Raw genomic sequence first — 242,345 nt, 5'->3', positions numbered from 1 at the left:
GGGGAATAAGACTGAGCTGAGAATCAAGATTCCTGTTTCTACTCTTTTTTGTGACTGGTGGTGTTTGGTTCTGTGGTTTCTTGCAGTTGGAGACAGTATTGTACAGTGGAAAGAAAGTGGCTTTAGAATTAGACAGATTGTGATCCCAGTCCTAGCTCAGCCCGTTAGGCCTTGGGAAAGTTATCCAATCCATCTGGTCCTCAGTGTCTTCATCTGTAAGCGAAAAAAAGGAAATGATAATTGCTCTCATAGGATTGCTGTAAAGATTAAATGAGACAACATATATAAAGTTCTTAAGCACATTCCTGGGACATACTAAGTGCTCAATAATCTAACTTAATTCTTTTTCTTTCCTTCCCCAGCCTCCACTTTACCTTTATAACTCCATACATTTTTAGGGGGTCACAGAACTATTTCACTATGGGGAGTGCAGGATGTTGATGAGCAAAAGACCTCTTGAAGCACCCACCTTACAACATACACTTCTTGCTGCTGTGGGAATAACTCCCCTGTTTGGCAGGAAAGTTTCCTCTGTGTTCTTAGCTCCTTTTTCATGCAGTACGTGCTTGTATAGCAGGGCTTCGATGTTCTAGAAAGGGAAAGCCTCTCAGAAAAAACAGGGATTACATTTCCCTGTACATACGCGCGAATTTGAAATTAAGAGGAAAAGGCTTTGCCAAGTCTGTGTCCTGCTTGGTCCCTTGTTCTGAACCTGAAAGTTCTTGGCAGCTCTCACGGCACGCACCTCCCTTAATCTGTCCCTGGACGGGACGTCCGTTGGAAACTTACAGTTTATTTTCCTAATGCTTCATCTTTGTGCACTTCCCTGATGGTGTCAATTAGTAAAAAAGTGTAAAGCCTATATTTCCAATGGTCCCACTCCATGGCGAACACAGGCCGGCAATAACTTTCTCTGATGCTGTGAACACTTTAACACTTTGTTTCAAAACAGTTTGAGAAAACCCTATTTATAACAAACTCTGTGTATACTTTTAGTGTCCCAGAAAAACTTGGGTAAAAGTCACCAAAGTGGACTGAGGAGGATGGGGGTGGGGGCCCTGCCATGCTTTCTGAATATTTCTTTCCTATTTGGGGACTTTGGTGGGGGAAGAATTACTCCATGTGGAGTGAAAACTAGGGTTTACGAAGGTTTTTGCACTAGGAATTGCTACGACAAAATTTAGACTCCAGAAAAAATCTTCTACGCACTTCAGTTGAAAATAAAATACGAATGGAGTGAGCTGACATCCTCTTTCACTTACTATGTAAATGCCAGCACTGTCAGTGCGTGATTTACTTAGGCCTGTCTTATTTTGTTTCTGTCATAGAATGTTTCTCTTTAGATTCCTTGAGTTAGATGCTGCACGTCAGGAAAATAAATTTATAGAGTATGAGCATGAGAGATCCGCCTTGATGCTTTTCTTTCTTACAGCAGTGCATATGTGTATATGTGTGCATTTTCCAAAGGACATGACCCTGATGCTTGGGATTATTTTCTTTATATTTTGAGGGAAGATGAGAGTTGTTAGGGGAAGTGGGGGTAGCAAAATCTGAACAAAGTTGGCATTCCTGCTTCGAGGGGGCACATTGTCCCCATCCCTTCCCTGAAATGGTCTTTCCCCATGGTGCATTTTCCCAATGGGCAGTGGGTTTTGTTTTGTCTGCAATACCAAATGTGATGCCCCATGTTCTTCTCTTAAGGGAGAAATTTAGAGAGAACAATGATGACAATACCCTTAAGAGCGTATAAGGTTAGGGTCCTAAGGAATCGGCAGCATTAGGAGCCTGCAAAGAAAACAGGAACACAGGCTGGGATGAGCAGCCTCATCCTGAACTGTCTGCAGCCTCCCTTTATCAAAGCACTGCCCTTGCCCTTGCTATTTTGCCTCTTGGTTAGTTTGTGGGGTCCCTGCACACACTGGTCTCCAGAGACAGAGGCAAGCTTATATTTATATGATGAGTCTTATCTTCTTTCTTGCAAGCTCTGTTCCCAGAACAGATTGGCCTCGTTCAGGTTCTTGCATTCATGAGCACCAAAGTAATCTGTATTTTCACTCGGAGGTCTCAGGGAAGCCCGCAGCCAGGCAGGTCATCCTAGTTGTTCCGGATCAGTCTTTTCTGAGGAAGCGGTGCTCAACGTCGGGGGCCAACAAGCTGGCGGTGTGCTATTGTCCCAGTGTTCCTCACTTCACGTAGAAGAGCAAATAGTCCTTCCTCCATTACTATTTCAAAGGGGGTGGGGGGGGGGGGGGATGTGGGGTGGAGGAAGGAGTAGGTCATGAATATTTAATTGGGGAAAAGTAGGAGCACATTATTTGGATAGACTACTTAATAGCATTGCTAGCCCCTCCTCAGATGGCGGTAGATGCCGCATCACCAGCTAGCACCAGACGTTTGCTCGCTTTCATCTTTAATCATCTCTTCTCGGTTTCCTTTGAGTGGGGATATGCGAAGGATCCTGTCTCTCCATCAAACCGCATCTCTAATTTAAACAGCTGTTAATAAGGGTTAAATCTGCAGGCTGAGCTGGCCCTTCACTTGTTACTTGCAAAGGGGGAAAAATCAATGGAGCAGGAAGCCAGAGGGGCGTCCATTTTGAAAAGCCGTAATGAATTACGTTTCCTTAGTAAAGCTGGCAACCTCCAGTTCTGCTCCCACAGCCTCCCTTTCACATATCCAAGCCCTCTGCGACACATCAAATTTAATGAGACTGCACAGATCTCAAATAAGGAAGGGGAGCGCTGCCGCTGGGGCACTTTATTAAAGAGGATCAGAGAAAACTCGCTGGCTTTTAAAAGGAGCCCTTAAAGGCAAAGGATCTTTTTGGGCGGGTGGAAGGAGATTCCTGATTTCAATGTTTCACGTCTCCTCTGGAGCACTTCAACATCCTAATGCAGTATGAGCTTTGGGGTGTCAGCATTAGCAAGCAGGTCCTAAACCTTAGGACCATTGAAGACCAAGAGGATTGTGGTAGGTGATTAGGAACGTTTTATTTAAGCGACCCCCGCCCCCGGCTATTAGAAGCAAATGGAGAGAGAAGCTCTGTAACTCTCTTCCATGTGATGAATCATTGTCATAACCGTATTTTCTAAATCAATAATTAAATCACTTATTTGGCCAATAGAACTGCACTTATGCAGACAACGGACAAGGAATTTTGAAATCTAGAAAATCCTGTATATGTGTCAGCTATAGATTTAAGGTTTAAGAGCATTATCTGGGCATCAGGAGATTGGTGCTAATTTACAAAGCTTCTGTAATAAAATGCTGTAACTCGGATCTTCACTTTACTCGTTTATAAAATGAGAGGGTGAGGATAATCTTTAATTCTCCATTTAGACTTAGAGCTCTGAGTCAGTCTTGGAAAACAGAAGAGATGATGGTGCTAAACCAGGAAAACTTGCGTGAGCTAGACAGAGCTCTAGAGAAAAGCTACACATCTCCTTGGTGAGTCCTTACTAAATTCTCCCAGAAAAACTATTCTGGCATGCAGAGCTCCAGCTATTGCGTTCCAGAACCTCTTTTTCTTCTTCTAATCTCTATTGACAAGAAGATTTTTCTTATGTCCTGTGTGAGAAAAATAATAATAAAATGATAGCTGACATTTAGGACACTGTTATCACGTGCCACACATTAGGCTGAGTGGTTTCTGAGCATTATATTGAAAGGCGTGGTAGATAAGAACCCAGACTGGAGCCAGCCTTCCTGGGTTCAAAACATCACTTTGCCACTTCCTAGCTATGTGACTTTGAGCAAGTTACTTAATTAACAATGCCTGGCATGTAGTAGGTGCTATAGAAGTGCTAATGTGATCTCATTTAAACCTCAAATTAGTCCGGTGAGGTACGTATGATTATCTTCATTTTACAGACAGGAAACCCATTTTACAGACAACAACTTACCTGAGATCACCTAGTTGGTGAGAGGCAGAGCTGGGAATCAAAACCAGGCTTATCTGCTTTGAAAGCCTGAGCTCCCAACCAGTGTTCTCATGCTCCAGTTTGCTCTTTGAAAGTCTTCTTTGTGCTTTAGTGGAAGTGAGATCAGCCAGCATTGTTGGAGTAGGGACCTTTATTCTCCCCTCCACTTCTCTATCTCAGAGCTCTTGGGTTTTTCTTTGCTCAGCCTTCCCAGCCTTTCATTTGATCCAAGTTTTGGTAGGCTTGCACCATAATTCCTGTTTCAATTTCTTTCCTTATTTGTATGGATTTCTCTTCAAGGTCGTTGAATCTTTTCCTTGAAATTCCATTTTGAGACCTGCTTATGATGTCCCCCTCTGTGCCCTTGATTGGGTGAGGAGGGAGGCAGGCCAACAATAGTGATGGAGGGCAGGCTCAACACTCTTAACGGGGATTGAAAAGGAACCAATCCGTCAGGTAGGTCTGGATCACTTTGCATCCCAAATATCAGCTTTCTGGAGCACAGAAAGAAGAAATAGCAGTTGAAAGAAAGGATGACAAAGAGATTCCATGTGAAAATGAGAAAAAGTCCTGGAGTATGGGTAGGTGAGGTCAGAGAATGAGGCGTTGTAACACTGTGACCTTAGTAGGAGAATACACTAGAGGAGAGCAGTGAAATTAGAGTCTTATCTCTTTGAGGGCAGTATTTTGTTTATTTTCTTCCCTGTTGGAAATTAATATAAGTTGTTCAAATTGAGAGTCCTGAAGTTGTCCCAGGGTGATGAAATCAGCTTCTTGGTCCATCTACCTGTCTGGCTTCATACTTTAGCTCATGGTCTGATTTCATCTCTAGGTAGACAGAGGAGAGACACCTTATGCATATAGTTTGCAATTTATTTTTTTATAGTGGTGTGTTCTTTGTGTCCTATATCTTCCTGTGGTGGTGCATCCTGTTTCTCTGCTCATGCCGCCATCTTAGTCTTAAACTTCCTGTGTGTTAGAATCACCTTTTCTCCTCTTTCCTCTGTGTCTCATGGCTCTTGCTCCAGTAAAAGGCACTGTCTGTATTGACTGCTTAGAAGAGTCTTTATTAGAGTAGCTGAGTATTCACAGAGAGGACTTTCCTCTTTCTTCTGCCATTTCTAATTCTCAGCATCCAACCCTGGCAGTCAGTAGACTCTGACAATAGATGGAACCAGAATTATTTAGCTTATGATGAGCAATCTCTTCATGTAGGGTTAAGACCAAATTAATTAGCCCTGTGGATTGCAGCGAGTGCCTTCACCTGCTCTAGAGAACTAAGTGTGGGGCTTCTTTTGAGCCTGAGCTGGAAATGGAGCCAATGCGGAAGTCTGAGACATAACTCAGGAATACACCAACAACTGCCAGTAAATTGGTACAACATAGGGACCATAACAGCAAGATCTCTACTCAATTCTGAAGCACTGAATATTGACTTAACTCTGCGTTGTCCTTGGTCATATTGCTCTGACCAATGAAGTAGGGGATGGAAAGGGAGAGAAACTTCAAGGATACAGATAGACTTAATGCCGGTGAAAACTGCATTTCTAGGCATAAGAAGCTATCTAACATCCAATCAGTGTGCTGGGCCCTGGAACAAAGTGAATACCCAGGGTTTGCTTGACTTGATAGCTCCTGCAGATATACCACACCCATCCTCTTTCTCAAATAGAGTAAAGAGGTTCATAATTTGACCCATGAGAAGCACGACATTTTTAGCTGACAGAGGATGGTGGATGTCTGTAGTTATACTTCCATAGCTGTGGGTCCATAGTCCCCAGTTGTGGCACTGAGATCTGAAGTGAGACACTGCAAAGATCTCTGTTAGCTTCTTGCAGAAAAACTACTACTCTACTCTAGTCTGGGAGTGGTTTACAGGGCTCTAAAGACAATAGATTTGGACGGAATCATGATACAACTTGCCTTGCTTGCCTCTTGGTCTTTGGTTTAAATTTTTCTGGTTGGGAAGTGGATATTCACTGGTATTAATCCGTATCCACTGTGTGCAGAGCTGATGATATTTGCCATGTCACGGACAGAAGGGTAAGGAAGAGAATGTTCTGCTTCTCATCAGGTACTTGAAGACACAGGTGAATAACCATAGACATCAGGCAAATGACATAACCTAGCTGGGCCTCAGTTTCCACATCTGTAAAATTAATTAGTATAGTACCCATTTGGATTCATTGGATTCATTTTATTGGATTATTTGGAAGATTAAGATATTGTGTATAAATCCCTTAGCACGTAGCATATATGGAAAGAAAGTGCTCAGTAGGCACAATAATAATCACTCTTGATAGTATGCATAAAGAATGGAGTGTAGCAAGCTACTTGCAGACAAACTCCATGAAAGAGCTTCTTGCTGAAGAAACAGAGATCCAGAAAGATCATCTTGAGGTTTAAGAGTAAACTCCGGCTTTATAACGACAAAAACAAAAACAAACAAAAAACTCCCCCAAACTGTCGGATCAATTCTGTGATTTCACAACTGGTTAATTTTGTGAAAAATACTTACATGTGTAAAATCGCACGTGCTGGTTCACTTACAATAATTGATCCCCCATGGTGCATGTGCGTGTATTTACTGCTGCTCTGTTCTTCACTAAGATTGTGAACTTTGGCAAGTCTACTGGGCTTTCTAGGGGGAAGAAATCTGGGATGGTTAAAAAGTGGAGGCAAAGGTATGAAAAGCATCTAAACTTTAAAAAATTAGCACCAGTCCTAGTTGGCAGTAAACTAAGGGACTTGGCCATGGTAGATGCTGGCCAGAAGAAGGTCTCCAGAAGAGCATTTATAAGGGCGCAAGGGGACAACTCAACAATAAGCCCATTTTGCTGCTCAAGGGCAACACTTGAAGACTATTTTCGGTGCCAAAGCCTGGGACAAGCCTGGGTACAAGGATTGAATTGTAACTTTCTAAAGCTACTTCAACAAATATAGTGAAAAGGAATTGGGGAGCTGTGGGGAAAGAGAATTCTGTTCTCTGGTCAGAATGGCTAAGCCATCACCCGACATCCCACAACCCCACGTTGAAAACACTCCTGTGATGCCTTGTCCCTGGGCAGAGTTTCCAAGGGCTCCTCCATTGCTTTCCCTCCTCCTTCCTGAAAAAATGAAGTAAAGAAAGAAAGCAAAAATGATGGGAGAGTGGGAAGGAAGAAGGAAGGAAGGAAGGAAGGAAGAAAGTCTCCCCAGAAATTAAGGCATTGAGTACTTATGAAGCTTAAGTCAGAAAAGGGCAAGTTGAGGGTTAAAAATCTAAAAAAAGAGAATGCAAAACATCAGGACTCAACAGTGCCAAGAGGTTAGGTCTATTGAAAAGCCAAGGACATTTGGCTGAGTGTGGTAAGGGAAGCGGTATTAAATTCAGGCATTTCAACCCTGCAACTTTGGGCAAACTTCAAAATGAACAGGTTAAAACTCTAGCTGTGGTGCAGAGCGGTGTTGTATGTCCGACAATCCCCAGGGTCTGCCCTGCCTCCCCCTCCCTTAAGTCCCCCGTGACTCCCCCTCCCCATGAGGGCAATGAAGGAATGTAGGTGGAATCCGCCCAGGCTGGGGCTCTACCAGGGGTAACAGAATTCACAGCCCTAGCGGCCAGCTCTGAGTGACTCAGAAAGACAAAGGATTTGCAAGGCGGGGGGGAAAATATTAACCACCTTGTTACTGGGTTCTGTACCTGACTCCCAAACTTCAAAATGTTTTACTGTTTTCCCTTAGGTTTTCAACTTCTTTCTTACATTATCCATTTCCTTCTTTTAATTGACCGTGCTCTCTGTTTCTCTGCTCGGTGAGGAAGACAGGTGGGGGCGGGAGGGGGTGTGAGAGAAGAGGGGATCAAGGAAGCCGGAAGGAACAACTCACCAACCCGACCTTCTTCAGCTGCATGAAAATAATTCCAGATTTGAAAAGGGCTTTGGTAAGATTTATTGTTGGGGGTCCTGTGATTTTGCCAAACAAGATCTTTTGTCTCTCTCTTCCCCGGTGCCTGGGTCTCTCAGTCCCTCTGAGCCCTGCTACTTTTGAAGAGTTAAATCTGAGGGAAAACACAGTTTGGAAGAAGGTGTTTCACAAAGGGACAGAGAACAGGCTGCCTGATATTTATGTAATCTGGCAAAAGGGAGGCTGTGTCAGGAGACAGAAGCCAGTGCTCAGGAAATAAAGAAAGGAAAAGAGGAGAGTAAGAAAGAGGCAGGAAGGAAGGGAAAGAAGGAATGGAAGGAGGGAGGAAGGAAGAAAGGAAGCGACAGAGAGAAAGAAAGAGCAAATGAGCCACAGCTTGAGGTCCCAGGAGGATAAGTAAGTGGGGAGAAGAAGTAGAAAGAACTAATATAAATGCATATTTCAAGAATTTTCACCACTGTCTATTAGAATTATGGAGCTCTGAACAAACAGCCTAGCATAGACATAAACTTAACCTTGAAAAAGAGGAAGATGGAAGTCTATAGCATTTAAAACATTTTAAACAACAACAACAACAAACCCCCCTTGTTTGTGTAGTGAGATTCCCCTGGGCATGTGAGTTTCCTGCTCAAAGCACAAGAAGTCAATAGTTGAAATGTATGTCAATAAGAACAGACAAAAGCAACAGCTTCTGATTTAAATGAAAATAGAATACAAAATGAAAATAGAATACAGCGTGAGCTATTGTTTGTGCCATGACTTACTTCTAATTGGGTTATTATCTTGAACCAAACCCACTGTACCTCATAAAAGCTTGAAACTCAACTCCTAGGCTGTTTTCATGAGGGAAAGTCCTTTAAACCCTTTTTTTTCCTATATGGTCTTGAACTTCAAGTTTAGGATATATGATTGATCTTAGGAAAATACTCTGAGGCGTGCTTTATGTATACACACATATAACTTCACATGCCTCAGGTGGTTGACTCCACAAATTCAGGCACCCACATATGTGTGTACCACGCAAGCACAAATGAGCACATGTGATGAAATGTCTACGGCACCCCAGGGAAAATGCTTTTACAGCATCTCCAAGTGTTCTGCATTTTAGCATGAATAAAAAGTAGGAGAGACAAAGAAATGAAGGAAAAATCTGCCACTCACTGAGTGAGCACCTACTCCAGGTGATGCATTGGGTCAAGCACCCCCTTCTATTTAACACTGTAGTTCATTTACATTGATGGCTGCTTTTAGAATCGTATTTTAACACATTGTACATCCGAAAAGATCTCTTCTGGTAAACTGTCTTAGAGAAAGTCCATTTCTATTTGAAAAGCCAGCTGCAAGGAGCTGGAAGGCACACAGCTGCAGACAGCTGGAGGGCTGGTACTGTAACTGGATCCTTGGAGAAGTGAACTCTGGCTCGCAGGCCCTGAGGCCGCATGTGGGAAGGGTTGTCAGTGTGGAGGAGTTGCATCTACATTTGCTTGTCGTGGAGTCCACTGCCTTTCTCATTTATCTGATGGAATCGAAGGGATCAACAGGATTTACAGAACCAAATTACCTGAGAACCAGAGCACGCTTCCCTGAGCCCTCATTCCACCTTTTTAACCATTCCCATGTAAAGAATTGTGACTTTATCCTCCTAAGACCACCTCACCCCTTGACTTGCGAATCGCCTCTCAAGACAGAGAAGATACCTTTTGTGGGCTCCAGCAGAAATGGGGCAAAACCCGTGAAGCCAAAGAAAGTTCTGAAAGAATGTTTGTCGGGGGGGTAAAGAAGGGACTCTCCCTATTGCCAGTGAAATATTTGCCCCAGGAATGAGAAGGGAATCTATACTTGTTTCTCTTCATTCAGTGTTTCTAGAGAAAAAGAGTGGCTTGAGCTCGGGAAACATTGCCCAGTGATTTGACCTCGTGGGAATTCCCTCATCATAAATACAGAAAATAACATAGCTAGAGAAAGCTAATAAGCCTTCCTAGCAGGAATCATCCCTAGGCTTTGCTTTTGGACTTTGTCATTGAGACTTATCATTGGGTAATAGAAAATGCTTCGGAATACATGTTCTGAGCAAGAGGAATAAAAATGAATGGGTCAAAAAATGACCAAAGGAGGAGCTCCTCATTTGACTGTGTGGCCTGGCCTATGCGTTGAGTCTGTAGGCCCACCCTTGCCACATAAGAAGTATCCAGAAACAACAAAGTTCCTGCCACTCTCATCGTTCAAAGCCAGCAGCGCTGGAGGAACGACATCAAATGTCAGCTACAGGGAGAGAATTTCAGGCTACAGACAGAAAGTATGTTTAGGGCTTAGGGGCCAAGGAGATCAGCAATAGGTCAGGAAGTACACTGTGAGGTGGGTCAAAAGCAAAAAGATTCAGGACATAAAAATTAAGAGCCTGACAAGAGGGAGGGAGAGTCTGTCTGTACTTATGAGGTATTGGCTGTAAGGAAAGGTGCTGGGTCCAACCCGATTTTTGTCTTTCACACCAAGAGAAATGATCTACTGCCTGGAAAGCAGGGAATACTAATGTGTTATATTTGCTTTGTAGTTTACAGAACCTCGTTGCAGAAATCATTTCAGGTGTGCCTTCAACAACCCAACGAACCCAGCAGAACAGGTAGTATTGTTCCCATTTAATTGATTTTAAAACTCAGACTGAGAGAGATGAAGAGATTTGCCCACAGTTACTAATGGCAGATACAGACCTAGAACTCAGGGCTGGTGATGCCCAGTTCAATGCTCTATCTACTGTATCATATGACTCAATAACATTGTTTAGAAAGAATTGAAACACAAAATAAGGAAGGACTGGATAAGGGCAGCCTCTGGAACTTTAGTACCTGGAATTGGTAAACTTTTCCAGCAGTGCCACCATTGACTGAAATAGCTCTATCTGTTTTCTGCCTCTTGGTGCTTTCTTCCAACTGCAACATCACCAGAAATAATTTATTTGGTCTGATCTGGTCCTGCCACCATCCTTGAGCTCAGAAGGTGTCCCGTGATTGGCAGCTGTATATGGAAACAGAGAAGGGTGTTTCTTCAAAGGAGGAGTCCTGGACCTGCCTTGCCTCTCTCTGAGGGTTAGTGGAAGGTGCCTATGAGACCACATATGCAAAAATTCTTTTTAAAATGTCGAGCACTGTGCGTATTCATTCATTTGTTTAATGGAAAAAATATTTTAAGTGCCTACGTTGTGCATGTTAGGTGCTGGAAATACAAAGGTGAACAAAATATGCCCAAGTAGAGAAATGAAAAAAAAAATGTGGTGAAACCATGCAATGTATTGCCTGCTTATTTTGCCCCATACAATACATGAAGCCCTGGACATAGGCTTTCTTCCTATTCACCACACACAAGGAGGTAGTTATTATTTTCTCAACTTACAGATGAGGCATGAGGTTAAGCAACCTGTCCAAGTAACGAGAAACCTGGATTTGAAGGCTGGGGTCTTGTCTCCGGGGCTAGTACTCTTGCCTCCTGAGATGAGCTATGAGAGAATCAGAGACACAAGCTATGACAAAAGGGTAATGGTCTGGGCTTCGTAGAGAAGGACATATTTGAAGGTTGATGAGGGAGTTACCAGGAGGTAAAGTGTTGGTGTGGGGTCCACCCCAGGCTGAGGGAAGAGCACGTAAAGTGGCATGAAGTAATTGTGGGTGTGGGGACCAAGGAGAAACAGCAGGCACCAAGGAGAGGCTTCCTCTGCCTCTTCATTTCCTTGGTTCATTTCTTCTGGTTTAATATCAGTGCATAAAAAACTTCTGCTTCGAATTTCAGTGTTTGTCTTTCCATTGAGGAATAATTCCATTCAATGGAAAACCATTCTGGGTGGTAAGGAGGGTCACTATTTATTTATTTAAGATGTGGGCAAAACCCTAATCAAAACTTCTACCATCATCTAAGCAGGCGTTTCCTCCAATGCACTTTGTGAAAACTTTTGCCTAAGGCTTTCAGATTTAGTTTGCTAGTTAAAATAATACAATTTGGCAATTGCTGGGGCTTTCTGTGCGTCTGTTGTGTGTTTAAGTGGAACTTCATGGAAGATTTGGAAACTCAGGTCACAAAGGCAGCTTGAGAGCTGCCTGCCCTTAGAAGTGCATGATAGGATTCCATCACTCTGTGTTACCATCGTCAACATAGGGTTACCATTGTTATCATCACTGCAGTCATCATTTCAGCCATGGGTTCTGTAGACTTAAGTTGTCACTATGAAACTATAGGTTATTCTCTCTGGGGAGAAACTGTTTGGAATGTGTATTGATATGGTGAAACAGAAATAGGTAGGTATGTATTCAGGATGCATAAAAGAATCCAAGAAACTCAAATCAAGTTAGAAGGTTGAATGTTAATTTGCGAGAGGCGTTAGATAGGGCTGTGGAAGGTGGTGCTGGATGGGGAAGCAAACTAGCATATTTGCATAATTTCTATCCTCACTTGAACTCCCACTGTTAATTTTGAAACTTATCTTTTAACTATTTAACATTCTAAATCTATCATCTTTAGAAGAAATAATATACCCAAAGTGCTTTGTGCCTTGTAAAGTCCTAGTGAATGGTTAGTGGTTCCCATTTTTGTTTCAGGAGATAAGACTCATGCTTGTTCTTTGCAGGCTCCAGAAACCAAGCCTCAGAAGTTCAGTGGTTTGGACAGAATCACTGGAGAAATTAACAGAAAATGATGGAACTAAAATTCAGGTCTTATGACTTTCCTTTCAGTGACTTTTACAAAAGATCTTGTGACCTGTCTGTATCTTGCTTTCACTTAATGGGAAACCCTCTTTGCAGATTACTGTAGTATTTCAGGTAAAAATATGATTGGTGCAGAACTTAGTCATAAGATCAGAATCTCTCCCTCTGGAGACCTATAAGGAAAGCTATCTTTTGGGTTTGACTTAAAAGAAGGCCTCCCTATCCTGAATCAGGAGCATGTCTAAAATGTTTTTGATCATGACCTACTATCCTGAGATCCTGTGGAATAGGGTTTCTTATCTTCACAATGTAAAGAAAACGAAGGAGAGCGTAGCATTCAGCCATTATTATTATCTCTATTTACTCAGGCAAAGCATTGACCTTCGGCTGTTCCCCATTTCTTTCTATTGCTTCCACCAGTTGCATATTCTTAATGTTGTTGCATAAATGAGGCTAATTAGGAACATAAGTCTCAGACTGCAGAAAATCACTTAGCTGCTCTCCATGAACACTGAGTTTGAAGGTAATAGAATTAAAATGCACAGTAGTATCACAGTATCAGTTTCTCCCTCTCATTCTCTGTCTCTCTCCTTACTTCCCTTCCGCAATGATTCTTTTCACTCAGTATTCCTAACTAGCATCTTGCCTGTTGGATTTTCATCTCAACTCCTTCTTCTTTCATAGTCTTTTCCTATGCTTTATAGATAACGTGAAGCAGATATCTTCTAAAAGTTCCTTCTGCTTTGTGTAGTAAATTATTTCCAGAGGCAAACTCTTCTCTTTTGTTTTGCAGAACCTTTTTGGTTTTTTTTTTTTTTCCTCAGGACTCGTGTTGATCCATCCATCCATTCATCTTGAATAAGTTTATCAAGAGAGATTTATTCAGACCAAGTGTTAGCCTGTTAGCCACACATGGGAAACATGCTTCACACTTTGCATCCACTTCCCTCGCTGTCCAAGCTAGGATAGGGAGCTCTGTTCCATTTTCAGCAGAATGCACATACTAAGCTCTCCAAAAATGCAACATTTGTGGGCATGTACTATTGATGTCATCCTTTTCTCAAGGTATATCCAGCTGAGAGAGATTTTAAACAAAGTTAGGCCCTGTCTCTCTCTCTAGGAGATTGATGTGCTGGGAAAATCATGAATCAATTTGAAATAGTGTATAAGAAGCAATTAGACAGCAAAACAGAGAGACACAGGCCTAAGAAGCTATGCACATTTATGGAAGGTTTGCTTGATTAAAGATAGCTCACTATAGAATTAAACAGGGTTTGAAAGATGGTAATATTTGGATAATTAAAGAGGAGGATGAAGGACAGTAATATGGAGAATTTACTATTTTCTAGGCTGTATTCTAAAAGCTATATATATAAGATACATATATATACTTAATCTGTATAAAAACCTATGATGTAGGGGCCGGCCCCGTGGCCGAGTGGTTAAGTTCGCGCACTCCACTGCAGCGGTCCAGGGTTTCGCCAGTTCGGATCCTGGGCGCAGACATGGCACTGCTCGTCAGGCCACATTGCGGCAGCGTCCCACATGCCACAGCTGGAAGGACCTGCAACTAAGATATACAACTGTGTACAGGGAGGGGGTGGGGTTGGGGAGATAAAGCAGAAAAAAAAAAAAAGGATTGGCAACAGTTGTTAACTCAGGTGCCAATCTTTAAAAAAAAAAAAACCTATGATGTAGTACTGCTAGTATATTCACTTTGTGGGTGAGTATATTGAAGAACAAAGAGGTTATGTAACACAGCTAGGAACTGGCAGAGTTAGAATTTGAACCTAGACAGACTAGCTATAGGGCATATGCTCTTCACCATTGTGCAATAGGACTCCTACACATAGACAAGATGGGTGGAGCAGGCAAGGCTAGATGGGAGAGGCCTTGGAAAGAAAGAGTCAGTCATGGCCGAGTGAAGGATGGGATGTTAGAGTCTTCATTTCACTAAATAAATGAATCATTTCAAAGATTAAATAAAATCTCTCTGTCATTTACCTGTTTTTTTAAAGGAATATCTGGTGATCTTCACAAGTTCAGCCCCAGGGAGCCACAACAATGAGTTAACTTTTTCCCTTGGTCTGAGTTTTATTTTTTCCCTGGTAAAAATAATATTTAATACAGAGCTCAGACCATATGATTTATCGCCTGTTTGAAAATCCTTTTCATCACTGTATATTTTACCAGTAAATATTTAATCCTTGGCACCAAATGCCACCCTGTTTATTAACTTTAGAGTTCATATTTTATGGTAAACCAAATTCTGAAATATCCTATGAAGAGAAGAATATTTCATCTACATAGTTCACTGAGAAATTATGCCAAAAGCAACCCCAAGTAATACCACTTGATCACCCCTTTAATTATTGGAAAGCTTGATCACTATAAAAACAAACTTTCCTTAACAATAATATCTATATTATATTACACTTGTTGTGGAATCCCAAGTTTTCATCTCCAACAATTGTCTTGTACCCCAAAGCATGACAAGAATGATGGCCTTACTGGAGGCTTCACGCCTTTGCATGGGTGGCCCCATCTGCCTGACAATTCTGTTTTTCTGTCTTTGAGGCTTTGGTTTCAAAAACTTAAAACCACCAGATTCAGAAAAGATAAATCTTTCTCAGTTTGCTTCAGAAAATCTAAACTCAATAAAATCCACGTCGGTGGCTTCTGGAGAGAATTACTCATCTGTCTCTCAAGAACAGGGCTTTTGGGCTCTCACTATTTCCCTCCTGGACTCCTAGAGTTGTGCTTGACAGCATCACCGTAAAGCATCTCTCTGAGTTTCCTCTCCTCTTTGCCCCTGCAATATCCTGTATTTTAAAAAACACCCTATACCTTCCTATATTTTGCTTATACGATTCCCTTTGGAGAAACTGCCTTTCCTTCCCACTTTCCCCCTAGTTATTGAAATCATAAATGACCATTATTTTACTCAAAGTTTAATGTAGAGAGCTCACTCATCTTTCATAAAACCGTCCTTGAATTAAAAGATTAAATACATAATTCCTTATACATATCTTAATTCTTAATATATTATCACCTTTTTTGCCATTTCAATTCTTCCCACTTCTTTGTATTTACTAGAAACTTTAAATTGTCTCAGTTTTTGAAATGGGGAAGATTTCTAGGAAATTGGAGAAAGGTCAAAGTTTTAAAGATACCTTAATCCTACTAAAATTAAAACGAAGTAAAAAGAATGAGAAATAACTATAAATATAAGCATTCATGGTTTGGCTTGAGTGTAATTTGTTACATTTAGTAAACATTTGAAAAAAAGAATTTGCCAAAAGTGGTATATGTGTATGCCTCATAATGCATGTGGTAGCATATTATAAAGTATAAAGAATTTTATAAATGATCATTATTAATATTATTGTGTAGAGTAAGAGCTCTTTTAACATACCTCTACTTAATTGACTTATTGAGTTAAGAAATGCTCTTCATTCCCTCTGTGAGACATTCTGACTGATTCTCATAGCACAGTGAGTACTTGTAACTAGTAGGCTACTTTCTAGTAAGCCCATGCAATTCTACTCATAAAAAAAATTCTGGTCCCTAAAAGTCAGTTGAGTTTATTCCCAAACCTGTTTATTTTAGTTGTACTTGGAATTATAATTACAAAATTTAATTTGATATTATATAAATCAGTGGTCTATGAATAGGAAAAAGTGTTGTTTATTTGAAAACAAGGTTGAAATCTTTTCTAAAGACTCAATAAAGATGGATTATTTTAAGAGATTGCCATTGATTAAATATGAATGAGACAACAATTTTGACACAGAAATCTAAAAATCTAGAATTCTGCACTTAGCTTTCTTTACAAACAACTTAAGTTCTGGCTTTACTGTAAAGAAATAAAAACTTGAGATTATGGATGATGCTTTAAAATATATTGTTCTTCTCCAAAAACAGCAAAATGCACATTCTTCTCAAGTTTACATGAAACACATACCAAGATAGACCACATCCTGAGCCATAAAACACACCTTAACAAATTTAAAAGAAAAGAAATCATACAATGTCTGCTTTCAGACCACAATGGAGTTAAACTAGAAATCAATACCAGAAAGATAACTGGAAAATTCCAAAATACATGGAGATTAAACAGCACACTTCTAAATAGCATGTGGTTTAAAGAAGAAATCTCAAGAGAAATTAAAAAATATTTTGAACTAAATAAAATTGAAAACACTACTTATCAAATTTGCTTTGATAAGGATGCAGTGAAAGTAGAGCTTAGCAGGAAATTTATAGGATTGAATGCATATAGTAGAAAAAATCTAAAATCAATAATCTACATTTCTACCTTAAAACTAGAAAAAGAAGAGCAAATTAAATCCAAGTAAGCAAAAGAGAGAGAGGAATACTAACAATTAAAGTAGAAATCAATGAAATTGAAATTGGAAGTCAGTAGATAAAATCAGCAAAACCAAAAGCTGGTTTGAAAAGATCAATAAAATCAATAAGCCTCTAGCCAAGCTAACTAAGAAAAAGGAGAGAGGACACATATTACTAATAGCAGAAGTGAAAGAGGGACATCACTACAGATCCTGTGGGCATTAAAAGGATAATTAAGGAATACTGTGAAAAACTATGCCCATGAATTTGATTACCTACATGAAATGGACGAATTTCTTAAAAGACACAATTTGCCAAAACTCATACAAGAAGAAACAGACAATCTGAATAGGTTTTATCTATTAAAGAAATTGAATCATAACTAATAACCTTCCATAACAGAAAGTACCAGGCTCATATGGGTTCATTGGTGAATTCTACCAAACATTTAGGAAAGAAATTATACCAATTCTCCATGATCTCTTTCAGAGGATAAAGCAAAGGGACTACTTCCTAACTTACTCTATGAGGCCAGCATTACCCTAATAACAAAACCAAAGACATCACAAGAAAAGAAAACTACAGACCAGTATCTCTCGTGAACTTAGATGCAAAAATTCTTGACAAAATATTAGCAAGTCAAATCCAACAATGTATAAAAAGAATTATATACATGACCAAGTAGGATTTATCTGAGGTATGCAAGGCTGGTCCAACATTTTAAATAAATGAATGTAATCAATCACATTAATAAAGTAAAAAAGAAAAACCACGGGCTGGCCCCGTGGCCGAGCGGTTAAGTTCGCGCGCTCCGCTGCAGGTGGCCCAGTGTTTCGTTGGTTCAAATCCTGGGCGCGGACATGGCACTGCTCATCAGACCACGCTGAGGCAGCGTCCCACATGCCACAACTAGAAGAACCCACAATGAAGAATATACAGCTGTGTACCGGGGGGCTTTGGGGAGAAAAAGGAAATAATAAAATCTTTAAAAAAAAAAAAAAAGAAAAACCACATGATAATATCAATAGATACAGAAAAAGCATTTTTGACAGTATCCAACATTCATTCATGTTAAAAACTCTCAGTAAACTAGGAATAGAGAGAAACTTCCTCAAGTTGATAAACAAAATCTACAAAAACCTACAGCTAACATCACACTAAACAGTGAGAGAGACTTGAAGCTTTCCCACTAAGCTTATGTACAAGGCAAGGATGTCCACTCTCACCACTCTTTTTTGTCATCATCATGGAAGTTCTAGCCAATGCAATAAGACAAGAAAGGAAATGAAAGGTATGCAGATTGAGAAGGAAGAAATAAAACTGTCTTTATTTGCAGATGACATGATTGTCTATGTAAAAAAACTGAAAGAATTCACAAAAAAACTCCTGAAACTAATAAGCAGTTATAGCAAGGTTGCAGGATATGAGGTTAACATACAAAAATCAATCACTTTTCTATATACCATCAATAAACAAATGGAATTTGAAATTAAAAAACATAATAGCATTAATATTAGCACCCCTCCCTAAATGTAGCACTTAGATATAAATCTAATAAAATATGTCCAAAATCTGCACAAGTAAAACTACAAAATTCTGATGAATAAAATCAGAGAAAAACTAAATAAAAGGAGAGATATTTCATGTTTATGGATAGGAAGACTCAATATTGTCAAGATGTCAGTTCTTCGCAACTTGATCTATAGATTCAGTGCAATCTCAATCAAAATCCCAGCAAGTTATTTTTGGATAGCACAAAATATTTTGTGTATTCTGATGTTTATATAGAGATGCAAAAGACCCAGAATATCAAACACAATATTGAAGAAGAACAAAGTTGAAGGACTGACACTACCTGACTTCAAGACATACTATAAACATACAGTAATCAAGACATACTATACACCTGCAGTAATCAAGACGGTGTGGTATTGAGGAAAAATAGATAAATAGATCAATGGAACAGAATATAGAGTCCAGAAATAGACCAACATAAATATAGTCAACTGAACTTTGACAAAAAAGCAAATGTAATACAATGGAGCAAAGATAGTCTTTTCAACAATTGAGGCTGGAACAACTGGACATCCACATGGGAAAAACAAATCTAGACACAGACCTTACACCCTTTGCAAAAGTTAACTCAAAATGAATCACAAACCTAAATGTAAAATATATAAAACTCTCTCTATAATATATATAAAACTATATTTTATATATATATATATATAAACTACAGAACTCTTAGAAGATAACATAGGTGAAAACCTAAATAACTTTGGGTGTGGCAATGACTTTTTACATACAACATCAAAGGCACAATCCATGAAAGAAATAATTGATAAGCTGGACTTCATTAAAATTGAAAACTTCTGCTCTGTGAAGGACAGTGTTAAGAGAATGAAAAGACAAGCCACAAACTGGGAGAAAAGTTTTTCAAAAGACATATCTGATATAAGACTTATCCAAAATACACAAAACTCAACATTGCAAAAACATAGCCTGTTTAAAAAATGAGCCAAAGACTTTAATAGACACCAAAGAAGACAAATAGCAAATAACCACATGAAAAGATGCTCCATATCATATGTCATCAGAGAAATTCAGATTAAAACAACAATGAGATACCATTACACACCTATTAGAATGACCAATATCCAGAGCACTGACAACGTCAAATGCTAGAGATGATGTAGAGCACTGGGAACTCTCATTGCTGGTGAGAATACAAAATGCTACAACAGTTTCTCACAATACTAAACATATTCTTAGCATATGATCTAGCAATTGCACTCCTTGGTATTTACAAAAAGGAGTTGAAAATTTATGTCTACGCAAAAATGTGCATATGGATGTTTATAGCAGCTTTATTTGTAATTGCCAGATCTTAGAAGTAACTAAGATATTCTTCAGTAGGTGAATGGATAAATAAACTGTGTTTCCTGCTGAAAATGGAATATTATTCAACACTAAAAAGAAATAAGCGATTAAGCCATGAATAGACATAAAGGAACAATTTCTAGTGAAAAGTAAGAAGCAAGCGATTGAATAATGCACTTTTTAAAATTAACACTTTATTTTTTACAGCAGTTTAAGGTTCACAGCAAAATTAGGGGAAGGTACAGAGATTTCTCATATATACCCTGCCCGACACATGCATAGTGTTTTATTTATGCAATAAAAACCAAGCAGAACTCATAAGCAGATCAGCAGAGTCATACTCAAAGAAAAAGTCGTGGCCCTATATTATAAGATTGGTAAATAAGTTTACATTTCTATTTGCTTTCAGTTAAAATTAATATTTATGGTACATTTTTATAAGTCCCCATCTATAAATCCTCAATTTGAATGACTTTTCTCATTAACTATGAAACTGAGGGTTTCTACAGGAACATGTTTCTGATTAGCTATCAATGTTGGACAGAGCTTGGTCTGAATGAGGCTAACCCTGTCTGATGCCGTCCGGCCAATGACTTCTTAGATACAGGAATATCTGGGCACTGGAGGGAACATCAAATAGTAACTTAAGATCTGAGAACAAAAGCAACAAGAAGGCTGCCTCTCTGGTGAATGAGCCCTCTTTAAGTTCTGGCATGGTATGACTCCTCAGACCTGGTCTAGATCAAAACTAATGGGAGCTTTGGCAGCCTGGAGTGGCACTGTAGCCTGCAAGCCCAGATGTCAAGCCAAATCAGGTGAAATGTTGACCTAGGATGATTGATGGTTCTGGAACCAGAGGGAAAATATGAATCATAGTTGAAGAGAGAATCAAAAGGTCATATCCAAGGAAATTGTGCCAAATGTTGGGTCTAAGGGCTAAATGATTTTGTAAATAGAAAGATGAGTCAAAGGCACAAAACTCTCATGATTGGAAGCAGGATGAAAAGTTTTATATGAGATTAGTCAGAGCTAAGGCTGTGATCAATGAAGGAGTTTGAGAGACCTGCTTTTTCACCCTGGTCAATTTTGATTTAAGAACAAAGTAGATGGAGAGAGACTAAGGAAGGTTAAAATTTATAATCTTTAAGGGCTACATTTATGTATATAATACAATAATTAATATAGGTAACCAATTTATTGATGAACTGCATTTTGTTGGAGAAGCAAATTTGAAAGGGCTTAATTTTTCTATAACTGTTCTCTGTGTCACGTTGAATTAACTTTTCATCCGGATAATGGCCCACTTCGTGATATCTTGGTCTGGTTCTACTGCTTTTGCTTATTTAAATATTTGGTATCTGTTTCTGAGATCCAGTACTTCATCTCAAAACTTCCATATTGCGTAATATTCAAAGCAGTCTTTTCCTCTCCACACAGTGCTGGGACTTTACTGTCTTAGAGTGAGGGTAAAGGTTGTATGGCGTGGCTGTCAGGTAACTTTACCCTTTCTCTCTCCCTGGCAGTCCTTTCTCAGGTGTTGGAACAAGAAAAAGAGAAAAAGAAGACAACTTTCCTTTATGACTGGGTAATGTTGCTGTCTTGCCCTTAGAGAGTCATGACGGCTGTTCTAGTCCATTGTCCATGAACTCTAAGTACATGGATGGTTGCTCTCACATGGCTTGCTGATGAGGAGCTCCCTCCAGGGCAGCTTTCCTAGTCATTGGTGATGTCGTGTAAGATTTGGCCTCATCTTCCTGCTTCCTCCCAGGAGGTAGTATTATGCTTCACTTCTCTGATGTGCCATTCTCAACTTGCTGTGTCAGTTGTAAAGATTATAGCTCTTAATCCTTCAATTTCCTCTGGCCTATACTTAGAGTGTGGGCAGTAAGGAATTATTTTCTGAAGCCCTCCAAAACTGGGAACAAAGGATGGCAATCCTGTCCTTACTCATCACTGGTAGTCTCCTGCTATGCCAGCTCTCCCCAGTTCTTGTTTCTACTGCATCCAGTAGCCCAATGGATGTCTTCTGGTAAAGTAGATGTCCAGCCATGGAATGGAATAGAGGTCTCCCCATCTTGCTGACACCCTCAAACTTCACAAAATGATTCTCTCTTGGGTATAAGGAAATAAATTTCTCTAAGATAAGGCAGGGACAAGCTCCTCTCTTCACAAGCCCTGCAATGGTCCCAAACAACTTCTTTCACCAAGTTCTCTTCTTATACTGACAGGGCTTAACAGGGGTGCTGGTTTGTGGTGGGCTGGTCCTCTGAATTGAGACATTTCAGTAAGCCTTATGGTGGTAGATTACTTGCCTCTCCCTGATAATTCTCTGAAATTAGAAATGGGATGTTTGAGGGTCTTTTCTTTGCTTTTTTTGGCCTTAGCTTCGAATCTTAACTAATAAGAAAACTTCAACTTGATTTTCTCTGACATATGCTTTGGTAGCAGTGATTTTAAATTAGTTTTTTCTTTTTCATCCATTACCGTTGGTGAGATGTAGATCACTTTCTCATGCCAGATAATTTCTTGGTTGCAGATAATCCAGATTTTCCTGGCCCAGACAGACCTTTAATGAATTCCACTAACCCTAGATGAGAAGAGGCAAGTACAAATTGCTCAACATAGACCAATTCATTGTACATTTTTTTGAACTCAATTTATTATATTTTTATTGCTTTTCTGCTATATACAAGTGCAGCAGGATGACAAACAAAGAGTCATGATCCAGGCTTCAAGGTATTCTGGGCAGGTAGAAATAATTTTTTATAAATATATAATGTATTGTTTTCGGAAGTCATTGGATAGGCAGTCAGAAGACTTCATCTTTTATTGAGCCTTGCCACAAATGTTGAGACTATATGACTTCTAGCAAGTTACATCAGCTTTCTTTGCCTCAGCTTCCTTATTTATATTACTAGGGTATTGGGCAAGTTGATCTCTAAGGCTGAGTTCTGATATTCCTTAATCATATGAATCATAGAGATCTGTTTCTCTGCTCATGTCCTCTTGCATTGAGTACTCTCTTTATTTCCTTTCTGCTTTAAATTTTTTTACCCTTGTCTTGAAAGATACATAATTCAAAAAAGATTAAGAATCCCTGCAGTATACATTCTCCTTGAGCATGAAAAGAAGAGATATCCTGGAGATGTATGGGAGTGTGTTGATCTAGAGATAATCGAGGAGAAGTGAAACCTTGCTAGGCATCTCCTTTTAGTTAGACCTTTGATTGCTTTCACAGTATTTTTCAATTTTCAGCATAGAATAAACACATATTTTTAGAAACTCTTATATCCAAGTATTATATGGTGTTTGTTTTTTAGTGCTTTTATAAACAGTATTTTGAAAATATTTGATTTCCAATTTTCCATTACTAGTGTGTAGAAATAAATTGATTTTTGTATATTGGTCTGCACACTTGCTAAACACACATATTAATTCTAGTAGGGTTTTTGTTATCATCTGTGAATAGAGGCAGTTTTATTTATTCTTTCAAATATATGTGTTTTACTTATTTTTCTAGCCTTGTTGCAATGGCTAGGACCTTCAGTATGACGTTGAATAGGAGTTGTGAAAGAAGACAACTTTGCCTTCTTCCCAAACTGAGGAAGAAAGCATTCAGTCTCTCACCTTTAAGGATGATGTTGATTGCAGGTTTTCATGGTAAATGCCCTTTTCCAGGCTAAGGAAGTTTTCTTTAATTTTTAGTTTGTTGAGAATTTTTATCATGAAAGAATGTTGCATTTCTTTTCTTTTCTTTCTTTTGGTGAGGAAGATTGACCCTGAGCTAACATCTGTTGCCAATTCTCCTCTTATTGTTTGAGGAATATTGTCACTGAGGTAACATCTGTGCCAATCTTCCTCTATTTTATGTGGGATGCCACCACAGCATGGTTTGATGGGTGGTGTTAGGTCCACACCCAGGATCTGAACCTGCAAACTTTGTGTCACTGAAGCCACTATGCCACCAGACTGGCCCCCAATCTTATGCTATTTTATATGTGGGATGCCACCACAGCATGGCTTGATGAGCGGTGTGTAGGTCTGTGCCTGGGATCCAAACCCATGAACCCTAGGCTGCCAAAGTGGAGCACGTGAACTTAACTCTGGTGCCACTGGGCTGACCCTGAATGTTGTATTTCTTTAAATGCCTTTTCTACATATATTGAGATGATCATATTTTTTCCTTTAATCTGTTGATATAGTGAATTACACTGATTTACATTTGAATATTGAGCCAGCCTTGAATTTCTAAGATAAATCTCTCTTACTCATGATGTATTATCCTTTTTTATATACTGCTGTATTTAATTTCCTAACATTCTGTTAAGGATTTTTGCAACTTGTTCCTGAGATCAATTATACTACAATTGCTTTTCTTGTATTGTCTTTGTTTCATTTTGGTATAAGGGTAGTGCTGGCCTCAGGCAATGAATTGGAGAGTTTTTCCATTGCTTTTAGTTTTTGGAAGAACTTATATAGATTTATATTATTTCTTCCTTTAATCTACTAAATTTTATATGTAGACAATAATACCACTTATGAATGTTGAAAATATATACCTCATTTCTTTTTCTTGCTTTATTGCATTGGTTCTATATTCCAGAAATTTATTAAATACTAGTGCACTTTTTTATCCTTTTAATGAGAGTGCCTCTAATATTTCACCATTAAGTATGGTGAAATATGATCGTGATATAATGTTACTTATTGTGTTAAAGAATTATCAAATCTCACTTTGCAAAGGTTTGTTTTTATCATGAATGAATTTAGAATTTTTTTCAAATTACTTTCCAGCATTTATTTTTAATAGCTTTATTGAGATATAATTCACATGTCATATTATTTACCTCTTTAAAGTGTACAATTCAATGGTTATTATACTTACAGAGTCAGGCAACTGTCATCACAATCTAATTTTCAACTTTTCATCTCCCCAAAAAGAAAAACCATCTCCATCAGATGACCAATCCCCATTTCTACCTCCTACTATGCCCTGGCAGCTGCTAATCTACTTTCTGTCTCTATAGACTTGCATTTTTTGTGAATTTCATATAAATGGAATCATATAATATATAGTCTTTTGTGTCTGGCTTTTTTCACTTAGCATAACATTTTCAAGGTTTATCCATGTTGCAGCGTGTATCCATAATTTATTTCCTTTTATTCTCAAATAATGTTTCATTGTGTGGGTATGCTACATTGTATCTATTCATTTATTAGTTGATGGACATTTGGGTTGTTTCCACATTTTGGTTATGCTGCTACGACATTCAGGTACAAGTCATTATGTGGACATATGTTTTTATTTTTCTTGGGTGTTTACCAAGGAGTGGAATTGCTGGGTCATGTGGTAACTCTATGTTTAATATTTTGATGGATTATGAGACTAAAGGATCTTTTTCATTTCAAATTCTGACCAGCAATGGATGAGGATTCCAATTTTATCCACATCTTTATTTGTCCTTTTGATTATAGCCATCCTCATGAATATCTGGTTGTATGGTTTTAATTTGAATTTGCCTAATGATAAATAATGTTGAGCATCTTTTTAGGTTCTTCTTGGTCATTTGTATGTCTTCTTTGGAGAAATGTCTATTCAGATCCTTTGCCCATTTTTAATTGGATTATTTATCTTTTATTAATGAGTTGTAAGGATCCCTAATATATTCTAGATATGAGTCCCCTATCAGATATAAGAGTTGCAAATATTTTCTCTGGTTTTGTGGGTTGTCTTTTCACTTTCTTGATGGTATCATTGCAGCACAAAAGTTTTAAAGTTTTGATAAAGTCAATTTATCAATTTCTTTTGTTGTTTGTGCTTCTGGTGTTGCATCTGAAAATCATTGCCTAATCCAAGGTCATGAAGATTTACTCATCTCTTTTTTTCCAAGACTTTCATAGTTTCAGTTTCTTTCTTTTCTTTGCTTGCTGCAATTTCTTTGTTCTTTCTATAAGTATAAGTGATGTACAATATTATATTAATTTCAGGTGTGTAAGATAGTGACTCAATATTTTTGTGCACTAGGTATCACCATAGTAACACAAGTTACCATCTGTCACATACAAAGTTATTGCAATATCATTGACTGTGTTCCCTATGCTGTACATTACATCCCCATGACATTTATATTATAACTGGAAATTTGTACTTCTTAATCCCTTTCACCTATTTCACCAGTGCCCCCGTCCTCCTCCCCACTGGCAACCACCAATTTTTTCTCTGTATTTAGGAGTCTGTTTCTGTTTTGTTTTGTTGCTTGCTTGTTTTGTTTTTTAGATTCCAAATATAAGTGAAATCATATGGTATTTTCTGACGTCTTTTATTAAGCATAATATCCTCTTGATCCATCCATGCTGTCACAAATGGCAAGATATCATTTTTTTTAAAGATTTTATTTTTTTCCTTTTTCTCCCCAAAGCCCCCCAGCACATAGTTGTGTAGTCTTCATTGTGGGTCCTTCTAGTTGTGGCACGTGGGACGCTGCCTCAGCGTGGTTTGATGAGCAGTGCCATGTCCGCGCCCAGGATTCGAGCCAATGAAACACTGGGCCGCCTGCAGCGGAGCGCACGAACTTAACCACTCGGCCACGGGGCCAGCCCCGGCAAGATATCATTTTTTTATGCCTGAGTAATATATTCCATTCTCTCTCTCTCTCTCTATATATATATATGTATGTATACCAGATCTTTTTATTCATTCATCTATTGATAGATACTTAGGTTGCTTCCATATCATGGCTATTATAAATAATACTGCAATGAACATATGAGTGCATATACGTTTTGAATTAGAGTTTTTGTTTTCTTTGGATAAATACCCAGCAGTGGAATTGCTGGATTGTATGGTAGTTCTATTTTTAATTTTTTGAGGAACCTTCCTACTGTTTTCCATAACATCAGCACCAATTTACGTTCTCTGCCCACTGCTGCAGCCCCAGTCAGCTGGGCTGGGGGGAGAGACCTGCCTACCACAGTGCCACAGCTGACACCCTGCCACAGCAGGTATGCACACACAGCTCACACAGGGGATGCCCCTTGAGTACCTGGCTCTGGGAACAAGTGGGGATTTTGCTTCTGGGCCCCATAGGACATCTCCTACACAAGACCACGCCTTCAAGATTGGGAGAGGTAGCCAATTTGCCCAATACATAGAAACAAACACAGAGAATCAGGCAAAATGAGGAGACAAAAATATATTCCAAACAAAAGAATAAGACAAAACCCCAGAAAAAGACCTTAGTGAAATAGAGATAAGTAATCTACCTGATAAAGCGTTCTAAGTAATGGTCATAAAGATGGTCACTGAACTCAGGAGAAGAATGGATGAACACAGTGAGAACTTCAACAAACAGATAGAAAATATAAGAAAGTACCAATCAGAGCTGAGGAATATAATAACTAAAATGAAAAATACACTAGAAGAATCAATAACAGAACAGATAATACAGAAGAATAGATCAGTGTTCTGGAAGACAGAGTAGTGGAAATCACCCAATCAGAACAGCAAAAGACAAAAAGTTTTAAAAAATGAGAATAATTTAAGGAACCTCTGGGACAATATCAAGTGTACTAACATTCACATTATAGGGGTTATAGAAGGAGAAGAGAGAAAGAAAGCAGCAGAAAACTTATTTTAAGAAATAATGGGGGCCAGCCCAGTGGCACAGTGGTTAAGTTCACATGTTCCACTTCAGTGGCCTGGGGTTTGCCGGTTCGGATCCCAGGTGCGGACCTATGCACTGCTTGTTAAGCCATGCTGTGGCAGGTGTCCCACAGATAAAGTTGAGGAAGATCAGCATGGATGATAGCTCAGGGCCAGTCTTCCTCAGCAAAAAGAGGAGGATTGGCAGCAGATATTAGCTCAGGGCGAATCTTCCTCAAAAAATAAAGTAAAATAAAATAAAATAAAAAAGAAATAATGGCTGAAAACTTCCCCAATCTGAGGAAGGAAACAGACATCCAGGTCCAGGAAGCATGGAAGCTACCAAACAAGATGAACCCAAAGACAGCCACACCAAGACACACTATAATTTAAATGTCAAAAGTTAAAGATAAAGAGAGAATCTCAAAAGCAGCAAGAAGAAAACAACTAGTTAGATACAAGGAAACCCCATAAGGGTATCAGTTGATTTTTCAGCAGAAACTTTGCAGGCCAGAAGGCATGTAGGCATGATATTGTCAAAGTGCTGAGAGGAAAAAACTTACAACCAAGAAATCTTTACCTAGCAAGGTTATAGTTTCAGTTCTTACATTCATGTTTATGGTCCATTTTGACTTAATTTTCTATGTGGTATAAGGAAGGGGTCTAACTTCACTCTTTGCACGTAGATATTAATTTTTTCCAGCACCATTTGTCGAAAAGACTATTGTGTCCCCATTTAAATGTCTTGGCATCCTTGTCTAAAATCAATTGATCATACTGTAAGGGTTTATTTCTGGCCTCTTAATTCTATTCCATTGATCTATATCTCTATCCTTATGCTAGTACCATACTGTCTTGATGATTGTGGCTTTAGAGTAAGCTTTGAAACTGAGAAGTATAAGTCCTTTAACTTTGTTTCTCTTTTTTAAGATTGTTTTGTTTCTTCTGGGCCTTCAAAAATTATTGATGTAATGAATTATACAATGAAATATGGCAATCAATCCTCATTATTAAAACCATAAAGGAAAAAATTAGTCAAAAATATTTGACTACAAATTTCTGTATGTGATAAATTATTTTAAATCAATCTAAAAGGCAAACAAAGTATAAAAGTATTTTCGAATTATGTGAAGCCCAATGAGTCAATATGCTTAATTTATAAAATATTATAATAAGCTAATAGGAACATGATAAACATTCAAATTTAGAAATAGCATAGGACATGAACAGATACTTTATGAGAGATATTCCAAAGGCTAATAAACTTGGACAAAAAGTTCAAGTTCATAATAATGAAAGAAATTAATATTAAAACAACAAAATACCCATTTTTTGCCTTTCTAATAAGCGAGTGCATATATTTTTTCAGTGATAATAATCAATGTTGGTAAGGATTGTTTAGAAAGGAACTCAGGTCTTATTGCTAGCGAATGAAAATTGGGAGCCACCTCACACTGCAGGGTGATCAAGTAATCTCATTTCAAGGTGTTTGTATTGAAAAAATTATCAGAGATTTTCATAGAGATTTATGTACAAACACAGCACAGTATTAGTTATTACATAAAAAGATGGGAAATTGAAAAATATAATGGTTGACTAAAGGTGAATAATCAAATAACTGTGCTTTGGCCATATAATGAAATACCTTGGAGATATTAAAAATAAAAAATTTGTAGCAAATTTACAAGATAAAATGCTCCTGATTTTATATATAATCCTGATATAACATATAATTATATTATATTTTATATATAATCCTGATTTTATATATAATCAGGAACATTTTGTTTCACCTGCAGTGTTTGGTGGTACAGAACTACAAATGCTTTCATGTTCCTCCACTTATTACCTCAACCATAGTTTATAGTTTCTCTTATCTGAAGAAAGTCTTCATAATCTAGGACTATAAGTCAGCTAAAGCCATGCAAAAAATCAAATTCAATTGGCTGTATTTTTAAAACATCCTTAAGAGTTGTATGGTCCAAGTAACACTGAGTAAAGCAAAATCCCATCAAACTCAAAAGTCTTTGTTTCTAGGTTATGCAGACCAACTCTCTCAAGAAAACTTCTTAAAATATCAAGGATCCAACAAGAGAAGTGGAAGAGAAAACAGAAATCTTGAAAGGGAAGTTGAACATGAAAGTTTCTTTTGCCCCAAGGGTATCCTTGCACATTTAAATTGTTTTGATTGAGGTGTTGGGTACAGAAATAAAACCCAGGGCCCAAGCAAAGTGAAGAGTCTAATAGGATAGTATAAGGTTGCCCTGGACTGGTGGTGCACCTGGGCATCTGACTGAAGAAAGTGCAAGTATTTTATGGAGAAGGCCTGGGATCATTCTTACAATATTTTTTTTCAAGTACAAAGACTGTCACTGCCAAAGATAACCAAGCCCACAAGAAAACAAACTGAATAAGAACCATCAGAAAGAAAACAAAGCAAATAGAAACATTCATGTAAAGACTCAGAGGTTGAAATATCAGATGCAACCTATAAAAGCATCATGTTTAACACATGTAACGAAATAAAATACAAGTTTAGAAGTGGCTTCAAGCAATAAGATACTATAAAAAATGATATCACAAACTCGATGAAAATCCAAATAGAAAACTCCTAGAAATAAAGATACCACAACTGAAATGAAAATCTCAGTGGTGAGCAGCAGATTAGCTACAATCGAAGAATTAATAATTAGTAAACTGAAGATGGACTAGAAGAAACTATAAAGTATTCAATACTGGGCAAGAAAAAGATGGAAAACACAGAAGAAAAAGTAGAAAACACAGAGGGCAGAGTAAAAAGGACTAAGAACTTTAATGTGTATCCAAATGAGGGAAGAGAAAAAGTGTGACAGAGGCAATATTTGAAGACACAATTGCTGAGAATTTTTCAGAACATCTGAAATACACCAAGTTGCAGTTTTAAAAGATCCAATGAATCCCGATAGGATAAACAAAAAGATGCCTACACCTTCACCCGCCATAGTAAAACTGCGGTACACCGGAAACACAGAGAAAAATCTTAAAAGCAGTCAGAGAGAAAAGATATATTATCTTTAAGGGAATGAGTTAGTCTGAAGTTGACTTCTCATTAGCAAAAATGGCAGCCAAAAGGCAGTGGAATGCTATTCTCCATTTAATGTATTAACTGCCAACTGAGAATTTCAAACTCAGGAAAAGTATTCTTCAAGATGAAAGTCAATAAAGATATTTTCAAATAAACAAAATCTGAGTTTGCTGCCCACACATCTTCTCCACAGGAAATTCTAAAATGTGTTCTTCATGTATAAAAGAAATTGATTTTATGTAGAAGCACTAAGATGCAAGAAAGAAGAGTAAAGAAAATAGTAAATATGTAGTAAATGTAAAGTAAATTTGTTTTTGTAAAACAATAATAATATTGACTTGTGGTGATTTAAAGAATCATTAATTAAATTTATTTATTAAATTTATTAAATAAAGTTAATTAAAGAATTAAACCTGACAACATTAACATATATATTGGAGGGTAAGAAAAAGTTAAGATGTCCACAGATCTTTCTATTGCTGAGGAAGAGGATAAAAGTATTTATTAGCTTCAGATTTTAAGTATGCATACTCTAATTACTAGGTTAACCACTAAAAGAAACCTAGTATGTAATTTCCAAACATAGGAAAGAAATGGAATGATAAAATATAATCTGCTAAAAGAATATAAGATAGGAGAGAGAAAGCAAGAGAGAAAGAGAAATAAGAACAAGCGATACAAAATAAGCAAAAGTAAGATTTTACGTTTAAACTCAAATATATCAGTAATTATGTTAAGTCAAAATGGATTAAGTTTTCCAAATTAAAACTAAATTGAGGGGCCGGCTCTGTGGCCGAGTGGTTAAGTTCGCAGTCTCCGCTGCGGCGGCCCAGGGTTCGGATCCTGGGCGCGGACATGGCACGGCTCTTCAGCCCACGTTGAGGTGGCGTCCCACATCCCACAACTAGAAGGACCTGCAACTAAGATATACAACTGTGTACAGGGGGGTTTGGGGAGATAAAGCAGAAAAAAAAGAAAAGATTGGCAACAGTTGTTAGCCCAGGTGCCAATCTTTAAAAAAAAAAAAAAAACTAAATTGAATATGTACTGTCTACAAGAAACACAACTGAAATGAAAGATGTGAAATGGTTAAATTAAAAGCTTGGAAAAAGATATACCATGTAAATCAGGTCAATGCAAATCAAAAGTAGAAATGTATAGCTTTGTTAATATCAATAAAATACTCTCTAAGTTAGCAGGTGATACTAGAGATAAAGAGCATTCCTTTGAAATTATTAAAGCTTAAATTCACCATGAAGCTATAATAATTTTAAATTTACATGTTTCTAATAACATAGTCTTAAAATATATGAAGTAAAAAATGGACAGAACTACTAGGAGAAATCAATAAATCTACAATTAAAGAGAAAGATTTTAACCCTTGGCTCTTAGTCATCAAATAAATTGAAAATTTGTTTACTTATCTGAGGATCCCATCAAGCACAAAGTTCCTCAGAGTCAGATGGAGAATGTATGTCCATAAGTTGAAAGCAAGAAAAATAAAATTCTAATCAAATGTTTAGTCAGGAATGAAGTTGACAGAGTCTACATTTCTGAGAGAAGTCAGAGAAGCAAAGACTCTTAATAATACAAGAAGAGGGATTGAGTGTTATGGTTGGGGTGGGTGAGAAGAATTGTTCTCGGTAGACTTCCAGGGCTCCAGGCTTTGTACCTGGCCAGAACCTCTGGTTATAAGTAACTTCAGTTAACTAGGGTGGTAAGTGTCTAGCTTCATGAGCAAGCAATGCCAAATAAGCGTCTTTCTTTTTTTTTTCAGGATTGGCACCTGGGCTAACAACTGTTGCCAATCTTTTTTTTTTTTTTTCTGCTTATTTACCACCCCCCGCACCCCCAAGGTACATAGTTGTATATCTTAGTTGCAGGTCCTTCTAGTTGTGGGATGTGGGACGCCGCCTCAACGTGGCCTGACGAGCGGTGCCATGTCCGCGCCCAGGATCCGAACCCTGGGCCGCCACAGTGGATGGAGTGCGTGAACTTAACCACTCGGCCACAGAGCTGGCCCCTAAGTGTCTTTCTTGAGTGATGGTTCATCTTTTAATCCTAAGAAAATGTTAAATTAAGTATAGAAATATTTAAGAGACTAAAAACCATAATTTTGGTTATTTTTCTATAATAAGGAATTTGCATATATAATATATTGCATATACTTTGTGTTTCATATAATTTATCTCTTATATTAATAGCCTTATAACTTCAATCTAAACAACATAATCGAGTAATTAGTTTAGACCAGGGGTTTAAATTAAAATGTTATGTAAAGTATGGCTCCGTATAAGAGGATTTTAGGGTCACCATATTTTTAAACAATAAGAATTACTTAAAATATATAAGACTTATTAAGTACCCATAAAGGTTCTGTTTATAATACAGCTGAATATTAAAAAGAAATTAGAATCTACAAGTTTTGTTTAACATATTTAAGGTGTCTAATAAACTGCATTCATAAATGGGACCAAATGTTATTTACAGATCCTGAGAAGTTACTGTTAAAACTTATCAGACATATAAACGACTAATAAGATTTGTGATTTAAACTTAATGAAGTGTTTGAATTTATAATTTTAGTTAATCAAATATCATTCAAATTTTTTAAACCAACAATAATTTTTTCTCTGTGCAAAAATCTCTCTCAAGACCATTAAAAAACTTCATATGAAGATTTTCAAACTTCTCTTTTTTGCCTCTTAACAATATCTTGGACAGATACTGTTTCTATTCACTTTCAATTATTAGTTAATACAGTTCTGTCCATTGAATTTAATTTGTTTTAAAATTTCAATTTCATTTCCAATTAATGCTCATCTTCAACCCTCCCTGCCCCAGCAGCAGCACGGCTTTAGCCCCAGGGACTGTTCATTCCTTCTTCCTCCCTCAACGATGTTGGAGCTTCCTCTAATGCCTTGGTGGGGGAAGTAGGTCTCTTATCCCAAAGGAAAGGGAGAAAAAAAGCCACATACTCCCCCTGAGGCCCATGAACCACTTTCTAAATCAATTCTTTGAATCCTAACCCAAGTCTTTCTTCCTCTTAGTAAGCTGCTTATACACCCACCAGTCTATACACCATGTTGTTTTTTGTGTGTGTGTGCACATGAGATGATGGGGGCAGAGAATCATGAGGAAGTGCCTGACCCCGAATAATTTCAGCTTTCTTTAGAACATGGGTTACTTGATGCCTCTTTGTTCTTAGCATGAGTTTCTGGCTGCCAATTATAGGGAAATAGGAAGAAAACAGAATTTTAGCAATTGTTTATTATCTCTGAAGGATAGGATCATTGATGCTTTTTACCTTTATTTTCAGAAATTTAAAATAATAGGCATTCAAACTAGATATAGAGCTTGGGCTCTTTTTGTAACAGTCATAGAAATTGTATGCATGGTAAAGTATGAAAACATTTTACCTCAAAGAGGAAGATAACATTTTGTGTACTTTGAGGTTGGGAGATGTCTTGTCTTTAGGGTCTTCTGAAGAAATTCTTGGGCACTGGGTCTTCTCAGTCAGTATCCAAACATCCCCAAGTGTCTGGAGTAGCCTTTCACAGACCTGAGGTGATTATCTTGAGAAGGAGACTGTGAGGGGAAAGTTCTAATGGGACTCAAGGAAGCAAAGTAATGATTTCCTGACTGAGGGCTAGAAGATATGAAAGGAAGGGTGAAGTGTCCTTAAAAAGAGCAGCAAAGCCAGCTTCTCTTCATTAGGGCAAAGGGTGTGGAGGAATCAACTGCATGGGCTGGCAGGACTAGGAATATGAAAGCAGGAGAGGGTGGGATGAGGACATTTAGAACACCTAATATTTCCCTACAAGTTACTCATCTCCTGTGGATGGATTCCATGACGTGAAGGTTACTTCCTGTCTTGTTTTTCAAGTGCCTTGTGATCCACACTGAGGAGTGCTGGAGGAAAGACACAGCAGACTGAGTGATGTAAGAGGGCTAAAAGAGGATGACATGTCAGCAACACAAACATTAGTTTCTGCATTTGACTGGCTCTGAGTGTGAAAATGTCAAGATTGAGTTCTGCCCTGAGATGCTGAGGAGGTGTGATGTTAATACTGATGACACAAATGGAGTCAGCAAGAAGCTTTGGCAGCAGGCTCTCCAACAGCTCCAGCCTTCTTCTGTGGGCCTATGATGGCTTGAGTAGCTGTTATAGAGATTTCTGAACAAAGCTTCACCCCTAATCTTGTGGTTTCCAGTTGCAGATCCAACTGTTCAAGGAGCTGGTGTGAGCTGATTCCTGAAGTTAGAATTTGTCCAGCTCTTTGGGGGAGCGTTGGGTTGTGGTGAGGAAAGCATTCAACTCTAAATTGGAATTGTCTGATTACTTTCACCGTCTCCTTCAGCACACTGTGAACTCCTTGAGGCAAGAATAACATTCACTATCTTTGTATCACCTGGCCCAAAGCAAGTGATCAATAACAGCTTAAAAAAATGAGTAAATTCTTCTTAGACTGGCAATACTGGTTTTCAAATTTATTATGTAGTATCTGTGGCATCTCTATTTTCCTTTTCTTCTTTGAGCACCTCTTGGGGAAGTCATTTGGTACTATCAAAATTTGGGGAAAAGAAAGTCATTTATTTTGGCCTTTTATATAATCACTTACCAGAGTCAAAAAATTGCCTTGTATTAAGAGTTTTAGTCTTCTTTGTATCGACAATATAAGGGGTGGGTCTGTTCATCAGCTTTAACTTAACCACAAGGCCAGGCCGTCCAACTTGTCAATGTTAATGTGTATTCAAAAGTCAGCTTCAGAGAATTTTCCATGGGGGAATTTGAAAGCTGTGACTTTTATCAGCCAAGAAACTATCCAGTGTTATTAGAGAGAATGAAAATAATGCCACTGTGCTGATGTCACTTTGTACACCCTTGCTGCATTTCTGGGGGTTGGAAGTTATAACACTTTCTGAAGGACAGAAAAAAAAAAAAGAATATTTTTCTGAGAAGGGAGCATCAATAATTGCTGATTAGGAGAACCCACTCCATCCTCCCTCTTCCTATGACTAACTTTGCAAATGAGTTTATTTGCTCCTTAATAATCTCAAATGATCTAGTCATCATTCATATTATGATCCTGTGGTTTCTCAGGAACACCAAGGCCTTGCAGTCTTAGGTGGGTTAGTCAGCAGTTTAGTAATGTCTTTGGTCTCACAGTGAGTCCTTGGCCTTGACAATGCTGATGCATTTTATTACGGAATTTGCTCCTTTAATGATATCTGGTTACACAGTGAGACTGGGTAGAGATAATGAAGATCTAGGAGAAGAGATGTTGAGAGTCCAAGCAGTGGATGAAATCCCGGAAGCAAAGATGTCAAGGAGAAAGTAATCTTCAGGTCTTGGAGATTTAAATGAGATAATGCTCTGTTATAATGGTCCTTCTGGGTCAAAACCAAAGAGTTGTCCTCTAGACATTTTATGATGGTCAGGAAAATGCATGCTTTTAATCCATGAGACCAACTCTTAGCCTGACAAAATTTGTGGGGATGAAATGGATTTTGGAGGCAAAACACTCTAACTATATTTTAAAGCAGAGGACACACAGGGGCAGAGAAATGACTTGTCCACTACTTAGTCCTCAAGTTATGATCAGAATCTAGTTTTCCAGTCCATTACCTCGTTTGTAGTACTTACTGATTTTCCACCTTACAAAGACAGTTCATAACACTGCATCGATTAAAATTTAAAAAAAAAAAAAGCAATGTGGCATTTATTCTCTTAAAAGCCTGGAGAGGGAGGTGTGATAGGCAGGTAGGCAGGTAGTGGAGTGGTTAAACCTGCGTTTGACAGCCTGGTGTTATGCCACTTCCTAGCTATATAACCTCAGATAAATTTTAAAATCTCTTTAAGCCTAAGTTTTGTTTACTGTGAAATAAGGATAAAGAGTGTACCCATCTCAGGGTTATGAGATTTAAGTGAGACAATGCTTGCACAATGCCGAGTGCAGAGTCATTATTTTGTATGCATGGACAAGATGATGACTTAGAATGTCTTGATTTATGTGTTTGCTGACCCGTATGCAGGGAGCACTCTTTATCAGTCTCCACTGTCACGCCTACAATGGCTCCACACTTGGGTCAGTACTTGGTGGGTGTCCTCTCTTAACAAATTAATGATGACTGGATAACCAGTAGGAAAGGTGAGTGGTGATTTCAGATATTTAATTATGAAATGATAAACACTTGGAACTTTGGAATTGGAGTTGTTCTGAGGGGTTACGTAGCTCAATGCTCTACGAGATGGAAACATCTCCTGCATAATCCTCTAGGGTTAAAAACAAGCAAACAAATGAGCAAAAATAACCCATCTGGATGTCTTAATCCTCTTCCTTAATTCACTCTGACCTTGTTTATGTCACAGCTGGCATTTCCTGAGCACCTACTGTATCACAGGCACTGCACTGTATGCTCCATGTGTGTGTTCTCAGTTAACACTCATAATAATCTTATAAAGTTCTGCTATTTTCACCCCATTTTTAAAGATGTGTAGACTGAGAGTCAGAAAAGCTAAGCAATTTGCCTTTTGGACATACAAGAGTACTATGATTTGAAGTCTGTTTGACTTCAAATTCTAAGCTCTGAACCACTTCCCACACAAAGAATAGAGCTGGAATCCTCCCTTCCGGATCATGAATACGTTCATTTTCCTCAGCACGCTTGTTTCTGATAAATCAGAAGGATGAGATTGCACTAGGGAGACTCTAAGGAGATTTCTCACGTAATGCCTTAAATACAACACTTCTTTTTACCTGTGAGCAGATAGCCATAACTTTGGCTCATAGTTTATCCTAACTCTGCATATCATAACCAAAAACATAACTTTGCTTTTTTACTATAGATTTACATTCTTCCTACTTTTCTTCCTTGACTCTAAGGACGACGCTGCCAAGGTGTTTCGGCAGAAACTCAAAGGAAAAATAATCTTGTCAATTATTTTGATTTTTCTAATTCTTCAAATGTTTGACCTCCTGTAGCCCAAACATCTAGATAATTTACTAAAGCTGCGTCTATACACGTGGTAATCTAACTTTCTGAGCCACTCTAGCCAAACTGGTCAGCCCTGGCTCCACAATGTCTACAATTTTTTGACCTTCACCAATTCTACCACTGTGTGGTTGAAGCAACAGGGCCCATCTGCCTGATGTAGTCTATTTCACCTTCTGAAGAAACCTCTTTTTCTCTCCTTTGGGTGATGCTCTGTTGCTATTCCTATGGGCACAATCTGAATTTTAATACTTCCACTCAGGAGTTTGGGTGAGGCGACCATGGTGAGCAGTCCTTCTGGTCCCCTGGTTCTGCTGACTCCAACCCTTGGAATGCTGCTTCCTCCCCATGGTGTATTCAGACATTCTATCTCCTAAACTCTGGCCTGAGATTTAAAACCTTTCCTTCACATTCCACTTCAGCCCCATTTTTTTCATGCTATGAAAATTGTTTCATTCCTTTCTACACAGCACTCTTTGCTGCCTCGCCTTCATCTGCCACAGAAACATGTCAAGATAAATCTTAACACAATCTCTTCTCTTTTCTTTGTGACTTTCTATCCTTGACATTAGGGTGAAGATGTTTTTCTTTTAAAACAACTGGCAATTCTCTGCCCTTTTGTTCTGTTTGGATCTGAGCACCCTGTCATTTCTCTGCGGTCCCCAGTTTTATTTTTGCTCTGGCATCACTGGAAATGATGGCGTCTCACTTAGTGATGTTTGCTATGAAGATCTCATGAGCCACTTTATCCTTCTCCCAGCCAACTGCGGAAGAAACTCAAATTCCTCTGACATTGCTGCATCTGGGCGGATCCTTGCAGCGGTTGAGGTAACTGACTAGATTTCAGCAATGTTTCTCTTCATGCCTTTACCAACAAAGCTTTTCCTCCATTTTACTTCTCCTGGATAGGGGGTCTCCTGGCTCTTTGCACCCAGTTTAACTTCCCTCAGTAACTGTTCATTTGCTCCTGAGTACTTACAGCCAGCTCAGCCTTTCCTAAATAGCCCTTTTGGGTCCAGCATCCTGGGCTCATCAGTGCCCCTTGGCCTGGCTGTTCTTCCTTCCCGTGAGTTCATAGCATGGAGCCATGGTGCAGTAGAAAGAGCATTAGCTTGGTCAGAAAGAGGAGACACTTGATGCTGTGCTGTAACTGTGTGACATCGGGCAAGTTATAGCACTTCCTTCTAAACACATGGACTGGATCAGATTATCTTTAAGGGGCCCTCCCTGCTTGGGAGACATGTTGTGAAATGCTAGGATCTTTTGAAAGCCCTGGAACGTACTGCTCAGTGGAAAGTTGGGTGAATCATTTGTAGTAGTCCATGAGAATAATTACAATCACCTTGATGTCTGACCAAGTAGACTAATAATTTTCTACAACACTCTTGTTAACACCACCTTAAGATACACTGAGTCATTTAACCAGTTTTGTTTATTACCATCTCCAACCATTTCTTATTGTTTGGTCCATCCCTGACTAACGAAAAAGAGCTTCTTTTAAAAAGTCATTCATTCATTCACTCAGCCCCTTATTTGTTCACCAAAAGACCGTACTAGATACGTATTCTATATCCTCAAAGAATTTATACTCAGGCTAACTTAATTTTATTGGTGAAAGTCTATTTAGAAACAGGGTAAAAAATAACAATCCTTGTGTTATTTTAGAAAGCAGAAATTTAAAAAAAAAAAACCTCAGAGAAGATTCATTTGATTTGGAGTGATTCCCTCAGGCAGGCTCTAGGTTCCTGTGTAATTGATGTGACTCAATTCATTGGGATCAATATTAGGGGTTTACTTTGAAACATTGGCTCCACTAGAGTCCCAATTAATACAACTTGAGAATGTTACTTTTTGTTATTTATATGATGAGGAATTGGTCCAATAGGTCTGTAATTTTGACACTAAGCAGTATAAGATATTTACCTTTCAGGTAGACTTTTCTTAGATGTCTTCATAAGTAGAAAGGGGAATTGAGTAGAAAATTATGTGAAAATGTGCATTGATGGTAAAGCATCATTATCATCATCATCTAAGGTGCTGAGGTTTGGTAGTGGGGGAATAAAGCTGTCAAATTTGCCTGCAGAGTGCTAGATAATCAGTTACTCAGTTGCTGGGACAGAAGTCTGACCCATGCATGCATCACCTGATTTAAAAGATATACTTCCCTCCTTGGATAAGGGAGAGCTACGTAGGGTGGTGACTTATATGGTATTGTAGAATTTGAGAGCCAGAAGTGATTTCCACAGGCCAGCAGCACATTTTTGGAGGATATAACTTTGATTTTGAAGAAAATGATCCAAACAAGAGGTAGAAATGAAATAAGATAATCTGAAAGATTAAAACTAAGTATTAGGTGAAAATACTCCTTGCCTAAGTAGAAAGTAAGAAAATAACCATAAAATAATTATATTATTATTATTAACTGCAAAAATAAAGCAAAATTAAGCCCCTACATGGCTCTCTTTTAGCTCCCTTCAACCCCCTTCCCCCTTACCCTATGCTTACTCGCCTCACTCTCAGGCTAAGATTTCTCCACTCCAGCCAGGCACACCCACAGCTAATTTTGCTGACTCCTGCTTCTGAGCTTGCATCCCCACCTTTTCTCAACAGCTGGAATGTTCTCCCTGTTTCTAGTTGTCTCCACACCTCACTCTTTCCTATAAAAAAACTATGCAGGATACCCCTTCAAACTATTGCTTTATTTGAATTTTTAACTATCTTTCACAGGTATTTGTCTCATCTTGCCCACTAAACTTTTAAGTTCTTGCAGAGACAGAATCATCCCCCCCCCTTATCTTTCTTTACCACATTTAGTCCTGCCTGTCTTGTCTTTTGAGCAGTTATTGGGCGATACTTGTCACAGAGTAATCGACTTCTGAATAGAGCAGTTAAGTTTCAGCAAGATACAATCCCAGGCTATACAATGTCTTACAAAGCTTGCCTGTAGAAAGGAAAAGACATTTTGAGATGACATTTGACTCCCCCATATACTACAAATACAAAGGACTCTAAATGTTGACCAAGTTTTAGGTTACTTACAGACAAGCTTTCCACTTCAGTGATTTCAGAAACCGGGTGGATTGTTCTTTGTCTCATAAAGAATTCATTTTTAAGATGCTGATGGCCTCAGCTCTGGCTGGTGGCCAGCTTCAGGAAGTGTGGTTCACAAGCCATCAAGGACTGTGCATACTCCACATTCCTTGGGTAATGCAATTCTGGACCCAAATCGATTCCAGAAGTCTGATCTTCCAAGAGGGGCCAATGCTCTGAGCTCGTTGAACAGTCCCCTCCAGCCCCTGCGCCTGCCCACCACCCCAATCAACCTGGAAGGGTTAACAGCCAATCAAGGAGCTAAGCGAGCAGTTTGGTGAGACCAAAGTTGCAGGGATCTGAACAAGTTGATGAGCTTGGCAGCTTGTGTTTGAAGAATTTGTTTCATGTTTTGGATAAAGTCTGGGAATTTATCCTTCAAAATTCCTTAGATTTAGTAACATGTCAATGCACTGTATTAATGCAAGGAGTTTTCTTTTTCTTTTCTTTTCTTTCTTTCTTTTTTTTTTTTTTAAGGTTAAAAGCCGCCTTCCTTTTTAAGTATGAGTAATCCATCCAAATCCTGCCTAAGGGAACAAAAGGGGTGCTGGTAATTTTCCCTTTCACAAAATGCAGAGACTTCCTCTCTGTCCTCTCCAAGTACTATTCTATGAACTGAAGGGAAATTACACTCCTCACCATTGAAAAAGAGATTATGCAAAACCAGAAGGTAAAGCCAATCACCATAATACAAATACAAATACCAGCTTAATTCCTCGCAGTGGAAAGCCCTGTGCCTTTTCTTTCCAGATGTGAGTGTATATCCACATCTACCTTTTTTTTTAAAAAAAAAAATTCTATTATCTGGTGTTTTTAAGACCTCAAGCAGAATAGAATCCACAGTAGGAACATCATGAACTCCAGCTCATGCTCCAGAACTTACTAAACTTTCCTCTTTCCCTTAAATTTGGAGCATCTCTATTAAATCACCTCGCTGGGGGCACCAAAACCCAAGAAATTTTTGGTAGAAATTAACCAAATAGAAAAGGATGAGAGGCAGAGGCTGAGAAGAACACCCCAAACAGAAGAAATAGTTAGATAGCATTGAGTTTGGGAAATTATAAGCAGCTCACCGTGATTGGATATCTCACATATTACCACTCACAAAATGCTTTCTATGTGCCAAGCACTCAGCAAAGTGTGTTGTGTACATTATCTCTTTTTACCTTATAGACTCTGTGAAGAAAGTTTATCTCTAGTTTATAAATATGGACGCTGAAATCGAGAGTGGTTAAATCATTTGCTCAAGGCCAGACCTTTAGTAAGGAACAGGTATGGTATTCAAATCCAGGTATCTGCTTTCAACACTACTGAGGGTAAGAAAACTGTAGGATAGTGGATTCTACCTGTGGAGTTCTGTAGGAGTCAGATGCCAGACAAAAGAATGTGGAGTTTATCCTGTAGGCAATATGTGATGAGAAGAGAGTAAAGGTCTTTGGGAGGAGGGTATGATTAGATTAGTGTTTTAGAAAGATTACCTTTTTGGCCATGAGGAGGATAAACGAGAAAGGAGTGATTCCATATTTTTATTTAGTACTCATCATCCTACTTTATATTAAAGTAAATGATTTTTGCACTTACTTTTCTGGTGGATAGGGGCTATGTTTAATTCTTTCTCTCTCATAGCGTATGCTAGTGAGTTAACTCATAAATTAATAATGCAGTTTTAACTTATAAGGTTTCTATGTATGACAAGGAGACCAAATAGCCACTTACCTGATTCCATTTGCTGACCCCTAAAAAATGTCATCAATATAAATGAAAAGTGGGCACAAACTTTGGGCAGAAGTCTTATAAAGTATGAAAATACAGTTAATATTAAGAGAAAGATTGCTAACGTGAAAAAAGCCCTAGCTTTTAGGAGACTTTGATTTGAATCCCAGCTCTGTCGCTTGTTACATGTGCTTAAGCAAATCTCTTCACCTTTTGAGCGAGAATTCTCTCATATCTATAATGAGAGTAATCTTTGAGAAGGACACTATGATTGAGAGAGAACACAACGGGGATTCTGGGTACTAGTAATATTTAATTTCTTGATCTTGACAATGGTAATATGGGTACATTCACTCTATGAAAAGTCATCAATTACACATTTACGTGTATATTTTTCAGCATTAGTTTTATATTTCAATAAGAAAGTTTATTAGGGAAAATAAAAAGAGGGAAGTTGAATCTAATCTCATTTACTGTTTTTCCATTTTGGATGTTTGGTGGTCATAATTATTGATCCTTGAGAGAAATAAAAGTATAGACATTGTCATATCAAAATGCTAATATCGTGAGAAACTAGTCCATGAACTCTCTGGAGCAGCTATTTAAAGAATGAAAAATAAACTGGAGTAGAGGGACTGCTGGTTAAACATGGCGGAATGAACCAAGTCTTCAGCACCACTTCTCAAACCTCACTAAGAGGGAAGTACCAGAATACAAAATGCACCAACTGACTATGACAAAGAAAATGGGAAATTTACTTTTAGTGTTTATTTTTATTATTTTTATTTTTACTTTTTACTTGAAATAGTTTAAGATTTATGAGAAGTTGCAAAAATAGTAGAGAAATTTCCTGTATACCCTTCACCCAGCTTTCCCCAATGAGAACATCTTACTTACATAACCACAGTGCATATAAAACCCAGAAAATTGACATTAAGACAGTATTATTACTCAAGTACAGATCTTATTTGGATTTCACCAGTTTTTACATGCACCCTCTCTCTCTCTTTTTTGGTGTATGGTCCTATGAAATTTTGTCATATGTCTAGAATTGATGAACAATCGCTACATTCAGGATACAAAACTATTCCATCAACACAAAGAAATTCTGTCATGTTACCCCTTAATGGCCACACATTTTCCCCAACCATTTTTGGCAATCACTGATCTGTTCTCTTGCACTATAATTTTGTCATTTTGAGAATATTATATAAGTGGAATAGTATAATATATAAATGTTTGATATTGGCTTTTTCTTCCAATCAGCATAATACTTTTGAGTTCCATCCACCTTGTTGTATGTATCAGTAGTTTGTTCCTTTTTGCTGAGTAGTATTCCATGATATGAATGTAGCAGTTTCTTTATCCATTCACCTGTTCAAGTAAATTTGGGTTGTTTCCAGTTTGGGGCTATTATGAATAAAACTGCGAGAAACATTTGGATACAGGTTTCTGTGTGAACACAATTTTTCATTTCTTTAGGATGAATACCCAGAGTATGACTGCTGGGTCATATGGTCAGTGTATGTTTAAGGCACTGCCAAATTTTCTAGTAGCCTTACCAGAAATGTATGAGAGATACAGTTGTTCTACCAGGACTTTAGTATCATCAATGTTTTTATTATCAGTATTATCAGTGTTTTTTATTTTAACCATTCCAGCAGATGTGTGTGATGTTTTATTGGAGCTTTAATTTTCATTTTCCTAATGGCTAATGATGTTGAACATCTCTTTATCTATGTAATTGCCTCCATGTGTCTTCTTTGATGAAGTGTCTGTTCAAATTTTTTGCCCATTTTCTAGTTGGATTGTTTGTTTTCTTACTGTTGAGTTTAGAAAGTTCTTTATATATCCTAGATACCTTTGTTGGATATATAATTTGCAAATATTTTCTCCCTGTCTGTGACTTGTCTTTTCATTCTCTTATCCAAGTCTTTCACAGAGCAATCATTTTTAATTTTGATGAAGTCCAATTTATTGACTTTTTTCTTTTATGGATCATGGCTTTGGCATCATGTCTGAGAACTCTTTGCCTAACCCTTAGTTACAAAGATTTTCTCTAATGTTTTCTTCTAAGAGTTTTATAGTTTATGTGTTACATGTAGATATATGATCCAGTTTGAGTTAATTTTTACATAAAGTGTGAAGTTTAGTTTGAGGTTCATTGTTTTGCCTATGAATGTTTAATTATTCCAACAGCATTTGTTGAAAAAACTATTCTTCCTCTATTGAAATGCTTTTGCATTTTGTCAAAAATTAGTTGGCCATATATGTGTAGGTCTATTTTGGACTCTTTATTTTGCTCCATTAATCTATGTGACTGTCCCTTCACCAATATCACATTGTTTCCATTATTGTAACTATATAAGTCAAAATCAGGACATATTATTTCTCTACCTTTGCTCTTCTCTTTTTGTATTTTGAGGTCACCCTTGTTTATAACATTATGTAAATTTCAGGTGTACGTCATTGTATTTTGGCTTCTGTATGGACTGCATCATGTTCACCACCAAAAGTCTACTTTCCACCCATCACCATACATATGCTTCCCTTTACCCCTTTTCCCTACTCCTATCCCCTTTCCCTCTGGTAACCACCAATCTGTTATCCAAATTTTTTTTTTAATCTTCCACATATGAGTGAAATCATGTGGTATTTATCTTTCTTTGTCTGACTTACTTCGCTTAGCATAACACCTTCAAGATCCCTCTATGTTGTCGCAAATGACACAATCTTATAATTTTTTATGGTTGAATAGTATTCCATTGTATATATATTCCATATCTTCTTTAGCCATTCATCTGTTGGTGGGCACTTAGGTTGCCTCCAAGTCTTGGCTATTGTGAATAATGCTGCAATGAACATGGGGGTGCATGTATCTTTTCAAATTAATGTTTTCATGTTCTTTGGTTAAATACCCAGAAGTGGAATAGCTGGATCATATGGTGTTTTTATTTTTAATTTTTTGAGAAATCTCCATAATGTTTGCACCAGTTTGCATTCCCATCAGCAGTGCACAAGAGCTCTTTTTTCTCCACATGCTCTCCACCACTTGTTATTTCTTGTCTTTTTAATAATAGCTATTCTGATGGGTGTGAAGTGATATCTCCTTGTAATTTTGATTGTCATTTTCCTAATAGTTAGTGATGTTGAACATCTTTTCATGTGCCTTTTGGCCACCTGCACATTTTCTTTGGGAAAATGTCTGTTCATATCTTCTGCCCATTTTTTGATTGGGTTATTTGTTTTTTGTTGTTGAGTTGTATGAGTTCTTTATATCTTTTGGATATTAACCCCTTACCGGATATATGATTTGCAAATGAATTCTCCCAGTTGGTGGGCTTTTTCATTTTGTTGATGGCTGCCTTTGCTATGCAGAAGCTCTTCAGTTTGTTGTAGTCCCATTTGTTCATTGTTTCTTTTTTCTCTTGCCTGAGGAGACATGCTATTCAAAAAGATACTACTAAGATTGATGTGAAAGAGCACACTGCCTGCCTATGTTTTCTTCTAGGAGTTCTGCAGTTTCAGTCTTACATTCAAGTCTTTAATCAATTTGGAGTTAATTCTTGTGCATGGTGTAAGATAACTGTCTACTTTCATTCATTTTTAGGTGGCTGGACAGTTTTCCCAACACAATTTATTGAAGAGACTTTCCTTTCTCCATTGTATGTTCTTGGCTCCCTTGTTGAAAATTAGCTGTACATAGATGTGTGGTTTTATTTCTGGGCTCTCAATTCTGTTCCATTGATTTCTGTGTTTATTTTTCTGCCATGCCATGCTGTTTTGATTACTATACTTTGTGGTATATTTTGAATCCAGGGAGTGTGTTACCTCCAGATTTGTTCTTTTTTCTTAGTATTGCTTTGGCTAATAGGGGTCTTTGATTGTTCCATATAAATTTTAGGATTCTTTGTTCTATTTTCATGAAAAATGTCATTAGGATTCTGATTGGAATTGCATTGAATCTGTAGATTGCTTTAAGTAATATAGACATTTTAACTATGTTTATTCTTCCAATCCATGAGCCTGGAATATCTTTCCATTTCTTTATGTCTTCTTCGATTTCTTTCAATAATGCCTTGTAGTTTTCAGTGTACAGGTCTTTCACCTCTTTGGTTAAATTTTATCTTTTTTATTGCGGTTGTAAATAGGATTGTATTCTTGATTTCTCTTTTTTATTTTTATTTATTTTTATTGAGTTCATAATAGTTTACATCAATGTGAGATTTCAGTTGTACGTTATTTCTTGACTGCTACCACATAAGTGCTCCCTTTCACCCCCTGTTCCTTCCCCCCCCCCACCCCCCACCCCATGGTAACCACTGAACTGTTTTCTTTGTCCAAGTACTTGTTTATATTCCACATATGAGTGAAATCATCTGGTGTTTGTTTTTCTCAGACTGGCTTATTTCGCTTAGCATAATACCCTCTAGGTCCTTCCATGTTATTGCAAATAAGATGAATTTGTCTTTTTTTCTGGCTAAGTAATATTCCATTGTATATATATGCTACATCTTTTTTATCCAATCATCAGTCAATGGGCACTTGGGTTGCCTCCATGTCCTGGCTGTTGTGAATAGTGCTGCAATGAACATAGGGGTGCATATGTTACTTTGGATTGTTGATTTTGAATTGCTTGGGTAGATACCCAGTAGTGGGATAGCTGGGTCGTATGGTAGTTCTATTTTCAGTTTTTTGAGGAATCTCTATACTGTTTTCCATAGTGGCTACACCAGTTTGCATTCCCACCACCAGTGTATGAGGGTTCCCTTCTCTCCACCCCCTCTCCCACATTTGTTATTTTTAGTCTTAGTGATTATAGCCATTTTAACAGGCATAAGGTGGTCTCTTAGTGTAGTTTTGATTGGCATTTCCCTGATGATTAGTGATGTTGAACATCTTTTCATGTGTTTATTGGCCATCTGTATATCTTCTTTGGAAAAATGTCTGTTCGTCTCATCTGCTGGCTTTTTGATTGGGTTGTTTGCTTTCTTATTGTTCAGCTGTGTGAGTTCCTTATATATTATGGATATTAACCCATTTTCAGATATATGATTTGCAAATATTTTCTCCCAATTGGTGGGTTGTCTCTTTGTTTTGATCCTAGTTTCTTTTGCATTGCAGAAGCTCTTAAGTCTGATGAATTCCCACTTGTTTATTTTTTCTTGTGTTTCCCTTGTCTGAGAGGACATGGTATTTGAAAAGATCCTTTTTAGTTCGATGTCAAAGAGTGTACTACCAATATTATCTTCCAGGAGTTTTATAGTTTCAGGACATATCTTCAAGTCTTTGATCCATTTTGAGTTTATTTTTGTGTATGGTGTGAGATAGTGGTCTACCTTCATTCTTTTGCATGTGGGCTGTCCAGTTTTCCCAACACCATTTATTGAAGAGACTATCTTTTCTTCATTGTATGTTCTTGGCACCTTTGTTGAAGATTAGCTGTCCATAGATATGTGGTTTTATTTCTGGGCTTTCAGTTCTGTTCCACTGATCGGTTTTTGTACCAGTACCATGCTGTTTTGGTCACTATGGCTTTGTAGTACATTTTGAAGTCAGGGATTGTGATGCCTCCAGCTTTGTTCTTTTTTCTCAGGATTGCCTTAGGAATTCGGGGTCTTTGATTGCCCCATGTGAATTTTAGTATTCTTTGCTCTACTTCTGTGAAGAATGTCATTGGGATTCTGATAAGGATTGCATTGAATCAGTAGATTGCTTTGGGTAGTATGGACATTTTAACTATATTTATTCTTCCTATCCATGAGCAAGGAATCTCTTTCTATCTCTTTAAGTCATTATCAGTTTCTCTCAGTAATGTCTTATAGTTTTCATTTTATAAGTCCTTCACCTCCTTGGTTAAATTTATTCCTAGGTACTTTATTCTTTTAGTTGCTATTGCAAATGGAGTTATATTCTTGAGTTCTCTTTTTGTAAGTTCATTATTGGAGTATAGAAAAGCAACTGACTTTTTAAGTTGATTCTGTACCCTGCAACTTTACTGTAGTTGTTAATTATTTCTATTAGTTTTCCAACGGATTTTTGGAGGTTTTCTATATATAAGATCATGTCATCTGCAAACAGCAAGAGTTTCACTTCTTCACTCCCTATTTGGATTCCTTTTATTCCCTTCTCTTGCCTAATTTCTCTGGCCAAAACCTCCAGTACTATGTTGAATAAGAGTGGTGATAGTGGGCATCCTTGTCTTGTTCCTGTTCTCAGGGGGATGGTGCTCAGTTTTTGCCCATTGGGTATGATGTTGACTGTGGGTTTGTCATATATGGCCTTTATTATGTTGAGGTAATTTCCTTCTATCCCCATTTTGTTAAGAGATTTTTATCATAAATGGCTGTTGGATCTTATCAAATGCTTTCTCTGCATCTATTGAGATGATCATGTGGTTTTTATTCCTCAATTTGTTGATGTAGTGTATCACGTTGATGGATTTGTGGATGTTGAACCATCCCTGTGTCCATGGTATGAATCCCACTAGATCGTGATGTATGATCCTTTTGATGTATTGCTGAATTTGGGTTGCCAATTTTGTTGAGAATTTTTGCATCCATGTTCATCAGTGATATTGGCCTGTAGTTCTCCTTTTTTGTGCTGTCCCATGTCAGGCTTTGGTTTCAGAGTGATATTGGCCTTGTAGAATGTGTTAGGAAGTGTTCCATCATCCCTAATTTCTTGGAATAGCTTGAAAAGGATAGGTATTAAATCCTCTCTGAAAGTTTGGTAAAATTCCCCAGGAAAGCCATCTGGTCCTGGGATTTTATTCTTTTGGATGCTTTTTATTACAGTAATCAAATGGTCTCAATCTCTTTGGAAAGATGAGTTCAATCTCTTGATTGAAAAGAGATTGAAAGATGGTTCAGTCTCTTTCCTTGTGATTGGTCTATTCAGATTGTCTGTTTCTTCTTGATTCAGCTTTGGGAGGTTGTAAGAGTCTAAGAATTTATCCATTTCTTCTAGGTTATCCATTTTGTTGGCATATAGTTTTTCGTAGTATTCTCTTATAATCTGTTGTATTTCTGTGGAGTCTGTTGTTATTTCTCCTCTTTCATTTCTGATTTTGTTTGAGCTTTCTTTCTTTTTTTCTTTGCAAGTCTGGCTAGGGGTCTGTCAACTTTATTTATCTCCTCAAAGAACCAGCTCTTTGTTTCATTGATCCTTTCTACTGCCTTTTTTGTTTCAATAGCATTTATTTCTGCTCTGATTTTTGTTATTTCTCTCCTTCTGCTAACTTTGGGCTTTGTTTGTTGTTCTTTTTCTAATTCAGTTAGATGTAATTTGAGATTGCTTATTTGGGATTTTTCTTGTTTGTTAAGGTGTGCCTGTATTACGATGAATTTCCTTCTTAATACTGCTTTTGCTGAATCCCATATGAGTTGGTATGGTATGTTATCATTTTCATTTGTCTCCGGATATTTTTGGTTTCTCCTTTAACTTCTTCAATGATCCATTGCTTGTTCAATAGCATATTGTTTAGTCTCCACATTTTTATCCCTTTCTCAGCTTTTGTCTTGTAATTAATTTCTAGCTTTATAGCATTATGATCGAAGAAGATGCTTGTTATTATTTCAATTTTTTAAAATTTATAGAGGCTTGCCTTGTTTTGCAACATATGGTCTATCCTTGAGAATGTTCCATACACACTTGAGCAGAATGTGTATTCTCTGGTTTTTGGATGGAGTGTTTTATATATGTTTATTAAGTCCAACTGGTTTAGCTTTTTATTTAATTCCACTGTTTCCTTGTTGATTTTCTGTCTGGACGATCTGTCCAATGAAGCGAGTGGGGTGTTGAGGTCTCCTAATATTATTGTGTTATTTTTAATATCTTCTTTTAGGTTTGTTAATAGTTGCTTTATGAACTTTGGTGCTCCTGTGTTGGGTACCTAGATATTTATAAGGATTATTTCTTCTTGATGGCATGTCCCTTTGATCATTATATACTGCCCCTCTTTGTCTCTCTTTACCTGCCTTATCTTGAAGTCTACTTTGTCTGATACAAATATTGCAACACCTGCTTTCTTTTGTTTGACATTAGCTTGGAGTATCCTCTTCCACCCCTTGACGCTGAGCCTGTGTTTGTCATTGGAGCTGAGATGTGTTTCCTGGAGGCAGCAAATTGTTGGATCGTGTTCTTTAATCCATCTTGTCACTCTGTGTCTTTTCATTGGAGAGTTCAATCCATTTACAGTAACAGTGATTATTGGTGGATGAGGCTTAATGCTGTCACTATATCACTCATTTTCTGGTTTTCCAGCATTTCCTTTGTTTCTCGTCCTGTGTGTTTTGGTCTACCCATTGAATTATGTAGTTTTTTATGATATGTTTCTTTGTTGTTTTTTATTTATTTATTTGTTGTGTCTCTGTTCTGCTTTTTAGTTTAGTGGCTACCCTGAAGTTTGTATTCAGAATCTCATGTATAAGATAGTCTATTTTCTGATGGCCTCATTTCCTTAGTCTACACTGATTCAGTCCCTCCTCCTCCCCTCCTAAGTTATTTTTCTCATATCTTATTCCAACTTGGGTTGTGAGTTTGTGGTTAAAGTGTCATGATTGTCATTGTTTTTGGTGTTTTCCTTCCCTTTAGCCTAATGCTATAGTTGAATATTTGCTATCCTATTCTGATTCTGTCTACTTATTTATCTCTTTACTCTATGTTTTGTCACTCCTTTCTTCCTTTTTTCTTTTTTTCAGGTATGAGGGCCTTCTTGAGGATTTCTTGTAGGAGAGGTCTCATGGCTATGAAGTCCCTTAGCTTTTGTTTGTCTGGGAAAGATTTAATTTCTTCCTCATATCTGAATTATATTTTTGCTGGATAGAGTATTCTTGGCTGAAGATTTTTATCTTTTAAAGTTTTGAATATGTCCTTCCATTCTCTCCTGGCTTGTAAAGTTTCTGCAGGGAGATCTGCTGAAAGTCTGATAGGGGTTCCTTTGTAGGTTATTTTCTTCTGCCTTGCTGCCCTGGGTATTCTTTCTTTGCCCTTCATTTTTGCCAGTTTTACTACTATATGCCTTGCAGTAGGTCTTTTTACATTGACAAATCTAGGAGATCTGGAAGCTTCCTCCACACATATTTCCCCTCTCATTTCCTAGATTTGGGAAGTTCTCTGCTATTATTTCTTTGAACACACTTTCTGCTCCATTCTCCTTCTCTTCATCTTCTTGAATACCTATAATTCTTATGTTGCATGTCCTCACTGAGCAGGATATTTCTCAGAGACTTTCTTCATTTCTTTTTAGTCTTAGTTCTCTCTCCTCCTCTGTCTGGAGCGTTTCAACATGTCTATCTTCGATCATGCTGATTTGCTCCTCTATGATGTCCACACAAGCTTTCAGGGAATCTGTATTTTGTTTTATCTCTTCCATTGTGTCTTTCATCTCTAATATTTCTGATTGGTTCTTCTTTATAGTTTCAATGTCTTTTGTGAAGTAGTTCCTGAACTCGTTGAATTGTTTCTCTATATTCTCTTTTACCTCGTTGAGTTTTTTCATGATAGCTATTTTGAATTCATTGTCATTTAGTTTACATATTTCTGTGTCCTCAGGACTGAGTTCTGGGTGCTTGTCATTTTCTCTCTGGTCTGGAGATTTGATATAGTGCCTGATGTTGGAGAGTTGGGTCTTTCTCATTCTGATATTATTCGCTTGCAGTTACAGCCTATCACCACTGGGTGGGGGTCAAGAGCTGCATATTCTGAGCCCTCCGCCTTCAGCTGAGATGGTGCGATGTGGTTTGGGGGAGAGGTGCTTTCTCCTCCGTGCAGTCCAGGGTTTCTCAATCAGCTCTCAGTATCTGGTCTCCTGGGCTTGATGAGGTCACCCCACATGAAAGCTTTTGCACCCTTAGAGGGCTTCCCTCTAGGCTGCACCAGCCCTAGGGAGTCCTGGGTGATCCCGCGGATGCACAACTCCTCCCCCACTCCTTCCCTCATGGAACCTTCTGTGGCAGCGACTGCAGTCTTTAGGGGAGGGAGCAAAGATCTCTCTTACCCCATTCTAGCTCCTCCAAGGGGGACTCCAGCCTCTCCATCCTCTGCCATGTGACTGCATGTCTCTCTGAGGTTTTTGTGCTGTTGGGGTATTTTCTCTTGGAATATGGTTGCTCCTTTTTGTTGTATGTTGGAGGGGAGAGAGTCCTGGGCAAGTTCACTCTACCGTTATGCTGACATCACCCCCGTTGATTTCTCTTTCTGCTATTTTGTCATTAGTGTATAGAAATGCAGCTGATTTTTGTATGTTGATTTTGTACTCTGCAACTTACTGTATTTGTTAATTATTTCTAATAGTATTTTTGGTGGATGCTTTGGGGTTTTCTATATATAGAATCATATCATCCACAAATAGTGACAGTTTTACTTCTTTCTTTCCAATTTGGATCTCTTTTATTTTTCTTGCCTAATTGCTCTGGTTAGGACGTCCAATACTATGTCAAAAAAAAGGTGGTAAGAGTGGAAATCCTTGTCTTGTTCCTGTTCTTAGAGGGGTAGCTTTCAGTTTTTCACTGTTGCGTATGTTGGCTGTGGGATTGTCATATATGGCCTTTGTTATGTTGAGACACTTTCCTTCTATGCCAATTTTATTGAGAGTTTTGATCATAAACGGATGCTGAATTTTGTCCAGTGCCTTCTCTCTGTCTGAGATGATCATGTGATTTTTATTTTTCATTTTGTTAATGTGTTGTATCACATTGGTTGATTTGCAGATGTTGAACCATGCCTGCATCCCTGCATAATCCAAGTTGATTGTGGTGTTCAGTCCTTTTAATGCATTGTTGTATTTGATTTGCTAATATTTTGTAGAGGATTTTTGCATCTGTGTTCATTAGTGATATTGACCTATAATTTTCATTTTTGGTATTGTCTTTGTCCTGTTTTGGTATCAGGGCAATGTTGGCCTCATAAAGTGTGTTATGAAGTATCTGTCCTCTTCAGTTTTTTGGAATCATTTGAGAAGGAAAGGTGTTAAATCTTCCATCAATGTTTGGTAGAATTCACCAGAGAAGCCATCCTTCCTGGCCTTTTGGGTTTGGGAGGTTTTATTACTGTTTCAATTTGTTTACTCGTTTTTGGTCTTTTCAGATTCTCTATTTCTTCTTGATTCAGTTTTAGGATGTTGTATGATTCTAAGAATTTATCCATTTCTTCTAGGTTATCCAATTTGTTGGCATATAGCTTTTCACAGTATTCTCTTATAATCCTTTGTATTTCTGTGGTATCTGTTGTAATTTCTCCTCTTTCATATCTGATGTCATTTATTTGAGGCTTCTCTCTTTTTTTCACAGTGAATCTCACTAAGGGTTTGTCAATTTTGTTTATCTTTTCTAAGAACCAGCTTTTAGTTTCATTGAGTCTTTCTATTGTCTTTTTAGTCTGTATTTTATTTATTTTTGCTCTGATTTTTATGATTTTCTTCCTTCTATTGACTTTGGACTTTGTTCTTCTTTTTCTAGTTCTTTTAGGTATAGTCTTAGATTTTGTAGTTCAGATTTTTCTTGTTTCTTAAAGTAGGCCTGTTTTGCTATCTACTTTCCTCTTAGTATGGCCTTTGCTGCATCCCATAACTTTTGGTATGTTGTGTTTTCATTTTTATTTGTCTCCAGGTATTTTTTTTGATTTCTCCTTTGATTTCTTTATTGAGCCAATAGTTGTTCAGAAGCATATTGTTTAGTCTCTACGTATTTGTGAATTTTTCAGCTTTCTTCTTGCATTTCATTTCTAGTTTCATACTATGTGGTCAGAAGAGATGCTTGAGGGGCTGTCCCCATGGCTGAGTGGTTAAGTTCATGCGCTCTGCTGTGGCGACCTGGGGTTTTGCTGGTTTGGTTCTGGGGCATGGACATGACACCGCTCATTAGGCCATGTTGAGATGGCATCCCACATACCACAACTAGAAAGACCCAAAACTAAAAATATACAACTATCTGCTTGGGGGATTTGTGGAGAAAAAGCAGAAAAATAAAAAGAAGATTGGCAAGAGTTGTTAGCTCAGGTGCCAACCTTTAAAAAACAAAAAAAAGAAGAGATGCTTGATATGATTTCCATCTCCTTAAATTTTTGAGGATTTTTTTCTTTCCCAACATATGGCTTATCTTTGAAAGCCTTCTATGTACACTTAAGAAGAATGTGTATTCTGCTGTTTTTGGATGGAATGTCCTATATATCTATCAAGTCCATCTGGTCTAGTGTTTCATTTAAGGCCACTGTTTCCTTGTTGACTTTCTGTCTGGATGATCTATCCATTGATGTAAGTGGGATGTTAAAGTCCCCTACTATTATTGCATGGCTGTCAATTTCTCCCTTTAGGGCTGTTAATATTTCTTTATATAATTTCTTGCTCCTATCTTAGCTGCATATATATTAATAAGTTTTATGTCTTCTTGGTGGAATGTCTCTTTTATCATCATATAATGTCCATCTTTGTCTCTTGTTATCTTTTTTGCTTGAAATCTATTTTGTCTGATGTAAGTATGGCTATACCTGCTTTCTTTTGGTTGCCATTTGTTTGGAGTATCATCTTCCATCCCTTCACTCTGAGCCTATGTTTGTCTTTAGAGCTGAGATAGCTTTCCTGGTGCCAGCATATTGTTGGGTCTTGTTTTTTAATCCATATAACTACTCTGTGTCTTTTGATTGGAGAATTCAACCCACTTACAGTGATTTATTTAGAGTGACTATTGGTATATGACAGCTTACTACTGCCATTTTATCTTTTGTTTTCTGGTTGTTCTATATTTCTGTTGTTTCTTTTCCCTTATATTTTTGTCTGCCATTTCAATTTGGTGGTTTTCTGTGATTTTTTTCCTTATTCTCCCCAAAGCCCCCCAGTACACAGTTGTACATCTTAGTTGTAGGTCCTTCTAGTTGTGGCATGTGGGATGCCACTGAAGCATAACTTCATAAGTGGTGCTAGGTCAGCACCCAGGACCTGAACTGGCAAAACCCTGGTCTGCCAAAGCAGAGCATGTGAACTTAACCACTCAGCCATGGGGCTAGCCCCTGTGATGTTTTTCTCAGTATCCTATTGAATTTTGATTTGTCTCTGCTCTGATTTTTTTGTTTTGTGGTTACCATGAGGTTTGTATGAAAGATTTCATAGATGAGGTAGTCTTTTCTCTACTGTTAGCTTTTTATCTCCATACAGGTTCCTTTTCCTCTCCCCTCTCTATGTTTTTGTTGTCACAAATTATCCTTTTTGTGTTGTGAATTTGTTACCAAATTGAAGTGGTTATAGTTACTTTTGATGCTTTCTTTTCCTTTAGCCTTTATGTTATAATTGTTTACTAACCTACTCTGATATAGAATTGTAGTTTTCTGATTTTGTCTGTCTATTCATCACCTTCCTCAAAGCTCTGTAAACCTTTGCCTTTTTGTTTCAGGTAGGAGGACTCCTTTCAACGTTTCTTGTAAGGCAGGTCTTGTGGCAATGAATTCCCTCAGGTTTTGTTTGTTTGGGAAAGTCTTTATTTCTCCTTCATATCTGAAGGATAAATTTGCTGGATAGAGTATTCTTGGCTGATAGTTTTTGTCTTTCAATATTTTGAATATATCATCCACTCTCTCTTAGCCTGTGATGTTTCTGCTAAGAAATCTGCTGGTAGCCTGATAGGGTTTTGTTTGCAAGTTTTCTTCTCTCTTGCTGCTCTTTATAACCTTTGTTATCAACTTTTGACAGTTTTAATTTAATATGCTTTTGAGAAGGTCTTTTGCATTGAGATAATTAGGAGTTTTATTAGCTTCATGTACTTGTATATCTAGTTCATTTCCCAGCTTTGGGAAATTCTTAGCTATTATTTATTTGAATAATTTCTCTGCTCCTTTCTCCCTCTTTTCTCCCTCTGGGATACCCATTATCTTTATGTTGCATTTCCTAATTGAGTCAGGTACTTCTTGTAGAATTTCTTCATTTTTAAAAAATATTAGTTCTCTCTCCTCTTCCACCTGAATGATTTCTAAATTTCTATCTTCAAGCTCACTAATTCTCTGTTCCATATGGTCTGCTCTATTTCCAATGCTACTTTATTTTTAATCTCATTAACTGTGTTCTTCATCTCTAGAATATCTGTTTGGTTTTTTTCTTTTTTAGAGTTTCACTCTCTTTGGTGAAGTACATCTTCTGTTCATTAACTTTATTCCTGAGCTCATTGGACTGTCTTTCTGAATTTTCTCATAACTCATTGAGTTTCTTCATGACAGCTATTTTGAATTCTCTGTCAGTTAGATTGTACTCTTCTGTGACTTCAAGTTTGATTTCTGGAGAGTTGTCATTTTCTTTGTTTTGCCACGTTGTTGTATTCTTCTGGTGCTCAATGAGTTGATCCTCTGCTGGTGCATTTGTGGTAGTGAACACCTTTTTTAAAACTTTTTATTAAGATTATGATGGTTTACAACCTTGTGAAATTTCAGTTGTACATTATTGTCAGTCATGTTGCAGGTGCACTACTTCACCCTCTGTGCCCACCCCCCCACACCCCCTTTCCCCTGGTAACCACCAATCCGTTCTCTTTGTCTACATGAGTAAACACCTTTCTTACTTGGGTAAGGCTTTGGTTATTTTGATTCTGAGCTACTTCTGGTTGTATTTGAGAGCCTGCACTTTTCACCCTCCACTGCCTCTGTCAGAGGTGTTGTCAGTTCCCTCCTTGTGCTGCTTGTGCTGCTGAGGTTGCTGGTGCTTTGCTACCTACTGTGTCTTTTCAGTCTCAGGTTTCACCTCTGGGGTCACTAGGCTGTGAACACTTTTGCTGCTTCTGGGGTTACCTGGCTCTTGTGATCCCCCATTGGCTCTCTGTGGACTCTCCATGGGCTCAGGTGATGCTGTCCTATGCACTACCTCCACTTCTTCTCCCCAGTTGTCTGGGATATTGGCAGCACTTCTGCCAGGGGCACTGAGTTCATGAATGTCACAGTCACTGCCAGCGGCCCAGGCTGTTATATACAGCCTTTACTGAGGTAGAGCTGGTGTTGGGGGGGGGCTGGCACCAGGGGCTGGGTCGTGAGTTCTGCTGTGGTTCCTGAAACCTTAGGTCACAGGTGCCATCTGCCACTGCTGGGGGAGGGGTAGGGGCTAAGTCAAGACTGTCATTGCTTCTCCTGCAGCCTCTGGTCGCTGGTGCATGCTGGTTTGCTTTTTGAAACCTCAGGTCAGGACATCACTGCCCTTGCTGCTGGTATCTGCATTGTGGATGCAGCTGTTGCTGCTGGAAAGACCAAGGTCAGAGTCATCACTGCCTGAGGAGGGGTTAGGGGCTGGTTCACCGGCACTGCTGGGCTTCCTGGAGCCTCAGGTTGTGAGCATCACCCACCACCACCAGAGAGGGGGGTACTTTTTATTTTAATATTGTTCTTTGCTATTGTAGTTGCTTGTCTTTTTATATCAATTTTAGCATCAGCTTATTTACATCTACTAAGTATCCTTCTGGGATTTTGATAAGAATTGCTTTAAACCTATTGATCAATTTGGGGAAAATTGATACCTTTATTATGTTGAGTCTTCTAATCTCTGAACACAGGGATTTCCTTTTATTTAAATTTTCTTTGACTTCTTTCATTAGCATTTTGTAGTTTTCAACATTGAGATTCTGTATATGATTTATTGGATTTATGACTAAGTATTCCATTTTGAATGTGATTGTAATTGATATGATCTTTGAAATTTTATTTTCCAGTTTTTCATTTCTAGCATTTAGAAATATGATTGAATTTGTGTGTTGAACTTTTGCTTTGTGACTTATTAAAAACTTCTCATTAGTTCCATGAGTCTTTTTGTAGATTATTGGGGTTTTCTAGGTAGAAAATCATGTCATCTGAAAATAGAGACAATTTTATTTCTTCCATTCTGATCTGTGTGCATTTCATTTACTTTTCCTGTCTTATTGTATTGGCTAAAATGCCAAGTACTATATTGACTAGAAATTATGAAAGCAGACCTCCTTATCTTATAGCCGATCTCACAGGGAAAGCATTCAGTTTTTCACCGTCAAGTATGATGTTACTCCAGGTTGATGTCAGATCTTTATCAGGTTGGGGAAGTTTCATTCTATTCCTACTTTTCTGAGAGTTTTTATTATGAATTGATATTGAAATTTGTCAAAGGCTTTTTTCTGCACCAACTGGTTTGATCATATAATTTTTCTTCTTTATAAACATATGATGGATTGCACTGACTGATTATCAAATCTTGTATTCCTGGAATAAACTCCTCTGAGTCATGGAGTACTATTATTTTTATATATTTCTGAATTTGAATTGCTAACATTTTGGTGAAGTTTTTTTTACATCTCTATTAGAGGGATATTGGTCTGTAGTTTTCCTTTTTATAAATTATGAATTCAAGTTCTTTAAAATTATAGGACTATACAGATTATCTATTTTATCTTGGGTGAGTTTGATAGTTTGTGATTTTTGAGGAATCAGGCAAGTTTATCTAAATTGTCAAATTTATTTGTAATATTTTATTATCTTTTTAAACTTTATGGAATCTGTAGTGGTATCCCCTCTTTTATTCCCAAGATTAGTAATTTTTTTTAATTTTTTAGTTTTGCTGGAGGTTTACAGTTTTACTGATTATTTTTCAAAATATCAATTTTAGATTTGATTGATTTTATCTATTATTATTTTGTTTTAACTTTTGTTGATTTCTGCCCTTATCTTTATTATTTCCTTCTTTCCTCTTGTTTGGGTCTACTTTTTTTTTCTATTTTTTTGATGTGGATTTTCAGAATATTAACTTGATACTTTTTTTCTTTTGCAGTATAAGCATTTAGTGCTATGAGTTTTCATTTCAGGACTGCTTTAGCTGTTTTACACATATTTAAATATGCCATATTTTCATTTTAATTCAGTTAAATATAGTTTAAAATTTGTTTGGAGATTTCCTGTTTAAGCCATGGATTATTTGGAAATATGTTGTTTAATTTCCAAGTGGTTGAGTTTTCTTGTTGTATTTCTTTTATCGACTTCTAGTTTGATTGCATGGTGGTAATAGAATATAGTTTGCATTATTTCAGTTCTTTAAAATTCGTTAATGTTTATTTTATGACTTAAGATATGATCTATGATATAGATATATGATCTGTATGATATATAGATCATATCATGGTTAATGGTTAATTTTTATATGTCAACTTGACTGGATCATGGGTTGTCCAGATATTTAGTTAAGCATTATTTCTGGACATGTCTGTGAGAACGTTTCTGTATGAAATTAGCATTTGAATTGATGGAGTCAGTAAATTGGTTTGCATTCGCCAGTGTGGGTGGGCATCACTCAGTCCATTGAGGGCCTGAATAGAACAAAAGGTGGTAGAAGGAAGAATTTGATCCTTCCTGCCTGATTGCTTGAGTTGAGACATTGACCTTCTCCTGCCCTTGGCACTCCTGGTTATCAGGCCTTCAGACTTAGACTGAATTATACCACCAGTTTTTATGGATCTCCAGCTTGCAGACAGCAGATCATGGCACTTCTCAGACTCCATAATTGCATAATTAAGTGAGCTAATTCTTTATAATATACCTGTAGTATATATATACACATATATACTATAATACTATACATATTGTATATATAGTCTATTGATTGTTTCTACAGAGAACTCTAACCAATACATCTGTATTCTTGAATGTCCCATCAACACTGGAAAAGAATGTGTATTTTGTTGTTGGAGTAGTGATTGTAAAGGTCAATTTGATCTCATTAGTTGAAGGTATTTTTCAGTTCTTCTATATCCATTCTGACATTTTGTCTAGTGGTTCTCTCAATTACTACAAGAGAGGTTCTGACGTCTCCAACTGTATTTATGGATTTTTCTATTTCTCTGTTCAGTTCTGTTAGTTTTTGCTTCAGGCATTTTGCAGCTCTATATTTTGATGCATGTACATTTAAGATTATGTCTTATTAGTGAATTAACCTTTTAATCATTATGTAATGTCTGTATTTGTCTCTGGTAGTTTTCTTTATTCTGAAGTTTATTTTGTCTGATAGTAATGTAGCCTTTTCAGCTTTCTTTTGATTTATGTTTGCATAGTGTTTTCCTCATCATTTAATCTTTAATCTACTGCTATAATTATATTTGAAGTGAGTTTCTTATAGATAGCATATGGTTGAATCATGGGTCCCCCCTCCTTTTTTCCCCACTTTAATCCATTCTGTCAATCTCTGTCTTTTAAATGACATCTTTAGAACATTCACTTTTAATGGATTTACTGATATGTTATGTTTTAAATCTACCACTTAACTTTTTGATTTATGTTTGTTCCTTCTGTTTTTCATGCCTGTTTCTTTTCTCCTGTCTTTATGTGGGATACTTGAGCTGTTTTATAATTCCATTTTGATTTGTCTATAGGTTTATTATTTTTTAGAGTATCTCTTTCTATAGTTATTTTAATGGTTGCTTCAGAGACTATAACATAAAAACGTACCTATTTTGCAGTCAGCTAGTGTAGAAATTAATAAAAGAAACCTTGAGTACATAGGAGTAGAGAAGGCCTGTAGGGGGAGCTCTCATGCTCCATTGCCCGTCAATTATACGAAACAGGAAGAGACAGACATTTGTATCCAAAGTAGTAAATCTACTTTACTACCAAAGGAAGAATTCTCTCCTCACCTAGCAACAGCCTAGCCAATGAGAAATGCTACAGATCAGTCAATGAGAAGCTGTTGCCACCCTGAATTGTTATTTCCTCCCAATGCACTTTCGTTTACAACAGCCTCTTACTTCCTACTTTTTCTCTAAAAAAGTAGCTCCCCTCCTTTCTTTTCCAGATTTGCCTATGGTTTACCATAGCATGCACTTCCCAAATTTCAATTTTTTTTGCCTATTCCCAAATAAACACATTTTGAGATAAAATAACAGACAACTTTGCTTCTTAAGTTGACACTAGTATTAACATTTTACCACTTCAAGTAGAATTTTAAATATCTTATCACATTAGGTTGGCTTCCCCTCTTGCCTGTATGATATAGTTGTTTTAAACGTTACATTGAAAACTATATCAGATAATATTATAATTTTTCCTTTAACTATCAAATGCAATTTTAAAAACTCTAGAGGAGAACAATAGTATATTATGTTTATCCATATATTTGCTCTTGGCATTGCCTTTTAATAAATTCCTAATGCTTATGGTTTCCTTTTATTATTATTTCCTTTCTGTCTGAAGAATTCCCTTAGCCATCTTTTAGAGTAGGTCTGCTGACAAAGAATTCTCTTTGCTTTTCTTCATCTGAGAATGCTTTTATTTTGCCTTCATTCCTGAGGGATATTTTCACTGGATATAGAATTCTGGGGTGACAGGTTCTTTTCATTCAGGACTTAAAAAATGTTGTGCCACTTCCTTATGGCCTCTGTGACTTCTGATGAGAATTCTGTTGTCATTCAAATTACTTTTCTCATATAGGTAGTGCATAATTTCTGTGTCTGCTTTCAAGATTATTTTCCTTGACTTTAGCTTTCAAATGTTTAATTATGATGTGTCTTCACATGGTGTTTGGGAGTTTATTTTGTTTGGGGTTCACTCAGCCTCTTGAATCTACAGGTTTCTTTTGCCAAATTTGGGAAGTCTTGGGTTACATATCTTCAAGTATTTTTTCAGTCCCACTTTCTTTCCCCTCTCTTTCTGTAACTCTAATGACAGAAATGTTATAGTCCACATATGCCCCATCCCTCCCAAAAACCCAAATACTCAGACAATCTACAAGTGAGTTCAAGGAAGAGATAATCATTTGTTTTATACAATGTACAAGGTCAGATATTTTTCCAAGTCGTATTATGAGGGAAATGTAACCTTGATTCCAAAATCCAGGTAAAGGCAGTACCAAAAATGAAAATTATAGGCCCATTTTATTTATGAACCCAGAGGCAGAGATGTAAGCTGTAAGCCACTGAAATAAACAATTTATTAAAAAATAATGCATAAATGTCATGTAGATTTTTTACCTTCAAAGAAAGGACCAAAAATCACATGATTATCTCAGTAGATTCAGGAAAAAACATATGATCAGATTCAAAATCTATTTATAATTAAAATCTGTCACATACAAGGAGTTAAAAGGAATGTCCTTAACATGATAAAAGATATAAAAAAATACATCAAACATCATATTCAACAGGAAAACTTTAGATGCATAGGAATAAAACAAGGATGTCCATGATCGCTGTTATTGCTCAACACAGTACTGGAGGCCTTGGACAAGATAATAAAAATGAAAAAGAAGTAAAAGGTATAAAGTTAGGGAGAGAAAAGATAAAATTGTTATTATTCAGGGATGATAAGATTATCTACAAAGGAAATATTACCCATCAGGCTATTGGTACTAATAAGAGAGTTCCATAAAAAATGATAATGTTCTTCTACATAAGTGCTAAGCAATTACAAAAAATAGAAAATAAAATACCATTCAAAATATCACAAAAGCCTATGAAGTACCTGGGAATTAATGAAACTCTAGGGCATTATATGGGAAATTTGAAAACTCAAAAGAATATAAATGAAGAGCTACACTATGTTTGTGGATGGAATGAGTTAATATTGTTAATATTTCTCCTTCAAATTTATTTTATTTTCAGCAAAATTAAAATTAACTAAATGTCCAGTAAGATATTTTTGAAAAAATAAAAGAAAAATAAAGCCACCGTTAATATTTAAAATAAGGGTTCATGAATGAATGAGCTCAGGACTAAGTAAATTTTCATAAAAAAGAGCAAAAAGACAAGACTATTATATGACCAATAAGATATGAGGACATCCTATAAAGGATAGGAATTAAAAACAAAACGATGTACTGGTACAGGAATAGATGAAACAGGACATGTAGTTTAAGTATAGAGCATGCATATGGAAACGATATATTATGGAGGTGGCAACAAAACCAGTGGAGAAAGGATTGATTATAAAATGTATGGTTCAGGTAAAACTATCTCACTCTGTGCAGAAGAGTAAAGTTTGATTTTTACCTAATGCCATTTATAAAGGTGATCGGCAGATGAATTAAAACCTAAATGTAAAAGATGAAACTTAGTAAAGCTAATAAAAAGAAAAAACTCAGACTCATATAGACTATTTTTGTGACTTTGGAGTTAGGAAGCTTTCTTAAATAAGACCACAAAAGCATACAACAATTGGTGGAAAATTGGTAGATTTGAGTAAAACCACTTTGCAGAACTGTTTGTCAGTTTCTTATAAAGTTAAACACATGAATAACCCAGCAATTCCACTCCTAGGTATTTACCCTAATTAAATTAAAACATATGTACACACAAATACTTGTACATAAATGTTCTCAGTGCTTTAGTTATAAAAGCCCCAAATTGGAAACAACTCCAACACTGATTAGCGGGAGAATGGATAAACACACTGATACACACATCTTAGACATAGCTCCAAAACCTTACACTGGGTAAAATAAACAATATAAAAAGGTACATACGGTATGATTCCATGTATATGAATTTCTAGAACACACTAAATCAATCTACAGTAACAGATAGCAGATCAGTGGTTTCCTGAGACCAGGAGTAAGATATCGACTTTAAAAGATATAAGAGAACTTTTTGAAGTGATAGAAATGTACCATGTCTTGATTGTGTGTGGTTACATGGGTGATTTATTTGTCAAAAACCACTGAACTGTGCACTTTAAAGGTTCATTTTGCTGTGTGTAAGTTATACCTTAATAAAGTTGATTAAAAAGAAAAAATCATAAAACAAAAAATGATGAACCATGTCAAAATAAATTATTATTGCTCCATCAAGAACACCATAAACAAAATTAACAAGGATACCTTGGATCAGATGGGCAACAGATTGGGAGAAGATATTTCATTGTCAAAAACTGATGAAGTTAATGTCTAGAATAGTTAAATAGTCAAAGAGCTTTGCTAATTAACAATACAAATAAGAAACCAGTATAAAAATGGGAAAAGTAATGAGTTAGAAATTCACAGAGGGGAAAATTCGAATAACCAACAAATATATAAGGAAATGCTCAACTTTACTAGTAATTAGAAAAAATATAATTAAAGTGAAAATACAATAAGATTTTATATCCATCAGATTGGTAAAAATTAGAAACTCATGCAATACCAAATATTTGACTAGAATGAGGAAAATGAGAATCTTCATGTTGCTCACAGTAATAAAGATTGATGCAGTCATTCTAGAGATGGATCTGGCAGTATTTTAATCAACAAATATTTGAGTGCTAAAAATGGGCCAGAGCTAAAAATGGGCCAGAAACTATTTTGGATGCTGGGGAAATCAACAGTGAGTGAAAAAACATATAAAAATATTTGCCTTAACTAAGCTTACAGTCTAGTGGAGAGAGAAGATGGCAAGCACAATTAAAAAGTAAAATTAAGGTATGTCAGATGGTGATATATATGGAGAGAAGGCAGAAGGGATAAGTGGATAGGGGATGGCTAGAGGAAAAAGGAACAGTTACAATTTTAAATTTGGCGGCTAGGGAAGATTTCACTGAGAAGGAAACATTTGAGCAAAGACCTGTGAGGGATTAACCACGAAATCCTGGAGCAGAGAGTCCCAGGCAGTTAACAGTAAGCACAGAGATCCGAACTGAGAACACTGCTAAAATATTGAAGGAACAGCAAGGTTACTGTGACTTGAGCTGAGGAAGTTAAGAGAAGAATAAGAGGAAATGAGGTAAGAGAGATAAATGGGGGCAGATAACAAGGGCAGTATATGTTTTGAAAACTTTGGATTTCACTCTGAATAGGATGAGAAGCCATTTGAAAGTTTTGTGAAAGTAGTCCCTATGGAAATTAGGTATGTATATAGTCTAAAATTCAGCAATTCTACTGCTGGCTAAATTCCACAGAAAAACCAGTACACAGATACATAAGACATGTACAAATTTTTTTTGAAGCATTTTTTGATATATGTGAAAGTGAGGAATAGGAGGCAACTGAGACATTCTTCACTTGGGGAATGAATATAAATATTCATTTATATTTATAATGAAATGAAGAAAAGATACATATAGCTTCTAAATAGTGTTGAGTGAAACAAAAACAAAAAGGAAAAGAATGAGATCTATTGCACAATATATATAAATTTAAAATACATATATACCAAAGGCAATACTGCTTTTCAAAGATAATATTGATAAATTGATAATATTGATAAATATTCAAAGATAAATATCCAAAGATGTGAACCACTTTGAGTGAGTGTCTACAAGGAGGTAGTGAAAATGAAAGGATGATTGAGGATGTAAAATAAAAATAAATAAATTTCTAGAAAGAGAAAAGACTTACGGAGAGGTTAAAAACAAATCATCTGCAATATTATATTCCCTCAGACAGAACCAGAAGCCTATTTCTCCTCTTTTTTAAAAAAAAAAACAAACTTTTTTTTGATTATAGGAAATTTGGAACAATATAGCAAATCACCATGTAACCATCATCCAGCCTCCAAAATGACCAACTCATGGCTAATCTGGGGCCATTCACACCCTCCTCTATTTTCCTCTGCCTATTTTTATTTATTTTTTGAGTATTTTCAATCAACTTCTTTTGGAAATATAATTTACATATCTAATAAAATGTACCCATTTTATGTGTACATTTTGATGAATGTTGAGTATAATCACCACCTCAGTCAAGTTACAGAATATTCCATCACTCAAAAAAAAAAATCTCTGGAGCTCCACTCCAGTCAATCTCCTGTCAGCACCTTTAGGTAACCACTGATTTACCTTCCATCACTATAGATGAATCTTTTCTCGACTTTTGCCCACAAGCAGTATGAAGTTTCCCTTGTGTTCATGTTTTCCTTTAAATTCTTGGACATATTTATAATATTTGTTGTAGAGGGTTTTCTACTGATTTCAACATATATGTCATTTCTAGATCTGTTTCTAATGCCTGCTTCTCCATATGTCTAGTGATTCTCAATTGGATGTGAGACATTTAGATTCTACTTATAAAGTGTCCAGATTTTGTTGGCTTTATTTAAAGTGTTGGGCTTCGTTCTGACAGGCAGTTAATTTACTTCTGCATCAGCTTGGTCCTGTGAGGCTTATTTTTAAGCTTTGTTAGGGTGGTTTTGGAGCCTTTACTCTAGGGTGACATGACCTTTGCTGTGTCTCTATGGAATTCTTTAAGTGTTTAATGATGTCTCTTACTTGTCTGAATGGAATCTGTATGTCTTCCAGTCTTGTGTGAGTTCTGGTAGCTGTTCAGTTTATAGTTGCCTGGTAATTGATCATTCCTGATAGTTGTTCTAATAAATGCAGTATACATGGTACAAGTGTCTGTGTGTGTGTGCATGCTCTTGTGATCTTTGCTTAGGATATGTTGTTCTTTTAAGGCTTGTTTGCCTCCCTTTCGTTGCTTAGGTTCAGAATTAACAGGTTGAGTTTAAGAGTCCAAGAGGCCTTTCTTATGTTTCATCTGTAGTTTCAAACTAACACAGTGTACTGGAAGGGCCCTGGATTTCAGTCAGAAGCCCTGGAGTCAGGCTCTGGCTCTCATTCCAAGGCTTGGTGAGCTGCCACTACCTCAACTTTTGTTCCCATATCTTTTAAACAGGGATAATAATACCTGTTTTGACCAAGTCACGGGACTGTAGTAAGGAACAAATGGGTTGGTGTTGCTCTGTAATAGTGCTGTCCAATAGAAATATAATGTGAGCCACAAAAGTAATTTAAATTTTTCTAAGCCACATTAAATAAAAGTAAGAAGAGTCCAGTGAACTTAATTTTAATGACATATTTTATTCGACCCAACATAACCAAAATATTATCAATTCAACATGTGATCAATATGAAAAAAGTATTAAGGAGCTATTTTACATTTTTTTATACTAAGTTTATGAATCCAGTGTATTTTACACTTACAGTAAATCTCAATTTGGATGCTAAATATTAATCAGATATACTTGATCTGTATTTAGATTACATAATATCTATAGTTGATTAAGTAGACTTATATCCCCCAATTTTCCCAAACTTAAAAAGTTTTTTAGTGACTGACTCATATTAGTTTTTAAATTAAAATTAGTTAAAATTAAATAAAATTAGAAATTCATTTCTTTAATCACCTCGGCCACATTTCAAGTGCCTAATAGCTGTATGTGGCTAGTGGCTACCATATTGGATAGCGCCACTGTATAAACTGTAGTGCTCTATATACCTGACATCGTTTATAGAAGTTCTCAAATTTCAGTTGAATCTTACACTGCTTGTTTCACTTTGGGCCTCCAAGTTAGAGAAATAAATTTCCTTTGCTTTGACCTACAAAAGAATTTCCCAAGGTAAACCTTCCAGCTTCCCTGACAACTGGATTGCTTCCACTTCAGTAATCAGAATTTATTTTGTCTAAGAGTCACTACACATTCTGGGAAATAAATACATCTCTAAGAATAGGGGAAAGATGACCAAAATAGGCTGTTTTTAAAGAGCTGAAAAATCGATTCCTGGTAGTAATGCAATCTGGAATACATGAAACCATTAGCGCAGGGAGCCCACAGCGAGGTCAGGATCTATTCTGAGCCATGGAGAATTGAGCTCCCATGTGATTTCAGTGCATTACTAAGAACAGACTGTAATTCCGGGTAAGGCCAAACTCATCATCTTAGGGTGAGGAGCATCACAGGGGGTCACCTCACGTGGCTGGGATCTGCTGGCAGAGGTGAGACAGGGGATTAGGGCAATGACAAAGGACACTCTACCCCAAGCATTTTTTTTGTAAATTCATCACAGAATTTGGTACTAAGGTATTTTTCTTCTCCTTCTTATTTGAGTAGCAGAGTAGAGACTCTTCACAGTTTTTCTTTGCCTCTACAGAGAATCTTTGATCTGAAACAACCTACTGTGTTCAGCCAGATTGGACTGTTTTAACAAACACCTATCTAGCCCTTACTGCATCCCAGACATTGTTCTAAGCACTGTACCTGTATTGACTAACTTAATTCTCACAAAAAGCTTATGAGGGAGATAATATTATAAGCTCCACTTTACAGATGAGGAAACTGAGGCAGAGAGAGGCGCAAAGTCATACTGCTAGTAAGTGATGGGGATGGGATATGAACCCAGACAATCTAGGTTTTTGAGCAATCAGTAAACTCTGTGGCCTATACTACTCTTGGCTATGGATCAGAGGCTAGATTTTTAAGCCCAGCCCAGAATGCCGAACCCTGCACCCAGTCACTAAAATTCAGATGCCACCCTCCCTAATTAACTAGTGAAATCTGAGGAGAGCTCAGAAACCCATCTGCCTCTGTGGCTGTGTCCTGCTCCTCTAGAACACCCTCCATCAAAATTCTACTCATCCTTCAAGTCTCAGCTCAAAACAAGCCTTCTCCACTGGGTTTCCTAAACCTCTGGAATTAAAATTACTCCCTTTCTCATCTCTCCCAACCTTTTACTGCTTAATCTCAAATAGTGCAGTTTTTTGAAAGCTGCCTTGAATTGCAGTGCCTTCTCTCTCCTCTCCTAGGCTGTGAGCCCCTAGTGGCTGGGAAGTGCATCTTATTCATTTTTGTATCCTCCATAGCACATAACCCAGAACCTTTTGCCTTCTAGTACTCATTAAATGTTTATTAGTAATTCATTACTACTTATGTATTTCTAATTTGAATAGAAATATAATATATTTGAAAATGCATTGCAGGGGTCTTCAAGAAACTTGAATTCTAAATTTAGTTCTGTCATCAAGTAGCTACATGCTTTTGGACAATTTATTTCACCTCTCTGAGCCTTAGTTGTCTTGCCTGTAATTGGAAGAGATAATCTCTAAGGCCTCATGACATTTGTGGAATAGGGTATTATTTGCTCTGAATTTATGTAGACAAAAGGTTTTTAAACAAGTCCCTTAAAGGTGTTTCATACCTTCTGGGATCACTTCTGGGCTCCTGGGGTGAGGTAATTCTAAACAGGAGCACATGAGATGGGTCAGCAGAAGCAGCCCCTTGAGAGACCAAGGCTGGCTGGCTGGTGCTTTAAAATTCCAGCCTGGTGAAAAGTCTAGATCTTTAAGGAAAGGACTCTGCGTAAAGTGGTAGATATGGTAGAAGACAACTTCAGGAAACAGAAGAGGTGTTTCTGTCCTCAGTGTGCTGATATGAGGTAGGGATCGCAGGTTAGTTAGGCTTCCCTCCAGAACAACCTGGAAATAGCATGCAGATAAGAGGAAAGGACATGCAGGTGTTAAGGTGGTCAAAAAACAGAAGATAACAAGTGTCAGTGAGGATGTGGAGGAATTGGAACCCTTCTACACTGTTGGTCAGAATGTAAAATGGTGCTGCTGCTGTGGAGCACAGTAAGGAGGTTCCTAGAAAAATGAAAAATAGAACTACCATATGATTCAGCAATCCCACTTCTGGGTATATAGCCAAAAGGAAATGAAAACAGAGATAGCTGCACTCCCATGTTCATTGCGGCATTGTTCCCAATAGCCAAGATATGGAAACAACCCAAATGTCCACTCACAGATGAATGGATAAAGAAAATATGGTATATTCACACAATGGAATATTATTCAGCCTTAAAAAAAGGAAATCCTGCCATTTGCAACAACATGGTTGAATCTAGAAGACATTACACTAAATGAAATAAGCCAGGCACAGAAAGATAAATACTGCATAATATCATTTCTATGAGGTACCTAAATTAGTCAAGCTCACAGAAGCAGAGAAGAGAATGGTGGTTACCAGGGGCTTGGGGGTGGGGGAAATGGAGAATTATTATTCAGTTGGTATAAAGTTTCAGTTATACAAGATGAGTAAACTTTTGAGATCTGCTGTACAACATTGTACCTGTAGTTAACAATACAGTATTGTGCACCTAAAAATGTTTTAAGAGAGTAGATCTCATACTTAGTGTTTTACTACAAAAAACAAACCAAAAAAAGGAACACAAGGAACTTTTGGAGATGATGGATATGGTGATGGTGTCATGGGCGTATGCATATGACTAAACTCATCAAATTGTATACATTAAATATGTGCAGTTTTTTCTATATCGATTATATCTCAATAAAATAGTAAAATAAAAAAATAAGTAATCTATAATGTTTGCAACCTAAGATTAAAAATATTTTCAAACCAGAAAAGGTTGAATCTGGCTAGATCCCTGACTTAGAGTTACATTCAACTTTAAGAACAAATGAAGAGGGTTATAAGGCAGGAAATAGTGGGATTAGGAGAATTAAATATTTGCCTGGACTTAAATCTGCATTTGTTTATTGTGCTTGTCTGGTAGCCTCCTGTAACTGACTTCCCTCCCCCTCCCAACGTTGGCATTTCTTTAAGGATTAAGCATCTTTCCTTAGGCTAAGAACTGATTGCTGAGCTCACCTGTGACCACCCAGCTCAAGACAATAGACTTGGCTCCTGCTATGCCCTCCAAGATAGCAGACCCATGACCTGCTGTGTCCATCAAGCGCTGTGCCCACAGGGCAATCTTGTGACTATTGTGGGAGGGACATTTCAATCATATGTGAAACACCCTGTTTAGGGGTATATAACCACTCTGTGCACCCCACTTCTTCGGTGCCCTTTCTTCCTTCGGGAAGAAAGGCCCCGGGCCATGGTCCTCATAAAGCTTTGTTTAATTTTCTCTTGCTATTCTGTCTCATGTGAATTTAATTTGTTCTCCAGCCAGACGAACCCACATTAGGTAGAGGAAAAGTCTTCCTCCCCTACATAAGCAAAGCTCACTTTCCAAAAGAAGCAGAAAATTGGTCTTTGATAAACTGAGAAGAGCCATAAAAATTTACCCCCTAAACCTTGTACATCACTAAGCTTTTTGACTTTTGCGTATCAGTTAAGCTTCCTTTTATTAAAAAAGATTTCTCCCTCCCTCCCTCTAACCCCTTGCAATCACTGATATTTTTACTGTCTCTATAGTTTTGCCTTTTCCAGAATGTCATATAATTGGAATCATAAATTATGTAGCCTTTTCAGACTGGCTTCTCTCACTTAGAAAGATGCATTTAAGGTTTCTCCATGTCTTTTCATTGCTTGATAGATCATTTCTTTTTAGCCCTGAATAGTGTTTCATTGTCTAGATGTACCACTGTTTATTTATCCTTTCATTTACTCAAGGACATCTTGGCTGCTTCCAAGTTTTGGCAATTGTGAATAAAGCTGCTATAAACAAACAAACAAAAAAAAGTAATCTATAATGTTTGCAACCTAAGATTAAAAATATTTTCAAACCAGAAAAGGTTGAATCTGGCTAGATCCCTGACTTAGAGTTACATTCAACTTTAAGAACAAATGAAGAGGGTTATAAGGCAGGAAATAGTGGGATTAGGAGAATTAAATATTTGCCTGGATCAAATAGTGTCAAAGTTCCTAAATGTCATATACAAATTTTTAGGTTACGAAATATTAAGTTTAAAAAGTTTATGCATTTTTAAATTACTTCTTAGTGATTTATCCTGATTATCAGATCTATAGAACAGAGATTCGTGTCACATTTCTCTCCTTACTAGGTAGAGCAACAGCAGAGGATTTTTGTTTTATTTTTCTTTCTGTCTTCACTCCTCTACTAGCATATGGTGGAACAAACCCTAGACTCCGAACCATGGGACTTAAACTCCGGTCCTTCCTCGACCATTGGGAAGGTAGAACTTGGGTGAGTCACTTCACTTGCTGGATCTTAGTAACAGCATCTGTAAAATGAAGGGATTTCTAGGAAGTGATGCCAAAAGCCCTTTCAGCTGGACGAATGGTCTGTGATAGACACTTCCTCCACCAGGCTATCAGCACCTGGAAGGCTGGGCTGTGCCTGACGCATCTTGGAAGCCCCCAGTGCCAGCGAAGTTCCTGGTACATATTGGGGGCTCAATAAATGTTGGTTAAATTGAACTGAATTGAATATAATATATGAGGAAGCAGGAGATGAGAGCCAGAAACTTACAAAAGTAAAAGCAAGCCTTTCTTTCTCTCAGTGGACAAAAGCTAAGAAGAGACCATTTTGCTAACAGGTAAAGACCCCGACGGAAGAAGAGTGGAAGGAACATTCCACCACATGGGGCAGTAGAAGCCCCTGGAGTGTACAAGGTCTTGGGGAAGATTATTGATTATAAAGGAAGAGAATGCTGATAAATGATGAAAGACAAATCTAATCAAAATAGATGCATACAGTTAAACTTTGACACACAACACATTAAAAATTAGTAGAAAAGCTCCCAAATTGTTGCTTACATTTTCAAAATATAAATAATTATTTCTGAGTAGATAATGCATATACCGAGGATAAAATTTAAAAGATTTTTACAGTTTTTATTGGAAATATTTTGTCTTTTTATAGGCTATTTGAATAAAAAGTTTACTTCCTTTTTTTCATGAGGAAGATTGTGGCTGAGCTAATATCTGTGCCAGTCTTCCTCTGCTTTATGTGGGATGCTGCCACAGCATGGCTCGATAAGCAGTGCTAGGTCCATGCCCAGGATCAGAACTTGTGAACCCTGGGCCACCAAAGCAGAGTGCACGAACTTAACCACTACGCCATGGCGCCAGCCCCAGTTTACTTCCTTTTTCAGGCAAGCACCAAGTGGAAATACCAGTCATTTGATACTGTACCAACCTGGGACCGAAGGCCAGAGACCTCTGTTTAGAAGCTGGTAGCTTGCAGCTGTGTAGCTTGATGGCAGGTGAAATGTTGGCATCTTGAATGCTGAACCAGTGAGTAAGGTAAGAGTGAAGTTGTTATCTCATTGTACAGAATGAGAACCTGAGGCCTAGAAAGAAGATATAATTTAGACAAGGTCACTTAGAGGGACACTGACAGAACCCAGTTTGGAAAGCCAGCTAACTTCCCTTTGCTCATTCATCGGGGGCTTCATTTATCTCGTCTTCCTGCCCAGGTCATTTGCTTGGAAAGGGAAGCATACTGCAATCCTAGGGTCAGGCCTGGCTCACCCAACTGCTCAGCGCCTGCCTGCAGAGGTGGGAATATTTCTCTGGCCGAGGCTTATGACAGTTTCAGGGGAGAGTCAGATTCCCTTTGGAGATGAGCACATTGGGATCTTTGTTCCCAAATGGGTCACATTTCCTCATGTTTATTGAATTCTCTCAATCACAAACTTGATCTCTGGGTCCCAGGAAGGGGGGCTTGCTAACTAGAGAACATGCAAAGTTGAACTTTATTTACTCTTGATAAGAGAATCCAAAAGGAAATTAACTTTTCACCCCTTCTCTTCTCAAAGCCATCAAAAGAATTATGAAATCTTTTCAAGATCAAACAGTGAGGTTCTTCACAAAGGTTGTCACAATGGATTAATTTGCAGATCTTTCTCCCTTCTTTCCCACTGTGAAGAAACAAGGGGGACGGATTCTCTCCTCTCTGCACGGGCATGAAGGCTGTCACAGGCCTCTCTGCTCCCTTTCTCCCTGTACTTCTCGTCCCATCGCTCCTCAGGACCTCTCCCACCTGGCAGAGTCTGAGAAACCAAAGCTAGAGCGCAGGTGTAGGGACCTTCCTGATCTGCCCAAATAAGAGTCTGTAAAGACAGTTCGATGAAGTCAGTTTTGAGGCTGTAATTCTGGAGAAAGGCACCAGTCTCCCAGTAGACCAACTTTACTTCCCTAACTTCTTTCTCCTTCCAGGACAGACAGAATGGCCTCCATGCATTGGGTCCATTGTCTTTTATCGTTAGTGCTCCCGACTTTCCAATCAACACATTTCTTTAACTCCTGTAAAACAAGCTCGTTAGAGCTGTCTACAACGCCATGAAGTTCTAGCTTCCTCTGGTTAATTAGGAGGCTTTGAAATGTGTGAGTGTGTTGTAGAAGCTGTGCTGTGGGTGATTGGAGCACTGAGCAAGTTCACTTATTTAATATTTAATGCTGAGCTATCTTCTACTCTGAAGGTGGATTAGGGGAAGGAAGGGGCTGTGTGCTAGCCATGAACACATCTTTTCCTCTCTCCTCCTTCTTGACCATGTGTTGCTAACCTACTTGGCTCCTCCCACCCTCAGCCAAATAAAGAAGTGAGCAAAAGCAACAACATGGGAGAAGCACTGTTCTTCAGGCATGTACCAAAAGGAGGCGTTACTAACATTATCCAGGCAACTTGGATCCTCTGCTCCCTTTGGAGAGGGAGGCTTTGGGGATACGTGCCATGATGATTTCTTACAGGTGGCAAAAATATTAGTTATTCAATGCACCGCTGAGCTTTCTGCTCCCTTGTTTTGCAGAACTAATGCTAAAGGCCAGTACATCCTGGCGAACCTGTCTGGGCCTTAGATGTTTCTCCATCTCCCTAACCACTCATTTGCTGTCTGGTCTCCAGTTGGCTAACCTAATCTACTTTATTTTGTGTCTTTTAATTTTATTATTGGATGTAACCTTGTCCCAAAGTCTGGGACTGTCACCTCCACGAACCTTCTCTGATTCCCTCTTTACAGTCCGTTGGTTCATTTACCCTGTAAATATTTATTTGTAATCTCTGTGCTGGGTGTTGGGTGTCCAAGAATGAATAAGACAAATGCATCCCCTTCTTACCTTTGGAGTGTGTAGTCTAGCCTGAAAGATGGTCATTGAACAAGAAATTGCAAATGTGATTAGTATCGGGCTGATATGCAGGGAGTTATAGGAACGTATTAGAAGAGACTTAACCTGGAACTTGGATGGGTCAGGAATGGCCTCCCTGACAAAGTGCCGTTTAACTTGGGACCTGAAGGAAAAGAATGAGCAAGGAAGATTCCAGGTAGAGAGGAGTCACATGTGTGAAAGTTCTGAGGTAGAGAGGAGTATGGTGTATTGTAGGTAACAGGAGGCCAATGTGGCTGAAGCATAATAACAGTCGATGTTAATTTGGCATTTTGTGTACCTGGCAAGGTTCAAAGCAGTTTACATGTATTGATGTATTTAACCTTCATAACGAGCCTGTGATGAAGAAACTGAGAACATGGAGGAGTTAAGTAACTTCCCCAGGGTCACATAGCTAGGAAATTCCAAGCTGTGGAAGACGAGCCAACACAGTTTGGCTCCACCCCTCGCCCTCTGAATGCAGCACCAAACTTCAGAGGTACCCACGGAAGACGAGATTGGGACCACATCACACATCTGAGGAAAAGAAGAGAGAAGATCACTGAGTTAAGTCAATTTAGACCACAGTGAAAGTTAAATACAGCACGCTGGTCTTCTAAAAACCAACTTCAATTTCTTTCTTCATATGGAAAATTTGGGGAACGCATTGAGAGTCTAACTCTAGGTTAGGTGCTGGAGAAAAACGAGAACCAGTCAAATTAGTCCTCAAAGGGCTAACAAGATCCTCATAATTTTGAGGGAAGGAAGAGGTTAATGTTGAAGAATTCATGAAACAAGCTGCCCTTAAAGTGGCCTTGTAGGAATCATTAGGATCCAGATTGGTGGAAGCAATGAAATGTTTTCCAAACTGGCGTCCAAGGGCCACGTTGAGAGTAAATGGGGCTGACCTAGGAGGTGGGGAAATGGGGACAGGGAAGATAAAGCAATTGATTGTTTGAGGTTCTAACTATCAGTATCAAGAGTGAGGCTTTTTTTTTTCTAATAGATAATGAGAGGCTACTGCTAGTTCTTGTGTAGGAAAGAAAACCAATTAGTTTCTAGAATGCTCTGGCTGGAAGCTGTGCGCAGGTTGCCCTGGACAGCAGTGAGAGCCATGCGTTAGTACCGTGTTATGTCAGGTAGGAGAAGCCTCCAGGAACAGAAAAGCAGATCTCAATGTCATTTACTCTTTTTTCTTACTTGCTTTAAATATGCTTTAAAATGAAAGTTCCTGTGGATCAGTATGTGCTCTCATTCTTGATCAGAGTTAAACCAGTTTCTCATGGTCTCTAAAACGAGACAGGATTGCTGGCTGATAGCTCAGGCCAGTTTTATTAACCAAAAACTACCTTTAAACTTGGCACCTCTTCAGCCAGAAACAAACATATTATTCACCCTGGACTGCCCTGAAAGGGGTAAGAGAAATGAATGTAATTTAAGGAGACAGTCCTTAATTAAAGGAGCCACTTGGTAAATTTCAATGGCGGCCTTGTTTTGGCTAGGACTTTTTTCTTTTTTTTTCCCCCGTTTTAATATACTTTTCCAAATCCTCTTGTTGTGGGAAAGTTTATCACATTTGGCTTTTACCTGGTGAATTTTTATTTAATCTACAGCGGATGCTGTGTCAGGTTGACTCTAATTCAGGATTGGCATGTGCATCGTATCTTAACGCCAAAGCACGCGGGAGGACAGAGGACTCAGAAGCAGTGAATGCAGCCCGTTGTGTGGCTGTGAGTTCTCAGGATGACTGTGTGGTGCCCTGGCATTTCAGGGCAGCCCAGAGGGGTGAATGGGGTGGTTTCTTTTCTTTTTTCTGGCATACGCAGTTTAGGGCCTACCTACTCCAAGTAGCCTTTCTGAGTGGGCTTTCCTCCACTCCACATGTATATTTTCTCTCTTAATCTAACGTTACACATTTTCTTGGTTGGCATTATTTAGTGTGTGAGTAGAGGTGCTGTAGCAGTGAGTGCTGCCCATGGTCAAGCAAATCAAGCAAGAAGGATTGTACTGTTTCAGTGAACATCCTGCGTTGCTCATTTACCGCTCGTGGAGCTACAGGGCTGTGCATGCACGTGTGTGCATGCGCGTGCACACACACACACACACACACACACACAGTCTGGTTTTGCCTTCAACCTTTTTTTTCATAGCCTCTCAGAATTCTGGCACAGGAAGGGACTCTATAGATAGTAAAGTTTATCCCCGTTATTTACAGAAAAGGAAATTGAGACCTAGAGAGGAAAGGAGCATGGATGCCAAAGGCCACAGAGCTCATAAAGCACAGGGCTCAGAATGCAGATTTCCAGACTCTGGTCTGGTGCTCTCTGTTCACCTCACCACCTAACTTTCTCATACTTTATAAAGAAAGAAACAGGGACTTGCAAGATTGGTAACTTAGGGTGTTAAAAAGCAGTTGACTTAGAAGTCATTCATACAGATATGTTTTGAACTCAGGTCTCAGGACCTCCAGACCAGAACTATTCTGTGGGAGAGGTACTTGGGTGCTGTTTAGGTACACTTGGAAATGCAGAGGTGGAATGAAAGCAGTTAAAAAATTATCTGAGCCCCGTGCTCTCTAAGTCCCAACCCCTTCAAGCCCTGACCCCATCATCCCCAGAAGCATTGCTGGCTGTGTTTTTCTTGAAAATGTCAAGAGAAGGCAGAGAGCATGGCTCAAAGTGTGCAGAGACAGCCCACTGAATAGATATTCCAACACAACACTTCCGGTCACCACGGTTAATTACCTGAAATGTGCAGCTTATGTGCAGCCCATGAATCAGATCAGAGCCAGTTCCTGGAAATTGGGCTTCAGTAACAAGAACTTTGGGACGTAAGAGTCACAGTGAGGGGGAAGCAGCCCAGTGGGACTCTAGTCGCTTGGTACCACGTTGCCAAGGCCAGGGTAAGCTGGAAGAGAAATGGGTGTCTGGAGCCTACCGCCTCTGACTCTGTCATTGCAGAAGCCCCACAGTGCCTCCCAGCCAGAGCTGCCCAGGGCTGCCCACTCCAGCACCATGTTCTTACCTGCCTTCCCTTGGTAGCACTCTATGCTGAAACATTCTTCCCCATCTACTCTCACTACCCTTTTTCTGGCTAAACTGGCCTGTTTTGAGTCCCACTTCTATTTTCTGCTCTCCTTTGTCACTATCAGGGGTCTCACTCATTGGTCTATTTGGGGACATTCCTGTTGACAAGGAGAATTTGTATTTTGTGGGATTTGCACCTGTATGAGTCAGCTAGGGCTGCCATAACAAAATACATACCACAGAATGGGTGGGTTAAACAACAAAAATTTGTTTTCTCACAGTTCTGGAGCCTGGAAGTCCAAGATGAAGGTGCCGGCAGCAGGGTTTTTCCAGAGGCCTTTTTCCTTAGCTTGCAGAAGTCCACCTTCTTTCAGTGTCCTTGTATGGCTAAATTTTCTCTGTGCACAGGCATCCCTGGTGTCTGTCTCTTCTTAGAAGGACACCAGCCCTATTAGATTAGGCCCCACTCTTGTGAGCTCATTTCACCTTAATTAACTCTCTAAAGTCCTTATCTCCAAATATAGCACATTGGATGTTAGGGCTTCAACATATGAACTTTGGGGGGACACAAGTTAGTCCATAACAGCACCATAGGTGGTTCCTCTTTGATAAAGTTACTTGCAGCCCTATCCCAGAGGAGTAAGTCTCCCATAGCAATAACGTAAGTCACCTCCACAGGCAACCAAGGCAGGTGTTTTGGACAGAAGCTGCAATACACATCTCCTAGGCTGCCTACAAATAAAGCCAGACCTGAACAAGTAAAGATTTATGTTTCCAATCTCCGTGTGATGGGTAAGGAGAGTCACAACATCTCCAGGATTATAACTCGGGAAGCTGCCCAAGTGACACTTGCAGTAGGTGCAAGGAATTGCCACAGTAATGTGCCCATATTCCTCAGGAGCCAGCCACTTTCATTTTGTTTGATGACTTGAATTTCATTTTAAACATTTAATTTCAGAAAGCAGGGAGACGTATATGGGTATCTGTATTACATACAAATAAGTGGGTGTGATGTATATGAAGAGACTTTCTTTCACTATGAGCTTTGAGAAGGTTACAGAAGGTTCATAGATTAGATGAGATGCTGGAGAGAAAGGTCATCATAGTTAGGAGCTTCATTTTGCACTGTGAGGCCAGACTACTGTGACACTGAGCCAGACATCCCTGCATTAGGCACTGTATAACGTTAATAATATCTAACATTTAGTGGCCAGTTCCTTTAATCAATTTTCACTGTAACTTTCTGAGGTAAGTGTTACATTATCCCCATTTTATAGAGTGGAAACTGAGGCATCGTTTGCTCAAGGTCATAAAACTACTAAGTAGAAGAGGGCTATCTGTCTGATATCAAAATCCAGATTCATCTGCGGTCAATCTGAAGAGACAAAACATGAACACCTGGAAATGAAGAACAGAGGGCTAACCTGTGCAGCTGACATAGTGCTGTGACATTTGGAAGAATGAGGGGGTTAGTTTGACACATTGTTGGAGAAAGCCCCATCGAAGAGCCATTCCCTGAACCAAGCCTTGGAGCATAGGTAGAATTTAGAGAGGGACAGAGGTGGGGAAAAGAGTGGAGGCAGAAATGGAGGCAGAAATGGTAAATTGAGTGCAGGGAAGAGCAAGAAAATTGGCCTTTATTTGGGGATTTGGAAGTGAGAATGAAAAGAGAGGATGTGATTATATTTGTCAAGATTGGTGCTGGACTCAATCTTGAAGGGGAAGCAAAGCCCGAGTTGAATCTTAGAGGATGGGCAGGATTTAGAACTGGTAAATTTTCATGAACAGCCGGTCACCTGGAACCCAGAACTGAGATCTTGAGTCAACTGGTGGGAATTTGTGTTTGAAAGTATTTTAATAGCAAATAGCCACCAGCCCCTCTGCCTACCTAAAATAATGACAAAATGTCAGGAAAGTGAAAGAAAAAAAACGACTCGACATTTTTGTAGATTTTTCTCTCTCTTGGGTACAGATGGATTTGTATGGAATTGTTCTTATCCACGGGGAGGCCATAATCTAAGTGAAAGCATGAGTCATAGTTCTATGTCTTCTCTGAGCCAGAAAAAACTGTCTACATGATCAGTCATCTTATGTTCTCACTAAAAAACGTGATCATCAGCTCAGACTTCGAGACTTCTATTACATATGCAGAATTACCTTGAAATCATTTAACTCCCATCCACAAAATTAACTCCGTTAACTCCTATATAGGAATATGTCCTCAGAATTAATTATTTTCCAAAACACTGTGTCCTCCTTCTTCATAGGTTTCCATGATCAACCACTTTAGTCATGTCACTAGATGTATCTGGTATGTTTCCAACCAAAGGCAGCTTCTTATATGCTTTGGGATCTTTATATCCATCGATCATGTTGTATTTTTCCTGTTCTCTAGATTTCTCTTCTCTTAGGAGACGAAGTATTAGGAGAGAATGGAGGACTTTGGTGAGAACCTTTGTCATACACTAATTTTGAACCCAAGAAATTGTTTCACTGGGGTGGCATCAGAAGTATCAGGAGTAAGTTGCTGTTGGAAGTGAGAGAGTACTAACATCATTATATTGGATGTGGGGAGTATGGACAGCTTGGGGAGGGAAAGCTGGCTGGGAAGTTCTCAAAATTCCAATCCCTAGGGTAAATCTTCAAGAGCTGAGTGCTTAGAGATTGGTAGGCTTTGTGACTTTCTAAGATGAAGTCATGTAAAGCCAGCATATCTTCCACTTGTTATCCAATAAAATTGACAAAACCCAAATTACCATGGCGTCATCTACAGACATTTTCTAAGCATCTTTTCTCATGCTCAAGAAGAGAAGAGAAATATCAAGAAAAATAAGTCACGGCCCCAGTCTAGAAGGAGATCATGGTTTACTTTTGGAGGCTAGACCCAACTCATGAAAAGTTAACACACATTACAGGACAATTTATAGTAAGTCTTAATTACACAGAGTCCAATAGTTCTCAAATAACGTTGTACATCAGAGTCAGTCGTGCACTTGTGAAAGTGCAGATTCTCAGCCTCTATTCCTGGAAATTCTGAGTGTGGACCTTTGCATCTGTGTCTTTGAACAAGCTCCATGTCCACTAAAGAACTATTGGTTAAGACAATAATGAGAGAGAGAAGCAGCTCATGATGGGCTGGGACAGTAAGGGAAATCCCAGCACTGAGTACAGAGGTGGAAGAGGCAAGTTCATGGATCTGAGGGTATATCTATGGGTAGACAACCTTGGTGGAGTGAAGGATTTTAACAGGAGGTGGTGTCCATTGGGTAAATGCCTGGAAGTTCTGGGGACTAGTTCCACCCTGTGAGAACAGGAATATAAGAATGATTTAGTTCCTTAAACCAAGAACCCTGATGGAGAAGGTGATGTATTAGAGAGGCAGGTGGAGGGGAGAGGAAAGTAGGTCTTGGATCTTCAGTTGGGCACTTAGCTAGTGAGGCCCCTCAGGAGGAAGGAAGAGGGGTGTGGATGCTTATGTTCTTCTCCCTCCCTGTCTGCTCAGTAAAGCTAACTGATTTCTAGTACAATGCAGGGTGCACTTTAAACAAAACACTAAGATTAGCCAATCCACTTACCTTCCCCAAAGGAGCTCACTCACCCAGAGGAAGCCTGACAAGTGATCAGGTAAAATATTATGCTTTTAAGAAGGTCCCTTATATCTCTCAGAGAGTCAATACAGTCCATTATGTCAGTTCCTATCTACTGGCTTCTTTCTCAGCTATTTATATTTCCATTTAGTTGAAGCTTAGGCAAAGTTCACCAAGGCCCAGAAAATGAGAGTTATCAGAGACTCGTTAGTTATCTTTTCTAAAACCATCTATCTCTCTCATTCCACCCACTCTGGTCCTAGAGGTTTGTGTCTTCCTTCTGAGCCTTTCCAGTGTGAGATATTGCTTTATCCAACGTTTCCACTCCCATTCTTCTGACAATATCTTTTCCTTTACTGGTCTTCCTTCCTCTTTTTTTGTTCTTTCTGTGGGGAGGAGGGGAGAGTGAGGAATTGGAGGAAGGGAAAGAGCTGGCTGGTTCTGGTTCTCCTGCACTCTCTTGTTTTACTTTTCTCTCCTGTACCATTTTGTTTCTATACCTTGCACACCCTTGTCAGTCCAATCTTCCTTAAACATCACTCACAGAATAGTAGAAGAGATGAGACAGGTGTATATTGATGCAGAGATAAACTGACAGTGCCTTGAAAGATAAAGTTAGAGAGTAAGGTAAGATACTTGGGAGAAAGAAGAGAAAAGGAGGGGGCAATGAGAAAGGGATGGGAAAGGCAAGTATAATAATAATAACAATAGCAGCAACAACAACAATGACTATGTCTTAAGTACCTAATGTGCCAGGCAGTGTGATAGTTTAAGTCATTTAAGCTTCACAATGCTCCTTTGACTGCAGGTTATATCTTCATTTGTACAATAGAGATAAAAAGACTCAGAGTTTAACCATATTGCTCAAGATCATACTGTTAGCACAAGGCACCACTGGAATTCAAACTTAGCCTTCTTTCTCCACTACATCAGAGAAAAATAAGCAGGTCATTTTTTTTTTTAAGATTTAAGCTTAAGATATATATATATATTTTGGCTGGGAAACCTTCACTCTGAGCTAACATCTGTTGCCAATCTTCCTTTTCTCTTTTTCTCCCCAAAGCCCCAGTACATAGTTGTGTATTCTAGTTGTAGGTCCTGCTAGTTCTTCTATGTGAGCTGCCACCACAGCATGGCTACTGATGGATGAGTCAGGGCTGGTTCAAGATACATTTTTAAAAGAAGATTTCTAAGATATAAATATTTTGAAATCTAGATAATTTTATATGCCCATATACTCGCACATGTACATATACCCAAATATATACATCAAGAGTAAAAGTTATTTATTTAGTTCAGTTGTATTCTTTCACTTGATCTCATAATCTTGGAGTTGAAAGGGACCACAGGATTCTTCAAGTCCAGTGATAAAAATCTCTCTACAATATTCTTTATTCTACTTCTGCTTCAGTATTTTCAGAGAAGGGAACTTGCCACCACAAAGACAGTCTGTTCTATTGTTGGACAGCTCAGATGTTTATCTAATTATGCCTCTAGGGTGCTGTGAGGATGATCTCAGAGTTGTCCAACTATTTTTGCCCTCTGAAGTTACACAAAATACATCCAATTGTTTTTTCTCAGGATAGCTCTTCCTGTGTGCGTATGTTCTAAGAATTTCCACACACACACATGCACACACACACACACACACAGAACCTTAAAGTCTCCTCTTTTCCAGCCTCTAGCTCTTGCTATTATGACTCACATGACATAATTTTCATCTTGTTCATTGTCGTCTCGATCAACCTTGGTCATAAAATTGAATATAGAACTCAAACACGTGGCCAGGTGAGCACAACCTTGAAAGAGACTTGTCCTTCCTATTATTGCTCACCATGCTTTTGTTGAGACTGGCTTTTGGAAAGCCAGTGACACTGTGGATTCATATTGTGCTTGTAGTCAACCAAGACCTATAGGCTTTCAATCTAAGTTAAAGATTTTAGAAGCACCTCTGTTAAATTTAATCTTGTTAGTCTGGCCCCTGAGCTCCTCTGGAAAGATCGTTCAAGATTGTTATTCTGTCATTAATGGCTTTCCTCTCTAGCTTTGTGTAATCTGCAATTTGATAAGAATATTTTCAATTTTGTTTACAATATATTGTTGAATATAAATAATAAATTAAAAATAGTTTTACGATGTGATCTTGTTTTTTTAAAATACTTATTTGTACAAAAATGATTCTGGAGATAGAACAAAATCTTAACAGTCCTTACCTCTGAAGGACAATATGACTTATGTTTTTTAATATTTGGTTATATATTTTTTCTGATTTAATAAGTGAGCTTGTTATTTTAAACAAAAGTCCTACCTGAAAAGGCTGGTTCATTCCACATCTTTTTGCTTTGAATATATAATGTCTTTATTGTTCTTAATTGCTATGAATGTCTTGACTCTTCAATTTGATTCAAAACTCCTCGAGGACAAGGCAATTGTACTTGCTTTATTCCTCATGGCAGCTGGCACAGTGCTGGATTAATTGATTTGTCTTTAACTTGTCCTTTACCCAGTGCTGAAGTCATGGCCTTTGTCTGACTTATCTCTTGTTTATATCCATATCTTAACATGAGAACATGACATTTTATCTATGACCTACACTTAAACAAATTAAGCTGATTCATTTACTGGTAAATAATTATTCACTGTGTTAACAAATCTATTTAGCCAATTGAAAGTCAATTATTTTAATTTACCATGGTTGGTTGATAATTGTACAACGTAAACATAAATAATGGAATAATTTTGGTGAGAGAGGAGTATTGGTGAACCCTCGACATAATTATTTATTGAGACGAGCTCTATGCTAAGAATTCCTACAAATGGAGATGAAGGCATGACCTTCATTTCAAGGTGCTGATAGCTTACTTGGGAGATAAGACTCTGAAGAACAAAAGGATGTCAAGTTGCATATTGGGATGTCAGTTGATGTTTGATACTATCTTAAGGTCATTACATTTCTCTCTTCTACAGAGCATTTGGTTAAGGGGCGTTGGGAGTGGGGTTAGGACTGGATCCTTCAATTGTAACCGTTAGAACATAATAAACTGAAATACACAGGAAAGTTATTTCTATAAAGTTTTCCTACATATTCTACATGTTTGTTTTACAAAGACATAGAAGCTACAAATTTTCCATAAGATGGAAGTAATTTACCATGGCCAAGTAATCTTTCCCTTCCCAGCCTTCCTTGCCCTCACACAGTATTGTCTATTCTATGTCTCTGAGGCAGACTCAGTGGACCATGGCTCTTCCTTCTTCCACCATTGTCCAGGACACCCTCATTTCCCATTTATCTGGGGTATTTGGGAAACATGGGCCAAGCAGATACTTTGTCCTTCAGTGACCACATGCAGATTACATGGAACATCTTGTTGTGATAAAGCCCTATGTGTTCACAAAGGGCAAAGACTATGAGGAGGTACTATGAAATTATGAAATCTTTGTGTGATTAATTTTTAGCCCACTTGCTGTATCCATTGCTTCACTCTTAAAGTTTTGCTACCCCTCCTTGGGTAAGGATTTTTTTTTTTTTATTTTCTTCTTCGTTCTTATCAATTGTTCTTGTTCCTAGAAAGCCTAAACTGGCCTAGAAAAGAAATGACTCTCTCTCTCTTTCCCTCTCTCTCCCTATCCCTTTCTCTCTTTCTTTTCCTCCTTCTCTCTCTCTCTCTTCTTCTTGGATTATCTTATCATTCTACTTAATCCTCCAAACAAAGAAAAGGAAGAATTATTACCTTCTCTTTAAAGATGAAAAACCTGAAACTCAAAGAGGAGAAGAAATTTTCCCAAGGTCACACAGCTAGTGAAGGGCAGAGGCAGAGTTCAAAGAGAGATATTTCCACTCCAAAGCCAGCGTTAATCCTTTGACAAAACAGTAGGTGCCCAGAGGACAGGTACTGGGCCTTCAACTCTGTCTTTCTAGGAGCTACAGGTGTTGGCATAGGATGATGACCAATATATTTTCTTTGAATTGAATCTTAAGTTGGATCTTGGAACCTTCAATAGAGAAAAACCTCAGAGGTCATCCAGAACCTTGTCCCTATAAGGCAGGAACCCACCTGGCAATAGGGAAGGGGTCAGTTCCAGAGACATCCCTCCCTAATCCTCCTCGCTCCTCCCACCATTCTCACACAGTTCTTCGGCTAGCTCCTCATGCTAAACAAATCAGGGAGCACACCTGTTTGTCTTTTAACTAACTTAAAGTTTTTCCTTTATAAAATTAATATATCTTCATTGTGGAAAATGTAAAGAACCAACTCAGTAAAAAGAAAATTAGAAACCACACATGGCCTCACTAACAAAAGATAATAACTGTTATCTCTGCTTTTCCTTCCAATGTCTTTTCTACACAAATATTTTTTAAACAAAACATAAGTAATCATATAATGCAAACTTTTATAACCAATTTTTTCACTCAACAATAAACATCTTGCAATGTCAATGAACATAGATGAACATCACCTTCAATGACTCCATAGCTTTTCCTGTGCTGGACAAATGGCTGGATAGATTATCGTTCATCAGCTAGTTCCCTGCAGGTTAATGTTCGTGTCAAAACTATTTTAAAATTTTCAAATAAATTGTTTCTTGATGATGTCATTCATGCAGACATTTACTAGCAGGAGTGGAGGAGTCATTTATTTCTTAAGTTTGATTCACTTAAGTCTAAACCATGCTATACCTCCATAAGGGATCATAGAGGAAGACATCATTTTTTGTGTGTGTAGAAATGTCACATTTAATTAGATACATTATGGCAACAAGATATATCCAATGGTGTAAAGAGTGCAATAAGTTCAAATGTAAAACATTATTCAGAATTAAAGATGACATGTACACAAGTTCAGTTTCAATAGAGATAGCATATCATATATGGAAATGTGTTTTTCTATAGAAAAATAATATTAAAGCAGTGATCTAATTATATGATCAACAAGGTAGTGCTTAGTTAACTATAATGGAAAATAATGTATTTGTTCATTAATCTCATTCCTTATATTTCCTTAATCCTATATCTTTTGGGGAAAAAATTATTTTCTATCTATGAATAGCCACCTTCCTTAATTTTTGTATATCAGACAGGGGACAACTAGAAAAACAAACAGAAGGAATTTAATACAGGGAAACAGTTATAAGAGACTTTGAAGAAATGAAACCAAACAAAAGAGAAGAAGTAACCCAGAACTTATTTACTACAGGAAGGAAGAAAATACAGCTAGAGAAAAAAACCCAAGAGATTATTGTTTCCAAAGTGCAGAACTCACTGACACTGTGCTAGTTAGTGAGGGCACAAAACAAGAGGGTTGCATTAAGCAGATACTGGGGTAGACCATGCAGAAGATGCTGACCCCATAGAGAGAGAACCTCATGGTCACTACTAGAACCATCAAGGAAGAACTGCTGCCACCAAAGCTGGGATCATCGAAGCAATGCAGCCACTTCCACTGTTGCTGCCAGAAGCAAAAGAAGAGAAAGAAAGAGAGAAAGGAGGAATAATAACTTCTCTCCACTTCCAATTTCTGATCTCCCACCAGTGCCTCCTAATATGCAGAACCCCTTAGGAAGGCACCTGGCACAGAAGTCTGAACAGAGTGTAGGAAGATGGATATGAGAAGGACAGACGATAGATAAATACCTAACCCATGAGTAATACATCATTATCTTTCTACCACTTGGGGACACAGAGGAAGCTTCATAGCAAGGCAACAAGAGCTCTGGTTCAGATTCAGTTAAAGCCCCAGAAGTCTCACCTAGGACTCAGGCTGGACTGTCAAGGGGAGGGATAGTAAATGTCAAAAGGGCCTTTTCCCTCCATACCCAGCCTCACCTCATGGGGGACGTAGGTGCCCTGTTGTCTGGTCCCACAGAGATGGGGTTCAGGTTCTCTCTGTCATTTATAGTAGTCTTAGGCATAAGAAGCCTGGTGAAAGGCACGGAACTGGAGAGCAGACGGATCTAGCTCCAGTCAACATGCTGAGATCTCTTATATCCCTTCCCCAACCCCACTCTCCTTCTACTCCTAGGCCTCCTGAGACAGGAGAGGAGAGCAAGTTGAGGTCTGAGCTTGCACAAAGCATAGAGATCTCAAAGGAGGCTAGGAGGCCCCAGACTTCTGACCCCAACTTCTGAATCCTCCTTCTCTTCCACCCTGATCCATACCCTAAACCCCAGGACAGGGATGATGTTAAGAGTCTTCATTTAACTTCTCTGAATGACTAGTATCCCAAGACAACCACACATGACTCCCATTACACAGCCAACTGGGTGGGTCGAGGGAAGTGGGTCATAGACTTTGGCCCAAGGTGAGATATTTGTAAACTGAGCACTGGGAAAGGAGGAGGGAAGCAGAAAAGAAATATAGCTATTTTCCCATCTCTCAAAAACTTGTGCATAGCCCTTGAGAAAATGAATGACTGCAGAAGCCTTAATCCGTTCATTTTTTCATTTGATGCATATTGAAGGCCTACTATGTGCCAGATCCTGGGGATACAGTGGTGAGTAATTGCTGCAGAAAAAGATATGACAAAAGCATGAACCACCCCTCTCTCAAACTTCTGTGAGATCCTTCCTCCTAGTGCCTTCTCCAGATCTTTGAACATCCTGTGATGTAAAGGCAATTCCATTTTACAGATGGATATATTGAGGCCTAGAAGGAACCCTTGACTTCTCAAGCTCACATGAGTTAAACAGTCTATCAGAATGAGAATACTGTGCTGCAGGCTCTCTAATGGATATTGCCTCCTTCCTCCTCATTCTTTCATGCTTCATGTCCCCAGGTGATTGAAGCTGTGTGCCAGGGTGTAGTCACAAAGGTCTTTGGTGTTGCCCTATGGCCCAGAGAGTAGAGCCATTGATCTTGCAGCTATTTACCTGATAGTGTCAAGATGAGATAGCTCCATCCATATAGCTGTCCCTGGAAGTCCATGTAGAACAGACACTTCTGGCCAACACAAGTCCCTTCAAGCTGTGTCCTGCACTCTGGGGCCACTGTCTGGGGTAGCTGAGGTGAGGTCTGCAGACAGTTCTGCCTGGGGCTCTCCAGCTCTGAGAGTGAATGCAGCTTGATGGTCAGGGACAGGTAACTGCCTCAGTAACAACTAAGTCTTGCCCTTATTGGTAGAAACCAGTAAGGAGTTCCTGTTATCATTATAATCCCCTTCTAGTGGGTCCTGTGGTAACTATAACTTGGTAGCTTCATGGTCTGTCCCAGAAAATTCTGAACTGAGGTATTTTTTGACATCCAGTCACTTACCATCTAGGTCAGACTTCAGAGGCCAGAGGAAGATCCTCGGTTGAAAATAGGCTCCCTTACTCTGATTCTGGCATGAACCCAAGACCTTGTGCACTTCCTCTGCCCTGTGATAGTGGTAGGCTTTGTCTTGGATGAGGTCCTGGGCAAATGCTGGCATTTGAACATGCGGAGCTCAACTTTTAGAACTTTCTCATGATTGTTCACTGAGGAGATGTAGAAGAAAAAGAGTCTGGTTGGCATGTCCCTTCTCCTTAAAATATCAAGGCATATTGCCTGTGAGGGTGTTGAGGTTATTGGTTACCCTGTCGGGATGGACCCTCTGGAAGAGAGCCACTGTAAAGCCGAGTGGGCTTGAGGGTGTCTTGCATGACATAGCTCCCGCATTGTGAACAAATGTTCTATACCCAGCTCCTCCTTCAACCAAGCCTGATCCCTGTCAGCAAGTGCCAGTAGGCCGGGTCAGTCCAGGATGCATGGTGAGCAAGAGCATGGACAGCCACTCAGGTATTAGGCTCGTGTCCTCTGGAAGCTCATGCCTTTTTGCACAGAGCTCAGAAATGAATGAATAAATGAATGAGTAAAGGAATGAATCAATCTTGTCCTTTCCCAGAAAACATGTCCTTGCTTATGACAACTTTAGTAAAGGATTCTAAGACTTTTCTATTACTAAAACATTCTCTGCCATGCCTTCCTACTTTCTATGATCACAGTGGGAAGGGGGCACCATTGAATCACAAAATCCTATAGGAAATCAGAGAAGGGAAAAAGCAGTATGTTGAGATGTTGAAAATACATGAGGCTTGAAGGGAATGTTCATTTTAGATGGCAGAAAGATCGGAGGAGTTTATTCCAGGCAGGAAGAACAATAGGAACAAAGGAGGTAAGAAAGAACATGTTAGTATGAAGAATAAGAAGTCAGTCTGACTGAAGCACTTAGTCCTATTGGAAACCATAAAAGGTTGTACAGGGGATGTCTTTGATGGGCACAGGGTCTTCAATGTTAGATTCAGGATATGTCATTTATTTTTGTATCTTTAGTGCCTCACCCAGAACCTGACACAGAATGAGCATTTAGTAAATATTTGTTGAGTGAGTGAATGAATAAATGAGTGGATGAATGAATACATAGATAAATGAATGAGTTTGATGGGAGAGAAAGTGTTCAAGTTGAAGCCAATGAGCCTGGAAGGATGGTGATGCTATGGACAGAAATGGGAAGTTTAGGCATGGGAAGTTAGAGATAATGGTGGAGTCTTCAAGTGGAAGTTTCCCATAGGAAGCTGTTTGGAACTAAGAAGAGAGTGTGTAGGTGTGGAGATTTGTGAATCCTTATTACAGTGGTAATTGAAACCACAAGTCTGAGTAAGCTCTTGAGGGCAGTTAACGTAAAACCTGAAAAGCAGAAGGCAAGGACTAAGCAGTGGGGTTTACAAAGTAGGCAGTGCTAGAAAGTGAAGACAAAGGAGAAAGCATGGAGTTTGGAGAACCAAGAAAGTAGTGCAAAGAATTCAAGATAGAGATGCATTTTTTAAGGAAGTGGGGAGGGTGGCTGTGAGCCTATGTGGCAAAGCTCAGAGACTGAGTTTGTTGAATGATGGGGCTTAGTTCCTTAGACAACCAAGGACAGTACTGATGGAAGGGAGAAGCAATGTTGGGATATGACTGCTGAGCATTCTGCTGGCAAAGCTCCAGCATCCAGGGCAAGACATGGGCAGCTGGGGCCAAGGAGATTGCTCTGAGTATGGGAAAGCATCTGCACAGCTGATGCTTTGAAGCCCCAGAGATGATTTTTGAGGGCTGGGGATGGAAGTGTTATTCGCAATTGGAGAAGCTGACCAGGAACAAAGGAATTAAGAGATGTAGAAGTAAGTCATATTTAGGGTAAAGACTACAAAGTAGGCTTAGACCAGGCCTAAGAACCTCACACTCAGCAGCTCCTTCAAGCTGAATCTCTCCCAGCTCTAATTTAAGTAGCCAAGTCAATTAATAGAGAACCCAAGAAACCATCTAGAAAGGAAATCACTAACAAACAGTAATTTAAAAAAAAATTTTAAATGGGAGGTCAGAACCTCTATTTGATGAATCAATGAGTTTAACACCCTGAAGGCTTTCTGAAACTTTTGGGTAGTCCAGGGTCCAGGGTTTTTTATTGTGACAGTGCTATTTGGAGCAAGTATAGGAAGGAGGGGACCCAAGGAAACTACACCCTGCTCCAGTGCCAGCCTCAGAGGGGAAAGAACCTGAGGATAGATGCAGGTTTCAACAAAAGGGAGGAGAGGCCCGGCGCCATGGCTGAGGGGTTAAAGTTCTGCGCTCAGCTTCGGCGGCACAGGTTTGCAGGTTTGGATCCCGGATGTGGACCTACTCCACTCACCAACCAAGCTGTGGAGGTGTCCCACATACAAAAAAAAAAATAGAGGAAGATTGACATAGGTGTTAGCTCAGGGCTAATCTTTCTCAAGCCAAAAAAAAAAAAAAAAAAAAAAAAAAAAAAAGGAGGATTGGCAATGGATGTTAGCTCAGGGTGAATCTTCCTGAGCAAAAAAAAAAGGAAACAGGTGGCTAAGAGTCATTGAGGCCTGCAGGAAGGAAGGAGGGAATGAAGGATGTGCAGGAACCCGTTCAGGATGGAAAAACCTGCCTGAAGTCTTAGCCATCTGCCCTTGCCTATGAGATCAGTGGTAAAGCCAATGTGGGGTGACACCGGTGGTTAACCTCAGGGCTTCAGTCTTACAGACCCAGAGTCAAATTCTGCATCTTCCACTCACCAGCTGTGCCCCTTTGGACAAATTACTTAATCCTCAGTTTCTCACTTATGAAATAACATAATAACAATAAGAACAGCAACAAAAATAACAGTGGTTAAGTTGGCAGGCTCTGCTTTCGCAGCCCAAGGTTTGCAGATTTGGATCCCAGGCGCAGACCTAGCACCGCTTGTCAAATCACACTGTGACAGCATATCACATAAAATAAAGGAAGATTGCCACAGATGTGATCTCAGCGACAATCTTCCTCAAGTGAAAAAGAGGAAGATTGATAACAGATGTTAGCTCAGGGCCAGTCTTCCTCACCAAAGGAAAAAAACGTACTTTGCTAAAAACTACTAGTTATTGAGTGTCAAGTCCTGTACTAGCCACATTAGTTTATTTAATTCTCACAAGAACTTTAAGAGGTAGAATCTAGTATTTTTGTTGTTGTTCTTATTGCACATGCTTCTTTCCTCTTAGAGACTGGCCACAAAAAGTAGGTTTTTAACTGAGACATGTTAACTCTTTGGATTCCAATGGTCCTATTCTATAAATGGTAGCTCTTCAGTACTCATTTACCTAAGTCCTAGCCATCCAAGCTGCTAAACAGACCCTGGGCACTAGAATACTCTCTGTGCCAGGCTATGAGAAAGGTACGTCAGTTATTTTCCAGGTTGGTGGGCAATCTACGGGGTGCCATTTAAAGCCAGGAAACTCAAATGAGACTCAAAAGAGAGAAATCTGCTAATGAGCCCATCAAGATAAAGAGGTAAGAGTGTCAGCTTCTGACCATCTGTCTTGTTCTGGCAACTCATGCTGTCCAGACCCCACCCTCTGCGCTTCATCTGAAACTTGCCAAGCCATTGATTTGTATTAATCTGATTGTGCATTCATTACCCCAAATACCAACCTGTCAGTGTTTGCTTAGTTTGCATGAAATCGAGCTACACAAAAATCAATGTGTGAAATCTTTGTGTTCACATATAAGACATAAAAAGGTTTATGCTGGCAGATGCAGGTTTTTAGACAGATTTAAACTGACAAATTGGCATGATCCACGATGGAGGCAATGACGAGGTCTAGTGAAATGTCAAAGGTTTTGAAAATGGCATGCTGAGGAACGAAATACATTGCTGTCAGGGGGAAAAAAGAAAGAAGAAAGGGTTATAACAAACGACTTTTGGGTTTGTACAAGTTCTGATGACTGTTTCTGAAGAACTGACTTGTTTTCAGCAGAGCTGGCATAGTGTTATTGTCCCCTAGGAACCAATAAGGAAAACAAGGGGCTAATGACTTGAGCAAGGTCATGGTGCACAGTGGCAGAGCCAGGACAGAATGGAGGAGTCTGAGCTCCCACTTTCCCAAGTCACTGAACCCTCTGACGCTCAGAGGGAGAGACTCTCACCTCTTGCGCTCTGTACAACTTGGAGGGAGCTCAAAGAAATGATTGAAGGAACTCTTCCCATTCAAACAATCACAAGACCCCCAACAGAATTCCAAAGCAGACTGATCATGGCAGACATCTGCGTGTTTTATACAACTAACACTGTGTTCTGCACGTCAACTTTCAAGGCACTCAGGCACTGGGGCAAAATGTCTTAGCTTTGATTGAAAGAACACCTTTAATAAGGACGATGGCCAACTTAATAAATAAGAAAAAGCCACTTTCTTTTCTACAAAGCACCATAGCACTCCATAATTGTGACAAATTTTTCTTTTAATTTTGATTCCCCATGTCTCACAGCATACTTGTGGACCATCTGTTTTCAACACCGTTGGATTGTGTATGCTTCAGGAATGCAAATTCTTTTTTTTTTTAAATAGTAGCCAAGAAAGGTAAATATGCTACTGCTGAAGAAAAAAGAATCCACTCCAAACAACTCAAAAACCATTAATAGCACATGTGTGCAAAAACTAAAGAGAAATCATCTTTGGTAAATATGGAGGATGATGCAACAGAAAGAAATTGAGCACTGGAATCAGACTTGAGTTTGAATCTTGCCCCTACCACTCATTGGTGTGAAATCAAAAAAAAAAAAATCAATTTTCTAGACTTTTTTTGATCCTGGGAAACGAGAGTAAGACTCTGTAGGAGTTTTATGAGGATTAGGTGAGAAGAGGAATGTGAAAGCTCTAACATTTTGCCTAAAACATAATCGACTCTCAGTGCAGGTTTGTTCTCCACTGGATCATTCGTCATTATGAATGATTATCTGCATCTCTACCTCCATCCATTGGAATGGACACTATAGATCTGCTAAGATTAGTATTTTATCTGGTTGTAAATAGATGCACAAATATTTCCTAGCTCTAAAATCATCACCCCTCAGAGCCATGGAGACACAATCAAGTAAATAAAATTGAACTTTGTTACCGTTTGGCTAGGATTCACCAGTATGTCTGTGGGTGGATACACCAGTGAATCTTTCTTCCATTGGCCCTTTTTGTTCTGGTAATCTATTGTTGCATACCAAATCATCCCAAAACTTAGTAACTTCAAACAACAGCAATCATTTATTTTGCTCACAAATATTCAGTTTGGGCAGGGCTCAGTCTGGGAGCCTTGTTTCTGCTCCATGTGGCATCACCTGGGGCAGCTCAACTGGGGGCTGAAGGATCTACTTCCAAGATGATCACTTACCTGGCTAATAAGTTGGTGCTCCATGTCGGCAGGGAGCTCAGCTGGGGCTGATGGCTAGGGGCCTCAGTTTCTCTCCACATGGGCCTCTCTGTGTAACCCAGTCTTTCTTGCAGCACAATGGCTGGCTTCCAAGGACAAGCATCCTGAGAGAGAGAGATCCAGGCAGAAGCTATGTCACTTTTTATGACCTAGCCTTGTATGTCACAAAGCATCACTTCAGTCATATTCTATTAGTTGTGGCAGTTGCAAAGCCCTGCCCAGGTTCATGGGGAGGGGTCACAGACCCTACCTCTTCATGAGGAGTGACAAGTTTACAGAAGAGCATGTGGGATGGGAAATATTGTTATGGCGATTTTTGGAAAATATAATCCACCACGCCTTTTTCCCCCCCATGTCTTTTGATTTCTGTCCTCGTTCAAACCTTTCTTACTAACTTGCCAGAAGTAGGACTTTTCTCTTCCTTTCTATTTGCTTGTCCATTTGGTCTTTCCTCACTCTCTTCTGTACTGAATTATACTCTAAGAGTAAGAAAGAAAATTTGGATTACTTCCCTCTCTCACCCCATTCCACAACCTTTGACTGCCCATTGCCTATGTAATAAGCTTCAAATCTGTTACATGATACTCAGTGATTCCACGTACTTCATGATCTGGATACAAATTTGTATCCCTAGCACATTCTAGTCCAATATGTACAGTCTAATGTCTCAGTGAAATTAAACTATATTCTATTTTCTTGAGGTAACCCTGTGAGGTGGGAAGACCATGGACTTGTAGAATTTGGAGTCAGCCAGACCTGGGTTCAAATCTTAGCTCTGCCACTAGGCTGTTTTGTTTGTAAAATGAGTAATTCTTGACTTGTGGAATTGCCATGAGGATTAAATAAAATAATATAGATAAAGTGACTGACAGAGTAAATTTTAAATGGATGTGATTTTTTCTCCCTCTCCACTTTCCTCTCGCATATTTTATTTCAGCACCTGTTTTTGAGGAGTTCCTTCCAAAGCAGATTATAAACTTGTTCCCCAGACTGGTGCTTCCCTCTACATTGCCAGCAGTCAAAGCAGGAGCCACACGCAGGGCAGCTCAGACTGTGAAACTACTTGGCTTCATTTCAACAGCCACAGAAACCCATGTCATGAGCTGGTGGCACCAATGCACAGGATGGACTTCCCACAATCTTTTAGTCTTGCATGGATAGAAATGCATCCTGATTTACATGCCTTAGGAGGTAGTTGTGGCACTGTGGTTTGTATTCCACAAATCCACATTGGACTGGGCAGATGTCAGAAGCAATGTTGCTACAATCCCTAAGAGCATCCAGTAATTTCCCTCTCTCAGTCTTCTTACTCTTTGGGGTCTATTTATAAGCCTCCAATCAATTAGGGCATTTTTTGGTTACTTCTAACATTTTGCCTAATCAGTTTACTTATTAATTCCATTAAATGTATACCTTTCAAATTAGATTTCCATTTACCAGATGATTTACTTAGCCAATCAATAGGAAAGTTCCAAGAATTGCAATCTCCCTATTTCCAATAATTTGTGGAGTCTTGGAGAGGTCATCTCTCTCATTTATATCAGAAGCAGCAGATCTATGGCAAGCAAGCCAAGTTATTAGACTTAACCTTTTAAGAAGTTATCCATACTAAGAATAGCTCAAAGTTACAGCACACTCAATTTTTAATGGAGTTATACTGAAGCTATTCTTCATTCTAGGAGAGAATTTGCTTTAATGCTGGCATCTCCCCATGTCTCCTGTAAGTTATTGGGCCACAGCCTCTCCTATGATATTCTGCAATTTTCCTGTCCCACAATGTGTTTAAAAATGTGGAAGTCCGTGGAGACAGATAGTTTGGGCATCCACGTTCAAAGACTGACATATCTATGCCTATGGGAGGCTGAGGGCAGAGAAGTAATGCCCTCTCTCGTCTTATTCACCAAGCCCCAATCCTGCTTTCAAATTCCTGTTGTACTTTTATTTCCTCCATGAAACCTTTCCTAATTTAACTCCATTCAGTTTCATTGCTCTATTCACTCCATAATATGAATAGTTACTATTTAAACATTTATTTAGCTCTTCCTATCTGTCAGACCCTGTGCTAAGCACTTTATATTAATTATCTCATTTACTCCTCAAAATAACCTTGCGAAAAAGGTATTATTCTTCTCATTTCATACGTGATGAAACCGCAGCTCAGAGGTGAGTGAACTTGTCCAGTGTCCCATTGCATGTATTAGAGCTCCGTCTGCCTCCAAAGTGCCCCCTTAACCAGCCTGCAATGTGGGGTGACTTTCTTGCTGCCCGCCCCACCACCAATGCACAGTTCTTGTGACTGAAGACTTTGCATGTGTTTACAGTTTTCAATGAGTCTTTTTATGCCCATTTCATTGTGTATCTGCTTCTCTGTTTCTTAGACAGAATTGCAAAGATAGAAGATGTATGATCAGTGGTCCAGGGCTTTATTTGCTCCCCAGCAAGCACCTCTGGTATAGTCGAAAGAGCATTGAACTTGATGCATCATGATTTGAGGGCCAACTCTCGCTTTCCCTTTTCTTATCTAGTGGTTGAGCCAATCTTGCTGAACACATTTCCTCATCTGTCAAATGATGGTTATTATACCTATAGTGGAACTTATGCATGCACAAACATTAGGTAAAGCACTATGAAGATGTAGAACATTCTTTTATGTCATGTCTCAAAACCCCTGCAGAGACTTTTGTTTTCACAGGATGATAAGTCAGTTGTGATAATTTTAGAGTCCTGGGAGAATGGTGCCCCAAGTATGCAAAGTAACTGCTCAGAGGAGCCTGGGACACAGGCCTGGGTTCCTGCTGGGTAATGGGGAGCCAATCAACAAATGCCCAGAGCCGTTTCCTCCCCTGAACAATGGGAATATGGAATGGTGTGACTGGCAAGGGGCCAGGCAGCTGTTCCTCAAGTCCTTGGAGGATAGCAAGAGTCTCCCATTGCAGGCAGAGGGATTTAAGTTAAACCTGAGGAAGTATTTCCTGAGTATGGGCACTGTGAGACTCTGGAATGCAAGGTTAAGGAAGGCTGGAATGTCCTTCTTTGGAAATAATGAAAAAAGAAGAACAAAAAGACCCAATCTGTTTGAATGCTGTGTTGCCTGGAGGCAGAAGAATGGATTAGTTCCTTTCAGATCAAGGAGTTAATATTGAGAAAAGAGATCTGCTTCTTGTCTGGTCTCACCTTGCATAATAGAAAACTTCTTTTCCATGCTTGTAAGAAGTAACGCGTACTATACGCTGATAATCTTCCCCACACCTCTTCCCTTCCCCAAACATCTGGTCCGGCTATCAACACTATTTCATACAGGGCGGCTGGCTCCTTGTCCATGGAGTTCTTCAGGAAGCACATGCTCCCAGGAGCAAGATCCTGGCACCTAAGAAAGGTTTAAGCGTCCAAATATGCCATGGAGTATACCACACGAGTGCTGTGGGAGCCGCTTTCCCAAGCTTGTTTTCATAGGTAGCACTTGACTGTGGCTTTTACTTTGCAGCTACAACCTTAAGCTTTCCACCAATCAATCAGCAGCCAGCAAATACAGAGCATTGGTTTTGTGAGTAAGAACACACAAAACCCTTTCCCTTTTATTGTCTTATTCCTGCCAACAGAGAATACACTTAATTAAAAGTCATTGGGAAATATTCCAAACAGAAGAGAAATGAAGCTTTTGAAAGGTGCAACCTGTGTGAGCTCTGGGCCCGTAAAATCATTAACCTTCGGAATCCTAGGAGTTGCCAACATAACAGTGAAGAGTGTGGCATTTTTCCACACAATACAAGCACATCAAGGAAATATGCAGCCCCACAAAATAACTTGCAAGCCTGCCTCACTTTTTTTTCAGTGTTTTTAATCTTCTCAGTGTCTCTGAGACACGGTTGGTCCAGGTGGGTGATGAGAACAAGTGTGGTGCTACAATTTAAAATAAAATTCGCAGTTTCCAAGGCTTGATTTTTTTCCCCAAGGATGGACCTATTTGATTGTTGTTTTACCACATGGACTAGTAGCATTTACTTCGTTCTCAAAAACAGCATTATAGCAGGAATTCTTGTCTCGGTATCTGCGGATGGGTTTCAGGAGTCTTTGAACCTAGTAAAATTATGTCCAAAATATCATGTCTATATGCTCTTTTCTGGAGGAGATGGTCCAAAGCTTTCTTCATATTCTCTCGGGGTTTTGTGATTATAAAATATAAAGAACGACTGCATTTAAGGCAAGCTCTCTTCAATCACTTCTCTGCCAACACGGCTTCTCTGCCACATGCCACCTGGATCTCTTGCTGTGATTTGCTGAAGGACGCCCTTCCTCCTGATGGTGGTATCCAAGCAGAAGCAGTAGCACGCACATCAGGCAAGCCAGGGCTGGGGGCGGGTGGGGGTTATCCTCAGATGCAGCAGAGGTAGAGAGGTGATCTAGATGATCTCTAGGGTCTCTTCCAATTCCAATTTCTAGGACTCCGTGAACCGGGACCTAGAAATAAGACTTTTGGGCCACATAACAGGCATTTTATTCCTTCTTTTCTTTCAAGGGAAATTGTCATCCTCATTGCCTTCCTGCTCCTCAGCGGACTGAATCTGACAAGCAGAGTCAGAGATGGAGTGTGTTGGCTACAGGTAGAGGCTGGTGGGGGGGTGAGGGTGACGGGTCTCTGGACCAGGGGATGTGGAATGTGGGTGGATAGATGATGTGCCCAAGGAGCAGAGCAGGTGATCTTAGAAAATGTGGGTGCTGCTAGAGTGACATCTCTGTGCAGGAAAACGCCTGTGGTCTAACTGTGTTTGGAAAGGGTCTGTTTGAGGTTTTTAGTATCTCCAGAACCACTTTTAGAGAGCTGACAGTCCTGTTGCGTTTCCTTTTCTTTTCATTAAATGGAGCTAAAAATTGATTTGGGTGTAAGTCTTCCACGTGCTACTTCTGGTCCCTCTTGGCTTTAGCAGGATCAGATCTTTCAAAAGAAAACCAACACCAATAAAGTATCACGGTGTGGTTGCTCCTTCTGCATCCAAACCTTCCTAACCTTCTGGGCTCCCAGGTCTGAGCATCGAGGGGGCAGGGTACCTAAGAAATGACTGAATCAGTAGCCACAGCCCAGCAACTGCAGGCAGAAGAGATCAGTGGAAAGTTACAACAAACCCCTGTTGCTCAGTGGAGGAAACAACAAAAGCCTAGCATGAGAGAGACAGAAGGTGGAGCGACTCAATTATTAATTAACTAATTTGTTCAAAACTGTTAATGTTCTTACCATGTAGACAGCTCTGCAGCACTGCATGAGCCACTGTGGGAGGATCTGTCCTCAAGGAACTTGTAAGCCACTTACATAAACCATAATACTTTGATAGCTGAAGAGCAAAGAGCCCAATTAACTAACCGGGTGCAGACAGTAACTGCTGTCAAAATTCAGAGAAGGGAAAGATCCCTCAATGGGGGTGGTCAAGAAATGCTTCATGGAGGTGGTAAGAATCCTAGCGACTTTAGAAGATGGATAAGATTTGTAGAAGATAGGTGTTAGAGGGAATTCCAGGTTGGGAGTGAAAAGATGAGCATAGCTGCAGAGTATGAAAATATCAGGTATTATTGATCAATTGTGATTTAGCGTGAAGCTATTGTAATAGACCCTGAAGGTCTTGCAGAAGGGTTTACATTTTATCTTGTAGGCAAGAGCTTCCAAAACTGTTTAATGCAAGCATTACTTTACAACGTTTTTCTTTTTCTTCCTCCCTTTCTCTTTTTCTCTCTCCTTCCCTTCCTTCTCCTTCTTCCTTTCTTCTCTTCTTCTTCTCTTTTTTTTTGCTGAGGGACACTGGCCCTGAGCTAACATCCGTGCCCATCTTCCTCTACTTTATATGTGGGTCGCCTACCACAGCATGGCTTGCCACGTGGTGCCTAGTCCACACCTGGGATCCGAACCGGCAAACCCCTGCTGTCAAAGCGGAACGTGTGTACTTAACTGCTGCGCCACCAGGCCGGCCCAACAATTGTACTATTTTTAAATTCACTTTCAATGTGCCTACCACTAACTTACCTCTAGACTTCACTTAAGGGCTGTGTCTTCTCTGAGAACTTAGGTTCAAATATGTCAAGTGCTCTCTGTTTCACGTTTTTCTGGAGTCACTTCTGGAGCCCTCTGGGTTCCTGCTCCCATCTGGACTGGATGCTTCCTAGATCTGCTACACAGTGTCTCTCTGGCATTTCCCCTCAGTCCTTCTGGATATTCCTTCCACTCCTCTCCTGCATTGGAAATCCTGTTTCTTGGATCTTGCATTTCCCCATTTCTTGTTTATTTCCTCATTTTGGAGGAACACACTCTCCAGTATCTCAAGAATCAGTGCAGAGAAACTACTTTCTGGAGACTTTACTTATCTGAAAACATCTTTACTCCACTTTGACTCTTTACTGATGGTAAGCGTAGAATTCTAGATTGGAAATCATTTGTCCTCAGAATTTTGAAGGTATTTTTCTGATGTCTTATTCCAGTGTTGCTTCCAGTGTTGCTGTGAGAAGTCCTATGATGTTCAGATCTGCCTTCCTTTGTAGTTTCCTGGTTTCATCTCTCTACAAGCTTGTAAGATGTTCTCTTTGATTACGATCATCAATTTTGCTGGATCCTTATAGCCTCTTCTATCTGGAAACTCATGTCTTTCAGTTCTGGAAATCTTTCTTGGACTATCCCTTTGATAGCTTTCTCTAATGTGTTTCCTCCATTCTTTCTTCCTAGAATTCTTCTTATTCAGATGCTAGATGGCCATGAATCCTCTAATTTTCTATTTTCTATTTCTGTCTTTTTGTTCCACCTTCTTTGATATATCCTCAGCCTTATTTTCCAAATATTATAGTGAATCTTTTATCTCTGCTATTTTCTTTAATCTTTCTGAAGGTCTTAATTATACTTTTATTTCTCCTTCTCCTCTTCCCACTCCTCCTTTTATTGCTCCTGGCATGTCTCTATTTCCTCTGAGTTTCTTTGTCCTGCAATTTGTTTTGGTCTCTGACTTTTCAGTTGGAGGTTTTCTCAAGTATGTGGTGATCCTTGACTCTCTCTTCTTGTTGAGGAGATCAACATCAAAAAACCTACTGGGAGCTCTTTTTCCTTAGGACGTGCTTGTCCACTGGTAAGCTTCATTGTAGGTTACCACAGGTGGGAAACCCCAACGGTCAAAATCGCTAGGTCTTTTTTTCATGAGATGGTAACTTATTTTTATTTTTATTTTTATTTTTCAGAGAGAAATCTTCCAATTTCTTGAAAGGTTTGAGGAAGGGGTACACAAGCCCAAACCCATCTGTAAGCATTCATGAGCCTCGTAGGAAAAGGTGCCCAGGGTCTCACTGTTCCATATGTAGAGTTTTATTTTATTCATTCTGTTTTCAGTAATACGTCCCATCATCAGCCTGCCTGCTGTCCATGTCCAGGGTCCTCCTGGTTCATTCTCTCCAGGAGAATAAGCCTTTGGTCCTCTGCCAGGAAACGGGAGGGACTGCAACTGCTTCTCATATATACTTTCACTTGTTTTAACTTGCCAACCCCACCTTCTCTCACAATTTCAGAGGCATTTGGTGTTTCCAATTCCTGAGCTCTAATGAAGCTCTTTGGTACAAAGCAGCTTCAGCTTTGCAAATCCTCAAAGTCAGTTACTGCTCTCCATGGCTTTCCAGTTTCCAAAAAGAGATGAGGTTGCATCTCTTTTTCCAATCCAGTCTCTTAAGTATTTGTGTCTTTTCTATCTTTCTGCTGTTGTTTTTGTGGAACTACAGGAGGGAGCAGAATAAATGTGATGTTTTAATCCATTACTATGAACTAGAACTCAGCATAATTTCTATAAATAAAAGAAATTGCACATTTGAAAGACAATAACATATACATATGCCAGACATGCTCTTCTTGGAGCCTGGAGATAAGTTGAGATACATATACGGACATGTATATTTGTGTTATATTCACAGTAGCGCTACGGCATCACGAGATGTGACAACATCCTTATACTGCCATAAGCCATTGGGAGTTACTGAAGCCTTTTGAAAATGAGACATGGAAAAAGCAAGGGTTTTAGAAGATGGTTCTTCAGAAAATAGGGTAAAGAGTACATTTGATATGGGAAAGGCTAAAGAGAAAGGCGAGAATAGAAGCTGGGTATGAGATAATATGGTTTACATAGGAGGATAAGAGTCATTCATTCAATCAGTCATTTGTATTTAAAGAGAGACCATTAATTGCCAGGCACTTTGCCAAACCCTGGGTTTATAGCTGCGACAGGTTGTATTTTCCAAAAATGCCCACATGGACATATCACATCCTACATGCTCTTCTTACAATGTGATATGACCCTCTTTCATGGGGCTGAGAGATGGATTATATTCCCTCTCCACTGAATATTGGTCACCTGGGACTGTGGTGAAAGTGGCACTGTGTGATTGGGCTAAGTGATAAAAGGCAATATGGCTTCTGCCTGGTTCACTGTCTCTTGGGACACTTGTTTTTGGAGCCCTGAGTGGCCATATAAGATGTGTGGCTACCCTGGAACTGCCATTAAGGAGACGCCATGAGGAGGGACCACATAGAGACAGAGAGATGCCCCAGCCATTTGAGTTTTCCTAACTTCGTGCATGACAAAACCTTGGAGATGATCCCGGCCCTAGCCCTGACTACTATTGATAACCCTACTCTGAAAGTAGTTGTAGAGAGACCTTGAGTGACAACTGCCTAGCTGAGCCCAATTAAACTCCAGAACTGTGAGAGATCACAATATTAATAAATGTTGTTTTAAGCCACTAAGTTCTGAGATGGCTTGTTATGCAGCCATAGAGGAGGATAAATAAATAATTACAGTACAAAGTGACAAATCTCGTAATAGCTGTGCTGATATTGTGCTATTGAAGCATAGGGAAGGCAGTGCCTGATTCTGCCAGCACAGCATGGGAGGGGAGGTGGTAAGGTCAGAGAAGTGTTTATGGGAGAGGTGAGGTATGAGCTGCAACTTTAAGGATGAGTAGGTGTGTGTCAACCACAGACTGGAAATGGAGAGAAAGAGACAGATACAGGCAGAGGGAAAAAGAAAAAACTGATAGCATTTTGAGAATGCCTGGCTATGGGGCAGGGAACAAAGGAAGGGAGGGGCTATAAATGGCTATGAAGTCTTTACTCTCTTCCTCTTATTCGTTTAAAGATATCCTAGTACCACTGGCCACTGCCTACATAGCCTCTTTTGCTTCATTTAAATTAACTTTACCTAAATTGGATCACACTGTACAGTGTTCGATAAAAGAGCTGTTATTGGTAGAAACAAGGGAAAGTCTGGAATCTAGAGGTGAGATGGTGATATTCTCTAATAATTAGTGCTTGACCTCCTCTCTCTATGTGAGATTAAAGGATTCACTGCAGCGATCACGAAGCTTGGCTTGACTGCATCTGTGATTCATGCTCTGAGCACCATCTTTGCATCTGCCAGTGGCTCGGGCCCTTCTCCTCCCCTGGCACACACACCTGCACACATATCAAGATAAAGGGGACTCATTCCCCAGTCCCTTGGCTTATTTACCTCTGAACACCAGCCTATTACTAAGTGACATGGTGGGGTAAGTACTGAGGAGAAATAAGCACTTTCCTGGAAAAGGACTTCTTGGTATTCTCTTCTGATCAAGAGTGCGGAAGACAACTTAATTAAGAGACAGTGCTTAATGACAAGGAAGGAAAATGTTCCTTATCTTGTGGATTCCATTGCTAATGGAATCTTCCAGCTCACCCTGGCTAAAGCAATTGACTATGCAAGAAGGATTCATTGCCATGAAAGCTCTGACATTAAACTGCAGGGCAGGAGCCCCCATGATGTGGGCACAGACTATAGCCATCCCATCTTTTTGAGTGCTCCTCCAATATGGAAACACACCTGCAAGCATGCATCCAGGACTTTCCTAGAAGAAGGAGGCATTTTGCATGGTCACATTTCCTTGCCATACACAACCCCTCCACCTCATGCATGAGCCATATTTATTTCTGAAGCACAGCATACACATTCATATCTTTCATGCTGGTCTTGTTACTTCTCTTTGGATTTCTCTTCCTTTCCTTCTTCATCTGACAAACTCATCCTCAACCTCGGAAGCAGGCTTTGATGGTACCTTCTCTGTAACAGCTTCTCAAGTTAGAATTGATTGCTTCTCCTCGATGCTGCCTTAGCCCATTAGCAGTAAAGCATAGAAGCTATGAATATGGATTTTAGGGTCAGATAGACATGGATTAAAATCCTGTCTGGAGATGATTAATTCTGTGATTTAAGGCAAGGCAATTGTAATAGTTTCCTAGGGTTGCTGTAACAAAGGACCACAAACTGGGGTGGGTTAAAACACAGAAATGTATTGTTTCACAGATCTGAAGGCTAGGAGTCCAAAATCAAGGTGTTGAGAGGGCCATGCTCCCTCTGAAGAATCTGGGAGGAGACTCCTTCCTTGCTTCTCCTAACTCCTGGTGTTGGTCTGTAATCTTTGACATTCCTTGCCTTGTAGATGTACCACTCCAACCTCTGTCCCTGTGGTCCTGTGGCCATCTTCTGTCATCCTGTGTGTCTCTATGTTGCCTTCCCTCTGTGCATGTCTGTCTCTGCATCCAACTAACCCCTTTTTATAAGGACACCAGTCATATTGGGTTAGGGCCCACCCTAATGACCTCATCCGAACTTGATTACGTCTATAACGATCCTATTTCTAAATGAGGTCACGGTCACAGGTTCTGTGGGTTAGGACTTCAACATATCTTTTTGGGGGAAACAATTCATCCCGTAACAGCAGTTAACCTTTCTAAGCTTTAGTTTCCTTATCTGAACAGTGAAGAATTACAATGGTATCAAAATCAAAGAGATATTGTGGGGGATACATATGAAGTGTTAGACGTGGAGCTTCACAAATAGCCCTCAGTAAAAGGTGGCCCTTGTTAAGGAAAGCATCCAGGTGGTGAGGAGCAGGTCAACTTTGCACCCTCCACTCCTATCTCCAAAGTGTATCTTTGTCTTGAGATTTTTTTTGCTAAACCCACTGCAACCACCATACATACAGAAATCCTTCTAAGCCCAGGTGGTGGTGGCAGTAAAAATAAGTAAAAGATCACCAAAGGATAAATGACTTTTAAAGAGGAGAAGTTGAGGCATGGTCTGACCCTTTCTTTCGTCTCAAACCATGGATGATCCAAGTTGGATTTTAGGAGTGGAACTGGCAGGTCTCCTTATACTAAAAAGAGGTACCATTTGAAGGAGAGGCACTGACAATTTTATTTCCTTCTTGTGTGATTCATGGGAAAGACTTACTATTTTGGAAGCTTCCTGGGAAGCACCTTGACTCTTGTTCTGAAGATTCCCAGAATTACAGTGCCTGAGGCCCTGAGCAGAGATCTAGCTAGGCCGAGACTTCCCTTGCGTGCCTAGTGCCTGGGCCCTAACTCAGTGGTATCGCTCAGACCACAGGAAGAAGTGCTCAGAGGGAAAAGTAACCAGATGACCAGCATCCTTCCCAGCCTTAAGGAAACATCCCAGAGCCCTGACAATTTCTTCACATCAATGCTCAAATGAAAGCCATCAGCAAAAATTTATTTCATCTGGGGAGCCCTTCTGGCCCGGGCTTTGCTGCCTTTGGTGCATGGTCATTCCTTGGTCTTTGAAATCAGTAATAGTCAAAGCAATAAAAACTAATTTTATACTCTAGAACCTGACAGTGAAAAATATTTTAGGTGATGATGTGTGACTGATTGATTTAGGAAACCAACAAACCTGACAGCTGAACATAACGCAACACTACAGGAGCGATGGGATGATCACGTGTTCTGTTTTGCACCATGCGAGGCCATTGAAAAGCAGTTCAGCAGATCAAATGTAGCTCTTGTTGGCTTTCACTCTTTTTCTTTTAGAAAATAAACACTTTAAACTATTTCCCATATATCCCTTATACAGGTCAAGGTTTTAAAATACTCTAGTTGATTTTTGCACAGTTAAGAGTATAGGCTTTTGATTCTGAATACCTGAGTTCAGATGCATGCTCAGCTGTTTGCTAACAACATGGCCTTGGACAAATTGCTTATCTCAGTGCCTCGGTTTCTTCAGCTGTAAAATGGAGATAATAATAGTATCTACCTTATAGGTTGGTGTAAAGATTAATTCAACAAAGATGCTTAGCACAGCACCTGGCCCAGAATAAATGCTCAGTGTTAACTCTTTTATTCCTCTCTCCCACCTTCTTTCCCTCCTTCTCTTTCTTCTTTCTCTGTGCATTTATAAAATACATATATGACATGGAGTATAAAGATGACTCTGACATGATTTCTGCCCTTGAGAGGATTATGGTAGTTATAGTCATAACAATGGAAAGATGAGCTTGTAAACAAGAACCATGTATATAGATCCTGGGACAGAAATAGGTACAGTCTACTGTGGGAGCATAAAGGAGAGCTATGTGGCGAAACAGTTAGAGGTTCTGCAAAGCTTGTCCTTGTGATGTGAGGTGTGGGATAGAGTTCCCCATCTGGCAATTACTTACTCTATGGAAACCAGGCTGGGACAGCAACTCCTTGACTACCTCCCAGCTCCTTCCTCTCTTTACAGCCTGGCTTCTAGAAATGGTCTACATTCTGTCTTCCCACCATCAGATTTCCACTCACTCCCAAACCTCCTGTAGTCAGGTTTCTATTTCCACTCGTCCACTAAAATTCTCTTCTGGAGGCCAGCTTCAATAGTCTCTTTTCAATTCTCTTACTCTATTTGTGATTGGCTTTTTGATGTCTTTGTTTTTGAAACTCTCTTGTTTGACTCTTGGGACACTATTCTTTCCTGTTTTCCCTCCTCTTTTTCTGACTTCTCTTCCCTTCTACCTGCCCCTTAAGTGTCATATTTCTCCATAGTTCCTCTTTTGGGTGTCTTTTTTCTTGACTAAGTACGGTCCCAGGATGATCGCAACTCTTACCTCAACTATCACGTCTGTGTTATATCTTCAGCTCAGTTCTCTCTCCTAGACTAGATTCATACTTCCTGAATGTTTGCACTTGGATATTCTATAGTTCCTCATACTCAGCATGTGTTCTTGATTTTAGTTCATGACACTACCCTCTGCAGTCAACCATGCTAGAAACTGGGAGTCTTTAGGTTTCTCATTCAAGTCCTCTCAATTCTCTGAACAAAATGCCTGTCAAAGGTGTCATCTCTTTTCTACTCCCGCTGACAGTGTTTCCATTATGACCTTCCTCATCTTTATCTCACCTTCCCACAATTGACTCCTGACAGACCTTAATATCTCCAGCTTTTCCTTGGTCTGGGCTACCAAACTCACTCTGTCAGCTATCCTAGACACATGTTTGATCTAGGCCCATTCTTACTTAGAACTCTTTTGTGTTGTCCTTTAGTTCAGGAAAAAGTCCAAACTCCTTAGTTCAACCTTCAAAGATTTTTTACAATCTGACTCCTACCTAGCTTTCTAGACAAGTTCCTCCAAGCCTCTAAAATAAAACATAGGATGAGTTATGTCCTCCCCAAATTCTTATGTTGAATCCTAACCCCTAGAATGTGACAGTATTTGGAAATAGGGTCTTTAAAAAGCTAATGAAGTTAAAAAAGAGATCATTAGGGCCTAATCTAATAGATTGATAGCCTTTTAAGGAGGTTAGATACACTAACAATGGACTATCCAAAAAACAAATTAAGAAAACAATCCCATTTACAATAGCATCAAAAAGAATAAAATGCTTAGGAATAAATTTAAGGAAGGAGGTGAAAGATCTGTATACCAAAAACTGTAAGACAATGATGAAAGAAACTGAAAAAGACACAAATAAATGAAAAGATATCCTGTATCCATGGACTGAAAGAATTAAGGTTGTTAAAGTGTGTATACTACCCAAAGCCATCTACATATTCAAAGTAATCCATGTCAAAATTCCAATGGCATTTTTCAGAAAGGTAGAAAAGGTAATCCTAAGATTCCTATGGAACCACAAAAGACCTGAATAACCAATGCAATATTGAGAAGGCTGAACAAAGCTGGAGGCATCACAATTCCTGATTTCAATCTATGTTACAAAGCTATAGTAACCAAACAGTATGGAACTAGCATGAAAACAGACACATAGATTAGTGGAACAGAATAGAGACCCAGAAATAAACTCATGCATGTATGGTCAACTTATCTTTGGTAAGTATGCCAAGAATATACAGTGGGGAAAGGAAAGTGTCTTTAATAAATCATCTTGGGAAAACTGAATATTCATTGTCAAAAGAATGAAATTAGACCCTATCTTTTACCATAAAATTAACTCAAAATGGATTAAGAACTTAAATATAAGTGCTTAAACCTTAAACTATATATATATATCTCCTAGAAGAAAACATAGGGAAAAAGCTTCTTAACATTAGTCTTGGCAATGATTTTTTGGATATGACACCTAAAGCACAAGCAACAAAGGAAAAAACAAATTAAGTGAGACTATATCAAACTAAAAAGGTTCTGTACAGCAAAGGAAACATTAAACAAAATTAAGAGGTAACTTATAAAATGGGAGAAAATATTTTCAAACAATGTACCTGGTAAGGGATTAATATCCAAAATATATCATATAGCTCAATAGCAAAATAAAGTAAGTAAATAACCTGATTAAGAAAAATGGGCAAAGGACTTGAATAGATATTTTTCCAAAGAAGACATAAATATGGCCAACAGGTATAAGAAAAGGTGCTCAACATCCCTAATCATCAGGAAAATGCCAACTGAAACCACAAAGAGATGTCACTTTACACCTATTAGGATGGCTATTATTAAAAAGACAAGAGGTAACAAGTGTTGGTGAGAGTATGGAGAAAGGGGAACCCTTGCACACTGTTGGTAGGAATGAAAATTGGTACAGCCATTGTGGAAAATTGTATGGAGTTTCCTCAGAGAACTAAAAATAGAACTACTATATGATCCAGAAATCTCATTTCTGGGTACATATCCAAAGAAGATAAAATCATTACTTCAAAGAGATATCTATACTTTCACATTCACTGCAGCATTATTCACAATACCAAAGATATAGAAACAACTTGTCTGTTGAAAGATGAATGGATAAAGAAAACGTGATATACACATACAATGGAATATTATTCAGTTATAAAAAGAAGGAAATCCTGCCATTTGCAACAGCATAGATAGACCTGGAGGATGATATGTTAAGTGAAATAAGCCAGACACGAAAAGAGAAATACTCTATGATCTCACTTATGTGTGGAATCTAAAAAAGTCGATCTTGTAGAAGTAGAGAGTAGAATGGTTTCCAGCAGCTAGGGAGTGGGAGAGATTCAGAAGATGTTAGTCAAAATATACAACATTTCCGTTACAAGATGCCTGTGTTCTTGGGATCTAATGTACAGCATGGTGACTATAGTTAATACTGTATTGTACACTTGAAATTTGCTAAGAGAGTAGTATTAAGTATTCTCACCAAATACTCACACACATACACACACAAAGACAACCATGTGAGATGATGGATGTAATTAGCTTGATTGTGGCAATCATTTCACAATGTATGTGTATATTAAAACATCACACCCTAAAAACAAAGAAATAAATAGGCCCTTATCTCCCAAAGTTGGAAAAGAAAATGTTGGCTTTCCTTCTTATTGAAGAAGAAGAAGGAGAAGAAGAAAGAGGAGGAGGCGGAGGAGGAGGAGGAGGAAGAGGAGGAGGAGGAGGAGGAGGAGGAGGAGGAAGAGGAGGAGGAGGAGGAGGAGGAGGAGGAGGAGGAGGAGGAGGAGGAGGAGGAGGAAGAGGAGGAGGAGGAGGAGGAGAAGGAGGAGGAGGAGGAGGAGAAGGAGGAGGAGAAGAAGAAGAGGAGGAGGAGGAGGAAGAAGAAGAAGAAGAAGAAGAAGAAGAAGAAGAAGAAGAAGAAGAAGAAGAAGAAGAAGAAGAAGAAGAAGAAGAAGAAGAAGGAGAAGAAGGAGAAGAAGGAGAAGAAGGAGAAGAAGGAGAAGAAGGAGAAGAAGAAAGAAAGAAAAAGGAGATTAGGACACAGATACACACCCACTGGGAAGACAGACCTTGTGAAGACACAGGGAGAAGACAGCCATCTACAAGCCAAAGAGAGAGGCCTCAGAAGAAACCAATTCTGCCAAGACTTTGATCTTGAACTTCTAGCTTCCAGAATTGTCAGAAAATAAATTTCTGTTGTTTAAGCCATCCAGCTTGTGGTATTTTGTTATGGCAGTCCTGGCAAACTAACACACAGCCTCTAGAATATACTACTCAACCGGGACTACTCTAACTTTAGAAAATACCATACTTTTGCTTGTTTAGTTTCTTCTACTTACTGTCCTTTTCTAGCTAATATTTATCTTTGAAAATATTTTGTCTCTTCCTCAAAGTATCTCTTAAAAACCTAGGCCCATCAGAAGCTAGAAGTAATTTTTCCCTCCTCTATGTTTCTTTTGTACTTTGCTCTTACTTCTAGTAAAGCAACTATCACATTATATTTCTCTTTTTCCTCTAAAATTGTGCCAGCCCTAGAAGACAAGACCAGAGAAATGAGAACAGTCAAGTTATACATGATAATTGTTTGGAGTGATGTAATGACAGTGTTGGTGGAAATGTGTGGAAGGAGATAGAATTGATGGTACTTGGTAGTTTTATTAATTATAGGAGGTGAAGCTGAAGTCCAGATGAACAATGAAGTCTAGATTTCTCACTTGGACAACCTGATGGATTGTGATTCCAATAGCTGTAGGGGGAGTTCTAGAGAAGTGACTTTGGGAAAGGATAAATTAGTTCAATGTTGCATATGAGTATTTAAGGGACTCTAGAAGAATGTGTTCTGTAAGCAGATGGAATCACAAGTCTGGTTCTGGAGAGAGATGTGTTGAAAAGTTGGCTTTATAATATTCATTAATTCTTCTTTTGACTAGCTGTGGATCCTTGGGCACAGTTTCCATCAGAAAATTAGCTTCAACTATGTGCATAAAAAGACTCTATCTCAAACCTCTGCAATTCTTGTAAAAACTAGCACAGTGCTCTCAATAAATTCTTGATGATTAATTAGGCAAATGTATATGTGTTTATTTTATTTTTTTAAAACACCTTTTATTTATTTTTCTTGTCATATTGCACTATCTAGGACTTCTAGTATGATGTTGAATAGGAGAGGTGAAAGAAGATGTATGTGTGGTTTTAAAAGAAATATTTGCATATCACTATAGAATGTGCTAGCATAATCTGATGCATTTGACTAGCAAGATTGCCTTAACATTGGGATAACATTGTAGTAGTTGTCCTCTAGTGCACATTCTCCCTTTATTTCATTGTAATAAGATTTTAGCCGAGCATGTGCTCTCCCAGAAAAATGATTAGTTTTCCCAGCTCCCTTATAGGGGACTCATGTGACTAGACATTGATATGTAAGTCAAAATCTGAGCCAGCTTCTAGGAATTTTTCACAGAGGTGGCTCTTCCACACCCTTCCCTCAATTATTCTCTGCCCTTTCCTCCTTTCTGCATCCTAGAATGAGGATACTGCCATATTAGACCTTAGTATATGAGGACAAGTGTTGAACTAAGAACTGAAAGGAGCCAGAGAGCTTTGTTGGAACAGAACCACCATGTTAGCCCTGGACTGCCCACCTGGGGTGACTTCTGTATGAGACAGAAACATACTTTGTAAGTAGAGAGAAACTACTTTGTATAAGCCACTATCATTTTTTTCCCACTTTCTGTCAATATAATCCTGATAGAGTAGACCACAAAGTGTTAGCACCCACCCATTTCCTGCCATTTCTCATTTCCTTCCCTGTTTCTATGAAAGTGTTTTTTCATACTTTTGCCCAAAGAGAAGTCTTGAAACACTATATGACCAGTTGATTGTGCCTGTGTTCCCAAAGCCCAGTGCTGTGGGAAATTTGTGCACAGGGTGCTATGGGGGCTCTGAGATGAGGACATCTAAATAGGCAGACTGGACAAAGACTATTCTATGTGATAGGAATAGCAAGGAAAGCCATAGAGGCAGTGGATTGCAAGGAGTTTGGCATGGCCGAAGTATAATATGTGTAGTTGAGGTTGAGGATCAAGAGGTAGATAGGAACCAGATCCTAAAAGGTCTCTTCTACTGTGCTAAGGATCTCGACTCTCTCATGCTCTCTTAGAAGGTTCATTCCAAAGAACAAGAAGAGGAGAGTATCTTGGCCATCTACGTAGCTGTATAAGCACAGAAGTTAAAGCATCCTCATACCCATTGGTACATCCTGTGGAAACTGAAGACCAAGCCAATTCTAAGGAAGTGGCACAGGAGAAAGAGATAAAAATATCAAAGTCAACCCTACAAATAATCAACAGCTTCAGGAACACTGCCTTTCAAAAATTATTCTCCTACCCAGTTATCACAGTACCTAAAGATCTACCATTGGTGAAATATTTATTAATTCTTATTGAAGGTGTTTCTGAGCTAACATGAGAACCAAGGGACATAAAGAGGAGGCAAAATAATTTGCTCCCAAGTTTTGCTATTATTTAAGGCTGGGGAAGGGCCATGTGACAATGGAGCCCAATCAGAAATTGAGAGACAGGAGCAATAGAAGATAAACAAGACCAGGGAGGATATGCCCTCATGGATTAGCAAGCTGCCTGCCACAGCAGCGGGAGTAGGTCGGCTAATGAGAAGTCAGAGGCTACCACCGATGACCACATCTCCCTCATAACTGTTCATGCAGGCAAGCTGACTGGGTAGGGACAGAACTGTCCTAATAGGCTGTTAAGGAGAGCTAACAGATTAAAGAGGGAACAGCATACAACTGATACTACAGCATGGAGCGCAAAATGTGTTGGCTGCCTAACGTGAATCTTCCTCGCCACCACAGCTCTTACATTTATGTTCCTCAGGGTAGGCTCAGCCTCATTTGCCAAGAGACAGGGATAGGAAGCTTATTGGCCTCATGCCCACCTGGGTATCTGCTGGGAGGATTTTGCACATGCTGCTAAGTGCCCAGTGGCACTCTGGGCTCCTTTTTACATTCTTAATTACCCTGAAATTCAGCCACATGGTCTTTCTGCTTGTCTGGACCAGTACTTGATGGCAGCTGGTATTAGAAATCTACTGTGCTCCCAGAGCCCTCAAGGCCCATCCTCACTTGTCAGGGAGGGTCCTCCCAACTCACTGAGAGGAATGTGTATCTATGTGTGCGTGTATGGGGCACATATGTGTGCCTAGGTTTTTGCATGTACCTCCTTGTTCCAGACAATGATCTGCATGTATTTATATCTGTGGGGGAGGTGGGGGGATTACATCCTTATCTCAGAGAGTTTCTCTTGATTATTGATCATTTGGGGACAGTGTTTTAAACTTTCTTGAGGAATCAGAAATGTTTCAATCTTAATGTGAGGAAGCACAGAAATATTCTGGTAAATGATGACCAATTGTGTTTATCTTTTCTAAAAGAGAGGAGAAAAAGTTCTCAGAATGTTTTTTCTGGATATTAGGGCAGAGTAGAAGAGAGTAAGATTGAAGATGTTTGGGGAAATATTTAAGTTGGGATCCCCTCACCCTCCCTTCACAAATTGCCCACATACTCCCTTCTTCTGATTTTGTTTTGGGAGGAAAATTTTGAAATGGATATTTGTGTGGTGTGTAATTTTATATACACACACTCATATACGCCCATATATATATACATGCATGCATTAACATGCTTATTCAGTATACACAATGTGCAAGGTGTTTGGCTAGAAACTTTGGGGGATGGAAAAGTAGTTTTCTCTCCATCTTCAAAGATCTCTAACTCTGTTAATGAGGAAAAATAAAGTAGAAAGCAGTAAGTGTTAGAAGTCAAATGATTGGTATGGTCATTATGTGGGGAAGAAGTTCAGGGATGGAGGGAATCACTCCCACTGCAGTAGTCAGAGAAGACTGTAAGGAGGAGCTCGAACATGGACATGATCTTGAAGTATGAAGATACTGTTCTTCTGTGAGTACGTTGCTAAAAATTGCCCCTGGGGAAAATAATGGAAAAGGGCAAACTGATCATAATAAGGGAAACTTACAAAGTTCCCAGAAATTTCACAATGTACTATGACCATTGTCACTATACTGAAGAGTAAATCACCAATAATTTAGTAGGTGGCCACTCTCTTGGAATTCAGTTCTCCTCTCTAAGTTCATAGGGAGGTCTCATTCTGACTTCCTAAGAAGGTGTCCTTCGATGTCATAGTGAGATCTCAGTCTGACTTCACAGGGAAGTCTCATGCCAACTTTTCCTCTTTGCAGCACTAGGACTAAAGAGCCAATCAGAGGAGAGGGACATATAGACAATAGTTACTGCCCATTCAAGATGATTGATTGATTGAGTCTTCCTTTTATTAGTTTAACTCATTTAACAAAACCTTCATTAACTATATATAAATTGTCTGGTATTATGCTAGGCATTGCCCCCAAAATGCTTAGTAAAAGAGCAGTCATAGAAAACTAGAAGTACATACAGTGGTATAGTTATGTGTGTGGGTTGCTTTGGGAAATCCTGTGGAGACTTTCAAGAAAACTAGAGATTAAGGATAACTTTATGGAGGAGAAATGTTAGCTAAGTTTATTTTCCTCTGAGTTTTGAAGGAAAAGTAGGAGTTAACTTGATGAAAGAGGAATTGTGTTAAAGGTGATAAAATTATATTTGTAAATATGATGCCAATATAATAGCCATTGTTGCTTATGGGTAGAATGTCTACAGAACATAACTTCAAACTTGTTTCCTGGACAGATTAATTTAATGATACAAACTCTGATGGTTTAGCTCACAGCACCAAATAGCACTGAGATAAAAATTGTATAGAACTATTAATTCATATAATTAATTAATATTAATTACTATTATGGGATCTAGAATAGTTCTTTTAAGTAATCAACTATTGTTTGTGTTTAAGTCTTTAGGCAGTAGAACATAAGATTTAACAATATCATTTGTAATACATTTGGTTATAAAATTGAGGGCAAATGTCAAGAATTATCCTGAAAATGTTCTTGAAAAATATTTTTAAAGGTTAGACTATATTAACAAAGCCCAAGATGTGCTGCAAGTGTGTGAGCAGTGTGTGCATATTTGAGGGAAACATGGTTCACAAAAGCATGCTAAATCACTTTTGGACGAGTATACCAAAGAAGAAATCGAAAGTGCAGTCTATTTATAAAATGACAACAATAAAAACAGTTTATCAAAACTCATAGGATGTGTCCAAAGTTCTAATTAGAAGTAAATTTATCACCTAGAATGACTTAGGTATGAAAAATACATAATGATTTTTGCGAAATAACTAGAAAACTAAAATAAACCTAGGGAAAGCAGGAAGAATAAAATAGTAAAGATAACAGAAATAAACGAATTAGAAAACAGAAAAAAATCAGTAGAGAAAATTTAAATCAGAAAGTAAAGAAAAAAGCAACATTACATTTAAAATAAGTGAATAAAATGATATGCTACATTTGTATATATATGCTATTAAAATAATTTTCTTAAGAATGCTATGTGAAACTTCATGCTACTTTGAAAAACACAATAAAACGGTAAATCTCTAGGAATTTACAAATTACCAAAGTTGATTCAAACAGAAGTGGAAATTCTGAACAGATGAAATAATATGGCAAAAATTTCAAAGCATTATCATGGAATTATTCTATCAGATAAAAGTTTCAGGGACAGATACTTCACTTAAAATGCTAAAAGTAATGTAAAATGTAAAAAAATTAAAACAGAGAAAATAGTGAACATATCTAATTCATATAATAAAGTAAATGATAAATTAAATAAATTAATTAATCTAAATAGCTTCAATAAATAAAATGAACATATCAAATTCATTTAATATAACACTGATACAAAAATCTAACCTATAAAGCATATAATAATACCAAAAATTCTATTTTGAATTTATTAATAGGAATATAAAAAATTCAAACAAACGCTGAGAAATAAGTAATAAACTAACAAATGAAGTTAAACAGTAGGGCTAAAAAGAAACCATTTTGATTTATTTCATGTATGCAAGGATAGTTCAATATCTACAAATCAATCAACATGACAACCTACATTAACAAAATGGAGAATAAAAATCACATGATCATCTCAATAGATGCAGAGAAAGCATTGGACAAGATTCAGGATCCTTTTATGATAAAAACTCTCAATAAAATGGGTATAGAAGGAAAGTACCTCAACACAACAAAGGCCATATTTGACAAACCCACAGCTAACGTTATACTCAACAATGAAAAACTGAAAGTTATCCCTCTAAAAACAAGAAGAAGATAAGGAAGTCTACTCTATCCACTCTAATTTGACATAGTATTGAAAGCCCTAGCCAGAGCAATTAGGCATGAAAAAGAAATAAAAGTGATCCAAATTGGAAAGAAAGAAGTGAGACTGTCACTATTTGTAGATTACATGATTATACACAGAAAACCCCAAAGAATCCACAAAAACTATTAGAAATAATAAATAAATACAGTAAAGTTGCAGAGCACAAAATCAACATACAAAAATCACTTGTGTTTCTACACACTAACAACAAAGTAGCAGAGAAAGAGAAATCAAGAAAACAATCTCATTTACAATTGCAACAAAAAGAATAAAATATCTAGGAATAAATTTAACCAAGGAAGTGAAAGACCTGTACCTATAAGGCATTCTGGAAAGAAATTGAAGAAGACACAAAGAAATGGAAAGATATTATGTGCTTATGGATTAGAATAATTAACATTGTTAAAATGCCCATGTTACCTGAAGCAATCTACAGATTCCATTCAATCCCTATCAAAATCCCAATGCCATTTTACACAGAAATAGAAAAAAGAATCCTAAAATTTGTATGGAACAACAAAGACACTGAATAGCCAAAGCCATACTGAGAAAAAAGAACAAAGCTTGACTTATCGCCCTCCCTGATTTCAAAGGATAATAATCAAAACAGCATGGTACCAGTAGAAAAACACAGATACAGATCAATGGAACAGAATTAAGAGTCAAGAAATAAACCCACACATCTATGGACAGCTAATTTTCGACAAAGGAGCCAAGAAGATACAATGGAAAAAGGAAGGTCTCTTCAATAAATAGTGGTTGGGAAAACCGGACAGCCACATGCAAAAGAATGAAAATAGACCATTATCTTACACCATACAAAAAAATTAACTCAAAATGGATTAAAGACTTGAATGTAAGACCCGAAACTATAAGATTCTTAGAAGAAAACATAGGCAGTACTCTCATTGACATTGGTCTCAGCAGTATGTTTTTGAATATGTCTCCTCAGGTAAGGGGAACAAAAGCAAAAATGAACAAATGGGACTACATCAAACTAAAAAGCTTCTGCACGGCAAAGGAAACCATGAACAAAATGAAAAGATAACCTACTGATTGGGAAAAGATATTTTCAAATCATAAATTTGATAGGGGGTTAATATTCAAAATACATAAAAAACTTATACAACTTAAGAACAAAAAGACAACCTGATCAAAAAAATGCGCAGAGGATCTGAACAGACATTTTTGCAAAGAAGATGTACAGAAGGCCAACAGGCACATGAAAAGATGTTCACCACCTCTAATTATTAGGGAAATGCAAATCAAAACCACGAGACATTACCTCATGCCCATCAGCATGGTTATTATTAAAAAGACAAGAAATAACAAGTGTTGGAAAGGATGTGGAGAAAAGAGAACCCTTGTGCACCATAGCTAGAAATGTAAACGGTTGCAGCCATTATGGAAAACAATATGGAGATTACTCAAAAAATTAAGAATACGATACCATATGATCTAGCTATTCCACTTCTGGATATTTATCCAAAGAATAAGAAAACACTAATTTGAAAAGATATATGAATCCCTATGTTCATTGCAGCATTATTCTTAATAACGAAGACATGGAAACAATGTTTAAGTGTCCATCGACAGATGAATGGATAAAGAAGATTGTGGTAAACATACACACTGAAATAATAATCAGCCATAAAAAAAAACGAAATCTTGTCCTTTGTGACAACATGGATGGACCTTGAAGGTATTACGCTAAGTGAAGTAAGTCAGAGAAAGGCAAATACTGTATGATTTCACTCAAATGTAAAAGATTTTTTAAAATCCCCAAACGTAAGTTGCAGAGAGCAGATTGGCGGTTACCAGAAGGGAAGGGGGTGCAGGGAGAGCAAAAGAGGTAGAGGCGGACATTTGTACAGTGATGGGTCAAAACTACACTTTTGATGGTAAACATGATCTAGTGTATACAGAAGTTGAAATGTCATGATGTACACGTGAAGTTCATAGAATGTTATGAACCAAAGTTACCTCTATAAAAAAAGCCGTTTTGACATAGAAGAATGTATTTCTGAATATAGGAATCCAAGTTTACTAGAATACTGTGTCTCTCAATAAGTCAAAACGTGAAAGACTACTTGATCATATCAATTACATCTGATAAAATTTAGTATACAGTATTAAAAAAGAAAATCATAGTGTTGTAGAACAAACAGTACTCTTTCTTGATGTGAAAAAGTCTATATCTTAAATCAATTACAAATATCAAGCTCATTAAAATTGGCAGGTGAGAGGGAAGATGCTTACATATGAAACCAAAATAAAAAGTAAAATTATTTGAAAGGAAGAAAGTAAATACTCATAATTTTCAGAATACTTTATTGTCTATTTGAAATCTCTAAACAATGAACCAAAACCTATTAGAATGTTAACATTGAATCAAGCGGTGGGTTACAAAGTACATATATGACATTCAATTACTTTCCTACTATAAACATTTAGAAAATACAATGGAACCCACTTAAAGCATTGCAAGAATATAAATATAAATAAATATAACAAAATATGTGAAAAACCCATATGAAAAACAGAAAATTATATATCAATAAGAACCTATTAAAAATTAAATGCAAATTGGCAAAGCACATAAATAAGCTATCCTCCAAAGAATAAATCAAATGCTTAATGAATGTAAGAAAAAAAGTATTCTATTTCATCAGAAGTCAAAGAAAAGAAAATCGAAATAATGAAATATTATTTTCCACCTATATTAGTGAACGTTTTAAAAATAGTAATACTTTATTTTAAAAAGAATGTCGAAAAATTTGTGAATCATTTGCTAAAATGAAAGTGGGTAGTAACTTTCTAGAAAGTGATTTGATGATAGTTATCAAGAACTGCAGAGAAGTTTCTACCATTGGTCCTGGAAATTCCACTTGTGAGAATATATTCTCAGAAGATTATGAGAAATGTCTGAGAATATTGTGTATAAGGCTCTTCATCATCGTTTATTTATAACAGCAAAATATTAGAAGCAATCAAAATGTCTAATGATAAGGGAAGAGTCTGGAATAATTATGGAATGTTCATATGAGGTAACATTTTAAGATCATTACAAATCATGTTTGCATAAAATAATGACATGGGAGAATGCTCATGCTGTAATCTACAAATATAGAGAGAATGAGGAAAACTGGGAAGAAACACACCAAAATATTAATAGTTGTAAATCTCTTTGTGGTGGGGTTATAATTTTTTTAAAAGTTACTTGTACATTTTTCATTTTCTAAAATTTCAAGAACCTTAGTCAGATGTAAAGCATGAATAAAGAGAACAACATTCCTGATCATATTTTCTTTTCGCCAGAACGAAACATGACTCTTTTTCACAGCATCTACATTATGACTAATATATTTGTGTTTCCTTTTTCTTTCATTCTGGTTTTCAATTTTTATTTTATAATTTGAAATTTATACTTTCTCCCCATCCTCACCCCAGGATCTGTTTCAATACTTTATGGAATGAAACAAGGGATTAAAACAAATAGGAAAAAGGGGAGATATGTGAATTGTATGTCACAAGCGATTTCCATACTCAATTCTCTTTGATTTGAATCCAGACCACGTCCAGAACCTGGTCTTGGAGTCTTTCCCTCTGATGTTGGACTTGTTCTTATGTGTCTGATTAAACAACTGAATGGAGAATGCTCAGGCACCAGTGACTGGTCAAGCTCAGAGCTCCTGGAAGCTGCAGCCCTTCTCATGCATACGTCACTGCTGGGTAAAAAGCAGTGACATTTGAGAGAGAAATCATGGGCAAATCCTACAACATCTTCATTCTCCACTTCCTATGTGCTTGGAATCTTGAGCATGCTCACTGTTTACTGGACTAAAGAAGAGGGCCTTTCTTATTCTCTGAAACTCTTTTACCTATGGAGCCAGATCGAAGCAGATCATTTCTCCATAAAGTTTGGTTAGTTTAAAAAAATCTTTTTACTGTTTGAGAGTAAAACTAAATTGTAGTTAGGAAAGTTTAAAGGAGAAATCCACAAAACCACCTTAAATTTTGCCTCCTCGTGAGAAAAAAAAGTTCATTCTATGAAATACTTGACAAAATGCTACTTTGATAAGTCTGAAGAAGTGTGAGTCACTACAGAACCATTCTCTCAACTCAGAACAAAAAACTTCATGGAATTACTGTGCCATTATTCCACAGTGTTGGGTGTTTGACATTCCACAGTGCTTGTGGTGTCACGCCAACGAGGGGACCCACTCGTGAAAACAATGTGTTGTTGAATTGCGGGTGCCAGCTCTATTGGGTTGATAAATGGCAGTCGATTTTTATAAGACCCTTCCTGATTACAGAAGGGATTAGCATATTAAAGTGTGTCCGGGAATGTTTTAAACATTTATTGTAAATTTACATTTCATACTGGGGATTAATTAGAAGTTGTGTGTTACAGAAAGTCTTTTTTCTTAATAGGAAGAGTTGTAATGCTAAATCATATACACATGAGGGTTAAGTTTGTTTGGAAGATAGAATTTAACAGTGTAGCAATTCTTGGAATTAATGCTGAAGGAGTATTATGACCTGCTGTCTCTAAGTACGCTTGTGTGTGGGAGTGTGTATATGTGTTTGTACATGTGAGATTCATTTGTTGTTGGAGGAGCAATGCAGGCGGATCTCATTTTATTGTGCTTTGCTTTATCGTGCATTGCAGATATTGCATATCTTACAAATTGGAGGTTCGTGGCGACCCTGTGTTGAGCAAGTCTATCAGTGCCATTTTTCCAACAGTATTTGCTCATTTCTTGTCTCTGTGTCACATTTTGGTAATTCTTGCAGTATCTCAAACTTTGTCATTATTATTGTATTTGTGGTGGTGTTCTGTAATCAGTGATCTTTGACGTTACTATTCTAATTATTTTTGGGTGCCACAAACTGTACCCATGTGAGATGGCAAACTTAATTGATATATGTTGTGTGTGTTCTGACTGCTCCACTATCTGGCCATTCCCCATCTCTCTCACTCTCTTCAGGCCTCTCTATTCCCTGAGACACGGCAATATTGAAATTAGGCCAATTGATAACCCTACAATAGCCTCTAAGTGTTTAAGTGAAAGGAAGAGTCACAAGTCTCTCACTTTACATCAAAAGCTAGAAATAATTAAGCTTAGTGAGGAAGGCATGTTGAAAGCCTACAAAGGCCAAAAACTAGGCCTCTTGCACCAAACAATTAACCAATTTGTGAATTCAAAGGAACAATTCTTCAAGGAAATTGAAAGTGCTACTCCACTGAACACATGAATGATAAGAAACTGGAAGAGTCTTATTGCTGATATGGAGAAAGTTTTAGTGTTCTGTATAGAAGATCAAAACAGCCACAACATTCCCTTGAGTCAAAGCGTAATCCAGAGCAAGGCCCTAACTCTCTTCAATTCCATGCAGGCTGAGAGAGGCAAGGAAGCTGCACAAGAAAAGTTTGAAGCTAGCAGAGGTTGGTTCATGAGGTTTAAGGAAAGAAGCCATTTCTCTAACATAAAAGTGCAAGGTGAAGCAGCAAGTGCTGATGTAGAAGCTTCAGCAAGTTCTCCAGGAGATCCAGCTAAGATAATTCATGAAGGTGGCTACACTAAACAATGGATTTTCAAGGTAGATGAAACAGGCTTCTGTTGGAAGAAGATGCCATCTAGGACTTTCATAGCTAGAGAGGAGAAGTCAATGCCTTGCTTCAAAGCTTCAAAGGACAGGCTGACTCTATTGTTAGAAGCTAATGCAGCTGGTGACCTTAAGTTGAAGCCAATGCTCATTTACCATTTCAAAAATCCTGGGACCCGTAAGAATTATGCTAAAGCTACTCTGCCTGTGCTCTATAAATGGAAAAACAAAGCCTGGATGATAGTACATCTGTTTACAACATGGTTTACTAAATATTTTAAGCACACTGTTGAGACCTACGGCTCAGAAAAAAATGTTTTTTTCAAAATATTACTACTCATTGACAATGCACCTGGTCACCCAAGAGCTCTGACGGAGAAGTACAATGAAACTCATGTTGCTTTCATGCCTGCTAACACAACATCCATTCTGCAGCCCATGGATCAAGCTGTAATTTTGATTTTCAAGTCTTATAATTTAAAAAATACATTGTATTTCTTAGATAGTGATTCCTTTGGTGGATCTGGGCAAAGTAAATTGAAAACCTTCTGGAAAGGGATCATCATTCTAGATGCCATTAAGAACATTTGTGATTCATGGAAAGAGGTCAAGATGTCAATATTAACAAGAGTTTGGAATAAGTTTATTCCAGTCCTCATGAATGACTTTGAGGGGTTCAAGACTTCAGTGGAGGAAGTAACTGCAAGTGGAAACAGCAACAGAAGTGGAGCCTGCAGATGTGACCAAGTTGCTGCAATCTCGTGATAAAACTTTAACGGATGAGGGATTCCTTCCTACGGATGAGCCAAGAAAGTGGTTTTTTGAGATGAAATCTACTTCTAGTGAAGTTTCTGTGAAGATTGTTGACATGACAGCAAAGAATTTAGAATATTACATAAACCTAGTTGATAAAGCAGCAACAAGGTTTGAGAGGATTGACTCCAATTTTGAAGGAAGTTCTACTGTGGGTAAAATGTTATCAAACAGCATCTCATGCTACAGAGAAACAATTCACGAAAGGAAGAGCCAATAGATGTGGCAAACTTCATTGTTGTCTTATTTTAGAAAATTGCCACAGCCATCCCAGACTTCAGCAACCACTACCCTGATCAGTCAGCAGCCATCAACATCATCAACAAGACCCTCCAGCAGCCAAAAAATTATGACTCACTGAAGGCTCAAATGATAGTTAACACTTTTTAGCAATAACATGTTTTTAAGGTATGTATATTGTTTTTTAAATATAATGCTATTGCACGTTTAATAGATTGCAGTACACTGTAAACACAACTTTTACGTGCACTAGGAAACCGAAAGATTCTTGTGACTTGCTTTATTCCGATGTTGGCTTTATTGCAGTGATCTGGAGCCAAACTTGCAATATCTCCAAGGTGTGCCTATGGTTGAGAAGCAGGAACCAAATACCTCTTTTTGTTAGCAGATGAGATCACATTCTACCAGAGTTGACTGGTTAGAGAGTCATGGATTGAATGCTAAATGTTGTTTTGTTTCCCACTTGAGTTTTAGCACTATGTCTGCTTTCTTCCCTCCTCTCCTCCTTTCCTCCCTCTATCCTGCCCTCTCTTCATAATATACTGTTTTGTTACATAGTTCTATGTAGCAATAAGAAGCTCAAAAGCAATATTAAAGCCAGGTGTGTAACTAGTTGGCTTAGTTCTAATACATTTTCTATTTATTCACTTTCTACATTGATTTGGCCTCCTGACTTTTTTCTATCCTACTTAGAAAAAGGAGATGTTTCATTATATAGTCTTATGTTTTTCATTTTATTTCTCAAAAGAGGAGGATTTTGAGTTGTGTGAGCAAAATAAAATAGTAGCACTAAATGGATTTGTGAAGATTTAGTCCAAAATTCTCTCTTTTTTTCTCAGACAAGAAACTTGAATTTCAAAGCAAATGAAGATGTTATACTCTTTTTTAAATGCTCATTTTTGGAGAAAAACATCCTAAAACTGTTAGGAATCTTGAAATATCACCTTCTATTCCCTTTGTGTTCAGTAGAACACATGGTACTATAGTTGTTAATGCTTGCTGGTGTAACAAACCAACCCAAAATGATATAAAGGCTCAAAATGGAATAAATTTTCTTTTCTCTCAAAGTATAAAATAGGTGTTCCTGATTGATGCACGGCTCTCTTTCAGACGGTGATTCAAGGACCCGGATTTCCTTCATCCACTACTCCATCATCAATATTTGGCTTCCGAAACCATCATGATTAATCTGTGTCAATCTAATGGAAGGGGAAAGATCATGAAGAATGATGTATAAGAGGTTTTTAGGGCCAGGCCTTGAAGTGAAGCCCATCACTTATGTTCAGATTCTACTGGCTAGAGCTCAGTCACATGGCCATGCCCAACAGAAAAGGAAGGCGGGGAGTATAGTCTAGCTATGCGACAAGGAAAAAGAAGATACAGGCTTAGTGAACAGCTAGCCATTCTATGTTTTGTCAAGTGAAAAATTCTACTTGCTTAGAGCACCTTCAATGATGCTTTGCTTTATGAGCGAATGTATTGGAGCATGGCAGGGAGATAAGATTCAGCTATTCAGAAAAATGTGAATTAGAGCATAGCCTCTGTACAACACAAGAGTGTCTCAACAAGTAGAAATCTTTCTTTGAATTCATTTCAAATTAAAAAATGAAGGGTAGGGTTTAATGATAGATTAATGGGCATCTGGAGACACTTTTTTGGGGGGGACCAAGACTATCCAGGTGGAGAGAAGTGGAGAATGTAATAAGTAGGCAGAGGAGCATCATTCTAGTCAGAAGTTTCAACTTGTAGGAGCACTACAAACTTGGAATGTTATTCCAGCTGTTGTGCTAGCTAAGATCCAGGCATGTTGACAACCGTTATCATTATAATATAGTAACGACAGCAGCCGCAGGGTTAAAAATTGAAAGCCTGAGCAAAGTTACGTCTGTCTGCTCCAAAACCTGTATCATTTCCTTCTATCATTTTGCTCCAGTTGGGCAAACTGATTTATAAGTTATAGTCTCTTAGCCTCAATTAATTTCTCTTAGGGCATTTTCACACTTGTACAATAAATGTTTGAATTAAGACATTTCTTTTCTTCTGAAATTGAATTGCATGTTAACTGGTTATTGGCTGTCGCTGGTGGTCCACACAATTACAGATAAGAGCATTGATCTGGCAAGAAAACAAATTGGCTCTTAAAAGAGGGTAGTTTGGATTTGACAGGTGCAGATGATTAGGTGTCTCTCTAATGGATCCAGTGTATTACCATCAGAGGTGCGAAAGATCTGCAAACCCATTTTCTCAGCTGCCCACTTCTACCAAGAAGGGCTACTTAAATCTGCCTGCCTCCTTCAGTGCATGATAGCTGAGTCCATTGATAGAGAATAGTGCCCAAAATTACCTCAATGGCTCAATGGCTGATATCTAGATCACACATTGAGATGGCAGAAGTTTCTAAAAGAAGCCTTCTTGGCTCAATCAGGTAGCATTAGAAGTGAGGTTGGTTTCAACTACAAACACTAAGAGATAACAGTCATAAACAACCTCAGCCAAGCATGACAAAGCACTTCCCTGGGATGCTAGCAGGATATTACCCAGAGATTTCACTCTATTGGAAAGAACCCAGATTCTGGTCGCCCTGGCTAGAGAATGGTTAGGTGGTTTGCCCAGCAGTCAGTTTGCTGGTTTTTAGGGACTTGATCTGAGTTCAAACATTTTTGGGCAGAATGAGTTAGGTCTGGCCCTATCCAGTGACCTCAATGTAGAGATAGGATCTCCTGCTTCCCTATCATGAACATCAGCAACTTGACCTCTGTGCTTCTTCTCCATCCTACTCAAGGTAGGAGACCTCTGCTGAATAGCTTAGTACAGCCAATAAAATATCCCAGCTGCCCCCAACAGAAGCCATTTTGGGGTAGGTTCCTTTGATTTTTAAGAGTCATCTATACAATTCCTCTAGTGTAAGATGATCTCATTGTAAAGAAAAAAAAAAATCTCTCTATTCCCAGGGGAGTGATAAGCAATATTCTCTTTAAGAGCTTCAGGTCAAAGTCCAGATTCCCAGCTTTATTCCAGCTCTGGGTGCATCTAAAGGAGACTATTATGTTCCAGGGGTCAAGCTTTCAGATCTTACCCCATTGAGAAGATAATAAAAAAGCACTTGTAGTTGGATTTTATTCATCATTTATATAATCACTGAAATTACAGATGAAATAAGCCATTATGTCATCCAAGCTCTCTTGCTAGCCAGTGTGTGTATTTTTCTTTTATAACATCCCATAAAAGCATCCTACACAGGGTTAGATCATAATAATTACTTGGCCATTTGTGGCAAGTGCAAACTATTGCAAATGAACTGGATTTTTGCCTGATTTTCATCTGGAAGACTCTTGAAATGGCTCAGTCTGAGAGACCATACCTTTTTCTTCATCCCCCACATTTCTGTGATGCCAGCATAGCTGGCTCTGCTGGACCATGATATGAGACCCGCATCATTATGGGCTCTGATAGAAGAAGCTGGGGTGGTTCCTGGTCATATTTGTTAAGTAGGAACACATGGATCCTCAGTAGGGGGCCAGAAACATATTCTTGGAAAGTCAGAAGTTCTTTATGAGAAGTTTTCAATGTTACTTTTTCTTTTTGATGATTTTAAAAACACATATGAACATATTCTGGAGCATCTAGAAGACCTTCTTGCAACTGAGTACTGTCATGTGGTTCCAGTGCCCCAGGTACATTTGCATCAAGCCAAGTAGTACTACTTTAATTATCTCGCTAATGAGAGAAGGCTTGAGGTGGAATTCACTTACACCCTAGTGAAGACCAAAGGACATCAAAATGTGTGGGAGAAATGGTGGTTTCTCATAATTTTCATAAAGAGAAGTACTGAGAGGATGGAGTCGTTGACAGCACATGACAGCAGAGGCAGACCAAACTCCAAAGCAGGTACACCATGGCTCTTGGAACCATACACGTGTGGGCAACAATTAATTTTTATCAAACTGTCATGTAGCATACTAAATTAACGGTGAGAATTCCAATATTGATTTTTAGTTTCGTTTGTATTTAATTTGCAAATTAATTTTGACTATATTGCATAAGGGCTATATGTACAAGAAGTTTATGCCTAGTTTTATGGTTATACATATTTAAGAAACATTAAAATTAAAAGAATTGAAGTCGGAGCCGGCCTGGTAGCACAGTGGTTAAGTTGGCGTGTTCTACTTTGGTGGTCTGGGGTTTGCCGGTTCGGATCCTGTGTGCGGACCTATGTACTGCTTGTCAAGCCATGCTGTGGCAGGCATCCCACGTATAAAGTAGGGGAAGATGGGCACGGATGTTAGCTCAGGGCCAGGCTTCCTCAGCAAAAAAGAGGAAGAGTGGTGGCAGAGGTTAGCTCAGGGCTAATCTTCCTCAAAAAAATAAAATTGAAGTCAACATGAGACTCCATGAAGGTTGTTTTTCTCTAAAAAGACATCCGTACATCATTTAAGTTGAAGAAATACTGCTTTTAGGACTACCTTGTGTCTCTCTGGGGGCGACTATACTCAATCTAGTTACGTCTCCAAGGGCTGTCCACAGAAAGCACCATTTCCTAATTTCAGTGAATTGCAAAGCCAAAGGATTGGACTGGAGTGGACCATATTTAAGGGAGAGGAAATTTTATTTTCTTTCATTCTCATTTTTCCTTGCAGGATGTTCTGGTCACGTCGCCAGATCAAGACCTCCTATGGACCTCTCTCAGAAATTGTCCACAAATATTGTAGACTAACAAAAATAGATCAGTTGTATATGCTCTTACTACATACTTCCTGGTGTTCTCTAGTGAGAGGAAGGTGCACTGTAGCTGCTGCATAGCTTTTGATAACAACCTGTCTCATTGAAATGTTTCAAGAAGCTGAATGAAAGAATGAACCCAGGTCAACACCAAGAAGCCATTAAGAGATGAACATTAGCAAGTGGTTAGTAGTTCAAAAAATAATCCAGTAGGATGAAAAGACATCCTCCAGAGTATTCTTTGGAAGTTCCTTGTTACACAATCTATTGAGTGGGGTTTCCAGGGGCCTGGTATATATTAAGCTCCTTCCTTCATGTTAGAAAAACAGAGGAAATCTAGTTCAATAGTCCTCTAGGCAAATGCTCAATTACTCTCTGGTAGGAATCCCTGACATGGCAGAGTAGGTGGGTTTGGAGGGAGTGAGCCATCTAGAGATTTATCTAGGCACATAGAATAAAGTAATGAGCAGATAGGTGCTCCATCTGTTGGGAAAGAATTATGGCTAGAACACAGAAAGTGCAAGAGGTAGGAGGAAGTTGAGGTAGGCAAGAGGCTGTGCACTCTCCCCTATTGTGTGCTCTAGGTTTTTTTCTCTTTCTCAGTGATGAGATGTAACGAACCGATTGAAACTGGAATGCCAGGGACAGGTATGCTCATCTTGGTTTCTCCTTACTATCAAGAGTGGCATGGTGTGAAGGATGACTCTATTTGAAGAAATGTCTTCTCTTCTCTTCCACTGAGCACTCAGCTCTTGTGCGGAGAGGACCTCCAACCAGTGAGCCGCAGCAGCTAAGTGGGTGCTGGAGACTCTGAATGATGAAGCTGCCCTTGAGTTGCACTCTATCTGACAGGGAGCAGATGGAGCTTTCTCTTCAGTCTGGAGAATATCTTTGGACAATTCACTTTTTCTTCTTATGCCTCAATTTTCTCACCTGTGAAATAGAGGTAGTCATTCTCCTTACTTTTGGGACTATTACTGGGATATGTCTATCCTTAAATTACTTTAAGCTTTATGGAAGAAAAAATTCTCATGCAATTCTTTCTTCACTATCCAGTCATGGACTATCTACATCCTGTATTCTTTGGCTATCCCCCTTCTCATCATCTACTTTTGGGAATATTACTAAACAGGTTTTCCCTCTGATAGTTCTCTTATACTCTCAGAAATTTTCTCATTTCAAAGAAAAGTGGACTTGGTGTCTGAAGAATTGGGGAGTTAATTCCTCTTTTCTTTCACTTACCATGAGACTTGATATGTGTGACTTTGTCTCATTAGGCTTCTATTTCCTCATCTGTAAATTGGGACAATCTAAAGAATCTTAGAAGACTGTTGAAAGTAACAGCTTTGAATGTAGTTTGTGAACTATAAAGGGCCACTCAAACGCCAGGTACCAAATGCTGGCAGTTAATTGAGCAAAATAGTAATTTAGAGCCATCAAAGAAGCCTTTGTTTTAAGGGGCTTTATGACATTGCCTTTGCTGGCCCCTTGATTCTGTGTGTCCTGACTCTCCCTGATGCAGAGACAGAGTTTTTACGGTGGGAAGCTGGAGCGCACTGGAGATGTGCAATGACATTAGTCCCTCACCCTTTCCGATGGAGACTCTGCCACTAACATTTTCTTGTACATTTAGTACTAAGGCTTAAAATGGAGGCACAAGTGAGACTTTCTGGCCAAAGTTAATAATTTTTCCTCTATGCCCCAATAACATCTTAAACCTGCCTTTGTTATAACATTTATGACCCTGACTCATAATTATTTGTTTACCTGTTAGTCTCTCCCATTGAACAATGAACTCTTCTAAGGGAATATAGATTATTCACTTATAATTTCCAGAACTTAGCACAGTATCCAGTGCAGAGTAAATGTCCAAAACTAAATGAAGTGCTACTACTAGAATTTTCTCTCTTCTGGCCCTGCGCATCACCCACAAGCATCCCTCTAACACTGGAGATATGGCCATGCCTTCTATTCTGACTGAACTCAACTCTCAGTGCTCCCACAAATCTGATTATCCTCTCAACCTTAATTTCAACCTCTTACTTGGCACTGATCAAGACCTCATGAAGAGTACACATCCTTGGTGGTGAGTTCCATTAGCCTGTGTGATTTGCTATTTGGGCATTTTCTAAAATTAATTAATTAATTTTAAAAATTATTATTGTTTTTATTTTCTTGCTGAGGAAGATTAGCCCTGAGCTAACATCTGTGCCAGTCTTCCTCTACTTTATATGTGGGTCGCCACCACAGCCTGGCTGACAAGTGGTATAGATTTGCACCTAGGATCTGAACCCACAAACCCGGGCTGCGGAAGCAGAGTGTGCCGAAGTTAACCACTATGCCATGGGGCTGGCCCCTATTTAGGCACTTTGGAGGAAACTGGTGGAAGTGTTACATGTGGGAAAAGAGGAGGGAAGGGAAAAAAATAGAAGAAAAGAAAAAATAAAAAGTACGGTAAGAAAGATAGGCCCAGAGGACAGTGGGAGAGTTATAGAGGGATGTTTTTGCATTTGCTCAGCAATAAGAAGGCTAAATAAAATCTATGAAAACAGAAACCCTATTGGTAGAATTTAGCTCAGCTGGTAGACTAGTGTTTCCCAAAGCACATTGCACAGAAACTAGTTCTATTGATATTAGTAGGTTTTAACTTTAAAAAGTGTTCCATTTTCAAATAAGTTTGTGAGGCAGTATGTTATATAACATTAAACAGGCTTTCTTACACTGGAACACCTAATGGCCTTCTATATGACAAGGTAGCTCAAGCATCTTCAAGAATAAATAATCACACTGCTTTGAACAATCTTTTGATCACCCTTAATTGGAGAATTCCATAGAAGTAAGTGTTCCTTGGAACGCTTTTTGGGAAATGCTGCCATAGAGATATATATTTGAATTTTATCAAAGCATTTGACAATTGCTTCCATGGTAACATGGAATAACATGGACCTAACAACAATGCAATTAGGTAGATTCTTGCCTGATTAAACCACTATCTTCAAAGGGTTTGATTAATAGAAGGCTGGCAAGCTGGGTATATTGTTTCTAGTCCTCTGCTTCCAGACTGTTCATGTTCCTATCCTGCTCACCTTGTTCACAAACACAAAAGTTTATACTTTGCTTCAAAAAAAAGAAGTACTAAAAATAGAAGCATATATGACAAACAATGGTCTATAATGTTGAAGGATTTTAGTTATCCTCAAAGTTATTTTGAGTTAATGTCCAAGAAGTTTACCAAAACATATACCTAACCAAAAGCTACTTGAGAGTTATTTAGTGTTACCAGATCAAGGGAGATAACAACTCAATAGTCTTTTGCCCTATCAGACCCCACATTTTAGTGGATAAGTTAATAAACTAAAATGTTTCTATGGGAGACTAACAGAGATGGTGATGGATCTGGAAGCCAAATAACAGAATTAAAAGTCAAAGAAATTGAGAATGTTTACCCTTAAGAAGAAAAAGCTTAGAGGGAGGATGTAATGTATATTTTTAAATATTTGAAGAGTTGCATGAGGAAAGGTGATTGTCATCATCTGAAATGTGTCCTCCCTCCCAAATTCATATGTTGAAGTCCTAACTCCCAGTACCTCAGAGTGTGACTGTATTTGGAGACGGGGTCTTTAAAGAAGTAATTAAGTTAAAATGAGGTCCTTAGGGTGGGCCTTAATCCAATATGACTAGGGTCCTTATAAGAAGAGGAGATTAGGACACAGGTGCACAGAGGAAAGAAAGACATGTGAAGACACAAGGAGAAGACAGCCAGGGAGAGAGTCCTCAGAAGGAGCCACCCTGCTGACACCTTGATTTCAGACTTTTAGTTTCCAGAATTGTGAGAAAATAAATATCTGTTGTTTAAGCCCCCAAATTGGTGGCACTTTGGTAACCCTAGCAAATGAAGACAGAGAGTGTACTAAATCTACCAGATGGTAGACTTTTTTAAGAATAAGTCTTGTCTTACATGTCTTTGTATGTAATCTGGTCACCTACTATGGAGCCAGGAACATAGGAAATGCTCAATAAATGTTTGTTGAATAGAGGAACAGGGCTGTACTCCGGGTTAGGAGAAGGAAGAACTAAGACCAATGTATAGAGTGGCTAGTGTGAAGAACTGTGGCTAATTATGGAGTGGGTACTTTGACAATGCAGTAAGCTCCCCAGTCATTGGAAGTGTTCACACAGAGACTGACTGACTACCTGTTAGTACTATTGCAGAAGAGATACCTGAACTGGAGTCCTAGAAGACCCTCAAAGTCTTTTCTATGGAACTCTTATTCTCTTGAAGTGGAAAGGAGCTTACTAAACACCCAGATGATGATCCAGGCTTGATTCTTTTCCAGTAGCACCCAGAGTTGACCAAAGCCTGTGATGCCCATGTTTCAGATCCTTGACAGTCCTGGAACCAGGGGAACTTCTGAACCACTTACTGGTGAATGACCTTTGCTGCATCCTTATATGTAGTGTGTGAGCTAATCTATCTCATCAGATCCAGTGTTTCAAAACAAAGGCAAAATAAATGGACAAGTAAGATGGCTGGATGGCGTGACCTTGATGTGGCAGCAGTAAAATATATGTGGAATGAAATCTTCCAATCCGTGAACTTGGGCATGGTTGGCCTGAATACTGCCAGAGGGCATCTGGAAGACACTGGCCATTCGGATGATCTTTCCTGTTTATCACTCCAATGGGTGGGCTGGACGTTCCTGCTCTACATTTTTCTGTGGATCTAGCCTCAAATGTTGATAAAATAGATGATTGCCTATAAGATGAGACTTGAGAAGAGGTAAAAATGATTCCTCTTGCCTCTAAAACATCTCCTTTGCCAATCTGCCAGGAGCATCATTAGAGGTGATCTTTTACAAAAGATATTATCTCTATTAGAATGTAATCCTTGGTCTTGTACAGTACTTTCCTATTTTCCATGTTCTCTCACATGCGTTATTTGTGATCCTACAGCCATCTGTGGCTTTTTTCAAATCTGTGAATGCAGCATGTTTTTGGTGTGCACAGAGCCATCACATGTTCCTTTCCCTCTTGGCTAATGCACCCCTCCAAGCACCAATACTTCTCTTTCATAGCAATCATCACATTTCTTGATGATCTGTTTTTCTTGTAGGTTTTAAGTTTCAGTTCCATGAGGGTGAGAGCTAACTCTGCTTTGCTAGCTATCTTAAAGCCTGATATAGTTTCTGGCACAAAATAGGCACTAACTAAAGATATATTGAATAAATGAAGGAATATGGATGGTCTTTACTTCAACCCTGTGATAAAATAGGTATTATAGTTCTTATTTTACCAATAAGTTTGGAAAAATTAAGTGGTTTACCCAAAGTTTCAGATTGGGTACTCAAAATGAAGTCTCCTGACTCCAAATTATTAGCTCTTTTCCCTCTGTATCACAGCTCTCTCTACCAGTAAAATGAGCCTGTGTTCTTTGGGGCATTAATAATCTTGATGTTGACACTCTGGATGTGATTGTCCCTTTTGTACCTTGGGATGGAGATAGACCTGAAAGAACAAGAATATTTCCAGATAGTAAAGAGAAATAAAATATTATCATTTGGGCTATGCATACTGCGAAATTCATTTTTCAGTAGATACTACGATGCAGGGTGGGGTGGCTTCCTGAGAGTTCTCAACACAAACGTACTTGCAGTAAAGACTGATGCAGAGCTTGTTCAGTGAGACCGAGGTTTGAATGATGTAGGAATCGCCATCCTGGTGGATTTGGATCTGCAGTCTGCATAGATGCTATCTTCTACATTATTAAGCCAATTAGAAATTAGACCTTGGAATTTAAGGGTATATATGTAGGTGTGGGATTCAAGAACAAGGAAGAGAGTGGGGAAAGAGGAGAGAGAAGGTGGCACCAATCACGGGCAAGGGAATATGACAATCTGCCTAGGCCATGTGGCTGACAACCCGCCTGACGCTTGTTTTGACTTTTCTCTAACTGCACAACCGGCGCATGCAGATGACTTTACATCTCATAGCAAAATGTGCGACAGCAACGTGCTAAGCAAATGCAAACAAAAATATGCTTCCCCCACTCCAAACAAATCTCTCACACATCGCAATGATGCTGTGGCATGGCGAGAGACAGAAGACAGAGACCACCAGGGACCAAATTTGTTTGTTCTTTAAACCATTCTTCGGGATCAATATATATGCTCTGGGAGATCAGCTTCAGCTATGTTGAATTACTTGCTATTATTTGAACATAGCATGCACTTTAATTTCACTCATTCATGCACGCATGAAAGCATTATCCATCCAATGCATTCAACTTTTATTGTGCACCTACTGTGATCCAGCCATAGCCAAATACTATAGAAGGCACTGTGAAGGGCACAGAGAGAAGCCATATGCATATCCCTTCTTTTAGGAGTTCACAGTTTCTCTGCTTTTGCTCACGAGTGTTCCTCACCTGGGATGTACTTCACTCTACTTTTTCCCTATGGAAATCTTCCCCATTTCTTAAGAGCCAGCTTAGGAGCATTTCCTTACTCGTCTTCATCATTTTTCTCCATAGAGAGAATTAATCATTCTTCTTCTAGTACTCCAACAGCACTGTGCTTCTATCTCTGAAGTTGCATAGCAGGTATTTGATAAAAGTACCTTATTTCTCCTGCCTTCATATTTCCCACATCCCCAAAACTAGTAGGACCAGATCTTCCCTAATTCTGGGAAAATTCTAACAGGAAGAGGAAGTGTATTAGTGGCCTAAACCTCGTAAAAGGGAGGATTATAATTAAGTTTGTAATTTTTGCATTGAAAATCTCTTTTGGCTCAAACACAGCTGCAGGCCTCCAATGTGCCTTTCTCAAAATTCTTTACTGAACTAGAATAATGACAAGGAATTATGCTACATTCTTGTCCAGGGTAGTGTAGCATGGTGGCTAAGAGTGTGGAATTTGAAGTCCAGATTTGGCTGGCTTCAAATCCTGGCTCTGCCATTCACTAAATGTGTTACACTGGGAAAGTTACTTAATATATTTGTGCCTACGTTTCCCCATCTTTAAAATGGGGATAATAATGGAACATATTTTATAGGGTTGATGTGAGGATTAAATGTGCATTTACGTGGAACAGTGTATGGCACCTATTACATTTTCAATAGCTGCTAGTTATTAGTTATTATTCTCCAAATGAAATAATTCCTTCCTGGAGTTTACTGTGGTATCGCACTATTGATAGTTCTTTTTAATCAGATTTACGTTCTGAAAGCTTTGAGGCTCAATTCTACAAAAAGCCACTGCTGAGAATAGATACTTCAAATCCTCCTCGTGTTTTTGAAGGATAAGTCATTTGGAGTTAGATCTCAGAACTCGAGTTTCAATATTTTTACCACTATTGGGTGTCTTCCCTGGGAAAAGTTACTCAACCTCCTTAGCCTTCTATTTCTTCAACTTAAAAAGGAGAGGTAATCACAACACCCCTCACAGGGTTTCTGTGATTATTAAATGAGTGTTGTGAGATTGAGTTAAGTAAATAACATATGGAAGTGTCTAGCATCCTGGGTGACAGTCTTAATAAATGTTTGTTTCATTCTTTTATTTTATTTTTTTTAAAAAAGGCCTTCTTGGCCACCGAATGTGATACACCTGGGATGAACCCTGAGCATTTTGATAGTACTGAATGACAGTGACTTAGATAGTGGCTTTCAATGTGTCAGGTATGATCTAACACACACACACAAACACACACACAAATAAATAGATCCGGATCTAGATATCAAATCATTTAATCCTCACAATAGCACTGTGGAGTAGTACTATTATGATCCCTTTTCTATGATGAGGAAGAAGAAGGGGACCGCTTCTCAGGCTGGGGTTGCAGCTTTGGGTCTGCTCTTCAGTCTATCCGCACCTATTCTGGCAGCAGTCCCATTTTCCTTGAGGACTGAGTCTTGTCCCCAAAGTCCAACTGGTGGCAGGCCTCAACTGTTGCCTCACTCACCACAGCCTTCTTTTCTCTGGAGTAAACCTGAATGTTGAGCTTTTATGCCATGGGCTGATCTCACGACCCCATCCTTTGCCCTGCCTTCCTTCCAAATGTCCACTGAGTTGTGTCTCTGGTGCTAAGAATTGCTTGAACCATGCTCTTTGACGATAGTGTTTTGGGCGTAGCTATAGTGTCTCTGACTACCTTCTGTAGAGTCTGCTTCTGCTACCAAATTTGTCCCCTCCCGTGTTTTTTACCCTAAGGAACATGCTTTTTTTCCCAGACCTGGTCTCTCCTGGCCTTTGAGACTCATGTTGCTTCCTGGGTTCACAACATGCTGCAGGCCATGTGGATTGACTAACAAAATGTCTGCATTATTTCTTCCAGGTGCTGGGGTTCTATTTTGCACACTGGTGAACCAGAAGTGACCCAAATCATCTGAAGGTCCTTAATTCCATGAATAAAACTATATTCAGAAGGCGATTATCGTGTAAAGGAGAGGTGCATTATCTTTGGGGAACAAGTGACCATGGAAACAGTGAGTGCAGGAAATAGTAGAGCTTTGCATTTGGGTCCTTCAGGAGGCTTTGCAGTGGAATCACCCTGCAGCTCGGAAATGTGGGAGCAACGTGTTGTGATGCCACCTCTTGGCTAATGAATGTGGACTGTGAGGTGACAAAGGGAACCCTAATCATCTGACACTGACTCTTGGTACAGAACCACTGTGGAAATCATCCAGGAGAAAAGCAAACAACCAGTGTGCTGTATGTTGAAGATTTTCTGTGTTTAGTGACCGAACTCTTATTGCCTTTGGAGAATGAAATCCACACTGCTTTTTGGAGTGGTTGACTTGAATGATAATCAACATGGGGGAGAGATGGGATTACTTTCTAAATGGAGTAAGGGGTAAGCAAGGGTAAGCATCTTGGACAAAATGGCGGCAAGTATGAAATGACAAAAGCGCTTGTCTCCAGCATCTGGCTAAGCAGTTTTTTGCCAAGACCCTCACCTTTGGCCTGGATAGAGGCTCTCTAGCTGGGTCAGAGCAAAGAGCAGCATCCTGACCATTCATTCCATGGTCTCCTGGCTGACCAAGGGGGGCCAATTAGGTCCTATTGTGATAGAAGTGGGAGGGAAAGTTTCTTCCATTCTGATGACCCTTGGAGTGACTCCATCAGTCTTAGAGGCCATAGGGGTGGAGGATGGGGCGCTATTCTCTACCTCATTGGGCCATAGCCAGCCCTGTGTGAGTAATTGGTTCTGTTCCTTAGCCTGAGGTCCTTCAGATCTATGGGGTTGACAATGCCTTCGTGCCTCCCCCAAACAGAAATTTACTCAGTTTGTCATTTCAGAAGGTGGCTGTTTGGGGATGGGAGGAAGAAAAATAAAATATAAACACTAGTTATTGGTCCAATGTCCATTTTGTTTTAGAAGTAGCATTTATATTGGTAAAGAGTGGCAAATGTCAGCCCCGTCACCCACCACCCACTTCCCAGTGCCTGCCTTTTTCTCACTGTGGGGTACAATGAATTAATTCCTAAGAGGCATTTCAGATAAATGCTGAAATCTAACTTATCAGGGTTCTTCCAGGACTTACAGCTAGTTTAAAGTCTAACAAGCTTGGTAAACGTTAGGATCCCAAAATGCCCTAAAACATATTCATCCACTTCCAGAGATTAAAATCAGTGTGCTTTAAAAAAAAAAAAACCCAAGAAAATGCCAGCTGCCTTTGCAAATAGGGCATTGGGAAATGAATATAATTGTGTCCTTTCCCCCTAGTCCAGGAACTTCAACTGCTACAGTGCTACATCAGGTATGTAATGAAAGACAAATGACAAGGAATCGAAACAGAAAAGGGGAGCTTGAGTAACTGTAGTTTTTATGTTAGGGAGAGCCTGAGAGAGAAAAGAAGCATTGTATCTTGGATTAACAGAACTGCAGGATTTCATTAAGGACAGCCCAGCTTTTTAGCAAAAGGAAGATAGGGCAGTAAAAGAGAACATGACTAGAATGTGCACTGCTAATTGGAAATGTATATTATCTGCAGGCGATGTGTGTGTGAGGAGGGGGGATGGGGAGGATGAGAAGAGACCCATATTGAGAGGCTGGCAGGAGAGAAGTGGACCTAGGGTGCCCCTGGTTGGGCCCTACCAATGGGGCATTTAAAGGGCCCTTTCTTGTAGATACGAACGCCAGTGCCCAGAGCCCTCCCTCCCCCACTCTCTTTTAATTCAGAGGCTACGTAGGGGCTTCTTTGATGGCGGCTTTGAAGTTGGTGGCTTTGAGATTACTCTTCCTCTGTGACCTTGACCACCAGCCATGAGGTTAGGGGGGAAGGGGAGGGGAGGGGAGGAGGAAGGCTCTGGAGTTGGAAAAAGGAAAGGAAGGAGAGGGGAGGAGAAGGGAAGGCCGCCCCAAGACATTTCTGCAGCATTCCGCGACTTTCCTGATCACTCTGCAAAGTTGAAATATGATTGCAGCCTTTGCACCGGGAAGGAAAGAAACCATTTAAATGAAAAATTAGCTGCCTTAGCAGGTCAAGCACATAGTTACATTAATGTCGTGTAGAACAATAAATCAACTTCGATCTCCAATTGAAAAAATGCTAATTTAGCTCAGCGATTCACTGATTGTACTTTCCTCTGATAGAAATCTTTTCTTTTATTTAATGCGAAGCCGTGATTTGACAGCCTCCTCTAATGGTGCTTGCAGACTCTCAGCGTTTCAGTGGAATTCTGATCATGGTTTTAATATTCCGTGCAGCTCTGCCCCCTCTGATTTCACGCTCACACATTAACGAGAGCTGACACTGGAGATTAGACGCAGACAGCTGGAATGCCAGGTCTTTGTTGCAGCATGGACAGGAGCCAACGTCGTTCAACCACAGCCAAGAGGGACCTGGGAAAGTCTTCTTAAGAAGGAGGGGAAGGCGGGCTGGGGGGCTTGAGGGAGGGTGGGAGCGGGGGATGGGGCAGAAAAGAAGGCAAGGTAGTTTCTGAAGGACATAGGAAAACAGATATTTGCAGAAAGCCCTTTTGTCTCTGAAATTCACATTTGAATCAATTCCGATTTACTTAGAGGAAGTGGATCATTACAGGGAAATCCCAAATTGGTTGCAGTATTTTTCTGTAAACTCTGAAAAATACAAGAGTGATGCACGGAAATGGAAATGGCTCCCTGCTTCAGCTTCTCACTGGCTTGTCTAAGAAACAATGGTGATTACTGGCTGGAGGAAGAGTGCTTACATAAGGAAATGTGTTCTCCCCTTTGCCTTAAAAAAAAAACAAAATCACTTAGTTCCAGGTGAATAGATGAGGAAATAAAACTAGATTTATGAACAGGGCTGTCTGCTCAACTAGTGACTACCCAGGCAAGGAAGGAAGTCTCGTAGCCTAACTGCCTTGATCCTAATAAATTGTTTCCTGATACCAGAAATCAAATAAAGATCCATAGTTTCATCTAAACTATGAAGCGACTTGTGCTCAGATAGTGCCCATATTGCAAAGGAACAGGCAGGGTGCTGCCTGCAACAGGGGCACGACTTTCTCAAAAAGAAAATGACAGATGATCAAAGTTGCAAAGACGGCACATTAATACTATGTCAAAAAAAATTGTTTCTGCTCCCAGGGGAAACCAATTGAGTAGAAATAACAAATGTCCTTCTTGCTAACTGTATCATTAATAATAATCGTACTTTGCATTTTTATGGGATACCAGGATTCTAGAGCTCTTTATAAATATTCATAGGGGAAGACTGAAGAAGAGAGATGAGTGTACCCATTCCCTATGCATGGATGGAGCGACTGAGGCCCAGGGCCCTTCAGGGGCTGCTTGGAACGAAATAGCAGACAAATCACAAAGCCCCATGTTGTAGCTGGCATGGAGCCATCCAGGCACTTTCTCTGGCATCGGCTGCTCTTTCCTGTGAACATGGCCTTAGTTTGGGGAGTAGATGAGCTGAACCGTCTTGTATCACCTTGGCCTATTGTTCTTATTTGCCCTTCTTCCCCGTCTTGGTTAGACCACTGTCGCTGACATAGGTTTATTCATTCAACTAGTATTTATTGAGCACTGAACTAGGCAATGTTTTGGTTAATAAGAAGTATAAGTTAGGATATATTTATTTAACATATATCACTAATATTTTAATAAAAATCCAGAGGTCAATCACAGTGGTTAAGAGCATAGCTTATAACATAGCGTATATCAGAGTAATTAAGAACAAATCAGACAAATTTGCGCTTGAATCTCAGTTCCTCTCTCGCTGGTTTGTGACCTTTAGCAATGTACTTAACTTCTCTCTAGAGCTCAGTTTTCCTGTCTGCAAAATGGAGATTAAAATTAAATAACCCTTAACTCAGTGCCTCACTCAATTGAGGAAGCACTCAATAAGTGCTAGCTATTAGGATTGTTGTTATTTCCATATAGTTAAGAATACGCACCCCCCCCCCACACACACACGCTTCTTGGTAATACTAAACACTTAATAAGTACTGGTTATTGTTATGTAGCACATTAGAATATATAATCCTAAAGCAGTCCTATTGCCTTTAAAGTGGTCTCCTTGATGGATTTATGCTTATTTTTGTTGCTTAAAGCATTTTTGGAACTCTTCTTTAGAATTGCATGTGGACATGATTGGCACTCTCTCTTAAATATCTTCAAATGTGGCACATCTTCATCCTCAGAGGGTGGATTTGTTGTTGGAAGCCACTAAAAGTTACCCTGAAGCTATGCCCAATGAATATGGTGGGCAATCAAGCTGAGGGAACATTATTTTGGAAATAAATGTGCCTATAAAGAAATTAGATTGGTTTTCTTGTATGGCATAAAACTGAACCACACTGCAATTCCCAAAGAGGCTTGTTGAGCAAATGCAACCCTTTTAGAATATACCCATGGCCTCCTAAGGAGAGTGCTTAGAAGGGACATAGATCCTGATACATTCGCTGAGGAAAAAAATGAAACTCATTATCTGGTGGTCACATTTTATAATAGCCTTTCCTAAAGAAGCTTATGGTCCCATCTAGAAGAAAAGGACATGCCCATGAGTTCTTCAGATTATGCAAAAATTGAGGTTCACTTCTCTAGACTTTGCCCTCTTGGCTTGTGTACAGCTGCTGTGCAGGGTCAGTTTGCTCATTTCTTTGGAATTGATTAAACACCTACTGGGCTTCTGATCGGTACTAAGGATTAAAGTTTACTAAGTCATGATCCCTGCCCTCAAGGGCCTCACAGTCTAAGGGGGAAGGCAAACAAATAGTTGCAATACAGAGAGGTGAATGCTACAGTAGAGGGACACAGCAGTGTGGGCAGATCCTGGAGGGTCCTATATGTACATTGAGTTCAAGTGTGTTGACCTAATCTTAGAGGTAATAGGGAGCCATTGATGGTTAAAGCTGGGAAGTGACATACTCCAATTGCCTTTCCCTTTTCTTCTATCTATTCCTATTTCTGGCCTCTATGTGTTAAGAACTGACCAAATCTTGTATTCCCTACCTTAGCCCTGAGCATGGCTGAAGCACAGTTGTCCTTTTTCTTGATTTCTATCCCTTATTAGGGAGCTCTTTGGCAGAGAGAGAGAGGACCTTTCTTGAGTCCTCCCTCCAGGAAGATTTAGGAGTTGTGATTTATTATAATTTCAATTATAAAAGGTTTGGGTTTGGATTAAAGAGTTTTTTTTTTTAACTTACAATGTCTGAGTCTGTTCCAAGGGCTATAAACCATGGCAGGTTTCCAGTGGCCCCAGGTAGCATCCCCCATAGTCACATTACTTACAATTGATAATAAATGGCTTTGACCAAAGGGGAGAGTAGATTAGCTGAATAGAATGCTTAAGCCCCTAAAGATGTGGGACACTGCTTCTGGTGGTTAGATAGCATTGATTATATCAGTAGCAGTGTCACACATATAGAATCCTGGAGTGGTTTTGTTTATACCTCATTGCTTTGTCTATGTGACATGGAGGCAGGAGTACCATTCGTGCCAACACACTGTCATTGAAATAGATCCATTTGTTCAGTGTGCAGAGAAAATTATCCTGAGTTTGTGTATTCACTCTGGGTCAGAGCACCTAGAAGCATCTAAATAAGATGTAGAACACTGCAATTGTCTACTCGGATCTGAATTGTCTAGTGAGTTAAGAGTATTTTAACCATTCTGAATGGTCATGATAATAACATCTCTTAGCAGAGTGACATTCAGCCTCAGTAATGAACCACACACAAGTTTCAGGTAGGTTACAAGCATAGTATTTGTGTATCATTTGCTAAAGTTTGTAGGAAATTTAATTGGAAAAAAATTAGGGGGGTTATTTCTATAATGTCATCCTCATCCTCGCCTTTCCAATATGCTTTCTACAGCCGGAGAGAAAGGAGTGCTACAGGGAATTAGGGAATCTCTGGATAGCCCCCGAAGAGTGTGCCATATATGGTAATTTATGTTAATGCCATGTGTGTCCCAACGGATAAAAGGTTGAGAACTACTATGCTGGAAAATGACATTTGGTGTAAACACAGGCCTATCATGTATGCAATTCAAATGGAGTTTAGTTATTGTGAGATGAGAAAAGACTACATAATGATGTAGTCTTTCTGTAACTGAGTTTCAAGGTATATTCCTTGAGACTGATGTCTGCCATAGGATCCAAAAGAATAACATCCATGCAAAGTGGTCTGTTTATTTGTCCCATTATTATTTAATCTTAGCAAGCTTCACTAGACCTGCAGGTCTTCCCGTTGCTTCAGTTTGTCTCTGAGCAGTTCCTGGGATTATTAGGGACTGTAGTAGAGGTCAAAGAAGTCATAAGTATAGGGAATCAGAATTTGTTGAACACCTACTGTGTGTTGTTAACATGTATGTATGTGTGTGTGTGTCTCTCTCTATATGTGTATCTAATTTAATCCTTACAATAATCCTACAAGGTTTTATTCTCATTTCACAAGAGGATTTTGAGACACAAAGAAACCTAAATAATTGGCTTCCTAAAGTCAAACCCAAATAGTAAAGGGATAACTTGAATCCAGACCTTTCTGAATCCCCCAATCTTTGCTTCTTTCCTGAGTGTGTGCCTTTCAGGGAATTGTTGGCGTGGTAGGATGTATAAGTTCTCAGTGGTGCCCGGTAGGATATAAGGGCAGTATTGAGCCAAGTCCAAAATTCAAAGTCTTGGGACAAATTTAAGTAATCAGGGCCAAGTAGAGCTCATCCATGACAGCATCAAATGGAATGCATAGGTCTAACCACGTGAAATTGCCAATATTTGACTATTTTTCATCTGTAAAGATGGAAATTTCCTGTGGTTCCACCTAATAAATGTAGGATAATCGGTGCTAAGGACACTTCATATGTTTTTCTCAGATATGGAATTGAAATACAAATCTAGCTATTAAAATGGAAATATAAGGTTTGTTCACTTTGTCTCCCAAAGACTTACATTCTATGGCTCTAAGACATCTGAATAGGGCAGCCCAGCTTGAGACTTGTGGCATCTGCAGAGACAAGCCTTACATGATGAGAAACAGGGGAGTGATGACTTCTAGGCCCCTAATGCTAACATAGGCTCTGGGATATAAATTTATAATCACCTGCCTGGCTTTCCAGTTCTGTGTCCCTCTAAGCCCCAAGGAAGGCTAGTTACCCACTGTTATGGGTTGAACTGTGTCCCTCAAAAAGATTTATTGACGTTCTAACGCTAGATGCTTCAGAATATAATCTTATTTGGTAATAAGGTTGTTGCAGATGTAATTATTTAAGAGGAATTCATACTGGAGTAGAGTGAGCCATTTATCCAAGATGACTAATGTCCTTAAAAAAAGAAGAGACACATAAGGAGAAGACGGCCATGAGACAACAGAAGCAGAGATCAGAGTGAGGCATCCGCAAGCCAAGGAATGCCAAGGATTGCAGACAAACACCAAAAACTAGGAGAGGCAAGGAAAGAATCTCTCCTAAGGTTTCGGAGGGAGTTTGTCCTGTTGACACCTTAATTTCGGACTTCTAGTCTCCAGAACTGTGAGACAATTAATCTCTGTTGTTTTCAGCCCCCAGCTTGTGGCACTTTGTTATGACAGCCCTAGGAAACTGTTACACTCACCTTTTAGACTCTCCCTTTATCCTATTCTCCTGCTCTCAATCAAGATGATTAAGAAAATAAAATTGTTGAATAAAAAGGTAAACCCTAGATTTCAGAAAACATGGCTCACTAGACTGACTCATTTCTGGAGTGTTCTGAACAGTTTCATTTTTTTCTGATCCTTAAGTTTAGGGGCAACGTATGCAGACTGGTCTCTTCTTAGCAGGAGTTTTTTATTCAATTTATGATGGTTAACCTACATGTTAAATTTACTCTGAGCCTAAGTCATGGCCTAATGAATGTTGGACAAATGCGCTGCTTTCTTGGGGAAAAGCAAAGTAAGGGATGTCGATGAGGTCTTCCCTGGCAACCGTGATTGGCCTTCACACGATCAGCAATTAATTTGAGTTAGTTATATTGTCGGTGTTATTGGGGAGGCACAATATTTTATGCTATTATCATCATTGGTAACTAATCCAGGATTCATTTATCAGCTTGGTCGATGATTAGCAGGACCCAGACACAAGTTGGCCACAAATAGATTTACCCAGTATTTATTGAGTATCTGCCATATATATCAGACACTGGTCCAAAGACTTTGACTGCATGATTTCATTGACTCTGCACCACAATTCCAACACATAGTTATCTCCATTAAAAAATGACAAAAGTGAGACCCAGAAAGATGAAATGACCTGCCAAGAGTCACACCATTGACTCACATTGGTAAATGTGAGCTGTGGGTCCAATTCTTTTGACGCTAAGATCAGAGATGAGGATAGCAGAGGGAACAGCTCCCATGAGGTGCTGCATTGGGAGGGTTTGGGAATGAAGGACCACTGAGAGTACTGGGGACCAGGAAGTGGTACTCAAAAATTGTTGGCTTGAGGGAAGAGGTCTATAGTAGACCTCTCCTAGCTGTGGTTGTCAGAAGTCTGAACTTAGAGTCAGAAGATCTATTGTTCAGCTCTACCGTCTGTTGGCCTTGAGCCCACAGGCTGTAAACTGAATCTCCCTGTGCCTCACTGTCCTCCACAGCAATATGGGAATAACTGTACCTTCCTCCTTGAGCTGTTCCGAGTCTGAGGCTTGCCCAAGATAACACATACGTACAAATATGTAGCAGATGTCAGGTAATCTTCTTTTCCTGATTACATCTTGGGCGGGCCCAGAGCTAAAGTCATATCTTTCTGGGAAACTCTACTAGGCAATGTGCTATTATATAGTTAATTTTTCAAAAACAGCCATTTAGTTTTATTTTTTTAAATGATGAATAAAACATTCTTGAAAGAATTGTAATGATTCATTCATTTAGTCCTCAGATATTGTTTAGATTTACATGTACCAAGCATGACACAAGGAATTAGAAGATACTGCCTGCCCTTGAGAACACTCAGTCTTTAACCCTTCCTTGAAGCGCTATAAGGATTTATAGTTTTCAGTTATCTTTTTCTGATATATATCTCTATGCATACATAATCACAGAGGGAATGTACATTTTTGGGTTTCAATTGTTTCTTATCATTTTTTTCTGAGTACTATTCCTTTACCTGTGTGGGGAAAATCACGTTTTAGCCTCAGGGCCTTTGCACCATCGCTTCCCTCATATATCCTCAGGGCTTGCTCCTTAACTTTACTCAGGTCTCTAATCAAATGTCACCTCATCAGAGAGGCTTCCTGGACCACTTATCTGAAATTGTCCCTACCCTCACATTACCCCTTGTGCATCTCTTCCTTTAACCTGAAAATTGACTCTGAAATTGATCACTACCTAACATTATCTCATACTTATTTGTGGATCATTTATTTTCTCCATATCCACCCACTTGCCTTGGCTGCTAAAATGTAATTCACTTGAGCATCAGGCCTTTGTTTTATTCTCTGATAGATCCTTAAGACCTAGAGCAGTATCTGGCCCATTGTAGGTGCTCAATGAATGTTCCATGTTTAACATTTCTGCTGATGTAATAAATCACATAGTTTTCCCTGTGCTTCCAGAGCTACTAAACATTTGCTAATGAACCTCACCTGGCTTTACTCACTTTACACTTTCCACAATATGCAGTAAACACCTGGGAACATTCTATTTTTATGTATTTGGTAAGGATTGCTCTGTCTTCCTTCCCCTCCCTCAAGCTCCTGCCCCACTCCCAGTGTGTGTGCTCCTATATCCCCGAAGCAGGGGCATCTATTTTATAGCATCTCTTTGAGGATAGACACTATTTCTCTTCATCTAGATTTCCAGTTCCAAGCTACATCCACAAGGGAACTGAAGCCAATTTTGCCAACTGGCTTGTCTTTGCAGTGTTCCCAAATTCCTTCCTAATGGCTATAAATGTGAAAAGGAAGGAAAAGTGAAAAGTTCAATGTGCAATGAATCAAAATTGACCTGGCCTACATTGGTGCCCTTCCTCGACACCACCTGAGACCTCCCCACCTTGCCATCATTATCTCTCCTTAGAAATGACTCAGGAAGCACAAGGTAAGCAGTTCTAGGATGGCGATTGGATTCATGGGGCTGTGTTGATAACAGCCACATTTCTTTCTCTCTCTCTGTCTCTCTCTCTCTGACTGGCTGTGTAGCAGGACCTTTTGAGAGAAATGATTAGAGGTTAGCAAGAAAGTAATTAGGGCAGAATTGCACATCAGCAACATTCCTCTGTTTCCAAATGGCTAGCACTATGGATTTTAAAATTTATCCCTTGGTGCTAAATTAGATCAGCTTTCTTAGCTTCTTAGTTTTAGAGATTTTGTTAACTTTTGTTTGTTTGTTTGCTTACATAATTCAAGGTTCTCTCATACTACTGTGATACTACTGGAGGCGGTAACTACTACTAGTTTCATTCTTCTCCTTTCAGGAATTTTCTCTGTATAAATAACCATGTATGTGCTCCATTCTTTTTTCCTCTACAAATGGTGGTATACACACTATTCCACACATCACTTTTGCTCTGCAATTTATCTTGGAGATGTTTCTTCAATATTCACACAGAAATAACCCCACTTTAAAACCACTACCCAGTATTCAATTCAATGGATGTATCATATTTTATTTTACCAAGCTCCTATCAAGGAATATTTAATTTGTTCCCTTTTTTTGCATTTACAAACAATGTAATAAATCATTTCACACATGTGCAAGTATATCACCAGGAGAAATTCATAGAGGTGGAATTTCTAGGTTGAAGGATGTGGACTCTTTACATTTTGATAGATCATTATAGATGCCCCTTTGTAGACAAGTTGACAACATACACTCCCAGACAATTGGGCAACAACGTATGAGAGTGACTGCTTCCTCGCATCCCCACCAACCTTTTCATCTTTAACAATACAATTGGCAAACATATTATTTCATGGTTTCCAGTTGCATTTTTCATATATTTAAATGCTATTTATATTCCTATGGCTTGTCAGTTCATGACTTTAGCCTATTATTGTTCTGGATTATTGGTCATATGACTTTTAATAAGGAACTCTGTATATATTAAAGACATTGGCCCTTTGGAATGTGGAAATGTTTTCCCCAGTTTTCATTAATCTTTACATTTTGTTTATATTTCATTTACCATGGCAAAAAAATATAGTTAAACATATCACTTCTCTCTTTTGAGATTATTTTAAATTTTTAGGTATTTTAGCTTCTTCCCTTGATGCAATTTTAAATGTGATCTTTTCTTCTATTACATTTTCTTTAAACTTTTAAATTACTAAATAACATTTAAAAAGACATAAAAATAATTAAACAATTGCCCATGTGTTCACTGCTTAGCTTAATAAATAAAACATTAGTAATAAAGTTGAAATCTCCATCTATCTCTCCCTATCACATTCTTCTCATTCCCTCCCAGAAGTGATCATTATTCACATTTTATGTGCATCATTCCTACTATTCTTTAAAATAATTTTACTATATAGGTATGTATTCTTGAACAATTGTTTTGTAGGATTTTAAACTTTACATTAATGCATTCTTCTGCAGCTTGCTTTTGTCACTCAATATATTTGTGAGAATTCATCTATATTGATATGGAGACTTCTAGTTCATTCATTACACTGAGAGAGTATCTCACAATTTATTTATCCATCATTCTGGAAATGTACATTTAGGGTGTCCTATTTCTCTTTTTCCTATTAGAAACAATCATGCTGGGGGCATTCTTGTTCATATCTCTTTGTACAAAAGAGAGAGTTTCTCTAGGAGTAGAATTGAAGGCTTGTGGGATAATTCACCATCAAACTCAGCAGACAGTGTCAAATCGTTTTGAAAGTGCTATACTTCCACCAACTATGTTTAAGAGTTTCGTATGTTCCACATCCTGGCTTTCGCTTGGTATCATGGACTTTAACATTTTTCCAATCTGAAGTGGTATGAAAGAGTATCCCATTTAACTTGAATTTTTCTAGTTATTAGTGAGTTTGAGCATCTTTCATATGCTCATTAACCATCTAGGTTTCCGTTTTTTAATAAACTGCCAGTTCATATCTTTTGTACATTTTTCTATTTCTTTTTCTTTTTATATCCGTTACATTTTTTACGTATTCTGTTAGGAATGGTATTGTATTGACTTTGTACATGAATTATGTATCATATACCATGATGGCATGTGACATGGTGCCATGATAGTATTACATTCTTTAGTATTTTTCCTTTCAAGAGATGGAGCTTAATTCTCCTTCCCTTGAGTGTATAGACTCAGTATCTCACTTCTAATGCAGAAGTGATGATGTGCCACTTTATAAACTAGGTCATAAAAGGCACCATTGGTTCCTGCTTGCTTGCACTTCCTCCTGAAACCAGCTGCTACGTTGGGAGGACATTTAGACAACTTTGTAGAGATGCCTATGTGGCAAAGAACAGATGCCAACAGCTAGTGAGAATCTGAGCACTCCTGCCAACAGCCATGTGAGTGAGTCATCTTGGATGTGAATCCTCCAGCCTCTGTCAAGCCTTCAGATGCTTGCGGCCCCGGCCAACAACTTGCCTATAACCTCATGGGAGAGCCTGAGCCAGAACCTCCCAGTTCAGCTGCTCCTGGATTCCCAACCCTCAGAAATTGTGTGACATAATAAATGTCTGTTGTTTTAAGCTGCTAAATTTTAGGATAATTTGTCAAGCAGCAACAGATAACTAATAGGTGTAGATTCCTGAATTATTTTATTGTTTGTCATAGTTTTTTCAATTGATTCTCTTGGGTACTTAGAATTGCAATGTTGTCAACATATGATTATAATGGTCCTGATTTTAACAGAAATCATTTATTTCCCCATCAAGCCTGATGCCAAATTTAGGTTAAAATTTATGAATTTTATTACATTAAAGAAATTTATTCCCATTTTACTAATAGTTTTTTAAAAGTCAAGAATGATGTTGAACTTTGTCAAATTCCTTTTCAATACTTGAGTATTATCTTCTGAGTTTCCATTGAATAACATTGATAGGGTTCCATTTTTTCATTTATACTCACAAGTGAGCATGATCTTATTTTGCTATTTACTATTCATGAAATCTTTGCTAAGTCTAAAGTTTTTGTGACCTATTTGATATTTTTCTAATCATTGTTAATCTAGTGTCACAATAGAAATGGAAGTTTTTCTCATTTTTTTATGTCCTGGAACAATATAAATCAGTCACCAAACTTTTTTTGTAAAGGGCCAGATGGCAAATATATTATGCTTTGTGGCTTGTATGGTCACTGTCCCCAACTACTCAACTCTGCTAGTGTGATGAGAAAGCTGCCATAAACAATATGTAAACAAATGAAGATGGCTGTGTTCCAGTAAAACTTTATTTATGAAAAGAAGAGGAAGGCTGGGTTTGCCGCATAAACCATAGTTTGCTGAACCCTGGTATAAGTCGGTTTTCTCAAACTTTAATGTGCATACAATCTCCTGGGAATCTTGTTAAAACCAGATTTCCTTTCAGTATGTCTGAAGTGGAGCCCAAGACTCTGTGCTTCTCACCAGCTCCCAGGTGAGGCCCAGCTGCTGATCCCCAATCACTGAATAGCATGGGTTTAAATAACATTGATATTGTCTGTTTTTAAAGTTTGGTTGAATTTTTTGCGAAAATATGTTGGCCTAATTCTTTAAAACTTATTATATTTCCTTTATGAATATTGGTAGTTTTAAACTTTTGAGCTCTTCTGAAGTTAGTTTTGGCAATATATAGTTTCCTAGGAAAGTGTCCATTTCAACTAGGTTCTTATGTTTATCTGCAGAGATGTGCAAAGTAGTTTTTAAAGATTCTTTTGTTCTCTGTGGTTATTTCTCTATTCTTATTTCTTATTTTATATATTTGTGCTTTAACTAGCAAATATTTTATCTACTTTGTTTTACTTTTTAAAAATGTACTTCTTGAGTATATTTATTTATTCTACTTTTTTAGATTTTATTATTAATTTCTGCTTTTATCTTTATTCTGTTTTCTTTGGATGACTTTTTTCCTTCTTGAATTTCATATTAATTCTATTATTTTTAATCTTTCTGCCTATTAATATAAACAGTTTTCAAAACCATGAATTTTCCCCTGAACTTTGCACAGAATCTGATATTATTTTCCACGTAGGCACCAGTTCTCACCTTGTTTTCCTCCTTGACCCAAGAATTACTCAATTTCCAAATTTCTAGATGGTATGATATTTTTTTCTAGTTTTAGTTTTGCTGCATTTTAATCAGGGAATATGGTCTGCAATATTTTCTGTGATCTACCAATAGCTGAGAGAAGCCTAATAAATCCCGTCTTACTGATGGGCTTCTCATAATTTCTGGAGGCTTTCCTTTATGAATTCTGAACCTATAATATTTAGTGCACAGAGAATCATGTGAATTCTTCATGTGGACTGTACCTTTTATCATTTTATGTGCCCTTTTTGACTTGTTCAGAGCTTTTCAGGCAGCTGTCTGTCTGTGACCATTCCCCATCCCAATCTTTCTCAGCTCTCTTTAGCTGTATCTATTTTTGGTGGGCTTACCTATAAGCCCTGGGCAATTCTGGCTTCTGAAAGAAATGAAACAAGGGCCAAAGCTCTGACAGGTGTTTGCCAACTTGGTCTGGTTCCTGGTGTGGGAAGGTGGTTAGAACATTTCTTAATATCCACTCCCCACTCCCTAATCCCCACCATCCCTGTTGGCCCAGACCATACAACCATCTTTCTTCCTCAATTTTCCTTCCATCCTCAGCTCAGAGTCTGACACTGCCTCAGATCACACCTGTTTGGTTAGAACCCCTAGGTCTTGTGAGCTTGCTGCATTGGCCTGGCCTGTGGGACTGACCCACTGCAATAATACAACAACACTTTGAGAATTACCTCAGTTTCTTCTAGAGCTAGTGTTGCCTATTACCATGGACCTCTCGCTCTCCCCAGTGTGATGGTATCTGAATGACACACTCCTGAGCAGTACATTCCCTCTGAAAACGTTGGATCCATCATTGCTCTTTCTGGGGCCAGTCACAGCAGCCAAGTCACTTCACCAGGTTCTGGCTTTTGCCTTCACCTTTCTTTCCCACGCTGCTGGAGCTTCTCACTTCATAACAGCAGCTGTCTCCAGAGGACAATCTAAGTGACAAGAGTGTCTAAGTGGTTATCCCTTTCCTAGTTTATACTGAAAACTCATGGATTCTTGCACCTGAGAAATATGTTTTGGGTTATTATTTCTTAGAGTTTCCCACAAAGTTTACCTATCATAGTAAGATCTTTCCTTAGTTACCCATAGGAGATTTCTTCCATTAGCCTTAGTAAAAGGTCTTTTTGATATTTCAATAAATTACAATCTTTACTTCTATCTTATCTATAACTTTATTTATCTCTCCTCAAAAAATACACAATAGGAAACTAGCAAGGCATTATTTTCCCTCCCCAAAATAACAAAAATTGCAACAGTGATAATAATAATGGTTAACACTTCTCGAGCACTTAGCATGTGTAATTTCTATGTATTTCATGTAGATTATCTTAGTTAATTCTCACTACAATCTCATCGGGTAATGATATAATTGTTATTATCGTCATTCCAATTTTATAGATTAGAAAACTGAGATTCAAATAAATTGAGTAAGAAACTTAAGGTTATGGAATTTAAAAGTGATGAAACAGATAGGATGCCTGGTCTGTCTAATTCCAAACACCACACCTTTTCCCATTATGCTGTGTCACTTACGAGCTGATTTTCCCCAAAACCAAGCAGATTACATATGTTTTGTTGATTAATAGTCTTATACTCTACAATGGATTCCATATTGTAAACGGCATGCAATCAAAAGTTACTGGTCTATTTCCCAGAGTACATTCAAGAATCAGAGTAACACTAGCAACTTACTGGTCACAGGGCACAGGAGATGTTTTAAATAACCATTTCACAAGCTTACTCTTGAATTTCTTTAAAAGCCCTTAGAAGGAAATAATCTTATTAATTCATGCTTAGAACATACTTTGGACTTAACATTATTTAATTGATCACCTTCGAACCACCACCCTCAACAGACAGTGAATTAGTTAGAATGAGTCATACTAGCTGCTACGACCAACGGCCCTCAAAGCCCAGTGATTCAAACAATAACAGTTCATTCTGGCTCCTGTCAATTCACATCAGATGTTCCTGTCTGGCAGGCTTCCAATTGCTCCTTTGGGGACCTGGGCTCTTTTCTCTCACGGCTCCACCCTCTTCTATGTCCTTGAGTCATCTCATCTCCAATTAGTATTTCCATTCAGTAGAGAAAAAAGAGTTTGTGGAAGAAGGTTTTTTGGGGCAGGCCTAGAAAGAGTAGATATCTCTTCTGCCCACATTTAACTGGCCAGAACTCAGTCTCACAGATACCTATAAAGTAGGTTGGGAAATGTAGCTGAAAGCTCTGTGGTCAAAAGGAGAAGGAAATGTGTTCTACGAACACAGCAGGTTCATTCAGACAGTTTGAGATCTCATTAGTTTCTTATTCCAAATGGATAAAATAGAGTCCATTCAGATTTTATTGTCTCCATTTCATCCAAGATCTTTCATAGCATGACCACCAATAGGCCTACTGTTTTTTTTTTTAATTGAATTCCTCATTTCAATGCATGTGGTGGTTTTAAAGATGTGTCTATACCTTCTTTGATTCTCTTTCCCTCAAGAGATGGAGCTTAATTCCCCTTCCCTTGAGTGTAGGTTGAACTTAGTGACTCACTTCTGGTGAGTAGAATAGAATCATGAGATGTCACTTCTAATATTAGGTTATAAAAAGATTATGGATTCTGTCTTGGGTGTCCTTCCCCACTACCACCCCTTCAAATCACTCCCTCTGAGAGGAGCCAGCTGCCATGTCATGAGCAGCCCCGGGGAGAGGGAAGGCAGTTGCTACGGTGTGAGGACATGCAGGCTCCCTGTAGAGAACTGTGAACCTTGACAACAAGCATGTCAGTCATCTTGGCAGCAGAGCCTTCTCCAATCCAACTTGGAGATAGCTGCAACCCCAGCCAACATCTTGACTTCAACTCCTCATAGACTCTGAGCTAGTCATACTCAGCTAAGCTGCTCCTGGATTTCTGAACCACATAAACTGTAAGATAATGCTTATTGCTTTAAACCTCAGAGTTTGGAATAATTTGTTAGACAGTAATAGATTACCACTACAATGCAGTTTTAAAGCTTTATATTTTAGCTCCTTCTATGCTGTCATGTAGGTCTCTACAGCATAATGGTTCTTAAACTTTACCGTTATTTCTCTGCAAATCTCTAAGAGCTGATGCTCACTATTGGCTCCAGGATTATGTAGTCTGTCCCTGGAACCACGTGTTAGTGCAGCTGCCAGATATGCGTGGAGAACGTTCCTCTGCCTTCTGTGTGCAAAGCCTGCTTTCCCTCTTAGAGAGGTGTGCCACACAGGAAAAAAGTTGTGTTGATTGTTACCTTTGAGTATATAAATCTCTGAAATTTCATTGCACACTTAGGGAACACCATTCTCTTCTACTTGGTTACATCTGTGTCTCCCACGACTACACAGATCCCAATTCATTCATCCTTCTAAATTAAGGAGAATGACAGAGGTGACAAAATCTATTCTGATTCTGGCCTTTGGGTATGGGAGGAAAGGGCCATTTTCCTGTCACACCATATTAGCAAGCACTTTGCATCAGTTCTCACATGTAGGCTTCATATCAGCCATGTGAGGCCCATATTCGTTGTGCCCATTTTGTGGATGGGGAAAGGTAGAGAGCTATGAAGTGGGATAGACAGAATTCGAGCACAAGTCTATGATTCCAAATCTTGTGTTCTGTAACGAAATCTTCTAGAGTTTGATGGGCATAAGCCTCCCTTTTCTCCTAGGGACAGAAGCTGTTGTATACTACACACCAGAAAAGAAAGAATCCAACCAAAACTCAAGTGGTCACATCTGTATGTCAAAGCATAAACTTCTGGAAACCCATTGATGAAAGCCTGGCAGGGGCTGAACAACTCAAACTTGGTCTTTGTTTTTTTATTCCAGCATAATTATCTTCTAAATTTTTTACTTAGGAGTCTCTTAGAGCTTTTGCCTTAAAGAGATCCCAAAGATTGTGAAATATATTCCTTTTAGTTTATAAATACATTTATTACTTGGCCTAACTTTTGTAATTAAAAAGTCGTCTCAGGGGCCAACCCCACGGCCAAGTGGCTAAGTTTGCGCGCTCCCACTTCGGCGGCCTGGGGTTTCTGCTGGTTTGGATCCCAGGTGCGGACATGGCACCACTCATCAGGCCACGTTGAGGCAGCATCTCACATGCCACAACTAGAAGGACCCACAACTAAAATATAGAACTACGTACTGGGAAGATTTGGGGAGAAAAAGCAGGAAAATAAAAAAAGTCACCTCTTTCTTCCTCAAACCAAGTTGACCTGAGCCATTCTCCTGAAAGGTGAGCTGAGGGCCAGACATGGAATGTAAGGAAGCCAAATGGGGCTGCTTGTTGAAGTGCATGATACATTTCATTTCTTAAAGTCCTTTTGGTCCCAAAGTGACAGTGTCCAAATACGACCCTTGCTTATAGAGTACCGTAGTTCTTGTTTAAAGCACATTCTCAATTTCCACTGGCATTAGGAGGGCATGTGACTACCTGATCAATAGGAGAGTACGCCATCAGAAAGTGTGCCAAGAGCCATATGAAGTCAACTCAACACAGCTCAGTGACTCTTCGTTCTTTGAATAAAGTTGAGCTTGGGCACACATCCCATGCTTGGAGACAGGGCATTAATGCGATCTGACTCGAAACTTGCTCATCAGCTCTAAATACTCATTTGCATGCAGAACACTTAGAATGATTTTAAGCTGAGAATAAAAAGAACCAATACATATTTAATGAAGTTCAATAGCACTAAATATATTAGTACTGATCTTTGCAGAAAACACCTATTGACTCAGATTTCCGGTCCCTTGAATTGTATTGTCTGCCAGCTCCAGCAAGTTTCTTTTCCCTAGATAAAGACCAGTTCCAAAATCCTCAGCTCAGAAGAAGAACCCAAAGTATTACTTTCTTTCTTTCTTTTTTTTTTTTTTTTGGTGAGGAAAATTGGCCCTGAGCTAACATCTGTTTCCAATCTTCCTTTTTTTGCTTGAGGAAGATTGTTGCTGAGCTAACATCTGTGTCAATCTTCCTCCACTTTATGTGGGATGTCTCCACAGTGTGGCTTGGTGATTGGTTTTGGGTCCCCACCCAACATCCAAACCTGTGAAACTGGGGCCCCTGAAGCGGAGTGCGTGAACTTATTCACTCCCTTGTCTGGCTGGTCCCAATTTCTTTTTAAATGAGCATTCTGTTGAGGGCAGAAAACGGTAGAAAAGGCCAAAGGAGAGACAGGGGTAGAGATGATCTTCCACACTGAGTAGAGCAATCAGACCTGGGAAACAACAGTTTCCAGCCTCTGTACTAGACCATGGACTGCGTCTGTAAGAGGTCTGCTATGTGCAGAGTATTGTGTTGGAACTCCACAAGCAGCATTCTGAAGAAGGACTGAAAGGAGGAGCTGTGGTGTGATGGCCCTAGAGAACTGCAGGGAATTGAGTGGACAACTCAATAATTTTCTTTCTTTTCTGAGTATGGTGGGATGAACTTCAGACAATTCCTAACGCATCAGGAACTCTGCCCTGGCACGTAAGCTAGCTGGGCTCATGTGCAAACCCAGTAGCCAAAGCGATAAGTTGTGAACATCCTCTGAGGTCTTTAGAAATTGTCTTACAATTTTAATACTATTATAATATGTTCCTCATTCACTTTACTTGTTTCTAATTTTCTCTGATACTAATGCATTTCCGCCAGACCTAGAATGCCTTCTCTCGCAAAATTTGACTTTTGTGGCAGCCGTAGAGATATGTCACTCAGGCCTGCCTCCAAAGGAACTGCTGTGAAGAGTGTATCAGACTGACAACCTCTAGTTGCTGCCCCTCTGGATCACCCACAGTGTTTTGTGCTGAGGCCTCAGTCTCTACAGACTGCTCCTAGCCAATGACTGTTGGTGGAAGGTACTAGAGCTTGGCTGTTTCTGCCCAGCACAGTTCTCCCCTAAGAAACCTGTGCTCCAGGCTCCCCATCAGCCTGGCCAAGACTTTCTCAGAGCTGTGCTGCCACCTGAGTTTCTTCCTGCCAATGCTCCTGTCTTCTTTTCTTTTCAGAGGCATCAGACCAGCATTGCAATCTGAACACTTTTCCTGCTGACTCATGCTTCCTCATCCCTTACCCTGAATGGATGTTTCCTGCAATAAATCTCTTGCTGGTTTAATTCTGTCTTGGTGTCTGCTTCTTGGAAGGCCTACACTGGTATAATACCTGTTTCTGGCCCCTGCACTCAGTGTCCTTGCTTGCTTTCTCAGGCATTCGAGGCTTACTTCTCTCCAACCCACTTTGGTTTAACCATCTCTGTGGCTAACCCTTTGTCAAGTTGTCTTCTCCATTCCAGATCCAGACCTGCAGAACTCCAAATTGACTGGCAAGATAGTCCAACCCCATGGATTAGACTTGTTTCTTTCCTACTTGTAAAAGAAACAAAATACTGAGGGAATCAGGCATAACAGAAATAGTAGCCTTTACTAATGCTGGTACCACCAGTGTGGAAATGCGGATGGACCCACAGTCATTTGACAATACCGGCATGGACAGTTGTATTTCAAAATACAGAATGTTTTGAATTTAGGAAGGTAATATGGTACAGATATTGAATATTATGTAACACACCCAGTGGGTCTGTGGCAGCAAAAGCAGTAATATTTCTGCAGCAAAATACGGGCATATTCACACTAACTTGGATAAACAGAGCTAAAAACAACCTTTTAAAATATAAAACAGAAATGCAAAATTAACCTCAGGACCATTTAGGTTGGGTTTTACAGTGAAATAAGGTATTTTAAAAAATTTTGACTTCCAGAGCTTTTCATATTTCTGAATAGAAGAAGGAAGATTGTGATCTTCTTGTAACAGAAATCCCAATTAAGGAGCACCCACTTTGTGTCAAGCATTGTACTGAGCCTGAGTGCTCTACAGCCATTATTTTATTTAATCTTCACCTCAGTATCATGAATAGACACTTTTAGCCCCATTTTACAGGTGAGGAAACTGACTCTCAATTAACTCCTCCAAAGCCACACAAATAGCAAGCATCAAAGCTAAGATTTGAACTCCGAGGAATTTGCCTCCAAAATTATTGGTCTTAACCTCTACACTGCATTGCCTGCACATGTAAGTATCATCTAGCCCTGACCACACAGCTATGCTATGATGTAATAAGCCTGGCCTAGAAGTTAGGAGGCCTGGAGATCAACACAGGTTTCATTCTCTGTGGTTTGTCTTCTTTGAGCCTCCATTTTCTTCTATCAAATTGAGGTCAGCAATTCCTAACTCACTAGGTGATTTTAATAGGGATCAAAGTATAAATTAGGTGTGGAAACATTCTGTGATCACACTTTAAAGTGCCAAACAAGATGATACCATGATGGTGGTGGTGATGATGAGATAAGTCATTATTATTGCTTGAGCTTCAGAAAACTCTTAGGGCTATAAATAATTGTTCCCTTGGCAAAGACCTGGGAGACACTTCATCTTCCCTGAGCAGTTTTGTACTTAAGCACCAAGGAATAGTTGGGATATTGAAATGATCTAGGAAAATGAGTCAATTTAGGGTAACTTTGAACTTGAACTTGAACTTTCACCTGGGAAGGAAGAGCTGTCTGTTCTGCAAAGTGATTGCTTCTCTAAAGATTCCACTTCCACATTCAAATAAATAATTACACATACAAATACACACAGCAGAAAAGATAGACTTTGCGGCCTTTGAACTGTTGTGGCTATGATCCTTGTAAGTGAAGTCATTGCCTGTGGGACAAAGTTGTTGACAGCTCCTGACCATTGTGACCTTTCCTCAAAATATGTGGTTTCTGATCTCTTGTTAATATTGCCACATAGTCCATTTAGTTATTCCTTTTGTCTGGACCAGTAAAGGGTGGCTGCTGAATAAGGCAAGAAGGCAAGAAGTGGTTCCAAGGTGGTATGTATGGTTGGTGGCACAGAATACAAGACAGAGGGCTCCCTGGAGAGTATGGAGCTTTGTGTAGAAAGAGAGGCTATATCATTCCATGAATTTAGAGTGTGAGGCTGGAGTCAACGTCTTTGATTTCAGGTCAAACTGGAAAGACAGACAAGAGGCAGAGAATAACTGATGCAGGGGTATAATAGACTGAAGTCAGTGCTGGGAGATTCCAGATCATATAAGACGGTACAGCAGAGGTTAAATCTACAGGCAGTGGGTGATGTTTTGAGTGGGGACTTAGCAGAAAGAGGAGAGCAAGACAGAACACAGATGTATTGACGAGAAACAGCATCCCTGGGTCTTAACTAGTAAGGAAGGTTCATGTGGCTCCATACGCAGACTTGCTGATTCTAAGCAAGCATGGGAGTTAGTCTGACTTAGATTTGAAATTCAACTCCGCCTCTTAAATATATGTAACAATGAGTAAGTTACCAAACTATCAAAATTTCAATGTATTCATTGCAAAAATGGGGATGATAATTCCTATATTGTAGAATTATTTTGAGATATACAACTCATTTGAAGATGTGCTTAGAACTTGGCACATGTTTTATAAATGAACTGTCATCATAATATTCACTTTCTGAGGAAAGAGACAGTCTGAGTTGAGCCCTAGTTGCAGGGCCCTGACAGTGGGTCCTAGAGATAGTCACATGGCTCCTGGAAATTCCTTGCACTTGCAGTGTTGTACTAAATACAATTGATTGATTATTTTATTTCACATTTGGAGATGATTTAGTTGGTTCAGTTATTGGAAATAAGCAAGACAAAACCTCAACAATGCATAAAGAGTCCTCTCAAAACCACATAAGAAAAAGATACAGTTGTCTTTGTACTACCTCCTTCTCCCCCAAAAGCCCTTAATCCAAGAGAATGACAAGGTATAAAACACATTTGAATCTCATCTATGAATTTTCCTTTGGGTCATATACAAGCGACCACGTGTCAGATCAATAGTTCTCCCACCCCATCCTTTCGCATGGAATTCTCTGCTTGAGAGAATCACCAGAGTCCTAGCTCTGGGGAAGTGCTTTGAAATGAGAGAGGTTACTCTCTAACCCCAGTAAAGTGCTCTGTTGGGCAAAGGAGCTAAAAAGAGGAGAAGACACTTAGCGGCAGAAAGGACAATAGCGAGGATATATCCAGCAAGTATTTAGCATGAGCTACAGTGTGCTAGGCACCTGTGTATGCATGCCTGGTTGCCAAGCATGATAACAAAAACCTGATTCCTCTCCTTGAACCCACTAGTACCAGCTGACATGGACTGCTTGTTCTGTCACTTACTGGCTGTGTGATCTTGGAGAAGCTCCTTTATTTCCATCTGAATTTTAGTTTCCTTATCTATAAAATAGAATATTGATAAATATTTCATAGATTTTATTTGTTTATTTTTATGGAGACTAAATGAGACATTATCAATAATGCAACCAGCATGGTGAATGGCCAAGACATGTATTTAATATATGTTAACTGTTGGAATGTGCTGATGGTGACAGTAGCAGCAGTAATGGTGCTGGTGGTGGTAGAAATAATAGTGCTGATAATGAGAGTAGTACAAACAGTAGAAAGAGATTTGGAAACCAAGTAACTCACTTTGCTCTTTCTAATAGAATGATAGACTCATACATCTGTACACAGGAAACTAGACTATTGATTTACAGATGACATTTCTGCCACAATTTCCCTTTAGCATTTACTAAAGTTCTATTTGAAAACTGGCGATTATTCCAGCTGTTCCAAGAGTTGGGAGGAGGAGAAGCGAGGAGGGGAGGCTGTGTTCATGTCTGGGTCTGAGCCTAAAGCCAGAACAGTAAACTCTAGAATTGGAAGGGTGGTGGTAGCAGGAGCTCAAGGAGAAGATATAACTGCACCTCTCCAATTGGCCATCCCCCATCCCAAGCTCTTCCCAAGTGACTCCCCAAGGACTTCAGGAGGAAATTCACACTCCTAAGCATGGTAAATACAAGCATCTTCACCATCTGGCCTTGCCTACCTCTTTAATTCCAACTCTCAGTGTCTTCCGCTCTCTGCTTCTTCAGGTCCCAGGCTGTTTCAGACCTTGGTGTTTGCTCATACAGCATCTTGGGCCTGTACACGTGATGAACAGCAATTCATCTTTTGATATATGTCTCGTGCACCTATTTTTGAAGATTTTCTGAACTTATCTCTCCTCAATGATACTGACCAACTCCTACTTGGTGTTCTAAATTTTGAATATTTCTATAAGCATCTGGAAAGTTTAATGCAATTTTTGTCTCTTCCTAAGAAATACCTTGAAGTCAGAGACTATGTCTTACTCATATTTGTATTCTTGACAATAGTTAGTGAGTGAAGACACAAGTGAAAAGATACTCCTAAAATGCTCTATAGGGAGACTGGCACAGATATGTCAATATCTCCTGGCCCCCTCCATCTCTTCACTGCTCAGAACTTGGAAGTTTCTGAATTTTATTTCCAAGTGTCTTGTTCTTTCTGTATTGGGAAGTCAGGATGAGATTCAGATATGAAGAAATAGGTTATGATTTGAGTTTTAATCATACTGATTCTGAGGTGCTAAGAAGACATCCATGTGGAATTGTGAAGAAAGTAACTAAGAATATGGAGCAAGTTCTCAAATGAGAGGCCAAATAGAGAGTATAGATTTGGGAGTCATGTGAAGCAGTGACGGTTAACATCAAAGGAGAGGATGAGACAGCTGAGGGGGAAAAGGGTGGTGAGAGGGAGGTAGTAAGATCAGGGCCACTTGGGGAACGTGGAGGAAAACACAGCAAGTAGGAAAAAAGAGTCAACAGAAGAGTAGGAGGAGTCTTGGTCCTAGAAGCCATAGATGACTTCCTCAAGAAAAAGGGAATGGCTAACAATGCCCAATGCCAAGAGAGAGCAGGTAGGATGAGGCCATTGGATATGGCAATTTACTTAAGTGATTGTTAAGGAAGCGAAGTTACTTTGGGTCAATAAGCGAGTAGATGGGGGATGGAAAAGTGAAGGAAGCAAATATAGAAGCTTTTTAAAATATTCGTTCTTATAGAAAAAAAAAAAAACTAGGAGAAATAAGACATTTACATGGACCAGAAAAGGAGAAACCTGAGCTAAGGAAGAGTGGAGGGGGATTGAGGATACGATGTTTTGGGGGAGATAAATGGAGCAGGGTCCTATAGACAGTGGAAGAGGATCAATGGCACAAAGAAGAGGAAAGAGAGGACGTGGTCCCCGTGAAGGCACAAGATGATGGAGAAAAGGAATACAGACATAGAGAACCCACCCCACCCCTGCCCTCATGGATAATCAGCTCCATTATCCCCAAAATAATTTAAGTTCACTAATTAGTGATAGAACTCAGATACAGTCTTTGGAAATGGGGAGCTTTCTTGTACAGCCCCAAATTCAGATCAATTCTCAAGGAAAGGAAAGAGTTACAAAACTATTAAAACTGTTGTTGAAAAATATCAAACCAGCATTTTTGTTCATCAATTCAGATTTAAAATTTAATTTCATGGTACAATGAACCCATACACAGTTATATCTATTAAGGTCACCCACTCCCAGCTCATCAGCTTACTCTGGGCATTGATGACTGTAAAACTCTTTAGGAGATAAGAATCACTGTTTCATACTTCTCAGTGCTCACAGTTTTAATGTGAGTCCAGGTTTTCTGACTCTGAAATACCCAATGAAGTTTATCCCCCTAGTCTCCACACTGCTCCTCAATCCATGGTTTTAACAAATCAAAGATTCTACAAGAGATTCTCAAAGGTTTGAGGCAAAGAGAGTTGGGGAAGGGAAGTTTTGATTGAGTCTTTCATTGTTTCAAGAGGAGACACATGAGTTTTGTTTTAATTATTTCCTTAGTTTCTCATTTAAAAAAAATTGCCTATTTCTGCTGCTCAAAATACTAAGGGCAGAATCCCACCAGCTTTTATCAGGCTTCTTATTATTGTAATAATGGGTGCTTAATTAATTAAATTCTTTTTGCCTTCCACGCAAAGTGAATCTAGAATTTTCCTTTATGGCAACATGGTAATTAAGCAGTTTGGATTTAAATTGTCTTGAAAATATATTCACATCCAAGGTCAAATGAACATGCACACACACACACAAACTCATATACAATATTACATCTCTCTCTTTCTCTCAATTTCTCTCTCTCTGTACATGTAACCACATATATGAAATATATATATTTGTGTGTATATATACGTACATGTGATATATATATATAATTTATACGTGACAAGGCTTGAAAAAAACTGCCTGCTCTTCTCTCTACCTTCCCTCAGAAACTAGGTCTTCAGTTCAATTGTCAAAAAGTCAGCACTTTTTTCAGGACTTAAACTGAGTTAGCAACAGGGCCTAGAGAAGTAGGGAGAAAAAAACAAAAACAACTTCAGAAAAGCTATAAAAGCATAATTAATGTGGAACATTGCAGACCTGGAGAACTGTTGAGAACTGACTGCCCCCCTATCCAGACTACATTACACTGTCTGAACTCTCCGGATAATTGGTTAGCTCCCCTCCTTTCTTTCTGCTTTCACTTCAGCAGGTGTATTCTTTTTGTTTATTATTAATTTGAAAAAATGTTAAATTCTGATATTTTTTTATTATACACGAAATTTTGAACCCCGCTTCCCCAACCCAGAATATATATATTTCCTCACTGCAGTAGAGACATAGTAATGACTATTAAATGTCATTTAGCCTTGCACATAATTAACCATTTATTCAATCAGTGAACAGTGATTGAAGCCTCTTATTCTGGCGATGAGATGGAAACAAGAACAATAAAGCCCTGCCCTCAAATAGGACAAAGTCCATTGGAGGAGATTACACTGTGTGTAAATAATTATAACACCGTGAGGTAAATGTTAATGGAAGTGTGTGCATTGCCATGTGGGAGCACTGGAGATGAAGCACGTAATTGCGTGGAGTCGCAGGGGAGGAAATCTTTCAGCAGAATCTGGAAGGAAGAGCAGGAAGGCACCTGGTGGACCTGGGGGTAAAGTCATCCCATCGATTGAGAGCAGCGTTTGCAAAGGAGCAGAAACAAGTCATGCTTGGGGAATTACAAGTGGTTTGGTGTTGAGGGGGAGAGATTAAAATAATAAACTAGAGTGAAGGACAGAAGGTTAGTTATGCCATGCTAAAAATGTTTAATGTTTTCCTAAATATTAAAGAAGCAAGATTCCAAAATGACTTTCCTTATCAGCTAGAAATAAAATATAAAATATTGAAATTGCCTTGGTTGCAAAGAAAAAGATTAAGTGCCAGTAAAAAGAGTAGGTTCCCGAGGAAATGATGGACTCTTTGGCTTTGAACCTTTCATTTTTTTGAAAGAACTACGTCTTGTTCCAATGGCTGGAGATTGTGGTTTAGTTTGGCAGATTGCCATGTGATGATGATAATGGAGGCCATATTTAGAGGACTTTGCATTGTGGCCAAGAGAGAGAAGAAGTCTAAGCTGGGGACCTCACACACCCCAAAAGGATGAACATATTTTTTTCCTTTGAGGTGCAGACCACAGGAAAGGCAGCTTCCCAATTTAGGAAGGAAAATATGATTTCAAGAGCTTAAAACATCAAGTGATTCTTTCAAACTGTATTTTGATGAGGTAAGTGCAAACGAATGAGAAACATATGGATTCTATTTTCCTGAGGATCCATACGGATTTAAAATTAAGGAACAAGGAGCTTGAGGCAAAACATGCTTTAGACTTAATCCAAACATAAATGTTTGAGAAATCATTTGGAATTTTCATGAATCTGCACGGAAATTCAGTTACGCATCTTTCCATTATGTGCTCTGTGAATTTTACTCAGAATCCAGCCCTTTTGTGAATATAGTGTTATTTGTGGAGAAATGGCCTAAACAGGCTGGGGGAAACTTAGTCACTATGTTGGGTACATAGTGACCTTAGGCCAGTCCAATAAAAATGTTAGCTCCTACGCCAAACTCTCAGAGACCATCTCAGAAGTTGCTTCTGTCTTATCCTCCACCCCAACACACAATACACCCATTGTACTAATTAGATTTCTCTAGGTTATGCTACAATAACAAGCAGTCCCCAAATCTTAGTGGTTTCTAGCAACAAAGGGTGTATTTCTCATTCTCATCTCACTCACACCGGCTGTGGGAAGGCTAAGGTTCTCTTCCATGTGCCATCTTCATTTAGGGATAGGTAGAAAAAGCAGTCCCTATCTGGGACACTCCATCCTTTAGGCAGAGGGAACAAAGCAATGGCAAAACCATATAGTGGTTCTTTAAACTTTTGCCTAGATACGGCATAGATTACCTCCATTCATAGTTCATTGGTAGAAGTACATCATACATCCAAGCTTGGTCTCGTAAGATAAGAATACACTTTCTACAGCGAGGGGGATCAGGGAGGTGCCCCTCAGGGAACGATATAAAAGCGAGAGGTAGCAAAGAACTTGAACAAATAATACAATCTACAATATCCACTCTCCTTTAGCATTGCTAAAATTTGAAATTGTGTTTACTCATTTACTTGCTTATTATCTGCCTCTCAGATTTGCAACCTGCATCAGAGCAAAGATTGTATCTCGTGTTCACCCCATAGTAGGTGCTGGTACTCAATAGGTGCTCAATAGAGATTTACTGGATAAATGAAGTTTCTGCTTTTCCTTCTGAAAGTGGGAATGTTGATACCTGTTCTTTATAGGAATGCTAAGAAGATCAAATGAGATAATGAACCTTCTTTCCTCATTCTCATGGCACAAGATTGCAGGAAAGTTTTAGGGCAAATAATATGAAAGCTTTTCAAACTGGTAAGAAAAAGTCTGCATTCCAGAAGGGATATTCTTGCGTACTGTTCTCAGACTTCCAGTTTCTAGCCTTCTCTCCCACATCTGCAGCATTGCTGGGTCCTGCTGTCAGCAGGGATTGGTCTGCTCCTGTATTTTGTCTCTAGGTGAACTTGCCCCAGGATATCTAGTCACATAGATACAGGCTCCAGGCTGTATCTTATCAAGTCTCTGGGCTTCTCCATTAACGGGATAAGGGTAGTCTTTGCTTGCAGTCTTTAGATACCCAGATGCCAGACAATAACTCATCTGTGCTAATTGAAAATACCTGTGAGAGCCACCTCCAGGTCAGATGGACAGAAGTGGCTTGAGAGCTCAGTGAGAACATCTGATCTGTTGCTGGAGCTCAGGAGTTTTTAAAGAAATGTTTTCAGATAGGAGATCCAAGAGGAACCCATATTGTGTACTCAAATTTCCCAGGGAAACAACCAAGATTCAAATATATATTGTAGACTAGCTTTGAAATTAGGGTGATGACAGGATCCACAATATAATAATCACACTACTTTTTCCATATTCCAGAGCTTTAAAACAATGCTCATTATTAATTTTGGCTCAGTTAATTCAACACAAGTAATAATTCGGAAGCTTCAATATATCTGTGATACTTCTGGGCACCATTATTACGATTATATATTTTTGTCCTGGTTTTTTTTTTTCCTGCAGGATACAGATCTCACATACTTGCTTTTCTAGTTCCCAAGTACAGACTCTGGGGTTTATCCTTTACTAATTAGGCTATTTGGGGGTCCTCAGTATATTGGAAGCTCTTTGGGAACCTGGGCATTTATTAATTTTTACCCTCTCTTACTGGTTCCAATCACTCTCTGGTGATTCCAAGGGAAGTTTTGTCTCAGGAGCACAGAATGCTTTTCTCAAAATGCCACTTAATGACCCATCCCCACATTATGGATGAGGACAGTGAAATCTACTCAGGGATTGTGGCTGTGCCTCATCTCTCCCTCTCAAGTTCTCCTTCAACGTCACCAATATCCAGAACAACTTGGAGGAGAATGAATATCCTTACGCCTTAATAGCAGAGGCCATGACGCTTAGCTTTCTTGTTATTCTTCTAGCAACAGAAGAGAGTGATCCCTAATTGCTGCCTGCCTGGGCAGAGTACACTACAGGAAGAGAGTTGAGGTAGAGGGAAGAGAAGATACGAATAAATACATCTTCCCCAGTGCCTTTTATGCTCCAAGATGGAGGGATGGTTTTTGGAATTACGCGGTATTGTCTCCCTTATTCCTTAATGTTGATTTCTTCCAGGCCCCCCTTTTAGACCTCTTTTCCTTCTACTCTTTTTTTTTTTTTTTTTTAAAGATTTTACTTTTTCCTTTTTCTCCCCAAAGCCCCCCGGTACATAGTTGTGTATTCTTCGTTGTGGGTTCCTCTAGTTGTGGCATGTGGGACGCTGCCTCAGCGTGGTCTGACGAGCAGTGCCATGTCCGCGCCCAGGATTCGAACCGACGAAACACTGGGCCGCCTGCAGCGGAGCGCGCGAACTTAACCACTCGGCCACGGGGCCAGCCCCTTTTCCTTCTACTCTTGATCTCTGGATGGCCTTAAGATTCAATGTGGCTCTGTATTCTGATAACCTCTCCTGTCCCCAGGCTTCTCTATCTGATGCATGATGGACATCTTCTTCTAGATGTCCTATAGTTACTTCAAATATAATATGTCCAAAATGATGCTACTTATTGTTCTCTTCAAACCTGCTTTTCTTCCTATGTGCCCCTTTCAGGGAATGGAGCCCTACCTATCCACTCACCCTGGGCCAGCTTCCTCAGAGCAACTACTCTGCTGTACAGCAATCCTCACTCTTCTTACCTGTCTCTTCTGCTAGACTGTGAGCTCTTTGAAAGAAGAGTTTTATTATTCCTCTCCATAAAGCTCAAAAATGGAGCCTAGAAAGTAACAGGCAGTGAATGCTTGTATAAAAATGACTGAATAAAGAGCGCATTATCATAACTCATGATGTTATCAGGCATGGCCTGGTCAGGTTCAGGAGATTGGAGAGGCCTGGAAGGGGCTGGACAAGGACCTAGACTAGTTCATTTGAGAGTGTAGGGATCAAGAGGAAGTTTAGTCCAGCAGCCACGACATAAGATCTGGAAAGCGTGGTACCAACAGGCCTCATTTCAACAAGTAGGGGCCCAGTGCCACAAACAGCATCAGGAGTACATATTGGAAAGTAGCAGGAGTTAGGCATGGCCTCTAGGAGCCCAAAGAAAGGATGGGCCAATATTAACGCCAAGAGACTGAGGTATTCCCTAAGCTGGGAGCTGAGCACAGGGTTCCTAACTCACATGTCCTGACATAGACTTAAAAGGGACACTCATCCTGTGAAATGCAGTAAATACCATGTGCAGTTGCTCTTATCTAAGAACCAAGGACCAGCTGGGCTATCCACATGGAAACTTGTGGCTGAGAGCCAGAATATGGGGCTGGGTCTGCTTAAATTCCTCTTATGCTGGTCAGGCTTAGCCTAGAGCCTGAGAAGGGGCTGAGACACTGGGTGGGAGTTAAGGACTCTAGCTATGAAGAGAAGAGATGGTGCTGCAAATTAGACTGGTCTAAAAAGTTCTTGAAAGCCTGGTTTGATCCTATTTAAAGCATTAGCCTAAAATCAGTGAAGTATTAAAATTGATCTCCTAGAAACTGAGTGAAGGATATATGGTAACTGTGTCTTGTCTACAACTTTTCTGTAAATGTAAAATTATTCTTAAACAAAATGTTTATTCAGGGGCTGGCCCAGTGATGTAGTAGCTAAGTTCACGTGCTCCCCTTTGGCAGTCCAGGGTTTGCTGGTTCAGATCCCAGGCATGGACCTATGCACCACTCATCAAGCCATGCTGTGATAGCATCCCACATACAAAAACATAGAGGAATTGGCACAGATGTTAGCTCAGCGACAATCTTCCTCAAGCAAAAAGAGGAAGATGGGCAACAGATGTTAGCCCAGGGCCAATCTTCCTCACAAAAAAAAAGAAAAGAAAAAAAGAATTGTTTATTGGAAAACATTTATTAAAAAGGAAAAAAGAATCGATCCCATATGTGTGACCTAACTGGATTTAGAATATTGAATTAAAATTAAGCATCTGGGAGTCTTCTAGTGAAAACAAATCAAATAGGTATACTTCATTCCTTACTGATATCAGCTGACTGGATTTGCTGTAGAGGATAGAGAGACATTTACTGAGGAGATAACTTCTGTAGCCACAGAGGCTGCTCTGGGTTCCTTATGAAGCCTATTCAGGAAATGGGAGTGCATCTTATTATATTTCTTAAATATGACACTCATCTCAGGGTGGGGATGAGAGATGGGGCTGAGCTCTGGAGAGGAGGAAAGCACAGAGGGAGAGAGGGTTGTGACACAGCAGTACCATAGAATGGAAGCCAACGCTTTCTTTACTGCTGCTTCTGCTTTCAAACTCATCAGCCCCTGCCTGTCCTTAGATGACCCAGGGAGCCTTGTTTCTTGGAGCTGCCAGTTAACAAGTAAGGTTGCCAACGGAAGCCAGTTGCTCTCTTCTGATGCTGGAACTTACAACCTGTCATCTTTTGTTGTCTGCAGAACAGAGAACACAGCCAAGCCGGCAGGGAGAGTCTGTTGTATGAGTTCAGATCTCATTGGAATGATGCAATTTATTCACAACATATCAAAGAAAAGCAATAAATCCTTACCACTGCTACCCTATCTTAGTCTCCAAGTGGTCAGGAAAAATTACGATGGGTGTGGGGAGGGAATGGAAGGACTTACGATGGTGATAATTTTTTCCTAGATCTAAACATACTGCAAAGAATGGATACAGTGGTCATAACGTAGGGTATTTGCCAGCCTGCATATCTAACAGATTCCTTAACATGACACCCTGACCTGTCTGAGAGCCAAAGCTCCCAAATATATTGGCAAGTAGGAGTAGGAGAACTAATTGATTGAGAAGATTTCAAACAACCCTAGAGGGAGAGTGGAAATAATTCAATAACTAGAGAGGGAAAGCATGAAAGAAGAGACCCAGCAAAACCAAGTACAAATTAAAATCCCTCTTGAGAGTTATTTTATCAATGCAGATGTGAATGATGGACAAATAATAGTGAGCTCAGCAAGAAAATCTAAATTATTTCTAACCAAGTCAGGTCTGCAGTTGGAAGGGGAAACTACACAGCTGCCGGGAATTTTAGTGTGCATTTGTTTAGGCAGCTCCCGAATTACTTCCTTCTTCTCCCCCTCCTTCTGTGGGCTTCCCTTTGATTGGGCAATGACCAGAAATTCCAGCCTGGGAGGCTGCTCAGGTAGAATCAGCTGAAGAGAGGCTCTGGAAACCCGCCAGAGCCAAAGGGTACATCTTCACTCAGGGCAGCCCTGGGGGGTTGGCTGACTCAAGAGGAAGGTCTTATTTACAGAGAACAGACATTAAATGGGCCTAGCTGACCAGGTCATTGAAAAGGGGCCAATGAAGTGAAGATTCTCTAAAGAGAGAGGAGAAAGTATAAGGACAGAACTAAGGCCTTGAAGAAAATACCTAATTCCCAGGGGAAGTGTGAAATAGTAGGAAGTGCCCTAGCTCAAGAAGAACCTGGGATTAAGTCCAAACATTCCTGTGTGTCCATCCTGTGATCCTGAGTAAGACCTCTGAGCCAGTTTCCTCATATGTATAAAGGGAACCTGCCCTGCCTGTCTTACATGAGTATTATGAGAATCAATTGCAACGACACATATAAAGGTCTTTTATGCAAATGAAAATTGTGATTGTAACTGTAGACCAGATAAGGCACCTTTGACCTTGACCAGGACCAATTTTATCTGTTTCTCCCCAGACTTGCCTCTTCGTTTGTGAGGTTAAGTGCATGCTTTATTTACTTTTATTACTTATTTGCAAAGATCTTATTTTCCCCTTTTAATTTGCCCACATTACAGATAGGCAGTATTTTTGATGACTAGTTAGGCTGTTAGGATATTGTATTTACAGTGAAATCCCTATTGATATTTCTCCATTGATTTCTTTACTCACATCCATCACAATTGCTTTCAAGTACCTACAAATTGACCAAAACTCCCTGTTCAACTGTTCTCCTTACCCATAATTCATTTCTTTCAGTATCCTGAAAGAATCAATGAGGAATTATCTATATATCTACATATCTTTGTGTGTTCACATATACGCACACAGCACCTGCCTCCATGGAAATCCTTCTAGAAATATTGCACGATTAATTCTCTTGGCTTCACTGCAAACAAGAAAGAGATATTTCCCCCACTTTGTGGATGAAAAACAGAGGCCCAGTCACTCATGGAATGAATATTATAATTGATTAGACCTTATTTCTCTGGAAACCCAGGCCTCTTACATCCTGTACCATAGTCTTTCTCAGTTATCTGCATACGAAGGAATTAATCATGGCTGCCTTTAATCTTTATTTTGCTCTCTACAGAAAGCTGCAATCTCTGTTTGGGCCAAAGGACAGTTTACATTGGAGTCAGGGGGACGGAAGGAGACAAGAGAAGGGCTTTAATCTGCTACAGGTCTACCCAGAATGCCTCTGCTAACACTTTTCCAGTTGGTCTGTGTGACTGGTAAATGGATGCTGTGCTGGCTGGGTCTCAAATCCCCGTTCATTGGAGCCTGCAGTAACTGACTCCACCAGTGCTCTAGAAGGCACTGAGTACTTGGCTATTCTATCACATACCTTAAAGGCACGGCATATGAATCTTAAGGTACTAGGCTAGAAGAATAGATTTTAAGAGCTCAGGGGAAGAGAAGCATGCCTGCAACCTGCTTTCAGCCCAAGAGTCAGAGGTAGATGATTGGATGTCATTACAAGAGAATTCCTAAGCCTGGGGACATAATTAACAGAACTGTGGCCACCTGCTGTCAGGTGCCAGCATTGGGGGTAATTAGTAAACGGGATACCTGAGGATCACAAGGTCTAAAACTGAAGAGAAGCAGAAAAATAGCATTTAAAGAAGCAGAATGAAATCCCAGAAAAAACCTTGTGAATTTGGAATAGGAGTCTGAAAAAAGAAAAATCAATTGGCTCTTTTATGAGCGGCTGATGCAACAACAACCCTGGTCTGGTGAAATATCACTGGACCTATGTGCCCGGGGTCGGAGGCTGACCTAACTGTGTAAAAAGCCAGCGTCATTGTGCTGCAGGGTTCATCCTTAGCATCCCGCAAATAAAGAAAAGGGTAGCAATCGATACGGGACATGACGAAAGCCCAGGAGAGCCAAAAGGAGTTGGCAGGTCATGGTGGAGAGAGGCAAGAGAAACAAAAAAGCCCCGGAGATGTTAGCCTCAGATTTCTCAAACAACACAAAGGATGTTGGATTTCAATGCACACTGCTTGGCTCTGTTCAGGGTATAAAGGGAACAAGGTGGTCAGTGTTAAAGCAAAGAGCTAAAAATGGCTGACGACAGTCTTGGAGCTGAATTAAAAAACACCAAATTAAAGGCGTGTGTATTGAACTGAGGAGCTGAGTGGGGGTGTTCTCCCAAAGACTCCACAATTACCAGACTTGTTACCTAGGCTCCCAGACAGCACATCAACCACTCAGGGGTGTCAGGGAGCCTAGGAATGCCCCAGATCATTCACTGCTCACAACATTTCCCTCATTTGAAGGCTAAGTCCTTTAGCTTATTGCTTTGATTTCTGCTAACATGAAAACTGTTCTGGGGAGGCGTAACCTTGGTGTCAATATCAGGACTTTTCCCCAGAGCATGCTTGATAGTAGACGTCACAAGGAGAGAATTACATCTCATCTTTTATCTTTAACCTTTTAAAGACACTGGCCAGTTCCCTAATGTTGCTGACCTACTCTTCACAGTATATAGTAAGAATGATGCTCCCTGGTGTCGCGCAAAATGGTAGCCCTGCGCCCACAGGCCCCAAGCTAGTTTCTCCTTGAGACTGGTGTCCACCTTGGTTTCAAGCATTCTTTGCTCCTGGTGCTTGGCATTTGCTGTGCTGGCTGCTTGCTTGATTTCTCATCTTCCTAGCCTAGGACTATACGTACACAGACTCTGTGAGTCTCTTGTTTCTCGATCCCTAGGTTTCTCTTAACTCCCAACTCCCAGGACTCCCTGGGTCTTCCCTACTCCTTCCTTTTCCTTACCTGATGTCTCTCGCTTTGTCTTATCTTCTTCCGTGTTAGCTTACAACCGCTTTTGGGATTATCCACTGTTCACGATCATGGTATGAAGCTGGATACCTGAGGAAGGTGGCTAAGGGGATCAGGAAAGAAGGAAAGGAAGAAGAAGGGAGGTGGAACACCAAAACTTAAACTACTCTCAACAGGACCTTCACCATTGGAAAACATTCTTTCAGCAGCTACCAATGAGATGGTTTGTTGGGTGATTTTTAATACTTTGTACACCCAGATTCTTGTTTCCTAGAATTTCAAAACCAAAGCAGTTGCAGCTATTCTGAAACAGTCCTCCCAAAGAAGAAGTAAATGCATACACTGGGAGGAGACAGAGAGTCCCAATAATTATCCCAATATTTAGATTAGGATAATTAGAGATAATAGATTAGAGAGGCTCAATAATTGAGACTGTCTACCTTGAGTGGTCTTGGGTTTTAGTTCTAGTTTTGTTATTAACAAAAGTGCACAGATTTCTCCAATTCAAGTCTATTTTGTCACATTCATGTAAAAGAAAATTATCTTTGATAATTCGTTAGAGATAAATTTTTAAAGAGATAAAGTCATGAGAGATAAATAGTAAAGAGTCCTGCAGGACCAGAGGAAGAACTGAAGGCTGGGAGTTGGGCTGTACAAATGCTATGGTTCTGCTGCCCAGCAGTGGCATCTAGATCATGGCACATAATTTCAATTTCCTGCAAAATTAACTCTAATATCTTTTCCAGATTTAAAATTCTAAAATTCTATGAATCTAGGAGTACAGAGATAAAAGAATGTTAGAAAAATTAAAATATTGAAGGAGTTTTGCTTTAGTTAATTGCTCAGATTAATTTAGTTTTAATTCATTATAATAATATAGGTCTTTTAGCTAAAGGCAATATATTTTGAAAATGGATATTTCTTGGTCAGGTAACATAAATCTAGAATTTCTGCCTTCTACATTGAGAAGATTATAAGATAATTCCTAATTTTATTACATGGAGAATTTCCTTTATTAGTTTGTTCAGGAAGTTTAATATATTCTGTTTTAAATGTGATTTTCAAAAATTAAAATTTGGGGGCCAGTCCCATGGCCGAATGGTTAAGTTCATGTGTTCTACTTCAGCGGCCCGGGGTTTGCCATTTTGGATCCTGGGCATGGACCTACATACCATTCATCAAGCCATGCTGTGATGTCATCCCACAAAGAAGAATTAAAATGAATTACAACTAGGATATAGAACTAGGTACTGGGGCTTTGGGAAGAAAAAAAAGAGGAAGATTGGCAACAGACGTCAGCTCAGTGCTAATCTTCCTCACCAAAAAAAAAAAAAGCATAAAAATTAAAATTTGGACCTTTTCTATTAATGCAGCTACACAAAATAGCCTCTGTTCCCTTCCTTTCCTAGAATTCGTACAAAACAACAAAGAAAAACTCTGAAAACTCCATTTTAAATGAAATTATACTAAAGATATGATACACAGCTAGGAAAAAAATGTAAGGGCTACCAACAGGTGCTAATATTGGAGCACTCATTGGTAGTTGACGCTAATATAACTAAAACACAAGGAGACAAACAAAACAGACAAGTGTGGGTTATATAAGAAATGAAACAATGGTGGCCCAGGGTTTGCCAGTTCAGATCCTGGGTGCAGACATAGCACTGCTTGGCAAGTCATGCTGTGACAGGCGTCCCACATATAAAGTTGAGGAAGATGGGCACAGATATTAGCTCAGGGCCACTCTTCCTCAGCCAAAAGGGGAGGATTGGCAGCAGATGTTAGCTGGGGCTAATCTTCCTCAAAAAATAAATAAATAAATAAATAAAAAATATTACCTTCTATTAAGAAATCTGAATAAAGTATGGATTTTAGTTAAAAAAAAGAAATGAAACAAGCAACAAGATTTGTAGGATGCAATCTGTCTCTGTACCAGTCATAAGGCTACCCTATGATCTCTCCCTCCATAGGGACCTCCTGCAAAGAGCAGATTTAGGAAAACCCAACTCATTCAATCAGGCCATTAATGGAACAGTGCTATAATAGAAATCTGTAAGAAAACATATCAAAATTTACCAACAAAAACCAGAAACCTATTATATAAAGCAGAAACGCAAGAACTCAGAGAAGAGAGAAAACATGAGCTTAAGAATTCATGCTTAAGCAGAACTTAAGAATATAGTGATGGGGAAAATTTCATCACAGAAATGAAATAAAAATTGTAAGAAGCACAATGAAGAATAAACACCACAGAAAACAGCTAGATCATAAAACATAAAACTGAAACAAGAATTAAAGCAAACTAATTAAGCACCACCAAATAAACTAAACATAAGCAGAAGAATGGAACATTAAAAGATAAAAGCAGAGGGGCTGGCCCCGTGGCCGATCGGTTAAGTTCACGCGATCCGCTGCAGGCGGCCCAGTGTTTCGTTGGTTCGAATCCTGGGCGCGGACATGGCACTGCTCCTCAGACCACGCTGAGGCAGCGTCCCACATGCCACAACTAGAAGAACCCACAACGAAGAATACACAACTATGTACCGGGGGGGCTTTGGGGAGAAAAAGGAAAAAATAAAAAATCTTTAAAAAAAAAAAAAGATAAAAGCAGATATTAATGAGTTAGAAAATAGAAAAACAAATTAATACATACAAAAAGTTGAAAAAAGTAATATAACAGATTAACTATAATTTAACCTAATCAATGAATAAAGGGAGAATGTGCAAATACAAAAATAACAACAACAACAAATTATCACATAAGCAGAAATAATTAAGATACTCTTAAGAAAGGGCTTTGTTTGATTTTATGCAAGTAAATTTTAAAGGCAAAATATTTTGGGAAACTATGATTTACCAACCTTGACTCCATAAGAAATAAAAAATCTAAGCGAATCAATTTCCCTGGGAAAGACCTACTCATAAAAAAGTACTAGGGCTAGGATGTTTTATGGGAGAATTTTGTCAAGACTTTAAACAGAATGTAATTTGAATGCTATTTAAACTGTTCCAAGGAATGCGAAAAGAAAAAAATCTTGCAAATTAACTTATCAAGCTAAATATTAACTTCCCAATGATTTTTAAAGCAAATCTGGACAAATATTGCTTTGAAAAGTTACAAACCAAAATCATTTACAAATATTTTTTCAAGTATCTTAAATAAAATATGTGTAAGCAGAAGCTAGTGGAAAAATTTAAAGTAAAGCACAATGACTGAGTGGAGTTTATTGAAGAAACATGAAATTTGTTCACTATTACAAAATTCTTTGACATAGTTTATCATATTAATAGGTTTAAGAAGAGTAAAATATATAATCTCGTTCAGAGATGCTAAAAAAGACTGACAAAGACAATAGTCAGAACTAGACTAAGACCATTTCCCCACCCCAGCAAGAACTAGCACTAAGTAACACAGAATAGTAGTTTACTCTGGAGATGGGGAAGCAGCATGGGAGAAGACCTCCTCTATGGCAGAGACATGGAGATGGATGAAACCTAAGGGTGGAACTAGAACATTGAGAAAAACCCATCACAACCCCTACACGGTAATAGAAGCCCACAACTGGAATAATTTTAAGCCTGTCATGCATTGAGGATTATAATAGCAACAACAAAATCCAAACTCAGTTCAATTACTGACAACATTGAAGTAAAATGCCTCTATAGACACACACAAATGACCTGACAGAAGGAAAGAGGTGACCATTTCTGGACATAAATGCTATTTACCTCTATATTTACTGTTCTTCTCACATTATGTCTGGCGTTCACAATAAAAAATTATGAGAAAAACAAAAAGCAAGGAAAAATTAACCCGTTGTCAAGAGATAGAGCAGTATACATCCAAAATTTGGTTCAGATATTGAGACTAATGACACCCTACACTTACCAAGAGGATAGGAAAAAGTTTATTACTCACATAATTAAGCTTTATGGGGAGAGCAGAGGGCTCCCAAGCTGATCTGAATTGGCTTGAGAGAGTGTGGAAAGGAGCCTTACTCAGTTTTTATGGTGTTTAGGGGGTGGGGATGGGATGAGAGTTCCTGCTGGGCCAAGGCTCACATGGTTTGAATTTCCCATCAGTGCCAAAGAAGAGAGCACCGTGGCTCTCTCATCAGCATGCCCAGATGTGGGGCAGAAGGAGAAGGAGGAGTGGTGTAGCTTGAAAGTTCTCAGCAACCGACCACCAAAAAATGTACTCAGTCTAGTACACAATAGCATGAAGGATGGGAAGGAGGAAGTTGAAATAAATCACTGTAGGGTTCTTAAATTATACATAAAGTGACAGAATATTATTTGAAGGTAGACTGTTGCACATTGAGGACATATACACTGCATTGTAAACCCTAGAACAGAGTTTCTTAACTCAGGCACTATTGACTTTTCAGGCCAGGTAATTCTTTGCTGTGAATGTCCACCCCGTGCACTATAGGATGTTTAGCTACAATCTAGACCTCTACTCACTAGATGCCATAAGAAATCCCCCCTTAGTTGTGACAACCAAAAATGTGTCCAGACATTGCCAAATATCCCCTAGAAGGAAAAATTTCTCCCTGTTGAGAATCACTGCTCTGAATCAGTCACTAATTTAAATTAAAAAGATACAACTAATAAGCTAACATTGGAGATAAATGCAATCATAAAAACTCAATTAATAAAAATGAAGGCAGGAAAAGAAGAAAATGGAGCAAAAAAACAAGTGCAACAAATAGAAATTTGGCAAGGTATTAGATTTAAATTGAACCATAGCAATAATGAAATATCAATGTTCTAATCACCTCAATAAAGAGAAAGAGATGGTCACATTGGTTAAAAACACAAGACTCAATTCTCTGCTATTTATCAGAGATATACTTTAAACATAAAAACATAGATAAGTTAAAAGTGAAAGGATGGAAGATATGTCTCATGCAATCACTAATTCAAAAAATTTTTAAAAAGCTAGAGAGGCATTACTAATATGAGACGAGACAAAATGGACTTCAGAATAAGGACTATTATTAGGGATAAAAATAAGCATTACATGATATTAAAGGATTATATTAATCAAAAACATAAGAGAACTTCAAAATATGCAAAACAAAAACTGATAGTACTGAAAGGAGAAATAGACAAATCCACAGGTTTTGTTGGAGACATCAATATTCCTCTCTCAGTAAGGACATAGAAGAAAATCAGTAAGGAAATACAAGACCTGAGCAACAGTATCAACCAACTTAACCTAAGTAATATTTATAGAATATTCTACTTAAACAATAAAACACTCATTCTTTTAAAGAATACATAAAATAGATCATATTCTAGGCTATAAACATATTTCAAAAAATTGAAAATAATCGAAACCATATAAAGTATGCTTTGTGACCATAATGAAATAAAACTAAAATAAATGAGAAAAAGATATATTTAATATCCCCAAATATTTAGAAACTAAACAACATATATTTACATAAAATGAGACGAAGATAAAATCACAGGGTTAATTAACATACTCTGAATTCAATAAAAAGGAAAATACAACATATCAAAATTTGTTGGACATAGATAAAGTAGTAACTGAGTAGAAGAAAATTTAGAGCCTAAAATGCTTATATATGTGATGCAAATCACATTTCTGATTAAGGACTTGTTTCCAGAATATGCAAAGAAGTTACAAAGCTCCATAATAAGAAAATAAACAAGCAATAAAAAGAGGACAAGATATCCAAAAAGACACTTCACCAAAAAAGATACGTAAATGGAAAATAAATACATAAAATCATGTTCAATATTATTCAATACAAACTAAAACCTCAATGAGATACCACTATACACCTACCATGATATCTAAAACAAAAAATTCTGACCATACAACATATTGATGAGAATGTGGAGGAACTGCAGCTCTCATACACTGCTGATGAGAATGTAAAATGGTACAATCACTTTAAAAAACAATTTGGTGAGTTACATCAGCAAAAATGATGAAGTAAATACCTCAAAAATTTTTCTTCATAAAAACAGTGAAAAACCAGCAGAAATTGTCAGACTCACTTTTTTATAACTCTGGGAATTACCCATAGGCTTGCAACAATTTAGGGAATGTTTACTCCAGAAAAATGGCTGAATCATGATTAAGAACAGTGAACTTTGTGGCATTTTAACTTGCCCTATTCCCGTCTCCTGTTCTCTAGCTCTGCAGTGACTTTGAAAAATAGCCTGCATTCCCTGTGCAGCCTGGCAGACACTAAAAACACAATGGTGCCAAACTTCTTGCAAAAGCCCATGCACAAAGAGTTGTCATTATTTGACCGGTCCAGAGGTTCTCTAGGAGACCCCACTTACAAGGTTTTCTGGATTTGATCTGACTTGGAGCTTGCCCAGTATGAAAAGCCTTCTCCCTATGGAGCCCTTGTCAAAAACAGTTATTGACAAGTGTTTTAACTTTGTGGCTGCCTGAGGCAGGGGATAATGATCAGGGTAAACAATAAACTAATAAAAAATTATACAAGGAAAAACTGGTATATGAAGGGTTGCTTAAGCAGGAAGTGAAGGCTAAAGCAGAGTTCTTAATTGTCTGCTGAGTGTTGACAGCTGACCCAACACAGACACACACACACAGCCTCTTGGCAAAGACTAGGGGATATATTAGTTATTGGCTGTGGTAGGCTGAATGATGGTCACTAAAGATGTCCTAATCTCTGGAACCTATGAATGTTACCTTACCTGGCAAAAGAGACTGATGTTGTTAAGTTACTGAGATGGGGAGATTATTCTGGATGAGCCCTAATTTTGCAATCAAAACTGTCCTTATAAGAGGGAAGCCAAAGGAGATTTGACACAAAAGAAAAAGGCAATGTGAAGACTAAAGCAAGTTGATATACTGATGGCTTTGAAGATGGAGGAAAGGCCCATGAACTAAGGAATGCAACTCTAGATGTTGTAAATGACAGAGAAACAGTTTCTCCCCTTGATCGTCTAGAGAGATTTAAATTCTGCTAACACCTTGATTTCAGCCCAGTGAAAATTATTTCTGACTTTTGACATCCAGAACTATGATAGAACAAATGTGCATTGTTTTAAGTCACCAAATTTTTAGTAAATGTTTGTAGAGCTATATAAAACTACTACACAGCATTTAAGGAAATCTCTATGCAATCATTAGGTGAACACTAAGCTAACCAAGTTAAACTTCAGTGGCCACACATGAAAAATAATAAATACTTTATAGAATAGTTCAGAAAAGTCAGTAAACAAACAAACAACTGCAACAAGAAGAGATAACAACAAACCCTGAGAAAGAAAGCAAATCTGATTTCCAGAGTTGCCATATTCTATTATTTAAAATGTCTAGTTTCCATTAAAAATTTATGAGACATGGAAAGAAAGAAATAAGTGTGGCCCATACACAGAGAAAAAAGCAGTCAATAGAAACTGTGTCTGAGGAAGCCCAGCTGCTGGACTGAGGAGCCACAGATTTTAAATCAGGTATTAAAAAAATATTCAAAGAACTAAGAGAAATCATGTCTAAAGAACTAAAGGAAAGTATGAGAATTATGTTTTATCAATAGAGAATATAAACAGAGAGATAGAAATTATTTAAAAAAGAACAAAATAAAAATTCTGGAGTTGAAAAATACAATAGCTGAAATTAAAAATTCACTAGAGGCATTCAACAGAAGATTGGAACAAGGAGATGAATTAGTGAACTTGAAGGTAAATCAACTGACATTATCCAGTCTGAAGAAACAGGAAAAAAATATAAAGACAAATAAACAGAGCCTTGGAAACCTCTGGCACACCCTCAAGCATACTAATATATACATAATGGGAGTTGCAGAAGAAAGGGAGAAAGAAAAAGAGAGAGAAAGAATATTTTAAAGAAACAATGGTGGAAAACTTCTGAATTTGATGAAAACTATTGATCTACACATCCAAGAAGTTCAATGAATCCGTAGTAGGATAAACTCAAAAAGATCCACACCTAGACACATCTTTATCTCTTGTCAAAAGTCAAAAAAAAAAAAATCTTGAAAGCAGCAAAAGAGAAGTGACTCATTGCTTACAAGTGAGCCTCAATAAGATTAACATCTGATTTCTCATCAGAAACCACAGAGGCCAGAAGGCAGTAGAATAACATATTCAAAATGCCGAAAGGAAAACAAACAAAAAGCTTTCAACCATGAATCCTATATCCAGAAAAATTATTCCTCAAAAAAGTAAAAGAAATTAAGAGATTTCTAGATAATCAAAAATGGAGAGAATTTGTCTCTAGGAGATCTGCTGTACAAGAAATATTAATTGAAGTCTTTCAGGCAGAAATTAAAGACTCTAGACAGTAACTCAAATCCACATGAATAAATAAAGAACACTAGTAAAGGTAGCTACATAGGTAAATGTAAAAGACAGCACAAATGTAATTTTTGTTAGAAGCCACTTTTTTCTCCTATCTGAAAAGACAATTTCATAGAGCAATAATTATAAATCTGTGTTATAGGCATATAATGTATAGATGTATAGGTTGTGAAAATAACAGCATAAAGAGGAGGTGGGAACAGAGCTACATGGGAGAAAAGCTTTTGTATATTGTATTAGTCAGCTTGGGCTACCATAACAGACTACCATGGACTGCGTGGCTTAAACAACAGAAATTTATTTTCTCATAGTTCTAGAGGCTAGAAATCCAAGACTGAGATGCCATAAGAATTGGTTTCTGGTGAAGCTTCTCTTTGTGGTTTATAGGCAGCTACGATTTCGCTGTGTCCTCACATGCCTTTTACCCTGTGTGCATGTGGAGAGAGAGAATATTCTGATATCTCTTTCTTTTCTTATAAGGAAACTAGTTTTATCAGATTAGAGCCCCACTCTTATGACCTCACTTAGCCTTAATTACCTCATTAAAGGTACTTTCTCCAAGTACAGTCATATTGGGGGTTAGGGCTTCAACATGAATTTTGGGGGAACACTATCTATTCAGTCCCTAACATATACTATTGAAATTAAGTTGCTATAAATCTGAACTAGACTGTTATAAATGATGATGTCAATTCCCCAGGGCAACCTCTAAGAGAATAACTCAACATAAATAGTAAAAGAAACAAAAGAATTAAAATGGTACACTTTAAAATGTATTTTTAACATGAAAGATGGCAGTATGGAGAAATAGAGAACAATAAAATTTATTAAACAAATATAAAACAAGTAGCAAAATGAAGACATAAATCCTACCTTAACAATAATTCTGTTAAATATAATTGGACTAAACTCTTCAATTAAAAGGCATATATTGGCAGAATGGATTTAAAAAATGATCAAACTATATGCTAACCACAGAAGATGCACTTTAGATTCAGAGACACAAATAGGTAGAAAGTAAAAGGGTGGAAAAATACATGCCAAGAATACAGTAACCAAAAGAGAGCTTGAATGGCTATACTAATGTCAGAAAGAAATAGACTGTAAGACAAAAATTGTTACTAGTGACAAAGAAGGACATTTTATAATGATAAAAGTATCAATCCATCAAGAAAATATATCAATTATAAACATATATATACCTACATACAATAGAGTCCCAAAACACAAGAAGCAAAAGCTGACATAATTTAGGGAGAAATAGACAATTCAATGATAACAGTTGGCAACTTCAAGACTCTACTTTCAATAATGAATAGAACAGGAAGATAGAAGATCAGCAAAGATATAGACAACTTGAACAACACTATAAAACAACTAGACATAACAGAAATGTATAGGACACACCACCTAACGACAGCAAAACAAACATTCTTCTCAAAGCACAGGAAACTTCCTTCATGATAGCCAGATGTCAGACCATAAAACAAGTCTCAAAAAAATTAAAAGGAGTGTCATCATATAAAGTATATTCTCTGACCACAATAGAAAGGAATTAGAAATGAATAACAGGAAAAAAACCATGGTAAATTCATATATATCTGAAAATTAAACAACATATACCTAAATAACCATTGTATCAAAGAAGAAATCACAAATTAAATTAGAAAATACTTTGAGATGAATGAAAGTGAAAATACAACCATATCAAAATTTACGGGATGCAACTAAAGCAGTTCTTAGAGGGAAATTTATAGCTAAAAACCTACATTATAGAAAAAGAAAGATCTCAAATCAATAACCTAAACTTCCACCTTAAAAAACCTAGAAAAAGAAGAGCAAGTTAAATCCAAAGACAATAGAAGGAAGAAAATATTAAAATTAGAACAGAAATTAATTAAATGAAGAATGGAAACACAATACAAAAAAAATCAATGAAACCAAAAGTAGATTCTTTGAAAGATCAACAAAATTAGATAGACTAACCAAGAAAAAGAGAGAAAATTTAACCTACTAAGATTGCAGAAGACAGCACTACTAATCTTATAGAAATGAAAAGGATTATAAGAGAATAATGTGAACAATCATATATCAACATAGGTGAAACCTAGATAGCCTACATGAAATGGAAAAATTCCCAGGAAGACCAAACTACCAATAGTGACTCAAGAAAAAATAAAAAATCTAACTAGACCTGTGACAGGAAACAGAGCATTGAACTTTTAAAATTCCAAAAAAAAAAATAGAAGAGAAGGGAACACCTTCCAACTCATTCTATGAGACCAATATTACTATGCACCAAAAGCAGTAAAAGATATCACAAGAAAAAAATAGACAAATACCCCTTATAAATATAACGACAAAAATCCATCAATAACATACTAGCAAACTGAATCCAGCAGCCTATAAAAAGGATTATACACCATGACCAAGTGGAATTTATCCCTGATATGCAAGTTGGTTCAAACCTATGAAAGTTAATCAAAGTAATATGCCATATCGATAACATAAAGAGGGGGAGAGAACTGATGAAGAATCTCAAAAGATGCAGAAAAGATACTTGAAAAAATTGAACATCTTTTTATGATAAAAACGTTAAACAAATGAGATTTAGGGGACTTTCTCAAACTGATAAAAGGCATCAATGAAAAATATACAGTTAACGTCATCTTTAATGGTAAAAGACTGAAAGCTTTTGTCCTAAAATCAGAATTAAGTCAAGAATCTTTACTCTTGCTGCTTCTATTTAACATTTCCTGGAGGTTTGAGCCAGGGAACTTGGTCAAGAAAATGAAATAAAAGGCATTCATATTGCAAAGAAGAAGTAAACAATTTTTATTTGCAGACAACATGATCTTGTATATAGAAAATCCAAAGCAATTCACAAAAGATCTATTAGATCTAATAAACAAATTCAGCAACATTACAGGATACAAGATCAACGTACAAAAGTTAGTTGTATTTTTAAGCCTTTGTAATGAACAGTCTGAAAATGAAATTAAGAAAAATCAATTTATAACTGCATAAAAACATTTAGGAATAAATTTGGCAAAAGAAGTTCAAGAATTATACACTGAAATCTACAAAATACTGTTGAAAAAATTAAACACTAAAAAAATGAAAAGATAGCTCATGTTCATGGATTGGAATACATAATATTATTTACATGGTAATACTCTCCAAATTGATCTGGAGATTCAAGGCAATCTGTATCAAAATTGTGAATGCCTTTTATTTGCAAAAATTGACAATCTGATCTTAAAAATCACATGGAAATGCAAGGGAACAAGAATATCCAAAACAATTTAAAAGAGAAAAATTATATTGGAGTACTCACACTTCCTGACTTAAAAATTTACTCTACAGTTACACTAGTCAAGACAGTGTGTACCTGGCATGAAGATAGACATGTAGATCAATAGCACATAGATGAGAAATAAACTCATGTTTGCACTGATTTTGACCAAGGTGCCAAACAATTGAACTGGAAAAAGAATAGACTTTTCAGCAAATGGTGCTAGAACAGCTAGATATCCACAAGCAAAAGACTGAAATTGGACCACTATCTCACAACATATACAAAAACTAATCTAAATACATCAGATCAAAATGTAGAATTAAAACTATAAAACTACTAGAAGAAAGCACAGATGTAAATTTTCTTGACTTTGGTTTAGGCAATGGTTTATTAGCTATGTCACCTAAAGTACAAACAACCAAAGAAAAAATGGATAAATAATTTTATAAAAATTAAAAACTTTTGTGCATCAAAGGACACTATACACAAGTGAAAAGACAGTACAGAGATTGGGTAAAAATATTTGCAAATTGTGTATCTGATAAGGGTTAATATCCAGAATATATCAAGAACACTTATAATTTAACAATAAAAAGACAAATAGCCCCAATAAAAAATGGGAAAAGGTTTTGAATAGATATTTCTCTAAAAAAGATAGACAAATTACCAGTAAGCACATGAAAAGATGCTCAGTGTGGTCAGTCATTAGGTAGATACAAATCAAAACCCCAATGAGATACCACGTCATGCCCACTATGATGGCTATAATTTAAAGTAAAATAACAAGTGTTGACAAGGATGTGAGAAATTGGAACCCTGTGCATTGCTCGTGGGAATGTAAAATGGTAAATTGGCTGTAGAAAAAAGTTGGACAGTTTCTCAAAAAGTTAAACATAAAGTTACCATATTACCCATCAATTCCACATCTAAGTGCCTAACCATGACAACTGAAAACATGTGTTCACACGAAAATTTGTACATGAATTACAAAATGTTAAAACAACCCAATGTCCATCAACTGATGAATGGATAAACAAAATATGATATATTCATAAAATGGAATACTATTCATCCATAAAAAAGAAATTAATACTGATAGATGCTGCAATATGGATGAACCTTGAAAACGTTGTGTTAAGTGAAAGAAGCCAGACACAAAAGACCATATATTTCATGACTGCATTTATATGAAAAGTCCAGAATAGACAAATCCATAGGTACAGAAAGTAGGATAGTGGCTGACAGGAGCTGGATGAGAAGAGGAATTGGGGTGACTGCTAATGAGTACAGGGTTTCTTTCTTGAGTGACAAAAATATTCTACAAATAGGCAGTGGTGATTGGTGTACAATCTTGTGAATAAACCAAAAAGCCTTAAATTGTGCATCTTAAAATGGTGGATTTTATGGTAAGTGAATTATATCTAAATTAAAAAGAAAAGTTTGGCTGTTTCTTAAAATATTCAATATACACCTAGCACAACATACAGTTATTTGTACTCTCAGATATTTTCCTAAGAGAAGTGAAAGTACACGTCCACACAAGGACTTACCACCTTTATTTATAATAGCTAAAAATAGGAAGCAAACCATAAAAATGGGTAAACCAATTACGATTGTCTCTACATGAAATGCTACTCAACAACAAAAAAGGAAGAAACTATTGATACATGGAACAGCATAGACTTATCTCAAAATACTTATGCCAATGAAAGAAGTCACACTAAAAAAAGAATACATCTTGTATGATTCCATTTATATAAAATTCTAGAAAATGCAACCTAATTTCTAGTGACAGAGATAGTGTCATTGTTTGCCTGGGGATGAGGACCAGAGTTAAGAGGTGTGGGAGAGAGAGGTTTCAATGAGTCAAGAACAAACTTTTAGGGGCGATAGATATATTCATCATCTTGATTTTGGTAATGGTTATATTCATCTGTCAAAACTTAAGTTGTCTGCCTTCAATATGTGCAGTTTACTATCTGTTAATTATACTTCATTAAGCTGTTAAAATAATTAGAAGACAAAAGTCCCAATTAAAAGATGGGCAAAATATTTGAACAGATATTTTACCAATGAACAGATACAGATGGCAAATAAGCACGTGAAAAAATGCTCAACATCATTAATCAATAAGGAAATGCAAGTTAAAGTCACAATGAGTTACTACTGTACAAAATTACCAAAAAAAAAAAAAAAAAGGAAAGGATTGGCAGGAATACAGAGCAACTGTAATTTTCATACATTGTTGGTGTGAATGAAAAGTGGTATAACTACTTGGGAAAACAATTAGGAAATTTCTTATCAAGTTAAACATGCACTTACCATACAACACATATTTTTCACTCCTAGATATTTACCTCAAAGAAATGGAAGCCTAAGTTCACACAAAGATCTGTAGGTTGTTCACAGTAAGCTGAAATCTGGAAACATTCCAAATGTCTGTCAACTGGGGAATGGTTAAACAAACTGTGGTACATCCATGCAATGGACTCCTCAACAATGAAAGGAATAACAAATGATAAATACAACAATATGGATGCATCTCAAAAGCATTATGCTAAAGAAAAGAAGCAAGATACAAAAGAGCTATATACTGCATAATTCCATTTATTCTGGAAAAAACCCAAACCATAGGTAAAAAGATCAGATCACTGGGGCTGGTCCAGTGGTGTAGTGGCTAAGTTCACGTACTCCACTTTGGTGGAGCAGGGTTTGCAGGTTCAGAACCTGGGGACGGACCCAGCACCACTCGTCAAGCCATGCTGTGGCGTCATCCCACAGAAAACAAAGAAAGATTGGCACAGATGGTAGCTCAGCAACAATCTTCTTCAAGCAAGAGGAAGATTGGCAACACATGTTAGCTCAGCCCCAATCTTCCTCACACACACGAAAAAATCAGATCACTGGTTGCCAGGGGTGGGGATATTGGGGAAATTGATTATAAAATGGCACAAGGGAATTTACTGCAGTGATGAAAATATTCTACCTCTAGAATGTGCTGGTAAGTAGAAAACTGTATACATTTGTCAAAATTCTCTGAGTTGTATGCCCAAAAATCTGAATTTTCCTGTATGAAAATTATACCTCAATAAACCTGACTTTGAAAAAACTCATCAGTTATTCTTGATTTTAGAAAACTTAATAAATAGAGCTAGATAGGTACTTTCTTAATATAATTAAATATTTCTATCTTAGCCCCAAATTGAGCATCATTCTTTTTTTGTTGATTTTTTGTTTTTGTTTTCTTCATTTTGTTTTGTTGTTATTTATTTATTTTTTAAGCATCATTCTTAATTGCAAAACCATAGAAGAATTCCCACTAAAAGCACAAAAAAGATGCCCACAATCATTACTATTATTTAACGTTGTGCTGGAGGCACTAGCCAGCACAGCTGGAATGGAGAAAAAAGTCAGAGGTACGAAATTGGAAACAAGAAAGAAAACACAACCAGTATTTCATGGTGTTTGATGGTAACATAGAAAACCCAAGAGAATAAGCTGAACAAAAGTATCAACTCAAAAAAACCCAAGTTAGTTGGGACATATAATTAATATGATTAAATCAATGACTTTAATATATGTAAACAATAACCAGTTGGAAGATATGAGAGAAGAAAAAAATCCGATTTACAATAGCAATATAAAAAGATAAAATGCCTAAGAAGAAAATTAACATAAGTACAAGACATATTAAGAAAACTTTATAAAATTAACTAGATAGTAGATTTTAACAAATGGAAAGACGTGTATATTTTAGATTGGGAGACTCGATATTATAAAGATGTTAGCTTTATCTAACCTAATTTAAAAGTTAATGTAATCCAAGTAAAATTACCAGCATCTTCAAAGTACCATACCTCAAGCAAGGATACATTCCAAATGGATCAAGATTTAAATATAAAACATGAAACCATAAAAATACTGAAAGAATACATGGAAGGATTCCATTATAGTTTTGGATAGGGAAAAGCCCGTCTAAACACAAATCAAAATCCACAATTTAAAAAAAATCGTATTTGACTCAACAAAGTTAAAAGAAAATTTCTGCATGAAAACATACCATTAAACAAAGAAAAATATAAATGTTAAACCGCATTAAACTACTTGGAACAAATATTAAGAAAAAGAGCTTATCTCCCTAATATATAAATAGCTCCTAAATTTTGATAAAATGCAATGGGAAAATGGGCAAGGAATATAAAAGGAAATACAAAGTTTTTGGTTGTTGTTGTTGTTTTTAAGATTGGCACCTGAGCTAATATCTGTTGCCAATCTTCTTTTTTTTTCCTTCTTTCTTCTCCCCAGAGTCCCCCGGTACATAGCTGTATATTCTAGTTGTGGGTCCCTCTAGTTGTGGCGTGTGGGACGCTGCCTCAGCGTGGCATCATGAGCAGTGCCATGTCTGTGCCCAGGATCCAAACTGGTGAAACCCTGGACCAGTGAAGCGGAGCACGCAAACTTAAGCACTCGGCCATGGGGCCAGGCCCCTACAAAGTATTTTTAAACTTATGAAACTACTCATAAGTGAAATGCAATTTAAAAACTACACTGACATACTATTTTCCACCTATCAGATTGTCAAAATTCCAGAATTGTTGGGGCCAGCCTGGTGGCGCAGCGAAGTTTGCACGTTCTGCTTCAGCGGCCCAGGGTTTGCGGTTGGGATCTGGGTGCGGACCTATGCACCGCTAATCAAGCCATGCTGTGGTAGGCGTCCCACATAGAAAATAGAGAATGATGGGCACTGATGTTAGCTCAGGGCCGATCTTCCTCAGCAAAAAGAGGAGGATTGGCAGCAGATGTTAGTTCAGCACTAATCTTCCTCAAAAAAACAAGAAAAAGAAAAAAATTCCACAATTGTGATACACTGTGTTGGTGAGGCTATAGGTAAAAAGTCACTTTCATACATTGCTGGTGAGAATGTAAATTGTTACAACCCCTATGGCGGGCAATTTGATAGTATCTATTAAAATTACAAACGTGTATATCCTTTGATCCAACTATTCCACTTCTGGGAATGTATCCTAGAGTTATACTAAAACACATGCAAAATGATATACATGAATATCTATTACAGCATTGTTAGTAATAGCAAAAGATTGGAAGCAACCCAAATCTTCCATCAATAGGAGACTGATTTTTCATTTAGCTTGCTTTTACAGCTTCAAAGAGGAAAAAAAAAAAATGAGCCCCTATTCCTAAGCTTAGAGCAGAGCTGGCTTTAGCCACCTACTCCATTCTTCCTTGCCCTGGACTGCCCCTCCATCCTACTAGTCCTTCCAATGTAATGGAGCCCCCCAAAGTGGGAGATGACCTCAGGCCAACTTGAGGACATCAGCGTCATGAGAGAGATGGACAGAAGAGGGAGCAATGCAAAGGAATCTAACCTCTACAAATTACTGTCAGAACTTTTCCTTGCTGGGATAATATTGAGGGGTGTATGTGCCCTTTCCCTAGATGTGGGACGTACCTCTCATATATATTTTTTTAATTTTGCCTATCTTTTAACTAGGGCAATATATGACTAATACTGCCTAAGATTTACACTTGCCTATTTCAGTAAGGTGGTCCATTTTTCTAAAAATTATACAACCAGGAGGAAATCATGAGTGTATTTTTGCCCAGATACTAACGTTTACGGATAGTCCATGAAACCATAATCAGGGCAAAAATACTCACTCACTGACAGCTTTCTAACCTCAGACAAAATATCTAGAAGGTATAAATAGCATCCTGAGTGAGGCTGTGCAAACTGAGACTATAAAATGATGGAAAATGCTAGTTAGATGTTCTTCCTCGTGTCTGCATTTACCTCGATTTCTTTTTAAGAACCACATGATTTTGGTAAAATTTGTTGTTGCTGTTTGTTTATTTGTCTGTTTGCTTTGATTTTGTCTTTTGGTAAACATAAATTCTTCAAAAGTCATTCAGAGAAAAGGAATGGACTCTCGCTGGACTGTAGACAGCAAGAATTCTGCCGGATGGTCTAGTTTAAATAGAAACCACTTTGTGTAAAAAGGCTTGTTTTAAGTGGGTCAATCTGTATTAGTTGCACCACTTGAAACACTGAAGACACACTTTTGTGTATCTAGTGTTTGGGGACTTTTTGGGAACACACTATATTTATACTCTATTAAACTAGGTCAGCTCCTTTGTTGGGACAATCCCAGAGGGAGCTATACATTTCACCTAAAGATAGCAAGAAGAATTCTGCTATTTTACTAGTTTGTCTATGCTAACTCATTCTGCTAAAGTCTAATCTAGTAAAGTCCTATATCCCAGTGAATAAACAGTGACTCATTCATTTAAAAATATTTCATTAGTGTCTAGTGTGAGTTCTTCATTGTGCTAGATGTTATGGGAAATATGTATTCCAGCTGTCAAGGAAACTGCTCTCTCAAAGGGTAGTAAGACACATAGATACACAATCACAAAAGGCACAGAAAGATGAGTTAGGTAAAGCTGTTGAGTCTGAGGGACAGGCAAGTTACTCAAGAGAAAGTGTCCTACACGGAGCTAGAAACCAAGACTTACACTGAGAGAGCTCAAGGCGATACATGGAATTTGTTTTAGTTTTGGTGATAGTAGATGAAGCTCTAGAAAGAGAGAAGAGGGGTCCTGACTCATACATAGTTTTTCCTGACTAAAACACATTTAGGTGAAGAAACAAAAATACCACTTCTGATATGTTTTCAGCTCATTTTAATTTGAAAATGATTTTTATAATATCCATCTAAGTAAAAATATGTGTTAATCCTGAGAAAAACTTCAAAACTATAGGGATTAATCAAAATTTGCATGTAATGGGTTACAGATTTGGGGAGTTACGTTCTACTGTTTCTTGTGGCACCTAGTCCCACGCATTTGGGGAAGAATATTGAATTCTGGTTTTGTATTTTAATTAGGACGCTAACAACCCAGTATGCATTAAAAGCAGATGAAGTGTCTAAAAATCAGGTTATGCAAAGTATGCTAATTCAAACGAGTTGTTCACCTTTGAAGAGAGAAGACTTAGAACCAGCTATCTTTAAATAATTGTGGTGGATCAGGCTTATTTATTGTTTTTCCAGAGACTAGGAACAGGGAAGTCCTAAGGGAAAGTTCCAAGGTAGCAATTTTTAGTTTATGATGTGTAATAACTTGCTAACAATTGCAGCTGTCCAAGAACAGGCTAAGATGTTTTGTGTATTTGTGAGCAAACCAAGCAGCAATTGAATGGCATTCAATTAGAGATGCTGCAAGTGAAATGCTTCTCAAACTTGAAGGTGCATTTGGAGCACCTGGAGTCTTATAAAATGCTCTTGATCACCAAATACACTTTAGCTACCAAGGATGTAGAGAATTGTCCTTCACTGTGTAGAAAGTTTTGGATTAGAGAAATTTTAACTTCATTCCATCTTGAAAAGTCTATTATTCTGTCATTTATTCGAGTCCCAATGCAAAGTATTTCCTATGTGCTATGGGGCTAACTGAAAGTCAAGGTCCCTGAGGTCATACAGAAATTCCAGAAACAGGAGAATGCATAGCACATTTGAAGTGTGTTAACACGATCCTAAGAAATGTTTCCAGTAGGAGAAGTGTTGTAGACAAAGGCTTAGAGGCAGGCCACGTTTCCATTGTGAATATCAAGTTAGGAAACGTCTGGCATCTTGGGGATCCTGATGTATCAGTTCAAATTTGCACTCATCTGTAAGTAACATACCCCCAGGATAGAGGGTTAAACATACAAAGGATTGCTTTTCTATATAAATAAAAAAATTTACAGAATTAGGCAGTCTGGCAGCAGCTCTAGTAATTCATCAGAGACTCCGTCTCCTTCTATCTTCCTGTTCAGCCATCTTCAGAGCTGACTTCCACACTCAATATTGTCTTAAGATTCAAAGCAATTGGAGTTCCAGCAATATGGTTACATTCCATCATTGGGAAGGAGGAAAAGAGGATGAAGAAATTGCTCCTTTTGAAGCAAACAAGTCAAAAGACCCATGTATCTGTGTTTATATCTCATTGGGTAGCACTTGATCACATGGCTGCAAGGGAAACTGGGAAATGTGGGTTTCTGAGTTAAGCATATTGACTAGGGTTTTGTTTCTAAGGAATAATGAATGCATTAATGGACACTGGGCATCATCTAGCAGTCTCTACAATAAATCGTGAATCAAGAAATAGGTCTGAGTTGAAAGGGGACACTTGCAAAGGACTGTTTTTAAAAGATAAAGATGGAAGTAATACAAATAATGAAATTGAATGTTGGGAGAGTCTGTAGCCAAGATGACTAGTTTTTAGAGGTAAGGGAGTCCCAGGGATGTTGGCCTAGACCAGAGTACAGTAGTCCCCCCTTATCCATGGTTTCACTTTTTAAGGTTCCAGTTATTCTTGGTCAACCATGGTCTGAAATATTAAATGAAAAATTCCAGAAACACACAATTCATGAGTTTTAGATTATGTGCTGTCTGAGTAGCATGATGAATCTCACATCATCCCACTCCATCCCACCTGGGACATGAATCGTCCCTTTGTCCAGTGGATCCACGGTGTATAGCTACCCGCCCATTAGTCATTTAGTAGCTGTCTAGGTTACTGGATGGGCTGTTGCGGTATCACAGTGTTTGTGTTCAAGTAACCCTTATTTCACCTAATCATGGTCCCAAAGCACAAGAGTAGTGATGCTGGCAATTTAGATATGCCAAAGAGAAGGTGTAAAGTGCGTCCTTTAAGTGAAAAGGTGAACGTTCTTGACTTAAGGGAAGAAAAAGATTGTATGCTGGGGTGCTAAGACCTATGGTAGGAACCAATCTTCTATCTGTGAAACTATGAAGTAGGAAAAAGACGTCTGTGCTAATTTTGCCTTTGCACCTCAAATAGGTATGTATAGGAAAAAATATAGTATGTCTAGGGTTTGGCATCCACTGGGGTCTTGGAACTCATACCCTGTGGATAAGGGGAGACTACTGTAGCACCAGATGAACTAGAAAGGGAAGAGATTATAGGATGGCCATTATAAAGGTATGATTGATGAGACTCAGTGTATTGACCTGGGAGGAAAGGGAGAGGAAGGAGCCGAGACTACCTGTGAAGTTTAGAACCTAAGAACGCGCAAAAATGATGAAATCCACAGCAGAAACTGGAACGGCAAAAATAACGCCAACTTGTTGAAGAGAAGGTGACTTGTTTCAGACATACTGGGTTTGCTATGGTGATGGAACATCCAAAAGGAGTTGTGGAAATGTTAAACTTTTCACATTAAGACTGTAGGACTCTCAGGAGACAATCAAGTGTAGAAGTAATGGCTTTTGAGGTTTTTCATATACTCCATACTTCCACTTGGATGTCTATTAGTCTTCTCACATTTTATGTGTCCAAACAGAGTCTCAACCACCATCACCCCACTCTAGGTGTCGAGGACTCACAGAATGCCGGCCTATTTTAATGTTCATCTTAACAAAATAACAATGGATAGGCAAATATGCTGAAAATGAGTTAGGATAAAGCTCTAAAGCCAAATATAAGTTATTTGATATTATCTACTCTTTGAGAATAGTCCCCTCTGAATTTTGAATTATTTCCTATAATCCAGTATTTGGATGCCTTCAAATGTAATTTATCCATCTGCTTAAAGGGAATGATAACGCATAAATGCAAAGTGTCCCAATTCAGCCAGCTTCCACAGCACTCTCCTCATAGACAGACTCAATTTTCCAAATACCAACTCTACATGCATCTGTAAATTGAAATGTAGACAAATTTTCCTGTCTTTTCTCTGGCTAAGAATCCGATTATCCCTTGACAACATATTCCTAATGCCAGAGGTCAAAGCTTCTATTAACCCATTCTGAACCTGCCTTCAAGTGGTTAATGGGCGATCCCTAGAGCACAGCCTTGACTTTAACCTGAGCTGAATTTTCTTTAATTGACCTGGATTTTCCCCTTCCTGCCTTTGTTCCTTTAGGCTCGAACCAGAGTAAGAAGCCAATGGAGCTCCTGGGATATATTAATGATGACATGTTTTTGTCAACCACGTTTTGGTTTTCTGTTATGTTCACCGTTTTATTGTTCTATACCACAAAACATCACGTGGACGAACTCTCTGGGAGTTTCCTATTTACATTTAGCCTGGAGAGGACAACCTATCCCATGTGGGTGGGGGAATTCTTATGGTGTCAAGTCATGAGGCGGTGGATTCCCTTTCCACATTCCTAAAACTGCCACAAGTGCAGATATCCCACAGACAACTGGGTAAATGCTAGTCCATTCTCTGTGGGAGTTCTGACCTTTTTGGGAGAGACTGAAATTTGTTACCAAATCAGAAAGTTGGAGATGTTTTGAATAACCTAAAAATATGAGAGAGCTTTATTATTAATAACATCATACTGAGGCACAGATCTTTGTGGTTAGCATCATGCTCTCACTTTCTACTCCTCACCATTCTTTAAGATAGTCATGATGAGTACTACATTCATTTTGTAGATGAGAATGGAGTATGGAGAGAGCTTAGTGACTTGCTCACAGCCACATGGCTGACTCTGTAGCAGAGCTGAGACAGGTCTTACATTCTTTCCACTTCTCTTTGCCATTTCTCTGTAGTGAAATCACCTACCGGTGTTTGCTTACCTACCAGGTGGTGCAGTACGGACTGCTCTAGGCCAAGGTTGGCAAATGTGTTAGATAAAGAATTGAACTGCATATCTGAAGAATTGAATTGCTTATCTGAATTTATTCTTTTCCTTTCCCTCACCCATACAAACAGCATTCCCTCCTCATCTCCAAAACGCTTTCAGTCTATGCTAAGACTTCACCAGACTACTCTCTCCTCCCCAGAGACCACGCCATATATGTATGGCTACAATTCCTTGCGATGGATCACCCCCACCTCATCTATCTTCTCTGACAACTATTTTGCTCCATCTCCGTGCTTTAAAGTTTGTTACTCCTTCCTTGTAACTCTCATAACATAATGTTTAATCATGTACTTATATTAATGAGATAATGGATCTAAAGGGCTAGCACAGAGTCCAGGATATTGCGTGTATTCAACAAATGTTAGCTATTACAATGATGATGATGATGTCTCTTCTATTAGTCTCTTAAATCAAACATAATGAATATTTTCTTTGTACTTAGCACAGTATATGTCACATGGTAAGAAATCATTAGATGTTTTTATTTAATTTATAGGTTATCTATACAGGTGTTATATAGATAATAATAAAGGCGACATTTATGTTAATTTATAATGGGGAGTGAGGAGGTAGATGTAAATAACTGTAGCAATAATAATTTTAAAGTAATGTAGCTGAATCACAAGCACATAGTATTTATGAGTTTAAATGACCTTAGAGAGCATCTAGTCCAGTGGTTCTCAAAGTATGGGCTCCCAACCAGCAGCAATGCCTGGGAACTTGTTGAGAAATGCAAATCTCCAGCCTCTCTCAAGATTTCCTGAAACAGAAACTCTGAGCTGGAGCCATGAGAAAACCTGCTGTGAGGTGCACACTCAGTCGGCAACCTCCAACTGCAGTGCTTTTGGAGTCTGCCTCAGTGTTAGAGCCAAGAACATGGGCTCCCAGTCAATGACTGAGCATGGCATAGGCACTAGGGCTTGGCCATTTCTTCCCAATGTGAAACTCCTCTACTGTGGAGCACATTTTGGGCTGGCTGAGACCTTCAGAGCTGCTTGGCAGTCTGAGGCTGGCTCTTCCTTTCCCCATCCTTTCACAGATGTTGGACCACCACTATGGTTCAAAGGCTTTCCGTGTACTGCTTCCTCTCCCCTTTATGTTTCATGAGGGTTACCCCCAATAAATCTCTTCTACTTCTAAATCCACCATGGCATCTGATGCCGGGATGACCTGAACTGACACTACTCTCCTTGAGCCTCAGTTTCCAGACGAGTAAAATGATGTCATAAGGATCCATACCTAACACAGAATTGGGAAATGATAAATTATTGTTGTATCATTACTAGAAGCAAGATAAACAACATCTCAAAGTTATTATGCTTAAGTGAAGACATTGACATAAATGTGTGCTGCAGAGACATCTGTTGCTTGTAGAATATCCAGGTGATCCCCCATATTGCCAGGCCAGGTAGGGAAATGTGACAATTCTGGCCAATGTGCTATGAGCATAAGTGATGCATTTCCAATTTATCCTGTGTTTCTTCAGCCTGTGATCTGTGAGCTAATGTGGAACCCAGCCCCCAGCTAACCCACATTGGACATATCATGTGACAAGAAATAAAGATTTAGTGTTTAAGCACCGAGATGTTGGGATTAATGTTACTACAGCTTAAACTATCCTATCCTGACTAAAACAACATCTTTTGCAAAATAGATAGCACCGTGAAAATATAAGACATTTTCATTTTAAGTGCTCACTTTCTAACATTATTCTGTTGAACTTGGGAAAAAAATGTATCAAAATAGAGTAAAGATGAAGATCTAATTCAAAAACAGAAGAAAAATAAAACTTGATTTAGGGATAAGATTCTCAAACTGAAGACATGAAAAATCAGTCATTTGGGGGGCATCTTATTTGAAAATTCTTACTTGAAAAAAATCCTAGAGTTGAAAAAATCGAAAGTTGATTATAAACTAGACATAGTCATAGCCCTCCATAAGCTTTATAATATAATTATGTAACGAAAGGTAGTTTTTCCCATGTTAGTTTGCTAGAGTGAAATAACCAGTATTATTCAAATTCCTTATTTTTTTTTAATTGCACTAAAACTAAAACAGGACTTTTCTAAAGTGGTGCCAGTTTCTTGCACACTCTGGGGTTGAAGCTAGAGAGAAGACCAGCTGGTTTTGACCTTTTCAATAGTTGGTATGTTGATTAGCTCGTGATTCTGCTCTTCCAGTCCTTAGAGCACAGCCAACCTGCAGGAGGAGCTGACGATGGCCAGTCAGTCAGAACAGGGAATAATGAAAAGGTCAACACAGGATAAGGGCCAGATTTCATAGCCTGGATAACATTTGAAGTTTCACTTCCTCATTGCCGTGGACAAATGGCAAGGAATACAGTTGGTCCATGTGCTGCCTTTCCAGGGATAATCTTTCAACCAGAAGTATTTTGGAGGGAGCTAACATCTTGGATTTGGAAGCAGAGAAGTGAATACTTCTAGGTCTCTTTGGAGACAGAATCAGAACTTGTAAAACTTGGAGCTTCTAAATGACATCCTCTGGAAAAGCAGTTTATATAGATGTTACCTTTTAACTACTCTTTGGCTCTCCTAACACTGGAGAAAGTAAGACTAGGTCACTCACTTTGTGTTTTGCCATAAATTAAGGAATGAACTGCAGTTATTCTTATGGCAAAAGTAGAGAAGGTGTGAGTTCAAGGGCTTTGAAAGCAGATTGCACTAAATAAATATCTGATTGAAACAGAGATGGAGGAAGGACTTTTATGCAGTGTAATGGTAGTCAAATGGAGTAATTGTAAATCCATTATTTTTAAGTTACAAATCTGTACTCAATCTAATTTACTTTTAAAGCAGTTCTGCTTAAAATATGTAGCACCTTGTCTGGGTACAGATTCCACAGAATCTTATATCTTAGAAAACAATTGCTCTCACCATCCTTCTTCTTTCATCCCTCCTTCTTGCCCTCCCTTCCTTTATTCCTGCTTTCTTTCCTTCCTTGAAGCTGGACTTACTAGTCTGCACAGCTGTTTATTGATGTGTTTCCATCTTAAAGCTACTGGATAATTTGGTCACCCTACAAAACGGAAAAAAAAATGACAGGAAGTTTTGCTATGTTAGATACAAAACAAAACCAAAAATTAAAATAAACAAAAATAAAATCTGACAATTAGTTGTCACTTTATGTTTTCTTTTGTTTCACTTGGTACTGCTGACTCTTAGCCTTCCAAAGAGGAAAACTTGTGCCTACCCCACAGCTCTTCCACTAATTACCTGGGCAGCTGGACTTCAGATTCAGAGTTCACGGAAATTCATTTGCACTTCCTATGTATGTGGCAGGCATTAATTCACATATGTCATCTCATTTCATTATTATAAAAGTTCAAGGAGGTTAGAATAACTATATATTCTAGTTTGCCTGGACAGTCCCAGTGCCCATTTCCCAGCCTCCCATCTGGTTAGCACTCCTTTCACTATCAAGTATCATAATTTGGAAAATGAATGACATAGTCATCCCACATAGGGTAGGTATTAGCATAACATTCTATTTATAGTTCTTTCTGGGTCTTAGTTTCCTTATTGATAAAAATGGTATGCTTGAGTAAGTGGCATTAAAATCCCTTCTAACTCTCATGTCTATGATTCCTTACACATTTATAGATAGCTTTGCATCGAAGCTTTCTACCTGCTCTAAAAGTCTGTTAGGATAAAGACTGCCTCAGCAACCTGTAAACACTGAAAAGTGGAAAGGGACTCCTCCACTTTGGTATGAAAAGTAAGAATTTCTAGGGCAAGAAGAATGCCTACTGAATTAACATGCATTAGTGATGCAAGACTGCCTGTGAAGTCACCAGCAGCTTGTGCAAGATTTACAGAGCAGAAGAGACTATACCAAGGACAACGGTGGAAATCTGTAACTAAAATAACTTGCTAATATCTGTTGAGTAATAATATGGTAAGTTGTAATACATTTCCATTTAGAATCATTGCAACAATTAAGAATTATTTACTGTTTCAGTTGTAGGTTATTCTTGTCTTACCTGTTTTTTTCTTTCATACGTTTGCTAGTGCTCTATCTAGAACATAATTTTCACTTTACCCACAGGCAACCTCCCGGGAACCATGTTGTAGTGGAAAGAGCTTGGGCTTTGGAGCAAACTATCTTATTTTTAATCCTGGACCTGCCAGTTATTAAAATGCATGCTGCTTAACTTTACTTTGAAGTTCAGTTTCCTCATTCATAAAATAGAAATAAGCATCCAAATTTAGAAGATCATTTTGGAAATTCAATGAGGTGGTGCTGGCACATTGAAGGCCCAGAGCAAATATTCCTGTTTCCCAACCTGCCCCCAAAGAGGTGTCTACATGAAATGCATCAACTATGTATTGCAGCATAAAACTTGTCATTATGAGCCTAAATTGCTGAAGTTTTGATGGCTGCACAAATACCAGTAGGTGAGATTTTACCAGATGATGACATTATGATTAGCACAAGTGTTGGCTCAATTTTCAGCCTTGCTTTATATTACAGTTCTTGAGGGAGGATTCTCTGCCTTCTGCAAGGCTGTCTATAAGCTTGTTGATCCTCCAAGGCTGAACATAATGTTCTCTTTACAGAGGATGCTTAATAAAGGCAATCTGTCATCAGTTCCTCAAGTCCAAAATATCCTCCCAAATGGAATTTACATGACTTTCAAGCTAAGAGAAAGCTAGGATCAGATCTCACCTGTGGCATTGGATTCTGTTCTAGCTGCCATACTTTAAAAGCATCACATGTGCAGTCTTAGGATTAATGGGCCTGGAATGATTAGAGAGTAAAATCTTGAACAGCTGTAGCCAGGAAGAATGTTTAAAAGTGTTTTGGCATAAATGTTACTCTGATGGGAGCACATTTTTTTGGCCTGGGAATGACCAATTCTGGACTAAAATGAACAGAATATTTCTTCCTCCTGAAAACACAATGTAGATAGAACAAAGAGGCATCTGAGGGAGAGACAGAGAGACACAGAGATGGTAAAAATGCAGAATCATTTAGGGATAAGAAACCATTGCCAGAATGAAAAGTAATTGGTAGCAGACGCTTTAAAGCGCATATCAGAAATATTTCTCTACAATCACTGCTAAGTCTTGCTGTTTCAAGTAAACATTAAGCAGTTGCATCACAGAGACTGATAGTTTCTTGCATATTTTCTATAATCAATGAGAGTGTGCATCCAATGCAGAATCACCTAGGATGAAAACAATAACATATCAGGAATTTGAGTAATGGTGCCTCCAATAGGTGTCTTGGTGGGAGAATGTCTTTTACCTTCCCAGAATGTCCATCACCTTCCAAAGCTAAGCTAAACAAAAATAATGATCTTTGATATAGACAATGAGTGGTTTCTTAATCATAGATGAAGCATGAGTAAAAGTATGTTTAGGGAACCTTACTACATTAACTGATCTGTCATATACGATTTAGGTAAAAATATTATTTACTATGCAGATAGAGTTTTAAGACAAATTCTCTAGTTCTTTTTTCTAGTACGATTGCCCACCCCTTCATCCAATCTCCACTAAAGATACTCTGAAACCATTATGGAATCTCCTAGATAATTCTCCAAGCTTTCCATAGTATTCCCAGGGCTTTGTACTAATATTTAGTGGAGGGGAATTTGAAATTCATATCAAAATGTCTATTACTTAGCAAATATTTACTTAGTACTGACTAGATTTCAGACACTGAACTTTATATTGATTATCACTGCTATATGACATCTAAAAATGTTCATTATCAGATTTACAGAAATTTGTATGAGATTTTATTCTAGTGTATGATTTAGTGAATCCCAGTTAACCTCTCATTTTTATTTTATTTTTTTACTTTTCTAAAGCCTCGTTTAAATTTTAAAAATGTTAGAGAGAGCTCTATGCTCTTAATCATTCCAGTCTGGATTCTGAGGCCAAGGTGGGGAAATTTCCTAACACCCCTTCTAAACTGTTGCTGGATGCGTAACTTGAACACACAGTAAGTCACCAACTAGATGGTAAGGAAATTCAAAAGTATATTCTATGATGAATGATGGAAGGAACTAGGGGTATTTAGTCCAGAGAAGTAAATGCACCTGGGCTATTTTAAATATCTGCAGGGTCCTGGAGTAGAAAAAAGATTTTGATTGTTCTAAGTGACACTGAAAAGTAAAACTAGAGTGAGAGGTGAAAAATACATTGAAATATATCTGCTCATATAAGATCTGTGTAATAGTAACAGCAAAGACGGAATTGGCTACTGGAAGGTAATGAGTTTTAGGATAGAGTAAGAATTTGGTGGAGAAGGTTAGGACAGTTTCAAACATCAAATTGAGGCATGGACCATAAATCCATTCCAATTCTAAGAGGCAATAATTCTAAGGAAATAAAATGAAGATGAGAAGCAAGGCATATAACAAGTTCATCTGAGTTATAGAAGTTGGAAAAGTATAAAGTTTAAAGAAGAAAATCCATGGAATTGTAGAAAAGTTTTCTGCTAGAGAAGACCCAAATCACACAGAGATGAGAAGACTGATGTCCCTCGTGAATAATACCCAATGCATTGGGACTGGGCAGCAAGGCTCTGATGCTGTGTATAAAGCAAAGGTAATTGAATACTGAGAAAGAGACATACAGTGGTCTGAATAGTATATAATCTGAGCACATTAATATTTCTGTCAATTTAACCAAGAATGTTATGGCATATGTGTCGCTAGGAATGACAGAAGCTATTACTGAAACGAGATTAGAATCTTTTTGAAATATCAACAGAAGCATTATAGTTGGTAACATTCCCATCTAAAATAGATGACACTGATACTACACAATCAACATACTAGGGGGAATAGCATACAGAATTACAGACTAGCTTATTTTGTTCTATATTAATTTTTCTTTAGGAGTTTTTGATTAGCTGTCAAATCAATTAGTTTTCCTGAATCCCAAGTACAATACCAAATTTCTCTGTTTTTTGGAAAGAAGTGGGGTATGTCTGGGTTTCCTTCTATTTATTATGGCCACCAAGGTGTAAATCAATTGGCCAAATAAATGGGTAAATGAGCTATAAGTAATGCCCAGGGTTGGGGTGGAGATGCTCCTTCTGTCTCATTTCTGCAGTGCTGGTCAGGACTATCTTGCTTCTTAGCTGGGTCAGTGCAGTGTGAGTTCTGTGTTCCAGGTTTTACAAACCCCTTAAGAAGCAAAATGTAGTAGGAGGATATTTCAATATCGAAATCCGTTTACCTCATCTTTCCCATCCTCTAATGATTCAAGCAGCATCAATAATTTGCTACAATGCTGCCCTTCAGGTAGGGCTGATACTAAACAAAGAGTTAAATTGCTCACTTTGGAGCTCTTATGTAGATTTAAGATCTAAAGCAGAAAAAAATAGTCTTGAAAGCCCTGCCTTTTATTCCAAGAACCAAGTATTTGAAATAGAAAAACAACTATTTAACTTCCTTGGCTTTAAATGTGGAAAAGCCAAGGCCTAGATGATTGAAAACACAGTACAGCAAGAACAGATGGGTGTGTAAGCAGAGAGATGGGAACTCTAAGAAAGAATTAAGGAGAAATGCTAGAAATTAAAAACACTATAGCAGAAATGAAGGCTCATCAGCATGACCAATTAAAGAATCAGTGAACTTGAAGATATGTCAATACTCAAACTTCAAAAACTAAAATGTAAAGAGAAAAAAGAATGAAAAAAAATGGAATAGAATATCCAAGAATTTGGGGACAATTAAACCAAATCCCGCATCTAGAAAGCTCAGAGAACACCAACCATGATAAATATCAAAAAAGTTTACACCTAGACACATCGTGTTCAAACTGCCAAAAATCAAAGACAGAGAAAATCTTGAAAGAAGCCAGAGGGCGAAAAAACTCCATCTCCATTATAGAGGAATGAAGATAAGAATTACATCAGACTTTTCTTCATAAATCATGCAAGCAAGAAGTGAGTGGAGTGAAATATTTAAAGTGTTAAAAGAAAAAGCCCCACCAAACTAAAATTCTGTATTCAGTGAAATTAGCCTTCAAAAGTAAAGGAGAACTAAACACTTTCTCACACAAACAAAAATTGAGGGAATTTGCTGTCCGTAGATCTGCCTTGTAAGATATGTTAAAAGAAATTCTTCAAAGAATTTCTTCAGAAGGAAAATGATAGAGGTCAGAAACTTGGACTGACATAAAGAGAAGAGCATTAAGGAAAGGATAAATGAAAGTAAAATAAAGTCTTTTATTTTTCTTATTCTTAGTTGGTCTAACAGATAACAGCTTGTTCAAAATAATAATGACAATGTGTTTGGAGATTATAGTTTATCTGTAAGTGAAATAAATGACAGTAATGTTATAAGGAATAGGAAGGAAGAATTGGGAATACTCTGTTAAAAGGCACTTGCACTATCCCTGAAGGGGTATAGTAGTATTAGAAAGTGGACTTGGATTAGTTATAAACGAATGTTGCAGATTTGAGGGCAACCACTAACAAACAAGCAAATAAACAAACAAAACCCCACAGTATGTATGCCATAAGCCAGAGAGTAAGGAACGACACTGGAATTCGTTAAGTGAGAGCAGAGTTTGATCAAAGAAGGGAGAAAGAGTGGATTAACAGGGATGCTCTTCAGTCCTTGAGAAGTGGCCCACATCCCAGTTGTGGTTGAGATAATAGGGATAATGGAACACCTGATAGAAATACCAGACAAGCTGAGAGAAGTCTAAAATAGAACGTATCATTTTCTAATTTTCCCTATGTGATCTGAGAGACTGCAAGCCTCTCAGGAGAAATTCCAGGTCCAATACGGCATTTGAGTGATAGAGTAGCAGCTGCTGAAGGAAATTGACAGATGGATCTGAGGACAGCTTTGAGACCCTCGAATCACGACATGGTGTGAGAAGAGCGGCTTGGTATTCAGAACTCCCCAAGAGGAGCCTCACAGTTGGGATGAGGAGGACGCAGGTGCGTGGAATTTTTAACTGGAGGCCCTTGAGAGATTGTAGTCATAAGCAGCAAGTGTAGCCTCATGGCTTCTGCTAAATTTTAGTTTCTGTTTCCTTGGAACTCCAGTGTATGGCCTCACTCTATTTCATGATCTCTCTCTCTGTGTCTCCTTTCAGAATTCAGCTCTTACTGTTAATAGCCTAACCTTCTCCACAGTTCCCAAGACTGATTGCAGAGTTGAGAAGATCTTATCAGCTTAGCTTTTGCCTTAGTAGAGATTTAGAGATTTCACAGGCCACTGGCTGGTCTATGGATTGGTTACTCTCAAGTCGGTTGTTCACCCCTGCCCTGACTTGGTGAAGCTGGACACAGGACCACTTGGTTGAGACTATGGCTGTCCAGGGAGGCTCCTTTGGTCCTTCAGGAAGAGCTGTGTGCAAAGGAGTTTCCCTGAGAAAAGGTTGTAGGCATGGCAGCACAGGAGTTGACCTTGACTTGTCTGATGATAGATGACAGATAGATAGATGGATGATAGATAGATAGATATCAAAGCAAAACTATTCTGTAATCAATAATCTACGGTAAAAGGAAATCATAGGTACAAAAATAATAATATAGAGTAAGAAGTTATGGTGGTAGTACTTTTCTTTATTCTTTCTATGTTGTTCCTTAGAAAATTTATGTCAATATTAATAATAACAGGAGCCACCATTTGCTAAATGCCTACTATGTGTCTGGTGGTTTGTATATGCTTTATATAAAATAATTAATATAATTCCACAAGAACTCTGTGAGATAGGTACTATCTCATACCACTAAGAGGAAACTGAATCTAAGAAGTTTAGTAATTTAAACATACAATTTTTCTGCTTATAGGCAGCAACATTTACAATTTTTTTCTTACAAAGTACCCTTAGTTGCACTTGGGAATGAATTCATTTGCAAGAGCAAAGATAAGAGGGTAATTTAGAGATAAGAAGAGAGAAAGAAACTAAAATAAGGGGAAAAAAAGACTATCAGAAGCTTATTTTAGATGTAGCACTTTTATAAAAACAATTAAATCTTGATTGGTTTTTGCAAAAAACTTAAAAGAATCCTAGGAAGCTTTAACTGAAACAGACCTCTCTGAGGTGTGATTTTTATCATCTCGGTCTGTAAGAGGGAGGAGTTCATTGACAAACAGAAAAATTGGATTTTTGCTTGGTTTTCTAACTTATTTACTGCAGAACCTTGATCAAGTCCCATAATCTTTCTGGCATTATAGCCATCACCACCAATAAGACCTCATCAAATGCTTTTATGAACATGGAGTACTAAATAGAAAGGGACTTGCTATTTTGAAGGAACAAGTCTGAGTCCTTAGCCTGAAAGACCAGAGAATAAGCATCATGCATGTGATGTGCCAAGGATACAAATGTGAGAAAGAGACAGTCCTCAAGGAAGCCACTGATTAACATAATGAACATGTAAGTACGATGCCTGGCCTGCTATATTGCAAGTATTTGATAAATACAAATGAGAGCAGAACTAGTTCCCTCCTCCCATCCTGGCCCACTGCTAAAGGTACAAGGATTGTGAATAGGATCCATCTTGTGTGCCAACTCTCATCAATTGCTAGCAGCCTGTAGTCCTGTGTGGAGCGACTGGTGACTTTGTCCAGGCCAAGCAGGAAAGAATGCTGAGTTATCAAGGATGTAGGGGAGAAAGGGCAGGGGTGTGTGTGTGCAGAAGACGAACCTTCAAACTCTCAGACAGCTTTGGAGTTACACAGAAGTGGTTTGTAAGTCTTGCTTTGTCACTTAACTGTGTGACCTTGGACAGGCTGAGTCTCAGCTGTTATAGGTATGATATTATCTAAATCGCCTGGCACAGTGTCTGGCAAATAGTAGTTGGTCAATGTATGTTAGCTTCCTTGACTAGCAATCCAGCTTCTTCAATAGATTACACAGTAGCCAGGAGGTTCTTGGTACAAGGATAAGTATAAATGAAGGTCCAGAAATCACGTATCCGGGAGGGCTCTAGACTCCTCTCATCCCTGACGACATCCCTCAATACTTACACTAAATTTTTGCCATTTCATTTGCAACCTCACACCTTAGATTTATGTATTTTCTTATCATCTTCCTCTGCTTCTCCTTCCCACAACTTTCCTCTGCTCTTTGGATTTGCCATATCAGTGAATGACACCAACATTTATCTAGGGACTTGACACACAAAACCTGGGAATCAAAATGCCTCCTAAGGCTACCATTTTGATAAAAGGAATCTGAGTATGAAGTTATGAAGGAAAGACTGTCCCAAGGTTGCCCTAGTAGAGATTTGCTCTGTTTTCTGAAGAACCTGTATCCAGTCCCCCTGCAGTTGAGTTTGTGACAAGTTCCCAAATCACCATGAAAGTCTCGAGTAGCTATTTTGAAGGTCTTCAAGTATTCACTTTACAGTTTAGATCCATTGTATGACTGAATAAATGGAAATAGCCAAGTATTTCTTTCCGTTTCATTACATGAGGGTTCCCCTAGAACTTCTGGCCTCTCCGTGCCCTTTGCTGCATGCGTGAACAGAAACTGCCTCCCAGAGCAGATCTGCAAAGGATTTTTCTGGCTGAGGCAACGTGAGGTCAAGAAACCACACAGCTGTCAGCTCACAGTTACAATCTGAGAGGAAGAGAAGCCTGAGGCTTGGGTATTAGGATCCCACTCCGTCAACCACCTTACCAACATTTCAGCTGAATAGCAACCACGATTGTGATAAGAAAGAACAAAGCAACTTCCCAAATATTTCTTTCTTTCTTTCTTTTGCCTCATATGCAATGCTTTCTGTTTCTCTGGTGATGAAAATGTGTTCATCTGTCAAACGGAAAGCTGCCCCACTGTCTTAGGTGCAGAGAACTTCAATCACAGCAGCTGCTGCGACCAGACCGAGAGCCAAGCTCCTCATTTGTTTTGGCTAACGCTGAAGAATCAGTTTAGGCATCCCCTAGAACAAAATGGTGCACGGGAACAGAGCCAAGCTATGGAAGAGAAGCAGCAAAGTTGCAACAGATTATTTGTCTGCTAAAACAGAAGGAGAAAGATATCAAAACCTGGATCCATTTGAGTCCAGCCTCCCTAACATATTCTCTATTTGCAACACAGATGATTCTCTCTAATATCGTTCAACAGGTGCTAAACTGTAGCTTTTCTAAAGATTAATCGTTGCAGCCTTGGCAACAGAGAATTAGGAAGTAACAAGGCAGCTCCCAGAATTCTTAGGCTATTTCTGCTGGGTACTCAGCATGGGATATAATATTTGTATAGGAGGTGCTTGTTAACGGTAATCATAATGAGAAAACTATCACTGCCCTCTGTGTTCCCAAAGCACCCTCTGCATAGCTGCATCTCATCTTATCTTATTAATAAGAAATTATGTTTACTTTTGTGTCTCTTATTTAGGCTGTAAACTCCTTAAAATAAGTTTATCCTTTACTTAACTCTCATTTTCAGAAACTGGCACATAGTAGGCACTCAACAAATATGCATTGAATGGTTTACTTGTTGAACTAAGTTGCAAATGTGTAACATGTCCATCTTTCAATTTCATTGGGGAGCTTTGAGTAAGTATGGTCATTTTTGGCAATTTACCAGCACTATTTATCTTAAAATTTCCATCTACATTTCTTTTTTCACTCATTTGAGACAAAGACCAAAACTGCACAGATGTAAATTATTTAATTGAATCATTAAGCCAAACCAACTTGTGGCTCAGTTGGCACAGCTAGCTGAGGAAAAAGTAGAGCTTGGGAATATGATATGACTTCACTTTTCTCCAGATTTATCAGAAAATGACTAACCTTGAACTCCCATTTAAATACTATAGATCTGATTAGAGAAGGGGAACAATGAACAATGAGCCAAACTCCAAGCCGGACAAAAATGGGATTAAGTGGAAATCTCAGCATACTTACATGCCTCAACAACTTTGAGGATGTATCTCAAGTCTGGACAGCTTTTATAGGATTCTCATATTGGTTAGCCTGTTCTGTGTAGACTTGTGACCCAGGAGATATTAGGTACTTCTCTAGGACAAGAGAAACCAGCACCTAGCAGTAGAAGACTGTGGATGTTGTAGTGGTCTGCTACCTGAATTTCCAAGTCTTAGATTAAGGTAGTGACATGGAATAAATGAATGGATTATCCCTAAAGCCTGGAGTGTGTCTAGTATCCACTGAGACCCTGGCTGGGAAACTGAGGGAAGGAGAATCTTTAGCTGTAAGTCAGTAGCTAGATCTCCTATCTTCTATGCCTCTCTTCCAAAACCACAGTGCTGGCTGGGATGAAGATGTCACAGGAGTAGCCTCCTCCGTAGAGTCAAAGATGAGAGGATCAGAGACCCCTCTACTGCTGAGGAGCCAGCTCCGTCCAGACCCTCCATGGAGGAGAAGGGGGAATCTAATCTTCGTCTTGCCCCACACATCTCGTGCTTATTTACCCAGGTACCGTGGTCCTTCCCCACTGTTTCGACAGCAAAATAGTCAACTCATTTTGTTTGGCACATTGTATTCCACACACAAATTGATCTGATAACATTTGGTTGAAATTATTAAATTTAGCAAAATATTGGAGTAGGGTTGTTTAGTTCTATGTTACTATATAGTTTGGTCAAAATGATTTTCATTTCGTGTTGCTTATTTCTGGTTTTCTACAATACTATGGCATCTAGCTATAGAGGAAAATAGTTACATATCCAACTAATTTAACTCCATCTTATTAAATATTAGATTTGAGAACATCACAATAATAAAATAAAGGTTTGTTACTTCCAGATGGATATTTGGTGTTGTGTAGTCGCAGCCTATGTAGGGTAACATTTTAAGATTTAACATTATTGGGGAGGAAACATAACAATGATATGATTCTTCGGTAAAAAGGTGACATCTATGTCAAAGGAGCATTGGATTGAAATAAACCAGTTTAATTTCCAAAAGCCCATAACACTTAGCGGAAAATTCTGCATAATGCATGCAAAACTGTGACATTGCCCCACAAGCCAAACTCTCTGAATTACTACTGAAGATTTCAAGCCAACCCAACCAAATGCACTATACGTGTGTGTACATGTGTGAGAAAATCTGAAGCCTCTGAGAAAAAAGGTCTTCAACAACGTAGCAGGTGTCAACTTTGCACCAAGACAATGGTGGGAACCCTAAATCAGAATATGACATACTTAAACCAATTTGTTCCAGTCAAATACACTCAAGTATCAAATACTTATTCAAAGAGAGACCACATATGTGTTTTCTGTGGACGACTGTCCTTGTTTATTTTCCCTCCTTTAAGTTGCCCTAGTATTCCAAAGTATTTCCTTAAGACTGAAGCTTAGCTATCTGTGGTATGGGGACAGGATTGGGAAGAACTTGACCCAGTTCCTTCAGGGATTAGTTCTTGAACTCCTGAAAAGCGTATTTAAAGTGGCTTACAAATGAGTGAGAATTCTTGCCTGACATTTGAGACTGAAAACCCGTGATGGGAATCAGCTTGGCTTCTGAAACCATAACTCAAGACTATTAACACTAGGTGCCTCCTCTTAATCACCAGGCAAGAACTGCATGTGAATTTGGTTCTGCAGTGGTTGGCCACTTGTAATAAAATTTAAGATTTTGGAAAACATCTATTAGCTTTGAATACCATGTTAACAGTAGAGTCCTGTCAAGTAGACTATCCAGAGCCCTGCAACAGCACTCAACAAGCCTTGTGATGACTTATTGGCCCCTCTCCCCATGTGGGAGCTCCATGACTTGGGGTGAGATGTATTACAATGACCACTACCTTTCATTATCAGAAAACTTTGGTTGAGGCTTGACTCTACCTATACCAAATCTCAAAGAGGTGACCTGAAGGATGTCAATGACTCTGAAGCTTTATATACTAAGATAGCAGTTCTCAAACTTTTCTGTCTCAGGACCCCTTTACACTCTTGAAATTATTAAGAACCCCAAATTGTTTATGTGGATTCCATCTATTGATATCTACCATACTAGAAATTAAAACTAAGGCTTAAAATATGTATTCATTTAAAAATAACAGCAATAAATCCATCATAGGCTAACATAAAAACATACTTTTAGGAAAAATAAGTATATTTTGCAAAAAAATAGAGAAGAACATTGTTTTACATTTTTGCAAATCTCTTTATTGTTTAGTAGAAGACACCTAGAGTCTCAAATGTGCATCTGCATATCATGTAGTGATATCACACTTCATGTTGCCTCTGGCAAACTCCACCGTACATCCAGAAGAAGGTGAGTGAAAAAGGCACACAATTTAATATTACTATGAACATAGTTGGGACCTCATAAACTGCCTGAAAAAGGGACCACCAGAGGCTCCCAAACCACACTTTGAGAACTACGGTCCTTAGAAGTAAAATGGAGGATAACTGCAATAATAATACACAGCAATAATAATACACAATAATAATGACAGCTAATATGACTTAAATCCCTACTCTCTGCTTGTCCCTAATTTAAGTGTCTTTCATACATTATCTGATTTAATCCTTGTAGAAACCCCATGAAATAGATATTATATAGCCTTGTCTTCATTTTCCAGATGAGAAAACTGAGGCAGAAAGAAGTGAGTTTTCCAGGATCAGATAGATCATAAATGGTGGAGCCAGGATAGGAACTCAAGTGCAGCAGTGTTATAAGGTCAACAATAGTGGTGGCGGTGGTGGTGGTAGCAGTAGTTGTAGAAGTATTTAGCATTTATGAAGCATTGACTATGTACAATGCTAGGTGCGGTACATTAATTATCTCTTTTTGCCCTCAGAACAGATCTATGATATACTTAGTATTATTACCATCATTTTATAGATAAAGAGACTGAGTCTTGACTAAGGTCTTATTTAGTATATGGGAAAATTATAAAAGTTCTCTAACTATAAAGTTTTGTTATCATTGTAATAAAACAAGAAATTATGCTAAGATAGGGTGAGGTGGTCTGATGCCTCCTTTAACTGGCATCATGGCAGAATAGGGTATAGTTATTTCTGCAGAAGAGAATTTTCCAGAATAGTTCATCTTTACTACTTTGTGAGCCCAAATGTTTAAAGTATAACGATACTGATGGAAGGGATCAGTATGAACATCAGCTTTGGTTCTGCGCCTTCTGTTGGAGATGCTTTGGAGGCTTTTGAGATGGGTAGACCTCTATTGCCTTATTAAATAATACAAGGAGACATATGTTGTATACGGGCTTTCTTTTTGGAGTTTGTAAATTTTTCCTTTCATATTTTTCCTGTCTTCTCTATGTCAAACCAACAATATTTTTTTCTCAGAAGAATCCTTGTGCCTATTTCTAGCCATCTCTCTTTTGGTATTCTTATAACTTACTGCTCATATTCCGTCCTCTTAGGAAACTAGGCAATGAAGTTTGTTGTACTGTATATAAAATAAGAGCAAAACCTCTCTGAGTTTATGGATTCTGCACATCTGTTTTGATTGTTGCAAATGCTTCCTCTGCTTACGTCCATCTGATTGGCCCTGTCCAGAAAATGAGGTTGCTAAATGGGCATGATTCCTATAAGTAAGACATTACTAAGGAATCATAACTTTTGAGAGTTTGGAAGTTTTAATGTCACTTATTATGAGTACTATTTGCTTATGGACTTTCTTTTCATGTATTTTTACATTTAAGAGCTCTGCTCTTAACTACACTTTTTAAATTCCTTTGAAAAAACCAAATATGCCTTGTTCCCATTCCAATAAGGTTGCCTTGAATGTTTTGAACTTGTAGTCATGGTTGAGATGACCTAATTTAAAACACATTTTGGAAATTCAACTGAGACTAACCTGGGTAGCTTCAATGTTTTCTTGTATGAGTTAATTTTTTTGTTGTTTTTGTCTAAATGCATGCCGTGGTATTATTTACGTTCTTCTGTAGGTGAGATATTTCTCCAGGAAAAAATAGGAGAGCCACCAAAACCTTATTACAATGAGGGGAAAGAAAAAAAAGAAAGAAGGAAAAAGAAAGGCCATGTTTGAGAAGGAAAAGAAACATAAATTATTGTCTTACTAGACTAAAATCAATTCAATAAACAATTATAGATGCTAAGGACTGGTCTAAGGAATAGACATGCAAATCCTTCCAATTAGACTCAAAGTTCAAATTCTAGGATCTGGCTCCTGCTCACCCCTCTAGGCTCTTCACCTGCTCCTCCTGGCCTTATAATATATGTTCCATAATAGTCCTCCAATGACCACATTGTGTCCCCACCTCTAAATCTCTGCATGTGTCTTTCCTCTTCTTTGAATGTCCCTACAACCTCCACCTTTTTTACTTGTCAGGCAAATTCTTAATCATCTTTCAAAACTCAGCAGAAGTGTCATCACTGTGAGAAGGTTTTCTTCCCTCTCCAGTTGGATTTCGCCACTTCCTTCTTTGTACCCCTGATTTACCTCTGGAGTACTCTTCTCACAAAAAGATATTCGTATGTTTGTGTGTTTCCTTCTCCACTAATTTGCAAGCTCTTGGATAAAAGTTTCTGCCTCCTTAGTGCTAACATGATGCTGGACACATAATAGGCAAACAATACACACAGATTAAATTTGAATTATAAGAGCATTCCTGCTCTTTAGGAACTCACAAACTAGTGGTGATACAGATTCAGACATTTGAAACTCTAGCACGAGATGAGCTATCACCAATATTCTAATAGCATGAATGCATTGACTCTTTAATTAGATGTTCTATAGAAAGTTTATACAACTTGCCTCTTGATGTAAGAGGCATGTCTACTAATACCAGAACCCTAGCTGACTCAGTAATAAACTCTCACCTATGTGGTCAAATGATTTTCAATAGGGGTCCCAAGACCATTTAGTTGGGAAAGGACAGTCTTTTCAACAAATAGTGTTGGGAAAACTGGATATCCACATGCAAAAGAATGAAGTGGGATCATTACCTTACACTGTATATGAAAATTAACTCACAATGGAACAAAAATCTAAGCGTAGAGCTAAAACCATAAAACACTTAGAAGAAAACATAGGAAAAAAGCTTTGCAAGATTGGATTTGGCAATGATTTCTTGGATAAGACATCAAAAGTGCAGGCAACAACAACAACAAAAATAGATAAACTGGACTACATCAAAATTTAAAAAGTTTGTGCTTCAAAGGACACTATCAACAGAGTGAGAAGGTAACCACCACAAAAGGAGAAAATATTTGTGAATCATATATCTGAAAGGGGATTAATATCCAGAATACTTAAAGAACTCCTACAATTCAACAACAAAAATCAAGCAACTCAATTAAAAAATGGGCAAAGGACTTGAATAGACATTTCTCTAAAGAAGATATACAAATGAGCTAATGAGCACATGAAAAGATGCTCAACATAACTAATCATTAGAGAAATGGAAATCAAAACCACAATGAAATATCACTTCACACCCATTAGGATAGCTTCTGTAAAAAATTTTAAAAACTACAAAAACAAAACAGAAAATAGCAAGTATTGGCAAACATGTCGGGAAATTGGAACCCTTATGCACTGCCGGTGAGAATCCAAAATGGTGCAGAGGCTATGGAACACAGTGTGGCTATTCCTCCAAAAATTAAAAATAGAGTTTCTGTATGACCCAACAATTCCAATTTTTGATATATGTTCAAAAGAAGTGAAAACAGGGACCTGAACAGATATTTGTACACCCATGTTCATAGTAGCATTATTCACAATAGCCAAAAGATGGAAATAACTCGTGTCTATCAACAGATGAATGGATAAACAAAAGGACATAAAGTAAAACATTCAACCTTAAAAAGGAATGAAATTATGACACACGCTACAACATGGGTAAATGTCGAAGACATTATTTTAAGTGAAATAAGCCAGACACAAAAGGACAAATACTGTATGGTTCCACTTATCTGAGTTTCCTAGAGAAGTCAAATTCATAGAGGCAGAAAGAGGTGGTTGTCAGAGCCTGAGGGGAGGGAATAATGGGGAGTTTTTGTTTAGAAGGTACAGAATTGCAGTCAGGGAAGAAGAAAAAGTTCTGGAGATGGATGGTGGTGATGGTTGCACAACAATATAAATGTACTTAACGTCACAGAACTCTACAGTTAAAATTGGTTCAAATGATACATTTTATGTATATTTTACCACAACTTGAGAAAATTACAAAAAACATAGCAAGCAGACATATCCCTGCTGTGGATCACTCTATTGTTTATTTATCTCATAGGCTTGATGTATGAACACACTGAAAAATCTGGTATCTTCTTTCAGTTTAGTTATGTTTAGTAAGGCAGAAAGAAAGGAATCGACTTGCTGCCACCATACTGGAGGTCCGCTGACAAAACTCATCACAGAACCCGAGTGAGCTGCCTCCTGGCCCTGCACACAAGCCCTAGAGGCTTCACCCTTTCCCAGTGAAGAGCAGATAGACACGTGGAAGGAGTCTGGGCAGACCGCTTTGCTGATCACAGACTAGCCCCAGGGAGAAGACACCTGTGATGTGACTTGGCCGTTGCTTCTCCTCCTCTCACTGCCGAGCTCCTGCACTTCCTATGCTTATTAAAAGTCATAATTCTAGACAAAAAAAGGGATCAATTCATCTGGCTGTAATTCAGGACTGAGAAGAGAGCCTCATCTTGACTCTACCCAGCAAGCCTCCTTGTGCCTTCGTTTTCCACCCAAGAAATTCAACAAACTACTCTGTCAGAGATTTCTTCTCCCCCCTACCATCCCCTAATGAAGTGCAGGTGTGTGTGCAGCCCGTAGAGAATATGAGAGAACGGGGCTTTGGGAGGGGTGAATGGCAACAACATTCCTGAGAAATTCAAACCCTTAAATCTACTTCTCTTCCCTTCACCAAAGACAGGTTTTGGTTATACACGGGGGTAAGCAAATTTTTCTTGTAAAAGGCCAGATAGGAAATATTTTAGTTTCTTCAGGCCGTATAGTCTTCCTTGAAACTGTTCAGTTGTGCTCTTATAGTACAAAAGTGGCGTAGACAATATGTAAATGGACATGTTTGTGTTCCAATAAAACTTTCATTGTGGAAATTAAAACTTGAATTTTATATAATTTTACGGTGTCTCAAAATATTATTTAAATTTTTTTTCAACCGCTTAAAAGTGTAGAAACCATTCTTAGCACAAAAACAGGCAGTGGGCCCTGTTTGGCCCATAGAATGTTGCTTGCTGATCCCTAGTTTAAATACTTTTAATCTACCTACTTAAAAAATTAGTATAGCTCACTTGTTCTTGAAAGGAAAGAAGCTAATACTTATGGATAATCTGTTCAACAAAATTTAGTTTAGCATGCCGGTCAAGAGCATAGGCTCTGGGAAAAGAGTGGTTGTGTTTAAACCCCAGCTTCTGCCACTCACAAGCTGGGTGAACTTGAGGAATTTACTTAAACTCTCTGAGCCTCTGTCTCCTCATCTGCAAACTGAAGCTGACTAAAACAGAACCTAGTTAACAAGGTTGTTGTATGGATTAAATGAATCAATACATGTTGAGTGCCTAGACCACTCCCCGGTGCCTTATAAATGTTAGCTGTTACCTGCTACATGCCAGACCCAGTATTAGATCCCTTCTTTCCATTATCTCATTTAATTCTACCAAATGGGTAGTATGACCATTTGATAAACAACAAATCTCAGATAGCCTAGGCAGCTTGCTCAAGGTTAAAGCAGAAGGATGGTTCTAACCCAGGCTGTCTATTGCAGTCCAGGCTCTTTCCTTTCACTCGAACCGTGCTACCTCATTACTCCCTTCCAAGATATTTCTGCAGCTTTTGATGCTGTTGACCATATATTTTCTGACAAATCTACTTTCTCTCTTGGTTCCATGATTCTTCCTCTGTTAGTTCTCCTCTTATTTTCTCTGTTGTTCTCAAGGGTTCCTCTTCCTCTGCTTATCTCCAAAATGTTGGCATTCTCCATTGTTCAGGTCAAGGACCTCTATTTTTTTGTCCTCTACAACATTTCTCTAGTGTCTCATTCATGGCTGTGGCTTCAACTATAAACAATCACCTTTTGCAAATGAGTCCCACAGCTATTTCTCTAGTCCTGACCTATTTTCCTAACTCCAATTCTATATGTGCTGGACTCTTAAATGTTTCCAGATGGCAATATGACAGATGGACTGCAACATCAGACTGCTCTGGCTTCACATTCCAGCCCTGCCACTCATTCACTGTGAGATCTTGGAAAACTATACGACCTCTCTGAGCCTGGGTTTAGACATCAGTAACATGGAGATAATAATAAGAACCACCGAATAGAGTTATTGTAAAGACAACATAAAATAATGGACATAATGAATTAAGAGACTATTCATTGATTCTTTTCTTCACTTGTTCAACAAACATCTATTGAACACCTCCAATGTCCTACTAAGTGCATCCAAGTGATGGATTATATTACTAAAGCCCTAAATCTCCTTACTTCATCATCTCCTTCCAAATATGCTCTTCTCTATTTTTGCCATTTGCCCATCTTCCAGTCTCCTAGATTTAGCTCATAGTTGTTCGTAATGCTGCCTTCTCTCATCCTCTATAGTCCAAGCAAGTCTTGTTTCTCCTTTCCTTTTTTTCTTTTCCTTTTCCACTGTTACCACTCTAGGACTAAGCCCAGATCATCTCAAACCTGGATCCTTCTTTCATGCCAACCCTCAAGTCTTTATTTCAATTGGCATCCAGGAGAATTTCTGAATAGGGAAGGAAAAGGGTTAAATTAGTGCTTTCTGAAGCTTAATTTGTGCCCACGTGAATGGGAGCAGGAAGAGGCCAGCAAGGAGACAAGTGAGAAGTTTTAGAAATTTTAACACAAATTGATAAAGACTTAAGGTAAAGTGCTACCATTATGTATGGAAAGGAGAAAGAGGAGGTGGTAAGAGAGACTTTGAAGGAGTGTGTGTGGGAGCGAAGTAGGTATGTGATTTGAAGGTGTCTCCTCAATTTAGAGTCTTGGTAACTAGGAGACTAACGATACTTTTTCACAACCTCTGCAGCATCTATTTATTGTCTATTGCTCGTATGTGTCTTTTCACCTACTATCTGGCATAGGTTATTTCTTTTTCATGTATTACTGTCTTTCTCTTCAGCTGGGCTATGAGCTCCATAAAGCATAGTCTGTGTCCCAACATCCATTTCCTTCTACTTCAAAATTTGCTTACACTGAATCTAGGCAGTGCCAATAAGTATTAATAAATATTAACTGCTAGATAGTCCAGTCACACTGTGAGTATTTGGTTGGTGTTGTAGGCCTGGAGGGTGGGTGGCAGTTTTCCTCCCCAGAGAATTATCGTTACATCAGCTATATTAGTTTATTGCTAACCTAAGTCTATTCCACAAAGAAACATATATGTCATTGGTCAAACATCTAGATTATTCACAAAATTTGTTTTCATCAGTGAAATATAACCCCCATGAAAGCTCCCACGAGAATCCGGGTAATCTAGTGGGATAGTGCCTCAGAAAGAGGAATTAGTAGTGATGTGCAAGAGCCTGAGACCCCAGCAAACCCTCTTGATGGAAAAGTCTCAATGGAGAAGGCTGCTCATTTTCTGTTTCCCATGTCCTCACTTGTATATTCTATCCGCCTGATGCATTTCCCACTTAATTGAAAAACAAATAGGCACTACACAAAAAAAGAGGCCTGTTTCTTGACCCATTTCCTATAAGACAAGGTCAACGTATGCTGAATTTAGGCTGTGGAGTAGATCTAGGCAAATGCTTTTATGATTCCTTGAAGCACGGCGTCAAACCATGTGGCATAGGTCCGAAGTCTGGCAGCTGCAGGCAGAGCAGGCGGGTATGCAGCCGGAGAATGCACAGGCGGGTCTTTCTGAGCCGTCTTGGAGCAGATGGCAAGTCCAAGCATCCGGGTGCAAATCACTGCAGTCACATCTGAAAACCAAACAAGATTCTTCAGAACTGTGAAGTCTGGAGAGTGTTACTGGCTCTGTGGTGATATCAGAGAAATTGCTTCACATCCTTCCTTCCAAATAGAAAACAAAACAGGGCAATAGCCAGGGTCAAGAAGATCAAGGCTAAGCAATAGCAGTGACATTGGCTGGAGGTTGGGGTCCTAGAAAAGAGAAGGCAAAAGTTTAGATTACATTAAAAACTAAAAAGTGCTCTGTTAAGCTGGGAATATAGGACTGCATCCGGGGCTAGAACTAGGCAAAATCAAGATGCGGATAACAGAATGGGAAGAGAACTGATTTTAGACTTACTAGCTTCTCTTGTCTTCTCTCGGGTTGATCATCTATTCAACAAGTAGAAAAGACTGACTTTCCAGAATGGCGTAACAGTCAGAGGCTCTCTCAGAGGCCTGGTTTGAATCCCACACCAACACTTCACGTGTATGACCTTGGAGAGTCATTTCACCTCAGTGAGCCTAGGATTTCTAGGATTCCTCATCTGTAAAAGGGGGACGATAATGTCTATTCCCAGGGTTATTGTGAAGATTAAATGAAACAATGTATGAAAGAGTCAGCTCACTCCAGCCCAGCTGGACAAACAGAGGACACTCAACAAATAGGTTCTCTTTTCCTCTCTCTTCTTTTCCCATAGGAGGTAGGGCTCACATACCCCCATAGAGGGCAGAACTCTTTCACAGGCTGCCCTGAGGCAGAGAGGATAGAGCATTGTTAAGAACTGTGAAGAGTCTAAAACTTTATGCTACTATTAAGCTATGAAGTTAACCTGACACAGTTTCATGGATGCCGACAGAATCCACAAGGCTCCTGGATTAGACACAAAAGACTTGATTACTCATAGCACGGCAAGCAACACGAGTATCAGCATATTTGCATTGTTTCCCTGGGCCCAAATTCCACAGAGCAATGGGAAGAGAGCCAGGTGATAGTTGGCCACACTGTGGGGTGCATTATGGGAGAGAAGCCCTGAGCTTAGAGAACTCAAATTGTACAATGGGCAGTAAGCATACTTGCCCTTTGCTCCAGACTCTCTCTTTTTTCCAAGGCTATTTGCAATAGAAACATCCTTGAAAAGATAGTCCAGAACAAAGGCAGTCAGTACTCCTGCTTGCCAGACCTAAAAATGTGAGACACATGGAAAATTGTCTCCCAAAAGGCCTAACAGAAATAATCCATTTCCTTCCTGTCCTCTTACCAGACTCATTAGCAGTGGCAGGCTTTCTGTACAACATCACTTTGCTCTGTGAACATGGGAGTCTCCCCCATCACATATGCCTTGTATCTCACTCCTCTGCTCCTCTCCCCATCATGTCAGCATTCAAGTGCTCTGTCAGGAACTTTCTGTCCCCATTTTGAACTGCTTAGAGTAAAGTCAGAGCCTTCAGCTGTGGAGGCTGCTGGCCTGAGCAAGACAGTGCTTTTCTCTGGGAATCTAGATTAAGCTCCCATGAAAAATGTGAGAAGAGAGGCGTTGAGGTGAGAGGAGGAAGTCAAGGGAGAGAACGAGACATCAGTCCTCTTCTCTCCGCACTTGGGGAACATTTGATCCCAGCTTGGAGATGAAAACTGAGCCAAACTGGTGTCACCGAAATGAAGCAGGAAGTGTTAAGAGTCTCCGATATCCTCCTTCAGGTGCATGGGCACAGGGCCAGCTGGATGTCTGGGGAGAGCAAGAGGCCACCTACATAGAGTTATTCGAGGGACACCATGAACTCCACCTGTTCAAAACATCTTCCTGCACCTGACATTTCCATTATGGTCTCTCCTCCAGGAAAGACGTGGTCTAAAAGGACACTGTTCCAATATAAATATGCTCTCCGGGAGAAACAATCTCTACTATTTATAAATGCTCTCAGAGGTGGCCCATTCATCCAATACACATATTTTGAATACCAACTGCAGGCTAGACATTGTGTTAGCTGCTGGGCTTCAAGCGTGATCAGCTATAGTCCTTGTCCTTGGAGCCTCAGGCTAGTGAGGATCAGAAAGGGAGCAAGCAATTAGGACGCAGTTATAAGCCTTACCATAGTGAATTACAGGGTGTCACAGGGGCATAAGGGAGGGGCACATAATCTATTTTAGAAGATCAGGAGATGTTTTTTAATGGAAGTTGACTTTAAGCTAGGACCTTGTGAGTTAAGTATTTCTTACTTCTGTTTTAGAGGTGAAGAAATTGAGGCTTAAAGAGTCTAAATTGTCTTGCCCCATGTTATTCAGTCTGAGTGACAAAGTCAAAATTCAAACACATTTTGACAACAGTTTTAGTTGATTTTCCCATAAATATATTTTTTGTAATATATTGGTTTGTCTAAGCAGCTAGGGCCTTAGGTGACAGGACCTATGAGAGCCAAATCTTAATGGTGGTAGGAGGTGGAGGGTTGTAGATGGGGATCAGGTGAAGACAAGTTGTGTGGGGTGGGGGTAGAGAGAAAGGCCCAGAGCACATGGCACTACTTGGACAAAGCCAGCCCCATAGTTGAGTGCTGGGGTAGTGGGAGATTCTGGAGGAGCTGTGGATGAGGCCTGAAGACAGTGGAGATTGTGGTGGAGTTCTTTGGGGGGGAAAACTAGAATAACAAGTATTTACAAAGAAGTCGTGATAGAAAATTTGATGTGAGCAGCAAAACCTAACTTTCTCTAATTTACAGTTTTATCCAAACTACTGCTGCCTGTGCTAGCCATAGCCACTATTCCAGAGAGCAGGAGGCCAGCACTTTCTGAATATCCAGAGAAAGGAGAGAGGATTCCATCAGGGCAGCAACACACAAAGCCAAATGCTTGTTGGAATCTTCACCGGAGCTGAACCAGGGGTTCCGCTAGTCCTTATCAAACATGCCTCCCCCTCTCTGCCTGTTGTCAGGGCTTGCTCTGTTCCAGAGGGAATTAAAGTAACAGGTGATGAGAACTTGCTTCTCCACTATCCTTTGACCCCCAAAGAGCCTTGAAGTTCCCTGGAACTGGCCTTGGCATTTGGAATGAGCATAGTGACCTGGGTACATCAGCAGGGTCACATGCAGATCTGAAACGACAACCAGAAAAAGTGGAAACTATTTTGAGTTGGACCAGAGATTATATCATATACTACGGCTCAAAACTTTCCTCCCAGTCTTAAAGCCCAGCCAAAGTCATTTGAGTTTCAAATATCACCATTTAGCAGGCGATTGGCCTGGGCCTCCTTCTTTTCGACTGAACTCTCAGCCAACCTAGGCAACATTTGGATCCAATTTGATAGAAAAATTAGGTGAGCTCCTTGCCAAATTCCAGTGAATCCGTGTCAAACTCAGTGATTTAGGCTAAGATTTGGGGTGTGGCTGAGTCCCCAGAGGAGTTCTGTGGTTGCATAATCCACAGGAAATGAAGCAAAGGATATTTTCAAAACTACCTCCAAGGAAGTAGGCTCTGTAGAATCTCAGTCTTATGGGGCTCTAGATTTTGGAGCCTTCACCACAGAGTTTGTTTCCACGGCACTTAATAGTCTTCTAGGGATTGCTTAACCATCTGTTCATTTTTCTTCCCCATTACTGCATCACACAGGTTATTATCCATTTTGAACCAGAGGAAGCCAGTGCCTAGGAATGATAAATTTCTTACTGGAGGTCAAGAAGTAAAAACATCGCTAGACTGCGGTAAACACTGGACTCAGCGGACTCGTGTACATAATCTGCCAAAAACTTGATCTCTGACCCCTTCAAAGTTTGTGAGTGTTTCTTTCATTACAGGCAGGTGACTACAGCAACAACATAGAAGTCACAGTAAATATAGGGCAATGAGAATGTCATACAACTTGTTCTTTGGGAAACTGATGCTGAAGTGGAGATTTACTTGCAAACAGTTCTTTAGGAGTGCTGTCAGGAACAATACTCTTCAGAGAGTAAGGAAAGCAGGACTAAGCAAAAGGAGAAGATGAACGGTGGTGCACTGACAAGAGAGGGCATAAAACTGATCCTTCAGGGAGTTCTGGAGTTCACAGTTGTCTGGAATTGTGGCAAAGGGTCTGGGCAATCATTAGATATGCGCAAGCTCTGAGGACAGTACATGACCTTTGGCTAGGACGTTTCCTTTGACAGAAAGCAAGTTCCAGGGAAGGCTCAGCTGTGGGAGGTTAGCAGTCAAGACTCCTGGTAGCTGGAATGCCTTGGTCCTGAAAGGCATGGTGCAGCACAGCATCCACTGCCAGAAGAGGAGTAGAACTAGACGTTGAGAACCCAGAGTTCTGGGGCCAATTTTACAGAGGCCGTGCCCATAGTGATGTGAAATTGTTCCTAGACCAAGGAATGGGGCTCACAGATACCTAAGGCCCCAGAGGCTAAAGAGACAGAGGACTCAAGTGATGGTGGTAATGTCATAGTCTGACATTTTTATAAACCTATATATGTTTAGTTAAAGAAGGTTGTAGGATGGAGCTGAAGTACCTGAGCTGAGGAGTGACTCCCCATGACCTTCCAATAGGTTCTGACTCCTTCACACAGTGCCGGTGCCAAGCGACTAGGAGCAGTAAATAACATTGAAGTCATCTGTTTTTACTACCAGTGTAACTTCTCTGAAGAGGATAACCTGATTTTTTTAAAATATAGGCTAGAAAATTGTCCACCTTAATTTACAAGACTGAATTATATTCCAGTCAGCACTTAATTATTCATATGGGTATTTTCCACTTCTAGATTATCAGGAGACTTCTTTCCCCTCAGATTTCAGGCTGCATTCTCCCTGCCACCCAGCATGTGGCTGGGCCACATCCCCCCTCAGCTATTTAGTGTGGGCTTAGAGAATGCAAACTCATTTTAACTTTTTCCTGAGCAGAACATCACTGAGAAGGAAAATCTGAATTCCCAAAAGCCATACAAAGCATTCCAAAGTAAAATATAAGAAACACTTTGATTGTTCTTCTGTTTTGGATTATCTGTGCCACTATTCATTTCCTTTCTTGTGGATAATCAAGAACCGGCTGCTTTATGGTTAACAGGACTTTAAAATTGCTGAGAAAACTCTGCAGGGTATTGAAATGTTTTAAGGGTAAATTCATAATCCAGAATATTTACACTTGACAACACATACTCCCTTGGATGAGGGGAGTAGAGTGTGTAGGTAGTCTCAATATTTCCTGATAGGATTTGAAACAGCTGTCTCTCAAATCATATCAGGCCAGTGCTGATTTAAATCAGATAAGGTCCCCAAGATAGAGAAAAGGAAAAAAAATTCCATCTTGAACTGCAAGATTTTTTTTAGATGAACTTATACAAATTTAAAAAAAGAAAGAAAAAAGGAAAGATTATTATTATGTTTTTTTAGCCAAGGAATTTCTTAACAGCATTTAGCCAAATATAGGTTCCACACCCTTTAATCATTTTAACTCCAGCCATCTGAATCTCCTGGACATGTGCACTATGCTCTGATAGGCACAAAGCAAAAATAAGCTAAATGGAACATTCTTGTTGCCTCATGATCTCTAGAGTCTGTATCATCAAGGCATTAATTCAAATATTGCACATGGGTTATTTTTAATTCCAGCTTCAAGGGACCTATGGCCACCTAGTCAGTAATGGAGGACCACTGAGATCCAGAGGCTGCTTGTGGTGGAGGTGAGGATTTGAGGTGGAATTCAGAGCCCTTAAGTTCTTTCCTTGGTTGTGTGCTCCCAAGAGAACAAAAGACCTTAAAAAGACTCTTAGGAAAGCAGACCCATTGCTTCTTTCTTTGCTGGATTGAATTCAATTCACTATAAACAATTCAGTTTCACTTGTCTAGTTCTATGCTGTACTAAGCACAAGTAATTAAGATATGGGGTTCAAAGATGAATATAATCTAATTCCTGCCTTTAAACAGCTCACAGTCTAATACAAGGGATGGATGCACAGATTGAGATTTACCTGCTATCTTGAACTGTACTTTATTGGTTGCTCCGAGTGAAGTGGGAACATAGAAAGGCTTCTTGAATGACATTTTAGGGAAACCCAGGAAGGCTTCATGAGGGAGATGATATTTGAACAAGGCCACGAAGCATGAATAGGACTTTGACAGATATCAGAAAAAGGGTGAAACTTTGAAGCCATCAGCTGATTTTCCCCAGAGAAAGCTCTGGCTCAGGGACCATACACTTAAGAGAATACAATGCAAGACAACCTCAGTAAAGAACTGAGAAAAGGATGTTCGGCAGTGATAGGGATAGGTGGGCAGCCAACAAGTGAGAAGGTCTACAAATGTGAGCCTTAATCGTTACACTGCTGTGCCTCTATCCTGGCAAAGTCACTCCTCGCGTTTCCTAAATTCCTCTCTTCAGAGGAAACTGACATCCCCCAGGAGAAGTGCTGACTCCTTTCAGTCCCCCCCCCCCACCTTTGCTTCCTTTGGGATTATTATTGTTATTTTAAACAACAAAAATGATAATAGTGTGAGTTACTCTGCCTTCCCTAACAATAATAATAGCTAACATTGCTGAGCAGTTATTACATGCTAGGCATTTGTGCTTAGCATTTTACATATATAATCTCACTCAGTGAATCGTCACAACAGCTCTTTGAGTTATGTACTTTAATTAACACGTTGTATTTTACAGATGAGGAAACTTCTACTTGGACACTTTTATGCGCCTGTGGTCATGCAGCTAGTCGGAGTGAAAGTCATGTTTTTCTAATTCCAAAGCCTGTGTTCTTGACCTCTACATTTTCCAGTCTTCCCAGGAGTGTCATTCTCTCATAACAATAATATCATAGTTGTACATAGTGCTTCACAAATGCATATGGAGTTTACTGCTTTTTATTTGGTTATTTAATTACAATGGCCTTGTGTTGTTATTTTAATATTTCATTTGGTTTTTATATTCCTTTCTTGAGAATGAAGATATTCAGTAAATATGAGTTAATAGAAAGAAAGGAAAAGAAAGGAAGGAAGAAAAGAAAGGAAAAAGACAATTTTCTGATGGAGAAACTGAAAGTCAGAGAGATTAAGCAACTGGTCTTGATTCTTACTGTATCAAGATCAGGATTCAGCTCATGAATTCCTGACCTTACCATTTTTTCACTGGGTTATTGACTTTGATGATAAAGGCCCAGTACCCTTGTTTTGGATATAAACACAGAGTGAAGAGAGATTTTAAAAGATTTGTTTTTCTCCTTCGTTATCAGACATGTCATATTGAGTAAGAGAATTAGCTTTAGGGCAGCAACTAATTCTCTCCAGGAAAAAGTGATGTCTTATGTGATAAATTAAAGTCACATGATTTGGTCAGGGCCTCTTGTTGTTCATAGCAACAGTCACATACCAAGCATTACACAAATAGATGGAGGGGGCGAGAGATGAGGCTCAATGAGAAATGCATGAGAGGAATGTGAGAAGCGCATGAAGAAGGAGCATTAAATATCTAGGATAAGCAATGGCAGAGCTACCGTGAGTTGTAATGAAATAGAATAGGCTAATAAAAGAGTCAGGGATGAAGAATTCATTCTGATTGCCAAGGGGAAGAAAGTGAATGGTTGTCACTATTGGTCTAGGACGTTCTCGAAGAATATTCCTTGTCCTGCCCTAATACTTAACCCTAAAATTCCTTGACTCTGAAATTCTCTTATAAACAGATTTATAATGATCAAAAGGATATTATGACATCAAGTTTAAGGAAAAAATTCACCCATGCATGATGGGAAGAAAAAGTAGGAGTTGTGTTAGTAGTAGGTTTGGAAAAATTAAAGAAGAATGGGCTGAAAAGGATCCATCTACACAAGGAATAATCAGATAATCAACTGAGAGGCTTTCATTGTGTCTGGAACATCTACCTTTTTACTTCCCTCACCTACCCCAATCAAATAGCTCTTCTAATCCTGTCTCTCCCACACGTTTATGCAGCCTGATGATTGTTTTCTTGGGCATGAAACCGCTATAACCATCCTTTACTGAGCTTTGCACCCTGAAAATTCACTTATCTCTGAAATATTAATAAGGTAAATGTTACCCATGGAAAAACAAACAAAAAAATCAACCAGTAGACAAATCCAGGAGAGAAAATTCCAAAAGAGCATTTCTCTCTTCCCCCACCTGACTTCAGGAGGGGATGGCAAGTGCTCACTGGGATGCAACACTTTTAACAAGGTACAAAAACCAGACGCCTATTATAAAATGTACGTTTTCCTAACAAAAGTATTCCGGGCAACCTCCCTCTACATGGCAGGGCGCATTTTCTGAAAATCAATCAAGTTCTCTCATTCAGTGGGAGCCCAATCGCATTGTCTGCCCCTTCCTCCAGAAGCCTATTTCTGCCAGGTAGAAAATTAAGTTTCCTTTACTCTTCTTTCAGACACAATGCTTCAGCATAGCAGAACTGTTGTTCTGTGTGGGAAACCAACTTCCTGTCTCAATAAACAAGCACACACAGGCTTTTCTGGACACATAATGGAGCCTTTTTCATTTTATACAAAAATCATTCCACACTTAACACATCAATGAAGCCACTTAAGCTCTACTGCATCTGAATTAAAGAGGAATTGTGTGATCAAAGGGTGTGAAAAGAACCACACAGGGTGTTCCTCAGATCCTCTACTTTTGTTACATTTGATACATAACAAACCCAATAAATATGCTTATCCCAGGAACTAGTTTCATTATCTCACACCCTTAAGCCTGGTGAAAGTATTCCTGTATTACCCTTCATTCCACGGTGTCCATTTTATACTGACAATTTTGGTGAAGAAGGGAAAATATTGGCATGTTTCGAGGGGCTATGGGTGAAGTTGGGGTGATGAAGTAATTTTCTCTTTGGATTTTGTTTGTTCTTGTTTCACTGAATACCAATGTATATTTCTACATATATAAACATATATGTGTGTATCTATCGACATATATACTCTCTATAGATGAAATATAAATGTACATGTATGTTACTGCACACACACACAAACAATAACGTGGGAAATTGTTTTCTTACCAGATAATAAAAGATAAATCAAAAAAGACATGATGAAAATTCTTTAGTGCCCAGAATTGAATAAGAGAATAGGACGTTCTATAATCTCTTTATAGCTTTCTTTTCATGCCGTGAACCTAGCTTCTATGAAGGTTACTAGGTATATAACATTCACTGTATTTTTTTAGCATCATATACTCTAGAGAGATTTGGAAAATTCCTAAAGAGAGTTCAGGCATCATCATAAGCCATGTTTCACAGCTACCCACATACTGAAGTATATTTTGTGAATAATAATTCAAGTACTGTAAAAATGTGTCTTCCACACAGTTGCATAAAAACATGAAATGCAAAATATGCAGTCAATGAATTAATGTTGATTGAACATATTATTATTTAAATTTATGTAATCAAATCAATGTTGGATTAAGATATATTCCCTTAGCTATCATCTATGTAGCTAGGGTGAGTTGTTGAGCAAGGACCCCAAATTATTCAGCTAAAAGTCTTCTCATTGAAGAAAAAGAGTTTAAATTAGAATTCATTCATTTGAATATCATCTGTGGAGCACCAGTTATGAGTCAGCCACTATTCCAGGCACAAGAGAGTCAAAGATGAAACAGATGTGTCTCCTACTCTGCTCACAGTCCAGTAAGGACGAGCGATGTGTAGACAATTAATGACAATGCAAAGGATGATAGCAACTCTCATGAGGTGCCCAATAGGAGCAGAGTGGAAGGAACAACAAATTTAGTACAGAGAAGTCAGCAAAGGCTTTCCCAGAGGAGTTGATACTTGAACATGATCTTAAAAGATAGATGGGATATAGAAAGTTCATCAGATGGAGAAATTGGAAGAAAAACATATCAGGGAGAATGCACATGAGCAAAGACATGCTGAAATCGTGAAAAAGCATAAGCACTCTTGGATCGGTGCACAGTTTGTGTAGTTGGATTGTAGAATTCATTGAGTGAAAAGAAGCAGCAAGTGAGGCTGGGATGATAGTCTGGGAACAATAACAAAGTGATCTGGATGCCCTATTAGGGCATTTGGACTGTACACTTGTAAGCAATGAGAAACCAAGTAGGGTCTTAACAGACTGGAGTGATCTGAATTAGATTTATATTTTGTCCCAGTAAGACACCTATATTCACCAACCTTCGAATGATTACTCAGATCTAGCAATCTGTATATCCCTAAATAATGTGTAGAAAGTTGCACTTTTCTTTCCTAACATTCAGTTGTTTGGCATTGCGTATTCCAGCCATGCGGATGATGGACTGAAAGGTTTAGTTTATACACAGATGTTTTCAGTGTTGTGTAGACAACTGCAAACATTGGTAGAAAAAATATGGCATAAGGGTGAAAGTCCCTTTACCACGCTTCCCAAATAAATCATCATTGATGGTATCACTAATAACAGTTCAGCTCTGTTTAAACATAGTTATGAAGATCAGATGATCATCTGTTTTCTGCTACAGTTTATGTCATGCAAACCTTTCCCATAGAACCTATGGACTGTTCTCTGTTGCACAGAAAAATAAAGCTCAATAAATAACCATAAAAAGAACAACATATTGATATAGTTGTACATTCTCTTCTTGATTAATTCTGCGTGCGTATATACCAAAGGTCCAGATACACCCTATTTCTACCCAATCTGGCTTTCTCTGTGGAAAAATAAACCAATAAGGCTTCTTTTCCCCTTCACTAACCCTACCCTGAATTTCCTTTCATCTTCCACTTATATAAAACAGTGATGTTTCATTTTTGCTTTTGAATAATGTACAGAGAGCGCCTTTCCTCCTTACTTTCATTTGGGGTTTATTTGACCTTGAATTGAATGGCCTGTAATTGATGTTAGGATTTAAATGTGGTCTGAGGTAGGATCTTTCACTCAACAGTCTGTAAGAATTTAAAAATAATGAGACGAGAATTTTCCAGTAAACAAATGCCTACAAACATGCCACTTAGATGTGATAAGCATTGAAAAATCACATGTTGACTATGAAGAGAGATAGCTCATGAAAGAAGATGTATCCACTGTTCACTTTAAAGATAGTATGACTCCATCACAGATTTTTCAAGGTCCGAGATGAAAATCCATACAGCCATTCTAATTAACACGCTTAAGGGATAGAGTGACAAAAAGAAGGATTTTCAAAGGAAAACAACAAAGAAAATTGAGGGATTTGAAGCCACATCATATGAGGAAAAGTAGAAAGATCTGAGAAGATTTCATCTAGTGAAAAGAAGAATCAAGGAGATCTCAATAACCAGGTCCTAAAACTCACAGAGCTATGTGGGATAAAAGAATTCAAATTATTGTGTATACCTCAAAAAGGAACCGTGGGTGGAATAAATACTAAAATAAATATTGACTCAATATAAGGATAAATCTTCTAACAGTAAGAGTCATCTATGGAATGGGCCAGTTGAGGAAAAGGGTTTTGTATGTCCAAAAGCATTCAAGCACAGATTGGAAGACCATGCAGCAGGAATCAGATGATTCAAGAAGTAGATGGGTTCTTAGATCTCTAAAATTACACCCTATAATTCTAACTGATCTGAATCTACTGATTTTCCTTTGGTTAAGCCCAAGATTAAGAACTCTAGGGCTTTCTCTCCTTAGCATGAGTCTCACCTCTGCTGCTTCTGACTTAGTCAGCCCTATAATTCAGACCTCAATTCTGGATGTCACATTTATTTGGAGGTTCAGCCTTATCCTAGATTCTGACATCCAGGTTGTTTTGTTCTGTTTTAGTCATGACTAGTAATCTGACACCAACTTCTGATCAATGCTCTTATTTGAAGATTTGATTGTAGCCTTCTTGATCAGAGAGGCAAAATGAAGGACTTCGGTCCTTCCTTATACAGAGGCATTTTAAGGCATTAAATTTTAGTATGGGGTTTTTACATAGGTAATAATGTAATTCATGATTTGAATTGATCCATTCTTAATACTTTTCAAAATGATCACTATTTTAGTTGAGTGTTTTTCAGAGGCCTTTGACCATTTTTACACATTTTAGCCTCATGCTATAAATCTGAAGCCAATTAAGAGTGTAGAGCAAATTGGGAAAAACTTGGAAGTTCTGATGTTGATCACTGATCTCTTGGGAAATTCAGTCAATTAGCCAGTGACCTAGTTCATCTAAAGTACTATTACTTCTCCTATCCCCCAGATTATTAACCTGTACTGGGAGAAAGTTTTGGGGCCAACCTACAAGAATCTTTGACTTGACATGCTTGGAATTTCCCTATGAGTGCCCAAATTTTAGGACGTGAGTTATTTCTCAAAAAACAAACTTCCTTGTCAAGAAAAGAAAACTTAAACAGGCATCAAGCACACTCTTGCAACTAAGCATTTTGGTGAATGAATAGTAAATGAATCATAGACATATGAATTATGTTACTTTCTATGTACTTACATGTTTCAACATGAAGGGGTAACAAGTTGAAAGCTTTGTTCTTGATTCTTGAAAACCAAACTTATCTGAACATGCCATTTAAGCCCACTTGAAGCTTAACATGCCCTTATTTCTAATGTTAACTACTCCTTTTTGTGGTTTTTCATTACTGAAATCTTTTCAAATTTCCAGAAAATTCACACTGGTGCTGGTGGGAATGGATAAAAAGACCTCTGAACATCCTTTCAAGTCCAGCTATCTATCATTCTTTTTTAATTTGAGTCACGCTGAATCCATACAACAAGTCTACTGGGCCATATCCTTACTATATGGGGGGGGGGGGGGCGGCGGTGCAAAATTGTTATCTATTAGTGAAAGAAAAAGAAGAAAAGGAAGAAATTCTTTGGAGAATTAGAAACAGTATTGATTTCCTCAATAAACATTTATTGAAAGCCTAGTATATGCCAGGCACGTAAGATATAAAGCTATAGTCTCTGTTCTAAAAGGGCTCTTAGTCTGGTAAGGAAGCAGGTCATGTTAATATGATATGAGATCCTTTCTTATTCCCATGACAGGAATAAGTTCAGGGTATCCTTGGATCACAAGGAGGGGAATCTAACCCCAAACAGGAGTGGAGGAGGGCTGGGAAGTATTCCCAGAGGCACTCATGCTGAGGCCAAAGATAGAAGGATAAGAAGAAGTCAAGAAGTGAAGAGTGGTAGAGGGTGAGGATGTAAAAGTCAGGTGGGTCGGAGATACTGGGCATACCAAGCGAGTTTAGTAAGGATGTTACTTAGAGTTTCAGTTTCCAAGTGGGGAGTGGGGAAAGCTGAGGCTACTAAGCAGGCTGGGGCTGGGTCATGAAAGGCTTTGTCTGCCAGGTTTGAGCAGATCAGGTATCAGATTTAGCTTACATTTGGCTCTGGTTGAGCTTATAAACTGTTAGCATGTGGGTTAACCATGTGTCCTCATATGGTTGTGGTTTTCTCTCACCTAAGCATTTCTCTTAAAAATCATGCAATTTATAATACAGGAAACAAGGGATAGGAGAGGGAGTGGGTGGGGATTTGCTACTAAGTCTTGAGCTCCAGTAGAAATATTTTGAGGTCTGAATCTACATTGCTTGTTCAACTTGGTTCAGTCCTTTTGCATTCCTGGGCCTTGTTTTCCCATCTGGCAAAGTGAGATCACTGTGATCTGTTTCAGATGTGCTTTGTGTTGTCTGGAGAAAAGTTGTTATTTGACTGCAAATGCTCTTGAGTTCCTCATTAGACTGTATGAATAATTCACTATCAACATCTTCTGGGGCTGGATTATATTTGGAATTTCTATGTCAACCAATTCTGAAGCCAGACTACTGTGATTATTCTTAACCTTTGATGACACTTTTTAAGAAGTAAAGAAAAGGAAACACAAGGAGATGATGAAAGAATTTAGAAGTAAAACTGTATTAGGGAGGTGTGGAGGTAAGACCAAAAACACAGTGGGTGATTGGTCAAGAAGCATCTATCAAAGAGTTTAAGACACAGATACAGAGGAGGATTTTTATGTGGAGTCTGGTACCATTACTAAAAATCTTCTCTGCCCACTTTTTCCTATTCTGGGGGTAATATTGATTAATAAATGTTAACATGTATTGAACACTTTCTTCAGACAAAGTGCACTAGGCATTTGTGACACCACAATCATTGACCTTTCCAAAAGGTAGATTACTATTATCTCCATTTTATAGATGAGAACATGAAAGGTTTGGTAACAAGACCAGGGACCCACAGCTAGTGAATTGCAGAGTAGGAATTCAAAACCAGGTCTTCCAGGCTCCAGATTTCTTTATCAGTCTGCTTTCCTGCCTCCGCTAGTTGTGTGAGTGTTTGATTTTCAAATAAGGAGTTACGGATGAAGATAGAAGGACTCTGCCATACATGAGATTCAGTAAAAAGATCTGGGAAGTGAAGTCAGGAGTTCTGGGGGAATCACAACATCCCTAGTCCTCTCTATGGGGAGTAGAAGCTGTTTAGTAAGATGTCCTGATCGTCGGTAGATATTTGTACCGTGAGCCTTGGTGTAGTTTTCTACCCACATCCAGCCCAGCCCTCTAGCCACAGTGGGCATTTTCCCTACTTTACCATGGTCTCTAATAATGCAGGAGAAGTCTGAACTGTAGTAGAGCCGCACCATGTTCTGGCTTCATGATTAAATATTCCTTCCTTATTTTTTGGGAGTGGTGCAGAAAAAGAAGAGAAAAGTTGAGTTTTATTTAGTTGGCTTTTAAGAGAAAGTCCAATCACCCTTAAAAAAAAAAAAAAAAGCACTTGCATAATAAGATGGATTTTTCCCTGTTTATGGATAAGAAACTCAAAGAACAGTCAAGTCAAAGACTTATTTAACTACCTGGTAAGAGCTGTTATCAGAATAAAGACAAAAATATAGGGACTCTTTAAATGGTGCTGGAAATTGTGCATAATGAAAGGCCTAAGGATTCCTTTCTTCTTCTTTTTTTAAAAATGGTGGTAAAATGCACATAAAATTTACTGTCTTAACCATTTTTAAGTGTACAGTTCTGTGGTATTAAGTACATTCACATTGTTGTGCAATCAACACCACCATCCATTTCCAGAACTCTTTCCATCTTATAAAACTAAAACTTTGTACCCATTAAACACTAATTCTCCATTCTCCCCTTCCCCAGCAACTACCTTTCTACTTTCTGTCTTTATGAATTTGACTTCTCTAAGTACCTCATATAAGTAGAATCATACGATATTTGCCCTTTTGTGGCGGGCTTATTTCACTTAGCGTGATGTCCTCAAGCTTCATCCCTGTTACGGCATGTGTCAGAATTTCCTTTCTTTTTAAGGCTGAGTAATATCCCATTGTATGTACACACCACACTTTGTTTATCCCTTCATTCTTTCCTTCTTTTTTGTAGTTCATCTAGGAAATATTAGTAACGCACATCTGAGTATTTGGGCTTCCTTCAAGGTTGCCTTGAAGGGATAGAGAGGCCAGATAATGTGTTTTCCCAAGTTCACTTCTTTGCTCTAGTATTTGTCTATCTGACATCCAGGGCAGTGAGCAGGACCACATCTAATGCGGTTTGGGTCAAGATCCCTATCAGGCCTGAGGGTTAGAAACCCTGTCTCTTACAAGGGGTTTCAACTCTTCCTTTGTCAATCCTGCTACCCAAACAAGTATTTAACTGTGTTTAATATGTAGCTGCATAATACTAGACACAATCCCCTTAGATATTAAACTCAAGTATCAGATTCTGCTAGGGCTTAAGGGGAGATGGGAGAGAGGATGAGCCAGACCACAACATTCAGAATGTCAAGCCTTGAAGAGACAGGAGAGGAGAACTCGCTGCTTCCATCATCCTCACTCCAGATCATGCAGCTGTTTCAACTGCCTCCCGCCATTCTCCTCTCTGGACTTTCATTCATCTCTCACACAGTACTCCAAATCCCCCCTTTTCCTTCATGCCTTGCCTAAATTAAGTCCTGTCACCTTCATCCCTCAAAAAAAGTGAAGCAGGGTAAAATAAATGGTGCTTATTAGCTCCAGTACCAACTCTTCTACACCCACGTGAATTGGCCTCAAGTTCTTAAAAACAGCTGGTGGACTTCACCTCTTTCATCTTAATACTATGAGATCAGAGTTCATTCCCCTGGAGTTAAGGAACATTGTTCTAATGGATGTTCCTCCTGTACTAAGCTGAAACAATTCTCTTTAATGTCTATCTTTTTATTTTCTCACCATCAAGCTTACCATAAAATGATATTATTTGAGTACTATTATAATAAGAGCTTGAGACATAAGAAGAAATGATTTAAAACAGCATATATTCTGGTACATTCAATAGGTATGTGTTACTTAAAGCTAAGTTTTACATTGTCTGACTAAGCTTCAGTTTCCTCATCTATAAAATGGATATGAAATTTAATACTTATCTCAAAGAGTTGTCATGAGGATTAAAGGAAAGAGCAAAAGTTAATTGCTTAGCGTCAAGCCTGATGTTTAAGTCCTCAGTAAATATTACCTGTACTTATATTAGCCACTTTAGTCAGTTTCCCTCATTTTTCGTGACCAACTGTCCTGATTTGTCCAGGACTTTCCCAGTTTTAGCATTGTAAGTCCCATGTGCCAGGAAACCTTTCAGTCCCAGGCAAATCAGGACAGTTGGTCACCCTATATCACACATGAAGGATCCACAAATACTGATGATGGCCATTACATTTTGTAACACTATTGGAAATCTCCCAAAAATAAAAGATGAAAATTAATGTAAAACTATTGTTTAAAGATACTGTGTGTATGATAGTGGTTAAATGAAAAATTATGACTATGCCTAAGGCATATTCATCACAGATTGAGGATTAAAATAAAAGGACCCTAAAAAGAAATCCCACTTTGCTTTGTTCATAGCTTCCAAGTGAATTGACGATGCTAATTAGGTTAATATATCATTTATGATATGTAATATTTATTTTAAAAGTAAAGCATATTGCCAAAATATATTGATTTTTCCATGCTAAAATATTGAACAAAGGAAAGGAAATATCAATTAAGCATATAAAGTGTATCTCTTTTTGTGTTTTTGGATGACTTTAGTGTGAACCTCTTACTCACAATGCTTATTCTTAGGTGGTTTTTAAACAACCAATTAATAATTCCATGTTAGTATGCTTTGGGGCCTGTTTCCTCCTTTGGTTTTACAGGAGCCAGCTTTGTTTTTCTCCATTGTTCTGAAGAAAATTTCCTCTAAAGAAAGCATCCTTTTTGTTATTTTTATTTTTTAAGTTCTAGGTAAACCTTACCTACTGAGAATTACTATGGAGCCATATGGGTCCCTGAGAAGCTCTCTTGCTTACACTACACTGAATAATTCTGTTCCTAGCTGTCCTTTTAAGACTAAAGCTGTGTGGTGGTATCATTCTGCCTTAACTGATTCTAAATAAAATCCTTATGCTGGAGCTGGATGAGTAACTTAAGAAGTTGTCCTTTAAGAACGCAGGCTGTTAACAAAATATGAAATTAGCGTATGTTACATACAAAGTTAATCATTTAATAATTACAAGCAAACATATTTCTTCAAAATGTCTATACAATGTCAAAACAATTGGTCAGTTCTATGAAAAAAGGAAATCAGCCAAGTGAAATTGTATAAATGAAATTAACTACTAAAAACTTTTACTTTTTGATTAATTGTATTTCCTTCATCTTGATATGGCATAGCCTGGATATTTGGATGTTCAAGGGAAAACTAATATTTAATAGAACTTTAAAATGTGTACATTTATATTTGTGTGTGTATGTGTATCCATCATTAATTATATATACACATCCCCAGATATCAATGACTTATTTCAAACGAAAGGAAAGAATATGCAATACATATTACATCTATAGTTGCTGCATTTAATAGGTCTGTAGTTGTTGTATTTTAAATGTCTAGATGCAATTTTCCACAAAGAAAGTACGAAATACCAAATTCACATCTGTGTTTTTTTCTGCAATATGACATCTGTTAAAAGCGTCATCCAAGACAGACATAAAAGCAGCCTGACCAGGTCTGAATTCTTGCTAATCTCAAGTGAAGGAGAACATTTGTTATTGATAAATCCAGTTAATCTCTAGAGTACAACTTGGGCTTTATGTATTTTTAGATGAGAGTCACAGGAATTGATCGGCATTTGCTTCTCACACAAGCTTCAAGTGCCAGCCGCAATGAGATCTATGACTAAGATTCAATGTATTATATACTTCCAGGCTCCATGAAGCAAGAGACTCCAAAGCAGATAAAAATGAATTATCTTCTTTCTTCAATTTTGAAAATGCCTTACTAATTAACAGATGCATCTGATGAGAAATCTACGCCATTCTATAGCCTATCATCCAGAGGGATCTTCAACTGGATGTGATGTGATACATTGCCAACTACAATGGAAAATTAACTTAGCTCTTAACAATAATTCCAGAAGCTATCTAGAAACTGAGATTGATTCCATGTAGCATTAAGAAAAAGTTTCCTGAGTATCAAACTCCTTCAGCCATTACTTAGGCCAAGGACATTACGGCTTTGAAAAAATATTTTTAAAAGAGGAGGGGGAATAACTAACCGACAGTGTTTACTCACAGCTGGGATTGACTTTAAGGTTATCAGCAATGAAATGTACTACTGACTAGTATCAGTGCAGCTCCACTTTTAGGAAAAAGAAAATTCTCATTGGTCAGGTGATTTTTTTCATCATATGAGTGACGCCTTTCATGTTCCTGAAATGGGAGATTGGGAAGATGAGTTTTCAAATTCTTGGTTTGTTCAACATGTAGTTAATTAAAGCAGTCATTTATATTCACATCTTGACATAGACATAGTTTTCCTCTAAGATATTCTATCATGTGCTTAAAACAGTGCATAGTAGTATAGTAGTTAGGTGCTAGAAAATGTGTTCGCTGAGTGACTGACCCAAAAGAATCAAACTGCCTTGATTTAAGTGCCTTTCAGAACAAAATTCAGCACTCTATTAAGGAAGACAGTAAAGGCCAGATATTACACAACATAGGATCTATAATGTTCAGCATCAAATCAGAAATTACTAGACATATAAAGATTGGAAAATGTGACTCATAACTAGGGTAAAAATCAGTCAGTAACAATAGACCCAGAAATGACAGAGATAATAGAATTAACAGACAAGAACTTTGAAACGACTACTATAAATGTGTTTAAGGATTTAAAGGAAAATATGGAAAAAGAGGGATAACAAGTAGAGAAAAACAATAGAGAATGGAAATTTATAAAAGTACCAATAAGAAATCCTAGAACTTAAGAAAAGGATCTGAAGTAAAAATGTCACTGGATGAGCTTAACAGCAAAAGAAAAGACCAGTGAATTTGAATTTGAATTTGAGGAAAATAGAAATATCCAAACTGAAACACAGATGGGGGATAAAGGCTGAAAAAATTAACAAAGTCCTAATGAAGACATTAAATGTATGGCAGAATTAGAAAAAAAACAGCAGGGGAAATTTTTAAAGTCTTACATTTTACATGAGATGGACTCATATTAATTCAAGGCAGAATATGATAACTTAAGGATTCATATGATAAATCCTAGAGCAATAATTAAAAAAATAAAGAAAATGAGGTATAAATAATAAACCAACAAAAGATATAAAATGAAAAAGTAAAACACTCAATTAATCCAAAAATAAGGTTGAAAAGAGAAAAAAGAAACAAAATACTGGTAGGACAAATAGAAAACAAATAGCAAGATAGCAGTCTTAAAACCAAGCATTTAAATAAATATATCAAATATAAATGGACTAAACATTCCATTAAAAGGTGAAATTGTCATGCTGTATTAAAAAGCTTAACCCAATATGTGCTATTTAGAACAGACTGACGTATAATGTAAAGACACAGATAGCTTAAAAGTAAAAATATAGAAAAAATATATACCAAGAAAACACTAACCATAAGAATGATGGAGTGGCTATATTAATATTAGACAAAGCTGACTTCAGGAAAAGTAGTTTTACCAGAGATAAAGAGAATAATTATAGAAATGTCAAATCATAAAGAAGACACAGTAATCATAAAAATGTGTGGATCTAATAACAGAGCATCAAAATTCATGAAGCAAAAATAGATGAGAAAGGAGGAAGTGACATACAAATTCACAATTATAGTTAGAGATTTCAACACTCTTATCTCAACAGTTGATAGAACAACTAAAAAGAAAATCAATAGGCGTATAAAAGATTTGAACCATCCTATCAACCCAATCTGATTTATATATACAAAACACTCCTCCCAACAATTGGAGAATCCACATTCTTTTCAAGTGCCCATAAAATATCACCAAGATAAACATAATGCTGAGCCATAAGATGTCTAAATAAATTTAAAATAATTTAAATCATTTAGAGTATGTTCTCTGACCACAACAGGATTAAATTAGAAATCAATAACAAAAAGGCATTCTGAAAATCCTCTAATATTTGAGAATCAATCAAAATGCTTCTTATTAAACCACAGATTTAAGACAAAATTAAAAGGAAATTAGAAAATATTTTCAACTAATTGAAAACAAAACACAATATATCAAATCTGTAGGATGAAGTTAAAGTAGTGCTTAGAAAAAAACTTACAGCTTTAAATGTTTATGCTAGAAAATAAAAATGGTTTAAAAGCGATGATCTAAGATTCCACCTTAGGAAGCCAGAAAAATCAGAACAAAGAAACCCAAAGTAAGAATACAGAAAGAAACAATCAGTATAAGAGCAGAAATCAATTAAACAGAAGATCGGCAAATAATAGAGAGAAAATAAGAAAAACACAAACTAGTTCTTTATAAAGATTAATAAAATTGATAAAGTCCTAGGTATACTAATCAAGAAAAAAAGAAAACACAAATTATCATTTTACAAATGAAAGGACAGATAAATATAGATCATTCAAACTTAAAAACTTGATAAGTATTATGAACAACTTTGTGAGAATAAATTTGAAAATTTACATAAAAGGATGAATGTCTTGAAAAATACTAATTATTGAAGCTAAAACAGAAGAAACGAAAAATGAGAATAGCTCTATATCTATTAAGAAATTGATTCATAATTTAAAAACCTTCCACAAAGAAAACTCCAAACTCAGATGGCTTCATTGGAATTGTATCAAACAATTAAGGAAGAAATAATATTAATTCTACACAAAATCTTTCAAAATATAAGAATAGGGAGCAGTTCTCAATTCCTTTTATGAGGTCGGTATTACCCTGAAAGCAAAACCACTTAAATACATTACAAGAAAAAATATTACAGATCAATACCTCTCATTAGATACATAGATGCCAAATTCCTTAAGAAAATACTAACAATGTAAATCCAGCAACACATAAAAAGATGAATACATCATGACCTAATGGGATTATCCCAGAAACACAAAGTTATTTTAACATTCAAAATAAAATCAATGTAATTCAACATATTCACAGGATAAAAGAAAATTATTTATCTCATTAGTTGAAGAAAAAACATTTGACTAATTCAACATCCAATAATAATAATAACAATATTAACTACCAGAAAATTAGAATTGAAAACAAATTTCCTCAACCTCATAAAGGCCATTTATTTTTTTTAAAGTACAGTTAACATCATATTTATTTAACTGTAAAATATTGAATGCTTTCCTCTGAGATAGGGAACAAAGGAAGGATGTCCACTTTCACCACTTTTCTTCGTCATTGTACTGGATGTCCCAGCCAGTGCAATAAGACAATATAAAGAAACAAAAGGTGTGTAAACTGAGAAGAAAAAAGGAAACCTGTCTTGAATTGTAGATGACGTAATATGTAGATGACAATATCCTAAGGAATCTACTAAAAAGCCACACAAACCTATTACAGCTAATAAGTGAATCTAGTATTATCACAGAATTTAATGTCTATATATGAAAGTCAATTGTATTTCTACATATTAGCAATAAAAAAATAGAAAAATGAACAATAAGCATACTATTTACAATATCATCAAGAACATGAAATGTTTAGGAATAATTTAACAAAAAATTTCAAGAGTTCTGCATTGGAAACTACAAAACACTGTTGAGATAAATTAAAGATCAGTTAAGTGGAGAGGTATACCATATTTATGGATTAGAAGATTCAGTGTTATTAAGCTATCTGTTCTTAAATTGGTCTATAGATCACACAGTCTCAATTTTAAAAACCCAACAGGCTATTAAAAAGTAGAAATTGATAAGCTGATTTTAAAATGTTTTCAGAAATGCAACGACTTAGAACAGCTACAATGATTTTGCAAAGCAACATACTTTTATATTCAGTATTTTCTGAATTGTATCTAAGAAATATTTGTCTATCATCAAATCATTATATATTCATCAATATATTCTCACAGCACTTGATTTTACTACATATTATGAAGCTACAGAAATTAAGATAGTGTGGTATTGGTAAAATTATTAACAAATAGATGAATGGAACAGGACTGGATGTAGAAAATAAACCCATACTTAGATGATCTATTAATTTTTGATTAAGGTGCCAAAGTAGTTTAATGGGAAAAGAAATTATTTTCAACAAATAGTGCTAGAATGCTGGCCATCCATATGGGGGAAGGTAGATATGTACAAAATGTTCACAGCAGCTTTATACGTGATAGCCAAAAGCTGGTAACCACCATAATGAGCACCAACAGGAAAATGGGACAACAAATTACTTTATATCCGTATAATGGAATTCTACTCAGCCATAAAAGAAACGAACAACCAGTGAAAGCAACAACACGAATGAACCTCAAAGACATCGAGTGAAAGAAGCCAGGCCCCTGGTGATTTCTACGGTGATGAAATCAAAGCAGTGGTTGCCTCTGGGAGTGAGAGTTTGCAGTCGATTGGACAGAAGTATGAGGGATCTTTTCGGGGTGAAGGAAATGTTCTATACAGTTGGTTATGCTGTAACACTTGTTTTGAAAACGTCCATTTCTTCCAGTGCAATTGATTTTTAGGTAAAACTTCGAGCGTGATGTAGATTTTTCATTTGCTTATGAGTGATTTTGTCTGCAAGAAATACTAAGCAAACGCAGAAAACCGCATCTAGCTGAATTGAGCTGCATAGGCTGACACGAACTTCGCACAAAGCAACCGTCCTCCAACATTGACTAGCTGCTTCAGTTCATCTCGTGTCTCATGAGTCACAATCAGCCACATCAGGTGTGACATATTTCTCTCATTTCAGGTAACTCTCCTTCCTCCACTGCATAATAACTCTCAAGCTGCAGCCCTTCTGATGCCCGCTTCCACAAGCAAATTTCAGGGCTTTTTCAAGGTAAAGTACCGTATTTATTATAGCATTTGTGCACTTTTCAATTACCTAACGCGTAAAACTGCACTACTCTTTTTATTAGGCTCCTATTTTTATGTCTCACTGACAAAGTGTTTGAATGCTTTGCCTCACTCCCATTTTATGCATAAGCCTTATGATGTGATGTCTGCTGCATGATTTTGCATGGCAAGGGTGGTTTTTCAGAACGCATATTTCACATTGCAGTGGAATTGACTGTATCTTGTTGGGGCCTGGGTTAAACAGGTGAATTCAATGGTCAAATCTAATCAAACTGTACATCTAAAATCTGTGCCTTTCCTGATAGGCAAATGATACCTCAATAAAAGAATAATAACATTAAATCAGGATCAAATCAGACTTATTTGTTTGTTTAAGGTCTACATCTTATGAATAGGTTGGTCTTTGGTTTCTCATGCATTTCATTTTACTTTCCCGTGAGTAGCAAAGTATTCACAGTGCCCTGGATGTGACATGTTTTCATGGCTGTCTGAACTCAACATTACTTATGTCTATAATGTTCTCTTCCCCCATCTTTGCCAGATTAATTCCTACTTGTTATTTAAATTTTAATTAAAATATCACTTCCTCCAGGAAGTCTTTCTGGCTATTTCCTCCTCTGTCTGATTAAATGTCTCTCATGTGTTCTCACAGCATTGTCTGCTTAGCTGTATCATGGCTTTTGCCACATTTTGTAGGAATTATCTACCATTATTTTGAGATTACAGCTTTCAGGGTAACAGCTGTGTGTTTTAACCCTGAATCTCCATTCCTTCCTCAGTGCCTGGCATGTATTAGATGCACTAAATAATGTTATCTAAAAATTATCTGAATAAATGAATGAATGTACTATTTCTTGAACTAGTTTATTTGCTATTCCTAATTAACAAACTTACACAATATTAGTGGTTTAAAACAACACAAGTTTATTATCTGATAGTTCTAGAGGTCAGAGTCTGAAATAGGTCTCAACAGGCTAAAATGAAGGTGCTGGCCTGGCTGTGTTCCTTCTAGAGGCTCTAGTAGAAAATCTATCATCTCCTTGCCTTTTCTAGCTTCTAGGTGCCGTCCACGTTCCTTTGCTTGTGGCAGCTTTCCATCTTCAAAACCAGCAATCCTATTGCTTCAAATTCTACTTCTATCGTGCATCTCCTCTGACTGATTCTCCTCTCTCTCTCACTTACACGGACACTTGTGATTACACCGGACCCACTCAGATGATCTCCCCATCTTAAGATTCTTAATTACGCCTGCAAAGTCCCTTTTTCCATGTAAGATAACATATTCACAGGTTCCATGTGTTAGGTGTGGACCTCTCTAGGGACCCACAACCACAAGCTAAGTACTACTCGCTCTCTTTTGCGCCTTTGCAATGGCTGTTCCATCTGCCTGGAAACCCTTACTACATGTATTCACATGTCCAACTCACTCATGCTCCCAAAGACTTTGCTCAAAAGTTGTGTCAATGAGACCCACTTTACCCGTCCTCTTTAAAACTGCAGCCTATACCCCCATTTCTGCCAATACTCCTAATCACCCTATTCTGGTTTTTATTTCCTTTTCTCCATAGCTTATTTAACACATTTATTGTGGGCTTTTTTTGTTTATTTTACCCAATAGAATGTAAGCACTATGAAGGCCAATTAACTTGGACTGTTTTGTGTGCTAATATATCCCCACCTAGAACATTACATGGAACCCAGCAGGAACTCAGTGAACACTTGTAGAATGAATAGATGGATGACTGAATATATGATTCCCGTCTACTAGAGAACATGGCAGAGGCACGCAGAGAGACAGGCTTCA

The 242,345-nt window shown here is 38.4% G+C and overlaps 1 long non-coding RNA gene across 1 annotated transcript; it reads left to right on the top strand.

Annotated features, from left to right (window-relative positions):
* Nucleotides 1-7,627: 7,627 nt before the first annotated feature.
* LOC139041211 (uncharacterized) lies at nt 7,628-137,065 on the top strand. The gene is made up of 3 exons (XR_011496030.1): nt 7,628-7,842; nt 10,378-10,446; nt 136,062-137,065. It is a non-coding gene; the product is annotated as an uncharacterized lncRNA (long non-coding RNA).
* The last annotated feature ends 105,280 nt before the right edge of the window (nt 137,066-242,345 follow it).

This window comes from Equus asinus, chromosome 20 (genome assembly GCF_041296235.1).
Source record: "Equus asinus isolate D_3611 breed Donkey chromosome 20, EquAss-T2T_v2, whole genome shotgun sequence".
Lineage (NCBI taxonomy): Eukaryota > Metazoa > Chordata > Mammalia > Perissodactyla > Equidae > Equus > Equus asinus.
The sequence above is the reverse complement of the archived record's forward strand: the minus strand, read 5'-3'. Positions and strand labels throughout refer to the sequence as shown.